We start from the raw sequence: 248,343 nt of genomic DNA on the forward strand, positions 1-248,343 counted from the left end.
GTCCTGTAAAAACAAAATTGTCTTTCTCTCGCAGTACTGCTACAGTGTGAGTTCCTGTTCTGGTGGTTACATGCCTAAGAGTATTACCATTGGGGGGGGGAACCCTCCTTTCATCATTTCCTTTCAGTGAAAAGTGAAATATTTTTTCCCCAGAATCTTTAGCAAGGCAGCTTTGACTTCCTGGTTCCTCAGAGTATAAATAAGTGGGTTTAAAAGTGGGGTGAGTGCACTGTATATGAGGGTCACCATCATGTCCCTTTGAGAAGCGTTACCCACAGAGGGGAGCATGTAGTTAAACAGAACAGGCACGTAGAGCAAACTAACCACCATCAGATGGGATCCACAGGTGGAGAAGGCTTTCTGCCGACCACTTCGGGACTGCACTTTGAAGAGAAGAAAAGTGATAATGTAGAAGTAAGAGAGGAGTATGGCAATAAAAGGACCCATAGCAACACAGCTGGTTACTGTGTTGAGGAGCATCAGGCTGAGGTAGGTGCTACCGCAGGCCAGTTTCAGCAAAGGTTTGATATCACATAAAAAGTGTTCAATGCGGTTTGGCCCACAGAAGGGGAGACGGGCAGTTGCCATTGTATGCATCAGGGCATGAAAAAAGCCAGCGGACCAAGTGCTTGCTGCCATGAGTTGGGAGACCTGCTTGCGCATTATGATGGTGTAACGCAAGGGGTTGCATATTGCAACATAGCGATCAAATGCCATTACGCCAAGAAGAATGCCTTCACTGCTTCCCAGGAAATAGAAGAAGTGGAGCTGAGCCATACAGCCACCAAAGGAAATTTTTTGCGTCTCTGATAGAAAACCAGCCAGCATCTTTGGAACCGTGGTGGTGGAATAGAAAATGTCAAGGCAGGAAAGGTTTCCAAGAAAAAAGTACATGGGGGTGTGAAGCTTTGGTTCAGCTATTGTGACGAGCAAGATTGCTGCATTCCCCACTAGGCTGGCCAAATAAATCATCAGGAAGATTGCAAAGAGTATACACTGAAGCTCCCAGAGATTGGTTAGGCCCATTAAGATGAATTCTGTCACCTCTGTTTGGTTCTCCGTCACTAAAAGACAGCAGAGGATAATAAGGTGAGAGGAGGTCACTGTAGAGTGCAAGTAATGTCCATTACCTACAATATGTAAGAAAATTGTTCAGAAAGAAGTGTATAAAATGGTTCAGTGAAATTGTAAGATGCGTGAAATACTGATAACATGTATATAAATGATATAGGATGCTTTGTTTTCTATTCCTTAAAAGTATGAAGGTTTTCATAAGTGCATCAGGTAGCAACAGAGTACAACTCCCAGCAGCTGACATGGTGTGTGTGTGCCTAACAGATACCAGGAACCTGCCTTTTAGCATCAGAGTCTATTGACAGAATTCATACTTTCAAAAAACAGCCTGGGGAGCAAACACAGCCTTCTTCCAAAATTAACACTTATCTGAATGGTGCAACTACAGCCTTGTAGTTTGCACAAAGATTGATATACGGTACATGCAAGTGCACACATAGTGTGCATATAATTATTCCAGAAAATTTATTGTGATTTTGAGATTAGTGATCTGATATGGTCAACTCTTCCTGTCTCTGTTTATCCCTTCCTAGCTCTGGTTTTCTGTGTTTTATTGTTTTCTCTATCCTGGTCAGTAAAAGCCTTTGATGTATGGCCTCGTATTTGAGCCTGTATTAGCCCTAACAGGCCACAGGTCTATAAAATATCTAGTTTTGGGGCATAGAAGTCAGAAGTTCAGCACAGTCTATTGGCCGCAGAGCTGCACATCGAAGTTCTACCTGGGGGGACACTTCGCCACTTCTTCAGGGCTTCTCAGTGACAGATTGAAGTGTTTGCTTGGTAATGTATATTTTCCTTGCTGTTTGGAATAAAATTTGTAATCTTCTCACCCACTTGCATTTGTATTGCTTCTGAATCTAATTTTAAAAGAATCATCTTGCATTTGGCAAGACACTGAGAGATACCAAAATTGAGATATTTGTTCATCCACCACAGAGCCTAGGGCTTGCCGATCAGAAGGTCGGTGATTTGAATCCCCATGACGGGGTGAGCTCCCGTTGTTCGGTCCCTGCTCCTGCCAACCTAGCAGTTCAAAAGCACATCAAAGTGCAAGTAGATAAATAGGTACCGCTCCAGCAGTAAGGTAAACGGCGTTTCCGTGTGCTGCTCTGGTTTGCCTGGAAGCTGTACGCCGGCTCCCTCGGCCAATAACGCAAGATGAGTGCCGCAACCCTAGAGTCGGTCACGACTAGACCTAATGGTCAGGGGTCCCTTTACCTTTACCTTTAACACTGATACAGATACAAGGTGAATCTTGTGGCCTTTGTATGCTTCCCAGCATTAGATACAATGGATTATTGTAGCTAGTGTGCACCCATGAAATCCACGACAGATTCTAGATAAGCCACCTTAAAGGGATTGGAGGGCCAAAACAATGACAAAACAATGACATTTGGAAAATGGGTAGCAAACTTGCTTGACGCACATCATGCTAAATATTCTGTTTGATCATGCTGCAGGCAGCTCCTACCTTGATGATCCCACCTGTCCATTAGATAAGTAAATTGAAGTTTTGAATCCTGTAAGAGGTATGAAGGAAGCCATATGGGTTTAAATGTGACTGGGGAAAAATCCACTCTGATGGCTGTTTGAACCCCACATGGCTTTATAAGCCTAAACCCTAATATGGAACATGTTCCCAGCCAATTAAAGATTTTTGCTGTCATTGGGGAAAACAACTACAATCATCAAGTTAGGGACTCTTGATTGTTCAGATGGGAACTGAGCGCACAAGCATATTGGTTTTAAGAAAATAAACCATTGCTGCTTCTGATTGTGCAATTTATGCTTTTGAGAATAAAATAATTAGTGACATCGGTTAATTCTAACAAGTTTTATTTTATGGCAATTTTTTTTTACTGCTGTAGCATCATTATATCTGGCTGTTTCAATAATTTTTAAAAGGCTCACATTTCAGAGTAAAAGGTCTGTTATAAAGCACCATTATATTCACTCCTTGAAGACTGATACACGGTACAGATTTTCTCATTCCCTCTCATTTCACTCACCCACAAATCTCTACCAACCTCTACTGTAATAACCTTGGGTTCAATGTATTGAGAAAATGGTTGACATGGTAGTATTAAGTAACACTTAGAACAAGCAATAATTTTCTACTAGAGCCCTTTCAGCCAACTAGGATCAGTTCATTTTTGTTCCATTTATTATATTTCTATGCTGCTTTTCACTCACATGAGTGGACACCAACAAATCACCAATTGATAGGTAGAGTTGTGTAAAGGTGAACTTGAAAGTCATTTTTAATGTTATCCAGAATATTGTTGGAAATTGATTTCATTAAACCATACGATCATTCTATTATGCTGTTTAAACTGAGGTAAGGTTAGGTCAAGGATGCTTGGATGAGAAATCATCGACTCTAACATGGATTTTATTATCAAGAACCAAACTGGAACCAAACTCAGTTATCAGTTTTGGACATCTGGTGGCATTGGGCCCAGGTTCAGATGAAAGATGAAAGCAGGAAATGGCTTAGCTCTTAGCAACAACACAAACAGGAAGGTGTGAAGTATCCACAATTTCAGCTACGTCGTAACGCAAGAGTAGGGAACCTCCACCCCACAGGCCAATTGTAGTCCACTAGGGGTTCAAATTTGTTCCGTATGCCATTTCTGCAAATCATGCTCAACTATCAATCAACTGATGTCGCAAGTGATGTCAGCTTGTGGGTTGGAGCTCCTAGTAGAATACTAACTTGCATGCCTGTTTCCTACTGGGAATAGCCAAGGAAAGCATCCCCAACATTTTGCAGCCAGTGGCTGTGGCAGGGATTCTCCTGCCTACAACTAGGGTTGCCAGACTCAATAGAGGACAGGACTTCTGTGCCTTTAATTGCCCTGCTCTCTTTTGAGCCTGGAAACCTTAAAGAGAAACCAGCAGACCCTTTGTTCCAATTTTGAGTTTCCAGACTCAAAAGAGAGCAGGGCATTTAAAGGCACAGAAGTCCTGTCCTCTATTGAGTCTGGCAACCCTACCTACAACCTTTTTGGGGGGGGGGGGAATACTGGTTTTTTTCTCCACTCTCAATCACTTGATTGGTGATAGGTAATGGAAGTGTATAAACTATGCCTTAAAGCAAGGGGTCAATCTAAGCCCACCAGGATGTCCAATTTGGTGGATGATGTGATTTCCCCAAACCACATCCACATATCAATCAGATGATGTCACAAGTGAGATCAGCTGGTGAGTAGGAGGGTAGAGATCAATTCTGGCTTAGCTGTGGATGCAAGTGTCCCCCTTTTATGCAGGCATCAACTGTGAGAGGGACTTACCTTGCATGCAAACAATCCTTCAAAGTACAGACTTAGTTCTCCTCTCTCCATCACCTGATGGAGAGGGGATAATCGAGGCTTGACAAGTTAGATACATACTTAGAACTCCCAAAAGAACCAAGGAAAGGGCAGAAAACACCTCTCACACTGTGATTCCCAAGTGAGTGAAATCCAGGTGATTTTGGCTGTTTGGGAACCCTGCAGAAGGGATTTTTAGTGGTGGGAAGAGTAAAGCACCCATCAATCATATGATTGATGAGTGGATTTCCCACCCATCTGTCAACCTTGGGTTTCAGAACCCAATAGGTTCTCCACCCAGGTTTAAATTGACATGAATGAGAAACACAGCATCTGATTTTTTAGTGCTTTGATAAGTAAAGGGTCCATTGCATTTCACAACAAGTGATAAAGTACATTTGGAGATTTCACTTAGGAAACACATCAACAGAACTCTCAAAGAAAGCTAAGAGACCATGATATACATTTGGTTTCTTAGGAGTGGTGGCTTATATTATACTATGTTTAAACAAAAGATTTTAGCTGATATCAGAGACCCGCAATGATGTCCCACACTGTAAAAACCCATCTATTTCTTGTTATTCTTCTCGTATTACTGTTGTAGTTGTAGTTTCCCTTTTGGAGTACACTTGTCTTAGTGTAGTGTTAGTCACAAAGTCTTCTTTGATTTTTTCATTTCAGTGGAAACTGAAATGTTCTGCTGAAAATCTTTAACACAGCAGTTTTGACTTCCTGGTTCCTCAGTGTATAAATAAGTGGATTCAAAACAGGGGTAACTGCACTGTATATGAGGGTCACCATCATTTCTCTTTGATAAGCATTCTCCACAGAGGGCAGCATGTAGTTAAACAACACTGGAATGTACATCAAACCAACCACCATCAGATGGGATCCACAGGTAGAGAAGGCTTTCTGCCAACCACTTCGGGATTGTACTTTGAAGAGAAGAAAAATGATAATATAGAAGTAGGAGAGCAGCGTGACAATGAAAGGTCCCATGGCTACGGAGCTAGCTACAGTATTGAGGAGCATGAGGTTGAGGTAGGTGCTGCCACAGGCCAGTTTCAGCAAAGGTTTGATGTCACATAAAAAGTGTTCAATGTGGTTTGGCCCACAGAAGGGCAGACGGGCAGTTGCCACTGCATGCATCAGGGCATGAAAAAAGCCAGCGGACCAAGTGGCTGCTGCCAAGATTTGGCAAACCTGCCTGCGCATGATGATGGTGTAACGCAAGGGGTTGCATATTGCTACATAGCGGTCAAATGCCATTACTCCAAGAAGAATGGCTTCGCTGCTGCCCAAGAAATGGAAAAAGTGGAGCTGGGCCATGCAGCCACCGAAGGTAATGGTTTGGACTGGCAACAGAAATCCGGCTAGCATCTTTGGAACAGTGACTGTGGAAAAGAAGATGTCAAGGCAGGAAAGGTTTCCAAGAAAAAAGTACATGGGAGTGTGCAGTTTTGGTTCAACTATTGCAACAAGCACAATAGCTGCATTCCCCAGCAGGCTGGCTAAATACATCATCAGGAAGATGGCAAAGAGTGTACACTGAAGCTGCCAGAGATTAGTCAGGCCCATCAAGATGAATTCTCTCACCTCTGTTTGGTTCTTTGTCACTAAAAGACAGCAGGGAGGAAGAAAGATAGGTGAGGTCACTGTAGAGTATTATTCAAATCCATCACCTATATCAGAAATCTGTACAGACATAATCAGATACATTCTAAAACCCCTTCCATTCTATATAGATAAGTGACTCTCTTTTCCTTTAATCATATTCATTACTTGTGAGATTCCTAGTCATATCATACAGATGAATGAGTTGTAAAATATACAGACTTTTTAAACATGCAGAGAAGCTCATGGGACACTCCTTGTGAGAACATTTATCCCAGGATCCTGTTCTCATACTGTGCTGTGCATTTACAATTTTATTTGGTAGAAGCTGAATTATGGTTTGGATGATTTGGATTTTATTGAATTTGGTTGTTTTAATCGTATTAATTTTAATCTCAGTTTTAATTAATTTGTTTGCTGCTTTAAATTTATCAAATTGTTTTGTTAGTTGTATGATGAATGCTGTATTGTTACGTAGATATGGGCCTATGGCTGTAATAAACTTGAACTTGATCCTGTTCTCACAGTGGTCAACCAGATGTCTATTCCCAGGTCACAAGCAGAACCTCATTGCAGCTCCACTTTTTCCACCTACCATTCCCAGAAGGAAATGGGAAACAGAAGGAAATGGAGGAAAACAGTGGAAGAAAACCATAGCCAAAATGGTTAAGTCTCTTAAAAATAGAATCTAGCTAAACTCTGTATTTTGCAGCTTACTTGCATTGCAGAGCATGTTATAGCAAGGACAAAAATCTTTGTAAATTTTAAACAGGTCACAAACTTTGATTTGCTTGCCTTCTGGGGCGGGGGAGAAGCATGTTAGAACAGGGATAGGAATGAGACAAAATTGTTGCCAGTGATTGGCCTGAGAATAGCTGGTGAACCCCAATATATGGTGTCTTGGGAGAAAACCAGCAGGAAGCTGTTAATTAAAAATGCTGTAAGCTTTCTAAAGAATAATGAAGTACAAATATCCGAAACATCATTAACTTGCTTTAACAATACATTTTTGAGTTTGTGTAAATAACATCTAGAACATCTACATGATAATTAATGCAAATGTTCAGAGAGAGCTCTAATGTACAGGGAGGTTTTTAATGTTTGATGTTTTATTGTGTTTTTAATATTTTGTTGGCACCCACCCAGAATAACAATAATAATACAGTAATAATAATAATAATAATAATAATAATAATAATAATAATAATAACAATAAGTCTCTTTTGCAGCTCAAGTTATACATGGTGGACTTTGCTACAAGATTCTCAATGAGTCTGCTTAAAAAGCACATCTGAAGCACAGCAGAAGGTATTCTGCCTCTAGCAACATTAATACTGGGAAATTGACTTCAGACATTGATGAAAACTCAATTTCAGTATTAGAGACTTCATAATTCAACAAAACGCATTGTTTTTTCTTTTTCCTTGTTCCTGTTACCCACAGAAACAGACATTGATGTATGAATATTTCATTGTCCATCACACAGGAATAGCATTGCAGGGGGTTGGATTAGATGTTCCTCAGAGTCTCTTGCAACTCTTTGATTCTATGAGACACTCACATTTTAGTATCTGATTCCATAAATAACTACAGCAGTGGTGAAATGAAGGGGGTTTAGCCTGGAATTTTGCCCTGGGTAAAGCCCCTAGAACAGAGGTTCCCAACTTTTGGGGGGGGGGCTATGTCCCACCTAAGCATCTCTAAAATCTTGATTGCTCCCCCCCCCCCGGTGACATATAATTCTTATTCAAAAAGTGAACTCCTATTAACTTGGTCTAATTCATTCTCAAATTTCCCCCTCTTAACAATCAAATTGCCCCCTTGTGGGGCATGTGCCCCATGTTGGGAACCATGGGTCCAGAGCCATTGAAGCTCCGAGCCTCGGAGAAATAAGCCTGGGCTGCCCAGTCAACCCCACCCACTCCATAGCGGTTTTGCTTTGGCTTTGTTGGCTCCCTCGTGTGACTCTGTGGGGTTGGAAAGCAATGAAGTTTTTTCTCTCTCTGTTGCAACAGAGTTCTCTCCCTCCTTGCAAAGAAGACCCACAACAAAGGTGCGTAACAACTTTTAAAGACTTTAGAAATACAGAAATCCTTTAACTAATGTCTAAAAAATAATTACTAATTTCCCAGTCACCCTACATATGCAACAGAAGCTTAGGAAAATGTTAGGTATGCAATGGAAGGGCACTTCCTCCTTGAAAATAGACTCACAAAAAGAATTAATGCAACTTATATGGAACCTAAAATGACTACAAAGTATAATTTCCTGAAATGAATAACCTGGATAAGAGCCTTTGCTCTCTGTTATCATAATTAAAATTTCATTTTTCTATTGTGTGCTTTAGTCAGGTTCGTCAGCTGTAGATTTCCACAAATGCAGACTGTCAGCACAAATATATATATACTTTCATCCTTGGAGTAAAGAATGGGATGAGCATACATTTCTTTACATTTCAGCTATATAGTGTATCTTTCAAGCTACAGACAGCACCTACTTTGATAAGTCCGCTTGTCCATTGAACTTGAGACTGCTTTAAGTGGTATGGAGGAAGTATTTAAAGGAGACAAAGCAACAACAACAACACTCTGATTGCTGTGTGAGCCCACGCGATTTTTCGTATGCAACATGTGCCCAGCTTGTTAAAGATTGTTGGCCACCGTTGGGCAAATAAGCTACATTCATTAATTTACTGCCTCTTGATTGCTCATCTGGGAATTGAGTCCACAATGCTCTTTATTTTGAGGAAAATAAACAATTTGTGCTTTTGAGAATACAAAGTGTGCTTTTGAGAATACAAAAATTATGCAATCCATAAATTCTGCTACATTGTTTTTATTAACCAAGATTATTGTTAACATCACCAATGTTTGCTCTTTCAATAATTTTTAAAAAAGGCTCACATTTTTAGTAGATTGTCCATCTTAACACCGGTTACAGGTAGGTAGCCGTGTTGGTCTGGATCGAAGTAAAATAAAAAAATTCCTTCAGTAGCACCTTAAAGACCAACTAAGTTTTTATTTTGGTATGAGCTTTCGTGTGCATGCACACTTCAGGTATCTGAAGAAGTGTGCATGCACACGAAAGCTCATACCAAAATAAAAACTTAGTTGGTCTTTAAGGTGCTACTGAAGGAATTTTTTCATCTTAACACCATTCTCTTCTCTCTTTAGAAGTTGCGTGCCCAGACCCTACCACCTGCAATGATTCCTGGTTTAGGAAAAGAATCAGTCAAGACACACCATTTACATTTTGGGGTCAAATAAGACCACAACTTTTATTCATTACAAATCTAATAGGTTTGGCATAGTTTTGGGCATAACCATTAATATCCAGCCTGGCTGCTGGAAGTATTTCCAAAGGGGTTTGCCCCCTGAGACCAGGAGGACCTATAAAATACATCAAAATGGATCACCCCCACAAGAGAACCACCTTAATGGGTGCAATGACCATAGCCCCCTCCTGGGCATCCTCCTACATCCATTTAATGGGATACCCCTTTCCTTTGGTGGAACAGAGGACAGCCTGTCCTCCACCAAGACTAAGGCCTAGCAAATGCTTAAACTGCCACATGAGCCAACCACTTTTGGCTTGCCATCAAACCAATCACATTTTCAACCGGCCCTGTAAGTCTTCAACCAAATCCATTAACCAGGCATCATTCCCTGCAGCTGACAGGTGGACACCATCATGTCTAAACAAGACCTCTGATTTGTGCAAACCTGGTTGTTGACACCACACCATTGCCTCCTTTCTAACAGTTCAGACCCATTTGTGGGTAAGTTACATGGTATGACTCAAATTTCGAAAGTATGGCCCAGGCTACCTGCTTTGATTTATTCCTCAGCATCTCCAAGTAGGACTAGGAGAGGACCCTGTCTTCAGTGGCATCGCAACGTGGGGGCGGTGGGGGCAGTGCGTTCCTGGTGCCATGTCTCTGAGGGTGACAAGGCGGCACTCCACTGTGGCAGCGCGAGCAGCAGTTTGGCGCCGGCGCCACTCCAGCGCCGTACAGACGATGCCAGGATCCTCTGCTCACAGCTGCAGCCATGACCAGAGGATCCTGGCACCGTCCGTACGGCACTGGAGTGCCACCTCCGCCAAGCCGCTACGTAGCACGCATGTGCGGCATCACTATGTATGACGCATGCATCACACGTAGCAACCCCGCACATGTGCGCTACGTAGCGATGCCCCACCCCCGGGTGCATGTCATGTTTGCCGATCCGGGTGCCCAAGCGGCTCCCTCTGCCACTGCCTGTCTTATACCCTGGAGAGCCATCATGAGTTAGTCAAATAGATCAATGATCCAATTCTGGTATAGCCCAGCTTCCTAGGTTTGAAATATAATTTTTCTGCATAATATTTTCCTCAGAGCAGATTTTACTTCTTGATTCCTCAAAGTGTAGATCAAGGGGTTTAAAACAGGTGTGACGACACTGTATAGCAGAGTGATGCTCATTTCTCTTTCAGAAGGTTCACCAGTAGAGGCAAGCATGTAGTTGAAAATAACTGGAACATACAAAAGTGCTACCACTGTTAGGTGAGAAGCACAGGTTGAGAAGGCCTTCCAACGGCTCTGCCATGACTGGACTTTGAAGAAGAGGAAGGAGATGATATAGAGATAAGAAAGGAGAGTGAGGAAGAAGGAACCTAGAGCAATGCAGCTTGTGACAACATTGAGGAGGGTCATGTTGAGGGCAGTGCTACTGCAAGCCAATTCTAGCAGGGGCTTGATGTCACAGAAAAAGTGCTGGATAATATTGGGGCCGCAGAACCACAGCCGGGAAGTGACTACTGTGTGCATTAGGGCATGAAAGAAGCCCGCGGCCCAGGTAGCCACAGCTAGTGCAATACAAGCCCATTTATTCATGATGATGGTGTAACGCAGAGGGTTGCATATGGCCACATAGCGGTCATATGCCATGACTCCCAGAAGCATGCCTTCACTGCTGCCCAGGAAGTGGAAGAAGTGCAGTTGAGTCAGGCAACCAATAAAGGAGATAGTGTTGTGCCTCTTTAGGAAGCCATTCAGCATTTTGGGTACAGTAACTGTGGAGCAACATATATCCAGGCAAGAGAGGTTTCCAAGGAAAAAATACATGGGGGTGTGAAGGCGTTGCTCAACCAGGACTACTGCCAAAATGGCCCCATTTCCTAGCAAGCAGGCCACATAGAGCAGCAGGAAGACTGTGAAAAGCATGTGTTGCTGTCTGTGGTCATTTGCTATACCCAAGAGAACGAACTCATGGACCTCTGTCTGGTTCCCCATCTCTGTTCAAATAAAAAAAAATGGGGGGAAATAGGCCAGTGGTTCTAGAATAGAACTAGAAGAGAATGTACTGCAGTGATGAATGAATTGAAAGACAATGGATTGTGGTGTTGGGAATGAAGCCATGAAGGCAATTTGACAAGGCTTCTTTCCCCTGGTGAGTTTTTAAATTAATTTTAAGGAAAGCAATATGAGAAAGAAAGGCATGAAGATTATTTTCAAAGTATGTAGTATTTAAGCAGAAGTCCAGAGTTTTGGATTACCATCATTTCTTCCATCTTCGTGATTCTAAGTAGAATGCTGAATGCAGGATGGAAGACATCTGATGTGGCATTTATCTCACTCTGTCATTCCCCAAAGAGTGATGAATTTGCATTAGAGCAGGGGTAGTCAAAGTTGTGCCCTCAAGATGTTGTTGGACTCCAACTGCCACTAGCTCTAGCCAGTTTGTTCAAGAATGGAGTGAGTAATAGCATCTTCTGGTGCATACTGCATTGGCCGCCCCTGAATTAGAGAAACACAGTTAGTGACATATTGAATGATCAGATCACGTTTTGTATAAATTGAGTTTGTTTCAGTCTCCTCTATCCTACACACACACACACACACACACACACACACACACACACAATTCCCAAGGAGAACACCATTCCCCCTGTGGGAGAAGTGCAAAGCAATAGTAGTAGTAGTAGTAGTAGTAGTAGTAGTTGCACCTTCTCTCCATCACCTGTTAACACTTCACTGTCTGTGTCTTGTACAAGCAATGAATGTGCCCCTCACTTCTTCTTCTTGCTCTGAACCACTTTGCATTGCTTTGTCATTGTTTTAGCAACCTTTGTAAACCTGCCTTACATCACCCTTACATGCTTGGGCTATCTATTGCATTGGTCTGTGGTTTTATGCCCCCCTTTCATTTCATATACATATCCTAAAAGACTCACCTCACCAGAGTGCTGACTGAACAACCAAACTGGCTTCTTCAGATGTGTCCCATGTTTCTTTTTGTTCCCCCTTCCTTTTATTTGTTAAATGTGTAACAATATAACAAAATAACAAAAACAACAAATGTTGCATAAACTAGAAAAGGTTTATTCTTGTTGATTCAGATGAGCCACTTTAACTGGCCCCTGTAGCTGTGTCATTATGGGAAGTTTGATGTCACTCCCCCCCCCCCAAGAGAAACTTAAAAAGACATTGAGTTAAACATTATTACCTGCGAAGTTGCTCAACATCAAACTGTACTTAAAGTTACAGTACAATGGGGCAGCTGCAAACATGGGAAATTCATTGCCTCAGTTGCATGCAAAGGAAGCATTTTAAGACATAAAAAATGAAAGATAGTGAAATTTATGGAAAATCCATGTTGTACACCTAAAGCATGTTCAGCCCACATTTGAAACACATTCTTCACCCCAAAAATTGTAGGAACTATAGCCCCCCCCATCTCAGAGCTACCATTTCTAGCACTCCTAATAACTTATACTTCCCAGGGTTCTTTGAGAGAAGTCATGTGCTTTAAATGTGCAGTGCATGTGCTTTAGATGTATAGTGCGGATTTGACCATAGCTATGTATTTTGGGTAGCTCCATCAAGTTGCATCTCCACAGATTCCCCACTAGTTATTAGGCAACATTTAATCAGATAAAGATTTTTACTTGGCATGGAGACAAGTGTTTAAAACTGTTAATTGCTGAAGATCAATTCTTAATTGCTGAAGTAATTATTAATATTGAGGACTAGCACAACAGTATTACTATGAGACAGAAAATGAGACGTTTTACATGCGCAGACCGTAAAAATCATGCTTTGTATCATTTCCCACATCTATTCCACTTTTTCCACTGTGGGAACTGTACTCCTAAGTTTTAACTCATTTATTTCTTTAATTCTGTGATGCAACCAATAGAGGAGAATAGAGGTAGGAAGGTATCTGAAATCTGCTAAGCAGATGGCAGTTAATTAGGGCTGCCATATGTCTGGATTTTCCCAGGATTTCATTACTGGGATTTCAAAGGTGAAATTGACGTCCCGGGGTCATTTCCTAGAGATGCTTTGTACTGGATCTTAGATTAGTTGACCAAAAATTATGAGATTTTTGTGTTTTTGTAAAAGAAAAAGAAAGAAAAAAGCTCAATGATCTTGGAGTTTGTTTAAAAACAGCTCAACTTTGTGAAATATGGCAACCCTATAGTTAATGGATCCACATACTGAATGCATTTTTAAAATCTTTTTAAATACTGTAAGTTGCTTGCTGCTGCAGCTCTTACCTTAGCAAACTATATACTTCGTTCAGTCTAGATATTCAACTTGTAAATAGATTAAAATCCACAGAACCAGAGTGAGATGTTATCATCAGTTTGCCTGCACTCATATTAAAGCAGAGGAGAGATATAGCTTTTTTGTATACTTTTGAGTGTGCTAATTTTATCACATCTACTCTCCCTTGGAAAAGAAAAACCTTTAGGAGAAAAAACCAAAACCTTTGGAGATTTTTCATGTCATATGAGAATTCCTTTGTTTTTGAAAACAGAAATGATTAATATGGTCTTTCGGGGTGGTATGTTAATTGTTTGTTTTATATGATATTGTCTAGAGTGGGAGAGAAAATATTGAGCTTGTTTAAGCAAACTTGCTGATGAATTCCAGCTATGAAATTTCATGTTGGAGTCCATCTTTGAAATTCTTTTGTTTTTCTTTTCTTTTCAGGCCACTAACAGTGAATCCTTCTTCTTTTTTACCCATTGGTTTCTTCACTTTGCCTTTTTTATATATCAGATCTGTATCCATTTATTAGTTTCAAAAAAGGTGCATCAGTTTGTTCTTTGTAGGCAGCAAATGGGTATTGTTGACAACTAAAGGAATATATCATATTGGTTGATTTCATCATGTCTCATAATACCATTGCAAATATGGAGATTTCACCTCAACTTTCATTTCCTATATGCCTTCCCATCCAAATAATTTTGGTGAGCTCAGTATAAAACTTCAATACTTGATTGAAAACCACCAAGTAAGTTGTGGTAGAGTTATTAAGTTATAATGGACTTGTGTTAAGTTAAACTGGAAAAGTGTTCATAATGTTTTCCGGAATATTTTTGGGAAAACACTTGTTAAATACTATGATTGTTCTGTTAGGCTGTTAAAAGTGATGCAAGGTTCAGACAAAGATCCTCAATTTGTTTATTTGTATTTATTTATTAAATTTTATACCACCCTCCAACATTTCTCCAATGAAAATAGGGACATCCCATTCCATAATGATAATTTTACTATTTATACCCCACACATCTTACTGGGTTGCCCCAGCCACTCTGGGAAGCTCCAAACATACATAAATCATAATAAAACGTTAAACATTAAAATAACTTTCCTATACAGATTGCCGTCAGATGGCTCAGGGGTCGGATACCCTCCAATATTTCTCCAATGAAAACAGGGACGTCTTAAGGAGAAGTGGGAGATTCTGGGATCATATCAAAAACCAGGATGACTTCTCTAAATCAGGGATGTCCCTGGAAAATAGGGACACTTGGAGAGTCTGCATTTGCAGATCTCAGGGAGATTATCAACATAATAATACACCAAAAACCACAAAAATATAACAATAACAATAACAACAAAACAAAACCAATAATCCCCCTCTCTTGCCCACCCAATCCTTCAACACATTTAAAAGGATTTCTGGTGTCAATCAGTCAAAATCATGGTTGGAGAGGTGTATAATGAAGGCACTAGACAAACCTCATTGAGCAGAGCATTCCACAAATGAGAAGCCACTGGATAACAGTATCCTTCAGACCTCTCATGGGGAAGGCCCATAAAGAAAGGTCTCATGGAGGAGTCACGTGAAGAAGGGCTTCAGATGAAGATTGCCTGGTTTGGGTCAGTTCATATGGGAAGAGGCAGTTCTCAAGATATTTCAGTTCTAATCTGTTTAAGGCTGTATAGATCAAAACCTTGAATTGGACTTATGAATTGAAACAAAATATTATGTCTGATATCAGAGACCTGCAGTGATGTCCCACAAAGTAAAAAAGCCAATTTTCTTTCTCTTGCAATACTGCAGCAGTTTGAGTTATTCCTCTGGTGGTCACATTTCATAGAGTACGATCAATGAAGAAGTCTCTTCTTATCATTACCTTTCAGTGAAATGTAAAAAACTTTCTTCCCATAATCTTCAACAAGGCAGTTTTGACTTCCTGGTTTCTCAGTGTATAGATAAGTGGGTTCAAAACTGGTGTAACAGCACTGTATATGAGGGTCACTATCATATCCCTTTGAGAAGCATTACCCACAGAAGGAAGCATGTAGTTAAACAACACTGGCACGTACATCAATCCAACCACCATCAGATGGGATCCACAGGTGGAGAAGGCTTTCTGCCGACCAGTTTGGGATTGTACTTTGAAGAGAAGAAAAATGATAATGTAGAAGTATGAGAGGAGTGTGGCAATGAAAGGTCCCATGACAATGCAACTGGTTACAATATTAAGAAGCAAGAGGTTCAGGTGGGTACTACCACAGGCCAGTTTCAGCAAAGGCTTGATTTCACAAAAAAAGTGTTCAATGTGATTGGGCCCACAGAAGGGCAAACGGGCAGTTGCCATCGCATGCATCAGGGCATGAAAAAAGGCAGTGGAGTTGGCAGACCTGCTTGCGCATGATGATGGTGTAACGCAAAGGATTGCATATTGCTACATAGCGATCAAATGCCATTACTCCAAGAAGAATGGCTTCGCTGCTGCCCAAGAAATGGAAAAAGTGGAGCTGGGCCATGCAGCTAGCAAAGGAAATGGTTTGGACTGGCAACAGAAATCCAGCTAGCATCTTTGGAACTGTAGTTGTGGTAAAGAAGATGTCAAGGCAGGAAAGGTTTCCAAGAAAAAAGTACATGGGGGTATGCAGCTTTGGTTCAACTATTGCAACAAGCACAATAGCTGCATTCCCCAGCAGGCTGGCTAAATACATCATCAGGAAGATGGCAAAGAATGTACACTGAAGAGCCCAGAGATTAGTCAGGCCCATCAAGATGAATTCTCTCACCTCTGTTTGGTTCTTTGTCACTAAAAGACAGCAGGGAGAAAGAAAGGTAGGTGAGTACCATTCAAGTCACTTACCTATATCAGAAATCTCTACAGACATAAGCAGATAAAACCCAGTCTAATTCTAAACCCACTTACATTCTTTATAGGGAAATTACTTTATATTTCCTACAACCATAATCATTACTTGGGTGCCCAGGTGTCACACAACCCTCAAACCTGTCTGATGAATAACAGTCAAGAAACAGTATTTTGAGTCAAATCAGGGACAACTTTATTGCCATCCCCTCCCAGCCCCAGAAATAGACACTCACATTATAGCATATCATTACATAAATAACTACAGCAAAGTTGTCCCTCTATTCTCCTTTCAGTATGACTCTTTCAGAATCATCTGAAATCCACATTTTGACAAAGAATAGTTACAAATAGCATTGATCAAGATTAATGTTTGCCAATTCAATTATTTGAGTTGCAGCAAACACCCATTTAAATGATTGAACCCAAGTTATGTTCATTAACTTCAAATGGTCTTTTCTTACTAGCAGTAGCACTGGTTTCAACCCTTTGCTTTACTTTATCATCATGAGCATTTCATTTTTCTATTGTGTTCTTTACTCAGGTTTATCAGCTGCAGTTTTCACAAAAGCAGACTGTAAGCACAAACATGTATAATTTCACCCTGGGAGTAAAGAATCGGATGAACATAAATTGCTTGATTAACATCCAGCTATATACAGTATACAGTAATGTGTTCTTTCAAGCTGCAGATGGTGCCTACCTTGATGAATTCGCTTTTCCATTAGATGATTGAACATGAGACTGATGTTAAGTGGTATGAAGGAAGTATTTAAAGGAGACAAAAGAAATACACTCTGATTGCTGTGTGGCCCCACATGAATTTGTAAGCCTAAGACTTAGTATGCAACATGTGATACAGTAATTAAGTTTACTAGCAAACCATAGGTTGAACTAACACATTTGTAGCCCTTGTAGCCCCAGAAGGAGGTCAGGGAGCATTTGCATGACACACCTACACACTGCAGCCAACACACTAACGTGTTGCAACACAGTTTGGAAATGTCTGTGTTAACTGTGGTTGAGAGTCAGAGGTAAAACAAGTGTTCTGAGCCCTTGGTTGGCAGTTCTATCACAGACAGAAGGGTGTTCCTCATTGTAAAGCCTATGCATGAATACATGGTTCTTCTGAATGGTTCTTCTCCTCCTTTCCAGAAAAAGGTGTAGTTCTTCTCTTGGAGGCAGCCATTTGAAGATAGTCTGGTCTTCTTTAGAGTGGCAGCGCCATTGTGTTTTCAGCTCAAAGTCATGCAACATGTGCTCAGCTTGTTAAAGATTGTTGGCTGTCATTGGGGAAATCAGCTACATTCATTAATTTAGTGCCTCCTCATGTGGGAATAGAGTCTATAAATCTCTTGGTTTTGAGAAAATAAACACTGTGTGCCTTTGAGAATATAAATTGTGCTTTTGAGAACACAATTTGTAGAATCAATAAATTCTGCCAAACTGTTTTTAATGACCAATATTATTTTTAGAATATTCTTTTATAAGGCCCACATTATTGAGTACAGAATACATCATAATGTAATTGTATTTGTGCCTTGGAAGCTGCGTTCGGATTTTCTCCTCATGTGCCAAGGCACCACCACTACCCTGATGTCCCCTGATTTAGGAAAAGAACCAATCAATACACAATAATAATTTTGGGGGCCAAATAAGGGTACAACTTTTTTTCATTACAGATTTAATAGGTTTGGCAAACACACTGGGTATGACCATTAACACCCAGCCCAGCTGCTGGAAGTATTTTCAAAGGGGGTTGCTCCTGAGATGAGGAGGACCTGTAACATACATCCAAATGAAATGATTTTTGTTTTCAACATTGAATAAGGACCATGCCTTCCATCAATCAAGATCTACCCCAAGGAGATGAGGAGGACCTGTAACATACATCCAAATGAAATGATTTTTGTTTTCAACATTGAATAAGGACCATGCCTTCCATCAATCAAGATCTACCCCAAGGAGATGAGGAGGACCTGTAACATACATCCAAATGAAATGATTTTTGTTTTCAACATTGAATAAGGACCATGCCTTCCATCAATCAAGATCTACCCCAAAGATCTTACCTGCATTACATTGCAGCGGACAGTTTCGCCATAGAGTATACACTTGGCTAAGATCTACAGCCAAACCCTACAGGCATGCTCACATGGTATGCATGTTTTAAAGGCATGTTGGCTTTATCTCTGTGTTACATACATTTTTAGGTGTGTACAGGAAAGGGGAATCACCATAATGATTCATTGTGAAAAGCTGTAGACCAAGGATGGGAAGCATTAGCTCTCCATTTGTTCTTGGACCACAACTCTCATATTCTTTGGTTATTGGCAATGATGTCTGGGATTATTGGAGGTACAGTCCAACAGCACCTGGATTGTTCTACATCCCTATTGTACACCTTTTGTGAGGTTGAACCAGTTTCAGAGACCACATCTATCCAACAGCTTATAAAGGTGCAATATAAAAGAACTGTGGATTTGATCTGATAAAAAAGATTTACAGAATTCATGCCCATTGCATGAAAATATCCCATCCACCAATAAAGAATCCAGCTATAGATGGCCCCCTCCCTTAGTTCAACACAGGAAAGCCTAAAAGTGGTTATGAGGATCTTTTGACATTCTCTGTGCCTAGCTGCATCTTATGACCTTCCATGGCCAATATCAGTTCTCTGAAACAAGGGCAATAACAAACAATTAAGTCCATATTTAAGGTCTGCACTTTTGATTTATTAATTTCTTAATAGCAGTTTTCACTTTTTGATTCCTTAGAGTGTAAATCAGAGGATTCAGAACTGGAGTGACAACAGTGTACATAAGAGTGACCATGATTTCTTGCTTTAGGGATTCTCCTGAGGAGGGGGGGACATAAGTCAAGATCGCCCCAGCATAGAAAAGAGTCACAACTGTGATATGTGAGGCACATGTGGAGAAGGCTTTTGCTCTGCTTTCCTTAGACTTTACTTTTAAGAAGATGAAGGAGAGGATGTAGGTGTATGAGAGAAATGTTAGGAGGAAAGGGAGCACAACAATTAGGCCTGTAACTATGTTGAGGAGCTGGAGGTTAAGAGTGGTGCTACAGCACGCCAATCTCAAAAGGGGTTTAATGTCACAGAAGAAGTGCTGGACTATGTTAGGGCCACAGAAATGAACCCGAGACGTCATTATGGTGTGCATGAGAGCATGGAGGAATCCCGTGGTCCAGGTAGCCATGGCCAAGAAAAGGCAAGTCTTCTTGTTCATGATGACAGTGTAACGCAGTGGGTTACATATTGCTACATAGCGGTCATAGGCCATGACACCCAGCAGTAAAGCTTCACTGCTACCCAGGAAGTGGAAAAAATGAAGCTGTGTCAGGCATCCAATAAAAGAGATTTTCTGGTATCCAAAGAGGAAGCCTGTCAACATCTTTGGTACAGTGACTGTGGAGTAGCATATGTCAAGGCAAGAGAGGTTCCCAAGAAAGAAGTACATGGGGATGTGCAGACGTGGCTCAACCAGTGCTATGAGTAAAATGATGGCATTCCCCACCATGCTAACAAAGTAGACAAACAAGAAGATGATGAAGAAGGTGGTTTTCCGCCCAGGGACATTAGTCAGACCCATGAGGATAAAATCATTCACATTTGTCTGGTTCTCCATCACTGAAAATAAAGGAAGAAATATTACAAGGAAGCATCATTATCACAGGCTGTTTCAGCTGTAAATGAGCAAAGATGAAGCCAAAGAAAGAAGTAAATCAGGTGGAAGGGGAAAAGGATAAGTAAGTCTAGAACATCAAAAATAGAAATTGGTCTCATAGGCCTCAGTAAATCATAGAATCATAGAGTTGGAAGAGACCACAAGGGCCATCCAGTACAACCCCCTGCCAAGCAGGAAACACCATCAAAGCATTCCTGACAGATGGCTTAAAGACCTCCAAAGAAGGAGACTCCACCACACTCCTTGGCAGCAAATTCCACTGTCGAACAGCTCTTACTGTCAGGAAGTTCTTCCTAATGTTTAGGTGGAATCTTCTTTCTTGTAGCTTGAATCCATTGCTCCGTGTTTGCTTCTCTGGAGCAGCAGAAAACAACCTTTCACCCTCTTCTATATGACATCCTTTAATATATTTGAATATATCACATCGCCCCTTAATCTTCTCTTCTCCAGGCTAAACATGCCCAGCTCCCTAAGCCGTTCCTCATAAGGCATTGTTTCCAGGCCTTTGACCATTTTGGTTGCCCTCCTTTGGACATGTTCCAGCTTGTCAGTATCCTTCTATCACAGCTAGGATCCTCTGCCAAATCTAAATGATCCCAGACTACACTTCTCTTGTTTCATTCCTGACTACGCTAAAGGGTATGCATAAGATTTGGGGTGGGCATGTAGAGAAGAGCTGATCCCTTCATCTTTGCTGACTCCTCAGTCTCCAATCTTCTCATATTAGAAAATTGCTCTAAAGATCAGCCTACAATGATGTGATGGGCTTGTTGGCTCTGAAGTGAAGATTGAGAACTTGCCTACACATAAAAAAGACACTGTGTGCTACAAAGGCCTGCCCACCAACCAGTTTTCCAAGCAAAAATATGTTTCTGATGTTTCATGCCTGTATCCATCACAGTCCTAATCAGCTTTGTACCACCTGTGTATAACAGGTACTGGGAATCACAAGTTGGGAGAAGAATATTGTTCTCAGGTTCTGCTTGTATGCCTCCCATAGGTGTCTGGTTGGTCCCTGTTAGAGCAGGCTACTCTACTATGTTGGTGTGACAATCACCCCAAATTTAGGGACAGCATAGAAGGAGTTAAAGGGATTAGCCAGTTAGAAGCCTAGGGGGCGGAGTTAGGAGGATTATATAAACCCACCCTGAGAAGAGGAGGTGGTTGGTTTTTTGGAGGTTTGAGAAAGGGTGGCGGGGAGTTCTGAGAGGGGCAGGGGGAGAGAGTCTGAGGGGAGAGAGAGGTAGTGAGGTAAGAAGAAGGGAGAGATAGTCTGGAACTGTGATTGATTAAAAACTGTAGGTATAGGCCGGTATAAGACTTGTTATTAAAGATAATAAGAACTATTCATTTGGAAACCACACGCTTATGTACTGAACTTCAATAAGCACAGTTTGTTCCAACATTATCCCTGACTGGAGTGAATGAAGAGATTATCAGGCATATACTGGTTGGTGGCAGCGATTAATTGATCAGTGGTTGGTGCAGGTACCAACGGACCGTCAAACGTCTGGGGCTTCTGTGCAGGTGGAGTGAACCGCCACAGTTGGCCTTTGACCTGACTGAGTGGGACTCTTCTTGTGTTCTTATGTGACATTGGTGTGTATATCAAGTGCCTTGTTCTCACTCTAAAATTTTTGCACCTCATCCCTTTAGAAGAAGTTTATGTCTGCAAATTTTCATCCACTTCCCCTCCCCAAGTTATAAATGTTTCTTTTCCCATTATAGGATACAAGGCAAGCATCTGAAGCTTGGGGAAACAAGGCAAGACACTCTCTACCAGAGCTGTCAAAGTGGGTCCAAAGCAATTATTTTCCCCTACTCCTTTGATGCTCCAATGGTAGTAATGACAAAAAAAATAGTAGTAATGCCCCACTTCCACCATGCAACTGCCCTGCTATTATGGGACTGGTAGATTTGGACTTGGCAGATCTTCTTCCATGACCACTCCTTTCTTTGACCAGATAGAATTATTATTGAATTACAGAGCACCTTCATTGTTGGCAAAGACCTAAGAAAGGAGAAGTCATGCTGGAATTAAGGAAGGATGTTTTCTGAAGATGTTGTAGGACTTCAGCTCCCATTATCCCTGATCGTTGGCCATGCTAGCTGGAGCAGATGGGAAATGGAATCCAAGAAAATATAAAGTTAAAATTGTTGTTATTAAATTGTTGTTATGTTATTGTTTTGCTCTGTTATGATGAAATTGTTTTTGTAGTGTTTGAAATGCATCCCGGTTTATTTATTGTAAGCTATTTTGAACATGACTTTTGTCTGTGGAAAATTGGCATACAAAAAGAAAGAAAGAGAGAGAGAGAGAGAGAGAGAGAGAGAGAGAGAGAGAGAGAGAGAGAGAGAGAGAGAGAGAATATGGATAGCCACAGGTTCCCTATCCCTATATTCGGTCCAGAAGCAATTTCAGACCATTTTCTACTCTTTTAACCTTTCTCCAATTTCCGTCCTATATCCCACTCCCTTTACAACTATTTTACCCACTGAAAAATTGACATTGTAAATCAGGAGTTGACTAGACTCAAGCACAGGAATGTGTGGACGTAGCTCATATTTCAATAGTACTTACACAAACATAATTGCTCAGCACTGGAGTGTTTCCTTTTAGAAGACCAGAGGAAGGAAAGGAGAAATTAAGAATACAGAAAGTATACTTTATACTTGCATCTTTTTTTAGGGACCAAGCATTAACTTTGCCAGCTATTCTTCTCAGTCAATGGTGTTCAGTGGAAAGCAGTATTCCAGAAAATTAGACAACTGGTGATGTTGTGGTTGTATGGTGCCGTTCATACCCAATAACAGTCCTTGTTTATGCAGTCCCTTTGTATAAAATCAATACACTGGGGATGCAGCGAGTAGAGGGACAAGAGATCTGTTAATTACTCTCAAGGGGAGAAAATGCATAAATAAATGAGGTAGTTTACTCAGGGTTAATGCAAGCAAAGTACAATCCAACCCATATCATACTCTAAGGAGCTCAAGGTGGCACACATGAATGTTACCTTCCTTTTTTATCATCACAACAACTCTGTTAGGCTAAGAGATGATAACTGATCTGAGGTCACTTACTGTTATTTATGGCTGAGTGGGGATTTGAACCCTTAGTCCCCTAATCCTGGTACAACACTCATATTGTTCATATCAGTGTGCTTCCACTGGAACAAAACACAAGACTTTATTTTGATGCAAGGGGCACATTTTTATCAACCATTTTCATATGCAACAAGCAACTTCTAATTAACATTATCTCAGGTCTGCTGACTTGGAGGGGTCTGTCCTGTCAAAAGGCAGGAGGGCTGGGTTGTCAGGGCACAGTGGGGGGTGGGGTGGGAAAAGAGAGGAAGGCAGATTCTGCAAGGCCTGCCCTGCTGGTGCTTCCATGTGGTAGGACATGGAACATGTTGGCAAAGCTTCATCACCAGGATTGAACACTGAGCCCTGCCACCCTTCCTGGCTGCACGTTTAATTAGGGTTCACAGGGTGGCTACAACAGCACACTTTATTTAATTCCAAGCAACGAGTATTCAGAAGCGCACTGCCTCTGAAATTGGATGAAGAAAATAATTGTGGTTAGTAGCCATTGACAGCCATTGTGAAGTGGGAAAGTAGCCATGGTGGGTGCAGGGAGTTGCTAGAGAGGAGAAACACGAAGGCCCCAAGCTTGGCAACCTGGAAGTGCAGCAGTGGATTATGAGAACAAACACATTTTTAGTTGGGTGATAAAAATGCAGCTGGGAGATAAAATGACACTCAGGGTCGGGGAATGCTGTGCAGGCAAGAGAGGAAGAGACCAGCCAGCAAAAGGCTTGAAAGGATCTGTCTTGGATATTGACCAAATAAAAAGAGGTATAAAGTTGGGGGCAGAAGAGGGGGTGGTTATATGAAGGTTGCAGTGAAGTAACTGTAAGAGCACTTAAGGAGAGATTCAGGGCACAGTGCCTCAGAGGCGTCTTTGCCATAGGGCCTAGTGGCATGTTGCGCCAGGGCACCAGCCTCTGGGGGTGCTGGCGGGGCGCAACCAGCAACTAAGCCCTATGCTGGTTCCGCCGCCATGCTGTGCCTCCTTCTCCTTTTCCCCGTGCTGTGTGCGCGCTGGTGGCGAAACCTCTCCAGAGGCCACACTCTCCCCTTCCCGGCCCTGCAGCGATGGCTCAGCTGAGGCGGAGTAGTTAGGCCTCCCGGCAAGGGGGAGGCGGTGAGCACGGCGGGCCTGTTGTGGGACGTGGTGGCGGTGGAGGACGAGGCACCGTGGTCGGGGCTTGGCGGGAAGGCGCACTGCGCTCCCCAGGAGGCTTCGGTGCTGCTCTTCCCTGGCCAAGTCAGCTGCTGAGGAAAGTGCGGGCAAGGCGACAGGCGTGCGTGTGGGAGGGTGGGGGGATCCCTGCACCCTAGGAATCCTGGCACCAGGGCACGAGACAAGCTTAAGACACTACTGGCCTGCCTAGAAGGCCTAAAAAAATCTATGAGGAGAGAACTCATAGGTGAGGCAAGGGAACAGCAATAAACAGTGTTGTTACTCAGATGTTAACTATATGCTGGAGCACAGAGTGAAATTAACTGTCCTGTAAAATTCCAGGGTGGGTTGTTACAGGCAGGGCCGGATTTAGGTTTGATGAGGCCCTAAGCTACTAAAGGTAATGGGGACCTTTATATGTCCAGCAGTCCGTTGTCAACAACAACATGCCACTGTTTTTTGTGTTGAATATATGTTATATGGTAATTTATGGACCCAATAGGTATCTAAAGCCATTTGCACATAACGAAATATGTACCAGTATTTTATCAAAGTGCATTCAGTGTTTTCTTTTCCTATAATTTTTTTTTGGGGGGGGGCGCCCAAGAGATTGGAGCCCTAAGGTATGGTTTGTTTAGCTTATGCAGAAATCCGGCACTGGACAGGGATGCTATACAATTATCCAGTGCCAGTTTTATAAGCTTCCACCAATCAGGGAATGCTAGGTAAGGTTGGGAGGGAGAAAGTATATGGGGAAAGGAGTCGTCAGTATGTTGTTGGAACTCAGGTCTATTCCACTGATACATCAAAGTCAGCAGTCCGCAGTCACCAACCCAAAAAGTTATCTGGCTACAAAGGTTGGCTGACTGAAGGCCAAATATCAGAAGTTAAATGCTGATAGGGCAGAGGCTCAGTGGTTGGCCAGTACCCAAGTTTAGAGATTGGGAGATTTGCCTGTTATGGATGGGGTTTTACTCCCTCTGAAGTAACAGCTACATACCGTAGTCTCGGGATGCTACTGGAAGCCAAGTGATGGGAAGCCAAGTGATGTCAGCAGCAAGGAGTACCTTAACCCTTATTCATCTGGCAAACTGAATATGCCTATTCCAGTAGCCTGGATTCTGAGATCTATGCAGTGGCAATCACAATACCGTATTAGATTCCTGTAATATAACTTTTGTGGACCTTCCCTACCCACAGGAAACAGAACAAAGTATCACAGCCAGCAAAGCATATAAATGTAATTGCCTTTAAATGTAGCAGATTCTTTACTAGTCACTTGACTGAGTTAAAAGAAATGGAACATATATTTGCAGGACCCTGAAATTCAGTATACAACATTTAGAGTACAGTACCAGCTTCTTTGGCCAGGAAACACCCTCCCCCCCCCCAAGAAAAACCCTGCCTTATGTTAAAATCTTGAACATTTTAAGTACTGCACTGATAAAGAATCTTACTAAGTAAATTAACTATCAGTAAAAATATGTGGGGCAAACAATACAGTTTATGAACAACACGGTTTATGAATTTTCGGTTTACGAACGCCGCGGACCCATCTGGAACGGATTAATTCACTTTCCATTACTTTCAATGGGAAAGTTTGCTTCAGTTTATGAATGCTTTAGTTTATGAACAGACTTCTGGAACCAATTACACCCATGCTTCGGGTTAAGTACGCTTCAGGTTGAGTACTCCGTGGACCCGTCTGGAACGGATTAATCCACTTTCCATTACTTTCAATGGGAAAGTTCGCTTCAGTTTATGAACGCTTCAGTTTAAGTACTCCACGGACCGTCTGGAACAGATTAATTCACTTTCCATTACTTTCAGTGGGAAAGTTCACTTCAGTTTATGAACGCTTCAGTTTATGAACAGACTTCCGGAACCAATTGTGTTCATAAACCGAGGTACCACTGTATTGCAGAATGATCTGTTGATAGAAATTTATCCATTAACACTACAAGTTGTGTCTTGTATTTCCTCCAAACCGGGCCTTCCATTTATGCCAAATATGAATAACCTATGGACGAACTTGACTCTAATACTGGACAGATCTGGATCTAGCAGGCTATATAACACTGGCTACTCTTTACCCCTCAAAGGGGAAAAAAGAGTGTCTGATTAAGAGAAAAAGGAAGGGAAAAAATATTCTACTAGTTTTTTTTATTATTCAGGATACAACCTCGGAAGTCGACAACACATTGGGGAAATGATAATCATACCCGTCAAAATTGCTGGTTTATGCAGTTGACATTCAGCACATGTTAGCAAGATCAAAAACAAGTGTCTGAAGGCTATAAAACACTTGTATTCTTCAGAATTAGATCTAGGTAGAGGCAGGGCCCTGTCATTCTTCTGTTAGATTCTTTCACTTATATGTTAGGATATATTTCAACAAGCTGCTTATTATTCTTGAAACAAAAACAAACATAATCACTCAAAGTAAAGTGAGGAGATAAAAACCTGGGTCTAGAGTGCATGAGTCCCACTGCCATCAGCGGGAGCGGGAGTCACATTCAACGAAATTATTCTTCATCCAGCTCAAAGAGAGAATAGATGAACAATATTAGCTAGAACAGTAGTCTTCCTCCCCCCCCCCAGCATGGGCCACTTCTTTTATTTTGAATCCTGTGTTTTATTGTATTCCAGATTGAATTTTATAGAATCCAAAATTATAATTGTTTTATAGACATGCTGTGGATAGCCTGAATGAAGTATGAACACCACTGGTGGTCGACAAGCAGCAATTTGAGAACCCCTGAACTAGAAAACAAGCATACTGGCATCCACATTCCATAACAGACCAACTTGTAAATCTGTGCAGCCATAGTATTATACACCATTCAATTGAAGCTGTAGCAACTGAGGCTTTCAAAACGGACATTTGGATGGGTGGTTTTTCCAACAAGGCTATGATGGTGGTGGTGTTGGTGCTTATACTGCTGTGTCATACTGTATGCAAGTCACATTTTATTAATTGCAGCATTCGTGATGACCTGCTCCCTATTCCTCATGAATTTTACCAGCCAGGGGACCTTGTTATTGGTGGGATTGTTTCTCAAGTCTTCTACCTCTATGATTTACTTTCTCTCTTGGAGCAGCCTACACATATTGTGCCTCGTGAACCTATGTAAGACACCATCTCCCTCCTACCCTCCTCTCAAGCTTTTGTAATATGTTCAGACCATAATTACCAGGAACTCATATTTAAGGAATATTGCATTTATTTATTTATTGTGGGTGTGGAAAGATGATATGTTGGCAATGCTTGGAGTTGTTAATATATATTTTACCTTCTAGATAATATTGCTAAGCACAAGGAAATAATAAGCTTTCCCTCCCAAGTGCCAGTGAAACGAATGGATCTGGTACATTTTCTCTTCTCCTCTGCAGAATTACCTCATCAAGGAATATGATACTCACATATTACATGGGTGAAATTCAGTTTTAATGGTCCGTGGCCCACATCATATCTCACTGCCTTAGAAGCATAGCTGCCAAGTTATCCCTTTTTTACAGGGATTTTCCCTTATGCTGAATAGGCTTCCTCGCGAGAAAAGGGAAAACTTGGCAGCTATGCTTAGAAGAGCTTCTGTATAATAGGTTCATTGCAGCTCTTTGAAATGCATTTAAACGTGCACAGATAAAATATTATAGGGGGTTGGGGGTTTTCAAAGGGTTTTTGAATTGGTCCTAAGTAACTGTGGTATGGTTTTCAAATGTATGTAGAATATTGTAAGATTTGCGATTCTATATTCTACTTGTAATCTTCTCTTTTCATCGCCTAATCATAGATGATCTCCAGGAGCACTAATATATCCAGATCATAAATGAGCCAATATTAATTACTAGATATGACACCATCTTATACTGTATTTCACATTTAAGACCAGTAATAAAATAGTTTGAATTAAAAAGGTTGTTCCTTGTATGCTAATGAACATTTTATACATATAAAATTGTTGATGGCTAAGCGAAATATTTAGCCACCAACCATAATAATAATAATAAAATTAATAATAATAATATCTTTATTACGGTCATAGACCAGCAAAAAAGAAAAAGAAAACCGGCCACCAACCATAAATTTTATATATAAAATTTAAACTGATATGAAATCCTTTATGTATATGGTAAAATACGCTAAGGGACATAATACTTTTCATTACTAAGGTGGGTTTTTTTTTACCTATTGTGAGTGTTCTCAAATTTGGTGGTTGATGTTTAATTTTCAAAATTCCACGGTTCTTCTTTTATGCTCTTTGAAGGCATGAAACGTGCAGGAACATTTTGAGCATACAATTCTTTTGTTAAGATATTTTATTTTCATTTTACTTTGAATTTGTTTTCTTCTAAGGGTAGCAGTTTCACTGGAGTCTTGAACAGATACAGATGACAAATGAAGAATACAAATGGGTTTTTTTATTGCTTTTGTTATTATTATTATTATTTTAAGAAAATACCTGTAACTTACATTACAGTTCAATACCTAAGAACTACCAGCACATCTTGGCCTTAGCCTTTGCTGTAAAGGAGATAAATGAGAACCCCGACATCTTACCAAACATTTCTCTGGGATTCCATGTTCTCAATAGTTACTACAGTGCTAGGATGACCTATAAGGCCACCATGAGTCTGCTTTCTAAACAGGAAAGATTTTCTCCTAACTTCAAGTGTCAAAATCAAAACAAACTGATAGCTGTTGTTGGAGGAGGCATCTCTGGAATCTCTGCCAATGTGGCCACCATTTCAGCAATTTACAAGACTCCACAGGTAACCTGTGTACATAGGGGTATGAGCATTAGAGATATGTGAGCTTTGTGATGTGGCTGTAAACAGATAAATTCAAGTATAGGCTGAATTAAAAGAACCAAGGAATTGGATCCAATGCTAACCATATTTAGTGTGGACCTACTGAAATTATTCAGCATGACTAAGTTAGGTTTCACTGGATGTAGGTTTAACTGTATACAACCCAATGTTTCCAAGTCTCCAAAAATTTCAATTCCACTTCCTTTCACACTAGTAAGACCTCATGTTGACTACTGTGACCAATTCCAGTAGCCACACTTAAATAAGAATGCCTTAATTTCAGAAGAGATTAAGAGGAAGTGAGTAAATAATGACAGTATTTTGGAAAATACATGATATAGGAAAGGGTGAAGGAAATGTGTCTCTTGAAAATGAGTTCGAGGTGCAACATTACAGCAATCTTCAAAAATTTAAACAACTCTCAAATTGTTGTTGTTTAGTCGTTTAGTCGTGTCCGACTCTTCGTGACCCCATGGACCATAGCACGCCAGGCACTCCTGTCTTCCACTGCCTCCCACAGTTTGGTCAAACTCATGTTCGTAGCTTCGAGAACACTGTCCAACCATCTCGTCCTCTGTCTTCCCCTTCTCCTAGTGCCCTCCATCTTTCCCAACATCAAGGTCTTTTCCAAGGATTCTTCTCTTCTCATGAGGTGGCCAAAGTATTGGAGCCTCAGCTTCACGATCTGTCCTTCCAGTGAGCACTCAGGGCTGATTTCCTTAAGAATGGATAGGTTTGATCTTCTTGCAGTCCATGGGACTCTCAAGAGTCTCCTCCAGCACCATAATTCAAAAGCATCAATTCTTCGGCGATCAGCCTTCTTTATGGTCCAGCTCTCACTTCCATACATCACTACTGGGAAAACCATAGCTTTAACTATACAGACCTTTGTAGGCAAGGTGATGTCGCTGTTTTTTAAGATGCTGTCTAGGTTTGTCATTGCTTTTCTCCCAAGAAGCAGGCGTCTTTTAATTTCGGGACTGCTGTCACCATCTGCAGTGATCAAGGAGCCCAAGAAAGTAAAATCTCTCACTGCCTCCATTTCTTCCCCTTCTATTTGCCAGGAGGTGATGGGACCAGTGGCCATGATCTTGGTTTTTTTGATGTTGAGCTTCAGACCATATTTTGCGCTCTCCTCTTTCACCCTCATTAAAAGGTTCTTTAATTCCTCCTCACTTTCTGCCATCAAGGTTGTGTCATCTGCATATCTGAGGTTGTTGATATTTCTTCCGGCAATCTTAATTCCGGTTTGGGATTCATCTAGTCCAGCCTTTCGCATGATGAATTCTGCATATAAGTTAAATAAGCAGGGAGACAATATACAACCTTGTCGTACTCCTTTCCCAATTTTGAACCAATCAGTTGTTCCATATCCAGTTCGAACTGTAGCTTCTTGTCCCACATAGAGATTTCTCAGGAGACAGATGAGGTTATCAGGCACTCCCATTTCTTTAAGAACTTGCCATAGTTTGCTGTGGTCGACACAGTCAAAGGCTTTTGCATAGTCAATGAAGCAGAAGTAGACGTTTTTCTGGAACTCTCTAGCTTTCTCCATAATCCAGCGCATGTTTGCTATTTGGTCTCTGGTTCCTCTGCCCCTTCGAAATCCAGCTTGCACTGCCTAAGCCTGCCTTGTAGAATTTTAAGCATAATGTCACAGTGGCGCTGGTGGCTACTCTAGAGTAACGACTCCTCACAGCTCTGCATTTTATCCTTTTATTTAGTGCAGTCTATTTACAGTGCTGAAACAGTGCTATGTACATGTCAGTCGGGTGCAGAGCCTCCGAATGGAGATTCCCGCGTTTTCCTCCAGCAAAGTAGCCTGGGGATACTAAATCTCCGCCCACGACGTTTCCTGCGCAATTCCGGGGTCGCTGGGATCGGTCTTCTTCCCACGGTTTCCCTGCTTCCCCCTTCCGTTCCCAAGCGGCGCCTTGGCTCGGCTACCTTGCCCGAGCCCTGGCTCCTACTTACTGATTCCTCGCTAGAAACATCCCCCTCCCCGCTCCCACTTCCGCTTGGCGAAGAGCTTGTGGTTAAGATGGGAGGTGGCTGTCTATAGCTTCTGTCCCTCACACATAACCTTGCTAGCGTGTGAAATGAGCGCAATTGTGCGGTCTTTGGAATTGGGATGTAGACTGATCTTCTCCAATCCTCTGGTCATTGCTGAGTTTTCCAAACTTGCTGGCATATTGGGTGTAGCACCTTAACAGCATCATCTTTTAAAATTTTAAATAGTTCAGCTGGAATATCATCACTTCAACTGGCCTTATTATTAGCAATGCTTTCTAAGGCCCATTTGACTCCACTCTCCAAGATGTCTGGCTCAAGGTCAGCCACCACACTACCTGAGGTGTACGAGGTCAAAGATCCAATGATAGGACAAATGAAACAGCCATTTATGGCAGAAAGTGTGATTTTGGTTTTCAAAAGATATTGAACTAGAAGGCCTACAGGACCAACTGCAAAATATTGATTTTCTATCCTCTTGCAATCTGTCTCAGAAATATTCATACATATTATTACAGCTCACCTATGGATCATTTCTACCAGTACAAAGGACAAAAATGCTATTCCCATTCTTGTACCAGATGGTCCCCAATGAAGCCCAGCAGCACAAAGGAATTGTGCAGTTACTCCAGCATTTCAGATGGACCTGGGTTGGGCTTTTTGCCGTGGATGATGACAAAGGGAATATGTTTTTACAGACAATAGTGCCAATGCTTATCCAGAATGGCATCTGCTATGACTTCATAGTAAACATACCAAAATGGAGTTATATGGATGAGATGGTAGACGGGTTTTTTAAGCACTTGGATGCCTATCTCATTATGTTTGAAAGAAAAGCCAATGTATTCTTTGTATTCGGGGAACCTCCATCCTTTCAAGTTCTAAGAGTGATGTTGTTTCTAGCACCCTTGGCGGACTTGCCCCCTCTTGGTAAAGTGTGGGTTATTACATCCCACTGGGATTTTGCATCACACTCTATTCAAAAGATTTGGGATCTACAAACCTTCCATGGATCCATATCTTTCACAGTTCACTCAAATCAGCCATTGGGATTCCAAAATTTCCTTCAGATGCTAAGACCTTCATGGTCCCAAGGAGATGGTTTTATCCAGGACTTTTGGGAACAGGCATTCAGCTGTTCATTAGAAATGTCTAATTGGCAACATCAGGAAAGGAAATTCTGCTCAGGAGGAGAGAAGCTGGAGAGTCTTCCTGGGACCTTATTTGAAATGGAAATGACTGGCCACAGCTACAATGTCTACAATTCTGTCTATGCTGTGGCTCATGCTTTGCAAGCCATTTACAAATCCAGTTCCAATGGTAGAAGGTTAGGAGAACGACAGGAACTGTTTTTTCAGAATGTGCAACCATGGCAGGTAATTACAAGAACATTTTATAAATACTATGTTTTCCTCAGGAAGCACAATGAATTTTAAGTGTGCATGATATAAGTCATGTCTGTGGTGGTTTTGATTTCATTTCTGGTCCCCCCCCCTTTTGACAATCCATATTGATAAGTAGTAGTGATCCCATGATAAAATATTGTTATTTTAATTCATAGTCACCCACCAACATGGTGCATATGGAAAGTAATGATTGTTATGATTATCAAATAATCATTTAAGGTTTACAATTCAATAATAAGACATGACTGGCCAATGGATGAAGTCATCACATACACTGTTGAAGAATTTTGAAACAGTTTCCACTTTGTTGATACTTTCTTTCTATCTAGGTCCATCATTTTCTAAGGACTATGTCATTCAACAATAGTGCTGGGGATTCAGTGCGTTTTGATGATAATGGAGAATTAGTTACAGGTTTTGATGAAACAAACTGGGTTATTTCCCCGAATGGTTCGTTGTTTAGGGTCGAAGTTGGAAGACTGGACCCTCAGGCACCTTTGGGAAAACAGTTAAGCATAAATGATGATCAAATTGTGTGGCATAAAGTTTTTAATCAGGTGAGACATAGCTCTGCGGCAATTGATGCTCATTCAAACAAGATGAGTTTTAACAAAGAGAAATGTAAAGTACTACACTCGGGCAAAAAAATGAAAGGCACAAATACAGGATGGGAGACACCTGGCTTGAGAGCAGTATATGTGAAAAGGATCTAGGAGTCCTGGTAGACCACAAACTTGACATGAGTCAACAGTGTGATGCAGCAGCTAAAAAAGCCAATGCAATTCTGGGCTGCATCAATAGGAGTATAGCGTCTAGATCAAGGGAAGTAATAGTTCCACTGTATTCTGCTCTGGTCAGACCTCACCTGGAGTACTGTGTCCAGTTCTGGGCACCACAGCTCAAGAAGGATACTGGCAAGCTGGAACATGTCCAGAGGAGGGCAACCAAAATGGTCAAAGGCCTGGAAACGATGCCTTATGAGGAACAGCTTACGGAGCTGGGTATGTTTAGCCTGGAGAAGAGAAGGTTAAGGGGTGATATGATAGCCATGTTCCAATATATAAAAGCAGGGCTGGCTCTAGGTATAGTCCCGGTGGTGCGGGGTGCCAGGGCCCTGGGCCGGCAGGCAGGTCACTGCACGGAGCGATCTCCGTGCCTCAGCGCCAGGGCGCCCGACCTGCTCGAGACTGCCCTGTATAAAAGGATGTCATCTAGAGGAAGGTGAAAGATTGTTTTCTGATGCTCCAGAGAAGTGGACACGAAGCAATGGATTCAAACTACAAGAAAGAACATTCCACCTAAACATTAGGAAAAACTTCCTGACAGTAAGAGCTGTTCGACAGTGGAATTTGCTGCCAAGAAGTGTGGTGGAGTCTCCTTCTTTGGAGGTCTTTAAGCAGAGGCTTGACAACCATATGTCAAGAATGCTTTGATGGTGTTTCCTGCTTGGCAGGGGGTTGGACTGGATGGCCCTTGTGGTCTCTTCCAACTCTATTATTCTATGATTCTATGACTCAAAATTTTCAAAAGCTTTGAAGGCATTTAACTACATTCCAACTTTAATTTTTGTGAAAGCCCATGGGATGTTTTATTATTTCAGTAATCTTTTTTTAAAAAACAGTATTATATTCTAGTTTTAATGAATTCCTATTATATGCTTTATTTTACATCTCCTCCAATAAATAAATTGTTTATTTCATGAATAGATTTCAGGATAAGGGGCTACATATTATCTGTAATAGACCCTTTTCATTTTAATAGATATTTAAATATTTAAGGGAGGTATATTCACCTATTTCAAAACTATAGGTTTCTATATACACTACCAAACATACATCTCTCTGTAGTTGCAGTGAGGAGGCAATATAAAAGTTCAAGGACACATTCTAGTCAATGAAAACAAAAGCAAAAAAGAGGTACATAAAATGAAACATACAAAGTTCTCTCCACAGGTAAATCTTAACTAGACAACTAGAAAACAGTGAGTTTTCATTTCTTTTCCCAATCTACTTTTGTGTGTGATCTCTTATGCTCTCATTACTAATCTCTCTATAATGTTTCCCCCCCCCCAAAAAATATTCATTTTATATAAACTTACAAAAACAAAAATTACACAATACAGCAAACTAACAACAAGATAACAAACAATACAGATAAATTATTATCTATTCATCTTTTTCTCAAACCATTATTGTGTACTTCCCCAACCCCACATCTGATTTTCATTTCGACTCATCTTTAGCAGTTTCATGAATCATATTCTTAATCATTTTTACGACTTAACCATTACTATAAATTTCTCACATTATTACACTTACTAATGTCCCTCTTACATTCTAAACTATCATCTACTTCTAATCCTACAGCCTAAAATTAAATTCCAAGAATATCCAAAATCTTAAATGTTGCAGTATCTTTCTAAATAAGCTTTAAAAACCTTCCAATCTTCTTCCACTGTCTCTTCCTTCTGGTCCCAGTGTCTCCCAGTCAGTTCAGCAAGTTCCATATAGTCCATCATCTTCATTTGCCATTCTTCAATAGTTGGTAATTCTTGTTTCTTCCAATACTTTGCTATTAAAATTCTTGCTGCTGTTGTGGCATACAAAAAGAAACTAACATCCTTTTGTGGAATTTCTCCCCCACTATTCCAAGTAAGAAAGCTTCTGGTTTCTTAATAAATGTGTTTTTCAACACTTTTTTTCAATTCATTATAAATCTTTTCCCAGAAGTCTTTTACTTTAGGGCACATCCACCACATGTGATAAAAGGTTCCTTCCACCTCTTTACATTTCTAGCACTTATTGTCATGTGTATGATAAATCTTAGCTATCTTAACCAGTGTTAAATACCATCTGTACATCATTTCCATCATATTTTCTCTCAATACATTGCATACAAGACATTACATTACATGCTCAATACATTACATTACATTACATCCCCTTTTCCACATCCTGTCCCAATCTTCCATCATGATATTGTGCCCCACATCTTTAGTCCACTCAATCATTACTGACTTCACTTGTTTGTCTTTTGTATGCCATTCAAGCAATAAATTGTACATTTTAGAAAGATTTTTCATTTTTGCATCTAACAATTCTGTTTCCAACTTGTACTTCTTTATCTGAAAACTAATTTTCTTATTCATTTTAAACACTTCATTTATCTGGACGTATTGGAACCTATCATCCAATTTATCTTTAAGTTGATCATAAGGTTTTAACTTAAATTGGTCCTCTACTTCCATCAAAATGTCATTATACTTAACCACTTGTCTTCCATAGTAAACCTTTTTTGTTTCTTAGCCTCCTAAGGAGAAAACCACCTGGGTGTTTTTTCTCTATAATGTTTCTCTACAGGTGCTTCCCCTTTCTGTGTGCAATGACTACTGCTATCCTGGGTACAGCAGGAAAAAGAAGGAAGGAGAGAAATTTTGTTGCTATGATTGTGCTCCATGTCCAGAAGGGATGATCTCTAAGTACAAAGGTGGGAGTTACAATATTAAGTATGCAGTCTTGAATGCATATGGAGGTATCTTGCAATGCAAAGTTTTGAACAAAAAATAAAAAGCCTACTGGTAATAATTAATTTTTAGGAGTTTCAAAGCATGTGGGACTGAGTAAATTGTGTTCATCACTATCTCTCAGTCTAAGCAACCTCACAGGGTTGGTGTGAAGCTCCCTAGCTAGGTACTTCCACTGTCACTGACAGTCATTCCTAGAACGTTCCATTCCCAATATCCAAAAGAACCTTTTCCTAGTAGACCTTCTGGCATTTCAAAAATATACCGTGCTTTTAATATTGCTTCATTTAATTGGTTTTTATAATCTTTCTGCATATCCAATATCAGATGTGAGCACTCATTGTGGAACATTTGTTCCTCAGCAGCACTGAAAAGCCTGCACTCACGGAAACCCAGTTTTGGAGTTTATTTTACATACCCTGATGATAATATCACCTACATATTGAGGAGCATTTCACCATTATGTTTTCTCCGCTTTGATAATCTTGCAATGCAGCTTCTAAGATTCTTAAGGACCGCAAAAAAGTTAAGAACCAATGCTTTAGCTGTATAATGCTCAATGTCTGAAATATTTAACCAACTCTTCCATTATTCCAGATATGGCTGCCTGTGTGAAATGTCCAGAAGATGAGTACCCCAACCATGGCCAAACCCAATGCATTCCCAAGGTCCCAAGCTACCTCTCTTATGAAGAAGATTTAGGACTCATCTTAGTTATCTTGAGCATTATCTTCTCACTGACCACAACATTAGTACTTGGGACTTTTCTGAAGCACAATAACACTCCCATAGTCAAAGCCAACAATAGAACTCTCACCTACATCCTTCTCCACTCCCTCCTGCTCCTTTCTCTTCATTGGACAGCCTGGGAAGGTCACCTGCCTTCTCCGACAAATCACTTTTAGCATCATCTTTTCTGTGGCCCTTTCCAGTGTTTTGGCAAAAACCATTACTGTGCTGCTGGGATTCATGGCAACCAAACCGGGATCCAGGATGAGGAAATGGATAGGGAAAAGGCTCGCAAATTCTATTGTCCTTTTCTGCTCATTTATTCAGGCTTCCCTTGGTATGCTTTGGTTAAGTACATCCCCTCCATTCCCAGATACGGATATGCACTCACTGCATGGGGAAATCATACTTGAATGTAATGAGGGTTCAGTGGCCATGTTTTATGGTGTCTTAGTCTATATGGGTTTGCTGGCCACTGTCAGCTTCATCTTGGCTTTCCTTGCCAGGAAGTTACCTGACAGTTTCAATGAGGCCAAATTTATCACTTTCAGCTTGCTGGTATTTTGTAGTGTTTGGTTGTCCTTTGTTCCCACCTATCTGAGCACCAAAGGAAAATATATGGTAGCTGTGGAGATCTTTTCCATCTTGTCCTCTGGTGCTGGGTTACTGGGTTGCATCTTTTCCCCTAAGTGCTACATTATCATACTCAGACCTGAGCTTAACACCAGGGAACAACTAATCGGCAAAAATAGTAAAAGAACATGAGTGCATATGTTTCTTTCTGCTTGTGTATGTAGTTCATTGGAAATGCTGGTGGCAGGGATGTCATAAGAATTCGATTATGGGTACTTTCTTAAGCAAATGTCTTTCCTTAAATTCTTGTGTGCAGAGTTTGGCCAGAAACATTCCATTTCAATTTGGTTCTCACTTTAGTTTGCTAACATCCCATGCATTAGAATGCAGAATTTCCTATTTAACTGTTCAGTGTAATCCCAACTCAAATGAGGACACTATTATTAACTCATACGTTTTCTCATTCTGAGGGTCTCAAACATTTAAATGGCTTGGAACAATTTTCTTTGTATGTCTGTGTTTGGATACGCACACACCCACACACACACTCCCCATACATACAATCAGTGGCTCAAAATCGTTTAAGTGGTTTTCCAGTACAAAACCAATTATAAAATATAGCCACATGCAATTAAAATACAAAGTAAATGAACTTCATCTGAACACCAATGATTGAAATATACCAGAGTGATCAAAATAATTAAAATAACAATTTATACTGAAGTTAGTGGGGGAAGCCAAATATGTTAACTTTCAAAGATTCCTGAGTCATGTGTTTTCTTGCTTCTACATTTTCTTAGCCTAGCAGAAAGAACTTCAAATGAACTGGCAAGATTTTGCTTGCCTCTTTGAGAAAAACCATCCTCCAAAAGTCATAAACATGAAAAATGAGTGCTAACATCCCCTGCATTTAAATCCTAGATTGAATGAGGATGCAGTTATCAACTCATATGATTCCTTCTCATGTGGGTTCCAAACATTTAAATTACTAGGAACAAATCTCTCACTGCCTCTCTCTGCCTCTCTCTGCCTCTCTCTGCCTCTCTCTCTCTCTCTGCCTCTCTCTCTCTCTCTCTCTCTCTCTCTCTCTCTTTCGTGTGTGTGTGTGTGTGTAAATATCCACATACATATGATTAGTGGCTCAAATGACTTTCAAGTGATTCACAAGTTTTGTTTTTTGTTTTTAAAAAAAGCCATTAAAATGCTCTGGGAAGAGCTCTGGGAAACCAACAACCAAAAGCGATTTTTTTAAAAAAAAAAAAAATTAATGATCTTTAAATGGAGCTTATATCTTTCGGTAAAATAACTCTCAATCACTTCAATTCACATCATTATTCAATGACAGTTCCTATAATAGGAGCACTACTCAAAATCCTCTTTGGAGTTTCCAGAGCACAGTCCCATTTCTCCTTTAAGGACTGCCATAAGAGGTGGAACAGCTATCTTTGAGTAGAATTCTGGAGAATTTCTGAGGAGAGTTTGAAGAAATTCAGAGAGCAAAGAGAACCCAAAGACTGCAAAGGATGTGAAAATAATGAACCAGAGCAGGACTGTATACCCACTGCAATTGTTTCCATTGGTTTCTTCCCTCTCCTTCCTGCCATGTGAAGGGGAAGAGTAGCCATGGTGGGTGCAAGGAGTTGCTAGAGAGGAGGAACACACAAAAACCAAGCCTAGCAACCTGGAAATGCAGTGGCCGATTATGAGAACCAATCCTTTTTTTAGTTGGGAAATAAAAATGCAGCTGGGAGATAAAATCACACTCAAGGTTGAGGAATGCTGTCCAGAGACAGGAGGAGTAGACAAGCCAGGAGAAGGCATAAGAGGATCTGACGGATATTGACCAAACAAAAAGAGAGAGAAAAGTGGGGGCAAAAGAGAGGGTAGGTAGTTGGAGTTATGCTGATGAGAGAGGAGAAGAGGGTTTCAGTGAAGTAACTGTAAGAGCACATATAGAGAGATTTGATCTGTGAGGAGAGAACTCACAGGTCTGGGTTTTCACCTTCTCCCAGTGGCAAGGCAAGGGAACAACAATAAACACTGTTGTCATTCCAATGTTGAATATATGCTGGAGCCCAGAGTGACATTAACTGTACTCTAAAATTCCGGGGTTGGGTGGATGGTTACAGGGATGCTTTACACTTATCCAGTGCCAGTTTTGTATGCTTCCCCCAATCAGGGAATGCTAAGTAAGGTTGGGAGGGAGAAGGTATATGTCGAAAGGAGTCATCAGTATCTTGCTGGAACTCAGCTCTATTCCACTGTTACATCAGAGTCAGCAGTTGCCATTCACAACACAAAAATATATCGGGCTGCAGGGGTGGGCTGACTGAAGGCCAACTATCAGAAGTTAAATACTTGTAGGGCAGAGGCACAGTGGTTGGTCAGTTCCCAAGTTCAGAGATTGGGAGACACCTGTTCTGGGTAGGTTGTACTCCCTCTGAAGGAACAGGTACGAAGTCTGGGGGTGTTGTGGATCCATCTCTTTAATGGGAAGCCCAAGTGAGGACCTTAAACCTTCTTCATCTGGCAAACTGGATATGACTATCCAGTTGCCTAGATACTGTGATCTATGCATTGGCAACTTCAATATTAGATTCCTGTAATATAACTTCTGTGGATCTTCCCTGCCCATAGGGAGCAGAACAACTGACTCCTGCCTCTCTGACTAGAAGTCTGAAAGGGTAAACACCAAAACGAGTGAGCAATATTGATGAAGACTAACCGAAGCTCACCCCGGGGTTCCTGCGGTCCTGGCATGGCCCTAGCCCCTCAATCGGATTTTGGACGAAATCCAGGACCCCCAGATTCCTTTACCGAAATTCCCTGTTTCTGGAGGGGCAGGTGATGGCTACACCTCCCCTCCCCCATACCTCAATAAGCCAATGCCTAACCCCCAAACCTTACAAAGTTGTGACAATTGCTAAGGGGGTAGGCGAAAACCAAGAGGCTACAGCCAATCTGCCAAATGGAAAAATTCCTACCCAGCCCCTGTTCCAAAACAGGCGACCCAAACCAAAGCAAGGCCAAAGCAGCAACACCTAAAATTAGGGAGGGAGGGAGGGAGGGTGTTTGGCAGCACGAAGCAAGTGCCCCGGGAGTCTGCCGACCAACGTGTTTGGCCCAAACAGCCTGGCACGATCCCAGGGCCTGACAGTTAGCTTAACTCAGCAGGCGGGAGTGTCCTGGGGGTCAGAGCACAACCAGGACTCTCATTAAAGGGGATCCCATTTATGCCAAGTATGAATGACCCATGGATGAAGTTGACCCTAGTACGGGTCAGATCTGGATCTACCAGCTGTACAAGACAAGCTACTTATTATCAATAATAATAATAATAATAATAATAATAATAATAATAATAATAATGTAGGATTCAAACAAGAAGGGGAGAGGAAATATTCTAGCAGCTTTGTTATGCATGATAGAACATCACAAGTCAACAACACACTGGGGAATGATAATAATACCTGTCAAAATTGCTGGTTTATGCAACTGACATTCAGCACATGCTAGCGAGTTTCTAAAGAAGAGCTATAAAACACTTGTGTTCTTCAGAATTAGATCTAGGTAGAGGCAGGGCCCTGTCATTCTTCAGTTAGACAATCTCTCACTTATATATTAGGATATATTTCCACAAGCTGATTTATTTATTTTCTTTTTAAAAAATACATACAAAGTAAAGTGAGGAGATCTAGACTTGGATCTAGACTATATGAGACCTACCGGTACTCATATTAGCGGGAGATGTACAATACAAAATAGGACAGTGGTCCTGCAATGAGCCATCTGAAAATTGTTGAGGTTCTTTACAGATCACGTAATGGTCTGCTTGTTGTAGCAATTTTAAGGTGCTGAGGCTGTATAATCTTAAATAGTATGCTATTGCTTCTTTGATTTTGAATCCTGTATTTTACTGCATTACAGCTTGAATTCTATAGAATTCTAAGTATTCTTCACAGCCTGAATGAAGCAAGCAGACCACTGGTGGTCTACAAACAACAATTTGAGAACCCCTGAACTAGGACACATGGGTACTGGCACCCAAAATCCATAACAAGCCAAGTTGTGAATGAGCATTTGATTGATGCTGTAACAATTGCAATGCTATAGAGCATACCATGGGAAGTGACATATGGAGGGGACGTTTTGCCAACAGGATCATGGTGGTGATGGTGTTGCTACTTATACTGTTGTGCCATACTGTATGCAAGGCACATTTCATTAATTGCAGCATACATGATGACCCTCTTCCTATTCCTCATGAATTTTTCCAGGCAGGGGACCTTGTGATTGGTGGGATTGTTTCTCAAGTCTTCTTCTTGTATAATGTACTTTCTTTCCTGAAACAGCCTACACAGAATACGATTGGTGAACCTATGTAAGGCACCATGTCCTTTCCCCCTTTTCCTCAGTTTATTAACAAAAAAGCATGATCCCTAAACATTTTGAGCATTTAGTTATTCAGTGGAGATATCTTATTTTCATTATACCCTGAGGTATGTTTTCTTCACTGCAGTATTGAACAGATGCAGATGTCAAATGAATAATACAAATTTGTTTTTTGTTTTTTGCTTCTTTCACTGTTGCTTTATTAAAGAGCTGTAACTTACATTCCAGTTCAGTGCCCAAGAACTACCAGCACATCCTGGCCTTAGCCTTTGCTGTAAAAGAGATAAATGAGAACCCCGACATCTTACCAAACATTTCTCTGGGATTCCACATTCTCAATAGTTACTACAGTGCTAGGATGACCTATAAGGCCACCCTGAGTCTGCTTTCTAAACAAAAAATATTTTCTCCTAACTTCAAGTGTCAAAATCAGAACAATCTGGTTGCTGTTGTTGGAGGATGCATACCTGAAATCTCTGCCAATGTGGCCATCATTTCAGCAATCCACAAGACACCACAGGTAACTTTTAAAAAAATGTTTTTACAATAGTAGTACACCATCATAATTAGAGGAAAATGTCTGCAATCTTTTGGATTATGGGCAGCTGATGGGCAGGAACACTTTTTCACTTTATGGAAACATCTAGGGGTGAATGCCAGGGCTGCAAAGACAGAGGCAAAAGATTGCAGGGATCAGGAGATGTGACTCTTACTTTTGGGCATTCCATTATATTCCAGAAACACAAGAGCAAGCAGTGTTTATACCCACTGAACACAAAGGTATTTCCTCCTCCAGCAGGCAAGAGGCATCATCTCAATACAAAGACACCTTTTAGACACAAAAGATCACTTGCACATTCAGTATGGGATGAGGCCTGGCTAGAGACGTTTTGTCCTGTGCAGTGGCATGACCACTGACAGAGCAGAGACAGATTAATTTTAGATTCTATTATGTGAGGCATAGAGCAAGAAAATTCATTCTGTCCTTTCCAATGGGAACGGATGAAGTCAGTGTGAGGCCTCTATGTTACTACTCAGTGTGTTATTGAAACCTGATGGTGCAGATCAGGAGTAAGAAGCCGGTGGCTCAGTTTTCCCGAAAAGCTGCCTAGGTAAAATACTCACTTGCAATTGAGTATCTGAAATTTATTAAACAGTCCTAGCAGACAGAAATTCCACCAGAGGAACTCTTAGTAAAACGACAGATCATCTCCAGTGGCTGGACTGGGCTGTGGAATCCGAACATCACTAAGTTAGGTCCATTAATTTAGCTTTACCTGTATACAAAGTAATTTCCAAGCTTCCAGAAATTTCAATTGAAGTTCCTTTTGTACTAGTAAGACATCATGGTGACTACTGTTGCCACACTTAAATAAGAATGCACTCATTTCAGAATAGGTTAAGAGCAGGACAGTGCATATGGCCAGGGGAATAGAAAACACATCGTATAAGGAAAGGTTGGAAGAAATTGATATGTTCAGTCACTTGAAAATGAGTTTAAGGCAGAACATTACAACATTCTTCAAAGACTTAAACAGTTGCCACATAGAAGAGGTCAAAGATTCATTATCTACTGCCACAAACATAGTACTTTTTTAAGGTTCAAAATTCAGACTAAACATACTTCAATTATAAAACAAATGAAACATCCATTAGTTGCAGAAACTGTGATTCTGATTTTCAAAAGGATATTGAACTAGATGGCCTACAGGACCAACTGCAAAATATTGATTTACTATTCTCTTGTAATACAACTGAGAAAAATGCATGGATTTTATTACAGCTCACTTATGGATCATTTTTACCAGAACAAAATACAAAAATGCTATTCCCATTCTTGTACCAGATGGTCCCCAATGAAGCCCAGCAGCACAAAGGAATTGTGCAGTTACTCCAGCATTTCAGATGGACCTGGGTTGGGCTTTTTGCCATGGATAATGACAAAGGGAATATGTTTTTACAGACAATAGTGCCAATGCTTACGCAGAATGGTATCTGCTATGACTTCATAGTAAACATTCCAAAATGGAATTATATGGATGAGATGGTAGACGGGTTTTTTAAGCACTTGGATACCTATCTCATTATGTTTGAAAGAAAAGCCAATGTATTCTTTGTATATGGGGAACCTTCATCCTTTCAAGTTCTAATAATGATGTTGTTTCTAGCACCCTTTGCTGACTTGCCCCCGCTGGGTAAAGTGTGGATTATTACATCCCACTGGGATTTTGCATCACACTCTATTCAAAAGTTTTGGGATCTACAAACCTTCCATGGTTCCATATCCTTCATGGTTCATTCAAATCAACCCTTGGGATTCCAAAATTTCCTTCAGATGCTAAGACCTTCATGGTCCCAAGGAGATGGTTTTATCCAGGACTTTTGGGAACAGGCATTCAGCTGTTCATTACAAATTTCTAATGTGCAGCATCAGGAAAGGAAATACTGCTATGGAGGAGAGAAGCTGGAGAGTCTTCCTGGGACCTTGTTTGAAATGGAAATGACTGGCCACAGCTACAATGTCTACAATTCTGTCTATGCTGTGGCTCATGCTTTGCAAGCCATTTACAAATCCACTTCCAAAGGTAGAAGGTTGGGAGAACGACAGGAACTGTTTTTTCAGAATGTGCAACCATGGCAGGTAATTACCACTGAACATTTTTAAAAGTCTATGTTTTCATCAAGAAACATAGGGAAATCTAAGTCTGCGTGATACAGTTCCCCTTTCTGTGGTGGTTTTCATTTCCTTTCAGGGCTTTTCCACTTTTAGAAATCCATTATGATAAATATTAGTGGTCCTGTGATAAAATATTGTTATTTCAATTCAAATCACCCACCACCTTAGAGCTTATGGAAATTAATGATCATTAGGAATATGAAATAATCATATTAGGTTTCCAATTCAAGAACAATACATTATTGCACAATGGATGAAATCATCACATGCATTGTTGAAGAATTTTGAAACAGTCTTCGCTTTGTTGATACTTTCTATCTAGGTCCATCATTTTCTAAGGACCATGTTGTTCAACAATAGTGCTGGGGATTCTGTGTGTTTTGATGATAATGGAGAATTAGTTACAGGTTTTGATGTAACAAACTGGATTATTTCCCCAAATGGTTCCTTGTTTAGGGTCAAAGTTGGAAGACTGGACCCTCAGGCACCTTTAGGAAAACAGTTGAGCATAAATGATGATCAAATTGTGTGGCATAAAGTATTTAATCAGGTGAGAGACAACACTATGACATTTGATGTTTTGACTCAAAATTTTCAAAGGCTTTGAAGGCATCTAACTACATTCCAACTTTAATTTTCGTAAAATCCCACAGGATCTTTTATTATTTCATGTATCTTTTTGAAAACAGCATTATATTCCAGTTCTAATTTTGGTGGATTCCTATTTTTTGCTTTATCTTTCCTCCCCTCCAGAAAATAAATAAATTATTTATTTCATGAATCGGTTACAGGATAGGAAGCTATATATTATCTTTAATGGACCCTTTACATTTTAATAGATATTTCCATATTTAAGGGTGATTTATCCACCTATCCAGTTCAAAAGCACGTCAAAAATGCAAGTAGATAAATAGGAACCGCTACAGCGGGAAGGTAAACGGCGTTTCCATGTGCTGCTCTGGTTTGCCAGAAGCGGCTTTGTCATGTTGGCCACATGACCTGGAAGCTGTACGCCGGCTCCCTCGGCCAATAATGCGAGATGAGCGCACAATCCCAGAGTCGGTCACGACTGGACCTAATGGTCAGGGGTCCCTTTACCTTTACCTTTATCCACCTATTTAAAAAGTATAGGTTTCTACGTACACTACCAAAAATACATCTCTTCGTAGAGGCAGTGCTGAGGCAATATAAAAGTTCAAGACACATTCTAGAAAATAAAAAAGCAAGAAATAGGAAGCGAGAGAAAGAACATACAAAGTCTTAGCTAGACAAAACAGACAGAGATTAACCCTTCTTGCTCTAACTTGGGAGCTCTTCTTTCCTTCCTTCCTTCCTTCCTTCCTTCCTTCCTTCCTTCCTTCCTTCCTTCCTTCCTTCCTTTCTTTCTTTCTTTCTTTCTTTCTTTCTTTCTTTCTTTCTTCTTCCAGTCTCAAATCTTCCATTCTTGGGCAAGTTGATTGAATGGGTGGTTTCTGAACAACTCCAGGCATTCCTGAAGGATGCGGACCATTTGGATCCCTTCCAATTGGGATTCAGGCCTTATCATGGGACTGAAACTGCCTTGGTCGTGCTGGTCAATGATCTCCATCAGGCTAGGGACAAAGGTGAAAGCTGTTTTCTAGTTTTGATGGATCTCTCAGCGGCTTTGATACCATCAACCATAACATCCTTCTGGACCGTCTAGAGGGGCTGGGAGCTGGGGACAGTGTTATACAGTGGTTCTGCTCCTTCCTCCTGGGCTGTGTCCAGAAAGTAGTGTTTGGGGATGAGTATTCAGACCCCTGTGTTCTTACTTGTGGGGTGCCTCAGGGTTCTGTCCTCTCCCAATGCTTTTTAACATGCGGCCGCTGGGAGAGATCATCAGGGGGTTTGGGCTGGGTGTTCATCAGTATGCAGATGACACCCAGCTCTACCTCTCTTTTAAATCAGTGAAGGCAGTGAAGGTCCTGTGTGAGTGTCTGGATGTGGTTGGAGGATGGATGGGGGCTAACAGATTGAGGCTGAATCCTAACAAGACAGAAGAACTGTTTTTAGGGGTCAGGGGGAGGGCTGGTGTGGAGGACTCCCTGGTCCTGAATAGGGTAGCTGTGACCCTGAAGGACCAGGTGCACAGCCTGGGAGCCATTTTGGACTCACAGCTGTCCATGGAGGCACAGGTCAATTCTGTGTCCAGGGCAGCTGTCTACCAGCTCCATCTGGTATGCAGGCTGAGACCCTACCTGCCTGTGGACTGTCTAGCCAGAGTGTTACATGCTCTAATTATCTCCTGCTTGGATTACTGCAACACGCTCTACATGGGGCTACATTTGAAGGTGACCCGGAAACTGCAACTAATCCAGAATGTGGCAGATGGTGACTGGTGACTGGGAGTGGCTTCCAAGACCACATAACACCGGTCATGAAAGACCTACAATGGCTCCTAGTACGTTTCAGAGCACAATTCAAAGTGTTGGTGCTGACCTTTAAAACCCTAAACGGTCTCGGCCCAGTTAACCTGAAGGGGTGTCTCCACCCCCATTGTTCAGCCTGGACAGTGATATCCAGCACCAAAGACCTTCTGGTGGTTCCCTCAATGCGAGAAGGGAAGTTCCAGGGAACCAGGCAGAGGGCCTTCTCGGTAGTGGCGCCCACCCTGTGGAACACCCTCCCATCAGATGTAAAGGAAATAAACAACTATCTGATTTTTAGAAGGCATCTGAAGGCAGCCCTGTTTAGGGAAGTTTTTAATGTTTGATGTTTTATTGTATTTATTTCAAATATTTTGTTGGAAGCCGACCAGAGTGGCTGGGAAAACGCAGTCAGATGGGTGGGGTATAAATAATAAACTATTATTATTATTATTATTATTATTATTATTATTATTATTATTATCCCAACCTGCTTTTGTTTGTGATTTCTTATGCTCTCATTACTAATCTCTCCATAATGTTTCTCTACAGGTGCTTCCCCGTTCTGTGTGCAATGACTACTGCTATCCTGGGTACAGCAGGAAAAAGAAGGAAGGGGAGAAATTTTGCTGCTATGATTGTGCTCCATGTCCAGAAGGGATGATCTCTAAGTATAAAGGTGGGAGGAATAACTGATAAAATCATATTATTTACCTTTCCATAACACAACATAAAGTGTAACCCCTTGTAATGCAAATGGAGGTGGTTTGCAATGCAAAATGTTAAACAAAAAACAAAAAAAAACCTAACAATTAATTTTTAAGAGTTTTAAAGAGTGTGGGACTATGTGAATTTGTGTCCACCCCAATCTCTCAGTCTAAGCAACCTCACAGGGATGGTGTGAAGATCCCTTGCCAGGTAGTTCCACAGTCCCAATAGGGTATCCAAAAGAACCTTTTAACAGTGGACCATCTGGCATTCCAACAATATACTCTGCTTTTAATATTGTTTAATTTAATTGATTTTTATAATCTTATTTCAATAAAGAGCAGGTTATTAACTATTTAAAAAAATACATAATACAGGACATTTATGCTTTAAATATCCAATACTGCATGTGAAAACTCATTGCACAACATGGCAGCATTGGAAAGCCTGCACTCGTGGAATCCCAGCCTTGAAGTTTATTTTCTCCACTTTGATAATACTGCTTATAGGATACTGCTTATATGATTAATACTTCAAACAAAGAACAGAATGAATTGACAGCATAGCAGAAAAATGTAATGTTTAACTGTAGAATGAAACAACATGTAACGATGTGAAGATGGTTTATAGATTATGTCCATGTTGGGGGGGGGAATAAATTTCTAAAGCAATTAAATAAAATGAATGCAAACTTTTCTGTTTATGTATTTATTTGATTTTTTCTCTTAGGAGGGTGTACATCATTAGATTCTTACAGAGGTCTGTGACCCCAAAAAAGTTAAGAACCCAATGCTTTACCTGTTTATCGCTCAATGTCTGAAATATTTAAACAACTCTTCCTTTATTCCAGATATGGATGCCTGTGTGAAATGTCCAGAAGATGAGTACCCCAACCATCACCAAACCCAATGCATTGCCAAGGTCCCAAGCTACCTCTCTTATGAAGAAGATTTAGGACTCATCTTAGTTATCTTGACCATTATCTTCTCTCTGATCACAACATTAGTACTTGGGACTTTTCTGAAGCACAATAACACTCCCATAGTCAAAGCCAACAATCGGACTCTCACCTACATCCTTCTCATCTCCCTCCTGCTTTGTTTCCTCTGCTCCTTTTTCTTCATTGGACAGCCTGGAATCGTGACCTGCCTTCTCCGACAAATCACTTTTAGCATCATCTTTTCTGTGGCCCTTTCCAGTATTTTGGCAAAAACCATTACTGTGCTGCTGGCATTCATGGCAACCAAACCGGGATCCAGGATGAGGAAATGGATAGGGAAAAGGCTGGCAAATTCCATTGTCCTTTCCTGCTCGTTTATTCAGGCTTGCATAGGTACTATTTGGTTAAGTACATCCCCTCCATTCCCAGATACGGATATGCACTCACTGCATGGGGAAATCATACTTGAATGTAATGAGGGTTCAGTGGCCATGTTTTATGGTGTCTTAGTCTATATGGGTGTGCTGGCCATTGTCAGCTTCCTCTTGGCTTTCCTTGCCAGGAAGTTACCTGACAGTTTCAATGAGGCCAAATTTATCACTTTCAGCTTGCTGGTGTTTTGTAGTGTCTGGTTGTCCTTTGTTCCCACCTATCTGAGCACCAAAGGAAAATATATGGTAGCTGTGGAGATCTTTTCCATCTTGTCCTCTGGTGCTGGGTTACTGGGTTGCATCTTTTCCCCTAAATGCTACATTATCATATTCAGACCTGAGCTTAACACCAGGGAACAACTAATCAGCAAAAAAGGTAAAAGAACATGATTACATATGGCTTCTTTCTGCTTGTGATACATAGTTCATTGGAAATGCTGGTGGGAGGGATGTCATAAGAATTTCGTTATGGGTTCTTGCTTAAGGAAACGTCTTTCCTTAAATTCTTTTATGCGTAGTTTGGCCAGAAACATTTCATTTCAATTTGTTTCTGACATCTCCTTCATTTGAATGGAGAATTTCCTATTTAACTGTTAACTGTAATCCTACCTCAAATGAGACACAATTATCAACTAATAGGATTCCTCGTTCTGAGGGTCCCAAGCATTTACTGTAAAGTAAATGGCTTGTGGCTCAAAAAAACTTAGAAGTACAAAAGCAATTATAAAATATAGCCACATGTAATTAAAATACAAGGTAAGTTAATTTCATCTGAACACCAACGATTGAAGTATACCATAGCAATCAATATATATGTAAAATAGCATATGGTCCATAGGGTCACGAAGATTCGGACATGACTAAACAACTAAACAACAACAAATGAAAGAACTGGGAGAAGCCAAATATAGTAACTTCCAAAGATTCCCGAGTCATGTGTTTTCTTCCTTCTACATTTTCTTAGTGTAGCATAATCAACTTCATATTTCTGGAAAGGTTTCCCTTGCCTGTATTGGGAAAGACCACCCTCCAAAAGGCATTAAAAATTACTGCTAAAGAGTTCTGGGAAATACTGACCCTATACAGTGCGTGTGTGTGTGTGTGTGTGTGTGTGTGTGTGAAATTCAGCTTTAAACATTCATCGAAATCCTCCTGAAACACTTCGATTCACATCATTATGCATTGGAGGTTTTATAATTTGCATAGTAAAGTCCCCTTTAGGGTGCTAAAAGCACAACCCTGTTTGTCTTTTAGGGACTGGCAGAGGGCATGGAAAGGCTTTTTTGAGTAGTGTTCTGAGGATTTTCTGAGGAGATTGTTTGAAGTAATTGGGAGAGGAAAGAGATTCTAAAAACTGTAAGGGATGTAGAAATAATGAGCCAGAGCAGGACTCTATATCAATTGGAATGGTTCACCTTGGTCCCTTCCCTCTCCTCCCTGCCATGTGAAAGGGAAGAGTAGCCATGGAGGGTTCAGGGAGTTGATAGATAAGAGGACCACACAAACACCAAGCCTGGCATCTGGAAGTGGTGCGGTGGATTATGAGAACCAACACCTTTTTTCATTGGGAGATAAACGAGCTTGCCTTAAAATGAAGCAGAGTCTTTGCTAGTCAGTACACAGAGTTAAAAGGCATGAAAGATATATTTGCAGGACCCTGAAATTCATGTTACGCAACCTACTCCCAGATACAGTACATAACATTTAGAGCATCAGCCACTTCAGCCAGAAAACACGCAACACCAACCTGCCTTATGTTACAATCACGCACATTTTAAATACTGCATTGGTAAAGAATCTTAGAATTGAATTAACTATCAGTAAAAATAAATGGGGCCAGCAATTTTTGTGAAAGATCTTTTGAGAGAATAATATCCATCAAGACAACACGGTGTGACTCTCATTTCCCCAGACCAGGCTTCCCAGTTATGCTAAATATGAATGACCCATGGATGACGTTGACCCTATAATCACCCTAGTACTGGTCAGAACTGGATCTACCAGCTGTACAAGACTAACTACTTATCCCTCAAAGGAGAAATAATAATAATAAATGTATGATTTAAAAAGGGGGGAGGAAATATTCTAGCAGTTTTGTTATGCATGATAGAACATCACTAGTCAACAACACACTGGGGAATGATAATAATACCTCTCAAAATTGCTGGTTTATGCAACTGACATTCAACACATGCTAGCAAGTGTCTAAAGAAGAGCTATAAAACACTTGTGTTCTTCAAAATAAGATCTAAGTAGAGGCTTTGCCATTCTTCTGTTCAATAATTTCTCATTTATATGATAGGATATATTTGTTCTTTTTCCTTTAAAAAATACATACAAAGTAAAGTGAGGAGATATAGACTTGGATCTAGACAGTATGAGACCCACTGATATCAGCAGGGTCACATTCCACTAACTTATTCTTGATCCAGCTCAAAGAGAGAAACAAGAACAGTGGTGCTTCCATAGACCACTAGAAAACTGTTGCGGTCCTTTGTCCACTTAATAGTCTGCCTGTTGTAGCAATTTTAAGCTGCAGAGGCTGTATAATTTTTAATGGCATGCTACTGCTTCTTCGATTTTGAATCCTGTATTTGATTGTATTACAGCTTGAATTCTATAGAATTCTAATTGCTCTTTACAGACATGCTGTGGACAGCCTGAACGAAGCAAGCAGATCACTGGTGGTCCACAAACAACAATTTGAGAACCCCTGAACTAGAACACAAGGGTACAGGCACCCAAATTCCATAACAAGCCAAGCTGTAAATCAGTGCAATCAGAGTATTAACTACCATTTGATTGACATTGTAGCAACTGCAATGCTACGTATAGAGGGTACCATGGGAACTGAGAATTGGAGGGGACATCTTGTCAACAGGATCATGACGGTGATGGTGTTGCTGCTTATACTGTTGTGTCATACTGTATGCAAGGCACATTTCATTAATTGCAGCATACACAATGACCCTCTTCCTATTCCTCATGAATTTTTCCAAGCAGGGGACCTTGTGATTGGTGGGATTGTTTCTCAAGTCTTCTTCTTGTATAATGTACTTTCTCTCCTGGAACAGCCTACACAGAACGTGATTGGTGAATCTATGTAAGAAACCATTTCCTTTCCCCCTTTTCCTCGGTTTATTAACCAAAAGCATGATCCCGGAACATTTTGAGCATTTAGTTATTCAGTTGAGATACTTTATTTTCATTATACTTTGAGTGTGTTTTCTTTCCTGCAGTCTTGAACAGATGCAGATGACAAATGAATAATACTAATGTGTTTTTTGCTTTTGTCGCTGTTGTTTTATTAAAGAGCTGTAACTTACCTTCCAGTTCAGTGCCTAAGGACTACCAGCACATCCTGGCCTTAGCCTTTGCTGTAAAAGAGATAAATGAGAACCCCAACATCTTACCAAACATTTCTCTAGGATTCCACATTCTTAATAGCTGCACTGCTAGCATGACCTATAAGGCCACCCTGAGCCTGCTTTCTAAACAAAAAAGATTTTCTCCTAACTTCAAGTGTCAAAATCAGAACAATCTGGTAGCTGTTGTTGGAGGATGCATCTCTGAAATCTCTGCCAATGTGGCCATTATTTCAGCAATCCACAAGACACCACAGGTAAACTGTGTGCATAGGGGTATGGATTTATTTTTACAAAAGTGGTACACTATCATGATTAGAGGGGAAAGTGTCTGCAGTCTTTTGGATCATGGGCAGTTGCTGGGCAGGAACACTTTTCACTTCATGGAAACTTCTAGGAGTTGATGTCAGGGTGTGGGGACAGGGGCAAACAAGGGCAGGGATCAAGAGATGTGACTCTTACCTATGAATATTCCATTACATTCCAGAAACACAAGAGCAAGCAGTTTTTATACCCATCACGGTTAAGGTAAAGGGACCCCTGACCATTAGGTCCAGTCATGACCGACTCTGGGGTTGCAGTGCTAATCTTGCATTATTGGCCGAGGGAGCTGACGTACAGCTTCCAGGTCATATGGCCAGCATGACAAAGCCATTTCTGGCGAACCAGAGCAGCACACGGTAATCCCACTGTAGTGGTACCTATTTATCTACTTGCACTTTGACGTGCTTTCGAACTGTTAGGTAAAAATACACTATTTAGACAGGCAGTTTGAACAGGGTCAGTATGGGACGTGGCCATCATAGAGACCTTGTGTCCTGTGCAATTTCATGCTTTCTAACAGAGCGGAGACAGAGAATAATTTTAAGATTTTATTATGTAGGGCATGGATAAAGAAAATTCAATCTACCCTTCCAGAAATACAACCAGAGGAGCTCTAAGTAAAAATACAGATCGTCCCCAGTGACTGAATCTGGCTGTGGAATTCCAACATGTCTAAGTCAGGCCCATTCATTTAGCTTTAGCTATATATTACGCGGGTGGAGCTGTGGGTTAAACCACTGAGCCTAGGGCTTGCCAATCAGAAGCTTGGTGGTTTGAATCCCCATGACGGGGTGAGCTCCTGTTGCTCGGTCTCTGCTCCTGCCAACCTAGCAGGGGTATGGAAAACACATAATATAAGCAAGGGTTGAAAGAAATTGGTATGTTCAGTCTCTTTAAAATGAGTTTGAGGCAGAACATTACAACACTCTTCAACGACTTAAACAGTTGCCACATTGTTGTTGTTGTTTAGTCATTTAGTCGTGTCCGACTCTTCATGACCCCATGGACCAGAGCACGCCAGGCACTCCTGTCTTCCACTGCCTCCTGCAGCTTAGTCAAACTCATGTTCGTAGCTTCGAGAACACTGTCCGACCATCTCATCCTTTGTCGTCCCCTTCTCCTTGTGCTCTCAATCTTTCCCAGCATCAGGGGCTTTTCCAGGGAGTCTTCTCTTCTCAGGAGGTGGCCAAAGTATTGGAGCCTCAGCTTCAGGATCTGTCCTTCCAGTGAGCACTCAGGGCTGATTTCCTTAAGAATGAATAGGTTTGATCTTCTTGCATCCATGGGACTCTCAAGAGTCTCTTCCAGCACCACCATTCAAAAGCATCAATTATTCAGCGATCAGCCTTCTTTATGGTCCAGCTCTCATTTCCATACATCACTACTGGGAAAAACATAGCTTTAAATATACGAACCTTTGTCGGCAAAGTGATGTCTCTGCTTTTTAAGATGCTGTCTAGGTTTGTCATAGGTCAAATGATTCATTCTGTACTGTCACAAAAGTGGTACTTGTTTAAGGTTCAACACTTGAAGTAAAAAAAAATAATCAATGCTAGGACAAAGGAAACATCCATTTATTGCAGAAATTGTGATTCTGGTTTTCAAAAGGATAATGAACTACATGGCCTATAGAACCCACAGCAGCATATTGATTTACTATTGTTTTGAAATTTGTCGGAGAAATATTCCTGGATTTTATTACAGCTCGCTTATGGATCATTTTTACCAGTACAAAGTACAAAAACGCTATTTCCATTTTTGTACCAGATGGTCCCCAATGAAGCCCAGCAGCACAAAGGACTTGTCCAGTTACTCCAGCATTTCAGATGGACCTGGGTTGGGCTTTTTGCCGTGGATGATGACAAAGGGAATAGGTTTTTACAGACAATAGTGCCAACTCTTACGCAGAATGGTATCTGTTATGACTTTATAGTAAACGTTCCAAAATGGAGTTATATGGATGAGATGCTAGACTGGTTATTTAAGCACTTGGATACCTATCTCATTATGTTTGAAAGAAAAGCCAATGTATTCTTTGTATATGGGGAAACTCCATCCTTTCAAGTTCTAAGAATGATGTTTTTTCTAGCACCCTTTGTGGACTTGCCCCCTCTAGGTAAAGTGTGGATTATTACATCCCACTGGGATTTTGCATCACACACTATTCAAAAAATTTGGGATTTACAAACCTTTCATGGTTCCATATCCTTCACAGTTCACTCAAATCAGCCATTGGGGTTCCAAAATTTCCTTCAGATGCTAAGACCTTCATGGGCCCAAGGAGATGGTTTTATCCAGGACTTTTGGGAACAGGCATTCAGCTGTTCATTACCAATGTCTAATTGGCAACATCAGGAAATGAAATACTGCTCTGGAATAGAGAAGCTGGAGAGTCTTCCTGGGACCTTGTTTGAAATGGAAATGACTGGCCACAGCTACAATGTCTATAATGCTGTCCATGCTGTGGCTCATGCTTTGCAAGCCATTTACAAATCCAGTTCCAGAAGTAGAAGGTTGGGAGAACAACAGGAAGAGTTTTTTCAGAATGTGCAACCATGGCAGGTAATAACAACTGAACATTTTTAACAGACTATGTTTTATTCCAGAAACCAAGGGAGTTACCAGTCTGCATGATACAATTCCTGTTTCTGTGGTGCTTCTCATTTCCTTTCACGTTTTTCTCCCTTTTGGAAATCTATTTGGATAAGTGTTGGTTGCCCCATGATAAAGTATTGTTATTTCAATTCATCACCTTGGATCTTATGGAAATTAATGATCATTAGAAATATCAAATAATCATATAAGTTTTCCAATCATATAAGAATAACACATGACTGCCCAATGGATGAAGTCACCACATACATTGTTGAAATGTTCTGAAAAAGTTGTTGCTTTGTTGATACTTTCTTTCTATTTAGGTCCATCATTTTCTAAGGACCATGTTGTTCAACAATAGTGCTGGGGATTCTGTGTGTTTTGATGATAATGGAGAATTAGTTACAGGTTTTGATGTAACAAACTGGATTATTTCTCCGAATGGTTCATTGTTTAGGGTCAAAGTTGGAAGACTGGACCCTCAGGCACCTTTAGGAAAAGAGTTAAGCATAAATGATGATCAAATTGTGTGGCATAAAGTATTTAATGAGGTGAGACATAGCTCTGTGGCAATCGATGTTTTGACTCAAAAATTTCCAAGGGTTTGAGGGCATCTAACTATATTTCAACTTCAATTTTTGTTAAACCCGATAGGAAGTATTAATATTCATGAACCTTTTTGAAAACATTATTATATTCCAGTTCTAATTCTGATGATTTCCAATTTTATGCTTTATTTTTCCTCTCCCCCAATAAATAAATAACTTATTTCATGAACTGATTTCAGGATGGTAGGACGTGTATTATCTTTAATGGACCCTCTTCATTTTAACAGATGTTTCCATATTTAAGGGAGCTGTATCCACCTATCTAAGAAGTACAGTGGTACCTCTACTTATGAATAACTCTACATACGAATGTTTCTACTTACGAACGGAGCTCCGTCTCCCATCTTGGATGCGGTTTAGATAGGATTTTTTCTACTTACGAATTTTTAGATACGGTTGCTTCGACTTTCTTTTTTTTCTCCCAATGCACTCATATGGGATTCGACTTACAATTTTTTTCGACTTACGAATGTGCGTTCGGAACGCATTGAACTCGTAAGTAGAGGTACCACTGTTTACACCACTAAACATACATCTCTCCATAGAGGCAGTGGGGAAGCAATATCAAAGTTCAAGGACACATTCTAGCCAATGAAAACAAAAAGAAAAAACTGGAACAGAAAATGAAACATACAAAGTCCCCTCCACAAGTAAATCTTAACTAGGCAACACAGAGAAAGGTGAACCTTCTCTGCTCTAACTTGGGAGTTTTCCTTTCTTCTCCCAACCTGCTTATGTTTTGCTCACTCTTATGCTCTCATTACTAATCTCTCTATAATGTTTCTGTACAGGTGCTTCCCCTTTCTGTGTGCAATGACTACTGCTATCCTGGATACAGCAGGAAAAAGAAGGAAGGGGAGAAATTTTGCTGCTATGATTGTGCTCCATGTCCAGAAGGGATGATCTCTCAGTATAAAGGTGGGAGGAACAGCGGGCAAAATTATCATATTTGCATTTCCATAACTCAAAATAAAATGTAACCCATTGAATGCATATGGAAATATTTTGCAACGCATAATTTTAAACAAATTATAAAATACCTTTCTAACAATATTTAAGAGTTTCAAAGAGTATGGGATTGAGTGGATTTGTGTCCATCACTAGCTCTCAGTCTAAGCAAGCTCACAAGGTTGGTGTGAAGATCCCTTGCCAGGTAGTTCCACAGTCACCGACAGTCTTTCCAAGATTTTTCCAATCACAATAGGTAAAGGCAAAGGGACCCCTGACCGTTAGGTCTAGTCACAGACGACTCTAGGGTTGCTCATCTCTCTTTACTGGCCAAGGGAGCCAGCGTCCAGCTTCTGGGTCATGTGGCCAGCATGACTAAGCCGCTTCTGGTGAACCAGAGCAGCGCACAGAAACACCGTTTACCTTCCCGCCGGAGTGGTACCTATTTATCTACTTGCACTTCGTGCTTTCAAACTGCTATGTTGGCAGGAGCAGGGACCGAGCATCAGGAGCTCACCCATCATGGGGATTCGATCCATGGACCTTCTGATCAGCAAGCCCTAGGCTCTGTGGTTTAACCCACAGTGCCACCCGTGTCCCAGTCACAATAGGGTATACAAAATAAATGTTTCCTGGTGGACCACCTGACAATTCAAGTATATAATTGCCCTGTTTAGGGAAGCTTTTAATGTTTGATGGATTTCTGTATTTTAGAATTTCTGTTTTTTTGGAAGCCGCCCAGAGTGGCTGGGGGAACCCGGCCAGATGGGCGGGGTATAAATAAATTATTATTATTATTATTATTATTATTATTATTATTATTATTATTATTCTATTTTTAATAGATTTGCGGGGTATAAATAATAAATTATTATTATTATTATTATTATATTTTTAATTGATTTTCATAATCTTATTTTGATGAAGAGCAAGTTATAAATTATTTAAATAAATAAATAAATACATACATACATACATACATAATAAAGGACATTTCTGCTTACTACATATCCAATATCGGATGTGAGAACTCATTGTGGAACATTTGTTTCTTAGCAGTTTTGAAAAGCCTGAACTCGTGGAATCGTAGCCTTGGAATTTAATTTACACAACCAGATGATAATATCACCTACATTTTCAGAATAATTTCACCATTATTTTTTCTCCTCTCTGATAATCTTGCAATGCAGCTTCTAGGATTAATACTTCAAACAAAGAACAGAATAAATTCTTAGCATAGTGCAACAACCTAATAGTTTACTGTTTGATGAGACAACATGAAACATTGTGAAGATTGTTTTTAGATTCTATGTGAGAAAAAATAAAAATTCCACAGCAATTAAATAAATTGAATGCAAACTTTTCTGTTTATGTCTTCATGTGCAATTTTTTATCCTGATGAAGGTGTCCATCATTAGATTCTTAAAGAGGTCTGTAACTCTGAAAAAGTTAAGAACCAGTGCTTTAGCTATATATTGATCAATGTCTGAAATATTTAAACATCTCTTCCTTTATTCCAGATATGGCTGCCTGTGTGAAATGTCCAGAAGATGAGTACCCCAACCATGGCCAAACTCAATGCATTCCCAAGGTCCCAAGCTACCTCTCTTATGAAGAAGATTTAGTACTCATCTTAGTTATCTTGACCATTATCTTCTCTCTAACCACAACATTAGTACTTGGGACTTTTATGAAGCACAATAACACTCCCATAGTCAAAGCCAACAATCGGACACTCACCTACACCCTCCTCATCTCCCTCCTGCTTTGTTTCCTCTGCTCCTTTCTCTTCATTGGACAGCCTGGGAAGGTCACCTGCCTTCTCCGACAAATCACTTTTAGCATCATCTTTTCTGTGGCCCTTTCCAGTGTTTTGGCAAAAACCATTACTGTGCTGCTGGCATTCATGGCAACCAAACCAGGATCCAGGATCAGGAAATGGATAGGGAAAAGACTGACAAATTCTATTGTCCTTTTCTGCTCATTTATTCAGGCTTCCCTTGGTATGCTTTGGTTAAGTGCATCCCCTCCATTCCCAGATACGGATATGCACTCACTGCATGGGGAAATCATACTTGAATGTAATGAGGGTTCAGTGGCCATGTTTTATGGTGTCTTAGTCTATATGGGTTTGCTGGCCACTGTCAGCTTCATCTTGGCTTTCCTTGCCAGGAAGTTACCTGACAGTTTCAATGAGGCCAAATTTATCACTTTCAGCTTGCTGGTGTTTTGTAGTGTTTGGTTGTCCTTTGTTCCCACCTATCTGAGCACCAAAGGAAAATATATGGTAGCTGTGGAGATCTTTTCCATCTTGTCCTCTGGTGCTGGGTTACTGGGTTGCATCTTTTCCCCTAAATGCTACATTATCATATTCAGACCTCAGCTTAACACTAGGGAACAACTAATTGGCAAAAAAGGTAAAAGAACATGAGTGCATATTTTGTTTTTGTCTGCTTGTTTATGTAGTTTATTTCAAATGCTGGTGGGAGGGATTTTATAAGAAATTGGTGGTGTCTGCTTGCTTGAGCAATAAACCAAAACAAACCACCACAAACTGGCTAATAAATATAAAAGGGAATTTACTGGGACAACAACTGGACTAAAGCTAGACTAATGGCCATTCAAACAAATAAAAACATGTTACAATGCCATGTGCAGATCAATGCTGGTTCTGCCAAAAAATGGAATGAATAATATGCTCAGTGAACGTTTTAAGTCTGAATAAATGAACCATTCAACTAGTAGGTAAAGTCCATGCAACCTGATGCCAATAGAAAAATAAAGAATGTTCCAGATAGTTTGTGGGAACTGAACTGGATAAAAAAAATACTTCAGTTGGTCTTAGGATGCCACCTCCCTGGTGAAGTTAACGCAGTTGGATGGAAGAAAGAGCTGGATGAATGTTCTTCAGTAGGTCTTATATAGACGTGGTGGAGCTAGCCTGAAGGGTCCGTCTGTTGGATGGATGGGCGAAGGATCTGCCCCTTCCCAGCAGGTGGGCTCTGCGGGGCAGGGAGGGGAGAGGGGTCTCTGCAGCACCAGCGGCTGCTGCTTTTCTGCCAAGCCCGACTTGGGCTTGACCTGAGGTGCCACCGCAGCTGCAAGCAGTGGCAACAACCCCCGCTGCTGCTGTTGCCCCTTGTCCTTCTCTGCAGGAGCCGCTCCATTGCCTGTTCCATTCTGCAGGAGCACTGCAGCAGCTGCCTGTCCAGCTCCACCACGTGTGCCTTCACGCCACCGCCTTCCGCCACTGCAGATGCTGCCACTGCCACCGGTGCTTTCCCCTGCACTCCTTCCTTGTCCTCCTCCCCTGGCTGGGGCTCTGGGCAGCGGCAGCGGTGGCAGCTGTTGCTCGGTCTCCAAGGTTGTGGTGGTGGCGGTGCTGGAGATGGAGCCGGCTGCCAAGGAAGTCACGAAAGAGTGGGTGCCTGACGCCCCCCAGAATTTGGCACCCAGGTGCCCTGCACCCCTTGCACCCCTGGGTAAAGATGGCGGGATCAGGAATCAGGTTTGTCTGCCTTAACAACAGCAAAACCACAGCCAGGCAGTGCTATATACCCCACAAAATAAACTTCTGGGCTTATTTGTGTGCAGTTTGGCAGGCTTAATCCACTCTGCAGGAGCCCCTGTCTCTACAAATTTCCTCTATGGAGACCAAAATTTGGAATTTTTATAGTCGTTTTTTGACTCCCTGTTAAAGAGGATATGGGACAGAGACTCAATATATACAGAGCAGCTTGCGGCCCAAACTATGGAGGGGCTACACAACTCAAAGGTAGATCAGATTGTTTTATTAACAAAGAAATAAAATACACAAAATAAAATACATTTAGGTTGCCAGATATGTCCTCTTCATCTAATGTAATAAGGGCAGATGTCAAGTGGAATGCCCTGGATAATGCAAGTAGGGTCCACCATGCACTTCTAAATACCCTATTTTCTCATTACATGCCTGCATCATTTCTCAGATTGTTCAACCCTACTTCAGCTGACAGTGCTACAAACTGAGAAATAGTTTTCACATCAATATCTGTATCCTCACAGTGATCAGTAATCTCCCCAGGCTTTTCCTCAGAGCTGACTTCATATCCTGGTTTCTCAGGGTGTAGATCAAAGGGTTTAAAAAAGAGGTAACTACACTGTACATGAGGGTGGCTATCATGTCTCTCTGAGGTAAGTCGCCTGATGTTGGAGGGAGGTAATTGAACAAAACTGGCACATAGAGCAAACCTACAACTGTGAGGTGAGCGCTGCAGGTGGAAAAGGCCTTCCATCTCCCTCTGTGTGACTTGACCTTCAATAACAGGAAGATGATGATATAGAGATAGGAAAGGAGTGTCAAGAAGAAAGGGATCATGACAATTGAGCCCGTGACTACATTGAGGAGACTAAGATTGAGTTGTGTGCTACTGCATGCCAGTCTCAGTAGTGGCTTGATATCACAAAAGAAATGCTTGATGATATTGGGGCCACAGAAATGAAGTCGGGATGTCATCACTGTGTGCATCAGGGCATGAAAGAACCCCATAGTCCAAGTGGTGGCGGCCAGTAGAATACACACCCGTCTGCACATAATGACTGGATAGTGCAATGGATTGCATATGGCCACATAGCGATCATAAGCCATGACAGCTAGAAGAAGAGCCTCACTGCTTCCTAGGAAATGGAAGAAATGAAGCTGGGTGATGCATCCAACAAAGGAGATTCTTCGATGGGCCAACAGGAATCCAGATAGCAACTTGGGAAGGATGACTGTAGAGTAGCAAATGTCCAAGCAAGAAAGGTTACTGAGGAAGAAATACATAGGTGTGTGGAGTTTGGTCTCAGCCACCACCACACACACAATAGTACTGTTGCCAAGCACAGTTACTAGATAGAGGAAGAAGAAGAAAACAAACAAGACCATTTGAACTTCCTGTTGATCTGTTAAGCCCATGAGTATGAAGTGAGTACTCTGTGTCTGATTCTCCATTGTTGCTGGGATTTTTAGAAAAAGCAGATAAAAGAATTATTTTAGAATGTCATGATTATACAGGGGTACCTCTACTTATGAATAACTCTACTTACGAATGTTTCTACTTATGAAATGAGCTCTGTCCGCCATCTTGGATGCGGTTTAGATAGGATTTTTTCTACTTACGAATTTTTAGATGGGGTTGCTTCGACTTACAATTTTTTTCTCCCAATGCATTCCTATGGGATTCGACTTACAATTTTTTCGACTTACAAATGTGCGTTCAGAACGCATTAAATTCGTAAGTAGAGGTACCACTGTATACGGAAAAAATGCATATAAAGAAGACTAAGAAATATGTGATTCCTTACATTTCAGAGAGAATTGAAACATCTATGCTCATGCTAACAATCCCCTCAGGACTCCACACTCTCCACTATTAAATATTGCTGAAAACACTTCAACAGGTGTCTGCATCATGCCAAGTAATAATAATAATAATAATAATAATAATAATAATAATAATAATAATTTATTATTTATACCCCACCGATCTGGCCGGGTTCCCCCAGCCATTCTGGGCGGCTTCCAACAAAACACTAAAATACAGAAATCCATCAGACATTAAAAGCTTCCCTAAACAGGGCTGCCTTGAGATGCCTTCTAAAGGTCTGGTAATTGTTGTTCTCTTTGACCTTTAATGGGAGGGCATTCCACAGGGTGGGTGCCACTACCGAGAAGGCCCTCTGCCTGGTTCCCTGTAACTTGGCTTCTCGTAGCGAGGGAACCGCCAGAAGGCCCTCGGAGCTGGACCTCAGTGTCCGGGCAGAACGATGGGGGTGGAGACGCTCCTTCAGGTAAACCAGACCGAGGCCGTTTAGGGCTTTAAAGGTCAACACCAACACTGTTGGTGTAGATGATTATAATTTTGGTTAAAGAGTTGCCAGAAAAACTCCAGAAAAAAAATCAAATAGTTTTGGTGCTCTGAATTTCTTCCCCATCCCTATTTCTTGAAAATATGCCCTTCAATCAAAGTAGGGTGGGGTGGGGTTGGATTTTGAGCTGCTTTCTTGGGAAAAATAAATTTCTCCATAAATTTCAGGAGGGAGGTGCCACTTATCTTCCAAAGGCTTGCCAGGAAGGGTGGCTTGTAGGAAGCTGCATAAACCATCTGCATCCGAAACCTTTGACCCATGATTGGTCAAAAAAGAACTTCCTGTAAATGTTATCCCAGCTCTAAGGAAACATATAGCTCAGTAGGTTAGAGTGTGGTGCTGATAATGCCAAGGTTGCAGGTTTAATCCCTGTATGGGAGAACTGCATATCCCTGCATTGCGGGGGGGGGGGGCCTAGATGATCCTCAGAGTCTCTATGATTCTATATTTGTTCTATAAAAACAAAGTTCTCAACAATTCACAATATACATGAGCAGTTAAATTTTAATGACAAACACGAAATCCACATGTCATGCATTTCAAGACCTTCTGCTTGGAGATGAAAGTCTGATTGCCCTAATAGTCCTTGTAAGTAAGGCTGACGCTGTCACTACCATAGTTTCTAATGCAAACCTCTTCTAAATCAACCACTGAAGCCAATTGTGGAGTTTATCCTGTGGCAAAAGAACTGATTAATGTTAAGGGGTTGGAAACAAATTCTCAGAATGTTTCAGACAGCTGTAGTCAAAAAATGTTGGTCTCAGATACTAGAAGGCCAGACATGTTCCCTACTGTGATAGCTATGAAGTTGACACAATGGCCTTTGGGCAAGCCTAGCCTATTTCATAGATCTGGTTACATGTAGGTAGCCGTGTTGGTCTGGGTCAAAGTAAAATAAAAAAATTCCTTCAGTAGCACCTTAAAGACCAACTAAGTTTTTATTTTGGTATGAGCTTTCGTGTGCATGCACACTTCTTCAGAATTACAACTTATCACCAAGCTCAAAACTGAGAATTACAACTTATCACCAAACTCAAAAACATGGAGGGACCTGGTTTAAACAGAGACATGGGATTCTTATCTCATTATACATGATAAAGCGATCTTCAGCCATCTCAACCCTTGCTTTTTCATGCAAAACCATTTGCAGTCATTTTCAGTCAGCAACAGCTATCAGTCAGTCAATCACCCACTTCCACCCCCCTTCTGAGTGATACCCCCTCCCCACCCCTTCTCCACATAAGCGCCTGGGGACTCCTATTTCAGTGTATCTGAAGAAGTGTGCATGCACATGAAAGCTCATACCAAAATAAAAACTTAGTTGGTCTTTAAGGTGCTACTGAAGGAATATTATTATTATTATTATTATTATTATTATTATTATTATTATTATTATTTTCTATTTCATAGAGTTGGTGTGGGAGAAAGTGGAGCACATAAATCTAACAACCCTCCCTTTTGTTTGTGGCCAACAATCCAAATACATTTACCATATTTGGATTATATGTGATTGCCAAAATGAAAGCACTGAGGCAGAATTTTCTGTTATCATATTTGTGGATAAAGGAAGCAATGAACTAAGGCAGAATGAGAGGAGTGGGAGGTGGTAAAGACTTTGAGTTGTGTAACGATATTAAAATATTCTTAAGGTGAAATGGGAAGGGCAACTATTTTGCCCATTATTCTCCAGGGGAGGACTGAAACAGCACTAGAGGTGCTCAACAGCAACAACAAAAATTTGAATTTTTTAGGGGGAAATATATTTAATAAGAATTGTTAGCTCACCTCTGCTTGAATGGTAGATTGTCATGTTGGTGGTCATCCTTAACAGAAAGTGTATTAAGAACATAAGATGAGGCTTACTGGATCAGACCAAAGGCCCATCAAGCATTCTGGATCAGATGGGTGGGGAGGGAGACTACCCTATCTATTCCAAATTTCCTGAATCTCCTTCCTGGATCCCCATCTCCCCTCTGGACCATATGGATGTGATAGGCGAATACTTCATCTAGTCCAACATCCTGGATCAGACAAAGGGTCATCTAGATTAGCATCTTTTTCTAATAGAGGCCAACCAGATGCCTACAGAAAGCCCACAAGCAGAACCATATAACAGCTCTCTCCTCACATGTGATTCCAAACAACTGGCATTTAGAGACATACCAGCTCCAGCAGTGGAGGTAGAACATTGTGGGCATTGTGGCTAGTAGCCATTATTCACCATGAATTTTTCTAATCCTCTATTAAAGCCATCCAAGTTAGTGACCACCACCACAACTTGTGCAAGTGAACTTAACTGCAAGAGAACTTCTTCTCTTTCCCATACAGAGTTACTCCCCATTGTGTACCTGTGAGGCTCAATTTCTCCTCTCTTTGATGGTGAAAAACCAGGAAGTAAAGAAAGGGATAAAGACTTGCTAAAATTAGAAGAGCAAGAGAAATTCCCAAATACTGCAGGGTAGCATCAAGATTCACCTGAAGAATAAACACCCTCCTGTAATCATATTGACTCTATATATCACTGTGGAAGTAAATACTTTATCCAGTCACTGATTACAATGAAACCATCAACCACTTGAGACAGCAAGGATGATACAATAACACAACAAATATTCCCGTGGTGGGAAGCCAAAATGGAGTGTAATTTAAAAGACTGAAACTAGCAGGTGAATTAACAATCCCATAGGGAATATGATATTCAGATTTCATTGTTTTTATTTGAAATCTCAAAGGTTTTGGAGCTAGCGCTATAGGATTTTGGTTTCCTTCAGTTGGGAGACCACTAGACCACTAAAGGCTCACAAAATATATCTCACTCATTCTTCCACACTGCACTCTCTCTCTCTCTCTCTCTCTCTCTCTCTCTCTCTCTCTCTCTCTCTCTCTCTCACACACACACACACACACACACACACATGTAGCCCAACTCCCTGTAATAGCAAACTTAGCTGGTGAGTTCAACAAGGATTGTTGCTAAGCAGGACCACTGTAAACTTCCTGCCACAGTAATAAGAGTTTTCAGATGATCCTTCTCCTCTTTCACCCATTTCTTAAAATCTCACAAGAGCTTGGTTTAATCAGATTTACCTGACAGACACCAGGACTGGAGAAATAAGAATCACTTATTCTGATCTTCATCAGCAATTAACCATTGCACTAGGGAATAACAGCTTAATATTCAGCTATCCATTTTCAACATAGTTTTCGCTGGGCTTTGCCTCACACCCCTATCACCTTACCTTCCCTATTGATTTTGCCTCTGTGTATACAACACACTAGCTCACTTGGTAGAGCATGAGACTCTTAATCTCAGGGTCGTGGGTTTGAGCCCCACATTGGGCAAAAGATTCCTGCATTGCAGGAGTTTGGACTAGATGATCCTCGTAGTCCCTACCAATTCCATTATTCCTCTCCAGAAGATATCCCGCAAGACAGTGAAGGTTTAGGATCAGAATTGTCCTTCTCCTAGGTGGACTACCTTTCCATCTTTTCCCAAAGATATCCTGCAAGGCAGCAGAGGTTTAGGATAAATGTTTTCCTTCTTCTAGTGTTTAAATTGCTCCTGGAGGTTGGAATCTTTGTTTCATTGGGTAAAGGTAAAGGTAAAGGACCCCTGACAGTTAAGTCCAGTCGCAAACGACTCTGGCGTTGTGGCGCTCATCTCGCTTTACTGGCCGAGGGAGCCGACGTTTGTCCGCAGACAGTTTTTTTTTCCAGGTCACATTGACAGCATGACTAAGCCGCTTCTGGTGAAACCAGAGCAGCGCACAGAAATGCCGTTTACCTTCCCACCTATTTATCTCCTTGCACTTTGACATGCTTTCGAACTGCTAGGTTGGCAGGAGCTGGGACCGAGCAACGGGAGCTCACTCCGTTGCAGGGATTCGAAACGCCGACCTTCCGTGGGTAGTTAAACCTTAATCTGTCCCTTTTTCCTTTTCATTTCTTGTATTAAATTATACTTAAATTTTAAGTAAATAAATTTGGATCATGGAGCTCTGTGTGCAACCAGGTATCATCCAGTGCTATGACCATCTCTGTTGTGGCCTCATGGTTGCAGAATCATCTCCACACAATCTCCTCACTCTTTACCAGTTTTCAGGTGGAACCTAAAGCCTTCGTTCTACCTCCTGCACTTTTCCATAATGATATGATACTGTGCCATCTCCTCTTTATATAGATTTTAAAATGGAATATCTTGTATTTATGGTCATAGCTAATATGCTATTGCACAGTCAGGCGGAGTCCCCCCCCCCCAGTCCCCAAGGCAGCCCCGAGCGGAATAATGGCACAAGACCACATTTTATGGGATTAAAATTGGCCACTTTATTAAAATTCAGATGTAGGAAGACCTTGGCACAGGCATTGGGCGTATATCCCTCCCAGCCCCCAGCCGGGGGTGGGGTGATCTTCAGGGTTGTCCAGCATGTGTGGGGGTTGGGCTAACTCTGGAGAACATATGTTCAAGCCGCCGCTGGAAGGGGAGGGCAATAACAGCCAATTGGCACCGCCAAATGCCCCCCCGGTGCCCCGTTTACGGTAACCCTGTTATCGCCGCCGCAATAGGGGTGGGGTCACCGCCCCCACACCCTCCCCCTTATGTAAATGACATAAAGTTAAATGTTAAATGTTCATAGTTAAATGTTGTTGTTCTCCAGCAGCTATCATTTGACTGATTAACCCTAGATTGCAAATTGAATTGCAAATTGGCCACCTTGGAAATGTGGTGGCTGAGTCATTGTTCTCAGGCTCTGTGAGAGTGGGGTGCCTCTCCAGGAGGTCAACAGACTTAGGGGTTAATGTAGCCTGTATAAGAGAGAGCTATGCTTGTCAGCTCTAATTTTAATTTATTTTATTTCTAAGAAGATGCTGAGCCTATGTCTTATGGAACTGTTTGGATATATCATTTACTGGTTTTTGTTTTGTTTTGAAGAAAGTTCTGCAAGTAAAATTAAGAATTTTTTAAAAATGGGTCTAGACACCCTTCACCCTGCCACCTCTCCACTTCCTCTCCTGTTTGCTAACTCTCCCCTCTCAGGAAAGTTTCATATGGAGAGAGGTGGTCCTTGATGTATTGTGGTAATAAAGCGCTTAGAAGGGAATGTGGCCCAGGGGCCGGGAAAAGGTTCCCCACCTTTATACTAGATGGCGTCTTTGAGGATGTGATCAGTTTCCTTCAAGTGTTTTCTTTTTAGCATGAGTTGAAAAACCTCCAGACATAAATACCTCTTCATTTGGGCCACCATTCCCACTTTCATGGCTTGGCGAATATGATATCATGATGCCAGATCTGGGGAGACTAAAGTCACCACTGGCCCCAGTATACCTGAAGGAGTGTTTCCACCCCCATCATTTTGCCCGGACACTGAGGTCTAGCACCGAGGGCCTTCTGGCGGTTCCCTCACTGTGAGAAGTGAAGTTACGCGGAACCAGGCAGAGGGCCTTCTTGATAGTGGTGCCCACCCTGTGGAATACCCTCCCATCAGATGTCAAAGAAATAAACAACTACCTGACTTTTAAAAGACATCTGAAGGCAGCCCTGTTGAGGGAAGTTTTTTAATGTTTGAAGTTTTATTCTGTTTTGAAAGCCGCCCAGAGTGCGTGGGGTTTAAATTTATTATTATTATTATTATTATTATTATTATTTAGCCAAAAAAGTATTTGCAGATACCTCCAATCAGAAGATTGGCAGTGCAAGGCACTATACTTTCCCCAATGCTCTTCAACATTTCTATGAAGTCATTGAGATTTGTCAGTGGTAACACCAGTGGTATGGAATGCCCTTCCTGCTGAAATATGAGACTCTCAATGTCTATTGGCATTCTGCCAGCTTTTTCGATCGCTCTACCTGAGCTGCCTATCTTAACTGTTTTGTAGTTTAATTTGATTGTTTTATATCAGGCATGTCCAACAGGTAGATCGTGATCTACTGGTAGATCATTGGATGTCTGCAGTAGATCACTGGTAGATCATTGGCTCCCCCCAAAGAAGCTGAACAACTGTGGCTCCCCTTAAAAAAGCTCAACATTTTACCTCCTCCCTGAAAAAACTCAACAACTTTGACCCGAACCCTCCCCCCCAAAAATCGGTCTTCCTCCTTCCTAAAAAGAGTTCAACAACTTTGACCTGAACCACAAGGGAGGGGATAGATCACTGCCAGTTTTTAACTCTTGGAAGTTGGCCACCCCTGTTTTATATTATATTATGTTTATGGATGTTTACATTTTACTATTTGAGTTACTGGTTTTAGAACTCTCTAAAATTGCACAATTCATATATTTTAAATGAGGATGGGGATAAGGATTCCCCTTGGCTGACTCTGATAGACTTCTTACAAACCACAGACTCCAGCTTGGCCACAGTGCTGTCCAACAGATGTTCCATCCTTATCACTTGGCAGCAAATATCCATCAAACTATGATGGATCTAATTCGGTTTAGCCCTCCATGCACATAAAGTTATGAGGATTTATGATTCCTATCTCATTGCCACACTTTCACAACATCCACTGTCAAAGTCATAATTGGAGTTGCATCATCTGTTTACAAAGGGAATATGTACTCCCCCTGCCCCCGAAGAGCAATTTAAGCGCAGTTCTTCTTGAATACTCAAGAGGTTGTTTTTCATATTAATCCCTTGTGCCCATTCCCTACCTTTTAATCCCTCTTGATGGAAAACATGTTAGTGTGAGATGCAGTCATGTAACACATGCAAGAAAAGCGTAATGTGGTCATCACAGCTGAGGAAATGAATCATTAAATTATTCTGTCTTGGTTCTATCTGATGGTCAAGAGGAAAGGTAGATTTTTTTTCCTTCTCAAATCCTATCTCTGTTTTTCACTAGATGTCTTAAGATTTCACATTCCTTACAGAACAATTCTAGGAAAGCAAATCACTCAAAGGGGAGGTTTTCTATATATCTCTGTGTCTTTCAGTGTTCCAGTTGTCTTTCCTCTGTGAGCCTAGGCCATTGTTTCTATTATTTGCTAAAGATTTACAATAAAGACCTATAAATGCCTACTCAGAATTAAGTCTCATTAAGTTGAATGACACTCTCAAGAAAGTTGGTGTATAGTTTCTACCTTTGGCAACACAGAGATGGGCACTGATTTCAGTGAGCTTAACCATGCCTATGTTGAGGTGTAGCCCATAGAACATTTGTACACCAGATGTATTTTCTTAATGATGCTCTCATGTATCTCACATTTTCATTTTCACATTACATGTCATAGAGATTTTGTTTTTTGGTTTTCGCTTGAAATTCTTCAGACATTTCTCCTTTGCAGAAACACCCAAATTGGTCTCAAATGTCACATTGCACAACATTTTCATAAGAACATTCAGGGTTCCACTGCAGAAGGCCAATTTTCTTTATTTTAATTCAATATGCTATAATTTGAGACTTCTTACATTTGTTCTCCATGCAATTACTTATCTATCACTTCTAAATGATCTTGCTCAGCTCAAAACATCTGCAGGATCTGATGCTCTTCTGCTTCCTTAGATCTTACTATTTGGCGTGAGCCCCTCTTTACAATGTGGTAGGAGCTACCTCGTACGGTGCAAAGTGGCAGAATGAAGTGTAAGAACATGTACATCAGGTCCATAACATACACCTTCCCTATGAATTTCTAAATCTGTTGAGACTGAGAGTGCCAGTTAGGAGGAAAGACCCTTGTAATAAGTCTTTTCCACAAAGGGTGGGCAGAAGCCAGGCTTTTAAGATCTACTGATTTTTTTCAATAAAGCCCCAAAATTTACCAACCACCATGCACATAAAGTAGAATAACAATTTTAAGCTATTTTCAGTACCAGCAATGAAATGAGTTCATGCAAAAGTCAGGTTGACTGAAATTTTCTACCTCTTAGCAGGTGAATTTAATATTGGTGTATTCCTAAAGAATTTGGAAATGGAAACTTTTACTGTTTGCCTACCCATGTTCTGCAAACTAGGAGCATATCACATAGAAGCTCCTCCATATTGTTAAAAGTGTGTGTGAATGAAGCCTCAGGGAGGTACAAGTTATTTTGGTTGAATTTTGGTCCCCCTGAGATCAATGGAACATGCTAGCTTTGACTGAAATCTCTCCTTTTTTACAAAGGAAGTCTAAGGCAGCTAAATTATTTTGTATCCAATGCTATGAATATATTGGGTGGCACACTGACTTCTGTTCTTTCCATTGTAGTGAATGCAGAAGAGTTCATATGCTGCATAGTCTTGCTTGACTGGAGTCAGAGAAACTAGATCACCGCCAAAGATGTGCAGCACACGATTTTTATTATATTGTTTCATCTGCTAAATATAAAGTATGTTGTTTATTTAGTATATATGGCCTGCCATCAATAAATATTCTCTGACATGGGAAATACTGCTAACAAGTTGCTAAATGTGAAATAAGGAGCCTCACAGCTAAGTCGAAACCTTTAGCTGATTCTCCAGTCCAAACTATATCCATTATTCATTGTTCGTAATGATATACCACTCCATCAAGACTAACCATGGGAGAAATACTTGCATATCTGAAGTGATTAAAAAAAATCCTAGTAATACTTGAACGTTGGCATATTACACTTAAAGATACTATTAATTTAGCATTTTAATTTCAATACCAAAGCTATGGAGAATTTTGACAGAGTCAATAGAACAGAAATAAACACTTTTACCCTTCTGGGATTTGGAAATGACCCCAAATTACAAATTCCATTCTTCATGGTATTCATAATCATCTACACTATGACTGTGGTTGGAAACATCATAATCGTCACTCTGGTAGTCTCTGATCATCACCTTCATACTCCTATGTACTACTTCCTTGGAAACCTGTCCTGCTTGGAGACCTGCTACACTTCAACTGTCCTCCCCAGGATGTTAGCCAGCTTCCTGACAGGGGATAGAACTATATCTGTTGGTGGCTGCTTTGCACAGTTTTTTTGGTTTGGAACCTTGGCAATTGCTGAATGCTATCTGTTGGCTGCCATGTCCTACGATCGCTATTTAGCCATATGTAAGCCCCTCCACTATGCCACTCTTATGGATGGGAAACTCTGCTTTCTCTTGTCGGCTGGGTCCTGGCTCTGTGGGATTACAGTTATGACAATAGTAGTAAGTTTAATGTCACAACTATATTACTGTGGTCCCAGTGAAATTGATCATTTCTTTTGTGAATTGGCACCTGTGATTAATCTCTCTTGCAGTGATACCACTACGGTGGCACTGGTGGGCCTCATAGTCTCAGTCATAGATGCTATTCCTTCTTGTCTCCTAACACTGATGTCTTATGTGTGTATAATTGCCACCATCTTACGGATCCCATCTTCAACAGGGAGGAAAAAGGCCTTTTCAACCTGTTCTTCCCACCTTATTGTGGTTTCTATATTTTATGGATCATTAATATTTGTATATGTGCTTCCAAAAAAGGAAGCTCTGCGGGAAGTGGACAAAATCTTTTCAGTCTTCTACACAGTCTTAACCCCTCTAATCAATCCCCTTATCTACAGCCTCAGGAACAAAGAGGTGAAAGAAGCTTTAAGGAGGGCCATAAGCAAATGCAGGGTTTTAACATAATTTGCACTATTAGCCAAAATATGTCTTAAAATGACCTTGTGAATGGGCAGGCTCCTGCAGAGAAGCTAATGCTTGCTCTGCTCCTAGCCAAGAGAAAAGGAGTGGGTGCAAGATGGGTGGTTGTATCTTAAGACATCTGATCTACCTAACATGCTCTTTCCGACATTCTGAGTATTCATGGAGAGCATATTCTCTGTGATGGGGAACGGTTGTGCTGATACTCAGAATGGGTGCTCTGAGGAACTGATAAAAAGTGACGATCTGATTTCAGTCAACTTTCATCTGTCCTTTGTCAACTTCCACCCAATTATCTTGAAGAACTGTTTAATGTGGCAAGGATTGACAAAATATCTTCATGGAGGGTCAAGGAGAAAGAGGGAGAGATTATTGGCTCAACACAGAGTGACTTTCTGACTGAAACTTTCAGCAGAAACAAATAGGATTTTTGCTTTTGTTTCCTTTCAATATTGTTGTTGGAACATTTCCTGATAGTTTCCACTGAATTGGGTTATATACATCAAGTCATTGTGATGTTTCATCCTGGTTTGTGTCAAACCAGCTAGCATTACAAGCCAAGCCATACATGAAATATGCAATAATTTTCTTATACTTGTAAACAGTGCTTTTGCTATGTCTTTCCATTGAATAAAACACTGTAAACCATGTATGTCGTTGTAATGGATTGCTTTGAAGTCATTCCAGCACCGGGAGCGGGGGGAAGCAATCCTGTCCTGTATTTTGTCAAAACAAAGGAAGCTATGAGGAAGCTAACTGGTGTTATTTCTAGCTCTTGCAAAATTCTTGTATTTACCGGTATGAGTTTGCTCAAATTCTAAGCCTTTACTGAATCTATTGATTTGGCAGGCTCCCACTTCCTTATTTAGCACACATTGCTTGCCATCAATAAATATTCTCTGTTCTAGGAGCTACTGAGTTGCCAAAGGTGACACAAGCAGTTTCAGAACTGAGTTGTAATATTCAGTAGATTCTCCAGTCAAAACTATATGCACAATTCATTCTTCATGAAGAGGTATCACTCCATCATCCACAAGAGGTCCGGAAGGTGGCAATAAAAGAATGGGCCTTTTTTGTGGTTGCTCCCTCTTTTTGGAATACTCTCACCAAGCAGACTTGCCTAGTGCCTCTACCATATATCTTTAAGCATCAGGCAAAAGACTTCTCTATAACTAGGTCTTTGACTAACAGTCTATGGCCTTTTAAATGTGTTTGTGGGAGTGGGGTTTATTAGTCCCCCCCCCTTTTCATTTGTTTTATTATGTATTTTGTGCTCTCATTTTGTATTTTATTCATTTTTGTATTTTTATGAACCACCCTGTGATAAAGGCTGGTATATAAATTTAATCAATCAATCAACTGAATCAGATGACACTCTGCAAGTGGTGAACCTTTGAGTAACGTTTGTCCTTACATGATGTTTTGGGAAACCAGCACTATGTACCGGTAATCATCTTCTGTGAAGTTTGGTTTGTAAGTAGGTCAGACTGCAAGATCTCTCATTGGCTTTCGTGGCTGAACCCCCCACAGCAAAAGATCATTTGTGAAGCTTAGAAGGGAATGTGGTTCTTGAGCTGAAAAGGGTTCTGCATCACTATAACAGTATCAGTATGTATCAGTTCCTTCCAGTGTTTTCTTCTCTAAAAAGTGTCCTCATTTGGCCTACCACTTCCACTTCCAAGGCATGGGAAGTATGGCACCATGATGCCAGATGTGGGGAAGCTAAAGTTTCCACAAAAATGTGTTTGCACATACTGTTGATCAGCAGATCAGCATTGGGGTGCTGCAAGGTACTATTCCCCCCTCCCCCCAATGTTATTCAACATTTCTATGAACTCATCAAGATTTTTCAGTTGGTAGCACTGGTGTTATAGAATGCACTGGTGTTATTAAAAGCACTTCCTGTTGAAATATGAGAGGCTCCATCTCTATGGGCCTTGTGCCAACTTTTTCCATCTCTCTACCTGCCATGGACTGGTTGGACACAGAGAATGGGAGGAACCAGCTGGAGAACCACCAAGGGAAGAAGGCCCAAAGCCCGGGAAGTGCACGCAGGGGAGGACAGAGGCCAAGAGGCAGAGATGAGTCAGGCTGGTGAATAGTCATGGGTGTCTCCCCCTCCTGCTGTGACCAGCTCCTCTCCCTGCTGGTCTCCCAGAATGAGTAGAGGTATGAACAGGGTGGAGGAGATGTTGGTTTCACACAGGCTTAGTCTCTAATTGCTTGGGAAAATCCCTGGAAAGGAGGGGACTTAGAGGGCTTTGGGGAGACAATGACTTTCAGTCTTGGCAACTGATCCATGGGACAAGACCTATAGGGATGAGCTGCTGTGCTTATGGCAAGTCTGGCAGTTAATGGATCAAAACTGAATTGCAACAAGACAGGGATACTGTTTCTGGGGGACAGGAGGCATGCAGGCGTGGGGGACTCCCTGCTCCTGAATGGTTTAATTGTGCTCCTAAAGGACCCAGGTGCACAGTCTGGATATCATTTTAGACTCACAGCTATCTATGGAGGTGCAGGTCAACTCTGTGCCCAGGGTAGCTATCTACCAACTTCATCTGGTATGCTGGCTGAGACCTCACCTTCCTGCCCACTGCCTCTTCAGAGTGGTGCATGCTCTGATTCTCTCCCAATTGGACTACTGCAATGCACTCTATGTGGGCTACCTTTGATGGTGACTCAGAAACTACAATGAATACAGAATGCGGTTGCTAGGCTACTAACTGGGAGTGGCCACCACAACCATATAACACTGGTCCTAAAAGTTCTACATTGCCTCCCAGTATGTTTCCAAGCACAATTCAAGGTGTTGGTGTTGACCGTTAAAGCCCTAAACAGCTTTGACCCTGCATATTTGAAGGAACAGCTCCACCCCACTGTTCAACCCAGGCAGCTCCAAGATCCAGCTCCAAGGGATTTTATCCTGTATTTTTGTTGGAAGCTGCCCAGGGTGGCTGGGATAACCCAGTCAGAGAGGTGGGGTATAGGAAATAAATAATTATATCATCATCACCACCACCACCATATGCAGGTTCTGTTAACCCCAACTTGCACAATCTGATTTATTACCAGCTTGCTCCTGCCCCCTACCTAAGCTGCCTTTCTTAACTGTCTTAACTCTGTTAGATCTCTTAAAAACCATAGAATCCAAGCCGGCCACAGTGCTATCCAATCAATGTTCCATCCCACCACTTGGCACCATATATCCATCAACTTATGATGGTTCAAACTAAGTTTAGCCATCTAAGCACATAAAGATCTGAAGATTCCTATCTCATTGCCATGCTTTCACAGCACCCATCAGCACAGTCATAATTAGAGTAGCATCATCTGTTTATGAAGGTAATGTGCACTTTCCCCACAGAAGAGCAATTTAAGCATAGTCCTTGGAAAACTCAAGAGGTTTTTCTTCATGCTAATCCCTTGTGCCCTTCATCACCTTTAAACCCTCTTCATGCAAAACATGTTAGCATGAGTTGCAGTCATGTTGAAGTGGCAAGACAACCTTAACGTGGCCACCACTGCTGAGGAAATAAATGACCAAGCTATTTTTCCTGATGGTAAAGAGGTAAGGTAAAATTTTATTATTTTTCTCAGAGCTTATCACTGTTATTGAGAGGGAGGATGTCATTCAGGAGGAAAAACCCTTGTAAACAGCCCTTCCCCTGTAGTTATGACTGTTACCTTTACAGCAAGAGTGGGCAGACTCCAGGCTTTTAAGATCTATGTTTATTCTTAATAGAAGCCCTGAATTTACCAAGCACAGCTAGCTGTAAATGCCATACAGACAGAATGGAGGAACAAGTCAAGGCTGTTTTCAGAACCAGAAATGAAATGAGTTTACAGTCCATTAATACAATAGTCAAGGTTATCTACCTCTGAGCAGGTGAGTTTAATGCTGATGTTATTACTAAATAATTGGGAATCAGAAACCATTAGCTTCACCTCACTCCTGCTTTGCAATGCAGGAGCATATGACAATGAAGTTCTTCCATTTTGTGGAAAGTATATGTGAATGAAGCCTCAGTGAGTAATAATTTTTGATATAGATTCAAGTTAAGTTAGATGAACTTTGGTCCCAATATAATAAATGGGACATGATAGTCCTGACTGAAATCTTCCCTTTATTTCAAAGGGAGTTTAATGCAGCTAAGATACTCTGTATCCAGTCCTGTGACTAAGTAGCTCAATGAGAACTGTTCCTTGCATTGTAGTGAATGAAGCATAGGAATCATTAGAGCTCATATGTTTAATAGTCCTACTCAACTGTAGCCAGAGAATCAGACCCACAACTTGTTGCACAATATTATTATTTTATTGTTTATCTGCAAACTGTAAGGTTTGTTATTTATTTAGTATATACTGTATAGCCAACCATCAATAAATATTCTCTGATCTAGTAGGGAATACTGAAAATAAGTTGCTGAAAGTGAAACAATAAGTTTCACAACTGAGTTGCAATCTTCAGCTGATTCTCCAGTCCAACCTATATCCATGATTCATGATTCATAAAGATGCATCACTCCATTAAGACTATGGGAGAAATGCTTCCAATTTTTATTTGAAGTGATTTTTTTAAAAATAATAGCAATTCATGAATTTGGAACATTACACCTAAAGACACTATAATTTTGGCAATTTAATTTCAGTGACCATAGCTATGGAGAATTTTTACAAAGCCAATGGGACATCAATAACCACATTTACCCTTCTGGGATTTGGAAATGACCCCAAATTACAAATTCCATTCTTCATGATGTTCGTAATCATCTACACTATGACATTGGTTGGAAACATCATAATCATCACTCTGGTAATCTCTGACCATCACCTTCATACTCCTATGTACTACTTCCTTGGAAACCTGTCCTGCTTGGAGACCTGCTACACTTCAACTGTCCTCCCCAGGATGTTAACTAGCTTCCTGACAGGGGATAGAACTATATCTGTTGGTGGCTGCTTTGCACAGTTTTTTTGGTTTGGAACCTTGGCAATTGCTGAATGCTACCTGTTGGCTGACATGTCCTATGACCGCTATTTAGCCATATGTAAGCCCCTCCACTATGCCACTCTTATGAATGGGGAACTCTGCTTTCTCTTGTCGGCTGGGTCCTGGCTCTGTGGGATTACAGTTATGACAATAGTAGTAAGTTTAATGTCACAACTATATTACTGTGGTCCCAGTGAAATTGATCATTTCCTATGTGAAGTGACACCGGTGATAATTCTTTCTTGCAGTGACACTACTTTGGTGACACTGGTGGTTCATATACTGTCAATCATAAATGTTTGTTCTTTTTTCCTGACAATGTCATCTTATGTGTGTATAATTGCCACCATCTTACAGATTCCATCTTCAACAGGAAAGAAAAAGGCCTTTTCTACCTGTTCTTCCCACCTTATTGTGGTTTCTATATTTTATGGATCATTAATGTTTGTATATGTGCTTCCAAAAAAGGACGCATTGTGGGAAGTGGACAAAATCTTTTCAGTCTTCTACTCAGTCTTAACCCCTCTAATCAATCCCCTTATCTACAGCCTGAGGAACAAAGAGGTGAAAGAAGCCTTAAGGAGAGCCATTAAAAAGTGCAAGGTTTTAGAATAATTTGCAGAGGCCTTGTCCACACACCAGCATTAGCCAAAGTATGCCTTACCATGACATTGTGGATTTGTAGGCTCCCAGGGAGAAGTTCACATATTCTCTGTTCCTTCTGAGTATTTTAACCACAACACAGCATGGCAGTTACGCTAATGTTTGTCTTAGTGGTTTATCCATAGCTGCCAAGTTTTCGCTTTTCTCGCGAGGAAGCCTATTCAGCATAAGGGAAAATCCCTGTAAAAAAGGGATGACTTGGCAGCTATGGGTTTATCTGAAATGGGGATCATGGTTCATGTTAGGAACAATAGAACATTGGCTACATATTGTGGTTAAGAATAATCCTTAACTACAAGCCCCATTGGATGAGAAGACCAATATAAATTTTAGATTAACTGTCCAGCTTTCTGTAGTTAGTAAATAAGGAAGAGTCAAGCTGATGTGACCTGCTTCTGGGATCCAACAAGTTCATTCAATTTGCAGCATGCCTCACTTTAATTTGCCATGTTATGTGAAGCAGCCCTGAATAAATATACCATATTGCAAGGCTGTACAGTAAACAGAATGTCTTTTATTTAGCCACTGTTTTGATTTTGCAGATAAATGTATGAGAGTCCCGTGGCACATATGCAAGCATTTTCTTATTAACAGGAGTGAGGAACCTCCAGCCCATTACCTTATTAGACCTAAAAAGGTCTACTCATTTGACCCACCTTTCCCACTTGAATGGTGTGGCAAATATGATGCCATCCATCATCATCATATATTTATGTATACCCGACCTTTTCCCCTGACAGGGACTCATGATGTCAGATGTGGGGCAGGTAAAGTTCTAGCTATGCCAAAAGTGACATTGCAGGCACCACCAATCAGCTGGTCGTCAATGGGGTCCTATAAAGCACCATTCTTCCCCAGTGGTATTTTAGATTGCTTTGAATCCAACAATATTTTTCAGTGTAGCACTGATATTGTCAGGCTGCTGCCAGTTGCCCAGGAACATAGAAAGACATGGAAATGTTTCTTACCATACACTTTTTATTCATTATTTACAGAGAGAGGCTATAGAACCCAACCTCTTGGATAATGGCATTGTCCTGAGTAAATATCCACCACCTGTCTCTCCCTCTTCCTCATTTGTCAACCTCATTGTCTATCCTATGGGTGGTGCGACATGCCCTTTGTCTTTGAGCTCTTTGCTCTGCTACTTTCAAGGCTCGCTGGGTTCTGGGAGAGGGGCGGGTCTGGAAAGCTCTCTAAAGACACTGTGTCCATCAGCTGTCCACACACACCACCATCCCCGGTGTTTCCTCCTCCTCCTCTCCCATTATTTCCTAACTTTCCCCCTTGTTGTAAGAATTTTAAGACAAAACAGTTTATGCCCCTGTATCAATAAAGGGCGGATCCTTGCTGCTCACAGTAAAGAGGTTTCCACATATTCTCGTACTGTACTGAAACCTGCAAATGCTCATTTTTTTCACATATACATGTATTCTGCTTCTATTCTACTTGTCCCTCTACCCCGCTCCCATCCCCTTCTCTCCTTCCACACTATAAAAATTGGCCTTTTAACAGAAACTTTGTAACTTCTCTTGACTTTATAGAAGCTTGTATGTCTATACCAAATGTAACTTTAGTAGTGTAAAACTGTAACTTCATGAATGTAAAATGTATCTATTATGTTGCAAGGGAGACATTTTTTTAAAAAAAAAATTAATCATTTTTTCAATACAAACAACAACCACAAAAGACACACACAACAAAAACCATAATAACAATAATAACACAATTTGACCATTCAGATTTGAATACACTGATATACCTATGACTACACCTTTTAAACAATATTTCCCCAACTCTCTCTCATTCCCCTACTTCCCACCACTATCCGTCTTATCGCTTAAATATTAGTTCCAGATTTCTTCATATTTATCCATTCTTATTTTCTTAGCTGCCAAGTATCCCGTTTTTCTTGGGAAACCCCCGGATTTTAATCCATTTCCTGCTGTTCTCCCGAATGGAGAAAAATCCCGGAAATCCCTCGGATTTCCTACCTGCCAGGAAGCCTCCATTTTGGGTGCTGCTTTTCCCATGTGTGGGCACCAGAAATTGGGCAGAGCAGCACCGAAAGTTGCTTCTACGCATGCCCGGTGGCCATCTTGGTGGTGGACGCATGGCGGCGGCAACCACCAAGATGGCCACCGCCATGTGGCCACCAACAAGATGGCCACCGGGCATGCGTAGAAGCAACTTCCGGTGCCGGTCTGCCCGATTTCCGGTGCCCACACATGGGAAGAGCGGCCCAGAAGTTTCTTCTACACAACTTCCGGTGCCGCACCGCTGCTGATCCTACATTTTTCAGCGGGAGACTTGGCAGGTATGCTTATTTTGTGTTGACATGCAATTTGTTCATATGTAGCTAATCTGTCCATATTATCAATCCATGTGCTCAATGAAATCTTTTCCCGGCTCTTCCAATTCACCAAAACAAGTGGTTTTTTTGCTTCTAATATCACACGGTACATCCATTATTATTATTTTACTCCTTGAAATATCCCACTTTTCCAGAATATTATTTCATAATTAAATTCAGTTCTCCTAAATAACAATTTCTTTTTATTACTCTTGCTATAAATATCCTCACCTCCCACCAGAATGATCTTATCATCAGACAGTTAATCAACATAGGTACTAAGTTCACATTTTTACTCCCACATCTCCAGCAGTTGTCTGGACTTGTTATTTTCTTCTGGTATAGTTTTGCTGGAGTCCAGTGGACTCTGAATATAATTTTCCGTTGAATAAATTTTAGTCTTAGATCCATAGAGGCTATTTCTATTGATTTTATACTTGACTCCCATATATCATTTGTTATCTGTACCCCTAACTCTTCACTCTGTTTTTGTCTATCATATTCTAAATCATATTTCTTCCTGTTGAGTAGGGATTTATATAATGCAAGTGTAGAGTTTTTTTTGTTTTTGTTGCATAGATTAAATCTTGTAGCAGCATGGGTGTTTCCAATGCTACTATAGCGTCAGGGACAAACTGCCTTTCCAACATACGTTTCAATTGGATGTATTGCCATTGTGTTTCACTGGTTAATCCGTAGTTTACTTGCAAAGTCTTATATTCCACAAATTTATAATTTTCATCAATTAATTGATTCAATGTCTAAATACCTTTTTTCATCCAATTTCGTCAAATTATTACTTGATTTCCAATTTTTAATTTTGGATTGACCCATATTGTAAATTTCTCATGATAAAGTAACAGAGACTTGTCAGAGGTGGCCTCAGCGGTGCAGCACCATCTACTGAGTCCACCATGCATGAATCCCATTCATAAAACCATACATTCATTCACATCTTCCTGCATATCCTTGACAGCCCACAGGCAAAACATTCAAATCCTGTTTCCCTTCTTATCAGTCCGCTCCAGGTGTCATGCAGATCACTCTGCAAACAAGAAAACATATCAGTAAATGTGTCACAAACAAGTTTGCAAAAGCTTCTTACTGACACCACCCAGGAAAAAGAATGTAAATCACCCACAAGTACTGTCCTTAACACAGATGTTTTTTCCCAAATGTCACTCACCTGCAAATCTGTTCATGCCGTGCCTAGTCTGGCGTCTTCTGTAATCCATGTGCTTGCATTTTCCTGTATGAAACCAAGTGTATGAATATCAGGGCTTGCCCTTTGTTCGGGGTTCCTTTTCATGAAGCAAGGAACCCTGTTGCAACAGTCATTTCTTTGTTTGCAATAAAGATCAGGATTACAAGCCGCTTTGCTTCAAATTTCCCCAGTTTGGTCTCTGTTCTTTACTCCTGACCGTTAAGAGCCTAAAAAGTGCCTTTTCGGTAGTTGCAATTCCCTTAACGAAGGCGACAATTTATGGGCAAATTTCTTTAACACCCTCATCTGCCTCTGAGCCATGACATCTCTAAAACCCCTGATGTAAATCTAAACTGTCTTCCTCTTCCCCCTCCCTGAAATGGTCAAGCTGGGGAGGAGGTCTCCACCATTTCTCCTCTGCCCACTCCCTGACAGGTATTATGGAATACACTTCCTGCTGATATATTAACATTCAGATGGCCCATTGATACAATATCCAGATTTAAAAAAGAAATTGTAGAAGACAATGCCAAATTATTGAAGAAAATGTACAGCTTACTGCTAGAATGGTAAACAAAGGGTGAAGAGGTTCAAAGTGTGGTGATAAAGTGGACAAAAGATCTGGAACATAATATTCAAATGAGTGATTGGGGAAAACTTTGGAAGGTGGATCTGAAATTCACTGCATGTACAACACTGAAAGAGAACTATATGAAATTGATGTTCCGTTGGTACATAACACCGGTAAAGCTTGCTAAAATGTATAGAACAAGTCCTAATAAGTGTTGGAAATTCAAAGAAAAAGAGGGTGGTGGGAATATAAAATGGTTAAAAGTTACTGGGAAATGATATATAATGAATTTAAGAAAATGTTTAAATCAACGTTTATTTAAAAACCAGAAGTGTTCTTATTAGGAATAATAGGAAGCCAAATCCCGAAGGACAAGAAGAAATTGTTTATGTACGCAACAACAACAGCCCGGATTCTATTAGCTCAAAGTGGAAGGAAGACATGATATCCATACCTGCCAAGTTGCTGTCAGAGAAATAAGGGACTGGGCCGGAAATAGCAGACCGGAAGTAGCACTGCCGCCGTTTTGGAACTGGCCGGAGCATGCTCAGAAGTGACTTTTGATGCTGCTTTGCCCAGTTCTAAAATGGCCGCTACGCCAGAAGTCGCACTGCAGCCATTTTGGAACTGGGCAGAGCAGCATCAAAAGTCGCTTCTGAGCATGCTCTGCCCAGTTCCAAAATGGCCGCCACGCCAGAATAAACTGGGGAAAAACAAAAACAACAACCGTTTTTTTAGCTAGGAACAGCTGGGGAAACGGGGATTTCCTGGGGAAAACGGGAGACTTGTCAGCTATGATGATACCAGCAATAGAAGAATGGAACTGAAATTGATGGACTATGCTGAAATGCTAAACTCACAGAAAAGCTTAGAGACAATGAGAAATTTCAAAAAGAATGGGAAACATTTATTTTGTATGTACAAAAATAGTGTAAACAAGTAGAAACATTGGAAGGCTTTGATTAAACATTTGCAAGAAGTTAAAATGAGATACAGTTAAATAAAGGAAATTTGAATTGAGATATTAAGGTTTGATGGTAAATGTTGATTAAAGTTAAACGTTAATGAAAAGAAGAATAGGAGTTTAATTATAATTATTCAGAAAATGTATACAGTCAATGAACCAGAATATTAAATGGAGGGAAGTCAGGAGGTTAAAGAGAACCTCCAAAAAGGAAAAAGGAAAAAGATGGTGTTTTTATATATATAAAAAAAAGGTTGATGTCTTATGTTTATTTTTATTTATTTTTGTTGATGTTTCTGGTTTTTGGGTTTGTTTTCTTTTTAAAAAAGAGTAATTGTTGAAGTTAAAATTGTAAAATCAATAAAAAATTATTTACAGGAAAACACACATACAAAAGGAGTGTGTTATTATGCTTCCAGTCACTTCAAACTGCACAGTATTGATATCTACAATACATTCTTAATTAAAGTAGCACCATAATTTTACAAATGGATTATGCCTCCTTTTCCCAGAAGAGCAATTTAAGTGCAGCTCTTCTTGGAAAACTCAAGAGGTTGTTCTTCATAATGATCCCTTGTGACCATTTCCAACCTCTTATATAATCTCTCTTCTTGGAAAACATGTTAGCATGAGATGCTGTCGTGTGAAGTGGTTGGACAAGTTGTGATTATTACAGCTAAGGAAATGAATCACTAAACTGTTCTGCCTTGGTTCCATGGTCAAGAGGAATGGTAACATTATTATTATTCTCCTCACACCCAATTATTTATTTTCACTAGATGTCTGCCAATTTTAAAATCTCACATTCTTTACAGATCATTGCTGGAAAAGAAAATGTCATAAAGAGAAAGTTCTCTCTCTCTTTCTCTCTCTCTCTCTTGTGTGTGTATGTGCGTGCGAGCTCCAATTGTCTTTCCTCTGCAATGCAAAAGCCCAGCACGTTAAGTTCATTATTTGCTAAACATTTACAGTACAGACCTATACATGCATACACAGAACTGATGCACACTGATGAATGAAATACAAATGCATTCAAGAAGCTGCGATTTTCCAGGAATCCATCCCAGAAGGAAGATGAGATTTTTAATATAAAGAAATATTAATATGCTGTTATTTGATGCTTCTTTCATCTGTTCTTTTTTGACTTACTTATCTAAAACTTCATATCTTCTGAATTATCTTGCTTAGCTTCAAACATCTGCAGGAACTGATATTATTCTGCTTCCTTAGATCTTACTCGTTGGTGTGTGTCCCTCTTTACAATCTGTTATTCAATTGAGAGAGAGGGTGCCTGTAAGGAGGAAAGACACTTGTAAACGACCCTTCCTCTGTGGCAATGTTTAGTCATATTTTGTCCCTACACAAAGCATGGTCAGACTCATAATCTACTTAAAACGAGAACTAAAGAATATACCGACCAGTTAGTTTTAAATGTGTACAGATAGAATGAAGGAACAAGTCTGTTTTCACTACCAGAAATTAAATGAGTTTGCAGTCCATTCATACAAACGAATACTCCAGAATTTTCTATCTCTCAGCAGGTGAATTTAATGTTGATGCCAGTGCTAAACAATAGGGAATACAAAGCTATTACCGTCAGCTCACCCCTGCTTTGCAGCGTAGGAGCACATCACTGGGAAGGTATTCCATGCTGTGGAAAGTGAATGTGAATGAACCCTTAGGGGTTACCTGTGAGATGGATTCAGGAATCTGGTCCGTAGGAAATCAATGAGACATGCTAGTTATGACTGAAATCACTCATTTATTTCCAAGGTAGCTAAGGTGTCCAACCTTTTGAGTAAAATGGGCAGTGAACTGAAAACTGTTCCTTTCATTGTAGTGAATGAAGATGTATTAGAAGCACCGGAGTTCATATTTTGCATTGTCCTGCTTGATTGGAGCCAGAGAACCAAACCCACCACCAACAGTTTGTTGCACTATATTGTTATTGTTTAAACTCTAAAGGGTTTTTTATACTATATATAGCTTGCCATCAATAAGCATTCCCTGATCTGAGGAATACTGATAATGAGATGCCAAAAGAGACACAAGGAGCTTCCCAAGTGAGTTGTAATTTTAAGCTGATCTCCAGTCCAAACTATACCCATGATTCATCATTTATATAGATGTATCATTACAGGGAAAAAATAGTTCCAAATTTCATTTAAATGATTGAAAAACCCCTAGCAATAAATGAAATCTGGAATATCAAACCTAAGGAAACTACAATTTTGACACTTAACCTCCAGTGAACACACCTATGGAGAATTTTGAAATGAGCAATGGAACAGCAATAACCACATTTATCCTTCTGGGATTTGGGAATGACCCCAAATTACAAATTCCATTCTTCATGATGTTCCTAATCATCTACACTGTGACCATGACTGGAAATATCACCATCATTGCACTGGTAATCTCTGATCGCCACCTTCATACTCCTATGTACTACTTCCTTGGAAACTTGTCCTGCTTGGAGACCTGCTACACCTCAACTCTCCTTCCCAGGATGTTAGCCAGCTTCCTGACAGGGGATAGAACTATATCTGTTGGTGGCTGCTTCACTCAGCTTTATTGGTTTGGATTTCTAGTTGTTGCTGAATGCTACCTGTTGGCTGCTATGTCCTATGATCGCTATTTAGCCATATGCAAGCCCCTCCACTATGCCACTCTTATGGATGGGAAACTCTGCTTTCTCTTGTCGGCTGGGTCCTGGCTATGTGGGATTATAGTTATGACAATAGTAATAAGTTTAATGTCTCAACTATATTACTGTGGTCCCAGAGAAATCGATCATTTCTTTTGTGAATTGACACCGGTGATTAATCTCTCTTGCAGTGACACCACTTTGGTGACATTGGTGGGTCTTACAGTCTCAGCCATAGACACTATTCCCTCTTGTCTCTTGACACTGATGTCTTACGTGTGTATAATAGCCACCATCTTACGGATCCCATCCTCAACAGGGAGGAAAAAGGCCTTTTCAACCTGTTCTTCGCACCTTATTGTGGTTTCTATATTTTATGGTTCCTTAATATTTGTATATGCGCTTCCAAAAAGGAAAGCTCTGCAGGAAGTGGACAAAATGTTCTCAGTCTTCTACACAGTCTTAACCCCTCTAATCAATCCCCTTATCTACAGCCTGAGGAACAAAGAGGTGAAGGAATCTTTGCGGAGGCTCATAAGCAAATGCAGAGTTTGAGAATAATTTGCATAAGTTTTGTCCACACATTCATGTAAGTCAAAATAATCTTAACCATGACATGGTGAATATGCAGGTTTCCAGGTTGAAGTTCACATCTTCTCTGTTCCTTCTGAGTATTTTAACGACAGCAAAGCATGACAGTTGTGCTAAGGTTTGTCTTAGTGTTTCATCTATGCTAGGGATCCCGGTTAAAGTTACTAATCATAGCCTGTTGGCTATACACCATGGTTAAGGAGAGACCTTAACTACAGTTCCCAGTTTGGATGATAAACTGAAGCAAAATCCTTAGCTTAAGTGCCATGCCACACTGTTGATAAATAGCAAGTATGAATTCCTCTCTGGGAGCCAGCTTGGGCTTGGGCTTCTCTGCATGCCATGGCTGCTGCCAGCCCAAGCTGGGGAAACAGGTGCATGGGAATCGGCAGTGGTGGCCCCACACACCTGCGCACCTCTTTTTCCTGCTCTGGCTGGCAGCAGCATGGGCTGTCCTCTTTTTTGCTCTTCAATATATGGCTAACCTACATAACAAGAATCCCATGTTTTTCATTAAATGCATGCTTAGGTGATTGCTGTTGCTGTAGCAGCAGCTGCTTAAGGGGGCTTTTTTATTGATGGAGTGACATACTGATATTTGCTGGTCCTTTATTTCTGTGACGACTGGGATAGCATCAAACAGATTAAATAGGACCAGTGTAATTCCCAACAAATGGGGCATTCTGGGGGCATGGTGGTGACAGAGCTGGGCAATAGCATGATGTAGAAAGATGGGTAATGCAAGTCAGGTTATTTTTAAAAGGCTTGTTTTCCTTCTGACAGGTGTGGGTTGGCAGCTGCCTTGCTCCTGAACAGAGTATCGCTCTGGCATAACTTTACACTGGGTTAACTTATGCTGGCTTGCTTTACACCAGCTTCTTGTGTAGAAGCTTGCTCTCACAGAGGATATGAGTACTTTATTATCTGTTGTTTATCATTTTATTGTAAAATGGCATATATAGTTAATGCAGTGTACAATTCAATAGGCAGGGGATGTAAGAGAAGGCTTTGTAGCGGGTGTTTTTTATATCAAAAAAAGTGTTGATGTCTTATGTTTATTTTTATATATTTTTTGTTGTTGTTTCCTTTTTTGCTTTTGTTTTCTGTTTTACAAAGAAGAACTGTTGAAGTTAAAATTGTAAAATCAATAAAAAATTAGTTACAGGAAAACACACACAAAAGGAGTGTGTTATTATGCTTCTAGTCACTTCTTGTCAATGTAGTGTACAATTCAATAGGCAGTGTATGTAACAGAAGGCTTTGTAGCAGGAATTTTATCAGGTGATTTGTATTGTTATATTAGGAGTATATTATGCATATCATGTAGGAATCTGACATGCCTGTTCCATATTCCCTTTTACTACAGTCATTCACTATGTACTTTGCCTTCTTCCTACAATCATGCTGTCTCCGAGCTTTCTTCTTTTTATTTTTCCCACCACTGAGGACCATGTCTTACAAAATACCCTTGTTCCTTTTTTCTCATCCCCCCTCCCCCCAATTATGTCCAATCTATCCCTGTATTGTTATTGTTATTGTTACTGTATTGTTATTCCTTGCTTTTGTCTTATCAACTTATACTATTTCTGATGCTTTCATGAAAAGGAAATTATTTTCTTTTCCAAGTTGTAATGAAATCTAAAAAGATTGTTATGGCAGTAAAATGAATTTTAAAAACCTATTGTTCTGTTTTGTAATTATTATTTTATAAACTGATTTTATTTTTTCCTAAGGAAGGACTAGCAGGGTCCAAAATGCTTATTAAACCATTTGCTGTTCACCCCACTGCTTTTGTGCCCAGTTCCTATTATTTTGGGGTGGGGTCACATTTTTGTGCGACATTGTCTCCTAAAAGGCAGGTTGACCATAATTTTTCTCATCCCAATGGTAGATAACAATTCAGTGACACTGATATGAAATGAGAAGCTTCTATGTTCATGCAGCAGATTAAGCAAAAACCTTTTCTTCACATTGGTTAAACTTCAGCTGGGTCAGAAGGAAATAATGAAGTTAGCTGGATACCATTTGAGATGGCCAGAAATATTTATTCACTCACTCACTCAATGTACAGGGGTGGTTCCAAGAAGTTTTCTCTGATGGAGGAATGTCTTTTATTCATAAGGTGTTTTTGTCAGAAGTGCTTTACTCTGCCAAACAATTCATTGGATCTAACCCAGACTTTATCATATATCACTTCATAATCAGAAATTATTTTTTCATTCTACCCAAAGCTGCTGTGGAAAGGTGTCCTTCTCCTTACAAAACTAAACAGCTGACAGATAAGCTTACTCATAGCTTCCTTTATCTCTCTGTTTCTCAGGCAATATACAATGGGATTGACAATGGGGGTTAGAACTGTATAAAAGATGGAGAAAGCTTTGTTCAGGTGCTTCAATGTGTTTGTTTTCGGAAACATGTAGACCATGACAAGGGTTCCATAGAAAACTGTAACCACCATAAGATGGGATGAACAAGTGGAAAAGGCCTTTTGTCTCCCTGTGTTTGATGGAATTCTTAGGATAGTGGAGATTATCAAACCATAGGACACCAAAATCAAAAGAAATGGGGCTAGAGCTATTAGGGAAGAGAGGAAGAAAGCCATTAATTCCATCTGTTGGGTATCACCACAGGCAAGCTTTATAACTGGGGTGAAATCACAAAAGAAATGATCAAGAATACGAGGACCACAAAATGATAGCTGGGACATCAAATAGGTTGTTACAGTGTTAAGTAGAAAACAGCTTGCACATGATCCCATCATAAACTGTATGCACAATGTATGATTCATTAAGGCTGAATAGTGAAGAGGCTTGCAAATTGCTAAATACCGGTCGTAAGACATAGCAGCCAACAGATAACATTCTGAACCCACAAGAGAACCAAAGAAATAATATTGTAAAAAACAGCCCCACATGGGAATTGTCCTCTCTCCAGTCAAGAAACTTGCTAGCATCCTGGGTACTATGGTTGAGCTGTAGAAGGTCTCCAGGCATGAAAGGTTTCCCAGAAAGAAGTACATGGGGGTATGGAGATGCTGGTCACACACGATAAGAACAACAATCAGAAGGTTTCCAGACATGGTCACAGCGTAGATCAGAAGAAACAATAAAAAGAAAATTAACTGCAGTTCAGGAACATCACTGAATCCCAAGAGAATGAATTCTGCAAAGTCTGTTTTGTTCCTCCAGTTGTGGGTTCCCATTGTATTTACTATGCATGAATAACAGAAACAGAAGTACACTTGTGCAGATAACCATATACACAGTTCTTAAAAAATTGAATCTGTTCATGGATCCTTTTAATAGTTCAAAGATGGATGAAATCTGTAAGAAACATTGCAAATTAAGAGGTTAGATGAAATAATTTCACAGGTGTTGCAAAACTGACTCTTGAATACAGGAGTGACCCACCAGAATGTTCTATTTGACATGGGTCTGTAACTTTGCCTCTACCTTCTTAGGGGAATAGGGTCTGAAGCAGAAGATGGGCTATGTCTGCAACCTAATGTCAGCCAGGCATTGCAGAGTTCAAGAGGGAGAATGTCTTCTCAAAGACAGGATATACATCCATAAAATAAACATTATCATTATCAGTCTCATATAAAGGTTAATATTTCACATATATATATATAATTTGGGCAAAATAATCAGTTGATCTGAGAAAGCAGATCTTTGCATGTTCATGTCTCGATGAACATGTTGATATTGGCTTGGAAGTGTCTTCTTTTTTATAATTATTTTTATTAAAGATTTTCTTGGGTTACAAAGGTAGTGCAATGTCTCTCTTTTTTCATGCATTATTTTTACACATCAGTTTTGCTTGTTGAGACATTATGAGGAACGGGGAAAAGAGGTGGGTGGGATGGGGAGTTGGGTGTGGTGGATTGCCAATGTTTCTGTTTTTCTTGATATGTGTAGGGGTTCGGCGTCAGCGTCGTTCTCTGTTGTTTGTTCATGTTTCTTTGTTGGTGAGAGAGGTCTAATGAAGGATGGTTTTATCAATTAACCTTGTTTGCTAATTTAGTTGATTGTGTGACCTTATTGGGTTCCTGCTAGTTTGGTAACTCTGTGTGAATAAAAAAATATTGCATTTTGCAGAATTTCCAAATTCATGAAGCTGCCTCATACTGACTGAGAACACTGATCCATCTAGATGAATATGGTCCATTCTAGCTGGTAGCAGCTCTCTGGGGTCTCAACGGTCTTTCACAATACATGTTGCTCATTCATAAAGTAATCACAGAATGGGTGTTATGCCAAGGGTTGAAAGCGGGACTTTCTGCATGCTCTGCCACTGAGCTACATCCATTTTTGGGGGCCAATGGTAGTCAATACTTTTGTTGCATTCAGCTTGAAAATAACATCTACACAGATTGTTATGTGCATTCCATAGGTGTACACAGAACTCAGCCCACATCATATTTATTCTGCTTTTCAACAAAGGTTGATCTCAAAGTGGCTCACAGTAACAAGAGTGTTAAAGAATGATCACTATGATCACTATAATATAAAAAACAATAATTTAAACAAAACAATTCGTCAAAACAATGCAGCTCAATGCAATCTCATAGTGATTCATAATATCAAGAATAGATGCTGAACACCAGCTCTGTGCCAGTTGGCATGCTCTCTCTTAGAAGAGGCTTCCTCATTCAACAACACACTCTCAAGCTGCAAGTTATTTCATAGTTTTTCACACTCAAAGAAAGAAACTGATTACTTCTATGGAGTGGTGGTGCAATAGGCTTCATAGAAGACCCACGCTGTCTATGGTGTCTTTTACCATGTGGGATATTTAAGACAACTCCTTTCCACAGTCCCTTTGCAGGCCTGTACTGGACTATCTCTCTCCTCATAGGGGGGCACAAGCCTCACACAAAGAGTGATAGGACTTCAGCTCTTGCCCTTTGGCTCACATCACAGAAGCTTCTAGCAAATCTTTAAGAGCACCCAGCAAATCCTGCTTAGAGTTAACCCTGCTAAAAGTCCATACTTATCAACCTCTGTATGCACCATGAGCCTCTACATGAATGACCCATGTACCCCATTGATGGGTAAAAACAAGTGGCTGATTTTTCAACTTTGAACACTTATTTCAATCTAGACATACAGAAGTTCTTCCGAAATAAGTGTTGAGCCAGTTCTAGTGGCTTAGTAAGCAGAACAAACTCAACGTTTGATGTAAAAAAATCTCTCGAATCGTGATTTCTAGTGAACTAGATATCACTCTCTTATTAAACCCATGGTTGTTGTTTTGCTGAAGACCAAAATTCTAAATATATACAGGTCATTTAATAAGTTCCTCATTTCTGCATTAACATACCTTACTGGAATTAATGCTCCCTTCATGTCTAAGTTAGGACACAGTTAGAGCTTCTATTGCATTTTTCATCATTTTGCCAAAGGATCGAAATTCATACTGCTTCTGAGGTGTTATTGGTGCATTTCATTGTTTTGACTGCAGCATCCTACTAGTGTTAGAAGAAAGTGCAGTGTATCCCACAGAGTATGTGGCCTTACAGATTTGCAAAAAATAAGAAAAGAAACACTCAGTTCATTGCTATATACTCATCTTAATTGGTGCCAGTTGTGCAGGCAACTTTAATTTGAGGTGCCTAAGGAATTCATTACCTACATATTCACTAATGAAAGCTGCAATAGTGAAAAATGGATAGTCATGAAAAAAATAACTATTTTTGGTCAGTTGACAAAACTGAATTATATTGTATGGATTCATAAGAGATTCTAAATGTGTAGTTAAGTTGCAATCCCACACACAAACTTATTTTGAAGCAAGACCCACTGAGGTTAGTAGGGCTGACTTCTAAGTAAAAATATCTAAGATGTATATATCATATCATTGAATTGCTTTATGACATAAAACCATTGTCTTGTTTCAAAGCAGAGATGGGGGGGGGGATTAAACCTATCTAATTCACACATTCTGAAAAATATGTGAATCCAAACATAGGCATCCCTGGAAATTTGTATTTCTTCAAATTTTGCAATGGAGCTCCTGACCAAGTAGTGTGCTTAAAAATGCATATACTGGGGTAAAGTGTGCAAAGAAATGCACGCGTGAGTGAAACTAGCATACACCAGCCCTCTCTTTCCCTCCAAGTTCTCCTCCTTCCAGCACATGTGGAATTGGATCATTCTGCTTAACATCAGTTAAGTGAGAGGTTCTGATCCTGCATGATGCTGTTTCTTCATGAGTGACTCATTCATGAACGAGCTGCTCACAGGAAAGAAGCTAACTAGGTGGGAGAATCGGATCTGGCAATCATCCTTTCCCATCTAGTTTTTGTTGTTGTTGTTGTTGTTGTTATGTTTTTAGCATTTTAGCACTGCTCCATGAATTGCTTCAGGGATGAATCGAGGGTATGGTAGGTAGCCACCGGGGTAGCACAGAGAAAATAGGCCCAATCTGGGGGATACAGATCAGTGCCACATAGGGCAGACTGTGGGGCCTATTCGCAGGCCTACTTAGTACTAAATGGTTTGAGAGCACAGTAAATGGTTTGAGAGCCTACTCTGGAATGACCCTCTTAATGTTTGAATTCTGTTTCGGTTTTATTCAAGTGAAGTAATTGAGTTGAACAAGTGGGTGGATATGATGGTTCATTGTAAGATAATTCACAACATAAGACATATGCACTGCCTACCCCCCACCCCAGAATAAAGACTTGCACACAGGAAAGTTGGACTAAAGGGTCAAACTTTATTAACAGAACAAAAGCATTTGCAGCTGGGTTCTAAACACACGGGGGGGGGGGGATTTTGGCATACAGCAAGGGAATGCCAATAGCCTTTGGACAACAGCATCCCAGTAAAAGCCCAGACCCTAGCTTTAGAACTAGAAGAGGTTTCTATTGCCACCTAGCATAGTTGTGAGCTGTCAGGAAACCTGTTTCCTCACACTGTCCAACATTCAGCTGGGTGGACCTCCAAGTTTCAGGATCTTCAGACCAAGTGGCAAGTCACTGTAACCAGCTGGCAATGTGAGGTGGTTGGTGCCTCAGGCAGCTTACATTATGAGCATGAGCTAGGTGCTATATTCTGGAAGATATGCACTATATAGAATCATAGAACCATAGAATTGTAGAGTTGGAAGGGACCCTGAGGATCATCTAGTCCAGCTCCCTGCAATGCAGGAATCCTGACCACAGCCATCCCTGGCTGGCTTGAACCACAGATGCACTGGCCCATTGTGCCATATGACCTGCATCAGTTTATTTGGAAGTCTCAGGCACCCAAAGGAAAATATAGGAAACAGGGTTGTGTTCTCTTATGTGGTAAGGAATACATTTGTTGCTACTAAACAGCAGTGTTTCAAATGTCAGGGAGTTACTAAATCTGTCTGAACTGATTTGTGTTTAAAGCTGCTTGTGATAGGAAGAAATATGTTCCCCATTCACAAGTCCAGAGCATATGCATGAAGTTGCACATAGGTGTGATTGCATTTGTGTCACAAGAACATACATATTAACTGAATGGATCAGACCAGGCTGTATATGCAATTTAGCATTCTAATTCAAACAAATCACTTCCCTATGAAAGCATGGTATGATCATGGTAGCCATCTCAGTGAAATAGTAGCAGCAGCTTTTTCATTTTTAGTTAAATAAAAAAGGCCCTCCAGATGTTGCTGAACTGCTTCTCCCATCAACCCTGACCATTATCCATGGTAGCTGGAACTCATGTAAGTTGAAGTCCAACAAGTTCCCCATTCCTGGAGTATACAGAAGAAAGCCTGATGATGCTTATGATCTATAGACAAAATATCTCACAGCTTTCCTTAATGTTTGTTTAATGTCTTTATTCCTCAGGCTGTAAACGAAAGGATTCACCAAGGGCGTTAAGACGGTGTAAAAGACAGAGCAGACCTTGTTAAGGTCTCTAAGTGTTCTGGTTTTTGGTAATACGTATACAATGACTATAGTGCCATAAAAGAGTGTAACCACAATGAGGTGTGATGAGCAGGTGGAAAATGCTTTCTTCCTTCCTAAAGTGGATGGGATCCTCAGAATGGTTTTTATGATGCAGCTGTAGGAAATAAGTGTTAAAAGAAATGGCACCAATCCAAACAGAGCTGAGAGAACAAAAATCAGCAGCTGTATTTTTAGGGTATCGTTACAAGACAGTTGAAGTAATGGTGCAAAATCACAGAAGAAGTGGTCAATTTCATTAGGTCCACAGAATGATAAGTGCATCATTGAAGAGGTTGTTAAACTATTAACGAGAAATCCAATGACCCAAGAACCACTTGAAAGTTGCAGGGAGAACCTGGCATTCATAATGGTGACATAATGCAATGGTTTGCAGATTGCCAGATACCGATCATAAGACATAGCAGCAAGCAGATAGCATTCTGCAGTAGCCAAGGCCCCAAAGAAATACAGTTGCATGAAACAAGAATTCACAGACATAGACTGGTTCCCAGTTATGAAACTGTTCAGCATTCTGGGCAAAATAGTTGAGATGTAGCATGTCTCTAAAGAAGACAAATTTGCTAGGAAGAAGTACATGGGAGTGTGTAGGTGTTGATCAGCTGCAACTAAGATAACTATCAAAAGGTTTCCCAACATGGTCACGAGGTAAATCACTAAAAACACCAGGAAAAGGAGCTGAAATGAATGGATATTTCCAAATCCAAGGAGGATGAATTCTTTGACTGCTGTTTGATTGTTCCATTGTTTATTATCCATGAAATGCTCCTCGGGGTATTTCAAGGAACTGCAGAATGCAATAGGTAGAAATAGAGGTTTCATCATTCAAATCTAACACATAACATTTAATATACAAGTGTGACTACACTCTGTGTTTTTATGTGCATATGCACAAGTGTGTGAATGTGGAGATAATTCTTTTAATAAGCAAGTTCCTTGGTTCAGCAGATGAAAGGAACAGATTATTTCTTGTTTTCTGATGAAGTTTGGGGTTTATATTCTTTGGATACTATGAACCGACTAAATGTAGCCATATACATGTCTACTGAGAAGTCCTAAAGAGTCCAGATAAATATGTATAGAGCAGTATAATACTACCCAGCTTCTAAAAGAGGAAACATACTTTTCTCTAACTACTTTATATGTGAGACACAAGAGACATCTTTCGTTTTTCAAAATCAGTGTAGATTTTAAATAAATATCATTTACTTGCAAAAAATAAAATAAAAATGAAGTTGTACAGATTACCTGTCCTGCTATAAGCAAATATTTACTCAGAGAAGGCCAATTGAAATGAATGTACATATTCATGTTCATTAATTTCAGCAGGATTATTCTGAACAAAACTTAGTTTAATAAAACTCATTGTTCATGACTTCCATTTGCTGTTTCTTTTTTGTCTCCATCACAAGCAATTTAAACAATCTAGTTGCCTATGGAAATTGATGGCACTAACACACGTGCAATAAGAGTAAGTAAAGCTTATTGGATCTTATATGCCATTGATTTTAAAGCATGTAACCACATTTCTCTTCCATTTATGTTTTCCTCATATTACATGAGTATGGTTTTTCAGGTCAAACCCATGTCAAATTCAAAGACAAATGAGCACTAAAAGATAAAGGTAAAGGACCCCTGACACTTAAGTCCAGTCGCAAATGACTCTGGGGTTGTGGCACTCATCTCACTTCACTGGCCGAGGGAGCCGATGTTTGTCAGCAGACAGTTTTTCCAGGTCATGTGGCCAGCATGAATAAGCCGCTTCTGGTGAACCAGAGCAGCGCATGGAAACGCCGTTTACCTTCCCTTCAGAGCGGTACCTATTTATCTATTTGCACTTTGACATGCTTTCGAACTGCTAGGTTGGCAGGAGCTGGGACCGAGCAAGGGGAGCTCACCCCGTCACAGGGATTCAAATCACTGACCTTCCAATCAGCAAGCCCTAGGCTCAGTGGTTTAGACCACAGCACTATCATATGAGCACTATCATATCATTATTTAAACATCTTCTATTTCAATGTGCTAAGTACGTTGCATTTGCCCAATCATTTAAAACTGGCAACCTCATTCAAGTTTAGCAACATATTTAAAAGGTAATGGCGATTTCATGATTATAATGAGATGGCATGTTTTGTTTTTAGGCCAAATTATCATTGATATCTTATCTGAAGATGCTGTATCATATCCCCCTTTCATGCCACATTAAGGCTTTTACTTTACACATCCTCACAACCTACAATACTGTCTAACCTCTTAGAGTGAAATCAGCTGTCTCCATTTTTATTTGTTACCCTGTCTTGATATTTAAGTAGAATCCAATTGTTGGGCACCATCAAGCAGCCAGCTCTGCTCCTTGTAAATCCTGCATGGGTGGCTAATCAAATGTGAACAAAGAACTTCAAATAAACTCACCTTATTTCCCCCTTCTGAATTTAGTCACAATGATCCAGATTACATTTGTAACAACAGTACCTCAACAACCATGGTTACACTTCTTTCTTTCTAGAAACGAAAAATGAATGATTTTACGGGATGAAAAATGGGCTGCACTCAACAGGCAACATTATATCCTTATGAAACTGTCATGCATGGTGGTTTGTGGAATTCTCTACTGTGATGACAACCACAAATCTGTTTACATTCAACACAGTAGGGAATTAATTAAGGTAAGTGTATGAAGAGAGGGAATTATTAAAGTCTACTTGCAGATATCCAGAGTTCCCAAAGCTAGCATCAGTATTTTTGTTTAAATAATATGTGCATAGTAAATAAATTTACATCAGGCATAAGAGAGTCTCCATTGATTATTTTAATAAGCAAGCAGGTTCTTATGGGATACATATGAGAACCAGTGTGGTGTAGTGGTTAAAGTATTGGACTAGGTCCTGGAATACAGGGTTCAAATACCAGCTCAGCAATGAAGTGGGTGACCTTGAGCCAGTCATTTTCTCTTGACCTAATCTAGCTCAGGGTTGGTTTGAGAGTAAAATGGGAAGAGGGAGTTCTCTGTTTGTGACTTTGAACTTCTTGGAGGAAATGTGAAATTTAAATGTAATAATAAATAAAATAAAAATATGAGTGAATGTGGTCTTTCAAATATGCCTATCCTAAATATATGTCATAGCCGGTTCTTTTGTCCTGGAAGCCATTAAGAAGCAAGTTGAATTCTGTCTTCTTCTTTTTCTCATATTTTATTAAAGCTTTTTCATAATACAGAGAAAGGAAGAGAGAGAGAGAAAACACAGAGACCTCTCTCAAAGGCAGCGCTGAATCCTTGTCAGGCACAGAAGGTGGTGGACCCTGCCAGCTCTCATCTGGGAACTCTTCTTCTTCTACCAGTCTCTCACTCTGTGATATCTTCCCTTCCCCACCTCTCACTCAGGGTCCTTCCACCAACCATCCACTGCTTTCATGTGTGTGCCATCATTGGGCACCATGTTTTGGGGTATTGCCATCAGGATTTGGCATTACTAATATGGCCACCTTCCCAAAGAATTCAGTATGAATTTGAAATCAGTCTGAAAACACTAATGACGTAAAAAAAAATACTGTGGTGCAGATGCTTTAGCCGTCTGGGGCATGGATGGCTGCAACTTCTAGGGTTCTTGTAGTGGAGTACATTTTGAAACAAATCTCACTAGGATTAACCATTTCAGTTAATTCTATATGTGATAAACTAAAACCAATTTGCTACACAAAATGGTACCCAAAGTGTAAGATAGCTTCTATTACTCTGTACTTACTTACTACATGCTGCCTCTTTTTGCACGTAATTAAAAGTGCAGTTCTTTCAGGGCTAGGCCTATGTTAGGCAGACTGAGGCAGCTGCATCATGTGGCAGATACTGAGAGACAGGAAGTGGTGTTCAAGGACAGAGTTGTGTGTGCTACTGAGCCCAAACTATCCTGCTGCCTCGAGGTGTCTTAGAAGCTGCTAGCTTATCACCATTATTAAATATTCAACTGTCTATGCAGTTGACTTCTTTACATGGAATGGTGTGCGTGTGTGCGTGCGTGCATACACACACACACACACAGCTTGTTCTCTGCTGCAGGTAACTGAAAGAGTTATTAGGTAGAACTGAAAAGACCACATTTCTGACAGCATCTTGGCATCTGTTTCCACCAGAGGAGAGAACGCCAGACTTTTAGTTTGTCTGTTATGACCTCTTTATTTACACTTGTTGAGAAGGTTCTAGAATACAGAAGCAAATATTTAGGCACACAAGTTGTAGCATGGCTGGGGAAACCCAGGCAGATGGGCGAGGTATAAATAATATATTGTTATTGTTATTGTTAGCATATTGACCTTTCTGGCTGCCATGCCACAAACTACCTGTATCATCTCTCTGTTTCACCACTGTTTGTGTCAGTTGTTTCTCACTTCATAACTATTTGTATTAAATTTGTTTTTGTCATGCATCCTCTCTATGGCCTTATCTTCATGATAGTTTTCACCAGAAATATTAGTCCGGCTTTTCTTTTTGGCAAAAAATTGTGGGTGAATGGGATACATTTCTGAAAAGCACACCTTTGTCATTAGATTAAGTGGTTTTGCATATTCTTTTCCTTTGTTCAAAATTAAGAAGAAGCATTTGGGTGGTTTGGGGCTGCACTCTACCGCACTTCCGGACTGAAATGACTATTGGAGTGATGGCACATAAAGATGTGGTCCCCCCCCCCTTTGGGCATTCTAAGAAATGTAGGTGGAAGGCTATAAAGAGCTTCACCAACCATGAGGCCTTTTAAACTATAAAGAGGCCTCCCACCCACATTTCCTGGAAAAGAATACTCATGGGAATTCTGGAACTGGAAACATGGTGGGGAGGGCGTAGAAGCCTCATACTCAGAGTCACTACATGTGCAAAAAACAAACAAACAACCCAACAACAACCTAAAGTTTCTCCCACCCTTGGGCACTTTGTCTAACCCCCCACATTATTTTCTCAAAAAATGTCTCCCCTTACTCAAAATTCTCCTACACATTTGCAAAGAGAAAATTGCCCCATGGAAGGGGATGATTTTTTGGACCTGTTTTCCAAGAGTCCTTCCTTCCTTGCTAGGAATTTAAGAGCAAAAGAGTCTTTTTTCCCTTATAATTCATTTGCTCTAGCATTTGATTTCTTTAGTAACTTCCTTTTGGTGTTCTGGTCAGGCCTCATGACAATAATGTAGACTTTGGGGAAGAAGATGCACCCCAGCAAGCCTGCACTGGAGGTTAAAATGGAGAAGACCTCTACAGCCACCATAAACTTCCCTTTCGTGCTGAAATATGTGGGAATAAATGAGATCCAAATGCTGCAAAAAATCAGCATGCTGAAGGTGATGAACTTGGCTTCATTGAAAATGTCTGGCAGCTGCCTGGCTAGAAAAGCTACAGAGAAGCTTACAATAGCAAGAAAGGCCATGTAACCAAGGACTGTGTAGAACAGAGGCACAGCTCCTTCGTTACACTGGATTACTATGTGATTAGCCTCAGATTCAAAGTCAAAATCAGGGAATGGAGGAGAGAATTTAAGCCAAACAATGCAGATGATAACTTGAATAAGGGTACAGAAAAGAGTGATGGAGTTTGTCAACTTTGTTCCATTCCATTTCCTAATCTTATTTCCAGGCTTAGTGGCCATGAAAGCCAGAACCACAGTGACAGTCTTTGCCAGGACACAAGAAATAGAGGCAGAAAATACAATCCCAAAAGTAGTTTGTCGGAGAAGGCAAGTCACTTTCCCAGGCTGACCGATAAATAGCAAGGAACAAAGAAAGCAGAGCATCAAGGTAATGAGAAGGGTGTAGGTAAGATTCCGATTGTTGGCTTTTACAATGGGAGTATCCTGGTTCTTAATAAAAACCCCTAGCACCAAAATCGTGATCAGAAAAAGGGAACCAGCTATCCCAGCCAAACCAATCCCCAAAGTCTCATGAAATGACAAAAATGTGACTGACTTTGGAATGCAGTTTGTTTTATCTGGATTTGGGTACTGGTCTTCTGGGCATTTCTCACAACGATCTGCATCTGAATGAAAGGAAGAAACATTAGAATTGAGGGGGGAATGCTTTGCAGCCAGGAAGTCCAGCTGATGTGTTTAACGGCGAAATATTATAAAGTACTGAATGAACTGTTGGTTCCAGTTTTAGAGGAAATGATGAATGATATTCTGTTGGGGGGAAAGATCCCAAATACATGGAAAGAGGCATACATAACATTGATCCCAAAGCCGGATACGGATGGCTTAGAAGTCAAAAATTATAGACCAATCTCATTACTGAATAATGATTACAAACTCTTTGCAGATATAATGTCCAAGAGATTGAAAGAAGTTTTAAATCAAATAATACATAAGGATCAGGCTGGTTTTCTTCCTGGTAGACAGCTAAAGGATAATGTAAGACACATAATAGATGTAATATAATATCTGGAGACCAAGATAGATAAACCAGCTGTCTTGATGTTTGTAGATGCTGAGAAAGCTTTTGACAATATATCTTGGCAATTCATGAAGAGGAATTTGGAATCAATGGTTGGGAAGAATACATTCGTGAATGGGATCGAGGCGATTTATTCAGAGCAAAAGGCAAGACTGATAATTAATAACACCCTAACAGAATATTTTGAAATCACAAAAGGAACTAGACAGGGCTGCCCTTTATCACCGTTACTGTTCATCATGGTCCTGGAAATATTATTGATCAGATTAAGAGACCTATCTACAATTAGAGGTATTAAGGTAGGTGCAAAGCAATTTAAAGTGAAAGCCTTCGCAGATGATTTAGTTTTAACATTGGAAAATCCAAAGGAAAGTGTTGCAGAAGCTATAGAAGTAATGGAGAAATTTGGCCAATTGGCAGGATTCAAATTAAATAGACAAAAAACCAAGGTTATGGCAATGAATATGACGAAAGAAGAAAAACAGGAATTACAGTTAAAACATGGACTCGACGTGGCTAAAAAGGTAAAATATCTGGGAATATGGATGACAGCAAAGAATATTAATCTTTACAGTGATAATTACGAACAAGTATGGAAGGAAATAAAGAAAGACCTGGAAAGATGGACTAATATGAAAATGTCATTCTTAGGAAGAATCGCAACAATAAAGATGAATGTATTACCTAAGATGTTATTCCTATTTCAAACTATACCTGTGGTTAAAGGTACGAGGCAATTCCAAGAGTGGCAAAAGATTTTATCAAGATTTGTCTGGCAGGGGAAAAAACCTAGAATAAAACATAAGATTTTGGTAGATAAGAAAGAAAGAGGTGGATTCGCCCTGCCAGACTTGAGACTTTATTATGAAGCGTCCTGTATCTGTTGGATAAAAGAATGGATAACTCTAGAGAATACGGACTTGTTAGATTTGGAAGGTTTTAACAATAGATTTGGATGGCATGCATATTTATGTTATGACAAAAAGAAATCACATACCGGGTTTACGAATCATGTGATAAGAAGATCTCTGTACGAGGTGTGGGAAAGAAACAAAAGGCTGTTAGAGACTAAAACACCCTGGTGGGTCTCACCAGCAGAGGTATTAACAGTTAAGAAAGTAAATATGGAGAAGAGGCGGGCCACATATGAGGAAATCTTGACGAAAACTGAAAAAGGATGGAGTTTAAAACCTTTTGAGGATATTAAAGGAGTGTTAACAGGATGGATAGAATACCATCAAATAAATGATGTGCTTAAAGAAGATAGAAAAATAGGTTTTGAGGATAAAAGATCCAAATTTCAAATAGAAGTGCTAGAAGGCAAAACAAAGCTTTTGGCAAAGATGTATGATTTGTTGTTGGAGTGGTATACAAAAGATGAGTTGACAAAAGAAGTGATGATTAAATGGGCAAAAGATTTGGGGCATAATATTGAATATGATGCGTGGTTGAAATTATGGAATCAAACTTTAAGATTTACAGCATGTACTGCCTTGAAAGAAAATGTATATAAGATGATGTACAGATGGTATTTAACTCCAGTTAAATTAGCTAAAATGTATAGAATGAGTGATAAAAGTTGCTGGAAATGTAAAGAGAAAGATGGTGAATTTTATCATATGTGGTGGACATGCGAAAAAGTTAAAAGATTTTGGGAAAGTTTATATAACGAATTGAAAAAGATGTTTAGATATACCTTTCCAAAAAAACCAGAAGCATTTTTGTTAGGAATAATAGGAGGAGAGATTAGAAAAGAAGATCAAATACTGTTTATGTATGCAACAACCGCGGCTAGGACTTTGTTAGCCCAAAAATGGAAATTACAGGAATTACCTACAATTGTGGAGTGGCAGATAAAAATGATGGACTATGCTGAACTTGCTAGATTGACATGCAAGATTCGTGACCAGGGGGAGACAAGGTTTCAAAAGGACTGGAGTAAATATGTGGACTATATGGAGAAAAACTGTAGATCATTAAAAACTCTCGCAGGATTAAAATAAACCTTACGAATTGACCAATATGTTAAAAAAGGAACTGCAAAAAAGGGAATTAACAAGAAACCCGCATGAAGGGAGGGGGGGAAGTCATAGCTCGGCGGAGCAAGGTAAAAGATGTGAATATAAGATTTTGTATAAAAGATTGGTTTTGTTAATTTGTTGAATTTGGAAAATTGGAATAAAATGTATTTAAAAAAAAAAAAGGAAGTCCAGCTGATGTGATGCAAATACATTTTAGTATCAGCAGCTGACATGGCATGCGGTGTGAGCTCCTGATAGTTTGATAATATTCTCTAAAGCTGTATGTGTCTCCCTCCTGTAGTTCCAAACTGTTTGCCCAGTTTTGGGATTTACACCAAAAACTGAGCTCAATCTCCCTTAGGGTGGAAAGCAAACTCATCTGTTCAGTTGAGGGGGATCTGCATATCTTAGTAGCAGCCTGGCATTGGTGCCAGCATCCTCTTTAAAAAAATATCATCATGTGTGAGTTTGGCAGCATTGGGCTTCTTCTTATCTCTCCTGCACCCACAAGTCCCCTCTGGGGTTCAGTGGCCAGAGCTCTTGTCCCAACCACCACCATGTTTCTGCAGTAGAAGTATGCTGGGTCATGAATTGGTCTTCAGTTGGCCCTCCCTGCATTAGAGAATGAACCACAAGCCAACTAAACCCTGTAGGACTTAAATTTAAGGCAAACCATTATATTGATTCCACTGAGATTAATATAGCAAAATATATGCACTTGTTTGTTTAATCAGGCTGTAGAAAAATCATAGGTGTCCTCTCAACTAGACATTGAAGGTAGTATTAAAATTTTTCCCATGCAGTTTGAACCACACTTGTTTCACTGTCACATCAAGTAAACAGTTTTGCTGGGTTTTTCAATTGCGTCAAAAACAGAAACAGTAAGTCACAATAAATGATTTTATGCCTGACATGGAACAATGTCTCTAACTCACTTTCAAGTATCTTAATGCCTATACTCACTAACTAAATTACCCTTCCCCAATCTCATGCCCTTCCGATATTTTGGATCATGCTGGTTGAGTGATGGGCGCTATAGTGAACATCTGGAGGACAAGAGGTTGGGGAAGGCTGGGCTAGATAAAATTCTGAGACCACTTCATTTTAATCAAATGGGTTGTGGTGATGCATTCTGATAAAATGAATGAATTGTAAATACAAAACAAAAACCCTTTTTACATGTACAGTCGTACCTCGGGTTACGAACACCTCGGGTTACAAACATCTCGGGTTATGAACTCTGCAAACCCGGAAATATTTTCGCCGCGCGCACGGTTGGCGCAGAAGGAGCACATGGTTTGCGCATGCGTAAAAGCAGCGCACGCAGTTTGCACATGCGCAAAATGACGCTTCGGTTATGACCATTTCGGGTTACGAACTGTGTCCCAGAATGGATTGTGTTCATAACCCGAGGTACCACTGTAATAGAGTATTTGCATACAGAGCAAAATAAAAAAATTCCTTCAGTAGCACCTTAAAGACCAACTAAGTTTATATTTTGGTATGAGCTTTCGTGTGCATGCACACTTCTTCAGATGTGTGCATGCACACGAAAGCTCATACCAAAATATAAACTTAGTTGGTCTTTAAGGTGCTACTGAAGGAATTTTTTTATTTTGCTTCGACTCAGACCAACACAGCTACCTACCTGTATACAGAGCATTTGCAAAGAACAAAGTCCCTCCTGATTTTTCAGATCTATAAGTGTGGGTCTGAATTTCATAGGACATTGACTATATTCCAGGTTTTTGCAAGACATGATCTCTCCATAGCTCTTACTTGTGTAGTTAGAAAATGTTCCTTCTGGGCATACAGAACAAGCAAAGCAACAGACAGGTTTCCCTTCAATGGCTAACTTATGCTGACCTTCAAGGCAGCTCTTGGTGCAGATGGATTGTGGCACCTAAAACATCATGAAAACGAAGTTCAGCCAATCACGAACAAACAACCACACCCTAGGCCAACCCCAGCCTCTCTCACCACCAAAGGAACACAAGTGAATAGGAAATAGAACCCGCCCAAGCAGCGCTGACACAAATCCCCACACATACATTAAGAAGAATAGAAACACTGCCACCCCCACTCATCATGCCCCCCCTCCGCCTCTTTCCCCCTTTTCTCCCTAAGGTAACACTAATGCCTCAACAAATGAAACTGATCTGTAGAAAATGTAACTTGAAAAAGAGACATTGCACATACTTCTGTAAACCAAGAAATCTTTAATAAAAATATGTTTTCTTTTTGTTTTGTTTTTTTAAAAAATAGAATAGAGATTCAAAAAAATGATGGGAGAAAGCAATGGTTCATCAGTATGTGAAAGATATTACTGAAAGACCATATGCTCTTTGTGAATATAAACAAATTTTATATATCTGGAAAAACAAATGGCTCAAATGAAGGCTTTTTAAAAATTATTTTGTACTTTCCTGGGAATCTGTATTTGTGGACATTTCCATGGGTCAAATGCACTGTGTATTTATTGAAGCTGCACACAGGATTCCCATTCTGATTTTGGGGCTGATCCAGGGCTTCCTATCAGCCCTGATTTATCCTGGAACCAAGCCCTCAAGTGAAACAGGGGGGGAGCCCTAATGCTTAAATAGGCTTGAAAACCTTATTAAACATGTGGTTGAGAGGGAGAAAAGAAGGAGATTCAGTCTCTCTTTCTCCCATCTTCCTGAACTCATGTTCAGTCAGAGTTTAAAACCACTGCATTCCTGCACTGCAGGTGGTTGGACTAGATGACCCAAGGGATCCCTTCCAACTCTATGATTCTATCTCAAGCCCTGCTGATTCACATCAGTCAAGATGGAAAGTATGGGGCAGGTGTATGTGTATATATGTGTGTGTGTGTGTGTGTGTGTGTGTGTGTGTGTGTGTGTGTATATATATATATATATATATATATATATATATATATATATATATACATGCATACACACACACACACACAGTATTTCCATATTTAAATACATATTTTGAGTGAATTTATTTCAAAGAAATGAAAAAGTATGATGGACCAGAAATAGACAGATTTTTTTATTCTCATCTACAAGTAAAGAAGTAAAGATTTATGAAATTACTACTTAGTGTGGTAGGGAGAGAAATGGCAAGTGAATGGTAGTATATTATATTAATTATCAGTGATTAAAATTTAAAAAACAACAACAACCCAAAACCCCCATAACATTTCTTACTTTCTTGAAATTCTTTTGCCAAACAATTCTTGTTGAATTTATAAAGAAAAATTGTTCAATTGATGGATGGCGCATGTAGACTCCACCAACTTTCCTGTTAATTAAGGTCATGTTTGGTAGGGTAAACCAATTGAGAATGTCATATCCAGATGTTGATTCCTCCCTCTCATCAAAAAAGACATCATCTGTTGAAGTAATATGGTATCTGACTTCCTTCAGAAAAGGATGCAGCTGCATAGCATGATAAATTAAAACAAGGAAATGCACAATGGTCAATATTTTTTGCCCAAATGCAAGCAACGTTTTTTTAAATATACTGCAATAGCATTTTTTTGCATTCATATCCCAAATAATAAAAAAACATTAGACCTGTGCAGACATCCTGTGTATACATGCTTAGAGAAATAAAGTTATGAACTATGCTGAAGAAGCCTTACTCTGGGCACTTTCATTTTTAGACATGGAATCTTCTTGTGAGCTCAGAGCAGGGCTTTCACAGTGATGGATCTACAGCTGTTGAACCAAGTTACTGGCAAGCCAAAATAATTGTTTGGTTAATTTCAAATGTGCAATACAAATATTGGATTGCACCCAAACCTGACTCAATATGAAAGCAATGTGAGATTTTAATCATGACTAATGTTAAATCCTATTGATTTCGGTGGGAAGTAAGTGTACAACTAATTTAGCCTGGATGCAAGCTATTGTTATTTTTAAAGTCATTTTTGAGGACAATTTGGTTCTTTTGGTGTGTGTTTTTGCAACTGGAAGTAATGGTAATAGTAAGAATTTTCAAGTGAATGGATAGGCTTTAACTGACTTCTAAATGCCACCGTGAGAGGCTATCCATATTTCCTCAAGGATGGAATTCCAGAGACCAAAGGCCACCACTGGAAAGGCCCTGCCTTTTGTAATCACTCAATGAGCCACCCCCAGTTGTGGGACAATGAGCACGATCTCTCCAGTTAATTGAAACACATGGACTGAGTAGCATGGCAGGCCATGATTTAGGATGTTTTATGTCTCATTAGCCCCCATCTAGGGCTAATCGTCAAAACCTTTCTCATGAACCCCTTTACCAGAGTAAAGATAAAGGCAAAGGTTACGTCCTGACCATTAGGTCCAGTCATGAATGACTCTGGGGTTGCGGTGCTCATCTCGCTCTATAAGCCGAGGGAGCCATGTTTGTCTGCAGACAGCTTCTGGGTCATGTGGCCAGCATGACTAAGCCGCTTCTGGCAAACCAGAGCAGCGCACAGAAACGCTGTTTACCTTCCCACCGGAGTGATACCTAATTATCTACTTGCACTTTGACATGCTTTCAAACTGCTAGGTTGGCAGGAGCTTGGGACTGAGCAACGGGAGCTCACCCCATTGCGGGGATTCGAACCACCGACCTTCTGATGGGCAAGTCCTAGGCTTTGTGGTTTAGACCACAATGCCACCTTAACATTTTGTTGCAGTTTTGACTAAGGATCCAACCCAATGCCTTTTCTGCCAAAAGTTGTGACTGTTGCTATGAGGTAGGCAAAAACTCCAGACAGGCTTGATTTGTCTGCAGGCAAATTCCTCCTTAGCCCTTAATATAGCAACTGATTAATTCCACAGCAAGGCTGTGCTGGAGCACTCTCTACTAGCCTTTGGGCAGAGCCAAAAGATACAGAGTGAGTGTGTTGACTGTGCTGTCCACTCAAAGCACAACAAGAATTTGTGCAATGGAGATGGATCTGAATGGAGACTAGCTCCCTCAGGTTCATCTCCCAAACCATGCTCACTATTGGCCGATCTGAAGTTTGGAGGGATGTCCCAGAATTCCCTGTTACTGCTGGTGGTGGTCATGCAGGTGAGAACCCCTGGCTTTCCCATTGCCACACAGAGCCACAATTGTCGCCACTGGAAAAACAGTTTGAAGAACAATAGCAATCTGTCTAACAAGAACACACTAAGGCAAGTAATAGAAAGTTGTAGCAATAAATGCAACTGAAATGTTTCATTGGTGGGAACAGATGGGTTTCTGGAAAGCTGAAAATTTGGTTGTCCCTTCTTTAAGCTGGAGACCATCATTGCTGTCATTCATCTTTCAATTTCTCAGGAAATGGAAACCTTAAATAATAATATTCCTTTGTTAACATAGATCCATCCTGAGACATACTTTTCTTTAGTGGAAACAGAAGTTAGCATCAATTGCTCATAACTTTAAATAAGTAGAAAGTAAATATTCTTACTACCTTCCATGGTTCAACTTTATGCATCTTTGGTCTTGATCTGTTCTCCAGTTTTGTTGAGATGTATCTGGATGAATGTATTTCATGTAAAGATTTTGCGATAGCATAAACAGCTTTGTATATATTGTAGCTCAAGTCCAATGTTTGCAAATCAAATTTGTACTTAGGCAAATCCTTAATCCTTTCATTTCCAGTACATAGTTGCCAAAACATGCTGCCTGAATCTAGTGATGGAATGAAACAGCTGAATGCAGCCCCCCAAAAATGTGGCAGAAAGACATCATCTGGGTATTTGCTGAGGGTTATGTTCTGAAGAAAATGGCGAAATCCCACAATTTCGTGTTTATGGAGAGCAAACGACAAGGTGCCACTGAAGGACGAGAATCCCACATGCAAAGAAGAGACACTAGATAGGAAGTCCCATTGGGATGTGATGATTAAAACCTTCCCTGAAACTGTGGAACTTTCAATAGTTATCTTTACCCAGATGAGAAAATCTGTATCTCCATACACCACAATGATACTGGAGGAGGACTTAATTATTTTATTTTTTATATGCATAGTCTTATCAAGCATTTTGGGAAGCATTTCTGTAAATTCAATGCATACACCCTTTTGGACAAATGCCTTATTCAATTTCAGGACAAAAGTTTCACCTTGCTCATTATAAGATGCTATGAGGCCAACCCAGGCCCAACCAAAGTGCAAAACCAATTTGGTTATTCCGAAGGTCTGAAGACCTTCATTTGGGACTGTCCGGTAGAAAAATGGGGAAAGGGTTGTACTTCTCAATACTTCATCAGATGATCCATAGCTGATCTAAAATGACGGGGAAAGAAGATGAGTTTGAGTACCCTTTTCACTGAGAGTCACAAACAAAGTATCACACATTTCCATATTTATTTACATCTCGACAACCTTCCTATTGATTGTGAAAGCCTGTTCACCTATAAACTCTAGTATCGCTAGAGATAAATAACATGCCAAAAGAAGATCTGGATTTCTGAATGTTCTATCATGAAAGTCTCTCCCAATATACATACCTGTGGTATCTTGTATAAACCTAAGATAGTTGACATCTGAATGGATGACATGCACTTCAGCCCTCCAATAACAGCTATTAAGTTGTTCTGTTTCCTGCAGGTGTAGTTGGGAACTGTTCTGCCTTTTCCTGAAAGGATTCTTAATGAACATTCATATGTTTTCCTTGCATTGAAATAGTTTTCATGGGTGTGAAATCCCAGAGTCATGTTGGGTAGCAAATTAGGGTTCTTGTTTATCTCCTCTACTGCATAGACCAAGGCAAGAACATGTTGATAATTGCGAGTCAAGGGACTGCAATGAGAATTAATGCACAGAAGATGCAGTATTCCATTACCACCACACATGCGCGCACACATTGCAAAATTTAATTTCAAGAGTAATTGCAAGAAACCACTTATAGAAAAATGCAGTAATCATAACAAAATGCTTAGAAGTGAATCACAGGTAAACCCCATTGAAATCACAACAGTTGACAGCTATTGAGTAAACATTCATGAGCAAACCAAGGTTTACTTCTGTGTAATGTATGGAATGGACCTTGTAATATTGTACAGAAATGCCATCTGGGTTTGGAGTGATCATTGATTACTTTGGGGGAAATATATGTGATTGCTGAAGAGTTTTTTTTTAAAAAAAACAATTCTTCCAAGTTTAGCCCTTATTTAAATATTTTTGTATATGTATTCAGGTATGTGTGAAGAATATGAAGAACCGTGTCTGTATACCCACCAAAAACAACAACAACAACAACAACAACAAAAACCGTACAGGGATCTATCTTTATTGAAATAAATGACCTTTATTTTATCAGAAGAAGCATTTCACAACATATTTGAAACAGCTTTAACACATTTAAAGGAAGAAGAGTGACTTACTATGGATCTAATGAGTAAGCAAGAGGAGGCTGAATATCAAATCCCTCTAGCTTATCCCATGTAAGGAACTGAGATACAAGAGCACCAATAGTGAAGTCCCCATCTTTATGGTATCCCTCTGGGTAGCGGTGTTCAAGTATACATTTAAAGTGGGTTTCCTTCCCTACCACATTTGGAAATAGCAGTGAAAGGAATATCAAAGAGAGCATCATGAACATTTCAGAACAAGGTCTGCCAGAGCATGTTTCCTTCACATGTATCCCAGGGCTATGATAAGAAAGTGAGGCCTTTGGGGAAAGGATCAAGTGAATAAGAGAGAGGAAGAACAAGGATTTTTGATGCATGCCTAGACTGAGGAAGTAGGTAATAGAAGAAAACTTCCAAATGAAGATACATTCCAATCTATCTCTCTATCTGCCCTCTGAATTGGACACAAATGGGAAAGGTGTTTGAGGTGAATTTGGTGTTTCCTGCAAAATATTCAAGTGATTTCAAAGAGGGTGGAGGGTTAAAATGAGTGGATATTTTTTCAGAGGTGCCTCATACCTCTGTGTTGCCATCTGCTTCACCAAAAATAAAATTTCAAGACCAACTCAGAGGTCCAGGTGGAACATGCAAAGTATTTTGTCAAGAAGTAATTTGAGAAGGCTAGAAAAACATATTCCACACATGAACTATATAATCTCAATATAAACCATCTTGCTCATAAAACAATACGATATCACTTAGGAGCCACGTATCTGAGGTAGAAATGTTAGGTCTGGCCAAAGGGCGGTCTTATTTATAGCTTCACGTAAGCACTCCTGACAGAATTCTAGCCACTTTCACTGCAACATTTTTTTTCTTAATACATCACTTCATTGCTATAATTCTGATGATCCTCAGCTGAATATGGGGCATGAGGGAATTTACCTAGGTGCTTCAGTAATTGCAAGGTAGATAGAAAACTAATTTCAGCTAGAAGAACTAGGTGAACTGTGGTAAATTATTTTTTTATTTAGGCTTGATACAGGCCAAACCAAACTAAAACAAGTGACAGATTGTCTCTACCCAGATGCCCCCAATTTTGTTTACATTCTCCAGTCCTTGTTCCATGCGTCAACATCATCTGAAGTTATGATACCATAATAATTCATTTCTACATTTACTCTGTGGATGTGGAATCTCCCTGAAGAGATACAAAAATCTGCTCTATTTTTGTATCCCTTCGGGAAGGAAGCAAAACATATATTTTTCAGAGACCTCAGTCTGCAAGAGGTACATTCCAGCCTTGTATTTTTTTTTAAGTTGCTAATTTTCCCCTGTTCAATGCCACCAATATTCTCAATTAATACACAAAACGAACGCACAATACTCAACAAAACACTAAATCCAAGATAAATATATACCACAATTGCAAAAGGTAAACCGCACATGCACTCCCCACCAAAAAAAATCAGCCTTAATTCCCACCAAAGGTGAACTTGTTGCAAAAATACAATTGTGATCAAAACAAGATATATGTTCAATATTAAATGACTGAGTGATTACTGTACTACTGCTATCATTGTCATCATCATCAATATTGTTACAATATGATTACATAGCTATTACAAATGTAGTTCATATACATGAAAAGCTCTGTGTCTTGTAAGAATATTGCAAACGTTAGAGACCTTGAGTTCCTAGAACAGGAGAGGATTGGGGTCAAGGGGAGAGGGAGAGAGGAAAAGACAACAATGAAAGATAAAATGGGAGGATAAAAGGTATTCAAGAGAAGTGACTAAGTTAAAGCATCAAAGTTTAGTTGTGTGTGTGATGCATGATTGCCAGGAAGGAAAATGTGATTTCTTATAAACTCACCAGGAGTGCCTGGCGTGCTCTGGTCCATGGAGTCACGAGGAGTCGGACACGACTAAATGACTAAACAACAACAACATAAACTCATACCTCTCTACTGACTGAAAATATAGAGCAAGGCCTACCTAGGTAGTTCTATGGTTCTCTAGAAAGATTCAGCCTATGGAAGGAGGATAGAAATTTGCTAAATTTTGGGTAAAACTAGTCCAGATTCTGGCATAGTCACTTCCGGCGTAGAAGGAGGTGAGATTGTGGGCGGGCCACGAGCCCGAGCACGTGCTGGGAGAATGGCTGCCATTCTCACAGCCCATTGGCTGCCTCCCAGATGCGGCGCTCCCTTGGCGTGTTCAATCAGGACGCTCCAAGGGGGCATGGCTCGCTAATTTAAGCAAGCGTGTGGCTGGGATTCAGTCTCTCTTTCCAGACCCCCAGATGCTTCATTTTTGCTTTAGGAGTTCCTGGATCGCTGCTGCAGGACAAGCCTCACCGTGGCTTCAGTATTTCTATCACTTTCTAGCTAGATTCAGCCTGTGGAAGGAAGATAGAAATTTGCTAAATTTGGGGTAGAATTCCACATTCCACATTGGCATTCCACATTCTCTCTCTCTTTGTGTATGTGTGTGTGGTGTTCTAATATGCACAAAAAGGAGCACATTTATCTATAAAAATGAAATCATATGTGTTAGTGATGTTATCAAAATTGAAGTCACTTTTGAGAAAACAACAACTTTAGCAAATCTTAAATCTGCCTTTTCTTCTCATTTTGCACAACTAGGAATGAGATATTTCTTCTCAATGCTTCCTTTACTTCTTTATTTCTCAAACTATATATGATGGGATTGATCATGGGAGTCAGGATGGTATAGCAGATAGAGAAGACTTTGTGCAGGGCCTTCAGTCTGTCAGTGTTTGGAACCACATAGACAGCCATCAGTGTGCCATAGAAAATTGTAACTACCAAGAGATGAGAGAAACAGGTAGAAAATGCCTTTTGTTTTCCAGTTGCAGAAGGGATTTTCATTATGGCTACAATTATGAAAGTGTATGATATGAAGGTCAATATAAATGGGGGAAAGGTGAATATAGAGCCTAAAACATACATATACCACTTAAATTTGCTAGTGTCACCACAACATAGTTCTATAATGGGGAAGGTGTCACAAAAGAAATGGTCAATTTTATTACCACCACAGAAAACTAACGTGGACATGATGATCGTTGTCATAGTAATTGACAGAAAACCAATCAACCAAGAGCTGACTATTAGCTGGAAACACAATTTGCCATTCATCATGGTGACATAATGGAGAGGTTTACATATAGCTAAGTACCGGTCATAAGACATTGCAGATAATAAGTAGCATTCCACACCTCCAAAAAAACCAAAGAAGTAATGTTGCACAAAACATGCATTGACTGAAATCACTTTCCTTCCCGTAAGGAAACTGGATAACATTCTTGGCAAGATGTTTGAGCTGCAGCAGGTCTCCAAGCATGAGAGGTTCCCAAGGAAGAAGTACATTGGGGTGTGAAGGTGTAGGTCAGTGGCAACTAGTAAAATGATGAGGATGTTCCCAACCATCGTCACAATGTAGATGAAAAGGAACAACAGGAAAAGAGGAATCAGCAATGCCTGGTGGTGATCTCCAAATCCCAGAAGAATAAATTCAGTTACATGTATAAATTCAGTTATATTTATCTGTTCTTTATTTTCATATAACTTCACCTGTAAAATAGAAAAAGGTTCATGGCAAATCTGAATGGCTTCAAAAGGAGCACATTTCCTTTCTTCTCCATGTAATAATTGTTCAGATGCCTAGCTTTTGCAAAAGTTTATAGTTCCAACAACGATAATTTCATTTCTCAAATGGAATATGGGTTTCCTGTTTCCACCTAATGGAATTACAATATCTGCATTAGAAACCCAACCTGCCAAATTTCCATTCCTCCGTCTAACTCACACCTTAGGTACCCTTGCACCCTTGCAATTCTAAGCATTGTTAAGTACTATATTGTATGCATTTTATATATTTAAAAAGAGAGAGAAAGGCCACATACCTTTAATGGGGTAGTCATGGCTGATTTACATAGGTTAATTTTGTCCAGCATTTCAGCAACCAACACATAATTTCATTAGAAATTCTTCATCTATAACACTTGTTTTGTCTTACCCAAACTATCTAGCATCTCCTGATTCTTCTGCTGTTGTTTCATTTAATACATTGAATCACTTAGTCAGAATATCAAGAAACGCGTTAATTGAAAGCTCCTAAATGTGGCCAGGTTCCTTTCCACCTTCATTTCTCTTTCTCTAAATAAACAAAGGGAGGCAACCTTATTTAGTATGTATCCGAAGGTCCAAATATGTGTTTCCAGTCACATGCTCTAACAGAACCATGCCCATTATTACTATATTGCAGGAGAAAATACGGAAAGGAAACCTATCACATCTGAAAGAATCCTTTGAATATGAGTTGCCTTTTATATGTTAAGATTAGCTCCTCTTTGGTACAGTGATAATTACAATATGTCCCTCCTTACTACTAGTTCGTTCTGCACTCAAGGGGAATTTACAGGACAGGGAGCAATCAACAATATAGAAATGTGTTTTCTTTAATGATGTCTGCTGAGCATCTTAATTCAGGAGTGGGCGATCTTCACTTCTGTTAAACATGGAGGGAGCACATGGCAGTGATAGGTAGAGTGAGAAGCAAAAAGTGGGTGAGGAGATTGATTTTATGTTTATACAGTAGATTAGTTGATACACACACTCTCGCACCCATCTCCACCATCCATCCAAACAAGCAAGTGTCATTAGAGTGCAAGGACACATTCCAGCAAGGCAGGGAACATCTAAGGATATCACAAAAATAAACAAGGAATGTGAGTAATGTGGCCTGGTAAAGTAGGAATTGGCTGTGTTGGATGCCAAATGCCAAACTGAGAGGCCTGAAAGGCAACATTTGGCTCCTGGGCCTCAGTTTCCCCTACACCTTCCTAAACTAAATCCCTTCCCTGGCTTAATTTGGAGGTGCGATTGCGTGTCGAGGTACCAAGACTTCCCACCAATAACTCACACTTTACACAGAATTTAAGTTTAACGTTTTTGGCATTAATTTTGGCCACAACTTTATTTAAATACAACTGATGTGAGTGGTTGCTTGGGCATTGGTTCCCATGCCACCTGTCCCCCGCCTGGGACAGATCTGGCTCCCCTAGCGTACTGGGGAAGCCAGGATAGGTAAGCACCCTCTGAGAGAGGCCGGGGCAGGGCCACCAAGCCCTTGACCTTTCCCCCAGATGCTCCCCGAGGCTCATGCGTGGTCCTAGCCCCTACCGGGGGCATGGACAAACACGTGGAGCCCCAGGATTCCTTTCACAGAATACCCCTAAAGGCAGCATCAATTTTGAGGGGCAGGCCCAGCCAAATCCGTACCCCTCCACCATCCAATTTGAACCAATGCCTAACCACCAGCCTTACGAGTTGTGACATTTTGCTATGTAGTAGGCAAAAACCACAAGGCCAATCAGCCAAGTGGCAAAATTCCTACTTGGCCCCTGCATCAATACAGACAACCCCATGACAAGCAAAGCAAGGTCATGCGCAAACAAACCCTTAAATATAGGGAAGGAGGGTGGGAGATCAGTTGCAAGCACCAAAAGTGAAACAGCAAACTGCTTGCCCAGTCCATATAGGCTGTGGCTGTTAATCAAACAAATTGCAACATAACATTCTGCCCAGCAACAATACCCTCAGTGGCCATCCAAACTGACCCACCCAGCAAACCAGGGAACGTCTTGTTAACCCTTCAGCAACCCATGCTCTCCTTAAGGGGAGAACCTGCTTTCCCTACCCCTGTGTGAAATATAATACCAAGAGGCCGATGAACAAGGTTGGAATTTTTCCTGAGACCAAACAGACTTGTTTTAGGCCCTTGGTGGGATTAGAATAATTAGAAGAAATTAGAATAAAGTTCTAAACTCAAACATTAAAAGCAACTGGTCCCTGCCAGGGGCCCCCATATGGCTTAGCTCTCCAAGGAGCAGGGCAAGTGTACTTGACTGCCTCCCATCTCTGCAGAGGCCTGGGGCCAAATATCACAATGCGCAGTCATAGTTTCTCTCTCTCTCTCTCTCTCTCTCTCTCTCTCTCTCTCTCTCTCTCTGTGTGTGTGTGTGTGTGTAAACTGTTCATTGAATCAGCTAATCCCTATGATTCATACACATGGATAGATGTAGTTCCTCAAATCAGAGGAATTCTCAGAGCCCAATGGAGCCACATGGGCTAACCAGTATTTCTCAACCTGATACCTTCCAGATGATTTGAACTGCAACTCCTATTACCCCTGACCAATGGACATGTCAGCTGAAAAGAATTGTTGTCCAGAGCAACTGGCGGTTACCAGGATGGAAAAGACTAGGCTAACCACTTTAAAAAAACAAAGAAAAAAACCCTTCCAGTAGCACCTTAGAGACCAACTAAGTTTGTCATAGGTATGAACTTTCGTGTGCATGCACACTTCTTGAGATACACTGAAACAGACCCTTATGTATAGTCAGAGGGTGGGGAGGGGTATTACTCAGAAGGGTGGTGAGAATGGGTGATTGGCTGATAGGAGTGGTAAACCTGTTGACGACTGTTAACGATTGCAATTGGTATTGCAGGAAAAAGCAATGGGTGAGATGGCTAATGACTAATGACATGTATAATGACTGAGATAAGAATCCAATGTCTTTATTCAGACCAGGTCTCTCCATGGTTTTAAGCTTGGTAATGAATTGCTATTCTGCAACTTCTCTTTTTTTCCCCAAATTATTTTTTATTGATTTTATATAAAAAAAAATAAACAAAGAAAAAAAGAGAGAAACAAAGCAATTCACAGTAATTCCATCATTAAGACGAAGTGTATCTGACGAAGTGTGCATGCACACGAAAGCTCATACCAAAATAAAAACTGAGTTGGTCTTTAAGGTGCTACTGAAGGATTTTTTTTATTTTGTTCCATCATTAAGAATAACAGGTAAAAATACAGTAAAGAGGAATATAGGTGGGGGACCCCCAAAATATAAAAAAGATGACAAAGCAAAAAGCCTGAAAGAAAAAAGAAAAAATACAAACAATTGATATCTTATTTAATTAACATTTTGGGCTTCCCCGACCTCCCCCTTCCCGAGTTCAAATTAAATCCCTCTTATGCAACTTTCATTTTTACTCGTATTTTAAACTATTTCCTTTTTTCCTTTTTACATATTTACTCAATATCCTCATCTTATCTATTACTCTTGAACCAGTTCTCTATTCTCATTCTATTTATTATTTATTTCTTTTTCTATTTAATCCCCTTAGCCTATAATTTCCCCCCAAAAAATACACCTTAGCTTCATTATTCTTTCTTCTCTCATACTTAGCTTTATACATTTCAATCATATTCACCTCTCCCTCCCCTGGATTCCGGTTCCCCAGACGCATCAACAAGCTCCTTAAAACATTCCAGTTCCAGACCATCTTATTCCGTCCAATAAGCCCACACCAGCTCTGACCCATTCCAACCCACACCACTCCCTCACCATTCGGTGGTGCCATTCTAATTCTTTGAACCATGCCCCACACCATCCTTCCTTTTTTACCCAATGTACATAAATCCCAATTTTCTCTCCCCAAAAAACCAATCTGATGCCTGGATTGTGCTTCCCCTCTCTCACTGGGGAAGCACCCTTCCAGGCCAAATCTTCCATCAACTGCCCAAGCATTATAGTCCTTCCATGGGACTTGTTCTCCCTCTCTCACAGGTTGAACAATGTCCCAAGATCTTTCCTCTTCAAGAGCCCATTGTATTATGCAAATGTCCTGTGCAACCCCTCTCACTGGTTGCACTAGGTTACAGTCCTTCTGCTCCTCTTTTTGCTCTTCTTTTTTAGGCTTAATAATGTCCACACATTCCTTGTCCTTAGCTTGTGGCTCATCCTCTGTTGGGGAATCGGATTGTTCCCTTTTGTCTGAACGTAGTTCATATAATATTTCATGAAGTTGTTTTAAGATAAATTGTAAACAGTCTGGTTCTGCACAGGAAGCTGATGTTTTGCCTACTTCCATTTTGAGTCTCAAATTTCATGGGAAAGGCATGAGTTGCAGGACCTAAGACAGTGCTATTTCTTGTATCCAAAATTCCAAGCATAAAGTTTGTATCTGGACTGGTTCCAACTCTTATTTTTAGCTCAATTTCTCACATTCAAATACAATTATTCATGCTATTCACAGTCCTGTTGTTTTGACAGCTTATACAGTTCAACAGTTCACAATAATAGAAAGTTTCCTTTCCTGTATGTCATAATGGTGGCTCGCCTAGGCCTCTCGGGTCCTGCTCCCAGCCTACAGAAGGGTCTTTCCCAGACCAAAATTACAGATTTTTTTGCAGGGTTTACACTCAATCAATTTCTTCCCATTGCCCTGCAGCAAGGAGACAGATTTTAAGTCCGCTTTTTAGGGAAATTTAAAACTTTCTGTCAAACGTTTCAGCTGCAGGCAAGATAGCTGCATCACACACACTCGGTGGGGGGAGATCGACCTCCGTTCTTTTTAATCTCCTCCCATGGCCAAATTCTTCTCAAATCAACAGCAATTTACTCATGTCCCAGGTCCAATTCTTTTAATATTGGAGGTATTTGCTGCTCAAATGCCGTCTGCTCGGAGCTTCGCACCAGAGAGATAGCGAATCGACTCAAGGCTCCGTCTCCCCTCAGGCTGCTCTTGGGGCTCTTAAAAAAGAGCTTACCAGGCAGCGAGGGAGACTTAAAGGAGCACCGCTGAGTCTCCACATCCCCAGAAAGCCCGATGTGGGGTTTCTCCGGGGGGCCACAGTGTTCGTGTGGCTCTCCCCCCTCCTCTCTGGCGCTGGGGTTCTCGGAGACTGAGGTTTCCCTCGCCGATCGGTAATGGCAGCAGACCGGAAGCTGCAATTCAGCAACTTCTCATTCCAATCTGTTTCTGAAATTTTTCTGTAATAAGAAAGCTATTTTGAGATCTTGTATAGAATGTCCTGGGAGATTGAAGTGTTCTCCTACTGGTTTCTCTGTCTTGTGATTCCTGATGTCAGATTTATGTCCATTTATCCTTTGGCGTAGGGTTTGGGCTGTTTGTAGAAGAATTTTGTCAAGAAGTAATTTGAGAAGGCTGGAAAAACATATTCCACACATGAACTATATAATCTCAATATAAACCATCTTGCTCATAAAACAATACGATATCACTTAGGAGCCACGTATCTGAGGTAGAAATGTCAGGTCTGGCCAAAGGGTGGTCTTATTTATAGCTGCACTTAAACACTCCTGACAGAATTCTAGCCACTTTCACGGCAATATTTTTTTTCTTAATACATCCCTTCATTGCTGTAATTCTGATGATCCTCAGCTGAATATGGGGCATGAGGGAATTTACCTAGGTGCTTCAGTAATTGCAAAGTAGATAGAAAATTAATTCCACCCAGAAGAACTAGGTGAACTGTGGTAAATTCTTTTTTTTTAATTTAAGCTTGATACAGGCCAAACCAAACTAAAGCAAGTGACAGATTGTCTCTACCCAGATGTCCCCAACTATTGTTTACATTCTGCAGTCCTTGTTCCATGCGCCAACATCATCTGAAGTTAAGGTAAAGGGACCCCTGACCATTAGGTCCAGTCGTGACCGACTCTGGGGTTGCGCGCTCATCTCGCATTATTGGCCGAGGGAGCCGGCGTATAGCTTCCAGGTCATGTGGCCAGCATGACAAAGCCGCTTCTGGCAAACCAGAGCAGCACATGGAAACGCCGTTTACCTTCCCGCTGTAGCGGTTCCTATTTATCTACTTGCATTTTGACGTGCTTTCGAACTGCTAGGTTGGCAGGAGCTGGGACCATGCAACGGGAGCTCACCCCGTCACAGGGATTCGAACCGCCGACCTTCTGATCAGCAAGCCCTAGGCTCAGTGGTTTAACCACAGTGCCACCTGGGTCCCTTTCTGAAGTTATGATATCATAATAATTCATTTCTACATTTACTCTGTGGATGTGGAATCTCCCTGAAGAGATACAAAAATCTGCTCTATTTTTGTATCTCTTCAGGAAGGAAGCAAAACATATCTGTTTTCAGAGACCTCAGTCTGCAAGATGTACATTTCAGCCTTGTATTTTTTCTTAAGTTGCTAATTTTCCCCTGTTCAATGCCACCAATATTCTCTCTTTTTATATAAATAATTTTTATTCATTTTCTGGTATGTGACAAAATAAAACATCATACACAAACACAAACACACACAACAATTAAACCAATTATTTTCATCATAACCTTTTCATCTCATCTCTTTTTTGCTCTCATGAGCTGAGACCTCCCTCCCTCCCTTCACATGGCTTTGTTGTTTTAATCCTATCTCACAGTTCCTTTTACATCTTCTGTCTCAGTTTGTAGGATTCATTTTAGTCCTGCAAGGGTCTTTATACTTGTACAGTTTTTCTCCATATAATCAATGAATTCACTCCACTCTCTCTGGAACTTTGTCTCTGCCTGGTTCCGGATCGCACAAGTCAACTTTGCCAGTTCAGCATAGTCCATCAGTTTTGTTTGCCACTCCTCAATAGTTGGAACCTCTTGTGTTTTCCATTTTTGGGCTAATAATGTTCTCACCACGGTTGTGGCATACCTAGTGAGTCTCTGGTCCCCCTTAGCAATCTCATCTCCCATTAGTCCCAACAAAAATGCCTCGGGCTTTTTGGTGAAAGTATATTTAAACATTTTTTTCAACTCATTATATAATTTTTCCCAAAATCTTTTCACTATCTCACATGACCACCTAATGCCACCAATATTCTCAATTAATACACAAAACCAGTGGTTCCCAACAGGTGGTCCGCGGCCCCCCAGGGGTCCGCAAGCTATGCCAGAGGGGTCCGCAAGATGCTATTAGAATAAAAAATATATTAAATATATTTCATATGATAACAGATTTTTTGTTTTGGCCGCTTCCAGCATGAGCAGAGTCTAGCGCAAAACTAGAATTAGATACAGGCAGTAGTTCTGCTGTATGCCGTTAGGTGACGCTTTACAAACACGACTGTTTTTCAAAGAGGCAGCGCGCGCATTCTACTAACGCTCACCTCCCCAAGATGCTTTGCGCGCGTTGGCTTCATTTGTGCGCTACTGCGCAGGTACCCTGTCTTCTTCATTCCCCTCCCTCCTCCCTGGCGCGCGCTGCCTCTTTGCAAAACAGTAGTGTTTGTAAACAAAGCATTGTTTTTCGCGGAAGCCACAGTTCGCGTAGTTAAAAATGGACCGTTGGTTAAAAAGTGGTTCATCTCATTAACAACTGGAAATTAAAACTAACAGTATACTGATGGAGTACTCTGTTGTAACTGTAAAAACGTATAAATATAAAATATAAAAAGACTCTTAATTTGGCTCTCACTTTTTAATTTTAGGATTAGGAATTAACGGGGGCCCTCATCACAATAGCGGCTTGATGAGGGGCCCTCGAGAAAAAATTGTTGGGAACCCCTGCACAAAACGAACACACAATACTCAACAAAACACTAAATCCAAGATAAATATATACCACAATTGCAAAAGGAAAACCGCACATGCACTCCCCACCAAAAAATCAGCCTTAATTCGCACCAAAGGTGAACTTGTTGCAAAAATACAAATACAAATTGTGATCAAAACAAGATATATGTTCAATATTAAATGATTGAGTGATTATTGTACTACTGCTATCATTGTCATCATCATCAACATTGTTACAATATGATTACATAGCTATTACAAATGTACTTCATATACATAAAAAGCTCTGTGCCTTGTAGGAATATTGCAAAAGTTAGAGACCTTGAGTTCCTAGATTAGGAGATGATTGGGGGTCAAGGGGAAAGAGAGAGAGAAAAAGACAACAATGAAAGATAAAATGGGAGGATAAAAGCTAATCAAGATAAGATGAGAAAAATCCCATATACCATGCAGATCTAACAGTGACCAAGTTAAAGCATCAAAGTTTAGTTGTGTGTGTGACACATGATTCCCAGGAAGGAAAATGTGGTTTCTTATAAACTCGCCAGGAGTGACTGGCATGCTCTGGTCCATGGAGTCACGAAGAGTCGGACACGACTAAACAACTAAACACCAACAACATAAACTCATACCTCTCTACTGACTGAAAATATAGAGCAAGGCCTACCCAGGTATTTCTATGGTTCTCTAGCCAGATTCAGCCTGTGGAAGGAAGATAGAAATTTGCTCAATTTTGGGTAGAACTAGTCCAGATTCTGGCATTCCACATTCTCTCTCTCTCTCTCTCTCTCTCTCTCTCTCTCTCTCTCTCTCTCTCTCTCTGTGTGTGTGTGTGGTGTTCTAATGTGCACAAAAAGGAGCACATTTATCTATAAAAATGAAATCATATGTGTTTAGTGATGTTATCAAATTTGAAGTCACTTTTGAGAAGACAACAACTTTAGTGAATCTTAGGTCTGTCTTTTCTTCTCATTTTGCACAACTAGGAATGAGATATGTCTTCTCAATGCTTCCTTTACTTCTTTATTTCTCAAACTATATATGATGGGATTGATCATGGGAGTCAGGATGGTATAACAGATAGAGAAGACTTTGTGAAGGGCATTCAGTCTGTCAGTGTTTGGAATCACATAGACAGCCATCAGTGTGCCATAGAAAATTGTAACTACCAAGAGATGAGAGGAACAGGTAGAAAATGCTTTTTGTTTACCAGTTGCAGAAGGGATTTTCATTATGGCTACAATTATGAAAGTGTATGATGTGAAGGTCAATATAAATGGGGGAAAGGTGAATATAGAGCATAAAACATATATATACCACTTTAACGTGCTAGTGTCACCACAAAATAGTTCTATGATGGGGAAGGTGTCACAAAAGAAATGGTCAATTTTATTGCCACCACAGAAAACTAACGTGGACATGATAATCGTTGTCATAGTAATTGACAGAAAACCACTAAACCAAGAGCTGACTATTAGTTGGAAACACAATTTGCCATTCATCATGGTGACATAATGGAGAGGTTTACATATAGCTAAGTACCGGTCATAGGACATTGCTGATAATAAGTAGCATTCCACACCTCCAAAAAAACCAAAGAAGTAATGTTGCACAAAACATGCATTGACTGAAATCACTTTCCTTCCCGTAAGGAAACTGGATAACATTCTTGGCAAGATGTTTGAGCTGCAGCAGGTCTCCAAGCATGAGAGGTTCCCAAGGAAGAAGTACATCGGGGTGTGAAGGTGTTGGTCAGTGGCAACTAGTAAAATGATGAGGATGTTCCCAACCATCGTCACAATGTAGATGAAAAGGAACAACAGGAAAAGAGGAATCAGCAATGCCTGGTGGTGATCTCCAAATCCCAGAAGAATAAATTCAGTTACATGTATAAATTCAGTTATATTTATCTGTTCTTTATTTTCATATAACTTCACCTGTAAAATAGAAAAAGGTTCATGACGAATCTGAATGGCTTTTATATCTGGGATCCTAACACTTCAAAAGGAGCACATTTCCTTTGTTCTCCATGTAATAATTGTTCAGCTGCATCAACTTTTAACCTGGCTAGCTTTTGCAAGAGTTTATTGTTCCAACAACGATAATTTCATTTCTCATATGGAATATGGGTTTCCTGTTTCCACCTAATGGAATTACAATATCTCCATTAGAAATCCAACCTGCCAAATTTCCATTCCTCCGTCTATCTCACACCTCCAGTACCATTGCACCCTTGCAATTCTAAGCATTGTTAAGTACTATATTGTATGCATTTTATATATTTAAAAAGAGAGAGAAAGGCCACATACCTTTAATGGGGTAGTCATGACTGATTTACATAGGTTAATTTTGTCCAGCGTTTCAGCAACCAACACATAATTTCATTAGAAGTTCTTCATCTATAACACTTGTTTCGTCATGTTGGATAGTATTACCCAAACTATCTAGCATCTCCTGATTCTTCTGCTGTTCTTTCATTTGATACATTGCAGCACTTAGTCAGAATATCAAGAAACGCGTTAATTGAAAGCTCCTAAATGTGGCCAGGTTCCTTTCCACCTTCATGGCTCTTTCTCTAAATAAACAAAGGGAGACAACCCTATTTAGTCTGGATCCCAAGGTCCAAATATATGTTTCTAGTCAGATGCTCTAACAGAACCATGCCCATTATTACTATATTGCAGGAGAAAATACGGAAAGGAAACCTATCACATCTGAAAGAATCCTTTGAATATGAGTTGCCTTTTATATGTTAAGATTAGCTCCTCTTTGGTACAGTGATAATTACAATATGTCCCTCCTTGCTACTAGTTCGTTCTGCACTCAAGGGGAATTTACAGGACAGGGAGCAATCAGCAATATAGAAATGTGTTTTCTTTAATGATGTCTGCTGAGCATCTTAATTCAGGAGTGGGCGATCTTCACTTCTGGCAAACATGGAGGGAGCACATGGCAGTGGTAGGTAGAGTGAGAAGCAAAAAGTGGGTGAGGAGATTGATTTTATGTTTATACAGTAGATTAGGTGATACACACACTCTCGCACCCATCTCCACCATCCATCCAAACAAGCAAGTGTCATTAGAGTGCAAGGACACATTCCAGCAAGGCAGGGAACATCTAAGGATATCGCAAAAATAAACAAGGAATGTGAGTAATGTGGCCTGGTAAAATAGGAGTTGGCTGTGTTGGGTGCCAAATGCCAAAGTGAGAGGCCTGAAAGGCAACATTTGGCTCCCAGGCCTCAGTTTCCCCCACACCTTCCTAAACTAAATCCCTTTCCTAGCTTAATTTGGAGGTGCTATTTCCCTCCCCCTGTGTGATATATAAACCCACTTTAGCAAGTGGCCGATGAACAAGGTTGGAATTTTGACTGAGACCAAACAGGCTTATTTTAGGCCCTTGGTGGGATTAGAATAATTAGAAGAAATTAGAATAAAATTCTAAACTCAAACATTAAAAGCAACTGGTCCCTGGCAGGGGGCCCCATATGGCTTAGCTCTCCAAGGAGCAGGACAATTGTACCTGACTGCCACCCCATCTCTGCAGAGGCCTGGGGCCAAATTTCCCAATGCTCAGTCATTGTGTGTGTGTGTGTGTGTGTGTGTGTGTGTGTGTGTGTGTAAACTGTTCATTTAATCAGCTAATCCCTATGTTTCATACACATGGATATATGTCGTTCCTCAAATCAGAGGAATTCTCAGAGCCCAATGGAGCCACATGGGCTAACCAGCATTTCTCAACCTGATACCTTCCAGAAGATTTGAACTTCAACTCCTATCACCCCTGACCAATGGAAATGTCAGCTGAAAAGAATTGTTGTCCAGAGCAACTGGCAGTTACCAGGATGGAGAAGACGAGGCTAACCACTTTTTTAAAAAAAACAAAAAAACAAAATAGAAAATCCTTCCAGTAGCACCTTAGATACCAACTAAGTTTGTCATTGGTATGAGCTTTCGTGTGCATGCACACTTCTTCAGATGCACTGAAACAGAAGTCACCAGACCCTTATATCTAGTAAGAGGGTGGGGAGGGGTATGACTCACAAGGGTGGTAGGAATGGGTGATTGGCTGATAGGAGTGGTAAACCTGTTGACGACTCTTAACGACTGCAATTGGTATTGCAGGAAAAAGCAAGGTGTGAGATGGCTAAAGATAGCTTTATCATGTATAATGACTGAGATAAGAACCCAATGTCTTCATTCAGACCAGGTCTCTCCATGGTTTTAAGCTTGGTAATGAGTTGCAATTCAGCAACTTCTCTTTCCAGTCTGTTTCTGATTTTTTTTCTGTAATAAGACAGCTACTTTGAGATCTTGTATAGAATGTCCTGGGAGATTGAAGTGTTCTCCTACTGGTTTCTCTGTCTTGTGATTCCTGATGTCAGATTTATATCCATTTATCCTTTGGCGTAGGGTTTGGCCTGTTTGTCCAATATAGGGAGCTGAAGGACACTGTTGGCATTTGATGGCATACACAATGTTAGAAGATGAGCAATTAAATAGTCCTGAGATGGTATGTTGGATGTTGTTGGGGCCAGCAATGATGTTGTCCGGGTGTATGTGGCAGCAAAGTTGGCATCTGGGTTTATTGTAGGCTCTGGTACCAGTGTCCATGTTAAGTCTGGTGGTGGTATTATTGTGGGTGAGGAGTTGTTTAAGATCTTTTAAAACTGTCCTATGTTACCTATATTCCCACCACAAGTTCTTCTGAGCATCATGTGCTTAATGTTACAACAGCCATTTAGAATTATAGAATTGTAGAGTTGGAAGGGCCCTCAGGGATCTTCCAGTCCAACCCCCTGCAATGCAGCAATCTTGACTAAATTGTACTTGACAGATAGTCATCCACCCTCTGCTTTAAAACTTCCTTAAACATACAGTACTTCAAAAAGCAAAAAGGCCTGACTCTGCACCAAGTAGAATGAAATAATCCCATAGGCCCCACCAATCATAAGGGTCAAGATAGCGTGCTGATGCACACAGAGTCCATTGGGCAGTGCTTCATGTCAAAAACTTAAGTTTATTGTGCATAAAATGTTATGCTTTTATTCATTGTATTTTAAATGCTATGCAGAGGTTTGCATTAGGTAGGCGATGAAGCAAGGAGGGGTGAAGGTTTCTTTCCAGCCTAATTTAATTGATGCTTCATCTCTTGGAACTGGAGATGACTTTATTTTTACAGCAGGAGAAGAAGCCAATCAGCTCAGAATTATGAACAAGCAAGTTGCATGCATGGCTTCCTCTCTGGGAGCAGTGAGAGGCTAGACCTTGGACTGTATTAAGGGCTTAAAGAAGACTGGGCTGCATTCCTAGTTGTTGAAGAACAATGTGTTACAGTAGTTTGTTTTGGCAAAGTTTATTTTGTAACATTTCTGTTCTGCACAAGGTCCAGATCAGGGATTCTGCTTGCAACAACTCTTACACTTCATACTTGAAATACACACAAGGGTCACTCATGGGCTTTTGTGGTGGATGGGGAAACATGCATGGTTTGCTTTGGTGGAAAATAAATTCAAATCTTACAAAAAATTTTTTACATAATTACTGCTTAATGCGGGCTCCCATACAGTGCAACTCTGAAGTTCAGTACCATTTTTCATAATCTTATTAAAAATGTAACTTAACCTATAGATATTATAGTTTCTGGAGTACAAACACTGAATTAATCCTGCCATCCAATTCACATTCGGTTGCAGGTAACAAAACAGCGATGGCCATTTCAGTGCTTTTTCCAGGGCAGCAATTTTATCCATGGAATCTTTTAGGGGGAAGGACTTATCAGAGCAGCCCCAAGAAAGAAAAAGTGCAACAACCAAAGCTCTGCAGCTGATGCCATGACCCCAAAATTACTAGCAAATCTGTTGACTTTAAAACACGAGGGGAGGGGGTAGACAAATTTATTGAAAAATAGAAAATGTTTGATAGTTTTTGGAATCTATCATTCCAAGATATTATCCAGCCCTTTATGCTGTAAAGGTCACTGAATAAGTATTCATAATGTTATTTAAACCATATTTTATTGTCTCCATATGAATATATGATATTATTAATTTATATTCATATTTCATGTTTACATTCCTATATATTAAATATGACTACAAATACTAGAGGGAAGGAGGAAGAGGAAAGGGGGGAGAGAGAATAAAATAGGTGTGTTGCTTCACACCCTTTCCTTAAAAAGGAAACCCTTTTACAATGTTGTTCTTACTCTCCTATTACAGTGGTACCTCAAGTTACAAATGTCTCAGGTTACAAATGCTTTAGGTTACAAACTCCGCTAACCTGGAAGAGTTATCTCGAGTTGATAACTTTGCCCGAGGATGAGAACGGAAATCGTGTGCCAGCGGCGCAGCGGCAGCAAGAGGCCCCATTAGCGAAAGCACGCCTCTAGTTAAGAACAGTTTCAGGTTAAGAATGGACCTTCAGAACGAATCAAGTTCATAACTAGAGGTACCACTGTATTTCATTTCAGGTGTTTGGACCCAAATGCCACCTCCCCCAAATCAGACAAACCCCTGAAACCAAACAAAAGGAGACCAGCTACCTATACCTGCTACAATTACCATTGCACAGTCACCCCCACCTTCCACCCTTACTGTCACAAAGCCAGTAGGATTTTGGATTTGGTGGTTCTTCTGCCCCAGATTCTACCTCCCCAACCCCATAGTATTGATTTCCCTATTGTGCTATAATAGGTAAACACTTACTTTTAATGGTTTTCATGGAAACTTCCCGTTTCCCTTCTTATTTTTTCCTATCTGTTTGCTTACACATTCTGCAGAATCCTCTTTTATGATCAATTACCTGAGTTCTGACCCATGCCACAACTGCAGACCTCTGAAGAGACGCCCTTACATCCTTGTTTCTTAGACTGTATATGAGAGGGTTGATCAGAGGTGTTATGATTGTGTAAAAGACAGAAAAGGCTTTGTTCACATCTCCCATGGTGGCAGAGTCTGGTAAGGCATACGCAGCTGCTATTGTGCCATAGAAAATGGTAACCACAATGAGGTGTGAGGAGCATGTGGAGAAGGCTTTTTGCCTCCCAGTAATGGATGGGATCTTAAGAATGGCAGTAATGATATAGACGTATGACATTAAGGTTAGTGTAAATGGAGGAAGGGTAAACATTGATACAAAAATTAAAATCAGTATTCTTAAAAGAACTGTGTTGCTGCAAGACAACTTCATAACTGGGAAAGTGTCACAAAAGAAATGGTCAATCTCATTAGGACCACAGAAGACTAACCGTGACATCAATATGATTGTTGTAGTACTAGCGAGAAAGCCAGTCACCCAAGATCCAGCTGCCATTTGGAGGCATAACCTGCCATCCATTAGGGATGCATAATGGAGAGGTTTGCATATGGCTAAATAGCGATCATAGGACATAGCAGAAAGGAGATAACACTCCACAGCTGCCAAATATGCAAAAATATAATGTTGCACAAAACAACCATTGACTGAAATAGTCCTGTCTCCAGTCAGGAAGCTAGCCAGCATTCTAGGCAATATAGCTGAAGTGTACAGGGACTCCAAGCAAGATAAGTTTCCCAAGAAGAAATACATGGGAGTGTGAAGGTGTCGATCAGTCACAACCAGCACAACTATGAGGACATTCCCAGCCATGGTCATGATGTAGATCAGGGAAAAAACCAGTAGCAGAATAATCTTCATGTTTTGAAGATGCCTGAATCCCAACAGAATGAATTCCTTGATGGCTGTTTGATTTTTCAGTTCTGGGGTTTCATCAGCTTGCATCTGCACCAAATAAATAACATTGTGGATCACTTTAATCACTACTGACATTGCACACACTTCCATTGTAGAAGTCAGTCGAAAAAGTAAAAATTTCGATTTAACGCACATACTTTGATTTTACTTACTGTCATGTTTTTCTTCCATGTGGAAAGCCAGTTGCTTTCAAATTCATAGATCCAGTGCAATAATTGACTTTCTTGTAAAAAAACACACAGAGAGAGACACAAACTATATGTCTGGAAAGGACAGATATAAAACTACAACTGACTTGAAAGCAATTGCTCGTTGTAGAGAACAGCTCACTGCCTATTTTTAAACATATTCCTTTGCATAACTCTTGCTAAGGATAAGATGCCTATTTTAAAACAGTATTCAGCAACATCAACAGTCCCTTGGAAGCACAAGGGGGAAATATGAAATACCCAAAGGAAATTTACTGTGGATGGGAGAATCTGCCTCTTCTAATGAATGTAACAAAGGGAACAGGGGATCAGAGGGACCCATTGTGGGATGGCAAGTGAGTCCCTCGCTCTTCAGGTAAAGACAGCTTAGAGTAGAGAGAATTAGGAGCAAGGTGAGTTAGAAACTTAGAATTTAGGGTGGGAGTTTGCTGTGATGTGATTGAGAAGGAAAGCCGCAGGTTGAAAGGCAGCATGATGTCTGCTTGAATCCAGGGCTACAGCTATGAGAGGAACAGGACCTCTTGGAGTGTCAATGCTGTTAATCCCTCCACCCTAGGCTCAGGATGCATATATGTGTAAATGAACCATAAATGACACCACAGTCTCTTCTATGCCTCATTTCCCCAAAGAAAACACAAACCCTGGGCAAGCCACTTGAAACCCCCCTGGAGTCTTGCATCGCTCAGAGATTGGGGTGGGGTGCAACAGCATGATTACTTAAAAAGATAAGGAGAGCCAAGGTCGATGAGACCCAAGTCCAGCATTCAAATTACCAGATTAATATGGGAAGCCTACAACAAGGCATAAGTGCAGTAGCATCCTTCTGCTCCTAAACCCAAGCAACTGATATTCAGAGGCAAACTAGCATATAGCTATCAAATCTAGTATTGATTGATTGATTGAATTTATATACCACTCTAAACCCAGGGTTATATGAACAAACATTCCATGCTTTTTCGGGGGGGGGGGGGTGTCTAATCCCTTTTTTGGTCTAATCCCTCTTTCAATGTTTTGCTATGTTTTTATGTATTGGAAGTTACCCAGTATGGCTGGGACTACCCAGCCAGATGGGCACTGCATCTTTCACATGAGGGGATCCCAACATATCTCACTTTGGCCCATCCAGAATATGCGGACTTATGGGTGGATGCTCAGGTGTTTGCCCCAATGATTTGTGGCTGCGTGGACCCCTGCCTAAAGTAAGATATTGTGGTCAAGGAGCCATACACGCTTGCTGGGTGTACCTGGAAAGGAAGAGTCACATGGAACTCATAAGTGAATGCTGACTTGGCTGGATGTAACCCTTGTAAGCTTTGGAATGCCAGCAGCCCATGGCCTTGATGCTTTCAGGATCCAAACCCCAAGCTGGCACCATTGAGAATTAAATGTTAACTTGCAGGCATTCTAACACAAAGAGGCAGAAGGACTCGGAAGATGCACTCAGATTTGGCTGACTGTTTGCCTACCAGGCTTAATGCATTAATTTTGCAACAGTTAATTACTAGTCAATATTAAATGATATGTAAATTCATCATGAATGCTTCATCACTACATTATTAGTTAGTAGATTCTTGCTGCTGGTTGCTTTGGCCCCCTTTTATACTAGCGGACCAGAGTGAAATTTCCCTTGGCATAGTCCGCTGCTGTTGCCCCAGCCCCCGGCCCCTCCAGATTGACTGAATTTAAATCTGGGTTTGGTGGGAACCCAGAGGCCACTGTGATGGCTGTTGGGGACATGACAATGGGCAGGAAGAAAGAGGCATGGCTGTGGGATGATGGGAGAGCCCTGCACTGGTTCACAAACATTGCCCACTGCTGGATCGGTTAGCGACCATTATAGTTAAACTGTGTGCTGTATGAAGTAGTGTCCTCAATCTCTCACCCTTCAACTTCATTGGGTGACTCCTGTTCAGGCCCGGCTCTAGGTAGACCCCCGGTGGCGCAGGGCACCATGGCGCTGGCCCGCCAGAAAGGCGCCGCGAGCTGCGCCCGCCCGCTGGTCGGCCGGTCCGCCGGTCCGCCGCACAGCTGCGCCTGTGGGAGCCGCGCTGCGCCCATCCACCCACCGCGCTGGAAAACGGGGCGGGAGGGCGCCGGAGAGATCGCGCTGTGCCTGCCCGCCCACCCGCCGCTGCGCCCACCCGCCCACCGCGCTGGGAAACGGGGTGGGAGGGCGCCGGAGAGATCCAGCGCACCACAGCGGCAGGGGCGTTTAAGACGGTCCTGCTCCTGTTCCAACATTATGAGGGTGTGTGTGTGTGCGAATCTTATTTCTTTACACTTTCTCCCTGATGGGTAGATCAGCATTCATGTGAAAGATTGGGATAATGTTTCCCATGTGTCAACATAAACTGGTTTTGAAACTGAGCAGTGCTTTATTTATTTGTTTATTTATTTATTTATTTATTTATTTAATGATACAGTCTGATAAAATCCAATTTCCTATTTGGTACATGAAAACATATGGATTCATCTTGTTTGAGCTATGTATCTACAAGCAACTGACTGATCTGCCTCTTCAGTGCCTTCTTTACTTCTTTGTTTCTCAGGCTGTAGACAAGTGGGTTTATCATGGGAGTCAGGACAGCATAGAAGACAGAGAATACTTTGTTAAGGTCTCTCAGTCTGACAGTGTTTGGCAACACATAGACAATGGCTATTGTGGAATAGAAAATTGTGACCACAATAAGATGAGATGAGCAAGTAGAAAAGGCCTTTTGTCTGCCACTGGTGGACTTGATTCTCAATATGGCAGTGATAATGGAAGCATACGATACCAATGTCAGCAAAAATGGAGGAAGGGTGAATACAGAAGCAACAAGGAAAATCAAAATCCTCAAAAGACTAGTGTCGCTGCAAGACAATTCTATGAGTGGAAAGACATCACAAAAGAAATGATTTATTTCATTGGGGCCACAGAAAGCTAACCTGGACACTAATATTATTGTTATGGAAATAGCCAGAAATCCACTGATGAAAGAGAGACTAACTAACTGCACACAGAACTTACCATTCATATGGGTTGCATAATGCAATGGTCGGCATATAGCTAAGTAGCGATCATAGGACATCACAGATAAGAGATAGCACTCAGCTGCCCCAAATGATGCAAAGAAATAGTGCTGAACAAAGCAGAGGTGGAACCGAATAGATCTGTCACCAGTTAAAAGGCTGGCCAGAGTCTTGGGCAGAATAGTAGAACTATAGCAGGTCTCCAGGCCAGAAAAATTCCCTAGGAAGAAGTACATGGGGGTATGAAGATGTTTATCAGCTATAACAAGCATGACAATGAGAATGTTCCCAATCAAGGTAATCATGTAGAAAAGCAGAAAAAGCAAGAAGAGAAGAATTTGCAGCTCTCGGAGATTACTAAATCCTATAAGGACAAACTCGGTTACATTAGGTTGACTTTCCTTATCGGTGTTGCTTAAAAGTTGCATCTTTGGGTAAAACATATTCAAATAAGAGAGGAACACAATATTGCAAATATTATGGGTTGACCTTCAATTTCACCATTCAGAAGAGCAATCAAAGCAATGAGTCTAAAGCACAGTTCAATGCTTAAAACTGAATGATGCGAATGGTACAGATGCACAACATCATCCATTCTCTGCAGTGTGCTACAGCTTGGCTGAAAGTTGTTGTTGCTGCTGCTGTGATATTCCACCCTTCCTTCTAAAGGCACCTAGGGCAACAAACACATAAGTGGTAAAATAAAATTTAAAAATAAATATATGTCTTAAAAATACATTTAAAACAATTCCATTACAGATGCAGAATGGGAAAGACACGAGGCATTATGGAGAAACAGACTCAGACTCAGAAAAGAGCCACTACTCTTTCTTGAGAGAGGAGGCTAAACTATGCTTCTAAAAGCAAAGCAAAGCAAGCTCCACATTTTACCATCACCTGAAGAAATAACAAAAAAAATAACATCCCTGCAAATGGAGCTACATAAATAGGTGCTTCAATGCAGGTCTCGCCAGTCTCTCCTGCTTTCTCCTACTCTGGATCTTAAGAGCAGGACTCATAAGCATCATCATACATTAGTTTAAAGTCCCCTTGATTTCCATGGGAACTTTAAAAAAGTAAGAATGTGCTTAATTCACCCACTAGAAAAAGAACCAGTTGACTTTAAAGGTGTCTAATTTTTGCACCTTTCTTTTAACTTCCAACAATGTTAAATATCTTTAGATATGTCTCATTTCTCCTGCTGCTTTCATCACAAGGGGCCATTTTAAAATAAGTGCTGACCCAGTCCTGCATTTTCATTCATTCCAACATTCATTAAAGAGAAATATGATTACTACTGAAATTAATTTATAAAGGTTCAGAACATTGTCTCAGTTTCCATCTTTTCCTTCATTATTTACCCTACCTTATACTTTGCCCATAATCCAGGATTTTACAGTTGGAGAAGTTATTAAGTCTGTGGTTTGTTGATAAGACATCCAATTAGATTCCTCACAGCATTGCAGCACACCACTTTAAAGTACTTAACAGAGTTCGTTACTAAAAAAGGAATGATTTTTGGAATGATTTCAATTCTTTTAAATATCAACTGCCTCATGGCCTGTTAATTTACCGACTATTAATTTCAGTAAGGATGAGTTTAAGCTGCAGGCATTATAATAAATTGTACTAGAGTCTCCAAGGAAGAAGGGAAATTAGGAGAAAAACCACTGGGGTATCCTGTTAGACTTAAGTAAACCTCTAATCCCACAGGAAATATTAATGAAGAAGCAGAGGCTGGTCAAAACATAATAATAATAATAAACAATGCCATGATTTAGGGTTATGTTGAACCTCACCTCTATTTCTTTGTCCCATTCATGAGCAGTGAAATCAGACTCACTGGGTTTTGGATTTGTTTGTTTTTTCTAGGATGGGTGACTAACAGTACCACTCACAGGGATATTCAGGGAGATAAAAAAATATTAGCCAATCAGGTCACCTCTAGGGGCAGGGTTGAAGTGCCTTAAATAGGGGGACACACCCTGAGCCTCTCCCTTCTTGGACCTTGCTACAGGATTCACCACCCACTCTTCTGTTTGCATGTAGTCCTGTCCGAAGGTGAGTGGGCAGGACGGTGTGGACCTTGCTATGGTCACCATATTCAAGGCCTGGGAGGATTCTTCCTGCAGACAAGTTGTCTGGTCTGTAGATTTTCACCTACCTCATAGCAAATGTCACAACTTTGGTGGTTAAGGCATTTGGTTGTATCCTTAGCTGATCAGGTTAAGGTGCCAGGGAGGGTCTGTCTCTGCCTGGGAGCCCACATAGGGGCCAACAGGCCATAGCAACCTTCCCAAAGGTGACCCTGGCAGGTGACCCCCCCTCCTTTAAGGGTCTACCTACACCTCCTTATCAACCAGCTGTCGGGCTGCTTGATACCAGATACATACCCAATGACTTTGGCCAAAGCCTATTCCATCTGCAATCGATAAAATTTGTGGCCAATTTTCACCCTACATCAATGTCCTATGTCTTATTTCATACCCAGACCCTGAACCAGGTAGCAGGCATCATGTGCCTGGGAAGGGAAACGACACCTGCTTTCTTCTAATAATCTTGTGTGGTAACTGGAGTCCAGGGATTGAAAACTGTGGCCTTCCAGATTTTGTTGGGTTCCAACTTCTGTCAGATCTAATAAGCATAGGTCAGCGGTTATTGGAGCTGTCATGCAGATACACCTGGAGGGCCATAGATTTTCCTTCCCTGCTGTAAGCATCCAACACCCACACCCACACAAGAACCAGAGTGTTTGTTTGGCTACCAGTCAGCTACAGAAAAACTTGTTTGGTTAAATAAAATCACCTGGAAATAGCTATAGAATTTACCAGTATTCTCATGACCTATTTATTGGATTTTTTTGGGGGGGGAGGGTCATGTAAATATCACATTTGTCATACTCTCAGCCAGATCACATAATTTTCTTCTTCATGTCTAAATAATTCAATGATAAGAAAGAAAAGGGGGGGGGAACAACCTGCCATTTTAAGATGAGAGTTAAGACTATGGCAGGTTGACTCAAGTGCCACAGAATTGTGAAATCAGAAGCTAGGGTGGGTCCCTCAATGGATGTGTCTCATGGCCATGCAATGTCACAAATATTGCTTGCTTACAACCAGCAAAAATCGTGGTTGCTGTCTTGGTCCTGCATTGCTAACCACCTAAGCTTTACTGGATTGCTAGAAGACTTCTCATGTGAGTTGAGGCATTGCTTTTTGCTGACCTTTTTATTCCCTTACCCCTTTAATGAAAGATATCAGGGTGAGTTACATGATACTCCTCATCAGTGCTCCCCCCCCCCAAAAAAAAATGTTTAGGAGTTTTTTTTTTCATTTTATAGTTCAAATCATGAGGAAAATACCAGTAAATGCAGTAAATGGACAAAAGTACAAAGATTCACAAAATGTTTAGGGGTATGCATCCCCTTGTTTCCCCCCAGACACATCTCTTTCTTTCATTCATATGCCCCCCACTCACCCCAAGCATACATAGTAATACAGTTTTCCTCATTATCTTAGGTGCACTTGTTCTTCTCCCTCCCTTGAGTGTCTTCTATTTTTTTCTTGCCTTTCTTGATTCTTGGTTGTTAGGAATTTCTACTCTACTCATTAATTTCCCTTATGGCTTTAGTGTTTTCTTCTTCTTTTAAATTTCTTACTGAGATTTTTTCAGGTTGATTAATTGGTTTGCATATAAACAGTATATATAACCTATAGATTAATTGTATTATGCAAGGAAACGGATGTCACAAAAGATTCATCCACATTTTCAGTATAGGACAAGATTGTCAAGGTGTCAGAGACACCTAGACAGCTTTGAAGTGTTGGGTTTAATGATGTTTTATTATACTAATATAATGGCTTCTACCTAACATACAACTGATGAAGATCAACATAAATTATGTTATGTGTCCAAGTATTCCCATGCTCCAGGATTCCTGAACACTCTTTTCCTGTGACCTGAATTACAACCTGGGTGAAGTATTTTTTATATTTATTTTTCAATTGCAATTTAGATTTCAGCTGTTTAAATTAACTAGTTTTATTTGACAGAACATCAGGATGAAAACAGGTAGTATCTCCGACTGTTCCAACACACAAACATAGGAACCAGGAACTCAATGCTAAAGGCAGGAGAGGTGTGAAAATGGAGTGGCATCAATAGCAGCAAGACTGGCCAGCAGATCATGCTCAGGCATAATCTTGACTCCAGTTACAGAAATGTCATGCAATAATCATAGTGACTGAATACAGTTTTCATATTTCTCTTTTTCACATTTTATTTATCATCTTTCCAGCTCTCTCTCTCTCTCTCGCTCTCTGTCACACACACACACACACACACACACACACGTGTGTGTGTGTGTGTGCCTGCAATCACAGAGACACACAAGCCCTTGTAGCTGTTCATTCATTAAAAGGATGCACAGAGAAAACGTAATCAGAAATGCTCACTTTCAAGACGCAGAAACATATTGAAAACCTCTGACATTGGGTTCTAGCGTTTTCAACTGTTTTTTTTTTTTGCAGTTTGACAGACAATATTTAGGCTCTTTTATTGGACAATTCTTAAGTCTGATAGTGGGTGGAACTTCACCCTCTCCTTTGTTTCATACTGCATGCAAAAAATTATATTTGTTGCCAATTGCTGCCAGAGAATGAGAGCAATTCTGCATGATAATAGAAATTAAGATGCCTCTACATGTGCATATGCATTTGTGTGTCTAGATACTGGTGAGTTCTTGCATGCTGCTGTAATGTTTAAAACAGAACTTGCACAGATTAGCTATGTAAGCTCCTTTATTGAAATTATCCATACAAACATACTATTTACTTCAGTTGCTGCCAGCATAGAAATTGAAGCAGCTGATGCATAGCATTCACATAAGTTTTGCCTCACCACGAACTTGAAAGCAGCCCTTTAACTGTTCTGCTGACTAATGTATGTGAGCTAATGTATGTGAGAAATATCCCTGAGAAACCAATGAGTTACATAATTTATTGGTGAATCTAACACTGAAAGCATAAAACATTGTGAATTTTCAACAAATTCCATCTTCAAATGTGAGCATCAATTTATTTGGATTGTTGTCTTTGGGCTTTGGGCTTTAACTGCACATAATGTTAAATGACTGAATGCAATTGAAATGCAGTGTTTCTTTTGTAAAATAAATGAAATGAAATCCCAAAACAAGAGACAAAGAAGGACTTTGCACCAAAATAGACATTTAGTGTAATGCATAAAAGCATATTTTTAGCATGATATAATATGGTGTAGGGGACCCAGGTGGTGGTGTGGTTAAACCACTGAACCTAGGGCTTGCTGATCAGAAGGTCGGCGGTTCGAATCCCTGTGACGGGGTGAGCTCCCGTTGCTTGGTCCCAGCTCCTGCCAACCTAGCAGTTCGAAAGCACGTCAAAATGCAAGTAGATAAATAGGAACCGCTACAGCGGGAGTTTAAACGCCGTTTCCATGTGCTGCTCTGGTTTGCCAGAAGCGGCTTTGTCATGCTGGCCACATGACCTGGAAGCTATACGCCGGCTCCCTCGGCCAATAATGCGAGATGAGCGTGCAACCCCAGAGTCGGTCACGACTGGACCTAATGGTCAGGGGTCCCTTTACCTTTACCTTAATATGGTGTACATGTACAATGTATGTATATATTGCATAAGGCATAATTTTATTAATTACACAAAATGTAAGCATTTAGTACAATTTATACCAAGTAATTAAGTATAATGTGATGTTTTGACGCAACACATAATATGAGTGGCGTTTTATTGTTTATGTTTATTTGTTTAGTACACTGTTTGCTTAATTGTTCCATATATTTTTTTCAAAACCATTGGTTTTTCATGTAAATTATCAACATGTTTTATCTTAAATAAATAAATATTGCAGAAAATAATAGTATGCAACTATTATTGCTCTACATAAAACCTAAAATGTATGTTTATTAGTTCACAATTTAACATACTGAGAATTAAATGAGTCAAATTCCTATGTTTTTATCACTCGTAGTGAGGCAAAATTTCAATCTGTAGGAGCAGGTCTAAATATTAACCGATTTGTTCCAAATTTGAAATTTGACTATGTTTATACCATACGCCTGAGATAAGATCAAGGGAGGAAACATTTTTGAAAAAGAAAAAAAATTATGACCCACCCTACTCAATAGGTGCTGAGTAGAAACAGGAAGCCTTTTCTCTTCTAAGGTGATCCCACCTGCAAAGTTTCTATGCATTGACAGGAATACAATCTTAGCAAATAATTACATGCCGTGCTCATTTGAATGTCAACTTCACAATATTGAAAAACGGTTTATTTAACCTATATAGAATGTGGTGCGCTCACCTATCATCCCTGCCCATGTGATGAGAAACTCCTGCATCAGTTCTACAAGTGCAAAGCTTTATTAACACTGCCTGCTGTTATTTAGATACACCTCAACATGAAACAAGAAGAAGGAAATCAGACAGCTCCTGTGGGATTTATTCTCCTGGACTTCAATAGTGATGATGTACAGATACTACTTTTCATACTGTTTCTACCAATCTACCTTGCAACCATGGCTGGAAACATCCTCATTATTATTCTAGTGATTCTTGATCATCATCTTCACACACCCATGTATTCATTCCTGGGAAACTTGTCATGCCTGGAGACTTGTTATAGCTCAACCATCATGCCAAGGATGCTGGTCAGTTTTCTGACTGGGGACAGAACCATTTCTATTAATGGATGCTTTGTACAGCTATATTTCTTTGGGTTTCTTGTTGCTACAGAATGCTACTTCCTAGCAGTGATGTCTTATGATCGCTATTTAGCAATATGTAAGCCATTGCATTATGCAATACTCATGAATGGAAGAATTTGCTTTCTGCTAATTGCTGGATCATGGATCAGTGGGTCACTACCTATCAATGTCATGATATTCTTGGTATCTCACCTGAGTTTCTGTGGACCTAACAAAATAAACCATTTCTTCTGTGATTTCACCCCAATGATAAGACTTTCCTGCAATGACACCAAAGTGGCTGAAATGACAGCCTTCATTTTCTCCTCCATAGGCACTCTGCCCCCTCTTTTAGTAACCGTGGCATCTTATGTTTGTATTATCAAAAGCATTTTAAGGATCCCATCCACCACTGGGAAACAAAAAGCATTTTCTACATGTTCCTCTCACTTGACCGTGGTTGCTTGCTTCTATGGCTCCCTGATGATAGTCTATGTATTACCAAACATGAGTTATCTGAGTGAGTTGAAGAAAGTATTCTCTCTATTCTATACTCTGCTCACCCCTCTAGTCAACCCCCTTGTGTACAGTCTGAGGAACAAAGAAGTAAAAGATGCTTTATTTAAGATGATTCATAGAATTCATTAAGATTGAGGATAATGTGGGGGGTGGTGAGGATGCTTCACTAACATAGATTTAATTATTTGAATGTTTTCCATTGTCTTCTATTATATCTGCATGATGTAGTTAGTTGAAATCTTAATCAGGTATCTTTTGCATATGCTTTTTCTCATTGAATCTGGACTACGCCAGTCTAAACAGCAGGAGCAGTCGCAAACGACACAATGTTCAATAATACAATATAAATTCCCTGCACACAGAAAACTGGGATGTCAAACAGAATAGTGAGATGTTAACCTATACTGAGATTAATGTGTGCTAGACTGAATGTTCAACTCATTCTTTTTCTGAGGTGGGATGAATAAAAGGGAGTGAAAATTGTTGTGAAACTTCAACACAAGCACTTGTTTTGGTTGTTTTTGCGAACCCTTTTTTATGATACCAGATTCCCTCCCACTAGGAGTCCCCTCAAAGCAATTTCCATCATTATATAGCATCGTTCTATGGTAAAGCACTAGGATTCAGTTCTGTGAGGAAAAACATCACAAAAAAATAATTTAAAAAATGAAACGGGTGTTCCAGTTTTGCCACGTACAAATGTGGAAACCAATTGGGGTGGATATGTTTTGGCTGTTAATTATATGTTTCTATTTGGCAGGCTAAATTTCTGAGATCAGAGAATGTATTTCTATAGATAAACTTATTTATTAATAATGTTTATATCCAACCCTTCATGAATATAGAAAGCAGGTGGGATCTGGAATGCTTTCAAGTGAGCCCCCACTTGAAGTTTGGGGTGATACAGTCTAAAAAAAGATTTACCATTTCATTTTATATTTCTGTGAGAACGAGGCATAAGTTATATCAGTTCTCCTGGTTGGAGGACTGCCATTTTAAACATGTGAGAGAAATAATGAGATGATATCTGTTCATTCTTGCATTCTCTATCTATGTTTATCCTCTCTCTCCCACCTGACCAGTGGTCTCCCTTGGGTAGAAACTTCATTTGCAGTCAACAATCAACAATGGTTCTTGGGGGCTTTTGTGTTCTGCTTGGCTTTTCCCACTGAGAATAAAATAATGATGTAATTAACCAGGAATATGAAAGAGAATGTGTCTGTGAGACTGTGCAGATACAAATAATACAAATATGAATACAAATGAATATATTCAGTATTTCAGAGCCTTCTTTTCAATAGTATAGACAGATCAGTGATGTCACCTGGCCTTACAAACATCATGAAACAAAGAACTTTCTAGAAATGGATGTGAAAAGGTGTTGCCCTCAGAAGCAGGTACACTGAGATTTTGGGTAAAATTGCTTTAGGTAGCCCTGCGACCACCAATTTACACTCATTCCAGGGATTTTTCACTCATTTAGGATCTTATTGATGATTCCTCAATGGGAACAATCCTAAATGAGAAGAGAAGCAAGTTTTCCTGATAGACAGCTCCCCATTATTACAGATTACATTGCAATGCACTCAGTTCTCTCCCATTATTCTCAGGGTTTCATTAATTTTTAATTTCATTCAATAAGGTTTTCGACTGCTTATAAGAGGGAGAATTTTGCAAATTTTATACCATACAACATTGTTCAAAAGATGGATATCAGACATGAGCATTTATTTTTTTGACTAAATTTTTAAGGATCTCTGACTCAGTATGTTATCTTTTACTTATAGAAAACATGACTCTCTTTCTACAGTCAATATAAAACAATTTATTTTTATTCCACACTGTTAAGTGCAATTTCTCCTAATATGGATTTGTAGGGAACCAGATCTGTTGCACAACAGCACAAGCCAATTTCCCTTTTCACTTTTGCACCCTGAATATGCCTTTCAGTGACTGAATCTCACTCCCAAATAATGGCAGTTTGACAGTGCCCTTCTTCCAAGTCGATGATTTTCTGCAGCTCATAGCAACTTTTTAAGAGATGCAACAAAAACAATGCAAGCACTGGTGTATGTGTGTTGAGTGATGGTCGCTCAATTCCTGTGTGGGGATGGGGGGGAACCTAATTTTTTAATTACTCAGTACGTGACTTCCTATATGTAGATGCAGCATTATATTTGTTGCCAATTGCTGCCAGAGAATGAGAGCAATTCTGCATGATAATAGAAATTAAGATGCCTCTACATGTGCATATGCATTTGTGTGTCTAGATACTGGTGAGTTCTTGCATGCTGCTGTAATGTTTAAAACAGAACTTGCACAGATTAGCTATGTAAGCTCCTTTATTGAAATTATCCATACAAACATACTATTTACTTCAGTTGCTGCCAGCATAGAAATTGAAGCAGCTGATGCATAGCATTCACATAAGTTTTGCCTCACCACGAACTTGAAAGCAGCCCTTTAACTGTTCTGCTGACTAATGTATGTGAGCTAATGTATGTGAGAAATATCCCTGAGAAACCAATGAGTTACATAATTTATTGGTGAAACTAACACTGAAAGCATAGAACATTGGGAATTTTCCACAAATTCCATCTTCAAATGTAAGCATCAATTTATTTGCATTGTTGTCTTTGGGCTTTAACTGCACATAATGTTAAATGACTGAATGCAATTGAAATGCAGTGTTTCTTTTGTAAAATAAATGAAATGAAATGCCAAAACAAGAGACAAAGAAGGACTTTGCACCAAAATAGATGTTTAGTGTAATGCATAAAAGGATATTTTTAGCATGATGTAATATGGTGTACATGTACAATGTATATATTGCATAAGGCATAATTTTATTAATTACACAAAATGTAAGCATTTAGTACAATTTAGACCAAGTAATTAAGTATAATGTGATGTTTTGACGCAACACATAATATGAGTTGTGTTTTATTATTTATGTTTACTTGTTTAGTACACTGTTTAGTACGCCTTTTCTCTTCTAGGGTGATCCCACCTGCAAAGTTTCTATACATTGACAGGAATACAATCTTAGCAAATAATTACATGTTGTGCTCATTTGAATGTCAACTTCATAATATAGAAAAATGGTTTATCTAACCTATATATAATGTGGTGTGCTCACCTATAATCCCTGCCCATGTGCTGAGTTAAAGAAACTTCTACATCAGTTCTACAAGTGCAAAGCTTTATTAACACTGCCTGCTGTTATTTAGATACACCTCAACATGAACCGAGAAGAAGGAAATCAGACAGCCCTTGTGGGATTTATTCTCCTGGACTTCAATAGTGATGATGTACAGAAACTACTTTTCATACTGTTTCTACCAATCTACCTTGCAACCATGGCTGGAAACATCCTCATTATTATTCTAGTGATTCTTGATCATCATCTTCACACACCCATGTATTTTTTCCTGGGAAACCTGTCATGCCTGGAGACTTGTTACAGCTCAACTGTCATGCCAAAGATGCTGGTCAGTTTTCTGACTGGGGACAGAACCATTTCTATTAATGGATGTTTTGCACAGCTATATTTCTTTGGGCTTCTTGCAACTACAGAATGCTACTTCCTAGCAGTGATGTCTTATGATCGCTATTTAGCAATATGTAAGCCATTGCATTATGCAATACTCATGAATGGAAGAATTTGCTTTCTGCTAATTGCTGGATCATGGATCAGTGGGTCACTACCTATCAATGTCATGATATTCTTGGTATCTCACCTGAGTTTCTGTGGACCTAACAAAATAAACCATTTCTTCTGTGATTTCACCCCAATGATAAGACTTTCCTGCAATGACACCAAAGTGGCTGAAATGACAGCCTTCATTTTCTCCTCCATAGGCACTCTGCCCCCTCTTTTAGTAACCGTGGCATCTTATGTTTGTATTATCAAAAGCATTTTAAGGATCCCATCCACCACTGGGAAACAAAAAGCATTTTCTACATGTTCCTCTCACTTGACCGTGGTTGCTTGCTTCTATGGCTCCCTGATGATAGTCTATGTATTACCAAACATGAGTTATCTGAGTGAGTTGAAGAAAGTATTCTCTCTATTCTATACTCTGCTCACCCCTCTAGTCAACCCCCTTGTGTACAGTCTGAGGAACAAAGAAGTAAAAGATGCTTTATTTAAGATGATTCATAGAATTCATTAAGATTGAGGATAATGTGGGGGGTGGTGAGGATGCTTCACTAACATAGATTTAATTATTTGAATGTTTTCCATTGTCTTCTATTATATCTGCATGATGTAGTTAGTTGAAATCTTAATCAGTTATCTTTTGCATATGCTTTTTCTCATTGAATCTGGACTATGCCAGTCTAAACAGCAGGAGCAGTCGCAAACGACACAATGTTCAATAATACAATATAAATTCCCTGCACACAGAAAACTGGGATGTCAAACAGAATAGTGAGATGTTAACCTATACTGAGATTAATGTGTGCTAGACTGAATGTTCAACTCATTCTTTTTCTGAGGTGGGATGAATAAAAGGGAGTGAAAATTGTTGTGAAGCTTCAACACAAGCACTTGTTTTGGTTGTTTTTGAGAACACTTGTTTCATGATACCAGATTCCCTCCCACTAGGAGTCCCCTCAAAGCAATTCCTATCATTATATAGCATCGTTCTATGGTAAAGCACCAGTAATCAGTTCTGTGAGGAAAAACATCACCAAAAAAATAATTTAAAAAATGAAACTGGTGTTCCAGTTTTGCCACGTACAAATGTGGAAACTAATTGGGGTGGATATGTTTTGCCTCTTAATTATATGTTTCTACTTGACAGGCTAAATTTCTGAGATCAGAGAATGTATTTCTATAGATAAACTTATTTATTAATAATGTTTATATCCAACCCTTCATGAATATAGAAAGCAGGTGGGATCTGGAATGCTTTCAAGTGAGCCCCCACTTGAAGTTTGGGGTGATACAGTCTAAAAAAAGATTTACCATTTCATTTTATATTTTTGTGAGAATTAGGCATAAGTTATATAAGTTCTCCTGGTTGGAGGACTGCCATTTTAAACATGTGAAAGACATAATGAGATGATATCTGTTCATTCTTGCATTCTCTATCTATGTTTATCCTCTCTCTCCCACCCGACCAGTGGTCTCCCTTGGGTAGAATCTTCATTTGCAGTCAACAATCAACAATTGGGGGCTTTTGTGTTCTGCTTGGCTTTTCCCTGTACAGATACAAATATAAATACAAATGAATATATTCAGTATTTCAGAGCCTTCTTTTCAATAGTATAGACAGATCAGTGATGTCACCTGGCCTTACAAACATCATGAAACAAAGAACTTTCTAGAAATGGACTTGAAAAGGTGTTGCCCTCAGCAGCAGGTACACTGAGATTTTGGGTAAAATTGCTTTAGGTAGCCTTGCGACCACCAATTTACACTCATTCCAGGAATTTTTCACTCATTTAGGATCTTATTGATGATTCCTCAATGGGAACAATCCTAAATGAGAAGAGAAGCAAGTTTTCCTGATAGACAGCTCCCCATTATTACAGATTACCTTGCAATGCACTCAGTTCTCTCCCATTATTCTCAGGGTTTCATTAATTTTTAATTTCATTCAATTAGGTTTTCGACTGCTTATAAGAGGGAGAATTTTGCAAATTTTATACCACACAACATTGATCAAAAGATGGATATCAGACATGAGCATTTATTTTTTGACTAAATTTTTAAGGATCTCTGACTCAGTATGTTATCTTTTACTTATAGAAAACATGACTCTCTTTCTACAGTCAATATAAAACAATTTATTTTTATTCCACACTGTTAAGTGTAATTTCTCCTATTATGGATTTGTAGGGAACCAGATCTGTCGCACAACAGCACAAGCCAATTTTCTTTTTTCACTTTTGCACCCTGAATATGCCTTTCAGTGATTGAATCTCACTCCCAAATAATGGCAGTTTGACAGTGCCCTTCTTCCAAGTCGATGATTTTCTGCAGCTCATGAGAAGTGAACAAACACATTACATAGCAACTTGTTAAGAGATGCAACAAAAAAAAATCCAAGCACTGGTGTATGTGTGTCGAATGATGGTTGCTCAATTCCTGTGTGGGGATGGGGGATGGGGGAACCTAATTTTTTAATTTCTCAGTACGTGACTTCCTATCTGTAGATGCAGCATTTGAAAAACCCAGAATGGCAAAACGTAACAGGTATCGCCGAATTCTTTCTCCTTGGATTTAGGAACGTTGAGAACGTGAATATACTCCTCTTTCTGTTATTCCTTTTTTTTTAATAATAATTTTTATTGGTTTTTATATAGACAAGACAAACAAAAAGTACAATATAAATTCTGTCCCTTCATCCCCTCCCCCCCACCGGCCCGCTTCTGCCACCAGCAACACCCACGGAGGTGGAGAGTCAAAGGGGTCCATTTTAAGGCTAGGTTCGACCTCCCCCCCCCTCTCCTCCCCCCCAGTCCCTCCCCTGCCACTGAAGCGACGGGGACGGAGGAGCACTGAGGTTTGGTTTACTCCCTGCTTCTCCTTCAACACAACCAACAAACAAACAATAAAACAATAACATAATCTAAATCCTACTTCCTTAACATTGTATTTGTGACTCCCTCGATTCTCTTCTTCCTGGTTTTCTTAATTTCTATATCAAATTGTGGCGATTTTCGTATTCCAATTCAAAATCTTACCCTTTTAATATTCACTAAATCCTCCTCCTTCTTCATGCTGCACCTCCGCCAGTCCTCTCCTGCCACCCGAGGAACCCGCAAGGCGCAGCACTTCAAAGGACATCCATTTTTGCGGACTTCCGGTTCGTCGCGACGGTGAGAAGGACGCAGGGACTTTCGCGTGCCGAGGTCCCTGGCTTCTCGGAGGGGGGGAAGTCCGCAGAGCGAGCGGACTCCCCGTAAAAACATCGGATCGAGAGTTCCGATGACTCAGGAGCCCAGCGGACGCTCCGTTTGGCGGATCCCCCGCCGCCCGAGAGCTCAATAGAGCGATCGTGAGCCGGCGGGGTTGAACCGCGGGAGCCATTTTGGGCCACATCTTACCTCCGGGAAGCGAAGCTCCGAGTCCTGACCCGGCAAGCGGCGGATTCTTCCGATTTGAAACTAAAGATTCCTAAAGAAGTAAGTGGAACTTTGATTTGGACCCTAAATTTGCTGATTGGAAAATAGGAGAGACTTTAAAGAAACGGAAGCCGGTCTCTTCCTAATGGGAAACTGGGAGGCGTTTGGAAAAAAAAATCCTAAGCCGAATAACAAAAGAATTTGAAACTGTGGACCCGAGAGGGAAAAAAGACTTTTTGGAACCATCTCGGCCCCTGAGTCCGGCACCCCTTGAGGTACAGCGGTATTAAAGGGAAGAGCGTTTTGACAGCTGTCAAAAGCTGTCAAACTGTCAAAAGACCGGGTGGATTGATTGCACTGCTGTGAACAGGAAAAATTGTTTGAAATTGTCAAAGAACTATTTAAATTGGAAGTAAGAATGGATTTGGGACTGAGTTAAGAACTAAGAAAAAGAACAGCCAAAATGGAGTCGATCGTCTGAGAAAGGAATTTTCCAGTACCCATTGTTCCCTACCCCCTGTTTATCTGCGGTTACGAGAGGTATGAAAACAAAACTTTCTCGAGCCTTCCAGGAGACTGTGCTGAACTACTTGCTGTCATGGGAAGATTTTTACAAGGAACGGCAACATCCCAACTCACCACCAGTTGAGATTGAAGTCCAAGTCCAGGACTTAGAGGTTAATTCGAATTTGGAGATTATTGACTCTGAGACTGTTGGTGATAAGAAACAACTCGAAGAGGACGTGGACTATGACAAATTTGTTTGGGATGAAGCAAAATATGATCTCCAAAAGGGAGAAAAACAAGCAGAACAAGAAGATGAGAGACAAAGGGACTTAAAGTCTAATGGAATTGAAGATCCTGGAGGGGTTAAAATGTGGAGTGGGGTTTTTGTGGGATGGGAAGGACAGGGGCAGAGGGGGGCAAAGGTCTGGAGATGGATTTGGGAAAGAATGGGTGTGGGGTAAAAACTTTAGTTAAAAGGCATTGTTTTGATCTCTGAAAGACGGTTTTCGAAATCTTGGCTTGACAATGGAAACGCTGAACCAATTGGGGGGAAAAGACTTGGGGAGAGGAGATGGAATGTAAAAAAGAAAGGGAAAAAAGTTATGTTTCCTTAAGGGAGTATAAGAATGGTTGGGAAAGAACTTTTAAGTGATTGTAAATTATTGTAGGTTAAGTGAGGTGTTTAGGCAGAAAGTTGCCCACCCTCCTCTCCTTATTCTGAGGCACTCAGTGGCAGGGGGTGCCCAGATGGGTGAGGAGGAAATGGAACCTTGGAAGTGCTGTTACCCTGCAGGTTCCTCTTGTGGCAGGAGGGGACCTGTGGGGAGACAGCATGAAAAAGGAGGAGGATTGAGTTAATATTATAAGATTAAGATTTGAAACTGAGTTGGAAAATTCGCCACAAGTAATCAGATTTTGTTGGAAAACCATGAGGAAGACTACCGAGGGAGTCGCAATTAAGATGTTAAAATAATAAGAACTGGGAAGTTTGAATTCTTCCCAATTTTTTCTTCTGTTTTTTCTTTTGTCTTTTCTTTCTTTCTTTTCTTTTAGGTTAGTTAATATGATTATGAAAGAGTTGGGGGATGCAGATCCCCATAACTCTTCCCTACCTGTTCTCTCAGTGGCAGGGGGGGGATATGGGGGGAGGAGGGAGGGGGGAAGCAGAACTCAATTCATAATTGGACCCCTTTGATTCTTAAAGCACACGGGTCCTACTGGTGGCAGAAGTGGACCGGTGTGTGGAGGGAAAACGAAGGGACAGTGTTATATTATATGTTGTGTTTTGTAAAATCAATAAAAATCTTTTTTTTAAAAAAACAAAGGACATCCATTTTTGCATCTGGGTTTCCTTCCATCCCCCTCCCCTCCCCTCAGGACACCCCCTGCCACCAGGTGTTCCCAAGTGCAGAGAGGAGGAAAATGGCTCTCTGCCCAGATGCCTATCTAAACAGAAAATATTTAATACAAATCTTAATTTTTTTCCTAGATCATTCTTCTTTCTCCCTCCAAAAAACCTCAATTTTCATATATATTCATTTCCCTAATCAAAATCTTAACTTTATACTTAAAAACACTCTCCTTCCCCTCCCCTGATGCTCTTCCCCCAATTGGATCAACATTTCCTTTTACAGGCCAAGATTTCTTAAACCGTTGTTCAGCTACCAAAAGTTTCTAACTAAAAAGTTTTTACCCCACACCACATCTTTCCCCTTTCCAAATCCAGGCCTCTAACTCCCCCTCCTTCTGCATTTCCCTTTCCACCAACACACATCTCCATATTTCAGTCCCTCCAGGTTCCTCCATTTCTTGAGTCTTCTTTTCACATTGTTGCTCCTTGCTTTCATCTTCTTTTTTTCCAATTCCTTGTTGTGCAACATCCAGATCTTGTTTTTTACAATCCCAGTCAGTTTTAGTAAAGTCAGTTTTGATAAAGTCTTCTACTTCTTGTTCCTTAATCTCACTTTCAAAGTCATTCTCAAAATCCTGTTCTTGAGCCACAGTCTCTGCCCATGACGAGCTGGAATGTTGCAGTGTCTTATTCATGTCCTTCAATATTTCCAAGTAACCCAAACCGCTTCCTGGAAGGCCGGAGTATACATTGTTTTCATTCCTCTCCTAACCACAAGCAGTCAGGAGGTTTGCAAACAAAGCAGACAAAGGGCACTGGAAATTTCCTTTCAGCTACACGGTGTCTCCATCTTGGCTGATCCTTCCCATTGTTTTAACTAATCCACAAGACAAATCAAAGTTCAGTCTGTCACAGCTTCAAACATCAGAAATATCTTATACCGCAACGATTTAGCAGATTTTCCAAATCATTTTGCAGCTTTGACAGCTTTTGACAGCTGTCAACGCACCTTCCCCTTAGGACCTTGCTGATCCTCAAGGGGTGCCAGTTCCAGGGTCTAGGAAAGGTTTGCGAAGTCTTTCATTCTTTTGGGATCCACAGTCAAATAGTATCCCTTTGATTTAGGATTGCATAATTAATGTGCCTCCTAATTGTCCATTAGGAAGAGATCGACTTCCGTTTTTTAAATCTCTTCCTTTTCCCCAATCTTTGCCGAGATTAACAGAAAGTCCAATTAGAGATTCTACTTACTTTCCTTCCTTTTGATTCCTTTGGAAGAACCCACAGCTAACTGGTAGAAGACTTGAGGCTTCGCTTCTCGGAGGCAAGATATCGTCCGAAAATGGCTCCCGCGACTCCACTCCGCCGGCTCACAGGGTCTCTATTGATTCCCTGGGCAGCAGAGGAATCGCGGACCGGAGCCTGCCGGACCTGCTCCCCAGGGACGCTCTTCCCTGGGTTCTTGTGGGGAATCCGCTCGCCCCGCGGCATTCCCCCCCCTCCGCGATACCAGGGACCTTGGAGCTCGAGGTCCCTGCATCCTCTCCCCAGCGCTGTAGACCGGAAGTCCCTCTTTCTGTTATTCCTAGTCATCTATATTGTGACTCTGTCTGGTAATCTCCTCATTGTTGCACTTGTTGTGGCTGAGCAGCACCTGCACACTCCCATGTATTTCTTTCTGTCAAATTTGTCCTTCTTGGAGATATGCTACACCTCAAATATCTTACCCAGAATGCTAAACAGTTTTCTTACAGGGGACAAAACCATTTCTTTTGTGGGCTGCATCTTACAGATGCATTTATTTTCCACCCTGGCAGCTACTGAATGTTACCTCCTGGCAGTGATGTCATATGATCGCTACCTAGCCATATGTAGACCATTGCATTATGTCATGCTTATGGACAACAGAACATGCATCCTGCTGGTTTCGGTATCCTGGTTAATTGGATCGCTGCTTATAACCATCTTAACATCTTTGTTGACCCAGCTCACTTTCTGCAGCCATTATCAAATTGACCATTTCTTTTGTGATTTTACACCTGTAGTAAGACTGTCTTGCAGTGACACCTGGGTTATTGAAACTGCAGCTTTCATAACGTCATCCATTGGAATTCTACCCACATTTCTCATAACTGTAACATCTTACATTTTTATCATCAGCACAATCCTGAAAATCCCATCTATGACTGGGAGGCAAAAGGCCTTTTCCACCTGCTCTTCTCATCTCACTGTAGTTTCTGTTTTCTATGGATCTTTAATGTTTGTCTACATCTTACCAACAACTGGTAAATTCAAAGAACTAAATAAGGTTTTCTCCTTCTTGTACACAATCCTAACTCCAATGGCCAATCCCTTCATATACAGCCTAAGGAACAAAGATGTAAAGGATACCCTTAGAAAAGCATTGTGCCAATTTGGTTGTTGTTCTTATTGTATTCATTGATATAAGAGAATACCAGAAATAAGGACTGGTGTAACTGCTGTTGAAGGTCACAGAGCTCTGTCCTTTAGGCATGTGTGTTTAATTACATGAATGGGTTTGAATTCTACTAAGTCATAGACACATTGAAATCCATGGACAAGACTGATTAAATCCATCAATTTTAATGGGAATGCTATGAGTGTGACTAAGGGCAGACCCATATCACCACGTATTTAAGGTACATGTTTTCCCCCAAATAACCTTGGGAACAGCATTTTTCCATTTACAGAGATACAATTATCATCATTTTTGACAAATACATTTCCCAGCGTTTTCTGGTGGAAACCATGTGATTTAAGTGTGGTTTGCATGTGTTTTAAATGGACAGTGTGGGTCTGCTCTTAGCTGGATTCAAACCATGATGAAGATGCCTCTTCTCTTATTTTGCTGTTAATGGATACTGTCTACAATATGTGCTGTTACATTATATATATTTCAAAAACCTTTAAAAAAAGAATCCATTTTGCTTCTACATTGCTTTGCAGATTGTGTATCTTATATATGATCATAATGTAATGAAAAATTATATAAAATGCATTATACAATATTGTATGCCTTAAACAAGATGATTTTTGACCGGATGGTGTTAAGTAATCATTTACCCATCAAATCACAATTTGACATTTATTCCAATACTTTGCAGCAATTTTAGACTTGATGTTGTCCACTTAGGATTAGAGTAGTTGTTTTGTTCTAAAACCAAGGCCAAGCATGTGATTTGTGTTGGAACAAACTTTGAACACCCAGGTAAGGCATCAGCATTGGCTTGAAATAAAGCTCAATTGACTTTCCACAAATGCTGTTAAAGAGCAATGCATTACTTTGCACTTTGTATTGTTTCTTTGTAAATATTTTAAGGCTGTTTCCAGTAAATCTTTGAAACTCATTCTTGTGGTGGAAAGCTATTATTCTTTTTTTTATTCATACCCCGTCTTTTTTCTTGACAGGACTCGAGGCATCTTACTAAAATGAGAACTGCTGAAAGTATAAAAGCATAATTTTGTATGCCTCTTTAAAATGGGTTCTGTGAAAACAAAAATCTTTTGATATGTCATTTATATTACCCTATGAATCACAGTGATTTCAGCATCAAATATTCAAGTCTTTATTTTTTCTAGATATCATCTAATTTATTTATATGCAACTGAAAAGCAATAAGAAACAGGGAAATAAAACAGAGTCCATAACATTCAACCTCTTATACTTTAATAATGAAGATATGTAAGTTTTATTTTCTATATTGTTTCTACCTATATAACCATAGCTGGAAACATCCTCATTATTATTCTAGTGATTCTGGATCAGCATCTTCACACACACATGTATTTCTTCCTGGGAAGCCTTTCCTGTCTGGAGACTAGCTATAGCTCAACTCTCATGCCAAAGATACTGGTCAATTTTCTGACTGGAGGCAGAACCTGTAGAAAGTTGTTGTTCAATTTCCAATTGGTAAACAACATAAACACAACTATTAGCTGTGTTGTAGAAGCGTTGTAAAAAACTTCTTGCCCAGCACGCTTCCTTCACATCCAAAAGTCAAGCCTGGTTTCTAAACGGTCAGGAATTTTCCTTCTGAAGTTCAGATAACAGTCTTCAGCAGCCTGTGGCAGCGGAAGTCTTATCCAGCTTTCAGTGCCCTTGCGTGCCTGAGAAAATAACTCACTTCCACTCCCTTGTTCATTAAAACAGAGATTTGTTGCTTAAGGCAACTCCAGCCAGGAGAAGACAGGTCCATCTCGGCTGGAACTGTGACACACACAGCACAGAATGCAAACATACAATCCCATATATGACAGAAAGTTTACAACAGTACACATACAGTTCCTGTTTCCTGTTTACATGACACGTCACAGGTACTTCCTGTTTATATGAGAACAGGCCCCATGATACAGGACGACTGCTGAGCTATTAATCAGCTCACAGAACCATTTTTATCAATGGATGCTTTGCAACACTATGTTTATACGGGCTTCTTGCAACTTCAAAATGCCGCAGAACCCCTCCCAGAAGGAGTTGCCTCAGAACAATGGCATTCACCATATAGCATCATTCCATGGGAAAGCATCAGTCATTAGCTACTGTGAGGAGTACCATTATCAGTGCCAATAGGAACTAGGGTTGCCAGACTCAATAGAGGACAGGACTTCTGTGCCTTTAATTGCCATGCTCTCTTTTGAGTCTGGAAACCCTAAAGAGAAACGAGCAGACCCTTCGTTTAATTTCCAAGCAAAGGGTCTGCTGCTTTCTCTTTAAGGTTTCCTGACTCAAAAGAGAGCAGGGTAATTAAAGGCACAGAAGTCCTGTCCTCTATTGAGTCTGGCAACCCTACTAGGAAGCCAAGCTAGCTTTCTAGAAGCTTTTTTTTAATCCCTGAACAAAAATTCCAAAATGGGTGTACCATTTTTGCCACGTACAAAGGTGGAAACTAATTGGGTTGAATATGTTTTGGTTCATTCTTAATTAACTTTCTGTGCTCAGAGAATGTATCTCTATAGATGGAACATTTCTATTAATAATGTTTATTGCAGGTGTTATTTGGCATGAACAGTCATGTGAGCCCTCACCTGAAGTCTGAGGACATACAGTCCAGAAATAGGTCTACCATGTTATTTTATATTTCTGTGAAAATTAGGCATAGTTATATTATGATAACTTTGGTTCTCCTGGCTGGAGTGCTGCCATTTTAAACATGTGAGAGAAATAATATGATGATATCTGTTCATTCTTTCATCCTCAGTGTTAATGCTCTGCCTCTCTCTTCCACCTGGCCAATAGTCTCCCTTGAATAGAAACTTCATTTGCAGTCAACAATGGCTCTTGGGGGCTTTTGTGTTCTGCTTGGCTTTTCCCACTGAGAATGAAAGAACAATGCAATTAACCTGGAATATGAGAGAGAATGTGTCTGTGAGACGGTGCAGATACAAATATAAATACAAATGAATATATTCAGTGTTTCGTAGCCTTCTTCTTAATAGTTTAGACTCATCAATGGGTAAGCCAGAAAGACATCACCAGGACTTACAAACATAATGAAAGAAAGAACATTCTAGAAATGGATGTGAAAAAGCAGGTAAGCTTAGATTTTAGGTAAAATTGCTTAAAGTAGATGTTTTAAAATTCTACTCCTTCCAGGGAATCTTGATTCATTTAGGATCTTATTGAAGATTCCTCATTGAAAACAATCCTTAATTAGAAGAGCAGCAATGTTGGGCACGTTTTCCTGAAATACAGCTGCCTCCATTATTACTGCTCTTCCCTGCAATGCACCCCACTTTCTGCCATGAATATCTTGGTTTCATAATTCTTATTTTGATTAAATTACGTTTTCCACTGCTTATGAGAAGGGATCTCAATTATGTGCAATTTTTAAAATACCATACAACCTTGTCCAAAAGATGTATACAGTATCTGACATGAACATTTATGTTTCATAAAAAAATTCCTTCAGTAGCACCTTAAAGACCAACTAAGTTTTTATTTTGGTATAAGCTTTCGTGTGCAGGCACACTTCTTCAGATACGGTGAAATAGGAGTCCCTAGGCGCTTATGTAGAGAAGGGGTGGGGAGGGGAGGGGGTATCACTCAGACGGGTGGTGGAAGTGGGTGATTTACTGACTGATAGCTGTTGATGACCGAAAACGACTGCAAATGGTTTTGCATGAAAAAGCAAGGGTTGAGACAATGAGATGGCTGAAGATCGCTTTATCATGTATAATGAGATAAGAATCCAGTGTGTCTGTTCAAACCAGGTCCCTCCATGGTTTTGAGCTTGGTGATAAGTTGTAATTCAGCAACTTCTCTTTCCAGTCTATTTCTGAAATTCTTTTGTAGTAAGACAGCTACTTTGAGATCTTGTATAGAATGTCCTGGGAGATTGAAGTGTTCTCCTACTGGTTTTTCTGTCTTCTGGTTGCTGATGTCAGATTTATGTCCATTTATCCTTTGGCGTAGGGTTTGGCCTGTTTGTCCAATATAGAGAGCTGAAGGACACTGTTGGCATTTGATGGCATACACAATGTTAGAAGATGAGCAATTAAATAGTCCTGAGATGGTATGTTGGATGTAAGTCTGGTGGTTGTATTATTGTGGGTGAGGAATTGTTTAAGATTGGGTGGCTGTCTGTAGGCAATGAAAGGTCTTCCTCCCAGAGCTTGAGAAAGGGAGCTGTCATTGTCCAGGAGAGGCTGTAGATTGCTGTTAACTAATCCCTTTAGAGTCCCCGACTCAGTATATTATTTGTTAGTTGTAGAAGACATGACTTCCTTTCTGAAGCTAATATAAAACCATTTATTTTGCAGTTTTGCACTCATGGTGCCATTATACCTGGGTGATTGAAACTACAGCACCAGCCACAGGAATTCTGTCTATTTTTCTTGAAACTGTGATACCTTTTTTATTTTTGACAGCAGCACAGACCTGAAAATCCCATCCATGGATGGGAGGCAAAAGCTACTATCTACCTGCTCATTTCACTTCACTTCAGGTTAGATTTCTAGTTTAAAGAAACTGAGATTATGATTTATTTTTTAAAGGAGGGGATAATAATCAGCAGCCAAAACATTTAGATTAACATTGGCTCTAAACTGGTATCATGAATCTTCCTCGCATTGCACACACCTCCTTTTTCTTTTGCACCAGGCATAGGCAAACTCCGGCCCTCCAGATGCTTTGAGACTACAATTCCCATCATCCCTGACCACTGGTCCTGTTAGTCGGGGATGGTGGGAATTGTAGTTCCAAAACATCTGGAGGGCCAGAGTTTGCCTATGCCTGTTTTACACCTTACTCCCATCCAACTTATCTATATTTGCTATGAAATGCACACCTGTTTCTACATGTATTAAGTTGCTTCTAGATGACTTGGAATCGAGAGTCATCTTGATTGCTTTGCACAAAGTTTGCAGGGATGATAGACAGCATCAGGGGAGTTATAAAATGTTGCAATTGGTATTTAAGAGCAGTTCCCCTTATTGTAGGGACGTGGGTGGTGCTGTGGGTTAAAACACAGAGCCTAGGGCTTGCAGATTGGAAGGTTGGCAGTTCGAATCCCTACGACGGGGTGATCTCCCATTGCTCGGTTCCTGGTCCTGCCAACCTAGCAGTTTGAAAGCACGTCAAAGTGCAAGTAGATAAATAGGTACTGCTACAGCAGGAAGGTAAACAGTGTTTCTGTGTGCTGCTCTGGTTCTCCAGAAGCGGCTTTGTCATGCTGGCCACATGACCTGGAAGCTGTACGCTAGATCCCTTGGCCAATAATGTGAGATGAGCGCTACAACCCCAGAGTTGGTCACGACTGGACCTACAACACAAGCCAATTATATTTCTTTTTTACTTTTGCACCCTGAATTCGACAGTCAGTGATTGTATCTCACCCCCAAATACTGGCAGTTTGAAAGTGCCCTTCTTCTGAGTCAATGATTTTCTGCAGATTTTCTGCAGCTCATGAGAAGTGAACAAACACATTGCATATTAACTTGTCCAGAGATGCAGCAAAACCAATGCAAACACTGATTTAAAATGGCCCTGCTCAAAAAGATGTGTATATGGCACAATGGTGTATGTGTGTTGAGTGATGGTTGCTCAATTCTTGTGTGGGGATGGGGGTGGAAACCTAATTTTTTAATTACTCAGTATGTGACTTCCTATCTATAGATGCAGCATTTGAAAAACCCAGAATGGCAAAACGTATCAGTTCTACAAGTGCATCAGTTCTACAAGTGCAAAGCTTTATTAACACTGCCTGCTGTTATTTAGATACACCTCAACATGAAACGAGAAGAAGGAAATCAGACAGCCCCTGTGGGATTTATTCTCCTGGACTTCAATAGTGATGATGTACAGATACTACTTTTCATACTGTTTCTACCAATCTACCTTGCAACCATGGCTGGAAACATCCTCATTATTATTCTAGTGATTCTTGATCAGCATCTTCACACACCCATGTATTTTTTCCTGGGAAACCTGTCATGCCTGGAGACTTGTTACAGCTCAACCATCATGCCAAGGATGCTGGTCAGTTTTCTGACTGGGGACAGAACCATTTCAATTAACGGATGCTTTGCCCAGCTGTATTTCTTTGGTTATCTCGTAACTACAGAATGTTATTTTCTAGCAGTGATGTCTTATGATCGTTACTTAGCCATTTGCAAACCGTTGCATTATGTAATGCTCATGAATGGAAGAATTTGTATCATGCTTATTGCTGGATCATGGATCAGTGGATCACTGTTTATCAGTCTCATAATATTTTTTGTGTCTCAACTGCAATTCTGTGGACCCAACAAAATAAACCATTTCTTCTGTGATTTCATCCCAATGATAAGACTTTCCTGCAATGACACCAAAGTGGCTGAAACGACAGCCTTCATTTTATCCTCCATAGACACTCTGTCCCCTCTTTTAATAACCGTGGCATCTTATGTTTGTATTATCAAAAGCATTTTAAGGATCCCATCCACCACTGGGAAACAAAAAGCATTTTCTACATGTTCCTCTCCAGAAAGATATGGAGGTCTCGTACACCCCAGGTAGTGTGGTTGCTGACCTTGAGCCAGACATCTTGGAGAGTGAAGTCAAATGGGCCTTAGAAAGCACTGCTAATAACAAGGCCAGTGGAAGTGATGATATTCCAGCTGAACTATTTAAAATTTTAAAAGATGATGCTGTTAAGGTGCTACACCCAATATGCCAGCAAGTTTGGAAAACTCAGCAATGGCCAGAGGATTGGAGAAGATCAGTCTACATCCCAATTCCAAAGAAGGGCAGTGCCAAAGAATGCTCCAACTACCGCACAATTGCGCTCATTTCACACGCTAGCAAGGTTATGCTTAAAATTCTACAAGGCAGGCTTAGGCAGTATGTGGACCGAGAACTCCCAGAAGTGCAAGCTGGATTTCGAAAGGGCAGAGGAACCAGAGACCAAATAGCAAACATGCGCTGGATTATGGAGAAAGCTAGAGAGTTCCAGAAAAACGTCTACTTCTGCTTCATTGACTATGCAAAAGCCTTCGACTGTGTCGACCACAGCAAACTATGGCAAGTTCTTAAAGAAATGGGAGTGCCTGATCACCTCATCTGTCTCCTGAGAAATCTCTATGTGGGACAAGAAGCTACAGTTAGAACTGGATATGGAACAACTGATTGGTTCAAAATTGGGAAAGGAGTACGACAAGGTTGTATATTGTCTCCCTGCTTATTTAACTTATATGCAGAATTCATCATGCGAAAGGCTGGACTAGATGAATCCCAAGCCGGAATTAAGATTGCCGGAAGAAATATCAACAACCTCAGATATGCAGATGACACAACCTTGATGGCAGAAAGCGAGGAGGAATTAAAGAACCTTTTAATGAGGGTGAAAGAGGAGAGCGCAAAATATGGTCTGAAGCTCAACATCAAAAAAACCAAGATCATGGCCACTGGTCCCATCACCTCCTGGCAAATAGAAGGGGAAGAAATGGAGGCAGTGAGAGATTTTACTTTCTTGGGCTCCTTGATCACTGCAGATGGTGACAGCAGTCACGAAATTAAAAGACGCCTGCTTCTTGGGAGAAAAGCAATGACAAACCTAGACAGCATCTTAAAAAGCAGAGACATCACTTTGCCGACAAAGGTCCGTATAGTTAAAGCTATGGTTTTCCCAGTAGTGATGTATGGAAGTGAGAGCTGGACCATAAAGAAGGCTGATCGTCGAAGAATTGATGCTTTTGAATTATGGTGCTGGAGGAGACTCTTGAGAGTCCCATGGACTGCTAGAAGATCAAACCTATCCATTCTTAAGGAAATCAGCCCTGAGTGCTCCCTGGAAGGACAGATCGTGAAGCTGAGGCTCCAATACTTTGGCCACCTCATGAGAAGAGAAGAATCCTTGGAAAAGACCCTGATGTTGGGAAAGATGGAGGGCACTAGGAGAAGGGGACGACAGAGGACGAGATGGTTGGACAGTGTTCTCGAAGCTACGAACATGAGTTTGACCAAACTGCGGGAGGCAGTGCAAGACAGGAGTGCCTGGCGTGCTATGGTCCATGGGGTCACGAAGAGTCGGACACGACTAAACGACTAAACAACAACAACATGTTCCTCTCACTTGACCGTGGTTGCTTGCTTCTATGGCTCCCTGATGATAGTCTATGTATTACCAAACATGAGTTATCTGAGTGAGTTGAAGAAAGTATTCTCTCTATTCTATACTCTGCTCACCCCTCTAGTCAACCCCCTTGTGTACAGTCTGAGGAACAAAGAAGTAAAAGATGCTTTATTTAAGATGATTCATAGAATTCATTAAGATTGAGGATAATGTGGGGGATGGTGAGGATGCTTCACTAACATAGATTTAATTATTTGAATGTTTTCCATTGCCTTCTATTATATCTGCATGATGTAGTTAGTTGAAATCTTAATCAGGTATCTTTTGCATATGCTTTTTCTCATTGAATCTGGACTATGCCAGTCTAAACAGCAGGAGCAGTCGCAAACTACACAATGTTCAATAATACAATATAAATTCCCTGCACACAGAAAACTGGGATGTCAAACAGAATAGTGAGATGTTAACCTATACTGAGATTAATGTGTGCTAGACTGAATGTTCAACTCATTCTTTTTCTGAGTTGGGATGAATAAAAGGGAGTGAGAATTGCTGTGAAACTTCAACACAAGCACTTGTTTTGGTTTTTTTTGCCAATGCTTGTTTCATCCCACTAGGAGTCCCCTCAAAGCAATTTGCATCATTATATAGCATCGTTCTATGGAAAAGCACCAGTCATCAGTTTTGTGAGGAAAGACATCACGTAAAAAATAATTTAAGAAATGAAATTGGTGTTCCAGTTTTGCCATGTACAAATGTGGAAACTAATTGGGGTGGATATGTTTTGGCTCATATATTATATGTTTCTACATGACAGGCTAAATTTCTGTGATCAGAGAATGTATTTCTATAGATAAACTTATTTATTAATAATGTTTATATCCAACCCTTCATGAATATAGAAAGCAGGTGGGATCTGGAATGCTTTCAAGTGAGCCCCCACTTGAAGTTTGGGGTGATACAGTCTAAAAAAAGATTTACCATTTCATATTATATTTCTGTGAGAACTAGGCATAAGTTATATCAGTTCTCCTGGTTGGAGGACTGCCATTTTAAACATGTGAGAGAAATAATGTTCATTCTTGCATTCTCTATCTATGTTTATGCTCTGCCTCTCTCTCCCACCTGACCAGTGGTCTCCCTTGGGTAGAAACTTCATTTGCAGTCAACAATCAACAATGGTTCTTGGGGGCTTTTGTGTTCTGCTTGGCTTTTCCCACTGAGAATAAAATAATGATGTAATTAACCAGGAATATGAAAGAGAATGTGTCTGTGAGACTGTGCAGATACAAATATAAATACAAATGAATATATTCAGTATTCCAGAGCCTTCTTTTCAATAGTATAGACAGATCAGTGATGTCACCTGGCCTTACAAACATCATGAAACAAAGAACTTTCTAGAAATGGATGTGAAAAGGTGTTGCCCTCAGAAGCAGGTACACTGAGATTTTGGGTAAAATTGCTTTAGGTAGCCCTACGACTACCAATTTACACTCATTCTAGGGATTTTTCACTCATTTAGGATCTTATTGATGATTCCTCAATGGGAACAATCCTAAATGAGAAGAGAAGCAAGTTTTCCTGATAGACAGCTCCCCATTATTACAGATTACCTTGCAATGCACTCAGTTCTCTCCCATTATTCTCAGGGTTTCATTAATTTTTAATTTCATTCAATTAGGTTTTCGACTGCTTATAAGAGGGAGAATTTTGCAAATTTTATACCACACAACATTGTTCAAAAGATGGATATCAGACATGAGCATTTATTTTTTAACTAAATTTTTAAGGATCTCTGACTCAGTATGTTATCTTTTACTTATAGAAAACATGACTCTCTTTCTACAGTCAATATAAAACAATTCATTTTTATTCCAAACAGTTAAGTGCAATTTCGACTATTATGGATTTGTAGGGAACCAGATCTGTCGCACAACAGCACAAGCCAATTTTCTTTTTTCACTTTTGCACCCTGAATATGCCTTTCAGTGATTGAATCTCACTCCCAAATAATGGCAATTTGACAGTGCCCTTCTTCCAAGTTGATAATTTTCTGCAGCTCATGAGAAGTGAACAAACACATTACATAGCAACTTGTTAAGAGATGCAACAAAAACAATGCAAGTACTGGTGTATGTGTGTTGAGTGATGGTTGCTCAATTCCTGCGTGGAGATGGGGGATGGGGGAACCTAATTTTTTAATTACTCAGTACGTGACTTCCTATCTGTAGATGCAGCATTTGAAAAACCCAGAATGGCAAAACGTAACAGGTATCACCGAATTCCTTCTCCTTGGATTTAGGAACGTTGAGAACGTGAATATACTCCTCTTTTGGTTATTCCTAGTCATCTATATTGTGACTCTGTCTGGTAATCTCCTCATTGTTGCACTTGTTATGGCTGAGCAGCACCTGCACACTCCCATGTATTTCTTTCTGTCAAATTTGTCCTTCTTGGAGATATGCTACACCTCAAATATCTTACCCAGAATGCTAAACAGTTTTCTTACAGGGGACAAAACCATTTCTTTTGTGGGCTGCATCTTACAGATGCATTTATTTTCCACCCTGGCAGCTACTGAATGTTACCTCCTGGCAGTGATGTCATATGATCGCTACCTAGCCATATGTAGACCATTGCATTATGTCATGCTTATGGACAACAGAACATGCATCCTGCTGGTTTCGGTATCCTGGTTAATTGGATCGCTGCTTATAACCATCTTAACATCTTTGTTGACCCAGCTCACTTTCTGCAGCCATTATCAAATTGACCATTTCTTTTGTGATTTTACACCTGTAGTAAGACTGTCTTGCAGTGACACCTGGGTTATTGAAACTGCAGCTTTCATAACGTCATCCATTGGAATTCTACCCACATTTCTCATAACTGTAACATCTTACATTTTTATCATCAGCACAATCCTGAAAATCCCATCTATGACTGGGAGGCAAAAGGCCTTTTCCACCTGCTCTTCTCATCTCACTGTAGTTTCTGTTTTCTATGGATCTTTAATGTTTGTCTACATCTTACCAACAACTGGTAAATTCAAAGAACTAAATAAGGTTTTCTCCTTCTTGTACACAATCCTAACTCCAATGGCCAATCCCTTCATATACAGCCTAAGGAACAAAGATGTAAAGGATACCCTTAGAAAAGCATTGTGCCAATTTGGTTGTTGTTCTTATTGTATTCATTGATATCAGAGAATACCAGAAATAAGGACTGGTGTAACTGCTGTTGAAGGTCACAGAGCTCTGTCCTTTAGGCATGTGTGTTTAATTACATGAATGGGTTTGAATTCTACTAAGTCATAGACACATTGAAATCCATGGATTAAATCCATCAATTTTTAATGGGTATGCCATGAGTGTGACTAAGGGCAGACCCATATCACCACGTATTTAAGGTACATGTTTTCCCCCAAATAACCTTGGGAACAGCATTTTTCCATTTTCAGAGATACAATATCATCATTTTTGACAAATACATTTCCCAGCGTTTTCTGGTGGAAACCATGTGATTTAAGTGTGGTTTGCATGTGTTTTAAATGGACAGTGTGGGTCTGCTCTTAGTTTGATACAAACCATGATGAAGATGCCTCTTCTCTTATTTTGCTGTTAATGGATACTGTCTACAATATGTGCTGTTACATTATATATATTTCAAAAACCTTTAAAAAAAGAATCCATTTTGCTTCTACATTGCTTTGCAGATTGTGTATCTTATATATGATCATAATGTAATGAAAAATTATATAAAATGCATTATACAATATTGTATGCCTTAAACAAGATGATTTTTGACCGGATGGTGTTAAGTAATCATTTACCCATCAAATCACAATTTGACATTTATTCCAATACTTTGCAGCAATTTTAGACTTGATGTTGTCCACTTAGGATTAGAGTAGTTGTTTTGTTCTAAAACCAAGGCCAAGCATGTGATTTGTGTTGGAACAAACTTTGAACACCCAGGTAAGGCATCAGCATTGGCTTGAAATAAAGCTCAATTGACTTTCCACAAATGCTGTTAAAGAGCAATGCATTACTTTGCACTTTGTATTGTTTCTTTGTAAATATTTTAAGGCTGTTTCCAGTAAATCTTTGAAACTCATTCTTGTGGTGGAAAGCTATTATTCTTTTATTTATTTATTTATTTATTTATACCTCATCTTTTTTCTTGACAGGACTCGAGGCACTTACTTACTAAAATGAGAACTGCTGAAAGTATAAAAGCATAATTTTGTACGCCTCTTTAAAATGGGTTATGTGAAAACAAAAATATTTTGATATGTCATTTATATTACCCTATGAATCACAGTGATTTCAGCATCAAATATTCAAGTCTTTATTTTTTCTAGATATCATCTGATTTACTTACTTTAGATGCAACTCAAAAGCAATAAGAAACAAGGAAATAAAATTCATAACATTCATCCTCTTATACTTTAATAATGAAGATATGTGAGTTTTATTTTCTATATTGTTTCTACCTATATAACCGTAGCTGGAAACATCCTCATTATTATTCTAGTGATTCTGGATCAGCATCTTCACACACGCATGTATTTCTTCCTGGGAAGCCTGTCCTGTCTGGAGACTAGCTATAGCTCAACTCTCATGCCAAAGATACTGGTCACTTTTCTGACTGGAGGCAGAACCATTTCTATCAATGGATACTTTGCAACACTATTTTTATTTGGGCTTCTTGCAACTTCAAAATGCCGCAGAACCCCTCCCAGAAGGAGTTGCCTCAGAACAATGGCATTCACCATATAGCATCATTCCCTGGAAAGCATCAGTCATTTAGCTACTGTGTGGAGTACCATTATCAGTGCCAATGGGAACTGGGGTTGCCAGACTCAATAGAGGACAGGACTTCTGTGCCTTTAATTGCCCTGCTCTCCTTTGAGTCTGGAAACCCTAAAGAGAAACCAGCAGACCCTTCGTTTAATTTCCAAGCAAAGGGTCTGCTGGTTTCTCTTTAAGGTTTCCAGACTCAAAAGAGAGCAGGGTAATTAAAGGCACAGAAGTCCTGTCCTCTATTGAGTCTGGCAACACTACTGGGAAGCCAAGCTAGCTTTCTAGAAGCTTCTTTTTAATCCCTGAACAAAAATTCCAAAATGGGTGTGCCATTTTTTCCACGTACAAAGGTGGAAACTAATTGGGTTGGATATGTTTTGGTTCATTCTTAATTAACTTTCTGTGCTCAGAAAATGTATCTCTATAGATGGAACATTTCTATTAATAATGTTTATTGCAGGTGATATTTGGCATGAACAGTCATGTGAGCCCTCACCTGAAGTCTGAGGACATACAGTCCAGAAATAGGTCTACCATGTTATTTTCTATTTCTGTGAAAATTAGGCATAGTTATATTATGATAACTTTGATTCTCCTGGCTGGAGTGCTGCCATTTAAAACATGTGAGAGAAATAATATGATGATATCTGTTCATTCTTTCATCCTCAGTGTTAATGCTCTGCCTCTCTCTCCCACCTGACCAATAGTCTCCCTTGAATAGAAACTTCATTTGCAGTCAACAATGGCTCTTGGGGGCTTTTGTGTTCTGCTTGGCTTTTCCCACTGAGAATAAAAGAATGGTGTAATTAACCTGGAATATGAGAGAGAATGTGTCTGTGAGACGGTGCAGGTACAAATATAAATACAAATGAATATATTCAGTGTTTCGTAGCCTTCTTCTTAATAGTTTAGACTCATCAATGGGCAAGCCAGAAAGACATCACCTGGACTTATCAACATCAAGAAAGAAAGAACCTTCTATAAATGGATGTGAAAAAGCAGGTACACTTAGATTTTAGGTAAAATTGCTTAAAGTAGATGTTTCAAAATTCTACTCCTTCCAGGGATTCTTGACTCATTTAGGATTTTATTGAAGATTCCTCATTGAAAACAATCCTTAATTAGAAGAGCAGCAATGTTTTCCTGAAATCCAGCTGCCTCCATTATTACTGCTCTTCCCTGCAATGCACCCCACTTTCTATGGATATCTTGGTTTTATAATTCTTATGGATATCTTGGTTTTATAATTCTTATTTTGATGAAATTACGTTTTCCACTGCTTATGAGAAGGGATCTCAATTATGTGCAATTTTTAAAATACCATACAACCTTGTTCAAAAGATGTATACAGTATCTGACATGAACATTTATGTTTCAGATTGCTGTTAACTACTAGTCCCTTAAGAGTCCCCGACTCAGTATATTATTTGTTAGTTGTAGAAGACATGACTTCCTTTCTGAAGCTAATATAAAACCATTTATTTTGCAGTTTTGCACCCATGGTGCCATTATACCTGGGTGATTGAAACTACAGCACCAGCCACAGGAATTCTGTCTATTTTTCTTGAAACTGTGATACCTTTTTTTATTTTTGACAGCAGCACAGACCTGAAAATCCCATCCATGGATGGGAGGCAAAAGCTACTATCTACCTGCTCATTTCACATCACTTCAGGTTAGATTTCTAGTTTAAAGAAACTGAGATTATGATTTATTTTTTAAAGGAGGGGATAATAATCAGCAGCCAAAACATTTAGATTAACATTGGCTCTAAACTGGTATCATGAATCTTCCTCGCATTGCACACACCTCCTTTTTCTTTTGCACCAGGCATAGGCAAACTCCGGCCCTCCAGATGCTTTGAGACTACAGTTCCCATCATCCCTGACCACTGGTCCTGTTAGTCGGGGATGGTGGGAATTGTAGTTCCAAAACATCTGGAGGGCCAGAGTTTGCCTATGCCTGTTTTACACCTTACACCCATCCAACTTATGTATATTCGCTATGAAATGCACACCTGTTTTAAGTTGCTTCTAGATGACTTGGAATCGAGAGTCATCTTGATTGCTTTGCACAAAGTTTGCAGGGAGGATAGACAGCATCAGGGGAGTTATAAAATGTTGCAATTGGTATTTAAGAGCAGTTCCCCTTATTGTAGGGACGTGGGTGGTGCTGTGTGTTAAAACACAGAGCCTAGGGCTTGCAGATTGGAAGGTTGGCAATTTCGAATCCCCACGATGGGGTGATCTCCCGTTGCTCGGTTCCTGGTCCTGCCAACCTAGCAGTTTGAAAGCACGTCAAAGTGCAAGTAGATAAATAGGTACTGCTACAGCAGGAAGGTAAACGGTGTTTCTGTGTGCTGCTCTGGTTCTCCAGAAGCGGCTTTTTCATGCTGGCCACATGACCTGGAAGCTGTACGCTGGATCCCTCGGCCAATAATGTGAGATGAGCGCTACAACCCCAGAGTTGGTCACGACTGGACCTACCGTGTTTCCCCCTTTTCAAGGCGTAGTCATAAAATAAGCCATAGCAGCATTTCTAAGCATTTGAGAAATATAAACCGTACCCCGAAAATAAGCCATAGTGATAGGCGCTGTGCGGAAGAGAGCACTGAGCTCCCCGAGTCAGCAGCAGCAACGCCGGCCGCAGCAGTGTTTGCTGAGTCCTTTCTTGCTTTTGGGACTTGGTTACTGTGCTGGCTTGGGATGGTGTGTGTGCAATTGCTGTTGCTGCTTTGTGTTTTTCAGCTGGATTCTCTGGGTTCTAAGCACTTTCCCCCCGTTTGTTTGCGAAGCAGCACTCGGCTGCAGCCCCTGCCTCTCCCGGCGGCTGCAGGAGGCTGCAGTTGATCACTATCTCCTTTTCCATTTCTTTTGTCTTTGAGCACCCGGCCCCGCCCCCTCTCCCCTTCATGGAATGAAGAACGGAGTTTTAGCAGCATTTCCTCATTATAAAAAAAAAGGTCAGGAACTTTTACTTTAACCTCAAAAATGGGATATTTCCTCTCTCTAAAAACAACTCTGACCTGAACACCAATAAAACGGGGGTAGATCACCTCCAGTTTATAAATCCGCAAGTAGATTGCAGTCTCCTGGAAGTTGGGCTCTATACTTTGGCTGATTGCAAGCCTTTGCATCTTTAAAAAACAAAAACCATGCGCCTCTCAGTCTTAATTTTCCTTTAATTCATCCCCCTATACCCTCCTCCAACCATTGCCTCCTTCCATTCCTTACTCCCCTCCGTCTCTCCCCACTTCCCTCACTCCTGTGCGATCTCATTTAGTCATATACTTGCTTTTTCTGTTGTGTTGTCTATTTTATATTTAATATTATTACCCTTTATGATGTTATTTTTCCCCTTGCGATAATTATTTATTTTTTATCTTTAACTAACTTTCCTTTCCATATTTTTCCATATATAACTCAACACTTTCCCATTCCTTCTTAACTCTTTGGATAGAGTGCCCCCCCATTATTGTTGTTAATTTTACAATTCCTGGATTTTTTATGGAACCGAACAGCTCGGGTGCTTCAGAATGTGCCTTCTGTTGCTACAGGGATATGGGGCTTCACTATTTGACCCCCCCCCCCCAGGTTGGGATTTTAAAAGTAGTTCTGTGGGTCCCAGGGCGCAGAATCACCCCCGATCCTTTCCTTTGTCTAAACAGACCTCTTCCCCCCTGACTTTGGAAGGCTGTGCTTCAAGGGTGATACCAGGGGGTTTTTAAGACCTGCGCCTCTTAAGGATTGTTACGGTCCATAACTTCCATTGCTTTCTAAAGGGTTGGGGGTTTAAAGCACTGCCACCCCCACCCCACCCTGCAGGCGCTTGGAACTGGCAGCGCCAACAACGCGCCCAGCAGCGCGCAGAAGAGAACACTGAGCGTCCTGAGCCAGTGGGTCCCAGTTGTACCAGCACTTTTTTTAAAAAAAGACACCCCCTGAAAATAAGCCACTGTGTGTTTTTTGAGGGAAAAAGTTATAAGACGGTGTCTTAAAAAAGGGGAAACACGGTACAACACAAGCCAATTATATTTATTTTTTAGTTTTGCACCCTGAATTCGACAGTCAGTGATTGTATCTCACCCCCAAATACTGGCAGTTTGAAAGTGCCCTTCTTCTGAGTCAATGATTTTCTGCAGATTTTCTGCAGCTCATGAGAAGTGAACAAACACATTGCATATTAACTTGTCCAGAGATGCAGCAAAACCAATGCAAACGCTGATTTAAAATGGCCCTGCTCAAAAAGATGTGTATATGGCACAATGGTGTATGTGTGTTGAGTGATGGTTGCTCAATTCTTGTGTGGGGATGGGGGTGGAAACCTAATTTTTTAATTACTCAGTATGTGACTTCCTATCTATAGATGCAGCATTTGAAAAACCCAGAATGGCAAAACGTAACAGGTATCGCCGAATTCCTTCTCCTTGGATTTAGGAACGTTGAGAACGTGAATACACTCCTCTTTTTGTTATTCCTAGTCATCTATATTGTGACTCTGTCTGGTAATCTCCTCATTGTTGCACTTGTTATGGCTGAGCAGCACCTGCAAACTCCCATGTATTTCTTTCTATCAAATTTGTCCTTCTTGGAGATATGCTACACCTCAACTATCTTACCCAGAATGCTGAACAGTTTTCTTACAGGGGACAAAACTATTTCTTTTGTGGGCTGCATTGTACAGATGCATTTGTTTTCCACCTTGGGAGCTACTGAATGTTACCTCCTGGCAGTGATGTCATATGATCGCTACCTAGCCATATGTAGACCATTGCATTATGTCATGCTTATGGACAACAGAACATGCATCCTGCTGGTTTCGGTATCCTGGTTAATTGGATCGCTGCTTATAACCATCTTAACATCTTTGTTGACCCAGCTCACTTTCTGCAGCCATTATCAAATTGACCATTTCTTTTGTGATTTTACACCTGTAGTAAGACTGTCTTGCAGTGACACCTGGGTTATTGAAACTGCAGCTTTCATAACATCATCCATTGGAATTCTACCCACATTTCTCATAACTGTAACATCTTACATTTTTATCCTCAGCACAATCCTGAAAATCCCATCTATGACTGGGAGGCAAAAGGCCTTTTCCACCTGCTCTTCTCATCTCACTGTAGTTTCAGTTTTCTATGGATCTTTAATATTTGTCTACATCCTACCAACAACTGGTAAATTCAAAGATCTAAATAAGGTTTTCTCCTTCTTGTACACAATTCTAACGCCAATGGCCAACCCCTTCATATACAGCCTAAGGAACAAAGATGTAAAGGATACCCTTAGGAAAGCATTGTGCCAATTTGGTTTTTGTTCTTGTATCCATTGATATCAAGAATACCAGAAATAAGGACTTGTGCAACTTGGACACTGTGGATGCCAATCCCCTCCCTGCACCACCCTGATTCAATAATGTTGCTTGGTTTAGTAAGATTGCTGTTGACTTGAATTCTCAAAAGATCATTCAGTTGGTTGATCTGTAACCAATCCAAGTCTGAGTTGTTTATATTTCCTCTCAGTTTTTAATATGCTACTATATTGCCATCATTGTAAAAATGGGTTAAGGTGTAAGTTTAATATGCATAAAATGCATTTTTAAGGCATTGTGTTTGAAAACATTTTACAAGAAAAGTTTGCATTAGGCACAAGTGGCTAAGCTCTGATGCTGATGGAAGCAAGTTGCTTAAGATCTATCTGGCACTAGAAAAATGAAAGCTTTTAGAACTGTATGAAGGACTTAAAGGAAGATTGGACCACATTGCTTCCTGTTAAAGAGTTATGTGTTACTTTGTATTTTGTTACTTTTTTAAATAAGGCTGTTTCCAGTAAAGCTTTGAAACTCATTCTTGTGGTGGAGAGCTATTCATTTCACACACACACACACACACACACACACACACACACACATATATATATATATCCCATCTTCTTCCCTGACAGGACTCAGAGAAATACTCTGTATATACTTTTATAGTGCTAAAAGTATAAAAGCATATTTTTGTATGTTTCTTTAGAATGGGTCATATGCAAACCACAATCATTTGATATGTCGTTGATATTACCGTCTAAAGTGACTTCAAGTCAATTTTTTTTCTAGATTATGTCTGATTTATTTAGATGCAACTGAAACAATGAGAAAAAGCTAAATCAATCAGAGCCCATGTCTTTCATCCTCTTATGCTTGAATAATGAAGATATTTGGGTCTTGATTTCTATATTGTTTCTACATATCTAACTTGCAACCATGGCTGGAAACACCTTCATTATTATTCTAGTAATTTTTGATCAGTATTTTCACACACCCATGTATTTCTTCCTAGGAATCATATCCTGGCTGGAGACTTGCTACAGCTCAACCATCATGCCAAGGATGCCAGTCAGTTTTCTTTAAGAATCAAGCAGGAGTAATATGAAAGAAAGCTGTCTCTCCTACTCTGCCTCTGTACTGTTTTGTGTTGAGCCACTTCTTGATAGCTGTTCCATTTGTCTGCTATATGGGCCACTAAGTTTCTCTCTCTGCTCTCTCATAACTCACTTATTTAGCTCTTCCTCATCCAGACAGTCCCTGACACAAAGATTCAGATGGAACAAGGTTGTATGTCCTTATTTAGCCAGCTTCTATTGTGTGTTCAAGGCGGTCCCTCCCCTTAGGTGGCCAATCCCCTGGCAATGCCTCCCCAGGCAGGATTGGGCAGTTGACTGAGGTAGGCGGAGACCCCAGGTATCCTGGCTGGGAAGGGTGAAACCAGTCCTGAACTACTAGGAGCTACACTGAGATCCAGGGGGCTGCACGCGACCAAGTAAAAAGCATGGAAATAAAATCAATAAGACTACAAAGAATAACCCAGACTACTAGACATAAACTATTCCTAATGGAGAGAGAATGAAATTTCTAATTGGCATGATGAAGAGTGGTCCTGTACTGTATGAACATGGTGCAACCTTGGAAGTCTAACTACGCTAGCCCAGAAGGATCATTCATGTCATATAAACCAATATTCCAATTTATATTATTGAGAATGAAATGGGCAGATATCACATAGTCAGGGTTCCCTTGAGTTAAACAAATCCATCAGGGATTTTTCAGGAAGGTGATTATGGATATAGTGTGAGGAGAACCACTAATTTCCCTTATGATTTAGGCATTGACTTTTATGTGTCGTTTTTCCATTGAGATTTTACAAGCAGATTAATAGATTTGGATGCTTACATAAACTATAGAATGATTGCATCCAGCAACAGCTGACACATATCAAGAAGAGATGCATCAAAATTTTCAGTGCAGCCTCAGATTTTCAAAACTTCGGGGAAATCCTCCAGATGTATACTTGAAACTACTAGATGCAGGGCAGTTCCTAACAAGACATACATTCAAGATCTGACATGCGTTGAAGTGCAGAAATGATGCTTGTGCAATTATTTCCATGAGCCACATTTTGGTGTAATGCAGAGGGAAGACCCACAATTCATCAAGAATCTGGTTTGTTCTGGCTTTAAGGTAAGGAGCACAGTCAACTATTTAAGCTCAGTCCTATAATGTGCCTCATCAGTAGTAAGTTCAACTAATTTCACTGGTGCTTGCTCCCAGTTAAGCCAATATAGGATTTCAGCTTTCCTCCTTCAAAATAGCTTTGAGAAATGAAAGCAAACAAATACCTGGGAGTAATTACCATGTGGCTCTAATATTTGGTCTCAATCAGCTGTAATCTTGGGCTCCCCGATAGAGCTGATTTGCCTTGGGTCAACCTGGAGACTATCCACCCCTATTCATTTAACAAAGAGTTAACATTTAACAGCTGAAAAATACAGTTGTGAATGAAAGCACCAGATTCTCCCACTTCCCAGCTATTAAGCAGGAGGAGCCAATCATGTATGGTGCTGTTCCTTCACAAGCAGCTTCCCTACAAGCAAGGCAAGCCTCTCACAAAAAGCCTAGCGATCAGCACTGTGCAAGGTAAAAAAATTCCTGGTTAAGAGCTCATAACAGAGAGAGTTTGATCTTGTGCTATGCCACTTTAGGGGGCAGGAAGGAGGAGAGGCCTGACAGGAAGAAGGAGAAATCCATCAACCTGCCCACCTCACACAGATACATTCTCTGTCAAAAATGCAGCTGCCAAATGGGTCTGGGTTTTATCCTCTTTCTCCTTTTTCAACCTCATGCCAGTCTCTCTTTCCTGCCTGATTCTCCACTCCCTGACAGCCCAGGACAAAGCGATCCACAGTTGCCCCAACCCAACTCAGCTGAAGCCTGGAGCTCTCCAAATAGGTCATATTTAGCTCTGGATTTGGATTTGATATCTCACTTTATCACTACCCGAGTCTCAAAGCGGTTAACAATCTCCTTTCCCCTCCTCCCACACAACAGACACTCTGTGAGGTGAGTGGTGCTGAGAGAATTCAAAGAAGTGTGACTAGCCCAAGGTCACCCAGCAGCTGCATGTGGAGGAGCGGAGACGCGAACCCGGTTCCCCAGATTACGAGTCTACCACTCTTAACTACTACACCACATTTTAAATCTCAATCTAATCCTCTGCACAGCCCTAGTCATTACCATTGTAATTCAATTTGTGTTTCACTTAATGTAAGCCCTCTGTCATATACAGTGCTATTTGTTCCAGAAAAAGAGGTGCCAGAACTCACCATGAACGCCTCCCTTGTTCTCTTATAATGGCAATGGTGCCCACCTGGGAGGTGCCGGAACTGAGTCCCAGTGACCTCTGGTTGACAAATCCCCCCTGGTCATATATATATGTCAATGTTTTTCTCAATATTGTCTGATTTTTTTCAGATGTCAATGAAGAGCAATGAGGAAGATGGAAATCAAACAGAGCCCACAACATTCATCCTCTTGGACTTTAATAATGAAGACCTGCAGGTTTTATTTTCTGTGCTGTTTCTACCTATCTACCTTGTGACCATGGCTGGAAACATCCTCATTATTCTATTAGTGGTGAATAATCAGCACCTCCACACACCTATGTATTTCTTCCTGGGAAATCTCTCCTGCTTGGAGACTTGCTACAGCTCAGCCATCATGCCGAGGATGCTGGTCAGTTTTCTGACTGGAGACAGAACCATTTCTGTTCATGGATGCTTTGCACAGCTGTTTTTCTTTGGGTGTCTTGCAGGAACAGAATGTTACTTCCTAGCAGTGATGTCATATGATCGCTATTTAGCAATTTGCAAGCCACTGCATTATGTAATGCTCATGAATGGAAGAATTTGCATCATGCTTATTGTTGGATCATGGGTCAGTGGATCATTGGGTATTAGTGTCCTAATATATTTGGTATCTCAGCTAAGATTCTGTGGGCCCAACCATATCAATCATTTTTTCTGTGATTTCTCCCCCATGGTAAGACTTTCGTGCAATGAGACTGATGTGGTTGAAAAGACAGCGTTCATTGTCTCCTCTTTAGCTACACTACCTCCCCTTCTAATAACTGTGTCATCTTATGTGTGTATTATCAAAAGCATTTTAAGAATCCCATCCACCATTGGTAAACAAAAGGCATTCTCTACATGCTCTTCTCACCTGACTGTGGTTGCTTGCTTCTATGGCTCCCTGATGATAGTCTATGTCTTACCAAACAACATTTCCTTGATTGATCTGAAGAAACTATTATCTTTGTTATACACTATGCTCACCCCTCTGGTCAACCCCCTTGTGTACAGTCTGAGGAACAAAGAAGTAAAAGATGCGGTAAAGAAAACTTTCAAGCTGCTTCTGAGAGCTCACTAAATTTCTGGTAAACATGTGGAGGAGACCACTGGTGCTATTGACTTTATGATGTGAATGTTTTACTGGGACTGATTCTGAAGATAATTAATTAACATATTTTGCCCCTGACTTCTTTATCAAAGCAGGAATTTGACCTTGTATTAATAATATACCTTAGCTTCATATTGATATTGAGTCCAGCATCAAGAGAAAGGATTATATGTGGTTGTGACAAGAGAAACCTCACAGCGCATCATAAAACTACCTTAAACTACCTTAAAGGAAAAGCGGAATCATATGTCGTCAGCCCGTTGTTCCACTGTGTTGCCAATACTGACTGAAGGCAGCTCCCCAGAATCTCAGGCGGGACTCTCTGCAAGACTTACCAGCAGATGCCAGGAACTGAACTTGGGATTTTCTGTGTACAACCACTGAACTATGGTCCTCCCCAAAATGCAAAATATACACCTAACTGCAACATTTTTAAAAGTAGCTCTCCTTCAAAATTAGCACATCTCCAAATTTTGCAATGCAGGCCTTTCACCAAGTAATATGTACGAAAAGAAATACATTAGCATGTTTTTGCAAAGCACTTTCCTCACATATAACAAACATTCCCATCTTATTTTTTCTAATGTACTGTATGCAAAAATATGTTTATTTAGAGAAAGTCACACTACAATTCTTAAGCATTTTCGTGAGTACTTATTATTTGTTCTGCTTTTAAAATACAAACCGCTTGGGCCACTGGAGTTATGAATGGAAAAATCTGAAACTGAGAGAAACAAAAACTGCATGTTTTGTTCAGTCCTCATCACAGTGCTGGGGCAGGTGGAGCTGATGAGGATGAAAATCACTATCTCTCTGAACATCTCATCATTTTCTGAGTGAAAAGGGAGGAGTAACAATCCTCCTCATGCTATCTGCATGGATTATCTGAAGAGAAAGGCTTTGTGTGTGAGAATCTGTGTATATGTGATAAATATTTTCACTCCTGAACACATTTTTGCACCCATTTCTGCTGGTTTCAGAGACAATGGAAACCAATGGAAACCCTATAGTTGGTCCTCCTTAGCCCAATTCAACATTGGGAATAAAAAGCATCTATTTTTTAATAGGCTTGCATATGAGACTGATCCCTACTCCCCATTTCCTGTCCCGAACCAATACTCTTATGCTTCCTGTTATATATAAAGAAAGCATTCATATTGTAAGTTTTAATCAATCTTAAACAAAGCTTTAAAAAGTTAGCTTAAACAAATTGTAACCACAGCAGTGCTGGAATATAAGGTCCCACTGCGTTGGGCAGGCAGGTGGGGAAATCCCCCAAGGGGACAAGGCTCAGAGGGAGCCCACTGCAACTTGGTTCGCAAAGCTATTATGCTCCTCCTCATTACTAGATAACTGGGTGTTTCTTGGAGATCAACAAATCCACCAGTGATTTGCTAGGAAGAAAGGTATGACAGTACATATAGGAGTGCCACTAATTTCCCTCATGAGTTGGGTGTCTTCTCCGTGTTCATTCTCCTTTGAGATTTTAGAAGCAGGTGGATAGATGTGAGTGTCAACGTAAGCTATAGATTGATGGCATTCAGTAGTAGCTGACCAATATCCACATATTTTCAGAGAAGCATCAGATGGTCATGCAATCTTCCAGATACATATTGAAACAAACTCGATGTAGGACTTTTACTAGCAGGACATACATTAAGTTGATGCCCTGTGGGAATAAATAATGATACTTGTGCAATTATTTCCATGATCTACAATTTTGGGTGATACAGAGGAAAACTCAGAATTCTGCCTTTAAGGTAAGGAGTACATGAAACTCTTCCAGGCAAAATCCTGTTTAAGTTCCTTCAATAGTACATTTTGCTAACTGCAATGAGACTTACCCCAAGTTAAGTGAGCATAGGATTTCAGCTTTTTCTTTTCTTTTTTTTAAATGTAGCTCTAAGAAACTAAGGCACATACTTCCCTGAAAGCTTTGCACAACCCTTTCCATCCACCCAGTGGCTCAGATTGTGCTAGATTTGTGCTGGATTTGTTTTTGGATTAGAACCTCTACCGATTGCTGCACAAATTGACATAAGATTCAATGTGATTTGTAGATTCAATGTGAGAGTACATATGTATTAGATTGGATTACACTGTAAATGTGTCAGAGATTTAACTCTAAAAATAGAAGTGAATAGCATGTATCAATGATATCATATTTGGATCACTGTTTTCAGTGTTGTGATGTATCCCAAAACAGAAATAGAGAGTTTTGTTTGGTTAAATATGGGTTGGGCACAAATCCCCAGCCTTCTTGCATGTCATTGATATAATCCTATGAATTAAAGTGAATCCAGCATGAAATACTCAAGTCTAATTCTTTCTTGATATTGTGTTATTTATATAGATGCAACTGAAAAACAATGATAGAGATGGAAATCAAACAGAGCCCATAATGTTTATTCTCTTGGACTTTAATAATGAAGATCTGTGGGTTTTATTTTCCATACTGTTTCTGCCTGTTTACCTTGTGACCATGGCTGGGAACATCCTCATTGTTATTCTAGTGATTCTCGATCAGCATCTTCACACACCCATGTATTTCTTCCTGGGAAACCTGTCCTGCCTGGAAACCTGCTACAGCTCAACCATCATGCCGAGGATGCTGGTCCGTTTTCTGTCTGGGGACAGATCCATTTCTGTTCATGGATGCTTTGCTCAGCTGTATTTTTTCGGGTTTCTTGCTGCTACAGAATGTTACTTTCTAGCAGTGATGTCTTATGATCGCTACTTAGCAATTTGCAGGCCACTGCATTACGTGATGCTCATGAATGGAAGAATTTGCATCATGCTCATTGCTGGGTCTTGGATCAGTGGCTCATTGGGTATCAGCATCATAATATTTTTGGTATCTCAGCTGAGATTCTGTGGGCCCAACAAAATCAATCATTTTTTCTGTGATTTAACCCCTGTGATTAGACTCTCCTGCGACAAGACTGATTTAGTTGAAATGACAGCTTTCATCATCTCCTCTATAGGCACTCTGCCTCCTCTTCTAATAACCATATCATCTTATGTTGGCATCATCAAAAGCATTATAAGAATCCCATCTACCACTGGTAAACAAAAGGCATTCTCTACATGCTCTTCTCACTTGACTGTGGTTGCTTGCTTCTATGGCTCACTGATGATAGTCTATGTCTTACCAAACATGAATTCATTGAGTGACTTGAAGAAACTCTTTTCTCTGTTCTATACTCTGCTCACCCCACTGGTCAACCCCATTATATACAGTTTGAGGAACAAGGAGGTAAAGGATGCAGCAAAGAAAACTTTCCAGCTGCTTCAGAGAGCTCACTAAAATTCTAGCAAATACGTGGAGGAGACCACTGGTGCTATTGGCTCTATGATGTGAATGTTTTACTGGGACTAATTACGAAGGTAATTAATTAACATATTTTGCCCCTGCCTTCTTCATCAAAGCAGGAGATTGACCTTGTATTGATTTTATAGCTTAGCTTCATATTGATATTGAGTCCAGCATCAAAAGAAAGGATTTAGAAACATGTCACACTGTGGTTGTGATTTACAAGCGAAACCTCGCAGTGCATCATAAAACTATCTAAAATGAAAAGAGGAAGCTGAATCATTTGTGCATCAAGCCCCGAAACCCACCCCCATGGAAAAAAGACACCAAGGAGACAGAATTTAGTTTAAAGGTTAGGCGAAAAATTTAGCCCACAACTTTATTGAATACACAAGTGTGGCTGGTATTGGCTTAGGCATTGGTATCTGATGACTTTAACTGTCTCCTGCCCACCCAGCAGGGAGCCTGCGAAGGGTAAACTACCAGCAGAGGGAGCTCCAACAATGGCTATTGACTGGTGCTTACCCCTGGAGGTCCCAAGTGTCTCCTCTGTGTTCATTCTCCTTTGAGATTTTACAAACAGATGGATAGATGTGAATGTTAACATAAGTGATAGATTGATGGTATTCAACAACAGTTGACCCATACCCACAAGAGATGCATCCACATTTTCAGAGCAGCACTAGATGGTCACAAAATCTCTCTGCAACACTTACCAGCAGATGCCAGGAACTGAACTTGGGATTTCCAGTGTACAACCACTGAACTATGGTCCTCCCCAATATGCAACATATACACCTAACTGCAACATTTAAAAAAGTAGCTGTCTTTCAAAATTACCACATCTCCAAATTTTGCAATGCAGGTCTTTCACCAAGTAATATGTACAAAAAGACATTCATTATTAAACCTAAGATGGAACTGTTTATTATATTAGGGGAAAGTGCTTTGCAAAAATATGTTATGTCAGAGAAGTTTGCGTGCAAAAATGTGTTTATTTTGAGAGAGTCACACTACAATTCTTAAGCATTTTCATCAGTAAATATTATTTGATCTGCTTTTAAAATATAAACTTCATTGGCTACTGAACTTAACAATGGAAAAATGAGAAACTGAGAGAAACAAAACCTAAATGTTTTGTTCATTCATAGTCACACTGCTGGGGCAGGTGGAGCTGATAAAGATGAAAATCACTATCTCTCTGATCATCTCATCATTTTCTGAGTGAAAAGGGAGGAGTAACAATCCTCCTCATGCTATCTGCATGGATTATCTGAAGAGAATGGCTTTGTGTGTGAGAGTCTGTGTATATGTTGCAAATATTTTCACTTCCTGAACACATTTTTGCACCCATTTTTGCTGGTTTCAGAGACAATGGAAACCAATGGAAACCCTATAGCTGGTCCTCCTTAGCCCAATTCAACATTGGGAATAAAAAGCATCTATTTTTTAATAGGCTTGCATATGAGACTGATCCCTACTCCCCATTTCCTGTCCTGAACCAATACTCTTATGCTTCCTGTTATATAGAAAGAAAGCATTCATATTGTATGTTTTAATCAATCTTAAACAAAGCTTTAAAAAGTTAGCTTAAACAAATTGTAATCACAGCAGTGCTGGAATATAAGGTCCCACTGCGTTGGGCAGGCAGGTGGGGAAATCCCCCAAGGGGACAAGGCTCAGAGGGAGCCCACTGCAACTTGGTTCGCAAAGCTATTATGCTCCTCCTCATTACTAGATAACTGGGTGTTTCTTGGAGATCAAGAAATCCACCAGTGATTTGCCAGGAAGAAAGGTATGACAGTACACATAGGAGTGCCACTAATTTCCCTCATGAGTTGGGTGTCTTCTCCGTGTTCATTCTCCTTTGAGATTTTACAAGCAGATGGATAAATGTGAATGTTAACATAAGTGATAGATTGATGGTATTCAGCAACAGTTGACCCATACCCACAAGAGATGTATCCACATTTTCAGAGCAGCACTAGATGATCACAAAATCTTAGAGATATATATTGAAACATACTGGATGCTACTAGCAAGACATACATTAAGTTGATGCCCTGTGAAAATAAATAAAGATACTTGTGCAATTATTTCCATGATCTACAATCAATCATATAAGAATCCCATCAACCACTGGTAAACAAAAGGCATTCTCTACATGCTCCTCTCACCTGATTGTGGTTGCTTGCTTCTATGGTTCGCTGATGATAGTCTATCTCTTACCAAACTTAAGTTCATTGAGTGATTTGAAAAAAAAAGTTTTTTCTCTATTCTACACTCTGCTCACCCCACTGGTCAACCCCATGATATACATTTAGAGGAACAAGGAGGTAAAGGATGCAGTAAAGAAAACTTTCAAGCTGCTTCAGAGAACTGATTAGAATTCAGGTCAAAAAGTGTGGAGAACATTGATAGCATTGGCTTTAATTTAGATGTCCTCTGGCCTTGCTTGGGACTTTGGTTGGTTGCCCATCTTGAAACAGGGACTGGGTAGAATTTTTTTTTCCCATTTGGCAAATTGGCACTGGCCACTTGGTTTTCACCTACCTCTTAGCAATCGTCACAACTTTGTAAGGTTTAGCGGTTTGGCATTGGCTTATTGTTGAGTGGGGGGAGGGGAGGTCAGCCATCACCTGCGCCTCCATTGTCCAAGGGTATTCTGTTAAAGGAATCTGGGGACTGGATTCTGTCTGAGGGGCTAGGGCCATGCCAGGCCTCTGGGAACACCAGGGGAGATGAAGGTGGGTTCCCCCGAAGCAGCTACCTTTTGGGTGGTTTACCCTTACGGACTTCCTGCAAAGGGGCAGGAGTCCGATATAGTCTTTTGTGAATGCCTTAGCCAATAGCACTCACATTTTCTGTAATCAATAAAGTTGTGGCCAAAATAAGCCAATACCACTCACATTTCCTGTAATCAATAAAGTAGTGGCCAAAATTTACCCAATAACCTTAAAACAAAAGCCTGCATCTGTGTAAATTTCTTTATTCTAATGGGGGGTTGGCTTGAGGGCTTTGACACACAACTGAAACTTTTTTTAAAAGTAGCTGTCTATCAAAATTATCACATCTCCACATTTTGCAGTGCAGGGCTTTCACCAAGTAATATGTACACGTGGGGAAATCCCCCCAGGGGACAAGGCACAGAGGGAGACCACTGCGGTTTGGTTCACAAAGCGATTATGCTACTCCTCATTAGTAGATAACTGTGTTTTTCTTGGATCTCAACAAATCCACCAGTGATTTGCCTGGAAGAAAGCTATGACAGTACATATAGGAGTGCCACTAATTTCCCTCATGATAAGGGTGTCTTCTCTGTGTTCATTCTCTTTTGACATTTTACAAGCAGATGGATAGATGTGAATGTGATAAGTGATAGATTCATGGTATTCAGCAATAGTCCCATATCCAAAGAGATGTATCCACATTTTCAGAGCAGCACTAGATGGCCACGAAATCTTAGAGAGATATATTGAAACATACTGGATGCTACTAGCAAGACATACATTAAGTTGATGCCCTGTGGAAATAAATAATGATACTTGTGCAATTATTTCCATGATCTACAATTTTTGGTGATACAGAGGAATCTGGTGAATTTTGGCTTCAAGGTAAGGGGCACATGAAACCCTTCCAGGCAAAATCCTCTATAGGTGTTTTCAATATTAAATTCTGCTAACTTCATTGAGACTTACCCCGAGTTAAGTCAGCATAGGATTTCAATTTTTCTTTTCTTTTAAATGTAGTTCTCAGAAACATATACTACTCCGAAAGCTTTACGCAACCCCTCTCATCCAACCAGTGGCTCTGATTGTGCTAGATTTGTTTTTGGATTAGAATCATAGAATCATAGAATCATAGAATCATAGAATCATAGAGTTGGAAGAGACCACAAGGGCCATCCAGTCCAACCCCCTGCCAAGCAGGAAACACCATCAAAGCATTCCTGACAGATGGCTGTCAAGCCTCTGCTTAAAGACCTCCAAAGAAGGAGACTCCACCACACTCCTTGGCAGCAAATTCCACTGCCGAACAGCTCTTACTGTCAGGAAGTTCTTCCTAATGTTTAGGTGGAATCTCCTTTCTTGTAGTTTGAATCCATTGCTCCGTGTCCGCTTCTCTGGAGCAGCAGAAAACAACCTTTCTCCCTCCTTTATATGACATCCTTTTATATATTTGAACATGGTTATCATATCACCCCTTAACCTTCTCTTCTCCAGGCTAAACATACCCAGCTCCCTAAGCCGTTCCTCATAAGGCATCGTTTCCAGGCCTTTGACCATTTTGGTTGCCCTCTTCTGGACACGTTCCAGCTTATCAGTATCCTTCTTGAACTGTGGTGCCCAGAACTGGACACAATACTCCAGGTGAGGTCTGACCAGAGCAGAATACAGTGGTACTATTACTTCCCTTGATCTAGATGCTATACTCCTATTGATGCAGCCCAGAATTGCATTGGCTTTTTTAGCTGCTGCATCACACTGCTGACTCATGTCAAGTTTGTGGTCAACCAAAACTCCTAGATCCTTTTCACATGTACTGCTCTCAAGCCAGGTGTCTCCCATCCTGTATCTGTGCCTTTCATTTTTTTTGCCCAAGTGTAGTACTTTACATTTCTCCTTGTTAAAATTCATCTTGTTTGCTTTGGCCCAGTTGTCTAATCTGTTAAGGTCATTCTGAAGTGTGATCCTGTCCTCTGGGGTGTTAGCCACCCCTCCCAACTTGGTGTCATCTGCAAACTTGCTCAGGATTCCCTCAAGCCCATCATCCAAGTCATTGATAAAGATGTTGAACAAGACTGGGCCCAAGACAGAACCCTGTGGCACCCCACTAGTCACTACTCTCCAGGATGAGGAGGAGCCATTGATGCGCACCCTTTGGGTTCGGTCAGTAATCCAGCTACAAATCCACTGAATGGTAGCATTGTCTAGCCCACATTTTACCAGCTTCTTTACAAGAATATCATGGGGCACCTTGTCAAAGGCCTTGCTGAAATCAAGATAGGCGACATCCACAGCGTTCCCTTCATCTACCAGGCTTGTAATTCTGTCAAAAAATGAGATCAGATTAGTCTGACATGACTTATTTTTCAGGAACCCATGCTGACTTTTAGTGATCACAGAGTTTCTTTCTAGGTGCTCACAGACTGTTTGCTTAATGATCTGCTCTAGAATCTTTCCTGGTATTGATGTCAGGCTGACTGGGCGGTAATTGTTTGGGTCCTCTCTTTTCCCCTTTTTGAAAATAGGGACAACATTTGCCCTCCTCCAGTCTGCTGGAACTTCGCCTGTTCTCCAGGAATTTTCAAAGATTATTGCCAGTGGTTCTGAAATCACCTCTGCCAGTTCTTTTAATACTCTTGGATGTAGTTCATCTGGCCCTGGAGACTCTCTACCTACCGCTCCACAAATCGACATTGAATTCAATGTGATTTGCTTATGAGTAGATATGTATTGGATTGGATTACACTTTCAATGTGTCAGATATTTAATTCTAAGAATAGCAGTGAGTAGCATGTATCAATCATATCATAGTTGAAACATTGTTGTCAGTGTTGTGATGTATCCCAATATGGGTAATGTACAACCCCCCTGCCTTTTGCATGTCATTGATATTATCCTATGAATTAAAGTGAATCCAGCATGAAATACTCAAGTCTAATTCTTTCTTGATATTGTCTTATTTATATAGATGCAAGTAAAAAGGAATGATAGAGATGGAAATCAAACAGAGCCCATAATATTTATCCTCTTGGACTTCAATAATGAAGATCTGTGGGTTTTATTTTCCATCCTGTTTCTGCCTGTTTACCTTGTAACCATGGCTGGGAACATCCTCATTGTTACTCTAGTGATTCTTGATCAGCATCTTCACACACCCATGTATTTCTTTCTGGGAAGCCTGTCCTGCCTGGAGACTTGCTACAGCTCAACCATCATGCCGAGGATGCTGGTCAGTTTTCTGACTGGAGACAGAACTATTTCTATTAAAGGGTGCTTTACACAGCTGTATTTCTTTGGGTCTCTTGCAGCTGCAGAATGTTACTTACTAGCAGTGATGTCATATGATCGTTACTTAGCAATTTGCAGGCCACTGCATTACGTGATGCTCATGAATGGAAGAATTTGCATCATGCTCATTGCTGGGTCTTGGATCAGTGGCTTTTTGGGTATGAACATCGTACTATATTTCGTATCTCAGCTGAGATTCTGTGGGCCCAACAAAATCAACACTTTTTTCTGTGATTTATCCCCCATGGTAAGACTTTCCTGCAATGACACTGATTTGGTTGAAAAGACTGCCTTCATTGTCTCCTTTATAGCCATACTACCCCCTCTTCTAATAACAGTGTCATCTTATGTTTGTATTATCAAAAGAATTATAAGAATCCCGTCAACCACTGGTAAACAAAAGGCATTCTCTACATGCTCTTCTCACCTGATTGTGGTTGCTTGCTTCTATGGTTCACTGATGATAGTCTATGTCTTACCAAACATCAGTTCACTAAGTGACATTAAAAAAGTTTTTTCTCTGTTCTATACTCTGCTCACCCCACTGGTCAACCCCATTATATACAGTTTGAGGAACAAGGAGGTAAAGGATGCAGTAAAGAAAACTTTCAAGCTGCTTCAGAGAACTGATTAGAAATCAGGTCATATAGTTTGGAGAACATTGATAGCATTGGCTTCACAACATGAATGCTTACAAAAACAGGCTATCAGTGTAATTACTTAATGTATTTTGCCTCTGCCTTGTTTATCAAGGAAGGAATTTGAAAAACAAAATCTTACTTGACATGAATTTTACAGTTTGGTTTCATATTGGTTTTTGAATGCAGCATTGCTGTGTTTTGCAATGAATGGAACAACAATCTCACAGCACGTCACAAAATTTCCCCGAAACAACAAAGGAAGGTGACCAATATGGAGTCCAAAGTTTCAGCCACTATGGTGGTTCCCAAATATGTAACATATAACTCAAGAATTCTAAATTACTATCCTATGTGATGCTATTCAATCTGGCTTTGGGCAGCTAAGAAATCGGAAGTGTAGGGGCATATACAGATTGCTGTTGTCTTTTTGACTGCAGGAAGGATCAATGTGTAATTCCAAGCAAGCAACAAATGCACATCATTTGTTGACAATATTTGTGGTCGGAAAGGATAAGGTCTGTCAAATGTTTAAAAAAGGGGGAACAATTAGTATGAATAAGAACTTTTAAGTGATTCTGAAATAATCTGGTATCTAGTCCAGCATCCTGTTCTCACGGAGGCCAACCAGATACCTATAGGAAACCAGCAAACAAGATTAAAGCACAACAGCATTCACCTAAACTATGGTTTCCAGCAAGTGGTATTCAGAAGCATTGCTGTGGAAGGCAGAGCATGAATTTGTCTAATTCTCTTCTAAAGCCCATCCATGTTAGTGGGTATCATTGCATCCTGTGAAAGCAAGTTACTACATGCTGCTTAAAGAAGTGGTTTCTTTAATTTCTCCTGAATCTTAAAACATTCAGTTTCATAGGATGTCCACATGGTCTAATGTCAATAAGACTTCTTAAAATTAAATTGTAAACTGATGTGGGATTTTGGAAAACTGAAACTATGTCTGGGAAATTGAGAAACTGTGACTGAATTTTTTATAATTTGGCATAATATTTGGACTCTTTGATTATTGAATAATATGTATAATTTGGAATATTTAATTTGATTGTTAAAGTGAAAAATTTAATAAATAGTATTTCTTAAAAAAGAATACAGTCAAAATATTTAAGATGCTTTGATTGGATTGTTAAATGGAAAATTTAATAAATAGTTTTGTTTTGTTTTTTAAAAAAAGAATACAGTCAAATGTTCGACAACCAAAGCGCGGCTTCTGATTGGTTGCAGGAGCTTCCTGCACTCAAGTGGAAGCTGCGTCAGATGTTCGGCTTCCGAAAAAATGAGAAAACCGGAGCATTTACATCTGAGGTATGACTGTACTTCATATATATATATATATATATATATATATATATATATATATATATATATATATATATGGAAGAAACTGTGACTGAATGATTTATTAATTCCTAGTTATGGTGCTGCAGTAGATAAAACGCACCACTGTGAAGGTGGTGGAAACAATTTACTATCTGATAATCAACTCCCTCATTCCATGAGCAGAAACAGAGCAATAACTTCCTTCCTCATATTTGCTGCAGGGATTATCTGAATGAAGAGGCTGTGTGTATTCTATATGTATGTTTGAAGAATAGTGTATGGTGATCCCATAGATTTTTCAGGGGGTGGGACATAAATAGTGGCAAGTAAAATAAATAAAAGGCAAATATCTTAAACATGTGGGAGGATCAGTAGCTTCTGCCTGGTTTGAGCAACCTGGCTTGCATAAAAGATAACAGATCTCACATAGATAGAATCCTGATCTAAATTGGATGATGTGAGTTTTTAACAGATTTCTTCATGGTTCCTGACATTAAGGAATTCATTGCAGATTGCCCAAAAGAATATGCCAGAAATCAAAGGGGAATCGTTGATTTCCCTTGTGCTTTCTGTGTTTTCTTCTCCATGTTCCTATCCCAGTGGGATTTTTCAGATTTATAAGTAGAACTGAGAGGTTAATTTATGTTATAGATTATATTCAGTAAATGGATGGCACCTCTGAAGAAGGCAGCTATCTACATATTTATTATAACAGAAGATTCCAAAATCTTCAAGAAAACCTTTCAGGTAGATGGATTTTTTTGGAGGATTCTCCTTAATAGGACTACTTTACTTCATCATAAATTTGAGGGTTGTTTTGTGCTAAAGAAGCTGTTTGTGCAACGAAGTCCATTATCAAGAATTTTTTTGTAATAGGAAAAACAACAGGCAATCAAATTTTGAGGGTATTCTGGCTTTAAGGTAATGACACCTGAAAACTCTTTATCACCTGATTCAGAACCAGACAGATATATTCTCTCTCTCTCTCTCTCTCTCTCTCTCTCTCACACACACACACACACACACACACACACACATATAAAGGTAAAGGATCCTTGACAATTAAGTCCAGTTCCACAGTTTTCCCACATCTGATTTCCTCAAAAGCAAGAAAATGTATGTATTTGTGGCTACAGAGCTACCTTGGTTTCTGTATAGACACTATGAGTTCTGAATTTGAATATCTATCTAGGAAATCACTCACTGGGGACAGGGGAGAATTCAATTTAGTTCATATTTAAAGCTAAATCTATCAAATTAACATGTGGCTATTCTCCCCAATATTCTCCCCAATTTTATTTTGTTCTAGCAAAGTGTTCTGATGGATTGTCTTCACTGACACATAAAGGAAATAAGCCAAGATGCCACTGAAATTTGGAACTCACTTTCTGCTTTATTTTTGCCCCACATTGGGTGGACGATTCTTGCATTGCAGGGGGTTGGACTAGATGACCCCCATGGTCCCAACTAGAATCAATTCTATGATTTCTTAGGAGTTTGCAACTCACAATTTCCATGCAGAAGGTTAGCTAGTGCCAAGTGTCTTAATTTACAGAGGTCCATCACCTATCTATTTGAAGGACACTCTGGTTAAAGACTTAAGAATAAATGAAGGGAGGACAGGAACTTTCAAGTTGTCCATGAGCACTTAGCTTCCAGAAAGCAGACTGTGCAGAGATACTGGCCACCTGTTGATTCTTTCTCCATTCCTTTCAAAATTACATAGAAATTAGATCATGCAGTTTTAATGGAAATTTAGCTCCCCTTCTGTTCTCTTCTCTAATGCTGCTTCACTGGCAACCTTAATAGACACCAGTAAAAGAACGCAAAAGCAGCAATGCTACCCTGATTTGGATGCACCTATGCAAAATGCCCTTTGTGCAGCCCTTTCTTAAAGTGGATATTATTTTCCCCGCCGACCTGCATCATTTCTCATCATTGGTTATGCTGGTGGGGGGAGGGGGGAGCTGATAAGAATTAGAGTCCAACAACATCTGAACAGCAGACAATGGCTGCTTTGAATTTAGAGCATTGTAAATATCATAGCAGTCTCCCCCCCCCCCCCCGGCCAAAATGTACACCTTGCACTGTTTAGATGATCGTGTTCACTACTGTGATATACCTAAAATGTGATTGGCTGAATTACATATCCTAAGCATGATTATGAAGTGTAATATAATTCAATAGAGCTTACACCCTAATAAGTGTGTACAGCAATGCAACCATAATTAAAGATACACTCAAACGTACTTTCATATCTTTGAGCATATGCTGAATCAAAACAACTCATGAATCAAATATTTCTTAATTTTTATTGCAAAAAAAAATTAGATGAAGTTAGATGTCAACTCAGAAGAGGAAAATCAAACAGCTCCTGTGGCATTCATCCTCTTGGACTTTAATAGTGAAGACTTACGGACATTGTTTTCCATACTTTTTCTTCCTATCTACCTTGTGACCATGGCTGGAAACATTCTCATTATTGTTCTAGTAGTCCTCAATCAGCATCTTCACACACCCATGTATTTCTTCCTGGGAAACCTTTCATGCCTGGAGACTTGCTACAGCTCAACCATCATGCCAAGGATGCTGGTCAGTTTTCTGACTGGGGACAGAACCATTTCAATTAACGGATGCTTTGCCCAGCTGTATTTCTTTGGTTATCTCGCAACTACAGAATGTTATTTTCTAGCCGTGATGTCTTACGATCGCTATTTAGCAATTTGCAAACCATTGCATTACGCATTGCTGATGAATAGCAGAATTTGCATCACGCTAATCACTGCATCATGGATCGGTGGATCACTCATTATCAGTCTTATAATATTTTTGGTATCCCAACTAACGTTCTGCGGACCAAATGAAATTAACCATTTCTTCTGTGATTTGATCCCAATGATAAGGCTATCCTGTGATGATACATATTTTGTTGAAATTGCATCATTTATTGTCTCCTGTATAGGCATCCTGCCTACCTTTCTAATAACACTTACATCTTATGTTTTCATCATCAACAGCATTTTAAGAATCGCATCCACCACTGGTAAACAAAAGGCATTCTCTACATGTTCCTCTCACCTGACTGTTGTTGCTTGCTTCTATGGCTCCCTGATGATAGTCTATGTCTTACCAAACATGAATTCATTGAGTGACTTGAAGAAAGTCTTCTCTCTGTTCTACACATTGCTCACTCCCCTAGTCAACCCCCTTGTATACAGCTTGAGGAACAAAGAAGTGAAGGAAGCCATGAAGAAAACACTCTTTAAAATGTTCAATAGAATTTATTAAAATTCAGAAGAAAAACCTGGACAACTCTAAAGTGTGGGAAACAAGGTGGAAACCTCTCTGTTTCCATGATGTTGATGTTCTATGCTATTAAATAAAGAAAGCAATCTTAATGCATTTTGTCTATGTTTGTTTTGGAGGCAATGTCCAGAAATCATTCTCTTATATGTGTAGACTTCCTGTTGTGTGTAAGTTGACAGAACTTCAAATACTGACACAACTATCAGAAAACCTTTCAACTACATTATATATTTTTGTATAGAAGCTTTCTATTCAAATCAGCATTCCATCGCCCACATTCACAGGATTGGTGAGCCTTTCAATTTCAATTTATTTACTTTTCTCATTCCCCACCCCCTTAAATGCAGGTCCACCTCTCCACATTGGTTTGCATTTTTTTTAAAAAAACAACAACAACACACCACAAAATTATATTTGCATTTTATTAATTTCTCCTAGTACTCCCATTTTGAATGTGATCTGTCCTCTCCCCCAGGAATGTTGCTACATCATACACCATACACATCTCAAGAAGACATTCCATTATCTCCTAATAATAATTCTTATAAGGAAAGAAGAATTTATTATTGGCCAAGTACATTTTCCAACATACTTGGAATTTGTTTCAGCTACATTGCAACGTAAACATACACACACTGTTCCACTCACAATACAAATAAGTAAAGAAACCCACCCATAATTGACCTCCCCTTCAGCTACACATCTACAAATTTAACGATTTAATGGCACAAAGGAAAAAAAACTGTGAAAAAAGGACGAAACAAATGAACATATATCAGCTAAAATCCTGAATCCTAGTCCAGGTGGTGCAATGATTTCTCCAGAGCTCTTGGTCTGGGGAAATCTACTGAGAATTTCTCAAAATGAGGCAAACTCATTAATCATCGTGGAGTCCTTGGTTTCCCTTACGATTTTGATGGGGTTTTGTTTTGTTTTGTTTTACTCTTGCATACTCCTTTCCCAGTGAGACTTTTCAGATGCAGTGATAGATTTAGATGGCAATATAAGTCATAGATTAGTTATATGCAGCAATGGCTGCACAGTTCAAGCATAGACAGTAATATATTCATTATTACAGAGGATTGCCAAATTTTCATGGAATACACGATACAATATACATTCAAAAGAGAGTGTGCTGAAGACCTGAAGAAAGCACATTTATTTCTGTTCTTTTACAAGTACTTTGCATTCTAAGATGAAGCAAAACCAACTCATCAGTCATCTAGTGTGTTGTGACTTTAAGGTAAGAACTCCTCGAAAAGAGCTCTTTAGAATGAATTCAGTGATCTGGTCCAGAATATAAATGAAGTTCTTGGACATATTTTCATGCCCATTTAAATTTCTATGTATTTAGCTTCTAGTTTGAGTTAAAAGATGTAAAAATGAAGATTTAAAATGGCATCGGTCAATCTATTCTCTCTTGGACTAGGAGTCAAATGACCAAAAACCAAATGGCTGCTAAGTTTGAAGAGAGAGACACACCATTGGAATTGCATTTGTGTCTTTTGGGCATGCTAGCTAGGACTTTTGTGTTCTGTACCTAATTCCATATACTCAGTGACCTCTTAAGAAATTGATCTGCCAACTTGGACTCTTTATTTCCCTCCCTTCCTTATGGGAAAATCAAATACTCTGAGGCACACTGATACATTGAACTAGCATTGCCTACTGCATTATGTTCAAACTAGAAGGGTGAAATCACACCTTGAGGTAGTGGGGTGGAGCAGTTGATACAGAGGGTGTGCTGATAGAGTAACCACTGTGTAAGTGATTTTTATTGTTGCTCAGAAGTGGTAAACTTCTCTCCCTACAGATGCTGCTTGGCTACAAGTCCATGGGGAAGGTGACAGTTTCCCCACCCTTGACTTACATCTGGATGGCCATAGGTTTCCCATTATTGATCACATTGTTCCGGTTATGGCACCGATAGCTTCCACAGATGCCTCCCAGTGTCTTCAGGTAAAATGTAACTCAGCTATATGTTGTAACAGGTTTTCAAGTCTGAAACATTATGGAAATGATACAAGACTCTGTTGAATCCTGGGCTCCTTCCTTCCTCCCTTCCTTCCTCCCTTCCTCCCTTCCTCCCTTCCTCCCTTCCTCCCTTCCTCCCTTCCTTTTTCCTTTTTGCCTCTCAGTGAATGGGGTATTTTTTCTTGTTTCTTGTTTATCTGGTTTTTAATTTATATATTTTATACTGCTTATCACAAAATGTTTCACAGTAATGTACAACAATGTTAAATAATAAATGCTTAGGCAAACAGGAATGTCTTTGACTACTAGGGCCACCACAAGGAACAACCTTTTCCAGATTTTCACCTGATTAATCAATTGTTCTCCATGTGTCATAGAATATGCATTATTTTTGCTTGGCTCATTGGCTCCAGCCATTGTAGGAATCTGATTTTGTGGAGTATTAAGCCCTCTTTATCTGCCACCGTCTTCTTGGGTGGCAGGCAGTCTCTTCTCACTATTCCATATCCAATAGACTTATGTACGTATGCTGATGGCAATGTAGTGTGTGCACGCTCAGAGGATGACCTCAAACCATCCTAAATATCTTTGCAGAAGCTTACGAAAAGCTTGGCCTGTCACTCAACATCCAAAAAATCAAAGTGCTGCACCAACAAGTACAAAACAACCCTTCTGCAGCGCCACAAATCCAACTCAATGGTGTAACGTTGGAAAATGTTGATCACTTGTCCTACCTAGGCAGTTATCTTTCCACAAGGGACAACATTGATGCTGAAATCCAGCATCGCCTGAACTCTGTGTGTGGCTTTCTCCTGATTGAAGTGCAGAGTGTTTGAGGACCGGGACATTCACAAGGAAACCAAAATGCTTGTTTACAAAGCTATTGTACTACCAACTTTACTATATGTTTGTGAAACATGGACCACTTATAAACACCATCGCCAACTCCTTGAAAGATTCCATCAATGGTATCTCTGAAAATTTTTACACATCACTTGGGAAGACAGGCAAACTAATATCAGTGTATTGGAAGAAGCAAAGATCACCAGTGTTGAAGCAATAACTCTTCAACATTGACTTCGTTGGACTGGTCATGTTGTGCCTGATGATCGTCTTCCCAAGCAACTACTCTATTCTGAACTTAAAAATGGAAAGTGTAATGCTGATGGTCAACAAAAGAGGTTTAAAGATTCTCAAGGCAAATCTTTAAAAATGTAGTATAAACACTGACAACAGGGAAACACTGGCCTGTGAGCGCTTCAGTTGGAGAACAGCCTTTACCAAAGCTGTCATGGCCTTTGAAGACACTCAAACTCAGGGTGCAAGGGAGAAAGCATGCTAAGAGAAAGGCATGCTTGGCAAATCCACACCGTGATCAACTCCCACCCGGAAAGCAATGTCCCCACTGTGGAAGGACATGTGGATCCAGAATTGGCTTCCACAGTCTCTTACAGACTCATTGTTAAAGCCATGTTTATGGAAAACAATCTTACTCGGCGATGAGTGATCACCGAAAAAGAAGAAGAAGAAGAAGAGGAAGAAGAAGAATGTATTTACAAGGCCCATGCCTCATAAACTACCCCCAGCCTGAGATTACACTTCAGTTTAAGTAATCCACGGATCAATCCACTTTCCATTACTTTCAATGGGAAAGTTTGCTTCAGGTTAAGTACGCTTCAGGTTAAGTACAGACTTCCGGAACCAATTGTGTTTGTAAACCGAGGTACCTTTAGAAGGCATATCAAGGCAGCCCTGTTTAGGGAAGCTTTTAATGTTTGATGAATTTCTGTATTTTAATATTTTGTTGGAAGCCGCCCAGAGTGGCTGGGGGAACCCGACCAGATGGGCGGGGTATAAATAATAAATTATTATTATTATAAATACCCATGCCTAATTGCTATCTATTATCCCTTAGATGCACTTGACTGTCAATGAGAAAGAAGAAAATCAGACAGCTCCTATGGCATTTATTCTCTTAGATTTTAACAATGATGACCTACGGATGTTGTTTTTCATACTGTTCCTAACTATATACCTTGTCACCATGGCTGGGAACATCCTCATCATTATTTTAGTAGTTATTGATCAACACCTTCACACACCCATGTATTTCTTCCTGGGAAACCTGTCCTGCCTAGAGACTTGCTACAGCTCAACCATCATGCCAAGGATGCTGGTCAGTTTTCTGACTGGGGACAGAACTATTTCTATTAAAGGGTGCTTTACACAGTTATATTTCTTTGGGTCTCTTGCAGCTGCAGAATGCTACTTTCTAGCAGTGATGTCATATGATCGCTATTTAGCAATATGCAAACCATTGCATTACACAATACTTATGAATGACAGGATCTGCATTCGGCTGATTGTCGGACCATGGATCATTGCGTGTCTGGCAATCAGTCCAATAATATTCTTCATGTCTCAACTGAATTTTTGTGGACCCAACAAAATCAATCATTTCTTCTGTGATTTCACTCCCATGGTAAGACTTTCCTGTAATGAGACTGATTTGGTTGAAACTACAGCCTTCATACTATCCTTCATAGGTACTCTGGCACCCTTTGTCATAACTGTATCATCTTATGTTTACATCATCAAAAACATTTTAAGAATTCCATCCACCACTGGTAAACAAAAGGCATTCTCTACATGTTCCTCTCACTTGACTGTGGTTGCTTGCTTCTATGGTTCACTGATGATAGTCTATGTCTTACCAAACATGAATTCATTGAGTGACTTGAAGAAAGTCTTTTCTCTGTTCTACACTTTGCTCACCCCACTAGTCAATCCCCTTGTGTACAGCTTAAGGAACAAAGAGGTAAAGGAAGCCATTATAAAAGCATGCAAGGTGTTTCAGAGGCATTATTATTAAGGAAAAACATTCTACCTTCAGAATGTGAACGCTTTATGCTGACTAATAAAGGAAGTAATATTAATGCATGTTGTTAAATCATAATTTTAGAGCTAGGATCCTGGAAACTTGTCTGCTTTGTAGCTCTTGTTGACACTCAAGTTGGGAAGACATAAAACACTGACATAACTATCAGGAGGCATGCTTCCAACCACACTATATGTCTTTGACCATTTGGTCAACCCCTTATATGCAGTTTGAAGAACAATGGAATGAAGCACACGGCAAGAAAAAAAGTTCAAGATGTTTCATAGAATTCATGGAAATTTAGGGAGAAATGGGGAAAACTGCATAAGAAATCAATTAGACACCATTCTATATCCTCCATATGAATGTTTTTGGTGTCTGGTGTCTAATAAAGAAACTTTTTATATATTTTGTTGTTGTTGTTGTTTAGTTGTGTCCGACTCTTTGTGACCCCATGGACCATAGGACGCCAGGCACTCCTGTCTTCCACTGCCTCCTGTGGTTTGGTCAAACTCATGTTGGTAGCTTCAAGAACACTGTCCAACCATCTCGTCCTCTGTCGTCCCCTTCTCCTAATATCCTCAATCTTTCCCAACATCAGGGTCTTTTCCAGGGAGTCTTCTCTTCTTATGAGATGGCCAAAGTATTGGAGCCTCAGCTTCAGGATCTGTCCTTCCAGTGAGCACTCAGGGCTGATTTCCTTCAGAATGGATAGGTTTGATCTTCTTGCAGTCCATTGGACTCTCAAGAGTCTCCTCCAGCACCATAATTCAAAAGCATCAATTCTTCGGCGATCAGCCTTCTTCATGGTCCAGCTCTCACTTCCATACATCACTACTGGGAAAACCATAGCTTTAACTATACGGACCTTTGTCGGCAAGGTGATGTCTCTGCTTTTTAAGATGCTGTCTAGGTTTGTCATTGCTTTTCTCCCAAGAAGCAGGCGTCTTTTAATTTCGTGACTGCTTTCACCATCTGCAGTGATCAAGGAGCCCAAGAAAGTAAAATCTCTCACTGCCTCCATTTCTTCCCCTTCTATTTGCCAGGAGGTGGTGGGACCAGTGGCCATGATCTTGGTTTTTTTGATGTTGAGTTTCAGACCACATTTTGCGATCTCCTCTTTCACCCTCATTAAAAGGTTCTTTAAATCCTCCTCAATTTCTGCCATCAAGGTTGTGTCATCTGCATATCTGAGGTTGTTGATATTTCTTCCGGCAATCTTAATTCCTGCTTGGGATTCATCTAGTCCAGCCTTTCGCAAGATGAATTCTGCATATAAGTTAAATAAAAAGGGAGACAATATACAACCTTGTTGTACTCCTTTCCCAATTTTGAACCAATCAGTTGTTCCATATCCAATTCTAACTGTAGCTTCTTGTCCCACATAGAGATTTCTCAGGAGACAGATGAGGTGATCAGGCACTCCCATTTCTTTAAGAACTTGCCATAGTTTGCTGTGGTCGACACAGTCAAAGACTTTTGCATAGTCAATGAAGCAGAAGTAGACGTTTTTCTGGAACTCTCTAGCTTTCTCCATAATCCAGCGCATGTTTGCTATTTGGTCTCTGGTTCCTCTGCCCCTTCGAAATCCAGCTTGCACTTTTGGGAGTTCTCGGTCCACATACTGCCTAAGCCTGCCTTGTAGAATTTTAAGCATAACCTTGCTAGCGTGTGAAATGAGGGCAATTATGCGGTAGTTGGAGCATTCTTTGGCACTGCCCTTCTTTGGAATTGGGATGTAGACTGATCTTCTCCAATCCTCTGGCCATTGCTGAGTTTTCCAAACTTGCTGGCATATTGGGTGTAGCACCTTAACAGCACCATCTTTTAAAATTTTAAATAGTTCAGCTGGAATATCATCACTTCCACTGGCCTTGTTATTAGCAGTGTTTTCTAAGGCCCATTTGACTTCACTCTCCAAGATGTCTGGTTCAAGGTCATCAACCACACCATCTGAGGTGTATGAGACCTCCATATCTTTTTGGTATAATGCCTCTGTGTATTATTGCCACCTCTTCTTGATGTCTTCTGCTTCTGTTAGGCCCTTACCACTTTTGTCCTTTATTATGGTAATCTTTTTACAATATTTTCCTTTCATATCTCCAATTTTCTTGAACAGATCTCTGGTTTTCCCCATTCTATTGTTTTCCTCTATTTTTTTGCATTGCTCGTTTAAGAAGGCCCTCTTGTCTCTCCTTGCTATTTTTTGGAAATCTGCATTCAGTTTCCTGTATCTTTCCCTATCTCCCTTGCATTTTGTTTGCCTCCTCTCCCCTGCTATTTGTAAGGCCTCGTTGGACAGCCATTTTGCTTTCTTGCATTTCCTTTTCCTTGGGATGGTTTTTGTTGCTGCCTCCTGTATAATGTTACGAGCCTCCATCCATAGTTCTTCAGGCACTCTGGTCACCACAAACACTCTTTTCCAACAACACAAGAGACGACTCTACACATGGATATCACCAAATGGGCAGCATCAAAACCAGATTTCGAAATATATTTTGTATTGTGTGGCAATACCCCAAACCCTCCCCAGAATGAATAAAGACACAGGACACATTGCATAAGGTTAATGGGCGTAAAAGGCCACAACTTTATTGATTACGGATGTAGAGAGGTATTGGCTTAGGCATTGAATCTAACCGTCTATATCCGACTCCAGCCCACTCTGCTGGCAGTCTGTGAAGGGTTAACCACCATTGGGTGAGCGCTGCGATACAGATCAACTAGGAACTCAACCCCAGGGCCACCACTAGGGGCGTGCCTTAGGCCCTCACCTACCACGGCTTCGGACATGGCCACGTCCCGGATTCCTTAAGGGAGTACCCTTCAGCAATTTGGGGGGAGTTGATGGCAGCAAGTGGGAAAATTCCTACCAGGCCGCTCAACAGTGACCAACCGAGGTCCATAGCAATGTCAGAAGGAGAGACCTGCCTAAAGGGAGGGTGGGCGGGAAAACGCAGTGGCTGGGGGTCCTGTAAAAGAAAGGGACCGATTCCCCGCCGCACGCTCACTTAAATCTGCGAGCCACGCCCTCTTGGTGCATCCAGATTAGATGCGCCAAGTGAGCGCCGCGGCCGGGAGCCGGCCAATGGGCAGAGAGGGAATAGCAACCATTCCCCCATCACGTGTAGGTTTTGTGGTGCCCACAATCTCCCCTCCTCCTACAGCGGAAGGGACTTTAGTCTACACTTTGGACACAGGGCCCTGGAAAATCGTCTCCTTTTTATTGTTATTTAGTTAAGCTTCCTGTTGGCATTCAAACAATGGGTCAATCAGTAGAGTGTGAGACTCAGGGACAAAAGATTCCTGCACCACAGGGGGTTGGATTAGATGACCCTCCAACTTTAGTTCCCCTTCCAACTTTATATTTCAGCCACCAAATTATGGTTTAACAAATATTTACAAATAAATTACCTTTCTATGTGTCCATTTCAATGTTAATTAATTTTGCAGAGGCCTGTTAGTATTTTTTCAGGAAAACATTGCAAAGAGTCTTTAGGCACTTAAAAGACAAAGTTAGGGAAGTGAGGATTCACTCATCTCAAAGTATCTCAAATTTAGGCATGGTGAAGAAGTTCATTAAAAGCAAGCAGAAGAATGAGCAAGGCTCCAGACATGACATGTTTCCCAGGAATTGCTAGCATGCATTTAAACTACTGTATAATATATTCACTGTCTTGATTATTGCAACCTGGGTTGAGTGGCAGTCTCAGTGCTGGTAGATGGATTTGCAACTTGCAAAATAAAGGAAAAGCGGAAAAATATACAAAATAATATAGAGCTCTGAACACAAGATTTACTGTCAGGGATTATTTTTCTAGTGAATTTCTTCATAGCTCTTGACCTCGGTGGGGGGGGGGGGGACTACAGAGAATTTGCATTCATTAAGGTAATCCACTGATCATGGGGGAGTTGGTGATTTCCCAAATGTTTTTGAAATGTTTCTTCCATTTATCAGTGAGACTTTTCATAAGATATATTCGTCTCAATGGATGACATTAAACAAGAAGAGACATTCATATTTTCAATATAAACAGAGAATTGTCAACCATGCAAGGGCTTTTTCTAGATGGATGTTTTGAGGGATTGTCAGTAATAGGATGACGTCCATGCAATTTACATTTGAGAGCATATGTGTGCTAAATACCACACTGAAAAGTAGATTGATCCAGAACTTTAGGGGATTCATCATCTAATGTGTTCTGGCGTTAAGGTAAGGATACATGGAAATAAAGCTTTTAACACCAATTTGGAGCTCTGCTACACAATCCAAATGAAGTGCTTAGGATTTTGTAATGTCCATTTAGAGTTCAGTGCATTAATCTGTCAGTTTAATGTAAAAGATCAGAACATAAGTATGAAAATATAATAGGCCAATCCAGTCTCTTGTACACTGGAATCATGCAATGAGGAATCCATCACCCACAACTGCTAAGACAGAGCTGGAAGAGTTGTCATTGTAGTGGGAACATGCTATTTTTTGGCTTGTCAGCAACCCACTTAGTGGACTTAAGATTTAGGACTTCGCATTTCACACCTGACCCCATTCACAGTGGTCCCAAGCAATCTAGCTGTTATTTGTTCTGCACTCCTTAAAATATGCCCCTATCAATGAAGGTGGAGTCCTTCATTGATTTAATGAAATTTGTTCTGAACTCATGTATATGCAAGAAAATCTAATTATGTTACCTAGATATCATCACTTAAATAACTTCTTTTTTTGATTCCACATTTTAGACTAATATGTTATAGATTTCAGTCTTTTAAGATTGTAATCCTATGAACACAATATTTGGGAGGAAGCCACACTAAGTTCAGTAGGGTGTACTTCTTAGTAGACAGGATTTCAAGTCAAATATTTGTGACTATAAATTTTGTTCCTCCTCTTTGCTATGCAATGATGAGCTGGCTATGATGAACTTCCTGAGTTCCTGGGAGAGTTTCAGTATGTGTAAAACAGGCCTAGGAAAATGATCAAGTTACATTGGAACAACAATTTTTGTGTGTGTGTGGGGGGGGGGGAACCAGATGTTGGACTCCAGCTCTCACTATACATTGTCATCATGGTCAATGGTCAAGAGTAATGGTGCTTGTAGTCCAATAACATAAGTAGAACCATGGTTGTCCATCACAGTTAGAAACTTCAGAAAAGAACATACATGTAAAGCATTCTTAGTTTCATAACATTGTTAAAAAGTTATGGTGGGATGCTTAACTTTCATAGATATACACCAGAAACCATTGCTGGATTTTTTTAATCAATGGGGCTTAAGTTAGTCTTGAAATCCAGAATGGAGGAGTGATTAGAACATCATGCCTGGGAAAACCCAGTTTTAAATGCTTGTTTCTTCTTATCCTAACCTCACAAGGTGAGGATAGCAGCTGGTGGGAGAAAAATGTTTTTAGCTTGCACTTCTTGGAGAGAAAACAATAGAAGGTTAATATAATAATAAAAAGTCCATTGATTTCAACACGTTTGATCTAAATATAGCTAAGTCTTGAATCAACAGGCTGTAACTTCTTAATCACATATTCAAACCTAAATGTTTATTAATATTATCTGATGTTACTTAGATGAAACTGAATGTCAACGCAGAAGAGGAAAATCAAACAGCTCCTGTGGCATTCATCCTCTTGGACTTTAATAGTGAGGACTTACAGACATTGTTTTCCATACTTTTTCTTCCTATCTACCTTGTGACCATGGCTGGAAACATTCTCATTATTGTTCTAGTAGTCCTCAATCAGCATCTTCACACACCCATGTATTTCTTCCTGGGAAACCTTTCATGCCTGGAGACTTGCTACAGCTCAACCATCATGCCAAGGATGCTGGTCAGTTTTCTGACTGGGGACAGAACCATTTCAATTAACGGATGCTTTGCCCAGCTGTATTTCTTTGGTTATCTCGCAACTACAGAATGTTACTTTCTAGCCGTGATGTCTTATGATCGTTACTTAGCCATTTGCAAACCGTTGCATTATGTAATGCTCATGAATGGAAGAATTTGTATCATGCTTATTGCTGGATCATGGATCAGTGGATCACTCTTTATCAGTCTCATAATATTTTTTGTGTCTCAGCTGCAATTCTGTGGACCCAACAAAATCAACCATTTCTTCTGTGATTTGATCCCAATGATAAGACTTTCATGCAATGATACTAATCTGGTTGAAACTACAGCCTTCATAATATCCTTCATAGGTACACTGGCACCCTTTATCATAACTGTGACATCTTACATTTTCATCATCAAGAGCATTTTAAGAATCCCATCCACCACTGGTAAACAAAAGGCATTCTCTACATGCTCCTCTCACTTGACTGTGGTTGCTTGCTTCTATGGCTCCCTGATGATAGTCTATGTCTTACCAAACATCAGTTCACTGAGTGACTTGAAGAAACTCTTTTCACTGTTCTACACTTTGCTCACCCCACTAGTCAATCCCCTTGTGTACAGCCTGAGGAACAAAGAGGTAAAGGAAGCAATTAAAAAACCGTTCCAGATGTTTCAGAGAACTTATTAAAAAAAATTAGAGGAAAGGGGAAACCTTCTCATTATCACTGACTTCATGTGTGGACTTCACCATTGATATACAGTGGTTACTCAGGTTAAGAACTTAATTCGTTCCAGAGGTCCATTCTTAACCTGAAACGGTCCTTAACCTGAGGCGCGCTTTTGATAATGGGGCCTCCTGCTGCCGCTGGCGCATGTTTTCTGTTCTTATCCTGGGGCAATGTTCTTAACCTGGAGCAGCCACTTCCTTATTAGCGGAGTTTGTAACATGAAGCGCCTGTAACCCGAGATACCAATGTATATTAATTTCATCTGCATTAGATCTAGTGGATCTTTCTTAGCCACATTTCAGTGATGGGGAGGACCAACCCCAAACTGAATGAAACAATAGATGTGATCCTTACCTTTGATAGGATACATTTCAGCCATTGAAAATCAGAGGGTTATACACATTCCCACTTATTTGTCCATCCTCCATCCAAATAATTAAGAGGCATTATCATATTTTGAGATCACATTTTAACCAGGCAAACACACGTATAGAAGGGTCACACCATGAGGAGCTGTGTAGTCTGGGAAGAATCCCAACAGGTAAAAACTTCTGGAGGGCTGAAGTTTTTCAGTCCTAGTCTACCACTTCATTGTTGAGTCAGGGAACTGAGAGGTGGTATCCATTGCCACTAATGATCTAAACTGACTTCCTTTTGAAAAGACTTCGGACACAGACAGTGTTACTAGTTGACATTCTTATAACTGCACTCTAATACATTCTGATAAAGAGTCTTCCCCCTTCAAATTTCTTTCATTCCTCTTGTGGTTTTAACAAAGATCCACACATGGATTTTTACATGTTTATTTCCAACTTTCGCAAATGTAATCATTAAATAAGGTTTGTTAACTGGAATGGAAAATTAACTTTTTATGCTTGAAACAAAATATATATATTAAAAAAACACCTTCCAGTAGCACCTTAGAGACCAACTAAGTTTGTCATTGGTATGAGCTTTCATGTGCATGCACACTTCTGCAGATATCTGGAAGGAATTTTTTTAATTTTGTTTTGACTACGGCAGATTAACACGGCTACCTACCTGTAACTTTTTATGCTTGATTTATAGTTTATAGACTTTGGTCCTTTACTTGCCTGCTGTTTGGTTTGCTGAAAATGCACCTCATGATTTTATGCCATTTTAAAAAGGATTTCCACTTTTTTCTGAGAAGGAAAAATATGATACAATGCCATGAAGCCTCTTTTCCATTGTGGATCTTCAATGGATATGGCAGTTTGCCTCATGTATTCATAAAAGGAAATAAAATTCCCCAATTGAATCTATGCAACAAGATGGAAAGAATGGACCAGAGGAACAAAAGTATCAAGTTGAATGAAATCCTCTCATCCCTGTTCAATATATTTGGTAACTGCACACACAGAAATCCGACTTGTGCTGCAGTAGTTAAAATGTTAAATCACCATTGGGGATGTATGAATCTGTCCATTTCAATTTGTTCCCATTTCTCATTTTTATAACCTAAATTATATTTATTTCCCACATGTCCACATCAGTTTGCATTATAAAGCAGTCCTCATGAAAATGCATCATGGTTGTATATATATATATTTGCCTAAGAGACACATTTTTGGAAAATACAGTCATACCTCAGTTTAAGTACGCTTCAGTTTGAGTACTTTCAGTTTAAGTACTCCGCAGACCTGTCTGGAATGGATTAATCCACTTTCCATTACTTTCAATGGGAAAGTTCGCTTCATGTTAAGTACGCTTCAGGTTAAGTACGAACTTCCAGAACCAATTACACTCATATTTTGGGGTAAGTATGCTTCAGGTTGAGTACTCTGCGGACCTGTCTGGAATGGATTAATCCACTTTCCATTACTTTCAATGGGAAAGTTCACTTCAGGTTAAGTATGCTTCAGGTTAAGTATGGACTTCCAGAACCAATTACACTCATATTTGGGGGTAAGTACACTTCAGGTTGAGTACTCTGTGGACCCATCTGGAATGGATTAATCCACTTTCCATTACTTTCAATGGGAAAGTTCGCTTCAGGTTAAGTACGCTTCAGGTTAAGTACAGACTTCCAGAACCAACTGTGTACTTAAACCAAGGTACCACTGTAATGTGCCCTAATGTAATGCATTTTTGTATGTTAATGTCACAAATATATGAATTTTACTGTACATGTGTATGCCTTTTTATCAACATTTCTTCATGGGGGAACTGCACTGCAAAAATTCAGAACACTGCAAATTTAACTCCATATAAGTTTCTCATTTAGGTGTCTGATTATTTACGTGGATATAAGAATAATAGAATTGTAAGGTTGGAAGGAACCTCAAGCGTCTAGTCCAGCCCTCTGCAATGCAGGAATCTCAACACATTGACTTATTCATTGAAATAACTGGGGTTTCTTAGTTTATTTATTTTAAAATATTTTAAGTTATACAGAAGAAGGTATCATGAAACATGGTAAGTGAAGTGTGCACTGATAAAAAACATAGATGGTGTCCATAATTCTGTATATTGAATAATAAAGCAAAATGATGATATGTAAAGCAAATATAATATGTTTCTAATGGGTTAGGGTTAAATAAATAAATAAAAAAGGTATACTGTACAAATATACTATAGCTTAACTAATGGAAATATATTCATATTAAACAATAAAACTGAGATAATTCTAAAACATTTCAGATACACTGATATGCTATCAGAAACCTGTGAAAACGTTAGACCAAAACCTTTCTAGGAACAACTGGCAGAAGTACTTGGATTTGATGGAGTTCTAAGAATCACTTCTGGGTGATTCTATACAGTCATCATTTCTAGACCACCATCTCCACCCCCTTCCCCCCGGAACAAACATCATAATCAGATAACCTTCTCCCTGTCCACCTTCCATGATGAAGCATTCTTTTTAGCAAGCTCCTAAACTGGCAGATACACCCAAGCCAGAATACAGTGGGAGTCTCTGCTGGATGTTCTAATTTCCATGTCACTCTTTCCTAGCAATCATATTTCTGCTCAAAAGTCTACTTGCAAACAAGATCAGCAGGGAAAGGAGTGATAAAAGCAGGCTTGATGGATGATACTGAGAGACAGGGTCTGTGATAGGGATGTGGGGGAAATGACTTTTGTGGATTGGGGCAGAGCTACATTTCTACAGTTATTTCTGGTTCTTGTGTGGCTCCTTTGCTGTTCCTCCCACCTCCCCCAGAGTCAAACTGCCCCTCCATACCACAATTCAATTTCTAACTCATTTACTGGGTTCCATAATTCTGATGAACAATTTGTTCTCACCCCCCCCCAACCCCTTTTCTCTCTTTGGATTTCACTGCCTATACTTCCCTGACGCCTCTCTGTTATTACCTGTGCCTGCTGTGATTTAGTTAAGTTACATTATATGCTCCATAGTATGCAAAAAGCTGTGGGAAATTGCAGGTGGCTAACCTGTAGATCTCCAGATATTGCTGGACTACAAATCCCATCATCCATTATCATCAGCAGTACTGGCTGGGGCTGATGGGAGCTGGAGTCCAACAATATTTGGAGGCCTACAGGCTTGCATATCCTTCTGTAAATAGATAAGTAAGAGTTCAAACTTGACCTGCTTCATTACATTTATCCATTTCTGCTACTTCCAGAATACAAGTTTGGCATCTACAAGCCTTTTCAAGGCTTCACGTACCTTCTTGTTCCTCAAGCTATAGATGAGGGGATTAATCATTGGAGTCACAATAGTATAGAAGATTGAGAAGATCTTGCTTGTGTCTACAGTGTGTTTAGCAGCAGGAACCACATACATTGTAATCAGCGTCCCATAGAAAGTTGTAACTACTATGAGGTGAGTGGAGCAAGTAGAAATGGCTTTTTTAGACCTGGTGCCAGAAGCCTGTTTGATAACAGCTGACAATATATAAGTGTAAGACACAACCGTAAGTAAGAATGGGATCAATGTTAGACTGGAAGAAAGAATGAAAGAAGTCTTTTCAAACAGGTATGTGTCAGAGCAAGCAAGCTTCAGCAGTGGAGAAAAATCACAAAAGAAATGATCAATTTCATTGGGCCCACAGAAGGTCAAGCTTATCATCAGCAACACTGTAATTAAGGTTACCAGAAAGCCACTGATCCAAGAGCTAGCAGCCAGCCAAACACACATGTTGCTGTTCATCACAGTTGTGTAGTGGAGAGGGTTGCATATGGCGATATAGCGGTCATAAGACATCACTGATAGCAGAAGGCATTCAGTGCCACCCAGGGATCCAAAGAAATAAAACTGAATCATGCAGTCCATAAAAGAAATGGTCTTCTCCTCAGAGATCAAACTGGTTAGCATCCTGGGAACAATGTTGGATGTATAGATGATCTCAAGGAAGGAAAGGTTACCCAGGAAGAAATACATGGGTGTGTGCAAGCTACGATCTGTTGATACAATGATCAAAAGTAAGAAATTGGTAGCAAGTGTAACCACGTAGAAGATCAAAAACAAAGCAAACAGGAAGTGCTGCATTTCAGGGGTGTCTGAGAATCCGAGTAGCAAAAATTCAGTGACTGAGGTCCCATTCCATGAGGTTAGGTATGCCATGTGGAGTTGATCTAGAGGAAACAGCAGGAACAATAATAATGGCTTCCACCAGGTCTGTTGTCAGTGTGGGAACACTGGAACAGAGTTAAGTACACCTAAATTAATTGAAATCAATAGGCATGTTTACGTGACTGGTGGATTGTGACCAGATTATTTATCTTCCCAAGAACCGCAAATGGAAATCAACGGATAGAATGAGGCTTTTCTGCCAATATGTTGCAGCTGAAGCCTCTGAAAATTTTTCTCCTTAGAGTTGGAGTTACCCTCGAAAAAAGCATTTAATGTGGGAGAAATGACAGAAATCAGAGGTACCTGCCTCCATTTGCATGCGTGGAAATGCCTTCTGCTTGGGATTGGCCCAGCCAACATGAATAACGAGTCAGTTATTAGTATAATTATTAAAATTATTACATGTTTATTTATACCCCACCTTTTCCACTGACCCGACTCAAGGCAGCTTACAGATAAAAGCAACAATTACTAAAAACATAGAAAAAGCAATAATTAGAAAAAACAATTAAACATTAATAGAACTAAAACTATATACACATATAGATATCTAGGGAATCCTTACTCCTGTGGTCCATCAGCCTGATATACAGGAATGAAACAAATGTTGTCCTCTTCATATTAGGAAAGTCTTTACCTGCCTCCTTTTCCACATGGCTCATGCTTTTAGATATCACACAAGCACAGCCACTTTGCATGAGATATCAATATCATATATACTAATAGTGAATTCATTTGGGTGGGGTTCACCCTCCCAAGACTTTTGTATTTCTGCAAATTTTGGAGTGGCCCCAAACCTGGTGGTATCTCTCTTGTGATGGTGATATTTTGACTGCAAAAGGATGCAACAGCATACTGAAGGGCAGATTTGTAGTAATAGAAAAAAGGTTTTTTTTAAAAAAAAACAGCAAAAAGGAAAACAGGAAGCATCCCAATGACAGAAAAAGATGTTCAATGATGGCAATGCTGACTCTGTTGTGTGGGATGAAAATGGGGCAGATTCAAATTCTACAAGAGAGCCTAGCTCATGGGCTGGCTGGAACACTGAGCAGGAGAACTCCATACTACAGCAAACCAAATATCCATTTACACTAGGCTCAGCTGTCTCATGCTTTCAGTTCTCTATACTCTATACTCACAATTATGTTTTCCATTCAACACTGCATGATATGAAGGAATGCCCTGCATAGGTTTTGATCTCTTCTGGAAGACATGCCATCTCTTCGCCCACCCAATTTGTAATATTTCCCTTCTTCTTTTTAAAGGTATCGTAGGTCACTATGTCCCTTAGTGACTTCTACTAGGATGTTTTGTTTGTCATGCAGGATAATTAGGCTGGGGAATTATGCCTCTCCCCCTCTCCCCTTTGTAATAGAAACAGAAAATAACTATGCAATTATTTCATTGTAACAGCTAGGAAGACAAGGACATGGGGCATCCCATTAAATGTCAATTGTGTATCCTCTGATAGTTGTGCACTGCTTCTCATAGAAACCTGTGATTATCCTCCCAGTTAATGTTGTCCCCCTTTGCATGCTCCTTTCTCTCACTCTCTCACACACTTGCCTGCACCATAATTTGTCTAAGCTTAATATCCTTCTTTACACTATGATTCTATCATGATTAAGATCCAGGTGCTCTTGGAGGAGAACAATTTTCTAGATCCATTTCAACTAGGGTGTGGCCTGGCTTTGACACAGAAACTACCCTGGTTGACCTCTGTCAGGAGACAGGTGCAATATACCTATGTTAATCCTTCTTGAATTCTCAGTTGCTTTCAGTACCATCAACCACTGTATCCCCTTTGAGAGGCTATCCAAATTGGGGGTGGGTGACCATGCTTTGCAGTGGTTCTGTTCCTACTTGGATGGTCATCTCCAGCAGGTGATTTCCTTTGGCACAAAGGAGCCTTCAATGTTGGGTTCCTCAGGGTTCATTTCCATCGCCCATGTTGTTTAATATCTATATGAAGCTGCTGGGTGTAGTCATCCAGAGTTTTGAAGTGTGTTGTCAGTAGTATGCTGATGACACACAGCTCTATTTTTCCCTTTACATCTACAGTGAATAGGCTGGACAGGTGTCTGGATGAGAGCCAATAAATTGAAGCTCAATCCAAGTAAGACAGAGACACTATTGGTGGGTGGTTTTCTAGACAAGATGGATGGGAGATTGCCTGCTCTTGAGGTAGTTGCACTCCATCTTAAGTAACAGGTACATAGCTTCGGTTTGCTCCTGGATCCTTTACTATCACCTGAGGCTTCGGTGGTATGCAGGTCCTTCTATCAGCTTTAGCTCTATGGACAACAATAGCCTAACACCTGTGCTTTATGACTGTAAACCTCAAGCTTAGAATACTATAACACATTATACATGGGTCTGCCTCTGAATTCAGTTCAGAAACTTCAGCTGGTGCAAAATTTGATGGCCAGGTTGTTCACTAGAACAAGATGTTTTAAGCTTTAACAGCCATCCTGGCCGAATTGCACTGGTTGCCAATTAGTTTCTGGGCGCAATTCAGAGTACAATGTTGACGTAGTATGTCTTACTTAAGGACTTCAGTACCTTAAGGGCCTCTTCTCCCCATACAAACTGACCCAGATCCTGTGCTTGTCATCTGAGGCCCTTCTCTATGTCCCTGCTCCTTGATAGGTTCTGAGGATGACAACACAAGAATGGGCCTTTTCTGTGGTGGCTCCCCATCTGTGGAATGTTCCCCCAGAGAGGCTCACATGGAGCCATCATTACATGTCTTTAGTTACCAGGAAAAAGCATATCTCTTAACCCCCATTCTTTAAGTAAACTATGGCTTGTTAAATGGGGAGGGGGTTGTTATTATTATTATTTTATTATAATTATTTTATTATTTTATTATTACTACCATGTGTATATTATGCTCTATATTATGCATTTCTTATTATGCTGCATCCCTAGGAGTGCTGAATCACTGATGCTCCTAGGATTATGCTACCACTGGGAATTATGGAGAAAGTGCTTTTAAAATATTGCCCATCTAATTGAGCTAACTAAAACATGTTTCCATGTTTTCATGAGAACAAAATAGCAGTCTATGCCTCCTGAAATGCTTTCAACTATATCTAGAGCATCCTGAACTTTTCATAGAAAATAAAATGAGACTTTATTGAAGGAAACAAGTATTGTATACATACAGATGCTATCCTGTGCTGTTCTGGTGCGTTATTTTTCAGAGATTCATGCAACACGAATCCTTCTTCATATTCCATATATTTATTTTTCTGAATACTGAGCTGACAACTTGTTTTTTTAATTTTCCACTGGAACGATTCGTCTTTCTTATCAGATACGCTGAAGGCTTCCTAGAATTCCTGTACAGTTTGAAGAATTCTGCATCTCTGTTTAATACCAAATGCTGACAAAGGACATTCAGGAAGTTTGGAAAGACCAAAGCATTTAAAGGTATTAGTTGTTTATATACTTTGCCATGTTAGTTTCATTGTCATTACCCCACCTTAACAAACGATTGCAGTTAAAGAAACGTTTTGGGAATTTTGGTATCGAACTCTGACTGTTCCTCCAATCTGATCTGGTTCATTTGTATTGCTTAAAAGAATGTCGGAAGTGGGGGGGGGGGAGAGAGAAGAAGCACTACACCTTATTCTACTCAGCTATATCTTTTGCAGCCCTGAATTTGCTCAAGGTGCTGAATCAGAAGGATGGCCAAAAATACAGGAGCTTTCAAGAAACAATAGCATTTATTCTGAAATTCAGAAAGGAGAAAATGTCACCCTTGCTTATTGAAGTGGTTTATCCATGAAAATGAGCATATGTGATATGTACTAAAAAGCTATGTCAAAAGCAACTACTTCAGTGACAAAATAAATAAATTTGGTTGTAATGCAAATATAACTATAAAATATAGAATTTTCAGTCAATATTTCTGCAAAATATTGGATTTTAAAACATTGGTAGAAATACAGTAGGATATAAGAGAAGCTGCAATAGAATTTTTGAAACTAATCATTAAGATGTTATTACAGTACCATACCTTCCCAAACCTTCCAACAAAATGCCAAGGAAATATTATATAATGAGGCTCCTTTCTCTTTCTTTTTTGTATGTCATTGCAGATAATATTTGAATCAGGATATGAGAGAAGAAAATGAGACTGAATTGACTGAGTTTATCCTCATTGGCTATTCTGGTCGGCCAAAGACAAGGATGGGACTCATTGTTTTCCTGACTGTTGTATATGCTACAACTGTAGTGGGAAATTTTATTATAATCTTGGTGACCACAACTGATCCTCGGCTTCACAATCCCATGTATTTTTTCCTCAGTAACTTGTCCTTCCTTGACATTTGCTATGCATCTTCTTCAATCCCACAGGCCATTGCGAACCTTCTGGTGGATCGGCCCACCATGTCCTTTGCAATGTGTTATTTCCAAATGAGTGGTGGTGCCTACTTAGCAGTGACCGAATGCTTCCTGTTGGCTGTCATGGCTTATGACAGGCTTATAGCCATTTCCAGCCCACTGCATTACATGCTAATCATGAACAAGAGATTGTGCATTCAGTTAGCAGCTGGGACATGGTCAATTGGCTTATTTTTAGGGGCTATTCCCATTTATGCCATACCAGCTCGCTTTTGTGGGAAAAATTTGGTCAATCATTTCACATGTGAAGTAAAAGCAGTTATGAAGCTGGTTTGCTCAGATACTTCCATCAGCCAGCTGGTTATGTTCTTCACTGGGAGTGTCACTTTGCTTGGTCCCTTTAGCTTTATCCTTTTCTCGTATTTGCGCATAATTGTGGCAATTATAAGAATCCACTCAGCAGGGGGCAGGATGAAGGCTTTCTCCACATGTGCTTCCCACTTGACTGTAGTATCCATATTCTATGGCACCTTCATGTTCTCATATCTCCGCCCCCAAACTAAGACCACAAAGGATGTAGACAAGATAATTTCTCTCTTCTATGGAACTGTGACTCCCATGTTAAACCCATTAATCTACACTCTCAGAAATCAGGAAGTTATAGGGGCCTTGAGAAGACTTGTGGGAAAGAAAGTGGATTCATGAAAAAGATACCTTGATCATTGATGATTGAAATATTTTCTGTGTTTCTTGCTTCTGTTATTATCACAACCTTAACAGCTACTGAATGCATTTGAAACTAGGAAAGATGGAAATAAAGGCTCCTTGAAAACATAACTGATTTGCTAAAGATAAATTTCTCCTTTCTTTCAGATGCAGCTAGGTGGAATGATTGTCAATTGAAACTAAGTAAATGAAGCAAACAGTTGGTTTCACCTGAATTGATGGAGTGTGCTTTAATGTCTGCCATTTCCCTCAGATGCAGCCAGCTTGTAAAATAGGCTACAGTGTAGGTGCTGAACAGGGATGGAGAAACCTCTGTATCTCTGCCAGGTCCTTTCATTCTCCATCTGTTTATCTAGTACAAGGGTAGCCAACATGGTGGCCTCCTGATGTTGTGGACTACAACCACTATCATCACTGACCATTGACCATATTGACAGGGGTTAGGGATCTGTAGATGTTGTTTTCTCTACTCATTTTTTCCTATCTTAAGTTCAGTTATCTGCATTTCTACATCAGTTTCTGTTGTTTTGTTTATTATTTCTAATAAGTCCATGAGCATTTTTTTATATACTTCTGTACATATGTAGAATTTTATTCAATGAGCTTTTTTGTATCTGTTTTCTTCTTCTTCTCCTTCTCCTTCTCCTCCTTCTCCTTCTCCTTCTCCTTCTCCTTCTTCTCTGGACAAAGTAACAATAATTAATAAATAAGAATAAAAAAGTGAACTCCACCTCCGAGACCATTTCATTATAACTATCCAACCTCCCAAAATTTCAACACCTCTTGTAATGGTTTAACCTTTCCGATTTAACAGTACAAATTCTACAAACACTTCCCATATCTCATTGAAATCATTTCTCCTGCATATTCCCCATATTACCTTAATGGAATATGTTAATTTATCATTAATAGCTATATCCCACACCTTTTTATGCCATTCTTCAATTTTATGTTCTGCTTGCCACTTCTTGGCTATCTTAATTCATGCAGCTGCCAATAAATTTGTGAGCAAGTCTGTCATAGCCTGCAAACCTTCCACCCCATCGTAAATTGATAATCATGCTACCTCTGAACTTTTGGTCGGCTTTAACCCAGTGATTTCTCCTTAAACATCCTTTGCCAGAAAGACATGTACATATGTACAATTTTTCATTAACTTTTTGTCCAAATTTCTACTAATAAACTCATTAGCTATGCAGTTTCCACTAAGGTACACATTTTTGCAAGCGATTTTGCAAATGTAATGCATTTTGTATTAATATATGCAGTTTTATGCTCAGTTTAATATATGTATTTTGTTTGCTTTGAGACCTAAGTCACAAAATTCAGATACATGGTAATTTTGAGGGATAGTTGTGCTTTGGTTTGTGTTTTGGTTCAAGAGGTATGAATTAGGCAGCTTCTCATTTAAAGTCAAACAAAATTAAATTTCTCTCCCCTTCCTATTGATGCAAAAGTATAATTGTTGAAAACAACAATGGAATTAGGCAAGTGACACTATGGGGAACTTAATTACTTTCAGGTAACTAACAGGTGGTGGGTGGACTGACCTTTTCTTTTTGGACAAAACATTTATATGATGGGATAATATGCTTTGTCTTATCAATATCTCCTTCAACAATCAGTATTTCACCCTCTAAAATTGTTGCATCATTAATAGGAGTATTAATGTAAGCATTATTTGTAACCCAGTCTTGAAACAAATACAAGTATAGATCTATGTTTTTTTCTGAAAAAAAAAAAGGACGAGAAACTCAATAACAGTGGCATGAGTTTATTGCTCAAGTATTCCCAATTTGCCTTTGTTGAGATTTGAACATCTGTTAGGTCCCATCATGTACCCTGATATTCTTCCAAGTCAGAGTAAGAAACTATGAAGCAGAGTACTTTTAATTTCCTGCAGAAAGACATTTTCCCACTGGAGCCCAACAGCACTAATTAGGTCTTAACTTTGAATCCCATCAGGATTTGAATTCCATCAGCGAACATGTACCACTCCTAGAAAGTTAGGAAGTGCTACATAATGTAGTTGTTGCTTTAGTAGGAAAATATATTAAGATTATTTTCTTCTTTAAATGTATTCAAGGAAGTGGTCATCAGAAATGGCCTTCTGCAGTTCAAATATCTCTCTCAAGCTGAACCAAAATTCCCTTCAAAGTCTGACTGAAATGTCTGACTGAAATTTGGTCATTTTCAGCTTTCCCTCTTGCTGATTTCTGCCAGGTGCTATTTATTCAAAAATTGTGGGTATGCAATGAGGAAATTTTTAGGAGAGGAGGCAGGGGACAGTGGACAACAAGCCTCCAAGCATATATTGTGCCACCATAGACACAGGGATATGTTGTAATGGCTGCTGCTAACATATGATTGCGCTGGATTATGGAGAAAGCTAGAGAGTTCCAGAAAAACGTCTACTTCTGCTTCATTGACTATGCAAAAGCCTTTGACTGTGTCGACCACAGCAAACTATGGCAAGTTCTTAAAGAAATGGGAGTGCCTGATCACCTCATCTGTCTCCTGAGAAATCTCTATGTGGGACAAGAAGCTACAGTTAGAACTGGATATGGAACAACTGATTGGTTCAAAATTGGGAAAGGAGTACGACAAGGTTGTATATTGTCTCCGTGCTTATTTAACTTATATGCAGAATTCATCATGCGAAAGGCTGGACTAGATGAATCCCAAGCCGGAATTAAGATTGCCGGAAGAAATATCAACAACCTCAGATATGCAGATGACACAACCTTGATGGCAGAAAGCAAGGAGGAATTAAAGAACCTTTTAATGAGGGTGAAAGAGGAGAGCGCAAAATATGGTCTGAAGCTCAACATCAAAAAAACCAAGATCATGGCCACTGGTCCCATCACCTCCTGGCAAATAGAAGGGGAAGAAATGGAGGCAGTGAGAGATTTTACTTTCTTGGGCTCCTTGATCACTGCAGAAGGTGACAGCAGTCACGAAATTAAAAGACGCCTGCTTCTTGGGAGAAAAGCAATGACAAACCTAGACAGCATCTTAAAAAGCAGAGACATCACTTTGCCGACAAAGGTCCGTATAGTTAAAGCTATGGTTTTCCCAGTAGTGATGTATGGAAGTGAGAGCTGGACCATAAAGAAGGCTGATCGCCGAAGAATTGATGCTTTTGAATTATGGTGCTGGAGGAGACTCTTGAGAGTCCCATGGACTGCAAGAAGATCAAACCTATCCATTCTTAAGGAAATCAGCCCTGAGTGCTCCCTGGAAGGACAGATCGTGAAGCTGAGGCTCCAATACTTTGGCCACCTCATGAGAAGAGAAGACTCCTTGGAAAAGACCCTGATGTTGGGAAAGATTGAGGGCACTAGGAGAAGGGGACGACAGAGGACAAGATGGTTGGACAGTGTTCTCGAAGCTACGAACATGAGTTTGACCAAACTGCGGGAGGCAGTGCAAGACAGGAGTGCCTGGCGTGCTATGGTCCATGGGGTCACGAAGAGTCGGACATGACTAAACGACTAAACAACAACAACAACATATGATTGAAAGGCTTAATCTTCATATCCAAATTATATTTGACCTTTCCCACAGTACACCCCCAAATATACCGGTAGTTATCTCACACAGTGCAGATGTTTCCAATATTGAACAGAATTTCAGCAACTCCAGAATCACCACCCCCACCTTTCATCCCCAAACCCACTCACTTAACTGACCATCCTCAACTTTCCCTTTCAGGTTATAACAGAACCAGAACGATCAAATAATTCAGCCAGGAGACATTAAACCTACAAAGCCCAGCCACCCCAGTTCTAAGTGGTCAAGCATGATCAGAAATCCTCATTACCCCTTATGGCCTCACCAACCCCATACCCTCACTGTCCACAATTTGGAGGAATATTTGTAAAGGAGATCATGTGTGGAAGATTTTTAAGTCCGAGATCCACATTCTTACTTGAACCGCTTTCTGGGGGTTGGATCACATAGCACTGGTTGTGGGGGCAAAGGTAAAAGCAGTTGGGCTCATAGGCAAAAAGTGTGGGAAGCAACATACAAAATACTTGCCCTTTTCCTAAAGACTGCATTCCTGCCATGAAAAAAATAATCAAAGGCTTATACATGCATACCTCTTTCTTCCATCAAAGCTAGCAGTTGAAGAATACATTCATGCACTTGAGAAGAAAGATAATTATGGTGTGTGGCATGGTGAGAGTCCGAAACCCCAGTCAGAGCAATCCTGAGAACTGCATATGGCCCCTGGATATGAGATTCCATACCTCTTTACACATGTAGACTCTCCATAGTTGAAGGCTGCTAAATACCAGTAGCTGGAAAATGCAGGAGGAGAGAATATACTTGTTCCCAGGTTCTGCTTGGGGAATCTCCCATGAGCATATGGCTGCCACTGTGACAGCAGGATGCTGGGTTATATGGGCCCTTGGTCTGAGTTCCTCTCCCTAGTCATAGTCCAAGAGTTGGACACTACAGGGCAGGGCCAGCGGCTCAGTGTCTGAAGGCAAGAACCTGTTATTTCCCACAGCCGAGTTACATAAAACCTCCAAAAAGCTACTGTGTCATAGATAATAGTGACAATGTTAAATATGGCCCATAGTTTACTGGGCATATCTAGGCACAATTTAAAGTGCTTCTATTGATCTTTGAAAGCCTTATGCAGGTTGAGGAAGGCCAATATGTTAACAGATAAATGTACTCAGGTCTTAAGATCAGCATAACAGATACTGCTCATAGGCCCATGATCAAGATAAATGAATTTACTGGGATTAAGAGACAGTGCCTTCTTTATTGTCATTTACCAATTTACACTGTTGCTCACTTTAAGTTGTTACATCCTTACTTTTTCAAACTGACTGTGTATGCGTATATTAACTTGCTTGTGGATTCGTTTTTGTTTTTACATTTTAGTGTTACTGATACTCATCAAAAGATATGAAAAAGTTTATACCCAGAACAAAGTATCTTTTTAAAATATACTGGAATAAAAGTGGGGGAATCTAATCTAAAAAGAATCAGGAGCAAAGAAAAGGAAGAAGGAAAGAGAGATGGAAGAAAGAAAAGAAAATTTTATGGGGGAATAAAAAGGGGGGAGAGAAAAAGAAAAAGATGAAAATACTTTTGATTCTCTGTAAGTTAAATGCAATTAGTTTTTCAAAGTATTCACTCAAACTATTTTATTTTATATACCAATATTTTCCCCCAATCTTCAAATCCAGTTATTAAAAGTTCATCTTCTCTTTCATGCAAAAAGTTCATAAGAAGTTTCCAATCCTTAATAAAAGTCTATAATTATTTTTTCCTGATTAAATGTTATCTCAGCTAAGTCCAATAATTTTATCAGCCATTCCTCAATAGGAACAACATGGTTCTTTTTAAATTGTTGATTCCATTTGTTTGTTTGTTTGTTTTAAATAATTCCTTTAAATTACCATAAGCTTTCTCAAGGCTCCATTTACTTCTTGATTTCTGAGTGTTTAGATGAGTAGAAACAATGGAGGGGCAGGCCATGGCATCTGTAACCAAGCTATCAAACCTTTAACGATTCCAGCAAGCCATACATAATTTCTACCATCAGACAAGTGCACGCCACCTGCCCTAAACAGGGCTGCATTTCTGAAAATTATTAGCTGGGTGGGGAAGCAGCCTGCCACCCAAAGCAAGCACCTTCTGTACAGCAGCACGATCAACACATTTTCTTGCTTTGTCCATAGCAGCTGGGCACAAACTCCCTCGCCAAGCATGGTCGTGGCAGGAAGGACCGTCGCTAGCTCCTCCAAGTCATTCACAATGTGAGTCTGTAAGTCCAAGCTCTTATACTCAGGCAGATCATTTTGCCCAGCTGCACAACTAGGGCAGAAGGTGGGCCCCACAAAGCCATCCTGGCCCTCACAAGAGGCAACAGTTCGTTCCAGCGCATCCCGAGCCTGGACAGCCAGGAAACTCTCACATGACTAGGGAGGAGGAGGTGACAACCAAGACCAGACTCGACAGCCCAATGCACAATGCTGTGGCCTACAATCTGTATGTGCAAGTCTGGCGGTGCTAAAAGGAAGGAAACACAAAACAAATCAGCAATTAGGCACCAAACTACTGGGTTTTCCGAATGTAACCCCTGTAAGCAATGGGCTTTCAGAGACCCATGTTTTTAATTCTGCTTGCAGAGAGACCCCAGTGCACTGTTGTCATAGCAGCCCCGATTTGAAAAGAATGGGCCGCATATTCCGATGCTGGAAGCCCACAGGCCGAATAGCCTTTCTCATCACTCTGGTAAACTGGTGCCTAGCCAAAGGAGTTCCATCACTGTGAATAAGGAATGGGCCAGCTCCAGGAGGCCTGAGTTGCATAAACCTCCTGGCATCCTAGACCAGGCAGAAACCCCTCTGTGCTGTAGCTGGTAACCTGAGGAGAGCACCCCTGCCCCTTTGGTCAGTCTTAGATCTCCTAATTTGGACCACCAACTCCGATTCCGTTAAGTTTCTATCAGCCAACTGCAACCCCCTGGGAATATCATTTATCAACTCCTCAAACACCACTTCCCCCACTCTTAGGGCCCTGAAGAAGGCAATTGAAAATGCTGCTGCAAAAAGCCTAGCCCCATATTGTGACCAGCAAACAGACCTCAGTTGCCTATGTATTTTACAAAGGAGGCCAATGTCTTCATGTGAAAGGCTGTAAAATCGACCCAAGCTTTCTCGTAGGATCTGAGTAGAGGGGGCGAAGGAAGCGACTACTCCTTGCATCAAGATATGCACCCAAGGTTCCAGAGGTGGTCTGCAAAAGGCTTGGGCAGCCATCACGCTTCTGGTGCCAATAATCTGAAGCGGTCCATCTGAAATCGAGACAGTGCACCAGCAATTTCATTAGACACCCCAGGGATAAATTTGGCCGAAAATACAATGTTAAATTTTAAACACTGCAGGACAAAGGTCCACAGAAGGCATGAAACCCTGTGGGAATGTGAGGACTGCTTTGTCTATACATTGACCACCGACTGGTTGTCAGACCAGAAACAAACCCTACGATTCTTGAATTCCTCCATGCATATATGGACGGCTACGGCAATCGGGAAGAATACAAGAAAAGTTAGATCCCTTGTAATCAACCTGCCAGTCCAAGTCTTGGGCAGCCGGGTGTGAGTGTACCTGAAAATTGGAGTGAAGATTCAACCTGTCCTGCCAAAGAGAGATTCCATTAAAGCTGTCTAAAAACTGCAGCCAAATCACTTCTTTTGAAAGACGAACCCTATGATGGGGGGATTTTAAATATAACTTGAAAATATAAGTTGAAAATGTAACTGATATGCTAAAGATAAATTTTTCCTCTCTTTCAGATGCAGCTAGGTGGAATGATTGTCAATTGAAAGCAAGGAAAAGAGGCAAACAGTTATGGTCACACACAAGTTTTCAAGCAAAAGAAGGAAATTTTCCCAATATTATTTGAAAAGGTAACAATGTCACCTAACTACAGTGAAATGATGGAATTGATCCTGAATGTATCTTCAATACCTTAAGGACCTCTTCTCCCCATACAAACTGACCCAGATCCTGTGCTTGTCACCTGAGGCCCTTCTCTATATCCCTGCTCCTTGAGAGGTTCTGAGGATGACAACACAAGAATGGGCCTTTTCTGTGGTGGCTCCCCATCCCCCAGGGAGGCTCACATGGAACCATCATTACATGTCTTTAGGCACCAGGCAAAAGCATTTCTCTTGGCCTGTTGAATGGGGAGGGGGGCTGTTATATTATTATTATTATTATTATTATTATTATTATTATTATTATTTGTATATCATGCTCTATATTATGCTGCATCCCAAGGAGTGTTGAATCACTGATGCTCCTAGGATTATGCTACCATGGGGAATTATAGAGACAATGGTTTCAAAATATTGCCCATCTAATTGAGCTAACTAAAACACTTAGACTTTTCTTTCAGTTCCATGTTTTCATGAGAACAAAATAGCAATCTATGCCTCCTGAAATGCTTTCCACTATATGTAGAGCATCCTGAACTTTTCATAGAAAATAAAATGAGACTTCATTAAAGGAAACAAGTATTATATACATAAAGATGCCATCCTGTGCTGTTCTGGTGCGTTATTTTTCAGAGATTCATGCAACATGAATCCTTCTTCATATTCCGTATTTTTAATTTTTCTGAATAGTGAGCTGAAAACTTGCCTTTATTTTCCATTGGAAGGATTTCAGTCTTTCTCATCCAATACACTGAAGGCTTACTAGAATCCTGCATCTCAGTTTAATACCAAATGCTGACAAAGGACATTCAGGAAGTTTGGAAAGACCAAAGCATTTAAAGGTATTAGTTATTTATATACTTTGCCATGTTAGTTTCATTGTCATTACCCCACCTTAACAAATGATTGCAGTTAAAGAAACATTTTGGGAATTTTGATCTTGAACTCTGACTGTTTCTCCAATCTGATCTGGTTCATTTGTATGGCTTAGAAGAATGCATAATGTCGGGGGCAGGGGAGAGAGAGAAGAAGCACTACACCTTCTTCTACTCAGCTATATGTTTTACAGCCCTGTATTTTGTTCAGTGTGCTGAATCAGAAGGATGGCCAAAAATACAGGAGCTTTCAAGAAACAATTGCATTTATTCTGAAATTCAGAAAGGAGAAAATGCCACCCTTGCTTCTCTAAGTGGTTTATCCATGAAATTGAGCATGTGTTATATGTACTAAAAAGCTATGTCAAAAGCAACTACTTCAGTGACAAAATAAATAAATTTGTTTGTGATGCAAATATTGGATCTTGAAACATATCGGTAGAAATACAGTAGTACATAATGCTGCTGAATTAAACTTCATAATATTACAAATTTGGATTTTTATGTACGTAATTTGTTTCACAGGAATTTAAATGTAGGACACAAATTTATTAAATCATGTGTAATAGTGAAGTTGCTAAATTAGAGAGATAATTTAAAAGTCTAAGTTTCTGAGTTTTATTTTTGTAATTGATCATGGTGGAAATTATTCTCATTGTTTACTTCATTTTTGCTCATCAATTTCATGTCAAAAGGGATCTTTTAGGCTCACCCCACCCCATGCTCAGTTCAAGAATCTTCAACACAGAAAACGTCAAAGGGTTTCAATTTTTCTAAAGCAAGGCGTGTGCAACACCATTTCCTTACATTTGATAATAGTGGATAAAAAACAAAAAGGAAACTTCAATAGATTTTTGAAACTAATCATTAAGATGTTCTCATAATTATGGTACCATACCTTCCCAAACCTTCTAGCAAAATACCATGCAAATATTACATAATGAGGTCCCTTTATCTTTCTTTCTTTTTTGTATGTCATTGCAGATAATATTTGAATCAGGATATGAGAGAAGAAAATGAGACTGAATTGACTGAGTTTATCCTCATTGGCTATTCTGGTCGGCCAAAGACAAGGATGGGACTCATTGTTTTCCTGACTGTTGTATATGCTATCACTATAGTGGGAAATTTTATTATAATCTTGGTGACCACAACTGATCCTCGGCTTCACAATCCCATGTATTTTTTCCTCAGTAACTTGTCCTTCCTTGACATTTGCTATGGATCTTCTTCAATCCCACAGTCCATTGCAAACCTTCTGGTGGACAGGCCCACCACGTCCTTTGCACTATGCTACTTCCAAATGAGTGGTGGTGCCTACTTAGCAGTGACCGAATGCTTCCTCTTGGCTGTCATGGCTTATGACAGGCTTATAGCCATTTCCAGCCCACTGCATTACATGCTAATCATGAACAAGAGATTGTGCATTCAGTTAGCAGCTGGGACATGGTCAATTGGCTTATTTTTAGGGGTTATTCCCATTTATGCCATACCTGCTCGCTTTTGTGGGAAAAATGTGATTGATTATTTGACATGTGAAGTCAAAGCAGTTATGAAGCTAGTTTGCTCAGATACTTCCATCAGCCAGCTGGTTATGTTCTTCACTGGGAGTGTCACTTTGCTTGGTCCCTTTAGCTTTATCCTTTTCTCGTATTTGCGCATAATTGTGGCAATTATAAGAATCCACTCAGCAGGGGGCAGGATGAAGGCTTTCTCCACATGTGCTTCCCACTTGACTGTAGTATCCATATTCTATGGCACCTTCATGTTCTCATATCTCCGCCCCCAAACTAAGACCACAAAGGATGTTGACAAGATAATTTCTATTTTCTATGGAGTAATGACTCCCATGTTAAACCCATTAATCTACACTCTCAGAAATCAGGAAGTTATAGGGGCCTTGAGAAGGCTTGTGGGAAAGAAAGTGGATTCATGAAAAAGATAGCTTGGTCATAGTGAGGATGAAATTATTTTATGTGCCTCTTGATGTTATTGCTTCTGTTATTATCACAATCTTAACAACTCAGCTACGGAATACATTTGAAACTAGGAAAGCTGATTGTGTTGTGTTAAAAAAAGAAATAAAGACTCATTGAAAATATAACTGACATGCTAAAGATAAATCAATTGTTTTAAAACTAGTTTCTTTCATGTCAAAGCAAGTAATTTCTAACAGTGTCTAAGTCTACCATTTGGGAGTAAATCTAAGGAAGTCATGTACTTGGACTAGCACAATACAAACTAACTTAATAAAAAATGTTATGGGATTAGAATTTCTTCATTAGCATATAAATAGTTGAAATGGTGGTGGTAAGCATGACTGATTGATTGAAGTTACTACAATTTTTAAATGTTGTACAGAAGTTAAATTACAAAATACCAGTCTGTAGGCTTAACCATAACACCCAAATGCATTTGCTTTCCACTTATGCCCCTATTTCCTAGTCCCTTTGTGTTTGGTTGTATCCAATGCTAGTCCAACTCAGAGAAGGCCCACTGAAGTCGATGGACATCATTAACTTAGGCTCATTAATTATAACCAGTAAAAGGGTCATTCAGACACAATACAGTGGAACCTCGGTTTATGAACACCTCGGTTTATGAATTTTCAGTTTATGAACGCCGCAGACCCATCTGCAACGGATTAATTCATTTTCCATTACTTTCAATGGGAAAGTTTGCTTCAGTTTATGAACGCTTCAGTTTATGAACAGACTTCCGGAACCAATTACACCCATGCTTCAGTTTATGAACGCTTCAGTTTAAGTACTCCGTGGACCCGTCTGGAACGGATTAATCCACTTTCCATTACTTTCAATGGGAAAGTTTGCTTCAGTTTATGAACGCTTACTCCGTGGACCATCTGGAACGGATTAATTCACTTTCCATTACTTTCAATGGGAAAGTTCGCTTCAGTTTATGAACACTTCAGTTTATGAACAGACTTCCGGAACCAATTGTGTTCATAAACCGAGGTACCACTGTAGGTAAGACAAAAATGAGCAAATTCAGATACCAATGATTAAAGTTCCATATTCACAAATGGTCCTGCAGTGACCAATTGTAATTGGCACAGGGGATACAATTATTGGAGAAAAGGAGCTAAAATGGCAGTTACTGATTCCAGCTAAGCAGATGGATTTTTTTTGTCCTTTCCTCTCCCTCTGATTGCAACCCAAGGAAAATACCTGCACATAGAAACAGGAGAGGAGGAGCGAAATGGCAGCTGGTCAAAACCAAGCTGTTGGGTGGACCTCTCCTCTCTTTCAGATGCAGCTAGATGGAATGAATGTCAATTGAAACCAAGGAAAGGAGGCAAACAGTTGGTTTCAGCTGAATTAATGGAGTGTGCTTTAATGTCTGCCATCTCCCTCAGATGCAGCCAGCTTGTAAAACAGTGTAGCTGCTGAACAGGGATGGAGAAACCTCTGTTTCTTCTGTTATAATACTGTCAGGTCCTTTCATTCTCCATATGTTCATCTAGTGTAGGGGTAGCCAACAAGGTGGCCTCCAGATGTTGTGGACTACATCTACTATCATTGCTGACCATTGACCATATTGACAGGGGTAAGGAATGGACATATCTGTAGATGTGGTTTTCTCTACTCATTTTTTTCCTATCTTAAGTTCAGGTCTCTGCATTTCTACATCACTTTCTGTTGTTTTCTTTATTATTTCTAATAAGTCAGTTACCCAGCTTTCCTGCAACATTATCACATCAAAAGGCATTATGTACTCATGAAATGACTCATCCCCTACTTTGTTGGCCCAACCCGCTATGTTCAATGAAATAACATTTGGTCTACTCCCATCATCGGAAATTTGGCTTCATTGTGAAGAGCCTATTTTAATCAGCTCTCCCTCTGTCTCAGTTATAACACAGCCATTCTTGAGGTGTTTGAAGTGTTGTTCTTTCTGGGGTTGTTTTACAGACTTGTCCAGATTGCCAGCCATCAGCAGTAGTCTCCAGTTGTTTGTGGCTTTCGAGGGATCAGAGTCAAAAATGATTAGATCTATCTCTGGCAGTCTTTCTTGGGTGGGGCATTGTCGCGGTCACCCTGACCTGCGCAGCACCCCCGGACATTTAACTGTCTATTGATGACTGTGCCAATGACAAGTGGAATACCTGCTGCCACCAACCAGTATTCTAATTGGCACTTGTTAATCACTTCAGACCAGGATGTTGTTTGAAATAAAAATATGCTGCTTTATTGTAAGTACATAAGTGTAATGGTTTCAGTAATATTCTTATTAACGTTCCAAATAACAGATGTTTCCTATACCGGCCTATTACAGCTAATTATAAATATTACCAGCCTAATACTGCTAAAGTCAACTAAATGTTTCTGCAAATAAAAGCACTCAAACTCTCTATCCTGACTTCTCAATATCTCACCACCTATGCCTCCCTCAGTATTTAAACCAGCTCTATCTCTAACTCTCAACTAATGACCAACTGACTACCTGACCAACCGACTATCCGACCAACCGACCACCAACTGCCTCCAGGGGTGGGGTTTTTATACCCAGCCAGAGCCCACCCCCTTGGGTTCTAACTGTTCTATTTTGTTAACCCTTACTAACCCGGCCTAACTCGATGCTGATCGCGACAGGCATCATCTGGCAGCGGGTGATCTGTGCTCAGCCCATGAAAATTGATTAGCATTTTTTTTTTATAGATGTGTACATATGTAAAATTTTATCCAATGAGTTTTTTGGTATGTTTTCTTTTTATTATTATTATTTTATTTTGACAAAATAACAATCATAAATAAATAAGAATAAAAATTTGAACTCAACCACTGAGACCATTCCATTCTAAGTATCCAACCTCCCAAAATTTCAACACCTTTATGGTTTCAGCCCTTTATGTTATAACAGTACAAATTCTACAAACACTTCCCATATCTCCTCAGAATCATTTCTCCTGCATATTCCCCATATTACCTTAATGGAACATGTTAATTTATCATTAATAGTTATATCCCACACCTCGTTATGCCATTCTTCCATTTTATGTTCTGCTTGCCACTTCTTAGCTATCTTAATTCATGCAGCTGTCAATAAATTTGTGAGCAAGTCCTTCATAGCCTGCAAACCTTCCACCCCATCGTAAATTGATAATCATGCTACCTCTGAACTTTCGGTCGGCATTAACCCAGTGATTTCTCCTTAAACATACTTTGCCAGAAAGAAATGTATATATGTACAATTTTTCATTAACATTTAGTGCAAATTTCTCCTGATATATTCATTTGCTATGCAGTTTTCACTAAGGTATACATTTTTGCAAGCGATTTTGCAAATATAATGCATTTTGTATTAATATATGCAGTTTTATGCTCAGTTTAATATATACATTTTGTTTGCTTTGAGACCTGTGTCACAAAATTCAGATACATGGGAATTTTGAGAGATAGTTGTGCTTTGGTTTGTGTTTTGGTTCAATAGGTGTGATTGTCCTTTGACAATCAGTATTTCACCTATCTAAAATTGTTGCATCATTACTAGGAGTATCAGTGTCAGCATTAATTGTAACCCAGCCTTGAAACTAATACAAGTATAGATCTATGAATATATATTTTTCTAAACAAAAATTTGGATGAGAACCTCAATAACAGTGGCATGCATCTATGCTCAAGTATTCCCAATTTGCCTTTGTTGAGATTTGAACATCTGTTAGGTCCCATCATGTACCCTGATATTCTTCCAAGTCAGAGTAAGAAACTATGAAGCCGAGTACTTTTAATTTCCTGCAGAAAGACGTTTTCCCACTGGAGCCCAACAGCACTAATTAGGTCTTAACTTTGAATCCCATCAGGGAACATGTAGCACTCCAAGAAACTTAAGAATTGCTTCATAATGTAGTTGTTGCTTTAGTAGGAAAATATATCAAGGTTATTTTTTTCTTTAAATGTATTCAGGGAAGTGGTCATCAGAAATGGCCTTCTGTAGTTCAAATATCTCTCTCAAGCTAAACCAAAGCCCCCTTCAAAGTCTGACTGAGATTTGGTCATTTTCAGCTTTCCCTCTTGCTGATTTCTGCCAGGTCCCATTTATTCAAAAGTTGTGGGGAGGCAAGGAGGACAACTTCAGGAGAGGAGGCGGTTGAGCTTCGAGACCCCCAAGCACCCCCAAAAAATGAGACACAGTGACACGGGATTTGAGTTTAAGTTATTGGGCAAACAACTTTATTAAATACAGAATGTGAGTTATGTTGGCTTAGGCATTGGAATCCCACAGACTATATCAGACTCCCTCCCGCATCGCAAGGAGTCTGTTAAGGGTGAAACACCACCAGAGGGATCCCCTCTAGCTCACCCCCAGGGTCCCTGTGGGGTCCTGGCATGGCCCTAGCCCCTACCACGGAGTTTTGGACAAGACCAGACCAACCCTTATATTCCTTTAACAGAGTACCCTTGACCTTGGAGAGGTAGGTGATGGCTGCACCTCCCCTCCCCCACACATCGCTGATCCAATGCCTAACCTCCTAACCTTACAAAGTTGTGATGATTGGTACCCGGTAGGCGGAAACCAAATGGCCCTGCCAATCTGCCAGATGGGAAAATTCCTACCAGGCCCACGTTGCAAAACAGGCAACCAACAAAGTCTATAGCAAGGCCAGGCACACCAAAGGAAAGGGCATTGTTCAGGGCTTATATTGTTTCACAGCCACCCCCCAAGCCAAGCAATTGTCTTTAGGGTCCAAGTGACCACAAAATGATCAACCGGAGCGGAACAGGGCTTAGCCCTGCCCATGCCGGATGGTGGGGCATGCTCAGAGATCCAATTGCAATGCGTACCCTCAGTGAAGAGGATCCGATTTGACAGTGGACAGTAAGCCCCCAAGCATGCGTTGTGCCATCATAGACAGAGAGATATGTTGTAATTGCTGCTGCTAACATATAATTGAAAGGCTTACTCTTTATATACAAATTATATTTGACCTTTCCCATAGTACACCCTCAAATAGAGTTATCTTACACAGTTCAAATGTTTCCAATATTGAAGAGAATTTCAGCAACTCCAGAATCACCACCCCCACCTTTCATCCCCAAACCCACTCACTTAACTGACCATCCTCACATTTCCCTTCCAAACCTTGTATTTAAGTGTTTGACTAAGAAGCTAACCAGGAGGAAGGATGGACAAATTATAACAGAACAAGAATGATCAAATCATTCATCAAAGAGACATTAAACCTACTAAGACCAGTTGCCCCAGTTCTAAGTGTCCAAGCATGATCAGAAATCCTCATTACCCCTTATGGCCTCACCAACCCCATACCCTCACTGTCCATGATATAGAGGAATGTGTGTAAAGGAGATTAGGTGGGGAAGCTTTTTAAGTCTGAGATCCACATTCTTACTCGAACAGCTTTCGGGGGGGGGGTGTCATGTATTCATAGCTGCCAAGTCTCCTGTTTTTCACGGGAAACCCCCGTATTTTAAACCGTTTCCCGCTGGCAGACCAGATTGGGAAAAAATCCCGTAAATCCCCCAGAATTCCTACCTGCCAGGGAGGCTCCATTTTGGGTGCTGACGCAGCCCAATTTCCAGTGCCCAGACATGGGTAGCGCGGCACCGGAAGTTGCTTCTATGCATGTCCAGACATGTGGTGCCGTGCCACTGCTGATCCCACATTTTTCAGTGGGAGACTTGGCAGCTATGCACGTATTAGTGTTGGTGAGGGCCAAGATAAAAGCAGTTGGGATCAGAGGCAAAAAGTGCAAGGAACAACATACAAAATACTTGCCCTTCTCCTAAAGACTGCATTCCTGCCATGAAAAAAATAATCAAAGGTTTATGCATGCATAGCTCTTTCTTCCATCAAAGCAAGCAGTTCAAGAATACATTCATGCACTCGAGGAGAAAGGTCATCTCAAAGGCAAAGGGGTGTAGCATGGTGAGACAGAGTGAACATGAGAACTGCACACGCCCCCGGGATATGAGATTCCACACCTCTGTAAACATGTAGAGTCTCTGTGGTTAGATGCTTCCGAATAGCATTTGCTGGAAAATGCAGGAGGAGAGAGTACACTTGTGCCCAGGTTCTGCTTGGGGATCTCCCATGAGCATATGGCTTGCCACTGTGACAGCAGGATGCAGGACAGCAAGACCCTTGGTCTGAGTTCCTTTCCCTAGTAATAGTCCAAGAAAGGCATAGGTAAACTCGGCCCTCCAGATGTTTTGAGACTACAATTCCCATCATCCCTGACCACTGGTCCTGCTAGCTAGGGATGATAGGAGTTGTAGTGTCAAAACATCCGGAGGGCCGAGTTTGCCTATGCTTGCTCCAAGAGTTGGACACTACAGGGCAGGGCCAGTGGCTCAGGGTCTGAAGGCTTGACCCTGTTATTTCCCATATCCGAGTTACATAAAACCTCCAAAGGGCTACTATGTCATAGATAATAGTGACAATGTTAAATATGGCCCTTAGTTTACTGGACGTATCTAGGCACAATTTAAAGTGCTGGTATGGGATTTTTAAGGCCATCTGCAGGTTGAGGAAGGGCAATCTGCAAACAGTTAAATGTCCTCAGGTCTCAAGGTCAGCATAAGAGATCCTGCTCATATGCACATGATAACAATAAATGAATTCACTGGGACTAAGAAACCAGGCTTTCCTTATTGTCAACTCATTTTTGAGCAACTTTAACTCATCATGGCATAGTTACGAGTGTTGAATCTGGGTGACCAATTCACACTTTTGCTCATTTTAACTTGATACAACGTTCCTTTTTAAACTGACTGTGTATAAATACATGAACTTACTTGTGGGTTTGTTTTTGTTTTTACATTTTAAATTTACTGTAACTCTTCAAAAGACAAAAGTTTATACCCAGCACAAAGTATTTTTTTAAAAAAACAAACCAGAATTTAAAAAAATCTAATCTAAAAAGAAACAGGAGCAAAGAGAAGGAAGAAGGATAGAGAGATGGAAGAAAGAAAAAGAAAATATTACGGGAAAATAAAAAGGAAAGAAAGGAAAAGAAAAAGATGAAAAGACTTTTGATTCTCTGTAATCTAAATGTCATTAGTTGTTCAAAGTATTCACTCAAATGGACATAAACTATTTTATTTTCTATAAACCAATTTTTTCCTAACCTTCTCTTTCATGCAAAAAGTTCATAAGAAGTTTCCAATCCTTAATAAAAGTCTATAATGATTTGTTCCTGATTAAACATGTTAAGTCCAATAATTTTGTCAACCATTTCTCAAAAAGGACTATATCTTTCCATAATTTGCTTGTTTTCTCCTTGTTGATTACATTTGTTTGTTTGTTTTAAATAATTCCATTAACTTACCATAAGCTTTCTTAAAGCTCCTTTTACTTCTTGATTTCTGAGTGTGTAGATGAGTGGGTTTAACATAGGAGTCACAGTTCCATAGAAGAGAGAAATTGCCTTATCCAGTTCATGTGTGGTTTTAGTTTGGGGTTGGATATATGAGAATATAGCAGTTCCAAAGAAAATGGTTACCACAGTCAAGTGGGATCCACATGTGGAAAAAGCCTTCAGTCTCCCACCTAATGAATGGATTCTCAGAACAGCCACAATAATGCGTAAATATGAGAAAAGGATAAAAGCAAAGGGAGCAAGCAATGTGAGGGATCCAATGAAGAACATAAGCAGTTGCCTCTTGGAGGTATCTGAGCAAGCAAGCTTCATAACAGCTATGAATTCACAGGTAAAATGATTTATCACATTTCTCCCACAAAAGCGAGCTGGCATGGCATAATTGGGAATAACCCCTAAAAAAAAGGCACTTGACCATGTCCCAGCTGCTAACTGAATGCACAATCGCTTGTTCATGATTAACATGTAATGTAATGGGCTGGAAATGGCTATAAGCCTGTCATAAGCCATAACAGCCAAGAGGAAGCATTCAGTCGTACCTAACCAGACACCACTGTTCATTTGCATATAACACATCACAAAGGACATGGTGGGTCTGTCCACCAGAAGATTTGCAATGGCCTGCGGGATGGAACTTGTTGAATAGCCAATGTCGAGGAAGGACAGATTACTGAGGAAAAAGTACATGGGGTTGTGGAGTCGAGGATCAGCAATTGTACCCAAAATAATAAGAACATTTCCCGCAATGGTTACGGAGTAGACAGCAGTCAGGAAAGCTATTAATCCCATCCTTGTCTTTGGTCGACCGGAATAGCCAATGAGGACAAATTCAGTCACTGCAGTCTCATTCTCATCTTCCATATCCTGAAACAAGTATTATCTTCAATGACACTGAGAAAAGGGTCTGACTTGTTAATAGTATAGCATACATCTTCCACAGAGCATCTGAAATATGTGTTTAGAAAAGCTGCATTAATAATTCAGAAATTATGGTCACACATAGGTTTTCAGGCAAGACAAGGAAATTTTCCCAATAGCATTTGAACAGATAGAAATGTTGCCTAAGTACAGTGAAATGATGGAATTGATTCTGAATGAATGCTTTTTAAAGTAATGAATATAAGAATTTGCTGATGGATGCATTGGGAAGAGGCACTAAAAATCAGGGGCAACTTTCCATCTTTCTGGAGAATGCAGCAAGGATCACACAGTCCAATTAATAACTAAATCTTGTACTTCGGATTTATGCAGAAGTCTCCACATTGTCCTAATTCAATTTGACTAATGGGAGAAATTTACTATGCTAACTTCCTTATGTTTATTTAACTCAGGATTCAAGTTACAGTTTTGTGATTTCCACTTTCATTCAGCAATACATTGTTCAGGGAATCTCCCTGACCCCCCAAAAGAGCTGCAGAAGGATGATGGAAAACTGTTCTTCTGCAAACCTCCGTAACAGTATAATTAAAGTGCTGCTTCCAAATTAAGTCCCACTAACATCAGAGATAACTAGGACTTGTGAAGGTCCAACAACATTTCTAATCATAAGTAAAGACATACTGAATTCATTCAGATATACTCTAAGTTTATCTGGAGGTGATCAAACAAATATGATTTGTGGGACTGCATTTTGTGTGTGTTTACAATGGATCCCCAAACCAATAAATGCGGATGAACTAATTGCTTTTATTGCGCATATGAATTTTTGTTTTCCTTTTTTTATGCTTCCCAAAATGTTTGACAAGATGATTACATAATTCAAGTTTGTTTTCTCATTTAAGAAGAGACGACCGCTCATTCAATATATATAGAAATATACTTTTAAAATAGACATTGAATACCTTCAAATGCCTTTGACCTTCAAAGCATTTTGGATGTCCTTCTTCAGCATTTGGTACTAAAATGAGAGTTGACATTTTTTAAACCACTGGTCTTCACCTGGTGGATCATGATCCACTCATTGGTCACAGCCAGACCCAAGATGACCCTCCAGAGCAGTCTTTCTGATACGGAAGGTAAAAAAATAAGAAGCAGGTTGAAAAATTAATATTTGAAGTAAAGGTGGATCCTGAGTCTGAAAAGGTTTTATAACATTATGGGATAAAGGATTGCATTAGAAAAGTATCAATTTCTGATTCTTGGAGAGTTTCAAAATGTTCTCAGTAGAGAGAAGGACAATGCAGAAGGCATTGGATATATGTTTTGTTCATATCTGGGGGGAAAGAACCCTTCTCTCAGCCTTTTTCTTTGTTTATATTTTTAAATACATATCCTGCTTTCCCTTGGGTACGTAATCCCAGGAGCCTCATTGATTCAGCAGCCTCAAGAGCATTCTCTTGCAATGCAGAATTGAATCTGTACCTCCTCAAATTGCAAATAAAAATAAAGAAATACGGTGCGTTTTATGTGGGGGCGGTCCATAACAAAACAGTAGAGTACATTTTAAATGAAAATTGCCCAACACCTCATGGTAGGGCTGGGGAAAGCTCCTGCCTGATATCCTGGAGAGCTGCCAGCAGTCACTGAAGACAATACCGAACCACACGGACCAGTGGTCTGAGCTTGTATAAGGCGACTTTTAATGCTCCTATGTTTCACAGCAGTTCCAAACTCATCCCCCTCACTGTTTAAATTCCTTGATGAGCTGATTTACAGACTCCCTGTATCTACATACATTTCTTAGAATTTGAATAGATTGACCATTGAATGACATGGATGGAGATACTTCTACCTAAAAATGTTTACCTTTGACATGTCTACTAGATTTGCAAGAATTTTTATTAGCAATATTAACAGAACAGGTCCAGACAAAACATTGCTCCCTGTTTAAATATACTTTTTAATATGGCACCTTTCTCCTTCCTGGTTGTCTTCTTAATGCTCTAAAATAGATTTTTCAATAGTTGTAGAATCATTCATCCACTTTTACTGTGGCACCTTTCCCCTTCCCACAAGTCTTCTTAATGCTCCTTTTACTTCCTGATTTCTGAGTGTGTAGATGAGGGGGTTTAACATGGGTGTCACTACCCCATAGAAAAAAGAAAGTTTTAACAAGCTGCCCCCCCCCCCAAAAAAATGCTTACCACAGTCAGGTGGGAAACATATATTGAGAAAGCCTTCAACCTGCCACCTGATGAAAGAGTTCTTAGCATGGCCATTATAATGCACAAGTATGAGAAAAGAAGAAAGGCAAAGGGGCCAAGAAATGTGAGAACCCCAGTTGAGAATATTACCAGATGGTTCAAAGGGGTATCTGGGCAGATAAGCTTCAGAACTGCTTTCACTTTACATGTCACATGGTCAATCATGTTGTTTCTGCAAAAGTGAGCTGGCATTGCATAAATTGGGACTATTCCTAAAAATACATCACTGTTCCATGTTCCAGCTGCTAACTGAATACAACATATCTTGCTCATGATTAGCATGTAATGCAGTGAACTGGAAATGGTGATATACTGGAAATAATAATAATATGTCCCGCCCTCCCTGGCCGAAGCCATGATGGCCAAGAGGAAGCATTCAGTCGTACCTAACCAGACACCACTGCTTATTTGGAAGTAACACATCACAAAGGACATTATGGGTTTGTCCACCAGAAGATCCACATTCCTACTTGAGATTGAATCTTGACAAGACAGAAGTACTGTTTGTGGGGGACAGGAGGCGGGCAAGTGTGGAGGACTCCCTGGTCCTGAATGGGGTAACTGTGCCCCTGAAGGACCAGGTGTGCAGCCTGGGAGTCATTTTGGACTCACAGCTGTCCATGGAGGCGCAGGTCAATTCTGTGTCCAGGGCAGCTGTTTATCAGCTCCATCTGGTATGCAGGCTGAGACCCTACCTGCCTGCAGACTGTCTCACCAGAGTGGTGCATGCTCTAGTTATCTCTCGCGTGGACTACTTCAATGTGCTCTATGTGGGGCTACCTTTGAAGATGACCCGGAAACTACAACTAATCCAGAATGCGGCAGCTAGACTGGTGACTGGGAGCGGCCGCCGAGACCACATAACACAGGTCTTGAAATATCTACATTGGCTCCCAGTACGTTTCTGAGCACAATTCAAAGTGTTGCTGCTGACCTTTAAACCCTATATGGCCTCAGTCCAGTATACCTGAAGGAGCGTCTCCTCCCCCATTGTTCTGCCCGGACACTGAGGTCCAGCGCCTAGGGCCTTCTGGCGGTTCCCTCGCTACGAGAAGCCAAGTTACAGGGAACCAGGCAGAGGGTCTTCTCGGTAGTGGCACCCACCCTGTGGAATGCCCTCCCACCAGAGGTCAAAGAGAACAACAATTACCAGACCTTTAGAAGGCATCTCAAGACAGCCCTGTTTAGGGAAGCTTTTTAATGTTTGATGGATTTCTGTATTTTAATATTTTGTTGGAAGCTGCCCAGAGTGGCTGGGGGAACCTGGCCAGATGGGCGGGGTATAAATAATAAATTATTATTATTATTATTATTATTACTACTACTACTATTTGAACAGTTTTCTGGGGGGTGTAGCACATAACATTGGTGGTGCGGACAAAGATAAAAGTAGTTGGGATCAGAGGCAAAAAGTGTGGGGAGCAACACACAAAATACAGCCTTACTCATATAGGCTGTGTTGCTGCCACGGAAAAAATCAAAGGATTATACATGCATAACTCTTTCTTCCATCACAGCAGGCAGTTCAATAATACATTCATGCACTTGAGGAGAAAGGGCATTATGGGGTGTGGCATGGTGAGAGTCCCAAACACCAGACAGAGCGAGCATGAGAACTGCATATGCCTCCTGGATATGAGATTCCACACCTCTGTACACATGTAGACTCTCCATGGTTAGAGGCTTCATACCAGTTGCTGGACAATGCAGGAGGAGAGAGTACAATTGTGCCCAGGTTCTGCTTGGGGATTTCCCATGAGCATATCGCTTGCCACTGTGACAGCAGGATGCTGGCTTATATTGACCCTTGGTCTGAGTTCCTTTCCCTAGTAATAGTCCAAGAAAGGCATAGGCAAACTTGGTCCTCCAGATGTTTTGAGACTACAATTCCCATCATCCCTGACCACTGATCCTGTTAGCTGGAGATGATGGGAGTTGCAGTCCCAAAACATCTGGAGGGCCGAGTTTGCCTATGCTTGCTCCAAGAGTTGGACACTACAGGGCAGGGCCAGTGGCTCAGGGTCTGAAGGCTTGACCCTGTTATTTCCCACATCCGAGTTACATAAAACCTCCAAAAAGCTACTGTGTCATAGATAATAGTGACAATGTTAAATATGTACCTTGGTTTACTGGGTGTATCTGGCACTATTTAAAGTGCTGCTATTGAACTTTGAAAACCTTCTGCAGGTTGAGGAAGGCCAATATCTTAACAGATAAATGTACTCAGGTCTTAAGATCAGCATAACAGATAGGCCCATGATCAAGATAAATGAAGTTACTGAGATTAAGAGACAGTGCCTTCTTTATTGTCATTCACCAATTTACACTGTTGTTCACTTTAAGTTGTTACATCCTTACTTTTTCATACTGACTGTGTATGCGTATATTAACTTGCTTGTCGATGTGTTTTTGTTTTTACATTTTATTGTTACTGATACTCATCGAAAGATATGAAAAAGTTTATACCCACCACAAAGTATCTTTTTAAAATATACTGGAATAAAGGGGTGGGTGGGGAATTAATCTAAAAAGAACCAGGAGCAAAGAGAAGGAAGAAGGATAGAGAGAGGGAAGAAAGAAAAAGAAAAGAAAAATTTATGGGGGAGTAAAAGGGGGGAAATAAAAAGAAAAATGTTGAAAAGACTTTTAATTCTCTGTAAGCTAAATATAACTAGTTGTTGAAAGTATTCACTCAAATGGATATCAAACTATTTTATTTTCTATAAACCATTATTTTTTACCCAATCTTCAAATCCAGTTATTAAAAGTTCATCTTCTCTTTCACGCAAAAAGTTCATAAGAAGTTTCCAATTCTTAATAAAAGTCTATAATGACCGCTCCCCACATCAAATGGCCATACACCTAATGCCTAAGCCAAATATCTGAAGTTTTAATAAAGTTGTGGCCAATTTTAATCCCATAACATAGTGTCTTGAGTCATTATTCCACCTGGGGGTCGCCTGGGGTTGGGGGGACTCGGCTTGTCCACGCAATGATTTTTCCTGATTAAACATGTTAAGTTTATTATCTCAGCTAAGTCCAATAATTTTATCAAACATTGCTCAATAAGAGGGACTATATATTTCTAGAATTCGCTTGTTTTTTCATTGTTGATTACATTTGTTTGTTTGTAATTAAATAATTCCTTTACCTTACCATAAGTCTTCTTAAGGCTCCTTTTACTTCTTGATTTCTGAGTGTGTAGATTAATGGGTTTAACATAGGAGTCACAGTTCCATAGAAGAGAGAAATTGCCTTATCCAGTTCATGTGTGGTTTTAGTTTGAGGTCGGATATATGAGAATATAGCAGTGCCATAGAAAATGGTTACCACAGTCAAATGGGATGCACATGTGGAAAAGGCCTTCAGTCTCCCACCTGATGAATGGATTCTCAGAACAGCCACAATAATGCGTAAATATGAGAAAAGGATAAAGGTAAAAGGAGCAAGCAATGTGAGGGATCCAGTGAAGAACATAAGCAGTTGGCTCATGGAGGTATCTGAGCAAACAAGCTTCATAACAGCTATGAGTTCACATGTGAAATGATTGATCACATTTCTCCCACAAAAGTGAGCTGGCATGGCATAAATAGGAATAACCCCTAAAAAAAAGGCACTTGACCATGTCCCAGCTGCTAACTGAATGCACAATCGCTTGTGCATAACTAGCATGTAATGCAGTGGGCTGGAAATGGCTATAAGCCTGTCATAAGCCATGACAGCCAAGAGGAAGCATTCAGTCGTTCCTAACCAGACACCACTGCTCATTTGCAAATAACACATTGCAAAGGACATGGTGGGTCTGTCCACCAAAAGATTTGCAATGGCTTGTGGGATGGAAGTTGTTGAATAGCCAATGTCGAGGAAGGACAGATTACTGAGGAAAAAGTACATGGGGTTGTGGAGTCGAGGATCAGCAATGGTGCCCAAAATAATAAGAACATTTCCCGCAATGGTTACGGAGTAGACAGCAGTCAGGAAAGCTATTAATCCCATCCTTGTCTTTGGTCGACCAGAATAGCCAATGAGGACAAATTCAGTCACTGCAGTCTCATTTTCATCTTCCATATTCTGAATCAAGTATTATTTTCAATGACACTGAGAACGGGATTTTCTAAACAAAGGACATAACCAACGTGCTGGTCAATAGTATTCAGGCATTTCAGTCATTAACACATTGTAAAATGCTAAAAAAAACACACAAGCAATTATATTTAAAACCGTACAAATCTTACTCCTTTTAAATTACATAAAAACTCAATTGCAGCCATGTAAGTACTCTTGTAACTTGCTTACATTCTAACCTCTGTAACTGAGAAATAGTTTAGGTGGGGGGGGGGGAGAATTGGATAAATGCATTGCAAACTGTAGAAATCCCCTATCGATCTGCCATATTCCTTCTTCCTTATCTTGCTGGTTTAATCTCATCATCAAATGGCTGTCTGATGATGCATAATCTTGGCAAACATTGGGGTGTGACTTCTTAATAGTATGGCATACATCTCCCACAGACAATCTGAAATTTGTGTTTTAGAAAAGCTGCATTAATAATTCAGAAATTGTGGTGACACACAAGTTTCCAAGAAAGACAAGGAATTTTTCCCAGTATCATTTGAAAAGATAAAAATGTCCCCTAACTAATCAATTGATGCAATTGATTCTGAATGAATTCTATTTTTATGAATGAATATAAAAAATTGCTAATGGATGCACTGGGAAGAGCACTCAGTATGGGGGGAAACTATTGATCCTCGTGGAGAATGCAACAAGGCTCACACAGTCCAATTAATAACTAAATCTTGTACTTTGAATTTATGTAGAAGTCTCCGTATTGTCTTAGTTCAATTGGACTCATGGGAGAAAGTTACTATGCTAACTTACTTAAATTCAGTTAACTCAGGATTCAGGTCTGAATTTTCTGATTTCCCCTGCCACTGAAGCAATGCATTGTTCAGGCAATCTCCCTGACCCTCAAAAAGAGCTGCAGAAGGATGATGGAAAACTGTTCTTCTGCAAACCTCTATAACAGTATAATTATATTGCTGCTTTCAAAGTACGTTCCGCTAACATCAGATATCACAAGGATTTGTGATGGTAGGTTCACATAGGATTGAATCCAACACCATGTCTAACCATAAGTAGAAAACATATTGAATTCAATCAGATGTACTCCAAGATTATCAAAGAAATATGATTTGTGGGACTGCATGTGTGTGTGCATACAATGGATGCCCAAACCCATAAGTGCAAATGAATTAATTGCTGCTTTGCACATTTGAATTTTTGTTTTCATTTTGTTTAATCTTCCCAATATATTTAACAAGCTGAATACAGCATTCAAGTTCAGCTTCCCATTTAAGAAGAGACTCATTCAATTATATATATATATATATAGATAGATAGATAGATATAGATATCTAGATATATAGATATAGATATAGATATATAGATATATAGATATATAGATATATAGATATATATAGAAATATACTTTTAAAATAGACAGTGAATACCTTCAAATGCCTTTGACCTTCAAAGCATTTTGGATACCCTTCTTCAGCATCTGTTGTTAAATTGAGAGTTGACATATTTTAACAACTGGTCTTCACCTGGTGGATCATGATCCACTCATGGGTCACAGCCAGACCCAAGATGGCCATCTAGAGCAGTCTTTCAGATATGGAAGGTAAAAAAGAAGAAGAAGCTTGAAAAATCAATATTTGATCTTAAGGTGGATCCTGAGTGTGAAAAGGTTTTATAACATTGTGGGAACACAGTTGAAAGGATTGCAGTAATAAAGTATCAATCTCTGATCCTTGGAAAGTTTCAAAATGTTCTCAATAGAGAGAAAGGCAGTGCAGAAGGCAATGGATATATGTTCTGGGAAAGAAAACTCCTTCTCCCAGCTTATTTCCTTAGTTTATATTTTTAAATACGCGTCCTTATTCTGCGTTCCTTTGGGTACATAGTCCCAGGAGCCTCATTGATTCAGCAGCCTCAAGAATACACTCATTTGTACCTGCTCAAATTGCAAAGAAAAATAAAGAAATATGATGTGTTTTATGTGGGCGTGGTCCATAATACAGCAGTAAAGGTAAGGGTACCCCTGACCATTAGGTCCAGTCGAGGACGTCTCTGGGGTTGCGGCGCTCATCTTGCTCTATAGGCCAAGGGAGTCGGTGTTTGTCTGCAGACAGCTTCCGGGTCATGACTAAGCCGCTTCTGGCGAACCAGAGCAGCACACGGAGCCGCCGTTTACCTTCCCACTGGAGCAGTACCTATTTATCTACTTGCACTTTGACATGCTTTCAAACTACTACCTTGGCAGGAGCAGGGACCAAACAATGGGAGATCACCCCATCGCAGGGATTTGAACCACCGACCTTCTGATTGGCAAGCCCTAGGCTCTGTGGTTTAACCCACAGTGCCACCCGCACCCAGTGTACAACAGTAGAGTACATTTTAAATGAAAGTTGCCCAACACCTCATGGTAGGGCTGGGCAAAACTCCTGCCTGATATCCTGGAGAGCTTCCAGCAGTCACTAAAGACAATACCGAACCACGTGGACCAGTGGTCTGAGATTGTATAAGGTGACTTTTAATGTTCCTATGTTTCACAACAGTTCCAAACTCATCCCCCTCACTGTTTAAATTCCTTGATGGGCTGATTTCCAAACTCCCTTTATCTACAAACATTTCTTAGAATTTGAATAGTTTGGTTATTGAATGACATGGATGGAGATACTTCTACCTAAAAATGTTTACCTTTGACATGTCAATTAGATTTGCAAGAATCTTTTATTAGCAATACTAACAGAACAGGTCCAGATAAAACATTGCTCCCTGTTTAAATATACTTTTAATGTGGCACCTTTCCCCTTCCCAGTTGTCTTCTTAATGCTCCTGTTACTTCAGTTTCATTCAGCTGATAATAATGTTGGAGATTCATTCCCCGTGTTTGCATTCATGGGATTATTGTCTCTCACATGATGATATATGTTCACATTCCACAGAGTGGGAAGTGATGAAGAAAGGATGTTTGGTTTACTGTGTGTTCCTGAAGTGGGACTATTGTCCTTTGTTCTTTTTCTTTGCTGTCTGATGCTAGAGAGAGGGGGAGCCATGTTGCAGTGCTCTGTGTGTGTTTATAGGTAAATAAAATAGATTAGCCAAATCCTGTGCTACTGAGGTTTGTTACACAATTGTGCAAACTCTGTGGATCCATAAGTGTGCTGATGTCGCTTGGCATCAGTTGCTGTGGTGTTCGGGAATAAGAATGCTTTTGAAGCTCCTGAATGATCGACCAGGAGAGAGAGAAGATGCCAGTAGGGCATGTGTGTTTACCAGGGTCCTACTCGAGAGTAGGAGATCCTAACAAATAAGTCTTTCAACAGACAGGACACAATTTTCAACAGTCTCTCTTCCTTCTTCTGTCATTCCTATTCATCTACGTCTGTTCTTGGGGGCAGATGCATGTCTCAACCATCTAGACTACATCTAGGCAGGACTGGGGGAGCCTCAAGTTAAAGTAACGATAAATTATAAATAGATAAAAAGTTGCATAAACCTTCTAAGTATCTGGATATTTACAATACTTAATAAAGGTAAAGGGACCCCTGACCATCAGGTCCAGTCGTGTCCGACTGTGGGGTTGCGGCACTCATCTCGCTCTATAGGCCGAGGGAGCCAGCGTTTGTCCACAGACAGCTTCCGGGTCATGTGGCCAGCATGACAAAGCTGCTTCTGGTGAACCAGAGCAGCGCACAGAAACACCGTTTAGCTGGAAATTGCTTCCCTGTGATAATCATGAAATATATTGTAGTCGAGGCTGGTGATCCATCATTTTTAATTTGATTGCTTAATAGTTTTCGATTTGTTTTAAAAAATGAAAAGTATGCATTTTTTAAAAAAAATTCAATAATATTGAATGTGAAATCTTAAACATTTTTATTTGACTATTAAATAAGATGTAAAAAATTATACATTGCTTGATTTCAAATAATAAACAAACAAACAAAACTCCCCAAGCTGTTTACAAAAATGATAAAACTATCAATAAGAACAATTAACAGAAATAATTTAACACTTTTGAAAAGTTAAAGTAACAATAAATTAAAAAAAGATTAAAAGTTGCATAAAGCTTCTAAGTATCTAGATATTTACAATACTTAATATTTTTGTCATTTCTCCTGGGTGTCCTTTATTACTAGTTGCTATTAAATGAAAGAAATGCCCAATAAGACTTATTACTTTGTGTCTTAGTTAGCTGATATTATTAAACCATGTTCTTCCTCTACATTCCCGATGGGGTATATTCCCAAGTATGTCACTGATTCGAATTTAGACTTAAAACCTAGAATACATTTTAGACTTTATTTGGTTGTATATAATTTTATGTTTATTTGAGTTAGAGTTGAACTATACTTGAAGTATGAGGACATTACTTTGTATTTTTTATGTTGTACTTTACAATTGATGATTTGATGTATTTTAAACATTTTTCAATAAAGTATTAAAAAAAGAAAAAAAGAACAGCCTCATATCATGCAAAATTCATGCTGTTAATCTCTAAAGAAAGAAATTAAGCATCCAAATAATTTTTCATTCAGGTAGAAGTGAACGTAGGCAAATAGGATTGCTGCCCCCTCTGAAACTGACTGCAGTCATAGACGTGGCTTCCGGTTTAAAACAAAGGGGAGGAGGGCTGCAATAGAGGATAGAATATCAACCCACATAAATATTTTTTGAAAAAAGTTGAAAGAACAGGGGGGGGGGGAATTACTGAATTGTCCATATATCATTCTCTGATATATGGACAATTCAGTAACTTCTTCCCCTGGGAGGAGGGTGGAGAGAGCATGGGAAGAGAAGAAAGGAAAATTCAATTGCACTTGCAGAGATCATTGCATAATATAAACTTAATTCTACATCCTCAGTAGATTTAACTAGGGGGTAGAAAATAATAGAATATAGTGGTTCCATTGAAAAAATGTTATCACAAACAAGTAGAACATACCAGTGGATAAAGGCTTGTTCAAAAGCAGTAGCACCTATGAGAACTTAATTCTGTTCACTATCTCTATGCTCAAATGTTTTTGTTTTTTTTAAAAAAATTAATTCTCTTTTCTTCCCACAAGTCTTTTTAATGCTCCTTTTACTTCCTGATTCCTGAGTGTATATATGAGTGGATTTAACATGGGAGTCACTATTCCATAGAAGGCAGAAATTATCTTGTCCAATTCATGGGTACTTTTAGTTTGTGGTCGGAGATACGAGAATATAGCAGTGCCATAGAAGATTGTTACTACTGTCAAGTGGGATGCACATGTGGAGAAGGCCTTCAGTCTCCCACCTGATGAATGAATTCTCAGAATTGCCACAACAATACGCAGGTATGAGAAAATGATAAAGGCAAAGGGGGCAAGCAAGGTAAGAACGCCAGTTAAGAACATCACCAGTTGGTTCATGGAGGTATCTGAACAAACCAACTTCAAAACTGCTTTGAGTTCACATGTCAAATGGTCAATCACATTTTGTTTACAAAAGCGAGCTGGCATGGTATAAATGGGGATTACCCCCAAGAATAAGCCACTTGCCCATGTCCCGGCTGCTAACTGAATACAAAACTTCCTGCTCATTATTAGTGTGTAATGTAGTGGACTGGAAATGGCTATATACCTATCATAAGCCATGATGGCCAAAAGGAAGCATTCAGTCACGCCCAAGCCAACACTAATGCTCATTTGCAAGTAACACATTGTATAGGACATGGTGGGCTTGTCCACCAGGAGGTTTGCAATGGACTGTGGGACTGAAGATGTTGAATATCCAATGTCAAGGAGGGAAAGGTTACTGAGGAAAAAGTACATGGGGTTGTGGAGTCGAGGGTCACTTGCAATCACCAAGATGATGAGGCCATTTCCCACCACTGTTATAGAATACACAACAGTCACGAAAACTAGTAATCCTATCCTTGTCTTTGGTCTACCAGAATAGCCGATGAGGACAAACTCAGTTACTGTCGTCTCATTTTCCTCTTCCATACCCTGAATTCAGTATTATCTGCAAAGACATACAGAAAGGAATTAATCTAAATCAAGGCCATGGTCAAACTACAAAAGAACATTATGCACGCAAGCCTTTCGGTCAGAGGGGAGGACGACATTTTCTTATGATGCTTTATTTTATTTAATCAGAAAGTTGGTGTGACAATATTACTTCTCTTCAAGTATCATAGGGAAAATAATACACATTGTATAATTTAAACATTGTATAATTCTTTGCATGTACGAGATTCTTGATTAAATTATGAAAAACAACACTTTGAATGCAATAAAATGTAATCCAAAATGTATTTGTTTAGGGCTTTTTAAGTTCATAAATGTGTTATATATAAAAACCCTACAAAAAATTCAATTTTGTGTGTGACAAACACCAAAATTCAATTCAATTTTTGTGTGTGACAAACACCAAAAAACCTTACTCAAATTAATAAACAAGATTAATAAAGATGTAAATGTAGCAACAAATAACATTATTATACGGTATTTATTATCTACCTTTTCTTAAGGAAAAATAAATGACTGTTTCTTAGCTATGGTTTTACCATTCCATTAATTTACAAAAAGGACAATCTTTCAGTAAACTTATTATCTCTATATTCTCTTTCACTTTATATACCCTAGAAACTGCAATATGTGAATTGCCTAAGAGCAAATCTAGATCCAAGCGATTTTGCTTAATCTGATTGCAGTTAGAATACTCACAGTTTTTCAAAATATAACACATCATCTTTCAGCTGGATAAATTTGGCAAGAGAAATAAAGAATGAAATGAAAACACAACAATACCTTTAAATGCTTTTGCCGTTTAAACCTCTGTGGATGTCCCGTGTCTTCCTTTGTCCTTAAATCAAGAAGCAGGATTCTTTAAATTACATGGGAATTGCATCCAATCAGTATGTGGAACAATCAGAAAAATCTAAAGATGTTTGAATGGCAACTAGAAAACTAATTCAATGTAATCTTTTATGAGATTTTAGAATAATAGTAAGAAGAAAATTAGGTAAAACTAGATACCATATAAGAGGATGCATTTTGCATCTCTTTCATTATGGCATCATCATTGAAAATGTGTGGAATTGTCCCTGTGCAGCCCCACAATAAATGCTTGCATTAATAAAGTCTCCTTTTGTGTTCCACAGAACAAAAGTCCAACTATTTTGTTGTTGTTCTTAGGCATCCATATAACAGAAAAAAAAAGCCCAATAGGACTTTGGTTGACTTTGTTCCTTAGTTGCTTGCTATTTTTAATGAATACTCTCCCTCTTCACTCCTATGGGTGCATAATCCCAGGAGAATGAATCAGCATTCTCAAGAATATTCTTAAACAATGCCAACTTTCATGCCAAACTTTCATGCCACTCTGCAGGAATATGGATCTACATATTGCTTAATCTGAAGGAAGACTTGGTTGGTCAGGTCCTGCTGGTGAGCCTCCCATAGCCTATTTGGGAACCAAGATGTTGGATTAAATGGGCTTTTTCTGTTTTTTGTTTGTTTGTTTTTTTCTGTTGCAGGTAGAAACTCCTTGTGTTCTTCTTTTCTGTGTATAGGGTAATTAAGAGTCAAAATGAACACATTGAAGAGGAGCCTCTAATATCAGAAGATTGTTGGTTTAAGAGCCTTAATTACTGAATGACCACAGAAACAGAGAATCATAGAATTGTAGAGTTGAAAGGGATCCAGAGGGTCTTCTAATCCAAACCCCGGCAATGCAAGAATCTCAAATAAAGCATCCATGACAAATGGCTAAAAAAAAATCCATGGAAGGAGAGTCAACCTCCCAAAGGTGTCCATAGGATGGTCTATGGACAATCGCCATCTTCATTTTTGCCTTAATTTATTTGAATATATTCACAGATTAGGGTGTGTGCTAATGTGAATAGGGCTAGTAATCAAACTCATTAAAGTGTTGCATTAATATATATTGAGGCGTAGTGGATCACTTTAAGAATTTAAACTGGGACGACATGGATCCTGACATTCACCATCATCTAACTGAACTCATTTAAGAAAAGAGTGCTCAACTGTGTTTTCTGGTTCCATCGCCTCTGTCTCTTCCCTGTTGCTCACTCTCACTAAATTGCACATGTTGGAAGTGTCACACAGCAGTAAATTAATCACGCAGTCTACTTCTTAAACAGAAAAAAACAAAGTTATTCATAAACAGCATAGTTAAAGAGCATACATAGAGAGCTGAAAGCAGCTATCTGACTCTTCACAGAGGCACAGTCTTCGTTACTGATTTACTAGAGTCCTGGAGCCATTCTGTCGGCAACAACACAACACACACACTGGCTGAGACCAGGGGCGGAGCTAGGGGGCAGAGGGGGCAGGACACCCTGGGTTACTCTCTGGGGGTGTGTGACAGTTGGTGCCCCACCCAGCGACTCCCAAGCCGAGCCCCTCCAGCCTCCCGGTAAAAAGCCCGTTCAGCACAGCATGGCGCGCTGCGCCAGTGGACTTTCTACCTGGAGCCTGGATGCTCCGTTTAGGCTCTGTTTTGAAGTCGCGGGGGTTGCGATCCCCCTCTACGTTGTACGCATGCGTCATCACATAGCGCCGCCGCCCCCCTGGGTGCATGGCAATTTGCCGCCCCAGGTGTCACCATACCTGCCAAGTCTCCCACAGAAAAATACGGGATCAGCAGCAGCAGCAGCAGCGGCACCGGAAGTTGCACCGGAAGCCATCTTGGGGTGGCCACATGGTGGCGGCCATCTTAGGGGTGGCCATGCGGCCACCTCCAAGATGGCCACAGCCATGTGGCCACCCCTAAGATCGCCGTCGGGCATGCGTAGGAGCTATTTCCAGCGCCAGCGGCGGCCATTTTCTGGTGCCCATAGATGGTCAAACCGGCACCAGAAAAATGGCTGCCGGCAGGAGCGAATTTAAGGGAGAGGAGCTCAAACGGGAGAACGCCGGGAAATGGTAAGGAAAAATGGGGCTTTCCTGGGGAATACGGGGTACTGTTTGCTGTTAACAGTTAACGATTAGCAAGCTTGAATGATTGTGCAAGGCCTTGTAGGTCTTGCCCCTTCTGCTCTTAAGAACCTTTGTCTCATGACAGGAAGAGCTGATCTGAACAATAATAACAGGCAAAGCACCTTTACAGTCTTGTTTTTGGCACCTCCTGAAAACCTCTTTTCTTCTTTGTTTCCACAAGCCTCCTCAGGCATGGAATTTCAATATCCCATTTTATTGTGTAAGATTGTTTTTTTTTTATAATTGCTGGTGTTTTTTATATTTAAAAATGTAAATGATCCTTTTTAAGGTTTGGTTGTATCAATATTTTTAATGAATCGTTTAGATCAGGCATTCCCAAACTTCGGCCCTCCAGATGTTTTGGACTACAATTCCCATCTTCCCCGACCACTGGTCCTGTTAGGTAGGGATCATGGGAGTTGTAGGCCAAAAATCTGGAGGGCCGCAGTTTGGGGATGCCTGGTTTAGATTGTTCCTTGTAAACTGCCTAGAGGTCTTCTGTTGAATGTGTGGTATAAACATTTTGTTAAATAATTAAAAAAAACAAAAACAAAAACAACGGAATCTTCACTTCAAATGTAGGGTCATCGTATGATACAGGATTGTGCATGATCAGGGTTCCAGCTTAGAGTGAACTCACTTTCTCTGTTGCACACAATGTCAGTGTGGGTTGGAGCCAGCAGAGGATGTGACAATGGGATGTGTGTGGAACCAACAGCATATCCTCCAACATTTCTCCGATGAAAATAAGGATGTCCCATTAGGGTGTGTCATTTAAGGATGGAATTTTTTTTTTTTCGAATTTGCTCAATGAGGGGTTCTAAAAATATGTTATTGCATATGAGGAATCCAAATCTGCAATTATTTTTATGATTGGTTGATGTTTAGCTTGGTAAATTGAGATCTGTTTGAAATACACTAAAAAAAAGCCAAAAACTCGCATTTTGAAGCGAAGTTAAAGTTTTTAATCATTTTATACAAGTGAAAATATAAAGAAATTTTGTTTCCAGCTGTAACAACATATCATTACTTTATCATATAACGTCCTATTATAGTAAAAAAAGAAAAAAGAAAAATAAATTAACAATTTCAAGGGCTGGTATCACATGATCATGTATCTGCTGAGGGCCCACATCTGAGCAGGAGAGCCACTGGCAGAAGCCCCCTGGACCATGCTCTTCAAAAGAAGTGTACACTGTTAAAAATTGATTCCTGTAGAATCTAAAGGCCTGCTCTTGATCCTCACAAAGATGGTGTCAGACTTAGAGAAACCATATTCCATGCAGGTCAAGACTTCTGTTCATTTAATGGTTCTGAAGCAGGAGAATATATAGTATTTCCATCCTTCCATCACTGTGATAGAAGGGTTACCATAGTGCTTATTATCCATGCTACTATTGAAGGAACTCAAATCTTGTCTTTCTTAAAATGTGGCAATCCTTCTCTTAAGATTGGGTGCCTGTCCAACAGCCTGAATCCTACACTATCAGAATGCTGTTTTTGCACACACACACACCCCAAATTATCCAATAAGGAAAGACCGTCACTCGACTGAACTTTGGTAGCTCTACTTTACAGTGTATTTTTAACACCTCCAAGTAGTTTATCCAGTCCTCTGCATAGACTTCATTATCGTGTTTATCATAGCTATTCTTCAAAGAAAACATGCTTTTCTCCTTCATGGGAATAAAATTCTATTTGCAAAGGGTGGAAGTGAGCAACAAAGGGACACAATTCTCTGCTGAATATAGTATATATATATATATATAGAATACAGTATAGTATAATAAAATGATGTTGGTGGGTGAGGACCCCAGCTCCTTTGATGACCACACAATTGTTCTGGTACCAGAGATGCACTGTAACATATTCAAGCAAGACCCCACCCCCCAGTCTCCAATGCAACACAGAAGACAATTGCTAGGGCTGGTTAGATGTCCTCATGCCACACCATTCTGTCTATCTTGCATAGACGATAAATCTACTTGTCAGAGCATTTCGGCTTTGAAACCCCAATGACCTCAGTGGGTGGACTGGTGGTAGAAAGCAAAAAAAGATATCACATACTGTTGTATAATATTAATATTAATAGTACAGATATTAATATTAATAGTACTACAATACATATATAAGAGAACTACAATACAGTGGTACCCCACAAGACGAATGCCTCAAGCAACGAAAAACTCACAAGATGAAAGCGTTTTGCATTGCGCGAGGCGACTCGCAAGACAAAGTTTCCTATGACCACGCTTCGCAAGACAAATAGGAATGCATTAACAAAATGGGTAAACCAGGAAAATTTTAAACCATGCTTTTCAAGATGAGCTTTTCGCTATACGGAGTGACTTGCAGAACAAATTAATTTCATCTTGTGAGGTACCACTGTATCTTGTAATCAATTTTAGGCACTTATCAACATCTGTTTTCATGAAAATTGGGGAATAACCTATATGTTTATAAATGACAGAAAAAATTAAAAAATGTTAAAAAGTAGGAACTTTTCACATAGAGATTTACCAAGCAAGACCAAAATATTTACAAATAACCAAAATATATTTCAAATTACCTCATCATACCACAACTTTTTAACACCCCTCAAATCAGGATTTTTAAAGATGAAAAATTCAACACGCCCTAATGTCCCATTGCATAATGATAATTTTAATATTTATACCACACACCCCTGTTACTCTCAGCAGTTTCCAGCATATAGAAAACATAATAAAACAGTAAACATTTAAAAAGCTTCCCTATACAAGGTTGCCTTCAGACGGCTCAGGAGTCAGTTAACTCCATACCTCCAATATTTCTTCAGTGAAAGTCAGACATCCTACTATAGGCTACCCTCCTACATTTCTCCAATGAAAATAGGGATGTCCCTGGAAACTAGGGGCAATGTCAGTTGCCTGGCAACTAAAGCAGGCTGATGTTTCCATCTAGTACAATATCGTGTCAAAAAGAGGCCAGCCCAGGGCTGGATTTAGTAGCCCCAAGCTACTGAAGGTAATGGGGCCCTTTATATGTCCAGCTGTCCTTTCTCAACAACAAATTTCCACTGTTTTTTGTGTTGAATATATGGTAATTTATGGACCTAATAGGTCCATACACCACATAGAACACTGTTGTTGTATGTAGGTTTTATTTTATTTGTTTTTTATCTTATATTTTGGAAATATACATCCAGGTCTTTTTTCCTTTAATTTTTTTTTGCCCCCCCCCAAGAGAGTGGGACCCTAAGCTATAGCTTGTTTAGCTTATACATAAATCTGGCAGTGGGCCAGTCAGATAGTTGTTGAATGCCCACCAGTCAGCTACTAGTATTCAGAAGAGTAACACCTGTGGACATGGATGTTCTGTTTAGCTATCATGCCTTCAATTATGTATGTTAAATGCTCTCTATGTAAATGGATATGAGAACCACTATAACCACCTGCCTGCCTCAGATCAACAGAGTCTGCACTTTGCAATCTCCCAAGCAACATCATGTGAAATAATGAGCAGTTTGCCAGCTTAGGAATTGTGCAGGCATTGTGCAGCTTGAACATGTGCATCAAATGGAAATGATGAATGATGACCAGCATTTTAAAGCTGCCGCAATTAGGCAACAAGAAGGTCGGCGGTTCGAATCCCTGTGATGGGGTGAGCTCCCGTTGCTTGGTCCCAGCTCCTTGGTAGTGTTTGAAAAAAGTAGAGACAGGAATGGTTCAAATATATTTTCCTGTATGCAGATTTGTGTTTGTGTAACGCTTCTGCTAGTTATACACAAATGACACCTACAATGTGGGTTCACCATCATGGTGGGCACGATTTTGCAGAGGGGGCTTAACAAACCACTCCTGAGCTGCAAAGGTGGGGGCATGAGTGGTCACCATTTGATAGGTCCCTGGCTGTTGTTGGGCAAATTTATATGTTGCAATTTGATGGGTCAGCCCCCTGGGTATTTAAGCCAAAGAGAGAGGTTTCTCTTTCACTTTGGCTGGATCCCCACCCTCCCTCCGCTGTTTTAGGCCTCTGTGTTGACCTTGCTGTGCCTCTCATGTGGTCGCCTGTATTCAGGGGCCTGATAGGAATTTTTCCATTTGACTGATTGGCTGGTGCCATCTGGTTTTTGCCTACTGCATAGCAAATAGCCAAAGGACGCAATGCAGGCTCCTACACAAGTGTTAATGCTACCTCATGCCTCATTCCTACACCTCTTGTTATAGGAGCCGCTGCTGCCCTTCATGGTTTCTGGGGATTCGGCCCTGGGGCTCCACACAAGGATGCAGGTTCCGCCATCTCTAGTGCCAGCTCCACAGTACATAAATAACCCATCTGCAGAACCTGTAGTTATTCATTGGCTCAATAATAATAATTCATTATTTATACCCTGCCCATCTGGCTGGGTTTCCCCAGCCACTCTGGGAGGCTCCCAACAAAATTAAAACAGAATTAATTTCTCACAGGGAGGGAATTGCCAGAAGACCCTTGGCATTGGACCTCAGTGTCCGGGCAGAACGATGGGAGTGGAGACACTCCTTCAGGTATACTGAACCAAGGCCGTTTAGGACTTTAAAAGTCAGAACCAACACTTTTGAATTGTGCTCGGAAACGTACTGGGAGCCAATGTAGGTCTTTCAGGACCGGTATATAGCCCCCATACCTATCAATTTTTTAGTGGCTGTATACCCTCTGTGTTAACTTTATGCAAACCATCAAGCCACTCAATATATCTTGGAGGGTTTCACCCAAGGTTTGAGGATCCCAGTGATGGGTGAGCACAGTTGCCATGAGGCCTCCAACCAGAGTTTAGTCAGGGAGCATCCTGACATTGCTGCAGAAAGAGAGAGAGCCACAGACAGGATTGCTGGCCCCTGCATGGACCCACGCCTAGGGGATTTTCAGGTGCATGCTTTGGGCATAATGCCCAACAAGGCTCTGGGCAAGTTAATTCACAATTTGTCATATCCTAGGAAGGGGTGGGGGTGTCTGTGAATGATGTAATACCACATAAATTATGCTCAGTGTGGTGTGCCTCTTTTTATCACAATGAAGTTGATCAGCTCCTGCCGCACCTTTGGCAAAATGTGACACTGAATCTGCTTTCTGCCTGCTCCCCTGTGCATCCTGATGATTTCTGACAGCTGGGTTTCAAATTGAATCACTGCAGGTATATTGATA

General features: G+C 40.1%; 36 protein-coding genes and 3 pseudogenes across 36 annotated transcripts; 21 read left to right on the top strand and 18 right to left on the bottom strand.

Moving 5' to 3' along the window:
• Window positions 1-113: 113 nt before the first annotated feature.
• On the bottom strand, window positions 114-2,567 carry LOC118077901 (olfactory receptor 12D2-like). Its single transcript, XM_035101624.3, is given in 3 exon segments — window positions 114-140; window positions 142-1,064; window positions 2,546-2,567. Coding segments are annotated over 3 exon segments (972 nt in total).
• Window positions 2,568-5,057: 2,490 nt separating this feature from the next.
• On the bottom strand, window positions 5,058-6,732 carry LOC118077902 (olfactory receptor 12D2-like). The gene is made up of 2 exons (XM_035101625.3): window positions 6,717-6,732; window positions 5,058-6,001 (listed from the first exon to the last, which is right to left on the bottom strand). The coding sequence occupies exons 1-2, from the start codon at window positions 6,730-6,732 to the stop codon at window positions 5,058-5,060; spliced, it is 960 nt and encodes a 319-aa protein (XP_034957516.3).
• A 3,600-nt stretch (window positions 6,733-10,332) lies between these two features.
• Window positions 10,333-11,271, bottom strand: LOC118077903 (olfactory receptor 12D1-like). Its single transcript, XM_035101626.2, has one exon. The coding sequence runs from the start codon at window positions 11,269-11,271 to the stop codon at window positions 10,333-10,335; it is 939 nt and encodes a 312-aa protein (XP_034957517.2).
• A 4,142-nt stretch (window positions 11,272-15,413) lies between these two features.
• On the bottom strand, window positions 15,414-16,413 carry LOC118077904 (olfactory receptor 12D1-like; annotated as a pseudogene).
• Window positions 16,414-19,105: 2,692 nt separating this feature from the next.
• On the bottom strand, window positions 19,106-20,038 carry LOC118077905 (olfactory receptor 12D1-like). Its single transcript, XM_035101627.3, has one exon. The coding sequence runs from the start codon at window positions 20,036-20,038 to the stop codon at window positions 19,106-19,108; it is 933 nt and encodes a 310-aa protein (XP_034957518.3).
• A 7,218-nt stretch (window positions 20,039-27,256) lies between these two features.
• LOC148683869 (vomeronasal type-2 receptor 26-like) lies at window positions 27,257-29,159 on the top strand. The gene is made up of 2 exons (XM_088655839.1): window positions 27,257-27,474; window positions 28,826-29,159. The coding sequence occupies exons 1-2, from the start codon at window positions 27,257-27,259 to the stop codon at window positions 29,157-29,159; spliced, it is 552 nt and encodes a 183-aa protein (XP_088511965.1).
• Window positions 29,160-31,747: 2,588 nt separating this feature from the next.
• Window positions 31,748-38,360, top strand: LOC132592893 (vomeronasal type-2 receptor 26-like; annotated as a pseudogene).
• Window positions 38,361-40,834: 2,474 nt separating this feature from the next.
• Window positions 40,835-49,322, top strand: LOC132592894 (vomeronasal type-2 receptor 26-like). Its single transcript, XM_060281116.2, has 6 exons — window positions 40,835-41,778; window positions 42,018-42,309; window positions 43,573-44,430; window positions 44,789-45,016; window positions 47,406-47,532; window positions 48,412-49,322. The coding sequence occupies exons 1-6, from the start codon at window positions 41,519-41,521 to the stop codon at window positions 49,320-49,322; spliced, it is 2,676 nt and encodes an 891-aa protein (XP_060137099.2). The 5' UTR covers window positions 40,835-41,518.
• A 2,065-nt stretch (window positions 49,323-51,387) lies between these two features.
• Window positions 51,388-59,203, top strand: LOC118077907 (vomeronasal type-2 receptor 26-like). The gene is made up of 6 exons (XM_088655840.1): window positions 51,388-52,035; window positions 52,266-52,563; window positions 54,326-55,183; window positions 55,540-55,767; window positions 56,616-56,742; window positions 58,293-59,203. Exons 1-6 carry the CDS (start codon window positions 51,755-51,757, stop codon window positions 59,201-59,203), a joined length of 2,703 nt encoding a protein of 900 aa, XP_088511966.1. The 5' UTR covers window positions 51,388-51,754.
• Window positions 59,204-60,790: 1,587 nt separating this feature from the next.
• On the bottom strand, window positions 60,791-61,744 carry LOC118077908 (olfactory receptor 12D1-like). The gene has a single exon (XM_035101629.3). It carries the CDS (start codon window positions 61,742-61,744, stop codon window positions 60,791-60,793), a length of 954 nt encoding a protein of 317 aa, XP_034957520.3.
• Window positions 61,745-71,278: 9,534 nt separating this feature from the next.
• On the top strand, window positions 71,279-72,226 carry LOC118077924 (olfactory receptor OR9H1-like). The gene has a single exon (XM_035101646.2). The coding sequence runs from the start codon at window positions 71,279-71,281 to the stop codon at window positions 72,224-72,226; it is 948 nt and encodes a 315-aa protein (XP_034957537.2).
• A 4,678-nt stretch (window positions 72,227-76,904) lies between these two features.
• LOC118077909 (olfactory receptor 5B21-like) lies at window positions 76,905-77,849 on the top strand. The gene has a single exon (XM_035101630.2). The coding sequence runs from the start codon at window positions 76,905-76,907 to the stop codon at window positions 77,847-77,849; it is 945 nt and encodes a 314-aa protein (XP_034957521.2).
• A 7,400-nt stretch (window positions 77,850-85,249) lies between these two features.
• On the top strand, window positions 85,250-86,191 carry LOC118077910 (olfactory receptor 5AR1-like). Its single transcript, XM_035101632.3, has one exon. It carries the CDS (start codon window positions 85,250-85,252, stop codon window positions 86,189-86,191), a length of 942 nt encoding a protein of 313 aa, XP_034957523.3.
• A 2,257-nt stretch (window positions 86,192-88,448) lies between these two features.
• On the bottom strand, window positions 88,449-89,429 carry LOC118077911 (olfactory receptor 6B1-like). The gene has a single exon (XM_035101633.2). The coding sequence runs from the start codon at window positions 89,427-89,429 to the stop codon at window positions 88,449-88,451; it is 981 nt and encodes a 326-aa protein (XP_034957524.2).
• Window positions 89,430-93,989: 4,560 nt separating this feature from the next.
• On the bottom strand, window positions 93,990-94,934 carry LOC118077912 (olfactory receptor 6B1-like). Its single transcript, XM_035101634.2, has one exon. The coding sequence runs from the start codon at window positions 94,932-94,934 to the stop codon at window positions 93,990-93,992; it is 945 nt and encodes a 314-aa protein (XP_034957525.1).
• A 4,333-nt stretch (window positions 94,935-99,267) lies between these two features.
• LOC118077913 (vomeronasal type-2 receptor 26-like) lies at window positions 99,268-110,171 on the bottom strand. The gene is made up of 4 exons (XM_088655842.1): window positions 109,963-110,171; window positions 109,087-109,378; window positions 108,700-108,862; window positions 99,268-100,187 (listed from the first exon to the last, which is right to left on the bottom strand). Exons 1-4 carry the CDS (start codon window positions 110,169-110,171, stop codon window positions 99,268-99,270), a joined length of 1,584 nt encoding a protein of 527 aa, XP_088511968.1.
• Window positions 110,172-112,540: 2,369 nt separating this feature from the next.
• Window positions 112,541-117,895, bottom strand: LOC118077914 (olfactory receptor 10A7-like). The gene is made up of 2 exons (XM_035101636.3): window positions 117,668-117,895; window positions 112,541-113,527 (listed from the first exon to the last, which is right to left on the bottom strand). Exons 1-2 carry the CDS (start codon window positions 117,893-117,895, stop codon window positions 112,541-112,543), a joined length of 1,215 nt encoding a protein of 404 aa, XP_034957527.3.
• Window positions 117,896-122,283: 4,388 nt separating this feature from the next.
• On the bottom strand, window positions 122,284-123,126 carry LOC118077915 (olfactory receptor 1M1-like). The gene has a single exon (XM_035101637.3). The coding sequence runs from the start codon at window positions 123,124-123,126 to the stop codon at window positions 122,284-122,286; it is 843 nt and encodes a 280-aa protein (XP_034957528.3).
• Window positions 123,127-128,076: 4,950 nt separating this feature from the next.
• LOC118077916 (olfactory receptor 6N1-like) lies at window positions 128,077-129,093 on the bottom strand. Its single transcript, XM_035101638.2, has one exon. It carries the CDS (start codon window positions 129,091-129,093, stop codon window positions 128,077-128,079), a length of 1,017 nt encoding a protein of 338 aa, XP_034957529.2.
• Window positions 129,094-131,758: 2,665 nt separating this feature from the next.
• Window positions 131,759-132,715, bottom strand: LOC118077918 (olfactory receptor 5B21-like). The gene has a single exon (XM_035101639.2). The coding sequence runs from the start codon at window positions 132,713-132,715 to the stop codon at window positions 131,759-131,761; it is 957 nt and encodes a 318-aa protein (XP_034957530.2).
• Window positions 132,716-138,732: 6,017 nt separating this feature from the next.
• On the top strand, window positions 138,733-139,671 carry LOC132592895 (olfactory receptor 5AP2-like). Its single transcript, XM_060281119.2, has one exon. The coding sequence runs from the start codon at window positions 138,739-138,741 to the stop codon at window positions 139,669-139,671; it is 933 nt and encodes a 310-aa protein (XP_060137102.2). The 5' UTR covers window positions 138,733-138,738.
• Window positions 139,672-142,778: 3,107 nt separating this feature from the next.
• On the top strand, window positions 142,779-143,717 carry LOC118077919 (olfactory receptor 5AP2-like). Its single transcript, XM_035101640.2, has one exon. The coding sequence runs from the start codon at window positions 142,785-142,787 to the stop codon at window positions 143,715-143,717; it is 933 nt and encodes a 310-aa protein (XP_034957531.2). The 5' UTR covers window positions 142,779-142,784.
• Window positions 143,718-149,819: 6,102 nt separating this feature from the next.
• LOC132592896 (olfactory receptor 6F1-like) lies at window positions 149,820-150,920 on the top strand. Its single transcript, XM_060281120.2, has one exon. It carries the CDS (start codon window positions 149,820-149,822, stop codon window positions 150,918-150,920), a length of 1,101 nt encoding a protein of 366 aa, XP_060137103.2.
• Window positions 150,921-156,719: 5,799 nt separating this feature from the next.
• LOC132592897 (olfactory receptor 5AP2-like) lies at window positions 156,720-159,246 on the top strand. Its single transcript, XM_088654964.1, has 2 exons — window positions 156,720-157,447; window positions 159,036-159,246. The coding sequence occupies exons 1-2, from the start codon at window positions 156,726-156,728 to the stop codon at window positions 159,244-159,246; spliced, it is 933 nt and encodes a 310-aa protein (XP_088511090.1). The 5' UTR covers window positions 156,720-156,725.
• A 2,036-nt stretch (window positions 159,247-161,282) lies between these two features.
• Window positions 161,283-162,251, top strand: LOC132592898 (olfactory receptor 2AP1-like). Its single transcript, XM_060281122.2, has one exon. The coding sequence runs from the start codon at window positions 161,283-161,285 to the stop codon at window positions 162,249-162,251; it is 969 nt and encodes a 322-aa protein (XP_060137105.2).
• A 6,024-nt stretch (window positions 162,252-168,275) lies between these two features.
• On the top strand, window positions 168,276-169,272 carry LOC148683870 (olfactory receptor 2AP1-like). Its single transcript, XM_088655156.1, has one exon. The coding sequence runs from the start codon at window positions 168,387-168,389 to the stop codon at window positions 169,185-169,187; it is 801 nt and encodes a 266-aa protein (XP_088511282.1). The 5' UTR covers window positions 168,276-168,386; the 3' UTR covers window positions 169,188-169,272.
• A 2,981-nt stretch (window positions 169,273-172,253) lies between these two features.
• On the top strand, window positions 172,254-175,931 carry LOC118077948 (olfactory receptor 11A1-like). The gene has a single exon (XM_035101669.3). The coding sequence runs from the start codon at window positions 172,608-172,610 to the stop codon at window positions 173,598-173,600; it is 993 nt and encodes a 330-aa protein (XP_034957560.2). The 5' UTR covers window positions 172,254-172,607; the 3' UTR covers window positions 173,601-175,931.
• Window positions 175,932-176,031: 100 nt separating this feature from the next.
• LOC118077949 (olfactory receptor 11L1-like) lies at window positions 176,032-176,937 on the top strand. The gene has a single exon (XM_035101670.2). It carries the CDS (start codon window positions 176,032-176,034, stop codon window positions 176,935-176,937), a length of 906 nt encoding a protein of 301 aa, XP_034957561.2.
• Window positions 176,938-182,649: 5,712 nt separating this feature from the next.
• LOC118077938 (olfactory receptor 6B1-like) lies at window positions 182,650-183,591 on the top strand. The gene has a single exon (XM_035101660.2). The coding sequence runs from the start codon at window positions 182,767-182,769 to the stop codon at window positions 183,589-183,591; it is 825 nt and encodes a 274-aa protein (XP_034957551.2). The 5' UTR covers window positions 182,650-182,766.
• Window positions 183,592-187,261: 3,670 nt separating this feature from the next.
• LOC118077939 (olfactory receptor 5P4-like) lies at window positions 187,262-188,218 on the top strand. The gene has a single exon (XM_035101661.2). It carries the CDS (start codon window positions 187,262-187,264, stop codon window positions 188,216-188,218), a length of 957 nt encoding a protein of 318 aa, XP_034957552.2.
• A 3,907-nt stretch (window positions 188,219-192,125) lies between these two features.
• Window positions 192,126-193,082, top strand: LOC118077940 (olfactory receptor 2AP1-like). The gene has a single exon (XM_035101662.2). The coding sequence runs from the start codon at window positions 192,126-192,128 to the stop codon at window positions 193,080-193,082; it is 957 nt and encodes a 318-aa protein (XP_034957553.1).
• Window positions 193,083-197,536: 4,454 nt separating this feature from the next.
• LOC118077941 (olfactory receptor 11L1-like) lies at window positions 197,537-199,616 on the top strand. The gene is made up of 2 exons (XM_088655120.1): window positions 197,537-197,575; window positions 198,690-199,616. Exon 2 carries the CDS (start codon window positions 198,792-198,794, stop codon window positions 199,614-199,616), a length of 825 nt encoding a protein of 274 aa, XP_088511246.1. The 5' UTR covers window positions 197,537-197,575; window positions 198,690-198,791.
• A 3,641-nt stretch (window positions 199,617-203,257) lies between these two features.
• LOC118077943 (olfactory receptor 10A7-like) lies at window positions 203,258-204,208 on the bottom strand. The gene has a single exon (XM_035101664.2). The coding sequence runs from the start codon at window positions 204,206-204,208 to the stop codon at window positions 203,258-203,260; it is 951 nt and encodes a 316-aa protein (XP_034957555.2).
• Window positions 204,209-208,342: 4,134 nt separating this feature from the next.
• On the top strand, window positions 208,343-209,275 carry LOC118077944 (olfactory receptor 13H1-like). Its single transcript, XM_035101665.2, has one exon. It carries the CDS (start codon window positions 208,343-208,345, stop codon window positions 209,273-209,275), a length of 933 nt encoding a protein of 310 aa, XP_034957556.2.
• Window positions 209,276-218,639: 9,364 nt separating this feature from the next.
• On the top strand, window positions 218,640-219,572 carry LOC118077945 (olfactory receptor 13H1-like). Its single transcript, XM_035101666.3, has one exon. It carries the CDS (start codon window positions 218,640-218,642, stop codon window positions 219,570-219,572), a length of 933 nt encoding a protein of 310 aa, XP_034957557.2.
• A 4,869-nt stretch (window positions 219,573-224,441) lies between these two features.
• On the bottom strand, window positions 224,442-227,855 carry LOC118077946 (olfactory receptor 13H1-like). Its single transcript, XM_060281123.2, has 2 exons — window positions 226,944-227,855; window positions 224,442-224,534 (listed from the first exon to the last, which is right to left on the bottom strand). Exons 1-2 carry the CDS (start codon window positions 227,853-227,855, stop codon window positions 224,442-224,444), a joined length of 1,005 nt encoding a protein of 334 aa, XP_060137106.2.
• A 2,064-nt stretch (window positions 227,856-229,919) lies between these two features.
• LOC148683871 (olfactory receptor 13H1-like) lies at window positions 229,920-231,811 on the bottom strand (annotated as a pseudogene).
• A 1,473-nt stretch (window positions 231,812-233,284) lies between these two features.
• Window positions 233,285-234,205, bottom strand: LOC118078944 (olfactory receptor 13H1-like). Its single transcript, XM_035102952.3, has one exon. The coding sequence runs from the start codon at window positions 234,203-234,205 to the stop codon at window positions 233,285-233,287; it is 921 nt and encodes a 306-aa protein (XP_034958843.2).
• A 5,045-nt stretch (window positions 234,206-239,250) lies between these two features.
• Window positions 239,251-240,180, bottom strand: LOC132592899 (olfactory receptor 13H1-like). The gene has a single exon (XM_060281124.2). The coding sequence runs from the start codon at window positions 240,178-240,180 to the stop codon at window positions 239,251-239,253; it is 930 nt and encodes a 309-aa protein (XP_060137107.2).
• Between the last annotated feature and the right edge of the window lie 8,163 nt (window positions 240,181-248,343).

The sequence above is a fragment of the Zootoca vivipara genome, chromosome 12, assembly GCF_965207765.1.
Source record: "Zootoca vivipara chromosome 12, rZooViv2.hap1.1, whole genome shotgun sequence".
Classification (NCBI taxonomy): Eukaryota; Metazoa; Chordata; class Lepidosauria; order Squamata; family Lacertidae; genus Zootoca; species Zootoca vivipara.

What these genes read in the sequence shown, in the direction of transcription:
- LOC132592895 (XM_060281119.2), top strand. Translation starts at nt 138,739, where the DNA reads ATGAAACAAGAAGAAGGAAATCAGACAGCTCCTGTGGGATTTATTCTC.
- LOC118077948 (XM_035101669.3), top strand. Translation starts at nt 172,608, where the DNA reads ATGTCAATGTTTTTCTCAATATTGTCTGATTTTTTTCAGATGTCAATG.
- LOC132592899 (XM_060281124.2), bottom strand. Translation starts at nt 240,180, where the DNA reads ATGGAAGAGGAAAATGAGACGACAGTAACTGAGTTTGTCCTCATCGGC.
- LOC118077943 (XM_035101664.2), bottom strand. Translation starts at nt 204,208, where the DNA reads ATGGCATACCTAACCTCATGGAATGGGACCTCAGTCACTGAATTTTTG.
- LOC118077938 (XM_035101660.2), top strand. Translation starts at nt 182,767, where the DNA reads ATGGCTGGGAACATCCTCATTGTTACTCTAGTGATTCTTGATCAGCAT.
- LOC118078944 (XM_035102952.3), bottom strand. Translation starts at nt 234,205, where the DNA reads ATGGAAGATGAAAATGAGACTGCAGTGACTGAATTTGTCCTCATTGGC.
- LOC118077911 (XM_035101633.2), bottom strand. Translation starts at nt 89,429, where the DNA reads ATGGGAACCCACAACTGGAGGAACAAAACAGACTTTGCAGAATTCATT.
- LOC148683870 (XM_088655156.1), top strand. Translation starts at nt 168,387, where the DNA reads ATGGCTGAGCAGCACCTGCAAACTCCCATGTATTTCTTTCTATCAAAT.
- LOC118077913 (XM_088655842.1), bottom strand. Translation starts at nt 110,171, where the DNA reads ATGCTCTCTTTGATATTCCTTTCACTGCTATTTCCAAATGTGGTAGGG. An exon ending in GCTTACTCATTAGATCCATA is followed by an intron (nt 109,379 to 109,962) that starts GTAAGTCACTCT and finishes TTCTCATTGCAG; the next exon opens with TCCCTTGACTCGCAATTATC. An exon ending in GTTTATACAAGATACCACAG is followed by an intron (nt 108,863 to 109,086) that starts GTATGTATATTG and finishes CCGTCATTTTAG; the next exon opens with ATCAGCTATGGATCATCTGA.
- LOC118077939 (XM_035101661.2), top strand. Translation starts at nt 187,262, where the DNA reads ATGAAGTTAGATGTCAACTCAGAAGAGGAAAATCAAACAGCTCCTGTG.
- LOC132592896 (XM_060281120.2), top strand. Translation starts at nt 149,820, where the DNA reads ATGGCTCCCGCGACTCCACTCCGCCGGCTCACAGGGTCTCTATTGATT.
- LOC118077924 (XM_035101646.2), top strand. Translation starts at nt 71,279, where the DNA reads ATGGAGAATTTTGACAGAGTCAATAGAACAGAAATAAACACTTTTACC.
- LOC118077907 (XM_088655840.1), top strand. Translation starts at nt 51,755, where the DNA reads ATGCTACGTATAGAGGGTACCATGGGAACTGAGAATTGGAGGGGACAT. An exon ending in AGAATGTGCAACCATGGCAG is followed by an intron (nt 55,184 to 55,539) that starts GTAATAACAACT and finishes CTTTCTATTTAG; the next exon opens with GTCCATCATTTTCTAAGGAC. An exon ending in GATGATCTCTCAGTATAAAG is followed by an intron (nt 56,743 to 58,292) that starts GTGGGAGGAACA and finishes CCTTTATTCCAG; the next exon opens with ATATGGCTGCCTGTGTGAAA.
- LOC118077945 (XM_035101666.3), top strand. Translation starts at nt 218,640, where the DNA reads ATGAGAGAAGAAAATGAGACTGAATTGACTGAGTTTATCCTCATTGGC.
- LOC148683869 (XM_088655839.1), top strand. Translation starts at nt 27,257, where the DNA reads ATGATGGTGGTGGTGTTGGTGCTTATACTGCTGTGTCATACTGTATGC. An exon ending in ATTGTGCCTCGTGAACCTAT is followed by an intron (nt 27,475 to 28,825) that starts GTAAGACACCAT and finishes CTTACATTACAG; the next exon opens with TTCAATACCTAAGAACTACC.
- LOC118077903 (XM_035101626.2), bottom strand. Translation starts at nt 11,271, where the DNA reads ATGGGGAACCAGACAGAGGTCCATGAGTTCGTTCTCTTGGGTATAGCA.
- LOC118077910 (XM_035101632.3), top strand. Translation starts at nt 85,250, where the DNA reads ATGGAGAATTTTGAAATGAGCAATGGAACAGCAATAACCACATTTATC.
- LOC118077940 (XM_035101662.2), top strand. Translation starts at nt 192,126, where the DNA reads ATGCACTTGACTGTCAATGAGAAAGAAGAAAATCAGACAGCTCCTATG.
- LOC118077915 (XM_035101637.3), bottom strand. Translation starts at nt 123,126, where the DNA reads ATGGTTGGGAACATCCTCATCATTTTACTAGTTGCCACTGACCAACAC.
- LOC132592894 (XM_060281116.2), top strand. Translation starts at nt 41,519, where the DNA reads ATGGGAAGTGACATATGGAGGGGACGTTTTGCCAACAGGATCATGGTG. An exon ending in AGAATGTGCAACCATGGCAG is followed by an intron (nt 44,431 to 44,788) that starts GTAATTACCACT and finishes CTTTCTATCTAG; the next exon opens with GTCCATCATTTTCTAAGGAC. An exon ending in GATGATCTCTAAGTATAAAG is followed by an intron (nt 47,533 to 48,411) that starts GTGGGAGGAATA and finishes CCTTTATTCCAG; the next exon opens with ATATGGATGCCTGTGTGAAA.
- LOC118077905 (XM_035101627.3), bottom strand. Translation starts at nt 20,038, where the DNA reads ATGGAGAACCAGACAAATGTGAATGATTTTATCCTCATGGGTCTGACT.
- LOC118077916 (XM_035101638.2), bottom strand. Translation starts at nt 129,093, where the DNA reads ATGCAAGCTGATGAAACCCCAGAACTGAAAAATCAAACAGCCATCAAG.
- LOC118077918 (XM_035101639.2), bottom strand. Translation starts at nt 132,715, where the DNA reads ATGCAACTTTTAAGCAACACCGATAAGGAAAGTCAACCTAATGTAACC.
- LOC118077908 (XM_035101629.3), bottom strand. Translation starts at nt 61,744, where the DNA reads ATGGAGAATCAGACACAGAGTACTCACTTCATACTCATGGGCTTAACA.
- LOC118077914 (XM_035101636.3), bottom strand. Translation starts at nt 117,895, where the DNA reads ATGGAAGTAGGCAAAACATCAGCTTCCTGTGCAGAACCAGACTGTTTA. An exon ending in ACTGTAACCTAGTGCAACCA is followed by an intron (nt 113,528 to 117,667) that starts GTGAGAGGGGTT and finishes TCTATTTTACAG; the next exon opens with GTGAAGTTATATGAAAATAA.
- LOC118077944 (XM_035101665.2), top strand. Translation starts at nt 208,343, where the DNA reads ATGAGAGAAGAAAATGAGACTGAATTGACTGAGTTTATCCTCATTGGC.
- LOC132592897 (XM_088654964.1), top strand. Translation starts at nt 156,726, where the DNA reads ATGAAACGAGAAGAAGGAAATCAGACAGCCCCTGTGGGATTTATTCTC. An exon ending in AAACAAAAAGCATTTTCTAC is followed by an intron (nt 157,448 to 159,035) that starts ATGTTCCTCTCC and finishes AACAACAACAAC; the next exon opens with ATGTTCCTCTCACTTGACCG.
- LOC118077912 (XM_035101634.2), bottom strand. Translation starts at nt 94,934, where the DNA reads ATGGATAATAAACAATGGAACAATCAAACAGCAGTCAAAGAATTCATC.
- LOC118077949 (XM_035101670.2), top strand. Translation starts at nt 176,032, where the DNA reads ATGTTTATTCTCTTGGACTTTAATAATGAAGATCTGTGGGTTTTATTT.
- LOC118077909 (XM_035101630.2), top strand. Translation starts at nt 76,905, where the DNA reads ATGGAGAATTTTTACAAAGCCAATGGGACATCAATAACCACATTTACC.
- LOC118077941 (XM_088655120.1), top strand. Translation starts at nt 198,792, where the DNA reads ATGGCTGGAAACATTCTCATTATTGTTCTAGTAGTCCTCAATCAGCAT.
- LOC132592898 (XM_060281122.2), top strand. Translation starts at nt 161,283, where the DNA reads ATGCAGCATTTGAAAAACCCAGAATGGCAAAACGTAACAGGTATCACC.
- LOC118077919 (XM_035101640.2), top strand. Translation starts at nt 142,785, where the DNA reads ATGAACCGAGAAGAAGGAAATCAGACAGCCCTTGTGGGATTTATTCTC.
- LOC118077946 (XM_060281123.2), bottom strand. Translation starts at nt 227,855, where the DNA reads ATGGAAGATGAGAATGAGACTGCAGTGACTGAATTTGTCCTCATTGGC. An exon ending in GAGCTTTAAGAAAGCTTATG is followed by an intron (nt 224,535 to 226,943) that starts GTAAGTTAATGG and finishes ATTATATGTTAG; the next exon opens with CAGCAGCAATTACAACATAT.